Here is a 288,358-nt window from a genome sequence, read left to right as displayed (position 1 = left end):
CACTCCATGCCAACCCACCCCATGCCCACCCACTCCATGCCCACCCACTCCATGCCCAACCACCCCATGCCCAGCCACCCCATGCCCAACCACCCCATGCCCACCCACCCCATGCCCACCCACTCCATGCCCACCCACCCCATGCCCACCCACCCCATGCCCACCCACCCCATGCCCACCCACTCCATGCCAACCCACCCCATGCCCACCCACTCCATGCCCAACCACCCCATGCCCACCCACTCCATGCCAACCCACCCCATGCCCACCCACTCCATGCCAACCCACCCCATGCCCACCCACCCCATGCCCACCCACTCCATGCCAACCCACCCCATGCCCACCCACTCCATGCCAACCCACCCCATGCCCAGCCACCCCATGCCCAACCACCCCATGCCCAGCCACCCCATGCCCAACCACCCCATGCCCACCCACTCCATGCCAACCCACCCCATGCCCAGCCACCCCATGCCCAACCACCCCATGCCCAGCCACCCCATGCCCACCCACCCCATGCCCACCCACTCCATGCCAACCCACCCCATGCCCACCCACTCCATGCCCAACCACCCCATGCCCAGCCACCCCATGCCCAACCACCCCATGCCCACCCACTCCATGCCCACCCACTCCATGCCCACCCACCCCATGCCCACCCACCCCATGCCCAACCACCCCATGCCCAGCCACCCCATGCCCAGTCACTCCATGCCCACCCACCCCATGCCCAACCACCCCATGCCCAACCACCCCATGCCCACCCACCCCATGCCCAACCACCCCATGCCCAACCACCCCATGCCCAACCACCCCATGCCCAACCACCCCATGCCCAGTCACTCCATGCCCACCCACCCCATGCCCAGCCACCCCATGCCCACCCACTCCATGCCCACCCACCCCATGCCCACCCACCCCATGCCCAACCACCCCATGCCCAACCACCCCATGCCCAGTCACTCCATGCCCACCCACCCCATGCCGAGCCACCCCATTCCCACCCACCCCATGCCCAGTCACTCCATGCCCAACCACCCCATGCCCAACCACCCCATTCCCACCCACCCCATGCCTACCCACCCCATGCCCAACCACCCCATGCCCAACCACCCCATGCCCACCCACCCCATGCCCAACCACCCCATGCCCAACCACCCCATGCCCAGCCACCCCATGCCCAGTCACTCCATGCCCACCCACCCCATGCCGAGCCACCCCATTCCCACCCACCCCATGCCCAGTCACCTCATGCCGAGCCACCCCATGCCCAAACAGCTTCTGTTTGACTGGTTGGAGGGGGCTAAACGGGTTCGAGACACGTGTCCAATAACCTCCTGCCAGCTCGCATGGGACACTTCAGAAAGGACAAAGTGTACCAAGCCTGGCACAAGGGCCACTGTGATGTCACCGCCACTGAGTGATGAATGGTGGCTATTGTTTTTGGAACATTGGCTAAAAACGCAGCTCTACTTGACAGAACTAAAATTAATTCAATGGTGACATCACTCTGCTCGCGCACACGCACATCCACGAAGATTTACGCACACTCCCTGCAGCATTTAATCACAACGGGAAATTAAGTTTCAAATCAACATTTACTCATCTGCGAACCTCGCCATTCCCATATCTTTCTGATATTTTTCTGACCGTGCTAATTAAACAAAAGAGAGTCGGCGAAAGAAGTGGCCATGTTATTCGTGGAAACAAGTAGCGTTCTCTAATGTCCATTATTGATGAGAGTCACATTGCTCGTGCATTGGCGCACAGTGAACGCTGACAAATAGGAGCACGCTTACCGGCGTGCGTGTGTACATTGCCTGCCAGTAGCGGGCAGCAGATGGACACGCAGCAAGATCCATCATTGTACGCCACTTGCATGTCCCCACACCTCTGTTTACCGCCTTCGCCCACCCTGGCAACCCAGCGCAGTCCACGACCCCACCACGGTGTGGGGGGGGGAGGGCGTCATCCAGCAGTGGATCGACGACAGAGGCGTACAGGCACGCGCTGCATTCCAAGAAGCGTGAAAGCTTCAATCCGATTGAACACCTGTCCACCGTCTTATTGAACTAAAGTTGGAATCCTACCGCTGCCGTCTTCGCTAGGGTAGAGCACCCAGCTCCTACCTCACCGCTGTGCCCTGTAGAGCTCAGAGTGAAGCAGCAGCAGTCAGGGCGTGGACCATCAACCCGCTCCTCCACCACCGCCGCCCGCCCGTCCGATTGTGACCTGTTGGTGTGACATCACAAATGCCAGAATTGCTGTTTTGGGATGTGACACAACACCCATAGCAGTCCACTCGGAGTTCTATGCGTTTCCCGAAGAGGCTCCCTGCACGCGGAGCGAAACGTCAGACATCGTGCCGAAGGGTGCGTGGCACAGGCGGAGGAACCCCCCTGGAGCCCCCCCCCCCCCCCCCAGGTCTCTCCGAGCCCATCCCGTCGCGCACGGGCGACGCTTCGCGGTAGAATTCCCCACGGAGATCGCCGTGCAGACGAGGGACGGGAGCCACGAACTCAGCCCGACCCGGCGAAATGTAAATTAATTGCCAGTTAAATTCCCTCTTTTCTATAATTTATAAGGTCTCCGGGCACAAGTAGCATTGCGCAAGCGTGAACCTGCGCGAATTAACCTCGTGATTGGCAGCGTGGTAACGGCGCTAATGATTGGCAGTGCAGCAATTTAATATTTAATATAGGTCATTATTACGGAGCCATTTTTGTTTACTATATCTACGTGACATTTGAATTCCCAAGTCTCGCATATTTTCGGTGTCATTGAACAAGGGGCGGTGACGCCGGTTTAATTGTCGGCGCTTCAACGCGCCCGCGACTCCGCTCGCCCCGTTTCGGAACACGGCGGTTTGATCGGCAGGTGACGTACGGGGAGCTTTCCCAACAATATGCTTCACACTTTTCAAAATCAAAGATCATCGTGGCCAAGCCGCCACCAGCACCACCGCCACCAAATCACCACCACTACCAACTAACCACCGCCTGACTCGGTTGCATTATCCTGTGCCACTGATGTTCGCCGTGGCCGGGTATCCAACTCGGCTTGTTGTTGGGTTCGCAGAGCAGTGTAGCAGCCACTGCGTCACCGCTGCCAGAACCGCACCGAGCACCTAATCAGCTGATCTAGTCACTTGCACCGGCTCGGACTTTGGCTAGTCACGTGCACTGGCTCAGACGTTGGCTCTGCTCGAGATCAGCTGCGAGTCGACGGGCTCCTTGGTCCACTCCGTCCCGCTGGGCCACTGCGCCGCGTGTCGCCGCCGCAGCTCTCCGGCGCGTCGTGGGGTCGTGCAACGTTCGGCACGACGCGCCGTTTCGCTCCACGTGCCGGGAGTTTCCACACGAATCGGCAAGAAGGGAGAACGGGAGCTGCTCAATTTAGTTCCCCAACAAGCTCCCGGCACGTGCAGCGAAACGTCGGACATCGTGCCAAACGACGTGTTTCGGTACGATCCGAAACGCTTCACAAAAGTTCGTTAAAGTTTTCCAGTTTTATCGGCGGCCTGGCGTAGGTTGCGATAGCCAGATGCAATCCGACCGTCCCACTTAAGTTGGGCAATTGCCTGAAACGTCGGCAGATAACACGTACTGGTTGTGTGGCAAGGTGAGTGATGAAGGGAGTTTGGTTGTAAATGGGCATTGCATCTCCGCAGGCTCCGCTCCTGATGACATAGAGGGCAGAGACTCATTGCTACCAACAGATAGAGATGAGATGGACAATGGCAAACCGGTTTAAAGACAGTCCGACAGATACAACGATGGACAATAACACATGCACACGTAAAAAAGCAAACATACACAGAAACTCAGAAATACACACACACTGACAGACACAGACAGATAGATACGGACACTCACACAGACACGCACACACACAGACAGACAGATACGGACACTCACACAGACACACACTCACACAGACACGCACAGACACACACTCACACACACTCGCACAGACACACACAGACACGCACAGACACACACTCACACAGACACGCACAGACACACACTCACACAGACACGCACAGACACACACTCACACAGACACACACAGACACACACTCACACAGACACACACTCACACAGACACAGACACACACTCACACAGACACACACAGACACACACTCACACAGACACACACACTCACACAGACACACACACTCACACAGACAAAGCGTGCGCACAACCGCTGCTCCACGCGGCTACCGCGAGACGATGGCCCCGTTCCCCCACCGCTCGCTCGCTCGCTCCCACTGCCCCCCTCCGCTGCCCCTTCGCCACTGCCCTCTCCGCTGCCCCCCACCCACACCCATTCTCTTGAGCGAGCAGCGCGTTAGCGTCACCATGGAGCCCGCGGAAACATCCCCAGCCGCGGCGCCCCCCGCCTCGTTCCCAGGCAGCGTGGTGCTGATTAATTGCCTCTAATTAGCAATGCAGATGCACAGGTGTTGCCTATTTAATCACTCGTTTACAACTCTCGCTCCTTCCTCGCCGCGCGCCCCATCTCCCCACCTCTTACCCGCGCCCTCCTTCTCCTCCTCGCCGTCTTGAAGCTGCTTCCGCCGCGCTCCTCTCGTTACGAAGCGCGCGCGCGGAGTTCTTCGTGTTCAAGGTGCGGGTCTGATGTGTTGTGGCTGCAGGTGGATCTTAATTGGACTTAATTATTCCTTATTACTGCCGCAACATGAGGTTTGGTTTTGTAATTTCGAATTAGCGAAATTATGTTGAGGTGGAGGGGAGGGATATATAAAGAATAATAAATCGCACGAATGAATTTCACCCAAAGTTTAAAGTTTTCGCAAAGAAACATCGCGAACAAAGAAACGACCGCGTCCCGTTCCGATGGAAGGTTCCGTGTTGGGGAGGTTTTGTTCCAAAACATTTTTTTTCCGAATTATAAATTGTTTTGAACTCTGCGAGCCGTTCGGGCGTAGATGCACGACCAATCGGTTAAATACCAAATCGTGTCCCGCACGAATCAACTTCCACGAGATTTCCGCCAAGCATCGAACCACTTGTGGAAGCTTCAATGTTTCCTATTCGGATGCAGTTGTTGTTGTTGTTGTTCCTGTTGTTGTTGGTCTCACGTGACCGCCCCCCGCCCACAGCCACTCGAGATGCAACCATGCACCCCGGAGTCAAACAATTACAACTATCCTTCAACAGAATCACGACTCTGCATCGCGATAATTTCTGGAATCGCGAGGTGAGAGTCATTGTTCCCCTATTAGACAGAGGCACTGGCCCTGTTCCCATTGACAAGTGTAAACCTCAGCTGCTTTATATAAACTCCATATTTACAATGCCATAACGTTTAGACGGTTGTACGTATACGCGTGGAAATCTGCGTAGTATTACGTTAAACTTTGTGCGTGCGATGATCGCCCGGGGTTCAAATCCAGGTTTTAGCCACTGCCTGCGATTGAACCGGGTTCTCAAGCGTGGTGAGTCGATGGTCGGTCACCAATTAGTGCACAGGAAACGTGGTATTTCTACTTAATTCGGCTTGTCAACTTTCAGAGAAATAACGATTGCAGGCAACGCTCTCTGCAGGGCACATCTCAGCATCCCAACAAGTGTGGACAAACGCCCACAGAAGAGACTGCATCTACTGGGACTGATACAAGGGGATGCAACACTGCTCAGTGTGAGAGCTCCACACGGATAGATGTACGATATTCCTCTTGTGACCGCTAAGCAGGGTTGAGCCTGGAGAGCGACACGAACGGGTAAGGCCCTTATTCACAGACTGCATGGACTGACAAAGGGCTGTAACTGATTCACATTCGTTCTTAATCCACTGGGACAGCACAACAATCCGACACAGATTCGCTCGTAGCCACCGCCTCTGCATCCGTGATGCGACCAGGGTACAGGACGGAGCAGACGCATCCCACGTGTCCGCTCGTGGCCACCGAATGGTGCGACTCGAGGCGACAGAGTCCACGGAGCGAGTGGGCGAGTCGATGAAATCACTGCTGGCGAGACGACACCGCCCTCTGGTGGTCTACACGAGGCACGGCGCGTCGCTCCTCGGCACCTGTCCAGGGACGGCGCTAGCCGGTGCTGGGTGGGCCCGAGGTGGGCCCGAGGTGGCCCCGCGTCACTGCAAGTTCCCGAGGGCCACCACGCAGCGGTAAATCACTGTCACGGTGGACCCCCTCACAGCAGCTCAACCCCCCCCCCATCCAAGAGGAACTGGAGTGTGACCTGTCCTATGGGGACCATAACAGCATTGCCAACTCAGCAACTTTGCCGTGAGACCAAGAGACCTTTGGGTTCTCCGAGCGCCAACATTTGTCAAAGGTCACCAGCGACATATCTGGTCCGAGTGGAAAATTACTGGGAGCGTGTTGATGTTTCGTATGAGCCTCTTGCTGTACTGCCCTACACTCACAGCCAGTGCAGTGGTTAGCCTATGCTGACCATTATGTATGTGGATGATCTGGCAATTGCTGTCCACTTTGTGAAGGAGTTGGAGATGCTACTGCTGAACCGAAAGCGTGCGACTCAGGGATGGGTCCTCACCATCCCCCATCAATCCTCTCTCCATGAGTGACTGGGCAGTTGTGGAGAGAGTGGATACTTTTTCGTACCTCGGCAGTGTACTTATGACCGACTCCGGTTTGGCAGCCGAGGTCTCACTCCAAATCAACCAAGTGGCATTGTCTTTTCATTAGCTGCATAACACAATGTGCAAGCTACCTGGTCTATCACTCCATACGAAGCTCTGGGTCTTCTCGGCCAGTTATACGCTCCCATTTCTATCCGTGCGAAGCGTGGAGTCCTCTAAAGCTGGGGTGGGGAACCGTTTTTCTGCCAAGGGCCATTTGGATATATATAACATCATTTGCGGGCCGTACAAAATAATCAATTTAATAATTTGCCTGTTATATTTGGTCAAACATTTAATTAACTCACCCCTAATGTGATGGCTGGAACTGCTTCTCTTTGGTGAGGCGTGTGATGTTAGCTGGTATCGATGATGTTGCTGCTCGCAACTGCTTTTCCAGGTTTTCTCCTAGATTTATTGAATTTCGAGTCCCGCCTGCGGTTGCCTTGGCAGAGCCAGACCAAATAATTTCGCGGGCCTTACACGGCCCGCGGGCCGGACGTTCCCCAACCCTGCTCTAAAGGACGTCTGCGCCGGTTTGAACCATCAACTGGATTGCCTATACGAGCCACGGTCAGTCGCCAAGCGGAAATTTCAGTTAAGGAAGTGGGAGGGCACGGAGTATCCCCTCGCTTACCGCCAGCGCACTGTTGGCCCTCGGCCAGGCGGCTTACCCGGCGATGGACCAAACCGCTCTTGACTCTCTGGCCCAGGAGAAGCTGCTGCTGATGGCAAAGGAGCTGCGGGTAGTCCTTTTGCTTCCCAGCAACAGCGACGACGACATGTCGTCTTTGCAGATAGCCAGGATCATCCAAACCGATCTGGATCTCCGCGACGAACCGACGGCGGCGGTGGCGCAGCCTCTGGTGGTGTGCGCCGGCGCGGCCGGGTGCCTGGAGGAGCTGGAGGAGCCGCGGCCGGTTGCAGCGGCGGGCGGATTGCCGCTCCCGAGCCTGCCCCGTCGCCCCGAGATGTACGGAGGTGGCACGCAGCGGACGTGCTACGAGTGCGGGCGGAGAGGACATTTGGCCCGGGACTGCTGGCGACGCAAGGGCGCTTTTTCAAGGGCGCCGGGCGACTACAACCGCAGATTTCCCCTGTTCCGAGGTCCACAGGCAGGTCGCGACACATTCAATACACGGCCGTTTCCTCCACATCACTCATCCGCGCAGCCTCACCCTGTAACCACTCATTCGTACGGGTCGCACGGCAATGTTGTATGGGGCGCGTTGGTACATCGCGTTTTGGGTGCCGCGCCGGGTTCATCGGATGTGATGGTGCTTGTTCAAGGGGTGGAGGTCATTGTCGATACAGGGGCTTCGGTGACCCTCATCTCTTCGCAAACTTTTCGCTCGTTGCCAACCTCGCCCCAGGCCTTGGAACCGGTTGATGGGCCATGTATAGCGGCAAATGGGGGTAGCCTGGGAATTTTGGGCCGCATGCTCGCAACAATTCAGATCGGAGAGGTGTGCGTGACAGGATACATTTTGGTTTTCACTGCCCTGGCTGTACCGTGCTTATTAGGCACGGATTTTTTGCAAAAAATGCCGCTCAAAATCTCCATTGAGAAAGGTTGTTTGGAATTGCCGTCTGGAAAATGTCTTAAATTTTTGAGGACTCCGTCTAAATTCACAGCAGCAAATGCCGTGGTGCAGGCTGTGGTTAGTCGCACGGTGCGCGTTCCGCCTGCCACGCAGATGCTCGTGCCGCTGCGATTGAAAAAGGGCCTGCCTTTGGAAAACCCGCTGGAGGGAATATTGCTAACACCTTCGAACGCTGTGTCACGGACACCTTCATTGGTCGGGCCTTTCACGATGGTGCCGGCAAATTGCGACCCATTCATGCAGATTGTCAATACTGGGCACGAGCCTATTGTCATTCAAGAGGGGAATACGTTAGCGCATGCGATGGCGGCGCAGAACTCGGACATGGAGGTGTGCTTGGCAGCAAGTGAGGGGGATGTACTGCCGCGGTGTGACGAAGAACCGGCCTGGTTGCGGGATTTGTACGAGCAAAACCACGATCTGACACCCGAGCAGCGGTCGCGTCTCCACAAACTGCTTTTGGAATTCAGGGATGTTTTCAGTTCGGGGAAATATGATGTTAGTCGTACATCCCTGTTGCGGCATCACATAGAGACTAGGGATGCGCCCCCGATTCGCCTAAATTCCCATCGCATGAGTCCGCTGGAAAAGGATTGTATTCGGCAAACTGTGGATGAAATGTTAGAACAAAAGATCGTTTCTCCTTCCTCCAGCCCGTGGGGGGCTCCCATCGTACTGGTTAAAAAACGTGACGGGTTCCTGCGATTTTGCGTCGATTATCGCAAACTCAATAAGATTTCGGTTGCGGATGCGTACCGGCTTCCACGCATTGATGACTCATTGGACGCCCTGTCCGGCGCGAAATTTTTCTCGACCCTCGACCTCTTGTCGGGCTTTTGGCAATTGCCCCTGGACGAAGAGTCTAAGCCGAAAACTGTCTTCCGAACACCGCAGGGATTGTTTCATTTCAACGTAGTCCCGATGGGGCTACACTCCACGCCGGCCACCTTCCAACGGTTAATGGAACTGATATTGTCTGGATTGCAGTGGGAATCGTGTTTGATATATCTTGATGACGCCATTGTTTTCAGTAAAGATTTTGACGGGCATTTGCAGCGATTGCGTGCGGTGTTTAGCCGGGTACGGGACTCCAACTTGAAATTTAAGCCCCAAAAGTGCCATTTTCTAAGGACGTCTGTTAAATATTTGGGTCACGTTGTTAGCGCATCAGGAGTCGAAACGGATCCGGACAAAACGAGCTGTGTACGCACGTGGCCAGTGCCGACAATGGTGTCGGAAGTGCGTAGCTTCGTGGGTTTTGTGTCGTACTATCGCCGATTTGTCAGATTTTGCCACAATTGCGAGGCCGCCGCATACATTGACTGCCAAGGGTAAGCAGTTCCTCTCGGGTGACGAGGATACGCTTCGGGACGCTTTAGCAGATGCGCCGCCGCTCAGATATCCAGATTTCACCAAGATGTTTATTCTCGACACAGACGCCAGTGACACTGGCATAGGCGCCGTCTTGTTGCAAAATATCGACGGGGTTGAAAGGGTTGTGGCGTACGGCAGCCTTGTGTTGTCCCCGGCAGAGCAAAGATATCGTGTGATGCGCAGGGAGCTGTTGGCCATTGTGCACTTCGTTCAGCTGTTCCGACCGTACTTGTATGGCAGGGATTTCTTGGTCCGCACTGACCACGCGGCGCTGCAATACTCTTTGCAGGTTGACCAGCCCTCGGGCCAGATGGCCCGTTGGCTCGAAATCCTACAGGGATACTCCTTTACGGTCCAACACAGGAAGGGGACGCGTCATGTCAACGCGGATGCTTAATCGCGATTGCCTCAGCCGTCAGGCTCGTACAGGTGTACTGAGGGTTTGCTGCGTTGCGGTCCGCCACTGCAGGGCGTTCCAGCTATGGTCGCCACCGCCGATTCGGTCCCAGCTGATGGGGTCCCCGCCGAGGGGTCCGGCTTACTGGGGTTGTCGCTGGCTCGTTGGACACGCCTACAGGTGGACGATTCCTCCTTGTCCAGAATGAGGCTTTGGGCCTCCCGCTCTAGAGGGTCGGAGGATCTCCTCGTGCGGTAGGACGTCGTACTGCAAAAAATATCTATTGCTGTTCCGTTGTGTTGCACGAGAAGCTGATGCATTTAGGGGGTTCAGGGCTGTTGCGGTCGAGTGCCGGGTCGAGGGTGCAGTTCCAATCTCCACCCACGACCGTAAGCACCTCGTCCGCACTGCTTGCCTCTAAGGCATCCCACAGTGTGCCGGAGAAGAAACGCTTCCTTTCGCGGCTTTTGCTCGGCGCGTACACGTTAAAACACCTCAGCCTCGTGTCATTAAACACAAAGTCTACAGAGATCAAGTGTCCTTCTTGGATCTCCTTGAAGACCACGCCCTCCGGGAGAAACTTTGGGCCAAACATGATTGCAACCCCAGCGAGGTTGTCTCTTCCGTGACTAAAGAAGGCCTGGCTGCCCATAAGGTGCTGGCGTTGGGCCTGCAGAGTGGCGTCGAGATGCGTTTCCTGTAGAAACGTCACGTCTGCATTCTGCTCGTTTAGAAAGCTACAGATACGGTGCCACCTTTTGTCACCTCGAGCCCCGTTGCAATTTAGACTCGAAATCCTAACACCGGAGGAGGCCATGGCTTTATGTGTCGGCTGCAACATCAGCAGCAGGGGGGGGCACTCAGATTGGGAAATGCACCCCTTTTTCACTTTTAGCATCAGCGCCTTCAACCGGTAGACTTCTCGTATGGTGAACTTGAAGTCTGCCGGATTGCGATATATTATCTGCGCGGTCTTTGAGAAACCCGGCACGCCGGGGAAATGCTCCTCAGGTTTGACCCCCCACTAGGTATTCTGGAGGAATTGGAGGATTTTATCGGGTGCGTATTCCCGCTCCTTCTTAACATGCGAGTAACTCCTCTCGCTCATATTCTCATCGACGTCGGACTCCGACCCTTCGTCGTCTGAGTCCCCTGGCGCCCGGGTAAGGCTCGGTTGCCGCCTCTTCTGTCGAGCCATGCCGTTTCGAGGTTCCCTCGAGCTCGGGCTGGCTCTCTTCTGTGGCCTCTCTAGCCATCACCCCGTCGGGTGAGGAGGTAGGCCGGCCGGCACCCCCGAGCGCCGTGTCCCCGGCGGGTACGGCGGTGGCCTCCAGCCCCCCCCCCCCCTCCGGTGGCCGCCCGTCCACCTCGGCGTCGTCCGGCAGGTTGGCTTTGTCATTGTCTATTGCCACATCCTGTGGCTCGGGCTCATCGCCACGTTCTGCTGCTGCATCTAGGCGGTCGTCCCGCTCGTCGATGCTGCTGTTGTCTTCCTCGGCTGCGGCTGTGCGCTTTGGAAGGGTGCCACCGCACCCCCCCACCGCAGTGCCTCCTCTAGCCTTTCGCTTCCGTGATTCAACGATGGTGAAATCATCCTCCCCGTCGTCAGTCACCGGCTGAGCGTGGCCAGCAGCAGAGTCGTTGGGGTTCTGCTGCTGCTGCTGCTGCAGTCCCTCCTGCTGCTACTGCTGCAGCAGACCTTCCTTCTGCTGCAGCTGCCGCAGGCTCTCCTGTGGCTGCTGCTGCTGGTGCTGTTGTTGTTGCTGCTGCTACTTGTTATGCTGCTGCCTCGGCGGCAGCGGCGGCTGCGCCTGCTTCTCCTGTTTCTGCTGCGGCAGCGGCGGCTGCTGCTGCTGCCGCTGCTGCTACTGCTGTGGCGGCGACGGCGCCTGTTGCTGCTGCTCCCGCCCTGCTGCTGCTGTTTGCGCAGGCTGAGCTGCTTTTCCACTTTCTTTTGCCAGGCAGTTTCTTCGGGTGTGTCCAACGCCACCACACCCATAGCACCGCGGCATGGCCCTGGAGGCAAACATTGGTGTAGATGTAGTGGTGGTGTTGACGTGCGCCGACAGTGACAGTGATGGATCACGGGGTGGCACGGGGTGCGGGGTTGGGCACGCGTTGTGGGCGTGGTGTGGACGCGCGCGCCAGGAGTGACGGATGACGGTCGGCGCGGCGTGGGTGGTGAGGCGCGCTGGGATGTGGGAAAACAGGATCGTAGCCAGCGCCCAGTGATTGGTCAAATAGGATGGGTGCTCTCAGCGACGTCTGCAGGTGGGGTATAAAGGGGGACGCGCGAGAGCACTCGAGGTTGTTGTTAACCAGTTGAAGATCGAAGACGGAGTTGAAGACGTAGTGCCCCGAGACCCCTAGTCCCGCTGTCCTTGTAGGGACCGGGGCCCTGTGTGGCTCGGAGGCGAGACTGGGGGACCCGTGGTCCGACGCCCATGTGGGTCGGGACTGGGGGACCCACAGTCGAGACGGACACCCCGGCAGGGTGTGTCCCGAGTAGCTCAGTGGGCGTTAGTCGCCAGAGTAGCTAAGTGGGTGTTGGTCACCCGAGTAGCTCAGTGGGCGTTAGTCGCCAGAGTAGCTAAGTGGGTGTTGGTCACCCGAGTAGCTCAGTGGGCGTTAGTCGCCAGAGTAGCTAAGTGGGTGTTGGTCACCCGAGTAGCTCAGTGGGTGTTTGTCACCCGAGTAGCTAAGTGGGTGTTAGTCGCCCGAGTGGCTAAGTGGGTGTTGGTCACCCGAGTAGCTCAGTGGGTGTTAGTCACCCGAGTAACCAAGTGGGTGTTAGTCACCCGAGTAACCAAGTGGGTGTTAGTCACCCGAGATACTACAGTGAGTGTTAGTCACCTGTGAAACGAAGTTGGTGAAATAAAGAGTGTGCTACCCGTGAAGTCGTCTCCCGCCGAGTTACTACATTACATAGACATAACCCTCAATGGTGTACTTGAGGGTCACATCTAGGTCCGCGTTACCATCCTTCAGTCTCATGAATGTTTAGCGCTGGAGCGACAATACATGTGCAAGTTTTGGGTCTTTCGTTCTCAATGGCAACATGGTAACGCTCGAGATCACCGTCCCGAAGCGCTGCAGATCTCGTTGTATATCTATGCCCTTGAGAAATGGCGGCGCACCTGAGAGCAGCACCCTGACAGCGGGCGTCGAGAATGGGGTGCACTGCACAAACAGTTCCCCCCCGATGCCGAGCCCCGTCTCCACTAGGCGTGCCACCATACTCTTCTGGGTCACGTACACAACCACGCCGCGATCTTGCCTTTGGGTGGCGAGGAGGCCCGCATGGCCGATGCGCGCGGCCACAGCGGCTGCGACGGTCTCGGCGACGATCTCGGGCGGAGGGAAGCATATGATGCCGTTCTTCCGCGATAGACACTCCAGCCTGGGATACTGTGCCATAGTAAAACGGCAGCAGCAACCCCAGGGCGTAACGAGAAAGAAGAACGAAGACTCTCTCCCTCAGGCCAGGCTCAGGATACCCTGAAGCACAGGCCTCCGTCCACACACCTGGGAAAACGGGAGCGCCCAGCAGGTGCGACCGCCTCCCAGGACGCACAGAGAGAGAGATATAGCGAGAGAGGGATGGAACGGAGCGAGCGAGGCCAGCGGAGCGCGGCGAGCGAGCAGAGAACGCGCTGGAGTCTTGGTTGTGGAATGTGCTGAGTTTGTAAAATAAAGTGACGATGGAAAAATAAGTTGTCTGCGTAAAGTTCAGCACTACAAATACGGGAGCGTGAGAGAGGGACGGGGAGTTGTTGCTGGGAGCTGGACGGAGACAGTCGGGGAGAAGCAGTGGAACAGGAACGAGAGAAGATATGAGAGACAGAGAGTGAGACGGAGACGCCGAGAGAGAGAGACAGTCAGAGTGAGACGGAGACGCCGAGAGCGAGACAGTCGAAGCAGAGAGGAGAGTCGGGGAGAGAGATGGAGAGAAACGGAGGGAGCGGAGCGAGCGAGGCAAGCGGAGAGCGGCGAGCGAGCAGAGAACGTGCTAAAATCACGGTTGTGGAATGTAAAGAGTTATGTAATAAAAAGTGACGACGGAAAAAGGAGAAGTTGTCTGCGTAAAGATCAGCACTACACATCTGCCAGTCATCTCAGTTAGTCAGTCCACGGCACCTGGGTCTGTCCCGTGACCTCCTGCCAGCGAGCCTTCGACACTTTAAAGGCCTCAAAGTGCACCTCGCATGGCACAGGCACCATGGTGACGTCACTGCCACTTAGTGGCGAACGGCAGCTGTTGTTGCACGTTTAGAGTAAGTTAACGGACCTCTAAAACATTTTAATATTAAATACTGGACAAAAATCACAAGCAATAGAAAGCGTAGTAAATTAATGCATGCGCACACGGGCAGCCCTTTAGCCACTCCACTGCTGGATGAGGGCCTCCCCACATCGTGTGGGTCATGGGGATTATGTTGACACACTTTTCCACTGGTACATCCGAGCTGCGTTCGCACGGGACCTTCCCGGTACAGGTAGTTTTCCACTGGATGTTTGACATGCCAAGCCAGACCATGGTACACCGACCTCACCAAGGCATCTGAATGTGGTTCGGGGCCCAGCAGGGCCAGGGGTGGGGCTAATAACCCGTTCATTGCCTGACGTCAGTCAGTACGCCGTAAGTACAGAGCCTCACTGCATCATCTACACGCGTCTCCACTCGTTCACCACGTGTGACATCAGCAGCACGGCTCGGTTTCTGCAGTGAAAAAACAGCCCAGCGCCTCAAGAGCCGCGCCAGCCTAGCTCGGCGCGTCTCGCTTGTGCAGGGTAAAAATGATACCAGAGCCCCGAGTGAGACTGCTCATCCATGGGCCCTCTCACCCGCAATCTGCCCCCCTCCCCCTGTCCTCGCGTTATCTGCCGAGCGTCGAGGCAGCGGATGAAAAGGGGGCGAGCCGCATTTGGCATCGCGAGGCCCCCGGGTCAGGGAGAGGGAAGGGGAGAGAGGGAGGAGGCCACCCGAGTCTGGATCAGCTAGGAGGAGGAGGAGGAGAGCAGAAGTGTGGAGACGCGAGGAGTGCTGGGACACCGATGGCTTCCTCCTGCGGCCGAAACGTCCGCCTCCTGTGGTCGGTGCTGCTCCTCTCCAGCGCGTGCCACGGTGAGTGAGCGTGCGCGTCGCGTGACCCGCAATCACCTTCGCCAGCAGCCAGGATCAATCCGCTGCTGGACGAAGGCCTCCCCGAGCCGCCACCTCTCACGGTCCCGCTATGCATCGATCCATCCAGCTCGTGCACGCGAGAAGCTCATCTCATCGCTCCGTCTCCTCGGTGGACGTCCTCTCAGACGCGTTCCGCTCCCTGGCCGCCACTTCGTTATGATCATCCTAGACAATCATTATTATTATTACGATCTCTGACCACCCCCCATTGTCCCTTCGAGCCGCGACGCGCCCTGTCCAAGCCTCACTCGCTTCTCTGAACAGATTAGATGATGCCATTAGCCTGCGTATATTCCCATACGTTCATCTTTCTGTCTTTCAATGCAAATAGCATCCGATGGCTCTCTCTCTCCTCTGGATGTTTCGGTGTCTATGCGATGTGCACGACGCCGTTTGTTTGTGCAACGTCTGGAGACGCAGTGGTATTCAAACTCTGCACGATCCACATTGTCCGCATGAGGGTTTGGTTGAGGCGATGGCGCAGTGGTGAGCACATCAGCTGTTGGTTGATCGCATTTTCTCAGATTTATTCTCGTGCGATCTATACAAGCGGACCACAATGCAGTTCTTCAGGAATTGCTGATTGTTTTAGCAGAATGTAAAAAGGCCGTGTGCTTTTTACACATGTTTGTGGGTTGAGTCAAAAATCTGCATGTTGCGAGTTCAAATCCTGTGTAGGGCGTTGATTGGACCCATCATCCCTTCGGGGTCAATAAAGTGTAGACCACTACGTGGGAAAGTCAACAGCGGCTACCATGTAGACAGAGGCTCATCCCCGCTATGTGAATGTGGAACTTCCACCGCTGGCTCGGGGCTGTGCGCAGGAGAGGGTCACCACCTCGATGCTCTGTTGAGCCGGAAATAAATTCGACGATTAATGATGATGGCACCAAAAATGGATTTTCAACGTTTGCATCGTAGCTCTTGGTCAGAAACGTTTTATGTGAACGAGGTATCGAATGTTTTTGGTGTTGAGACTAAGTCCCAAGTCAAACAGAGAGCGAGGAGAGCAAACAGTGTCGTGGACACACACACTCACGTGGTGCGTGTTTGTCCTGATAGCGCGTCCAGTGTCCCAGCGGTGGTGCCACTGGGGGGGACTCTCTCTCGCTCTCTCTCACTCTCTCTCGCTCTCACTCTCTCGCTCCCTCTCTCGCTCCCTCGCTGACCTGCGCGCGGATCAGATATAGCCGTAGCCCGTGTTTGGGTTTGGTAAATATTTGTTGGCCTTGAGAAAAGTGAAGACACCGCACAGGACAACACGGCTGGGCCCGCGTGCCCTCTCGCGTACGTCGCCTCACACACGGTTCTGTGCGTGAGGACGACGGTCGGCAGCGTGCTGGAATCAACCCCGAGGGGAACCGGTTCGCTTCCATCTCCCGGCGCGGCAGTTGAAACAATGGGGGAGAGTTTCTCAAATCCCTCCGCCACCGCCTCTGTCCACCCAGCGGCACAAATTTGGTACCCGCAGTCGATCGGCAGGTCGCGTGTGGTGGGGTGAAGTGTGGGGACGCCCAGATCTTGGGATACATCTGGACAGTGTGGTCGAGTGGAGGCCGCTGGACAGCAGTTGTGTGAGTAGGCACTTTCAGGGCTGCGATTACATCCTCAAAAACACTCGGATTTTGTGCTCTCGATTGTCAGATCAACTCACGGATGTTGGCAGCTATGAAGCCCAGTGCTGATGTTTACAACCCGCACCAGGCACTAACTTAAGGCCGAGTCGATCTAGGGGAGGCCCAGGACGGGTTCAGATAATCGTCACCGGTGTTAACCGTGAGCGGGAATCGAACTCGGGTCGTCGGATTCGTAGCGCAGCGCGCTAACCGCTACACTACCGCTCCCCCACACACACACGCACGTATGTACACACACACGCACGTATACACACACACACAGCCAACGTGTTCCTACAGCGGCGCCAGGCGGCGATCGTCCTGGCGCGGGAGCGGCGCGCCAACAGCGGCTGGGAGGAGCTGCGCAAGGGGAACCTGGAGCGCGAGTGCATGGAGGAGCGCTGCAGCTTCGAGGAGGCGCGCGAGGTGTTCGAGAACATTGACGCCACGGTGAGGCGGCCCAACTCGCGCCGTCGCCACCACCCGAGATGCCCCAGGGGCGGCGGTGGCCTCCGAGATGCGGCCCCCGGGCCTCGCGCTGCCCGCGGGTCGTCGTTTTGTGTGCCGCGGGGATTCGCGGCGGTTCGACCCCAGCGAACCGCCCTGGTCGGTGCCGCGGGGATTCGTCGCAGCGGATGAAATCGATCCCGCGACGTTATTCCCAAGGCCGGAGTCGCGGGCCAAACGTAAAATATTACTCGAAAATTACTCCGTTGGGTTAAACCAGAGAGCGGCATGGCCCCATGTTGTGGACCCACCACGGACTCTGCAGCCGTCTGTGAAGCACAGCAGAGCCCTCGCGGTGAGAACGGCGCGAGCCCGGACTGTGCTCACACTCGCGTGCCCAGACCTCTCAGGATGCTCGCGGTGATCGTCCCTCGGTGGGGAGGTCATCAGGGTCCGAGCCTGGAAAGTGCTTGGATGCGTGACCGTCAAGCTCACACACACACAGGTGCCATGGGCAGCAGGCCCCACAATCCGCACCCTGACCCGCTTCCTCACGCCCCCCCCACCCCCCACACCAAATGATGCCCTTCGCTCTGTGCTTTTTTCCAGAATGACTTCTGGAACAAATACTCGGGTGAGTGACGAACCGCATGGCACAGTTCGGGGACGTGAACGCAAACGCCGCTGGTGACGGTGCGCGTGATGGTGGTGCCGTGTCTCGCGTGCCCCAGACGGAGACCAGTGCAGCTCCAACCCGTGCAAGAATAATGGCGTCTGCAAGGACGGGATCAACCAGTACACCTGCTACTGCCTCAGCGGCTACGATGGGAACACCTGCGAAATCTGTATGCACCGCACATCACCGCACCTCGCAAGCGGTTCTGCAATATCAACTTCCGCGGTGTCGTGTTATGCCGCGGGCGACACGACGCAGAATAAACTCGGGAAGCGAGCGAACCAATAATATAATCGATGTTCGGGTCAGGCCACGTTGTGAATGACCGTAGCTACCCGACGCATCCGATCGCACTCAACCATCGCGCGTGCCGGCGTTCGACGACGCGCCGACCGATTGTCGCTCCGGCTCGCTCACCGGTAAAAGTTGAAGAGCGATTCCCACGAAACCATCAGAGATGCGAATTAAGACGAAAGTGCGCGTGAAGCGAACGAGCGAAATGACGCCCCCCCTCCCCCCCCCCCCTGTGCAGCCAAGCTGGGCTGCAGCTTCCGTAACGGCGGCTGTGAGCACTTCTGCCAGGGCTCGGACGAGAAGTTCTCCTGCTCCTGCGCCAAGGACTACAAACTGCTCGACGACGGCAAGTCCTGCCAGCCCGTGGGTAACGAACGCCGCCAGCCGCCCGCTGCCACGCGCGGGAAAAGTGGGAGGGGTGGCTCACAGTCGATGTTCGGGTTTGGGCCACTCAATGAGCCGGCCACGTTTGCGTCTTGAAACCCTCTACCACCCGACTCGGCCAAACAAATGGGATTGAGTCGTGCGTGCACCAACATTTAACGTCAAGTTATGAACTGACAAGGATACGTGTTTAGCTTGTCGACTTTTTAGTTTCGATTGTAAGGTCAGGGTTTGTTTTTGTCACAGTTGATGAGCACAATAGGCCATAGGGCCCAAAACATCAAGCGGTCAGCAACAAACAGAATCATTATTTAGACTGCAGGAGGAATCCGCAACAAAACGACACCAATAGTCCCAGACCACACCAAGACAACACAGAGTCCCTCAATAAAATTACACATTAAAATGTAACCATCGATATACGGTTAAGAATCAAAGTTACAAATCACACCAGCAAATGTGGTCGTATCCAGCACTAATCTTCTGCTTGATTTTATGTTTTGAAGGAAGATTTACGATGTTCAGGGAAGAAACCAAGTTGTTGTTGTTATTCCAATGTATTGGTGTCACCAAATCTAATAACTGCTCTTGGGAAAGGTAAAAGGCAATTAGATGGACGTCTTAGGTTTCTTGAGTTTGACAATGAGGTTAATTAATTAGCTAAGTATAGTACATATTTTCGAATTAGGACTTTATGACTGAACAGGGCCCGATGTAGATTTGTTCTTGAATCAAGTCATGTGAGATTGGATTTTAAGTAGAAATCACAATGGTGGGTCCTGCAAATAATAAACAGTGTAACGGGTTTATCGAATCGAATGGAGCGAGGTTATTACAGTATTATTATAGGAGCTTTGGGAAGAGACGCTGATGGTAGGAGGGAATTCCAATGTGGAGAGCGGTGGTATGGAGTAAGATGAAAGACGATTGCTGTGACCTGCAGTGTCGTGAGTGGATGTGTGAGTGCGTGAGTGCGTGAGTGGGCGAGTGTTTTACTGTGATCTACAGTGTTGTGGTGGCACAGTGTGGTGGGTGAGATGTCTGATCGAGTGCGTCCTCAACATCGCTGTAGGGATCAACGAGTGAAGTTCACGGGAACAGGAACCACGGTCGTAGCGATTTTACTCCTCGAGTCGATCCTTGCTATGATGTTTGGGTAGTTTTGCTCCTCAGGTTAAGGAGTGCAGACTTCAGCGGTTCACTATATGGTCCGTAATTTGGGTTGCATGGCCGCAACATCTTGACTAGGTCTTGGAGGTTGCTCTTGGATAGATCGGTTTGGGTTGGCCAGACGTCAAACCTCGACGAACGTGTCTCACGTTCATTTGTGGGGGGCACCGGCATGGTGCTTGTGGGGTGTGGGGGGCAGTGCCCTTCCCGTGTGGCAGAATCCAGGTGAAGAAGCCTCGGTCGAAGCGAGAGGCTTCATCCGTCACTGTGGCAACGCCGGTCCAACCCGTGCCCCCTCACTCCACGGTGTCCGACAACAGCAGCTACATTGCAGAGGGGTCTGAGGGGGACTTACGCATCGCGGGGGGAGAAGAATGCCCCCTCGGGGAGTGTCCCTGGCAGGTACACAACAACATCAGCAGCAGACACTGCAGCATCAGCAACAGCAGATAGTACACCGTGGGGTTAAACTCTGCAGCTCCAATGCATATGGAAGGGGCGCTAAGTGGCTGACCTGATTTTCAAAAATGCTCCCCGGGTCTCAGGGCTCGTTGGCTCAAGTAGAGCACCCGACTCTCACTGGCGAGGAGCTGTCGCAGGGGGAGCCGACGTCGGGCGCACAATTTGATTGGAAGGTGGAGAACCATTAAAATCTGATTGGTCATCAGAATAATTTTAAAGATGCAAATGAGGGGTCAGTTGGGATGCCGTTCGGACAAGCGAAAGGGATTGGTGGAGAGTTGGGGGGAGTCCTGCAAGGGACGGGGAGAGAGGAGCAGAGGGGAGAGGCTCGGGTGGTGCCTGAACGGAGTGAATCCCTGAAGCGCGACGCGCTGCACTGAAGACGGACTAAAGTCCACTTGCAAGACTCACCCGGTCTGGAACTCCTTTACACGTAAATTCAAAGTGACTTGCTGAGTTTCAGGTGTTTACAGCCATGAGCCAGTGTTGGAAATTCCACATTCCTATGGCAGATATTAATCTGTCCATAAATCAATCACGATCGACTTCTCCACAAAGTGGTACTCTTTTTATCAACCCTAGAGGGATGATGGAGTTGAATCAACCCCCAACTAAAATTTTTACTCACCACCGATCTGCTGGATAAAATTCAAGACGCTCCATTGGAAAACTAGGGAACACAAGGGCCCTGCATCACGTGACCTTGCCAAGCGTTCTGGCACAGCCCATGGGGACGAGGCTCCCTCATCGTCTCGCCCTCGCCTCTTTTCCCAGGTTCTGATTCTGGACAAGAAGGGTGAGGGCATTTGTGGCGGAACCATCCTCAACCGGGAGTGGGTCCTGACGGCCGCCCACTGCATCCCGTACGAGCCCGACATCGTCATCGTCGGTGAGTCGCCCTGCATCGCGTCTCGTCCAAACCAAGGGCAGGTTCAGTGGCTTCACTCGCAACTTCTAAAGAATGTCGGTGGGCCAGGGCTGATCGCTACAAGGGGGTGATGGCCGACGGTCAATAATTACGAAGGAGCTGAAGCCGTCGACGATGACAAATGGGGCGCGCCCGGCGGGGTCATCCGCGCATGGAGGTGGAGTGATGAAATCCGGCGGCGTGGCCGCGCCGTAGGATTGCTTGGGCACGGCAACGGCTTGGGGAGTTGCCGACGTTGGGCTGCAATGTTGGCAGCGGTCTTGACCAGGGACCGCCATGCAAGAGGTCTGGAACCGCAGCACCACATCGTCCAATTCGCTGCTTACATGCCCCCCCACCCCTCTCCCTCCCCGTCCCTAGGTGAGCACAACCGCACGGTGTCCGAGCCCACGGAGCAGCAGATATCCATCAAGCAGATGGTGATGCACAACCGCTTTAGCAACGCCACCTACGACAACGACATTGCGCTGCTGCAGATGAGCGAGCCCATCAAGTTCAACAAGTACGTGCTGCCCGCCTGCCTGCCCGAGCCGGACTTTGCGGACAACGTGCTCAAGGAGGAGCTGGCTCGCATCAGCGGCTGGGGTTACCTGCGCGAGCGCGGGTTAAAGGTACCGTGACCTCTTCCCACCCACCTCCACCTTCCACCCACCCATTTGACACATGTCCTCGTCTATATACATAATGGCCCTGAATGCATGTTAATATTTGGCCGATTCAGCTATCAAGAAATGAATTGTATTTAATATTAACTTGTGTTTGTCCACTATTTTTTCATTCTTCTGTAATGCGATTCTTTTTTCGCCGATTTATATTTGGTTGCGCATCCCCGCCCGTCCCCGTGCACAGGCCAAAGTGCTGCAGACGTCCTTTGTGCCGTACCAGGACATGGCACGGTGCAAGGAATCGAGCAGCTACACCATCACCAAGAACATGTTTTGCGCCGGCTACAGCGACTCGAAGACGGACGCGTGCCAGGGCGACAGCGGTGGCCCCCACGTCACGCCCTACGCCAACACGTGGTTCTCCACCGGCATCATCAGTTGGGGCGAGGGCTGCAACCGCAAGGGAAAGTTCGGGATCTACGCCCGCGTCTCACGCTATTTGCCCTGGATCGACACAGTGATGAAGAACTACAGCGTCTACAAGGACGAAATCCCCACCGCTGGGCGCAATCTCCGGCGCAGCCGCCAGAACTGAGCACAGGCGCCGGCAGATGATCGGGGAGGTCGGGGGTGGGGGTGGGGGGACAAAAACGATGCCACAATGGGAGAGTTGGGGAGTGGAAAATGGTGGGGATACGTTTGAGAAATAATCCACACGGTGCATGAAGTTGAGTTGCCGAATACCGTTGTATACTCTTTGGTCACGAAAGCTTCAAATCAAGATTAGTATACCGTTGTGTTGATTTAAACAAGTGTCTTGAAGGGATAAACTTGATAACCCACGACTCCTTGGATGCATGAGGGTCTTGTTGACAGTAGGAGGACTGAGTGAATGGAATGCGTGAATGGTTAAGTTTGCTGTGGGGCCATCCGTGGGCGCACGATACGCTCACAACGATCACGCGTGCGTCGTCAAGGGTTCCAACGAAAGCCAGTGTGGGCCGTGACTAATGCTGGGCTCTTCGATCGTTCAACTAATCGATTACTTGAAAACAAGATTCTCACCTCCATTGTCACGTGTGCCACTGGGCGATGGGCGGGGCTTGGTGTTGGGCAATGAGCGGGGCTTGTTGATGTCATCGGCGTAAATTGGCCGCCTCACGCTGGGCGTGCCTCGAAAGGGGATTTCCCCCCCCCCCCATCCGAGAGGAACCGGAGTGGGACCTGTCCCACGGGGACCATAACCCTGCCATTGACATCATTGCCAACTCAGCAACTTTGCCGTGAGACCAAGAAACCTTTGGGTTCTCCGAGCGCCAACATTTGTCAAAGGTCACCAGTCTTGATGTTTCGTATGAGCCTCTTGCTGTACTGCCCTACACTCACAGCCAGTGCAGTGGTTAGCCTATGTCGACCATTATGTATGTGGATGATCTGGCAATTGCTGTCCACTTTGTGAAGGAGTTGGAGATGCTACTGCTGAACCGACAGCGTGCGACTTAGAGATGGGTCCTCACTATCTCCCATTAATCCTCTCCCCATGAGTGACGGGGCAGTTGTGGAGAGAGTGGATACTTTTTAGTACTTCGGCAGTTTGCTTATGACTGACTCCGGTTTGGCAGCCGAGGTCTCACTCCAAATCAACCAAGCGGCATTGTCTTGTCATCAGCTGCATAACGCAGTGTGCAAGCTACCTGGTCTATCACTCCATACGAAGCTCTGGGTCTTCTCGGCCAGTTATACGCTTCCGTTTCTATCCTTGCGAAACGTGGAGTCCTCTAAAGGAACATTTGCGCCGGTTTGAACCATTCAGGCTGGCCTGCCTAGATCATTCCTGGGTTTAACCAGACTGGAGTGTGAGGAGCTCACAGATCCTTTAAATATCTGGACACATTCCCATCAGTGAGCTCCTTCGGCAAGCGAGGCTGCGTTGGTTGGGACATGGAGCCCGCATACCCAGCCACCGCATACCAAAGCAGCTTCTGCTTACCCAGAGAGAAGGGGATAACAGGTGCAGCACGGCCGAGAGAAGAGATTGACTGATAGGTGACAGAATTATGTGGAGCTGATTGGACTTGTAGATGACTGGTACCAGCGATGTCAAGATCGGCCTCTGTGGAGCAACAACGAAGGGCAGAGGAGCAACGCACAAAACAACGAACAGACCGCCGGGCAGCTAAAAAACGCTGCTATTTGGCAGTGTGGAGCAGACTTTATACATCTGCCAGTCATCTCAGTTAGTCAGTCCACGGCACCTGGGTCTGTCCCGTGACCTGCTGCCAGCGAGCCTTCGACACTTTAAAGGCACTAAAGTGCACCTCGCATGGCACAGGCTCCATTGTGACGTCACCGCCACTTAGTGGCGAACGGCAGCTGTTGTTACACGTTTAGAGTAAGTTAACGGACCTCTAAAACATTTTAATATTAAATTCTGTACTGGACAAAAATCACAAGCAATAGAAAGCGTAGTAAATTAATGCATGCGCACACAGGCAGCCCTTTAGCCACTCTACTGCTGGATCAGGGCCTCCCCACACCATATGGGTCCTGGGGATTATGTTCGTACAATTTTCTACTGGTACATCCGAGCTGCGCTCGCACGGGACCTTCCTGGTACGGGTAGTTTTCCACTGGATGTTTGACATGCCAAGCCAGACCATGGTACACCGGCCTCACCAAGGCATCTGAATGTGGTTCGGGGCCCAGCAGGGCCAGGGGTGGGGCTAATAACCCGTTCATTGCCTGACGTCAATCAGTACGCCGTAAGTACAGAGCCTCACTGCGTCATCTACACGCGTCTCCACTCGTTCACCGCGTGTGACATCAGCAGCACGGCTCGGAACTGCAGTGAAAAAACAGCCCAGCGCCTCAAGAGCCGCGCCAGCCTAGCTCGGCGCGTCTCGCTTGTGCAGGGTAAAAATGATACCAGAGCCCCGAGTGAGACTGCTCATCCCTGGGCCCTCTCCCCCGCAATCTGCCCCCCTCCCCCTGTCCTCGCGTTATCTGCCGAGAGTCGAGGCAGCGGTTGAAAAGGGGGCGAGCCGCATTTGGCATCGCGAGGCCCCCGGGTCAGGGAGAGGGAAGGGGAGAGAGGGAGGAGGCCACCCGAGTCTGGATCAGCTAGGAGGAGGAGAGCAGAAGTGTGGAGACGCGAGGAGTGCTGGGACACCGATGGCTTCCTCCTGCGGCCGAAACGTCCGCCTCCTGTGGTCGGTGCTGCTCCTCTCCAGCGCGTGCCACGGTGAGTGAGCGTGCGCGTCGCGTGACCCGCAATCACCTTCGCCAGCAGCCAGGATCAATCCGCTGCTGGACGAAGGCCTCCCCGAGCCGCCACCTCTCATGGTCCCGCTATGCATCGATCCATCCAGCTCGTGCACGCGAGAAGCTCATCTCATCGCTCCGTCTCCTCGGTGGACGTCCTCTCAGACGCGTTCCGCTCCCTGGCCGCCCCTCCGTTATGACCATCCTTTACCATTATTATTATTATCCTTGACCATTATTATTATTGTAGTGCTGAACTTTACGCGGACAACTTCTTCTTTTTCCGTTGTCACTTTATTTTCATAAAACTCAGCACAGTCCACAACCAAAACTCCAGCGCGTTCTTTGCTCGCGAGGCCAGCACTCCGCTGGCCTCGCTCACTCCGTTCCCTCCCTCTCTCTCTCCGTCTCTCTCTCCCCCGACTCTCCTCTCTGCTTCGCCTGTCTCGGCTTCGACCGTCTCACTTTCCCTCGGTTTCTCCGTCTCACTCCAACTGTCCCTCTCTCTCTCTCTCTCGTCTCCGTCTCTCTCCAACTGTCTCTCTCTCTCTCGTCTCCGTCTCTCTCCGACTGTCTCTCTCTCTCTCGGCTTCTCCGTCTCACTCCAACTGTCTCTCTCTGTTCCCGTTCCACTGCTAGCCTATCCTTTCTCTCATCACTTCTTCTTCTCCTGCTCCACTGCTACCCTATTCTATCTCTCATATCTTCTTCGTCTCCGTCTCTACTGCTAACCTATTCTTCTTCTTCTGCTCCGACCATCTCCGTCCAGCTCCCAGCACAACAACCCCGTCTCACCCTCACGCTCCCGTATTTATCCCCATCCTCATTAATTTCCACTTAATTAACCGGCGTCCCCCCCGACGCCCCGCGCCCGCGGCCCCCGCCACCACCTGCTCCCATCCCCAAACTTACTGGCGCCACCTTGTCTCTGACAACAACCGGCCAATCACTGCCCTGCATCCTATAATCACCTAACGAGCCGTCTCTCTCCGGCCGTTGTCCCCCAGCAACTCCTGCTTGTCCTGATACGACCCCGCTGTCCATAACCCACAAGTGTTTACAATATCCCCCCTTGGCGCACGTTAATCCACTAAATCACCCCCCCCCCCCCGCCCCGTGATAAAGAATTAGCCGTCCCGGCTAAGCACAAGCAACCTAACGTGCGACCAATGGACGGGTGAACAACCTGCAACAACCAACAACACAATTATAGTCCCACCAACAACGGATTCAGTATAGTAGCGCTTCAGTCGAATTCAATGGAAAATCCTTCCTCGAGAGCGGGTTCCAGCAGCCGGTCCATCACATCGCTCCCTCGTTGACACGGGGCTGCGTTCCACCCTTGATGCGTGCCCACCCTCGTGACAACGGTCATCAGCTGGCCAACTGGCACACGGCCAGAGAGCCTGCCAGAAAGCCTCTCCTGAGCCAATAGCGGCGGTCCTGCAGGCACACGGAGGGCAGACTGCTGAGGTGCGTTCCCATGCCGCCGTACCACAGGTTCGTCAGACACATCCAATACAGGCCGTTCCGGGATGGGAGATGACGCATCATATGGAGACACAAATTTCTTAAGACGCGACGGGTGAACATGCCATAGGCGCCTGCCGCAGCGAATTCATACACTCTGGTCCCGACGAGTTTCCACAATTTCAACGGCACCCTGCCAGGGTCGATGGAACTTTGGAGATGTGCCCACTGGCACCATAGGACAGTGCAGCCAAGCCCTATCCCCCACACACCAGGGCTCTCGTTGAGACTGTGTGCCGTGCAGGGGAGCATTGGCAGCCTGCCGTCTCGCGGTGTTATCCAACGAGGCCTCTCTAGCCTCCTTCAGACGGTCTAATACCACCTGCATGGGGGCAGGTACCGCCGATGATTTCCCCCTCACTTGCACGCCCAACCTGACCAGGGCTGGGGCCTCTGGTTCCCGACCGTACATTAAATCGAATGGCGAATACCCCGTTGAGGCGTGCAAAGCCAACCTGTAAGCGGCTAAGGCCGCCGGAACGTATAGGTCCCAATCAGTCTGCGCTGAATTAACCTGTTGGCACAACATAGACGCTAGCATCCTGTGCAGGCGCTCGACCATCCCGTCAGTTTGCGGGTGGTACAGGGACGTCCGAATCTTTTTCGTACCCAGTGAGTCACACACTTCTTTAAGTAGACGGGAGGAATAAAATTGCCCTGATCGGTGAGCAGGTGCTCTGGGGCGCCTTTATCGAGGACGTATCCCTGCAGGAAAGCCTCGGCAATCGACCCCACCGATTGGTCCGCCAGTGGCAATGGCATAGGCCACCGAGTGAGGTACTCGAGTCCTACCAGCAAATATTTGTGACCCCACGGGGTGATGGGGAACGGGCCCAAAATATCCAGGGCAACAATTTCGTTAACACGGGAGACTCGTATGGATTGTAACGGTACCCGATATGGTTGCGCAAGCGCCTTCCGCCGCGCGCACTCGTGGCAGGACTTAACAAATAGATGAACGTCGTTTTGCATACCCGGCCAATAAAAATAATTACACAAGGTCAACGCGGTTTTCTTCTCCCCCAAATGCATCAGCTTCTCGTGCGTGTCACGAATGAGCTTGCCCCTCAAACACAACGGAACAACAATACAGAATTTTTGCAGCATGACGTCCCACCACACGAGGAGATCGTCGATAAGCCGAAGGAAGGGGCGATCCTCCGACCCTCTAGAGCGGGAGGCCCAAAGCTTCATTCTGGACAAAAAGGAATCGTCCACCTGTAGGCGCGTCCAACGAGCCAGCGACAACCCCAGTAAGCCGGACCCCTCGGCGGGGACCCCATTAGCTGGGTCCGAATAGGCTGCGGCGGCCATAGCCGGAACGCCCTGCAGCGGCAGACCGCAACGCAGCAAACCCTCAGTACACCTGCACGAGCCTGACGGCTGAGGCAATCGCGATTAAGCGTCCGTGTTGAAATGACGCGTCCCCTTCCTGTGTTGGACCGTAAAGGAGTATCCCTGTAGGATTTCGAGCCAACGGGCCATCTGGCCCGAGGGCTGGTCAACCCGCAAAGAGTATTGCAGCGCCGCGTGGTCAGTGTGGACCAAGAAATCCCTGCCATACAAGTACGGTCGGTACAGATGAACGAAGTGTACAATGGCCAACAGCTCCCTGCACATCACACAATATTCTTGCTCTGCCGGGGACAACACGCGGCTGCTGTACACCACAACCCTTTCAACCCCGTCAATATTTTGTGACAAGATGGCGCCTATGCCAGTGTCACTGACGTCTGTGTCGAGAATAAACATCTTGGTGAAATCCGGATATACGAGCGGCGGCGCATCTGCTAAAGCATCCTGAAGCGTCTCAAACGAACGCTTTTCCTCGTCACCCCAGAGGAACTTCTTACCCTTGGCGGTCAATGTATGCAGTGGCCTTGCAATTGTGGCAAAATATGACAAATCGGCGGTAGTACGACGCAAAACCCACGAAGCTACGCACCTCCGACACCGTTTAGGGCACTGGCCACGTGCGTACACAGCTTGTTTTGTCCGGATCAGTGCGACTCCTGATGCGCTAACAACGTGACCCAAATATTTGACAGACGTCCTTAGCAATTGGCACTTTTGGGGATTAAATTTCAAATTGGCGTCCCGCACCCGGCCAAACACAGCATGCAATCGCTGCAAATGCCCTTCAAAATCTTTACTGAAAACAATGACATCGTCAAGATATATCAAACACGACTCTCACTGCAATCCAGACAATACGAGTTCCATTAGCCATTGGAAGGTGGCTGGCGCGGAGTGTAGCCCCATCGGGAGCACGTTGAAATGGAACAATCCCTGCGGTGTTCGGAAGGCCGTTTTCAGCTTAGACTCTTCGTCCAGGGGCAATTGCCAAAAGCCCGACAAGAGGTCGAGGGTCGAGAAAAATTTCGCGCCGGACAGGGCGTCCAATGAGTCATAAATGCGCGGAAGTGGGTACGCATCTGCTACCGAAATCTTATTGAGTTTGCGATAATCGACGCAAAATCTCAGGGACCCATCATGTTTTTTAACCAGTACGATGGGAGCCCCACACAGGCTGGAGGAAGGAGAAACGATATCTTGTTCTAACATCTCACCCACAGTTTGCTGAATACAATCTTTCTCCAACGGACTCATACGATGGGAATTTAGGCGAATCGGATGTGCATCTCTAGTCTCTACGTGATGATGCAACGAGGACGTACGACCAACATCATACTTCCCCGAACTGAAAACATCCCTGAATTACAAAAGTAGTTTGCGGAGACCCGACCGCTGCTCGGGTGCCAAATCGTGGTTTTGCTCGTACAAATCCCGTAACCAGCCCAGTTCTTCGTCACACCGCGGCAGTGCATCCCCCGTCCGAGTTCTGCGCCGCCATCGCATGCGCTAACGTAGTCCCCTCTTGAATGACAATGGGCTCGTGCCCAGTATTGACAATCTGTATAAACGGGTCGCAATTTGCCGGCATCATCGTGAAATCCCCAACTAAGAAGGGTGTCTGTGACACAGCGTTCGAAGGTGTTAGCAATATACCCTCCAGCGGGTTTTCCAAAGGCAGGCCCTTTTTCAAGCACAGCAGCACGAGCATCTGCGTTGTAGGCGGAATGCGCACCGTGCGACTAACCACAGCCTGCACCACGGCATTTGCAGTTGCAAATTTAGACGGAGTTCCCAAAAATTTAAGAAATTTTCCTGACAATTCACCTCTCCCATCTGAATTGTTGCGAGCATGCGACCCAAAATTCCCAGGCTACCCCCATTTGCCGCTATACATGGCCCATCAACCGGTTCCAAGGCCTGGGGCGAGGTTGGCAACGAGCGAAAAGTTTGCGAAGAGATGAGGGTCGCCGAAGCCCCTGTATCGATAAAGACCTCCACCCCTTGAACAAGCACCATCACATCCGATGAACCCGGCGCGGCACCCAAAACGCAATGTACCAACGCGCCCCATACAACATTGCCGTGCGACCCGTACGAATGAGTGGTTACAGGGTGAGGTGGCGCGGATGAGTGATGCAGAAGAAACGGCCGTGTATTGAATGTGTCGCGACCTGCCTGTGGACCACGAAACGGGAGAAATCCGCGGTTGTAGTCGCCCGGCGCCCTTGATAAAGCGCCCTTGCATCGCCAGCAGTCACGGGCGAGATGTCCTCTCCGCCAGCACTCGTAGCACGTCCGCTGCACGCCACCTCCGTACATCTCGGGACGACGGGGCAGGCTCGCGAGCGGCAATCCGGCCGCTCCTGCAAGCGACCCCGGCTCCTCCAGCTCCTCCGGGCTCCCAGCCGCACCGGCGCACACCACCAGATGCTGCGCCACCGCCGCCGTCGGTTCGTCGCGGAGATCCAGATTGGTTTGGATGTTCCTGGCTATCTGCAAAGACGACATGTCGTCGTCGCTGTTGCTGGGAAGCGAAAGGACGACCCGCAACTCCTTTGCCATCAGCAGCAGCTTCTCCTGGGCCAGAGTCAAGAGCAGCTTGGTCCATCGCCGGGTAAGCCACCTGGCCGAGGGCCAACAGCGCGCTGCGGTAAGCGAGGGGAGACTCCATGTCCACCCGCTTCCTTAACTGAAATTTCCTCTTGGCGACTGACCGTGGCTCGTATATGTCCTGCATTGCCGCGAATGCCCCCGCCAGCGATGAGCGGTCATTAGCAGGGATGCCGTAGAATGCCGCCAGCGTGTCGTCATCCAGGGCCGTCGACAGGGTCCGTAGCGCGTCGCTCTCCACCCAGTCGAGCGACTGATACGCCGCTCGTAAGCGCCGTGAAAATGCCGTCCAGTCACCAACTTTTGCCTCGAAGCGCTCCACATGTAGCCGGTGCAGTGAACCCGGGGGTGGCGACCCCGGCGCCTCAACGGCGTCCGGCTCCGTTCATGGCGTGGCGGGAGTCGCGGCCGCGTCTTTGGCCACCACCGGTGGTGGAGGAGCGGGCAGGGACTGGCCCGACACCGTCGGCGATGCTCGTTCTGTCACTGTGAAGCGGTCAAACGCCTCCGCGAGCGTCGCCAGCTTGGCATCCCACTGGGCCATGACGACCCTCCATTCTTTAGCCGCGCTCGGAGTCTCTGCGTCACTTGGTTCACCCTCCTGCCCCGGAGGCACCCGATTGTCCAGGTCCGCCGGGGGAGCGGCAACCTCTTGCCCCGACGGGGGCACCACGTCTGCATCGCTGCTGTCGTTCGACGAGTCCGCCGGTACGTTTCCTCATTTAGCCGATTTCTTCGACATGTCGGCGCGGTTCGGCAGTCACTCCTGACACCAAATTTAGTGCTGAACTTTACGCGGACAACTTCTTCTTTTTCTGTCGTCACTTTGTTTTCATCAAACTCAGCACAATACAACTAAGACTCCAGCGCGTTCTCTGCTCGCTCGCCGCACTCCGCTGGCCTCGATCGCTCCGTTCCCTCCCTCTCTCTCTCCGTCTCTCTCTCCCCCGACTCTCCTCTCTGCTTCGCCCGTCTCGGCTTCGACTGTCTCGCTTTCCCTCGGCTTCTGTCTTACTCCAACTGTCGCTCTCTCTGTTCCCGTTCCACTGCTACCCTATCTTTTCTCATCCCTTCTTCTCCTGCTCCACTGCTACCCTATTCTATCTCTCAGATCTTCTTCGTCTCCGTCTCTACTGCTAACCTATTCTTCTTCTTCTGCTCCAACCGTCTCCGTCCAGCTCCCAGTACAACAACCCCGTCTCACTCTCACGCTCCCGTATTTATCCCCGTCCTCATTAATTTCCAATTAATTAACCGGCGTCCCCCCGACGCCCCGCGCCCTCGGAACCCCGCCACCACCTGCTCCCATCCCCAGACTTACTGGTGCCACCTTGTCTCTGACAACAACAACCGGCCAATCACTGCCCTGCATCCCATAATTACCTAACGAGCCGTCTCTCTCCGGCCGTTGTCCCCCAGCAACACCTGCTTGTCCTGATATGACCCCGCTGTCCATAACCCACAAGTGTTTACAATTTCTCTCCTTGGCGCACGTTAATCCACAACATCATTATCCTTGACACATTATTATTATTATTATCTTTGACCATTATTATTATTAATGGTATGATCTAACAGTGTAGATGATGCCATTAGCCTGCATATATTCCCATACATTAATCTTTCTGTCTCTCAATGCAAATAGAATCCGATGGCTCTCTCTCTCCTCTAGATGTTTCGGTGTCTATGCGATGTGCACGACGCCATGTGTTTGTGCAACGTCTGGAGACGCAGTGGTATTCAAACTCTGCACGATCCACATTGTCCCCATGAGGGTTTGGGTGAGGCGATGGCACAGTGGTGAGCACATCAGCTGTTGGTTGATCGCATTTTCTCAGATTTATTCTCGTGGCGATCTAATACAAGCGGGCCACAATGCAGTTCTTCAGGAACTGCTGATTGTTTTAGCAGATTGTACAAAGGCTGAATGCTTTTTATACATGTTTGTGGGTTTAGTCAAAAATCTGCATGTTGCGAGTTAAATCCTGTTTAGGGAGTTGATTGGACCCATCATCCCTTCGGGGTCGATAAAGTGTAGACTACTTCGTGGGAAAGTCAACAGCGGTTACCATGTAGACAGAGGCTCATCCCCGCTATGTGAATGTGGAACTTCCACCGCTGGCTCGGGGCTGTGCGCAGGAGAGGGTCACCACCTCGATGCTCAGTTGAGCCGGAAATAAATTCGACGATTGATGATGCTGATGATGGCAACCAAAATGGATTTTTCAACGTTTGCATCGTTGCTGTTTGTCAGAAACGTTTTATGTGAACTAGGTATCGAATGTTTTTGGTGTTGAGACTAAGTCCCAAGTCAAACAGAGAGCGAGGAGAGCAAACAGTGTCGTGGACACACACACTCACGTGGTGCGTGTTTGTCCTGATAGCGCGTCCCGTGTCCCAGCCGTGGTGCCACTGGTGGGGGGGCTCTCTCGCTCCCTCGCTCTCTCTGTCTCTCTCGCTCCCTCGCTCTCTCTCGCTCCCTCGTTCTCTCTGTCTCACTCTCTATGGCTGACCTGCACGCGGATCAAGCCGTAGCCCGTGTTTGGGTTTGGTAAATATTAGTTGACCTTGAGAAAAGTGAAGACACATTGTGTTTGGTGTGCACCGCACAGGACAACACGGCTGGGCCCGCATGCCCTCTCGCGTGCGTCGCCTCACACACGGTTATGTGCGTGAGGACGACGGTCAGCAGCGTGCTGGACTCAACCCCAAGGGGGACCGGGTTCGCTTCCATCTCCCGGCGCGGCAGTTGAAACAATGGGGGCGAGTTTCTCAAATCCCTCCCCCACCGCCTCTGCCCACCCAGCGGCACAAATTTGGTACCCGCAGTCGATCGGCACGTCACGTGTGGTGGGGTAAAGTGTGGGGACGCCTAGATCTTGGGATAAATCTGGACAGTCGAGTAGACCTCCCTCCGGTGGAGGCCGCTGGGCAGCAGTGGTGTGAATAGGCACTTTCAGGGCTGCGCTTACATCCTCAAATACACACTCGGATTTTGTGCTCCTGATTGTCAGATCAACTCACGGATGTTGGCAGCTATGAAGCCCAGCATGGCACACAAGGGGGTGGGTGGCCAGCAAAACCCCCGGTCGCCTTTGTCTCCCCAGTGCTGATGTTTACACACCACACCAGGTACTCACTTAAGGCCGAGTCGACCTAGGGGAGGCCCAGGACAGGTTCAGACAATCGTCACTGGTGTTAGCCGTGAGCGGGAATCGAACTCGGTTCGCCGGATTCGTAGCGCAGCGCGCTAACCGCTACACTACCGCTCCTCGTACACACACACGCACGTATGCACACACATGCATCTATACACACACACACGCACGCACGTACACACAGCCAACGTGTTCCTACAGCGGCGCCAGGTGGCGATCGTCCTGGCGCGGGCGCGGCGCGCCAACAACGGCTTGGAGGAGCTGCTCAAGGGGAACCTGGAGCGCGAGTGCATGGAGGAGCGCTGCAGCTTCGAGGAGGCACGCGAGGTGTTCGAGAACATTGACACCACGGTGAGACGGCTGCCATCTGCTCGCGGCCCAACTCGCGCCGTCGCCACCACCCGAGACACCCCAGGGGCGGCGGTGGCCTCCGAGCTGCGGCCCCCGGGCCTCGCGCTGCCCGCGGGTCGTTGTTTTGTGTGCCGCGGGGATTCGCGGTGGTTCGACCCCAGCGAACCGCCCTTGTCGGTGCCGCGGGGATTTGTCGCAGCGGATGAAATCGATCCCGCGACGTTTTTCCCAAGGCCGGAGTCGCGGGCCAAACGTAAAATATTACTCGAAAATGACTCCATTGGGTTAAACCAGAGAGCGGCATGGCCCCATGTTGTGGACCCACCGCGGACTCTGCAGCCGTCTGTGAAGCACAGCAGAGCCCTCGCGGTGAGAACGGCGCGAGCCCGGACTGTGCTCACACTCGCGTGCCCAGACCTCTCAGGATGCTCGCGGTGATCGTCCCTCGGTGGGGAGGTCATCAGGGTCCGAGCCTGGAAAGTGCTTGGATGCGTGACCGTCAAGCTCACACACACACAGGTGCCATGGGCAGCAGGCCCCACAATCCGCACCCTGACCCGGCTCGACCACGCCGCGCGCCTCCTCACGCTCCCCCCCCCCCCACACCAAATGATGCCCTTCGCTCTGTGCTTTTTCCAGAATGAATTCTGGAACAAATACTTCGGTGAGTGACGAACCGCACGACACAGGTCGCGCAAAGCGCCGGGACGTGAACGCAAACGCCGCCGGTGACAGTGCACGTGATGGTGGTGCCGTGTTTCGCGTGCCCCAGACGGAGACCAGTGCAGCTCCAACCCATGCAAGAATAATGGCGTCTGCAAGGACGAGATCAACCAGTACACCTGCGACTGCCTCAGCGGCTATGATGGGAACACCTGCGAAATCTGTACGCGCCACACATCACCGCATCTCGCAAGCAGTTCTGCGATATCAACTTCCGTGGCGTCGTGTTTTGCCGCGGGTGACACGACTAATAATAAATAATAATAAACTCGGGAAGCGAGCGACCCATAAATATAATCGACGACGCGCCGACCGATTGTCGCTCCGGCTCGCTCGCCAGTAAAAGTTGAAGAGCGATTCCCACGAAACCATCAGAGATGCGAATTAAAACGAAAGTGAGGGTGAAGGGAACGAGCGAAATAACGCCCCCCCCCCCTTGTGCAGCCAAGCTGGGCTGCATCTTCCGTAACGGCGGCTGCGAGCACTTCTGCTAGGGCTCGGATGAGCAGTTCTCCTGCTCCTGCGCCAAGGACTACAAACTGCTCGACGACGGCAAGTCCTGCCAGCCCGTGGGTAACGAACGCCGCCAGCCGCCAGCCGCCCGCTGCCACGCGCGGGAAAAGTGGGAGGGGTGGCTCACAGTCAATGTTCGGGTTTGGGCCACTCAATGAGCCGGCCACGTTTGCGTCGTTAGACCCTCTACCACCCGACTCGGCCAAACAAATAGGATTGAGTCGTGCGTGCACCAGCATTTAACGTCAAGTTATGAACTGACAAGGTAACGTGTTTAGCTTGTCGACTTTATAAAATATATAGATTTAGTTTAGATTGTAAGGTCAGGGTTTGTTTTTGTCACAGTTGATGAGCACAATAGGCCATAGGGCCCAAAACATCAAGCGGTCAGCAACAAACAGCACTGCCAAAGTTGTCAGAATCATTATTTAGACTGCAGGAGGAATCCGCAGCAAAACGACACCAATAGTCCCAGACCACACCAAGACAACACAGAGTTCCTCAATAAAGTTACACATTAAAATGTAACCATCGATATACGGTTAAAAATTCAAAGTTACAAATCACACCAGCAAATGTGGTCGTATCCAGCACTAATATTCTGCTTGATTTTATGTTTTGAAGGAAGATTTACGATGTTCAGGGAGGAAACAAAGTTGTTGTTGTTGTTGTTCCAATGTATTGGTGTCACCAATTCTAATTACTGCTCTTGGGAATGGTAAAAGGCAATTAGATGGACGTCTTAGGTTTCTTGAGTTTGACAATAAGGTTAATGAATTAGCTAAGTATAGTACATATTTTCCAATAAGGACTTTATGACTGAACAGGGCCCAATGTAGATTTGTTCTTGCAGCAAGTCACGTGAGATTGGATTTTAAGTAGAGGTCACAATGGTGGGTCCTGCAAATAATTAACAGTGTAACGGGTTTATTGAATCGAATGGAGCGAGGTTATTACAGTATTATTATAGGAGCTTTGGGAAGAGACGCTGATGGTCGGAGGGAATTCCAATGTGGAGAGCGGTGGTATGGAGTAAGATGATTGTTGTGACCTGCAGTGTCGTGGATGTGTGAGTGCGTGAGTGGGCGAGTGTGTTATTGTGATCTACAGTGTGGTGGTGGCACAGTGTGGTGGGTGAGATGTCTGATCGAGCGCGTCCTCAACATCGCTGTAGAGATCAATTGGTGAAGTTCACGGGAACAGGAACCACGGTCGTAGCGATTTTACTCTAGTCGATACTTGCTATGATGTCAGCAGCAATGTCTTCAGGAGCTTGATGTCGAGGTCTGCTCTCCATGACAAGAGGGCTCCAGGAGAGAGTTTTGGTAGTTTTGTTCCTCCGTTTAAGGAGCGCAGACTTCAGCAGTTCACTATATGGTCCATAATTTGGGTTGCATGGCCGCAACATCTTGACTTGGGGAGGTCTTGGAGGTTGCTCTTGGATAGATCGGTTTGGGTTGGCCAGACGTCAAACCTCGGTGAACGTGTCTCACGTTCATTTGTGGGGGGCACCGGCATGGTGCTTGTGGGGTGTGGGGGGCAGTGCCCTTCCCGTGTGGCAGAATCCAGGTGCAGAAGCCTCGGTCGAAGCGAGAGGCTTCATCCGTCACAGTGGAAACGCCGGTCCAACCCGTGCCCCCTCACTCCACGGTGTCCGACAACAGCAGCTACATTGCAGAGGGGTCCGAGGCGGACTTACACATCGCAGGGGGAGAAGAATGCCCCCTCGGGGAGTGTCCCTGGCAGGTACACAACAACAGCAGGAGCAGACACTACAGCAACAGCAGATAGTACACCGTGGGGTTAAACTCTGCAGCTCCAATGCATATGGAAGGGGCGCTAAGTGGCGGACCTGATTTAAAAAAATGCTCCCCGGGTCTCAGGGCTCGTTGGCTCAAGTAGAGCACCCGACTCTCACTGGCGAGGAGCTGTCGCAGGGGGAGCCGACGTCGGGCGCACAATTTGATTGGAAGGTGGAGAACCATTAAAATCTGATTGGTCATCAGAATCATTTGAAAGATGCAAATGAGGGGTCAGTTGGGATGCCGTTCGGACAAGCGAAAGGGATTGGTGGAGAGTTGGGGGGAGTCCTGCAAGGGACGGGGAGAGAGGAGCAGAGGGGAGAGGCTCGGGTGGTGCCTGAACGGAGTGAATCCCTGAAGCGCGACGCGCTGCACTGAAGACGGACTAAAGTCCGCTTGCAAGACTCACCCGGTCTGGAACTCCTTTACACGTAAATTCAAAGTGACTTGCTGAGTTTCAGGTGTTTACAGCCATGAGCCAGTGTTGGAAATTCCACATTCCTATGGCAGATATTAATCTGTCCATAGATCAATCACGATCGACTTCTATATAAAGTGGTACTCTTTTATCAACCCTAGATGGATGATGGAATTGAATCAACCCCCAACTAAAATTTTTACTCACCACCGATCTGCTGGATCAAATTCAAGACGTTCCATTAAAAAACTAAGGAACACAAGGGCCATGCATCACGTGACCTTGCCAGGCATTCTGGTACAGCCCATGGGGTCGAGGCTCCCTCATCGTCTTGCCCTCGCCTCTGTTCCCAGGTTCTGATTCTGGACAAGAAGGGTGAGGGCATTTGTGGCGGAACCATCCTCAACCGGGAGTGGGTCCTGACGGCCGCCCACTGCATCCCGTCCGAGCCCGAGGTCGTCATCGTCGGTGAGTCGCCCTGCATCGCGTCTCGTCCAAACCAAGGACAGATTCAGTGGCTTCACTCGCGACTTCTAAAGAATGTCGGTGGGCCAGGGCTGATCGCTACAAGGGGGTGATGGCCGACGGTCAATAATTACGAAAGAGTGGAAGCCGTCGATGAGGACGAATGGGGCGCGTCCGGAGAGCATGTCCGCGCATGGAGGTGGAGTGATGAAATCCGGCGGCGTGGCCGCGCCGTAGGATTGCTTGGGCACGGCAACGGCTTGGGGAGTTGCCGACGTTGGGCTGCAATGTTGGCATCGGTCTTGACCAGGGACCGCCATGCAAGAGGTCTGGAACCGCAGCACCACATCGTCCAATTCGCTGCTTACATGCCCCCCCACCCCTCTCCCTCCCCGTCCCTAGGTGAGCACAACCGCACGGTGTCCGAGCCCACGGAGCAGCAGATATCCATCAAGCAGATGGTGATGCATAACCGCTTTAGCATCGCTAACAACGACAACGACATCGCGCTGCTGCAGATGAGCGAGCCCATCAAGTTCAACAAGTACGTGCTGCCCGCCTGCCTGCCCGAGCCGGACTTTGCGGACAACGTGCTCAAGGAGGAGCTGGCTCGCATCAGCGGCTGGGGTATCCTGGGCAAGCGCAGGTTAAAGGTACCGTGACCTCTTCCCACCCACCTCCACCTTCCACCCACCCATTTGACACATGTCCTCGTCTATATACAAAATGGCCCTGAATGCATGTGAATATTTGGCCGATTCAGCTATCAAGAAATGTATTTTATGTAATATTGACTTGTGTTTGTCCACTATTTTTTCATTCTTCTGTAATGCGATTCTTTTTCTCCAATTTATATTTGGTTGCGCATCCCCGCCTGTCCCCGTGCACAGGCCGAAGTGCTGCAGACGTCCTTTGTGCCGTACCAGGACATGGCACGGTGCAAGGAATCGAGCAGCTACACCATCACCAAGAACATGTTTTGCGCCGGCTACAGCGACTCGAAGACGGACGCGTGCCAGGGCGACAGCGGTGGCCCCCACGTCACGCCCTACGCCAACACGTGGTTCTCCACCGGCATCATCAGCTGGGGCGAGGGCTGCAACCGCAAGGGAAAGTTCGGGATCTACGCCCGCGTCTCACGCTATTTGCCCTGGATCGACACGGTGATGAAGAACTACAGCATCTACAAGGACGAAATCCCCACCGCTGGGCGCAATCTCCGGCGCAGCCGCCAGAACTGAGCACAGGCGCCGGCAGATGATCGGGGAGGTAGGGGGTGGGGGTGGGGGGACAAAAACGATGCCACAATGGGAGAGTTGGGGAGTGGAAAATGGTGGGGATACGTTTGAGAAATAATCCACAAGGTGCACGAAGTTGAGTAGGAGTTTTAGTTGCCGTATACCGTTGTGTTGATTTAAGGGTGTCTTGAAGGGATGAACTTGATAACCCACAACTCCTTGGAGGAATGAGGGTCTTGTTGACAGTAGGAGGACTGAGTGAATGGAATGCGTGAATGGTTAAGTTTGCTGTGTGGCCATCCGTGGGCGCACGATACGCTCACAACGATCACGCGTGCGTCGTCAAGGGTTCCAACGAAAGCCAGTGTGGGCCGTGACTAATGCTGGGCTTTTCGATCGTTCAACTAATCGATTACTTGCAAACAAGATTCTCACCTCCATTGTCACGTGTGCCACTGGGCGATGGGCGGGGCTTGGTGGTGGGCGATGGGCGGGGCTTGTTGATGTCATCGGCGTAAACTGGCCGCCTCACGCTGGGCGTGCCTCGAAAGGGGGTTTCCCCCACTTCGGGAGGCTGCAGCTTGTGGGGGCGGCCTGCCATTTAAAAGAGGCCCGAGTACCGTATTTTCCCGCATATAACCCGCGGGGTATACCAATTTTACAAACGAAACAAGACCCTGCGGGGTATATGGAGGTGCGGGCTATCCCAAAAGTATTTTACACGTGTGACATGTCATAACTCGTTTAATGTTTTCATGGTAGGACTATCCACTATGCAACACTTACCTTTGACTGAAGCACTGCTGAATAAACCACACACACTAAAATTGCACAGGTTATCACGTTTTAAATTATTCGAATTGTTTGTACAATGAAACGACACTGTTTGAAGTGGGCGAGCTTTGTTTACTGGCGACAGGAGAGCTGGGGAGAGGGAGAGGTGGGGGGGGGGGTTGGGGGTGGGGCAGCTGGGGGGAGAGAGAGGTGGGGGGGGGGGTTGGGGGTGGGGCAGCTGGGGGGAGAGAGAGGTGGGGGGGGGGTTGGGGGTGGGGCAGCTGGGGGGAGAGAGAGGTGGGGGGGGGGTTGGGGGTGGGGCAGCTGGGGGGAGAGAGAGGTGGGGGGTGGGGCAGAGCAAGGTCTGCGGTGGCGACGGGAGAGCTGGGTGGAGCAGCAAGCACCTGGATTCAGTTCCTTACGTAGATGCCACTCTGTGCGGAGTTTGTATTCTCTCCCTCTGTTCTGCAAGGGTTTCCTCCGGGTGTCCTGGTTTCCTCCCATAGCTAAATTAACGACACATTGTAACCTATATTGAATCAAACACCCCAGTGCTGAAACATTACCTGCAAATAATTCACTTGGGATCACACAGCAGTCGTAACAGCAGGATCAGCAGCAACATCCCCTACTCCGAAGAGGTGGCAGGGCCCTCTTAAAAACGAGCTGTGACCGAGCGAGGCTCTCCGGGGTGACCCAGCGGGGTGACAACGACCCCAGTCTTCCCATGCTGCCCGGCACGCCACGCGGCATCACCGCCACGCGCTGCCGCTCGAGCCGCCAACTCGAAACGGTCACAGTTGTCGCCACGTAAGTTTTGGGCGGCTGCGGCATTCGGCAAGGAGACAACTGTACACCGGTTTCATCCTTGTGTTGAGAAGTCCCCGACGACTCACTCGGAGACGGCTTGACGGTTAAGGGCTTTCGCCGTAAGTTTACTAAAGATATAACAATACACGAGGGTATACAACTCCCAGGGGTTAGGGATCCCGGGCTAGGTCCCACTGGGTCCCGACACAGCCGGCTGCCCTGTGCCGTCTCCTCTGCGCCGGCCGTGGGATCAGCCAACACGGCCGACCGAGGAGCACAGCCACGTCCAGCCCTGGCACTGTGCTATTCCCTATCCCTACCCTCTTGACCCTGGCTCCCCGTTCCACCCTCTTCCGACCCTAGACTCCAGCTATGACCCCACTTACGTCACAGGGTCCCCCCTTTATACTAGAGGAGCTGTGATGTCATTGCGCCGCCCAGAGCGCATGACACCACGTCCCGTGACGTCATCGCACTGGACAGCGCACATGACGCCACTTCCCTATTCTACTCCTCTACACTTGTTAGGCATCACCAGCATGGCATGAGCCATCGTGGCCTACTGCTGCCTCGTGCCACAGGGCGTCTCTGTTGATGAGCCGTCGCCGATCACTGTGGGGAAAAACGCAACGCATTCATCGACGACATTGCTGTACAAAATAAAAAACCTATACGTGACATGTAAAAGATGACGTTTCGGGCAATGATCCTTGTTCATATGTGCTCTGTCAAAGGGCCATTTCCCTGGCCACAACTTAACTCATCGTCCTTTCAATAACTGCCTCTCATATTTTCTTTTAGGGTCACAATGTAGCGATTGTTGAAAGTGTGGAGGGGTTTTTTGTTAGTTGTGTTTGTGCACCACTGCCACAAAAACAGCAACAGCAGCGAGCATCACCAGAGACGTCCCTTCTCTAACTGTGGGCAGTTTTCCACTGCCCACGCGTGGCGATAAACGAGCCCCAACACTGCCTGTGTAAACGATGATAAGGCGCACACACTCACCAAACCCAGCTCGGTGCATCTGTGGGACGGGAGCTGTCACCGGAGCAACCACCACGGCCCTGTGCAGGAACGTGGAGGGCTCTCCCCGGCCACGCGTCCGTCCCCACGCTGCCCCCACCCCCACTGCCACACGCACAGTACAGGAGCTTACCAGACACACACACAGTACAGGAGCTTACCAGTCACACACACACACAGTACAGCTTACCAGACACACACACAGTACAGGAGCTTACCAGTCACACACACACACAGTACAGGAGCTCACCAGACACACACACAGTACAGGAGCTTACCAGACACACACACAGTACAGGAGCTCACCAGAGACACAGTACAGGAGCTTACCAGACACACACAGTACAGGAGCTTACCAGACACACACACAGTACAGGAGCTCACCAGACACACACACAGTACAGGAGCTTACCAGTCACACACACAGTACAGGAGCTTACCAGACACACACACACACAGTACAGGAGCTTACCAGTCACACACACACACAGTACAGGAGCTTACCAGTCACACACACAGTACAGGAGCTTACCAGACACACACACACAGTACAGGAGCTTACCAGACACACACACACAGTACAGGAGCTTACCAGACACACACACACAGTACAGGAGCTTACCAGTCACACACACACACAGTACAGGAGCTTACCAGACACACACACACAGTACAGGAGCTCACCAGACACACACACAGTACAGGAGCTTACCAGTCACACACACACAGTACAGGAGCTTACCAGTCACACACACACAGTACAGGAGCTTACCAGTCACACACACAGTACAGGAGCTTACCAGTCACACACACACAGTACAGGAGCTCACCAGACACACACACAGTACAGGAGCTTACCAGTCATACACACAGTACAGGAGCTTACCAGTCACACACACACAGTACAGGAGCTCACCAGACACACACACAGTACAGGAGCTTACCAGACACACACACACAGTACAGGAGCTTACCAGTCACACACACACACAGTGCAGGAGCTTACCAGACACACACACACAGTACAGGAGCTCACCAGACACACACACACAGTACAGCTTACCAGACACACACACAGTACAGGAGCTTACCAGTCACACACACAGTACAGGAGCTTACCAGTCACACACACAGTACAGGAGCTTACCAGTCACACACACACACAGTACAGGAGCTTACCAGTCACACACACACACAGTACAGGAGCTTACCAGTCACACACACACACAGTACAGGAGCTTACCAGTCACACACACACACAGTACAGGAGCTCACCAGTCACACACACACAGTACAGGAGCTTACCAGTCACACACACACAGTACAGGAGCTCACCAGACACACACACACAGTACAGGAGCTTACCAGACACACACACACAGTACAGGAGCTTACCAGTCACACACACACAGTACAGGAGCTCACCAGACACACACACACAGTACAGGAGCTCACCAGACACACACACACAGTACAGGAGCTCACCAGTCACACACACACAGTACAGGAGCTTACCAGTCACACACACACAGTACAGGAGCTCACCAGACACACACACACACAGTACAGGAGCTTACCAGTCACACACACACACAGTACAGGAGCTTACCAGACACACACACAGTACAAGAGCTTACCAGACACACACACAGTACAGGAGCTCACCAGAGACACAGTACAGGAGCTTACCAGACACACACACACACAGTACAGGAGCTTACCAGACACACACACAGTACAGAAGCTTACCAGACACACACACACAGTACAGGAGCTTACCAGTCACACACACACAGTACAGGAGCTTACCAGACACACACACACAGTACAGGAGCTTACCAGTCACACACACACAGTGCAGGAGCTCACCAGAGACACAGTACAGGAGCTCACCACACACACATACAGTACAGGAGCTCACCAGACACACACACACACACACAGTACAGGAACTTACCAGTCACACACAGTACAGGAGCTTACAAGTGTATTCAAGCTCGTTGAGACGACTTCTGGAATCCGTCTTTTATTCAACTTATGTTAGTTACTTCACGCTGCTGATAGGCAGCGTGAGGACAGATAAACAGAGAGAGATGCACTGCCACGTGGCAAGTCGGAGCCCCGCTCCCGCGTGGCCCCCTTCCTCTGTTAGTTCCCGTTCTGACCACGTGTCGTTCGTCTCCACCCCTATTTAATACCCGGGTCACGTGGTACGTTTCCGCCAATCCTCGTTAGCCTGCATAGAATCTTCCAGGCTCCCTCGTCAGCTCTCGGGACCACGCCCCTGACTCATCTCCCCATTGGCTGTGGCCAAAGCCAGCAGAACCAATCCTTATAGCTGTCACCTTTCCATCACGTCAGGACCATGCCCCCAGGCTTCCCCCCATTGGCTGTAAACCAGGACCGGCAGAGCCAATCACCATGACGAGTTGTGATACGTCAGTGAGCCGGATATATCCTCATATTACACAAGTTTAATCGATAGGCAGGTCGGGTGTGGTGGGGTACAGTGTGGATTACTTCTCACCACTTCCGAGATGTCTAGCCAGCGTGAAAGAGTAGACCAAGAGCAATGGGTCACGGGGCTCTTTCGAGTTCCCTCCCATGGGAAGGCACCGTCCAGCAGCAGTGACGTGAGCAGGGGCTTGCAGGGCTGCACCCTGATCGAGTCACTGTCGACGTGACGGCGACCCGTCGCTTGGCGGCACTAACAAAGTACACGCGAATGTTACTTTCGGCAAGCGGAGCTTCGAGGCGGAACCAATGAGAGGAGGCAACACAACTATCACCGTCACCGGTGGTGGACGGTCACGTGCCCAATAGAGGAGTCCAAACATTCGCATCTGGTCAACAGTTTAACATTTTATTGCATTATTTTCAAGTTATCGCAGAACAGATATAAAAGATAAACGCATGTGCACGGGGTAAAAGTAATCAGCATTCAATGGACTTTCACGGACAAACTTATACAATTCCTTCATATCGTTGACCAAGTCTCTTAATTCTTTTACACAAGACACTTCTATTTTGTAAAAACTAGAGCTGGGGTAGAACTAAACAGATGATGCACCACAAGGGCAGTTCAACAGTGGACTTTCACTTTGAAGGACTCCTGAAGTATTTGGCTTTTGGAACATGTTTTGATTGTATTGCTTATTGTATAACGAATACAAAAGTACCACAAACCCGCCACGCCAGTGCAATTTGTTACACGTAGAGCTCCCGTACGCGTGCTTTGAACATATAAATAAAATAACGATATTTAGAACAGGTTTTTTTTGGGGGGGGGGTGTAAATGTATAAATATATATCAGGTGCAAAGGAAGAAGGTAAGCCACTTAGCCTCGGCAGGAAATCAATAACAACGCAGAGAGGTGAGAGGTTTAAAATGCAATGGGATCTGTCCACATGCGAGTGAGCACCGCTGTAGTTGGGCAACAACAAATCACGCAACAAGAAAACAACGGCAGAGTTCACAAACGTGGAGCTCGTGATGAAAGAGGTCACCCCGGATCGCTGAGCGGGTCGATGCTGGAAAGTGAGTCCGTCGCCACTTTTCCATATATAAGCGATTTAGTTGCATGCAACAGCGTTGCGCAAATTATCGCCCAGGTGTGGATCCGGCTGAACAACTCTGAGACTCAGGAGACGGCGCAACAATGTCAAACAACGTGCCTGTACGTTAAACTTCTTTCTCACCGTACGTAGCCAACTGTGCGAATCGGAAGTCTACGTACGCACAGGAAATGGAACGCATCATGCAGATTCAAGCGCGGCTTCAAAGACAGGAGCATGAATATTTGTGATAAGCAGCGCTGGTACAACATAGGAGGTACAACCCGGAGCACCCCGGTGTGGACTTCGGGGTCAACAAAACGAGTCCCAACGTCCTCACACGCAGGCATCCTGGAGCTCGATCAGAGAGTAAAACCATGCCAACTTGCGACACAGGCCACACCTGTCCACGATTGGTCTAACACACGGACATTCTATCGGGCAGCTGACACAGTCCAGGCGTGTGACTCACAATTGCAAAAGTTGAATTTCACGTTGCGAGGTCTCGGCCAGAATAATGTGGAATTTCCACTGCCAAGCTCGGGGTGCCAAAAGAGCCGAGCGCTGTCCCGGGCACCCGATTGGCTGTGGCGTTTGGGAGGCATCGCACCCAGCCGCCAACAACGCCGCTACCAAACTACGGCGCACCACATCCAGTACCGCCTCCCGCAGTCTCCCTCTCGCTGCCTGCCTGTTATTGGCTACGAGTCAAGTGCCACCAACTCCAGCCTACAAGCAACCCAGAACATATTTAGTGAGACATTAAGCCCCGGATGTCATAGACTGAAATGACAAAGATGCCAAGAAGGTGAGGCGATGGACAGACAAGAGCGGAAGGATGTAAAGATGAGGGAGTGAGCGATGCGAGAAAGAGGCCGGTGTTTGACTCCAGCTGGCACCCATCGCTCAGAAGAGACCACAGCAGAAGAGGGACGCGTGCAAACGTCGTCCATGAGGCTGAAGGGAAGATGGGAGAACAGACATCCATACAAGAGAGAAGAGCATCAACATGGGTCCATGACGAGCCATGGCAAACACCGACACTTCACAACATTCAGCACTCAACTGTCCACACTTTTGCAGGAAGGGAATTATTTCTCTGCTGTAGTCTGCAAATGTTTGGATCCCAGGCTGCATTTTGTTCTTATTCTCAAAATTTAAATTGCCCACAAGCAAATTACGGAAAACGCACCCGATCTCATCAGACCTCTGAAGCTGAGGAGGGTTGACCCTGGATAGTGCTTGGATGGGTGACTACTGTGTGCATAAACAGTTGTTATAGGCTGCTGCAGAAATACGTGGTGGGCAGCAGACAGTAGTACAGCAACACTCACGGTTGTCCAAGAGGTTGTTTTGGGGTAGATCGCGTACAAAAGTGTCGTTAAACCGACAGCCAATTATTAAGGTTTGTCACGGAAACAAAACATGTCAATTCGTTACTAGTAGAACGCACTGGTGTGTTGGAGAGTAAATCCAGTGTAAATGTTGCGGGTTTAAACCTTACTAATTTAATGCGTCAGGCGGTGGCGGGTTTAACGACACATTTATATTTACGCGATCTAAACCAAAACACCCTCTATTATGGATATTGGTCACGAAAACATACGTGTAAAATTCACTGTTGTATCGTACTTCTATGCTCCCACGTCTATGTTTCCCGCTTTCATCAATCCACACCGAGCAGCATGGTGAAGTATGGTCAAATACACTCAACCGCCACAGCGTGTGGGGGGGGGGGGGCTTCACCCGCAGTGGATTCACAAATGGGCTCCACATGATCCAGTGATCAGACTGAACACGACTGCCAGCAGACAGCGCGTGTGTGCTCAGCGCCATGCTGCGAGGTGCCTCATGCTGCAAATGAAGGCGGTTCTCCTCCCGGTGTTTTGAGGCCTTTCGTGTGGAATGGAGCGGGGGGTGCAACGCAACGACTGCTTGTACGAAACAACTCAATGGTTCAGAGTGTGCCCCTATTGGTTGACCTTTCATCCGGGCAAAAACGGAAAGGTCTTTGTGACTTTCAGGCGAGTGCTGCTACATAGCGATGTTTGGCCACTTCTGTTTGGCAACCTTCAATTTCATGCGGTAGGAAAAAAGGAGAACCCAGAGAAGGTCCATGCTTATGAAACTCCCAAAGCTCTGCACAGATAGATTTAAGAACGTATTGGTGGACTGATAAATCTTGGCCACCTGACAGCCCATGCCTACAACAGCTGGCATTCTAAAGGAGTCTCCCACCCAAGTTTTAACCAGGCTAATTTTTTGCTTAGCTTCCAAAAATCTGGCGAGACCGGGCACATTCAGGGTAATCTGGTTGTTGCTGTGGCATATGAAGAGGGGGCCGGTGTGTGGTTTAGTCAGGGACTGTGGCGGTTCAGGGTGTTTGTGACAAGGCAGTATCACTCTGGCAGAGTGGGTGGCTCTGTGTGCGAGTTCTGTGTAATGCTCACGAATTACTCATTCGAAGAAAATCAGCGGCTCTACAGTTATTAACAGCACCGCCAATTCCAAACCCAATGCAATCCGCTCTGTTGCCACGTTTTCTAATTTAAGTTTGCCGTCCCGTCTATGAAATGGGCAGGGCTGTATGAAATGGAGTGGTCCTCTGTTTTTTTTCCCGCAAGGCGGATGTTCGCACACGGAGGGGACTACTCACCACGACTCGAGCGCTACCGGATAGCTCAGGTACCGCGGCTAGGGTTGCCACCTGTCCTGGTTATCTTAGGATTGAGCTTGCTGCGTAAAGAAACTCGCGATACACCACTCAAGACAACGCCCGATTGCAGTGCTGGGCGACATTCTCTTCTGCTTCCCAGGACACGTCCTGGTTGTTTGTACCGTGGGGGTGGCAACCCTCGTCACGGTGCCACTGCGACACCACCGGGCCGCATAAAAGACACGGGGGGGGGGGGGCGTCATAGATCAGAGGCGAAAAACCAAAACGCTTCCCCCCCTCCCAGAGGCGGCTGTGGAAACCCCCAACCGCGAGAGTTTGCGCGCCGGATCTAAGGCCAAAGGCGCACGCCGCTTCTTCCAGTGTGACGCTGACGAGGCGTTGCCAGTGACGGAGCCGCCCCATCGTTTGGCCGGGGCGTCTCAAGAGAACGTTTAACAAGCTACAGAATTCAGAATCGTTATTTATCCTCGAAGAATCCGATGAGCTATGAAGCTTTTTCACAGATGTCCAGACTTGCATCTCGTCTCATCTAAAATATTTGAAAGGGCACCTCCAGTGGCAGCTGTCCCTGTGTGGCACATGGCGACTCAGCGCCGAGCCAATAATCACCGGGCAATCGTCTCCCAGTCGAATCCCTCATTGAGCCACACGCGGACTGCTGTTTGCAAAAACCTGCCACGGGCCGTTCTACAAAACCTGGCGCAGACAATCCCTCAAATCCTACTGGGGCGGGGTTCATTCCTCAAGGTAAGTAAAATCAGTGCAGCGTGTCACAGATAAGATAACGGCGAACATAAACCGTAATACATTAACAATAAAAAGTGTAAAGTAATATTTTGCCATCGAAATTAAATATAACCCTGTTAAAGCATTACTCGCGAGAAATGTGGCATTTCAACATATGGAAAAATCGTTGTGACGTCGGCAGTTAAACACGCAATTGAAGGATGTTACTGAAATAATAAAGCGCTGTTGTTTTACGTTTAGTTCACACAACCAGGTGCTGGCATCCTGGGCTGTATTTGAAGCGCTATCACATGAGACGAGGTGCCGCCCATTGATGGCGAGGCCTTAGAATTAGGTGCCTGCCCATAGACTCGAACGTCTTCCTTCTCATGAACAAAACTTCAAACCCATGTCAGACAGTCCGGACAATGCAGCCTAGGTATCTGGAGCGTAGTGGTCATTTAAATAACCAGGTGAACACTCCTGCAGACCACAAGTGCATTATGCAAGAGACAATTGGATCTGGTTTTCTGGTGGCGTATTCCTTCAACATCCAACGACTAAAATCCCAAAGAAGTGAGATCAGCCAGGGGACACGAAGTCTCCCACTGTTACTCCCCCCACCCCTCCACCACATGGCAACACAAGAAGCTGCCACAGCCGACGGTCCGTTGCTCAACTCACAGGCCCGCGGGGTGCCGTACATCGTCTACCCTCAAGAGACTTACAGCCGCAGAGCAGGAGGGCTCAACGCCGCCGCTCGCTACACCGCGTTCCGGGGGGCGGCCTCGGGGACCCCCAAAGTCCATCTGCTGCTGCCGCCGCTGCTGCAAGAAGGCACAGCCACGGGTCACCCATCCGTGGGAGGGGCGAATGCTGGGTGGGAGAAACTCGGGTGTGGGAGGGGCTTACGAGCTGTGGGGAGGGGCTAAGACTGGTGGGAGGGACTCAGGTGTGGGAGGGGCTTAAACGCTGTAGGGGAGGGGCTAAGGCTGGGTGGGACTCAGATGTGGGAGGGGCTTACGAGCTGTGGGGAGGGGCTAAGGCTGGGTCGGACTCAGGTGTGGGAGGGGCTTACGAGCTGTGGGGAGGGGCTAAGGCTGGGTGGGAGGAACTCGGGTGTGGGAGGGGCTTACGAGCTGTGGGGGAGGGGCTCGGAAGCTCGAGAGGAGGGGAGTTGGGGCCGTGGTGCAGCTGACGAGGAGTCTGGTCTGGTGGTTCAAGCCTCCAACGGGGACGAGTGCCGGAGAACCTCGGAGATAGCACACGACTCCCCGTCGTTATGTGTTTGTTGGCTGGGCTGGGGTCTGATCGGGGCCAGGGGGGTCGACCCTCGAGATTCAGACGGAGGAAACGGGGCTCTCGAAGGACACGGGACAAGCATGGCGAGAGAGGCGCTTTTAGGGGTTAAAGGTGCAGGATTTGGAGGAGGCGACGTCACCCACAAGGGCAAGTGGGGCCTACAAAAGGCGTTAAGGATTGAAGAGTGCACTTTCACAAAGGCGATGACTTCAGTTGTAAATGCATCCACATATCTCGCAAACAACAAATGACATTGGGCGCGCATATTCTCAGCGAACCCTGTAAACCGTGGCGAACGCCAACGAGCGCACGGTCTGGCCGGGACTGGCGGGGAAGCAGCCCCGCTGCACACCTCCTCCTCCTCCTGGAGCGGTGGGCGGCGGCCAGCCCCATGGAACGACCGGCACTTGAGAAGGCCTTGGATCCAGCAGTGGATTTGACAATGCTGAAAAGTATTGTTTGGTTTAAACGTTTTGTTGTCCTTCCCCTGCACCTCCAATTAGCATGGTTGGCTACGTACGGTGCAAAAGAAGTTCAATATACATAAATATGACTGAGCCCTATTTGTCAACATACTTTCAGGAACCTGATTTACTTGACCCCAAGCAGCCCAAACATTAAGTGGCTAGCCCTACAAATTAATCCTGGTGTATGAATGACTGATCCCAGAGGCACTGTGGGCTACATGAGGACACAGTTAAAACGTTTTTTAAACAAAAGCACGAGCAGCAGTGCAGAGCCGTGCATTTGGGCGGCAAGGCCTTTTGGGAACCATACCAGAGAGGGCAACGTTCTGCGCGAGTGAACACAAGTTGCATCAGCTGCACAGTTCCCCAGTCCTACCTCAGCGACAATTCAAACCGGCCATCGACAGACCCAACATGTTTCGGCTCACTCGGAACACTGAAGTTAAACAAAGGCTTCTTTAGGCCCAACTGCAAGAGGTATTAAGTAGTGCCCCCTCCGTCATTAAGCCTCGAGTCTGTGAGAGCCTGCAGTGAGCAGGGCTGGAGTGGAGGCCGTGGGACGAGCCGGGCGTGGCGACGCCACGACTCGCTCTGGGACTCCGGTCAGTCTCAGGTTCGGGTCGGCGCACGAGGCGCCGTGGTCATCCCAGCGGCTAGACTCGGCTTCACGGTGGCCAGGGGGGGTCCGGGGTGGGGGGGGGGGTGGAAATTGAGGTGAATGGACGGGGCCCCGCGTCGTCACACTTGAGTCACGTCCGACAGGACCTCTGCGTCCACCAGGAACACGTGCCCGTTGTCTAGCGACGCCGCCGCTGCCGCAGCCGCCATGCCGGACCTGGAGGTCGGTGAGCGCTTGCCTCTCCCTCCTGCTCCTCCTCCCGAAGCGCCGCCTCCCGCGCCGTACATTCTCCTGCGGAGGTGTCGCGCCATCTCAGCGAGTGGCGTGCTCTCCGAGACGCTGGCCCCGCGGCGCCCCACGCTCACGGCCTCCTGCAGGGGGCACCGGGGGTGGCGATGGCGCAAGGAGGCGACGATGGGTGGGTGGGGCGGCGATGGGTGAGCGGGGTGGTGGCGAGAGTGGCGTGTGACGGTGCGCCAGGGGTGGTGATGGTAAGTGAGCGGAGTGGTTACGGTGCAGATCGAGTGGTGACGATTGGTGGGATCGAGTGAGAGATTGAACGATGGTGCGTGGTAATCAGTTACGGTGTGTGGTGTTGGATTATGGTGTTGAATGATGGTGGTGTTGAATGCTGGTGGTGTTGAGTGACGGCGATGTTGAGTGACGGCGTCAGACAGTGGCGAGGTTGCGGCACGGAGGAGACGGTTTGAAAAGCACCGTGGGAATTGGGAGGTCACGAGTGGGTGGGCGGGTGGGTGGGTGGGGGAGAGAGCAGACACAGCGAGGTCAGTGTCATGGCCTGCCTTGGCTCACACACAGAGACCTACCCGGGCACTTTGTCCACACGAGACACTCAACAGACAGCCAAGTTCATATGTAAGTTGTGTCCACTAAACGGCTGGGAAAACAATTATTTACAGAGTGAAGCCACAGCACGCGTGTGTACGGCACGTACGCATCTGTCATCGCCCTCTACGGGCGTTAATATTCTACGTTCCCACAGAGACCTTGCCTTTAAACATATTCTCTATTTGCCACGTTAACCTCTCTGCTACCAATGACGCAACGACACGGGAATTACACTCTTAGCAGTGCTGCCATGCAAGCATGTCTGAACTCCTGTACACAGAGACACATATTGTAACTGTGCTCGTGAAGCAATGGTCAAAAGGTTTTGATATTTTACAAAAATAAATTAGCATTGTTCGTCTTATTATTTTATACTTCATGGGACCTCCTTTGCCACTACCAAAATATAAACCACATTCACCGTTCACATCAATACAAAGTTAATCAACACCACCTGACTCTTAACATAAAACCAATTTCAGCGACCCTCGTGCATCGTCACGACCAGCAAACCATGCAGACAGCGTAAAGAGAGCGCGCGTTAGTTCTGTAGCACAGAGCAAGCACACGACAAACTTACTTAAACAGATGCAGGGCCCATGCAATACCCACACACGAGCGCACACAGCCCGTGAGCTAAGGGGGTTGTGGTTGGTCCCACCAGGAGTGGCCAATACTACCAGCATCCACCATGGTGGGCAAGGTCCACCATGGGCGGAGAGCTGACACTCCATCTTTTTATATATGCACTTCCTCTATGTTCATATTCCACAGTTCCATATCACAGTGGCTTTTTTTCAAAATTATATTCTCGATCAAACAAATTAAGGCATCCTTCTTTAATTATCTTTTTCTCATACAAAGCTACCACGGTGCCCTTGCTATCAGACACCTGTGTGTCACAGAGCTCAAATGCTTTGTGAAAATCCCTGGGAGCATCTCCCACCCTGGCTGGTACCGATTGCCCATTTTCAGGCCAATGGCTCAAGGACCCAACCGACCCCCCACTCCACCGCCATGCTCATGCTTCAAAGGCATTCCCATGCAAGAGTCGCCCAGCAAAGGCAGCGAGTGTCCCAAGCCCACCCAGCACAAAGGCGACAGAACAGTGGAGCGACAAAAACTCCACTCCTTTGTCTGAGCACACCCGGCCCGCGGCTCAACATGAGCCAATCAGACGCACGCGCTCCTCTACGTTTTGAAATCAGGCTCTGGGTCCAGAGATTCATTTCCTACTGAATATGTCACAGGCCGTTTTTTCGAAAATGGCATAGGTGGTACATGAATGGCGGTAGCCACAGCCCAAGCGAGAGGTGGTAAACTGGATGTGGTGTGCCAGGTGCGGAAATAGTTTCTGGATCACTGGTAGACTGGAGTGGGTGGCACATTGCGTGGCAAAAAAAAAAATCACCAAATCGCTGCGGGGGGTGGTGAACTGTTACACCGATACTCATTTTATTAATCCCCACAAGGATGATGAGCCGAGTTTAACCCAGGTAGGGGTTGGAACTCGCGAACTTCAGGTTGAGAGTCAAGTTCTCCAGCCAGAGTGTCACTCTTATCCACTCTGCTGGTGGGACCATGGCGAGGAAACAAGTGAGAGAAACGGACCGGGTGCCATCGCTGTTATACGTCTTCTCCTGCATTGCAGTCGAGGGTTCTTCATTAATTTATGGGTTTCCTTCTATCTTCGGTTTCTCACTCTACGCAATGTCTAGTTTCGCATTTATGTCATTTGGTAATTGTCAGTTCAGATGCAATCTTTTCTACGAAAATTAAACTGGATTCCAATTATTTCCTGTGTCCAGTGGCACAAAGGCATTGGTAATGATCCCCACCCGTTCTCCATTCAGGTTTGTGTAGCAGCCCGGTGACACTGCCAGTGTTTGTCTCGGTTCAGTTTCACTGGAATCGCTGCGTTTCACACGAGGCTCATTTTGCCACCAGTGAACATCAGGCGTGCGGGCGTACTGATCTCTGCGCGTCCACTCCCAGCTCAGGACTCCGATGTAAACTTCATCATCAAAGGGACCATTGGACTCCGGAACACGATGTTCAGGGGGACATACCGACTGCAAGGATTTACACAAAAACAGAAAGATTTAAAAAGTAACCTAAATATTTCCGTCCGCAGACAGAGCGACAAAATCATCTCATGTACAGGTACCATGGGAGGTGGCGGTGGCCTCAAAAGACCTTCATTCAGCAGTGACCAATTAATGCTATTGTTACTACGCTTGTTCACGATGGAGAGCCTCACTGAGTCTCAAGACTCTTTTTCAGGAGGGTCCTGCCAAGTTTTCGCAGTTGGGGGCAATGTCACCGTGTACGAAGCCAGAGACAATGTGTGGGTTTTAGTAACACTATGGAAAAAAAACTGGAGAACCACCCAGAGGAAACCCATGCAGAAACAGGGGAAGAGAGAGAGAGAGTCGGGGACTGAACCCAGGCCAGACTTGCAATCGCCGCTGGTTTGGTCAGTGACGTCGGGAACGCGAACGCTGGGCGTTACAAAACACTGGTTGACATGGATTCCCAAGCTCAAAATACACGCAACAAATGTGACGGGGGTGAGACTTGATTTTTTTACAATGTAGATAAACGATATAATAATGCAGTAGTCGCTAACTCTCAAAGGCAGAACAACTCAGAGGAGCCAGGAGAAACCACAGATAAGCAGGAAGGCAGCAGCAAGCACGCGGGCCAACAACTGTCCAAGCCCCGTGGTCCCCTATATCTTCAGGTGTTTTCAGACGATTAATCAGAGTTTGACATGTGGAAGGAAACCAGAGCACCTGAAGAAACCCCACGTGTGCGAGGGGGCAACACTCTAACCCGCACTGACCGAACAGATCGAGTCCACATGTTTGCTGTACCGCCTTCTCCTGGCGAGCTAGGGTACGGCACTGCAACGCCCACGCAGTTTCACAACATTTGTGTGATCCACCAACCCTCCTCGCCTCCACAGTGCTGGTTTACAGGCATGCGTAGCCGCCACCAACACCCGGCTAAATTGTATGCAAATATGACAGTTAAATTAATGGGGGGGCGAGGAATAAAATTGTAATAACCGATTCTGAAATTGATTTGTGGTTTAAAATCATCACAATTCACGAAATGGCTAAAAAGGGTAAGGGGGTGAATTGTTGCATGCCTGCTAATCACGTGACCATGTACAGCCAACCACAACCTTGCGCTGCCCAGCTGATAACAAAGCCAGAATTTACAATTCCAGGTTTTTCTAGACAAGAGAAAAAGAATCCATGATACCAATGCAGCTTGGAAAACCCCACACAAGCACAGCACGGAGCAGAGCAGCGAGGGAGTTGGTAGGAGGCGAGGGAACACACTGCAAGCTGCAAGGCGGCCAGCGTGCGTGCCAATGTTCCCGTGGGTTCTCGTGCAGCTGCGTGCACCCTCCCCACCCCATAAGCGAACGGGCCTTTACGTGGCAGCGTGCGCAGGGCCGGCCAGCAGGGGCCTCGCGGCCACCTCTCCGTCCGGCGGGCCGCGCTCCTCGCCCGCCAGCACCCCCCGTACGCACGGGGGGTCTTCCTCCTTCTGCAACGGCACGGGGGGGCGGGGTGCACGGGCAGGCGCGCGGTGCACACGCTGGCGTGGCGGCGGCACCGTGGCGGCGGCGGCGCAGTGGCGGCGCAGTCCCGGCTGCGCGCGTTCACGCGGCGTGCGCAATGACGTCGTGGCGAAGCGACAAGGAAGCAGACACATGGGAGAGGTGGACAACAAGAGGCGGAGGTGGGCAACGGTGCCCCTCTGCCAGGGACCTTCAAGCAGCGGCCCGCGGAAACACGTCTGTACTGTACGACCACGGCTAACATCAGTCGCGAATGGTGTCCGAAAACGATCCTGCTCACCCCCTTCACCAACCTGCACGGAGGACCAGCTTGGTGAAATATGGTTGAGCAACCCCCCAAAAGACCTAAACGTACCGCCGATTAGCACAGTTGGCTACATACAGTGCAAAAGAAGTTCAACATACATACAAACGGCGCGAGGCCTTCATCCAGCAGTGTGTTGTCTGTCTAGTGTCTGTTGTCTATTCATCTGGTTGGCCTGTCTCGTACACACTGTTCACTTTGAGACAAGGTGACACCACAGTCGTTATCGTTCGCATTACAGCGGACGATAACGCTGATAACAATTAAATATACTCATGGCTGGTGGGGGGCTTCGCGATTCGGCCCCCGGCCTCGGAGTAAATTGGCTCCAAGTGCGATACCGCCCCACTGGGCCACGCGGCCGCCCCCCCCTGGTCGTATTTCACTGCTTGCTTCAATAGGGGACACGGGCTGCACACGGTGGATTTTAGCGGCACAGGGAAGAGAGGAGATACAGATAGCAACAGGGCAGCACTCACGCCACAAGGGCAAACGAAAAACACAGAGACGCCCGCACAGCGGCGCACGCGAGATTCGATGTCTCCATGCTGCCTCTCCTTGTCTGCCGTTCTCTCTCTTTCCACACCACAGGTTCTCTCTCTCTCGTGTAACATTTGCCCTTCTACCTCCACGTTAGACCCTTCAAGTCGATTCACCGGCTCCAGGCTTCACACGAGGCCTACCCGGCAAAGTCGCTTGGAGCCGGACTCAGCGAGAGAGAGCGCGAGGTTACCACTCGCGAAGTGGATGGACGCGAGCGACGACCCCGTGCCAACGGAGGCATCGGATTTCCACGCGCTTGGCTAACGGCAACCTGCATTCTCTCACTTTTGGACATTAATTTTCTGAAATGTATAAATAAATGCGTCTTTAGTGTTTTTATTATATATATTATTTATTTTGTACCCCCCATCTGCCTTAGTCCACGACTTGCCACGGCCTCTATACCATCGTCGCCCCTCTCTCCCTTTCCCCTGTCCCCTATTCAGGTCTCTCTCATCACCCCCCCCGCTCTCCCATCCACGTTCGTGCATGTACGTGTGCGTGTGTGCCTGCGTAATACCTGCAAGAGCTGCGTGGCTGTGGGCCACAGAGTCCTCCACACCGTCTGCTTGAGCAGGTCGGGCAGGAGGCTCACAGTGACGAGCAACATGATGCCAAGCCACGCGGGGCCACTCGACAGCAGCTGCATGAACACAAAGTACATGTCCTGCGCCCGCAGGAACGGCCTGCACGCGCAGAGAGAGCGTTCACGCACACGGTAAATACGCACGCACGCACATGTGAACACAAAGTACATGTTCCGCACACACATATAGGCATCTACGGAGACGCGTCATTAACAACAATGCAACCCACACGTTTATACGCAGATATCACTGATAACACAACACACATGCACACATGCCACCTCGCTGGGTATTAGCCACCCGGCGCTCCCCTCGTTGTTTTGTGCGCCACCCCTCCAACCTCCGCTGTTGTTGGAGGGCCTCCTCTACACTCACACACACACACAATCACATGCACCCCTCTCACCAGATGATGCCACTATAGAAGAGCGAGAAGAGGATGTAGAAGCCCAGGGAGCCCCAAGTCACCAGGTGATTCATCCACGTCCAGTACCGCGTGTCGAGGGCCAGCTGCACCACCACACACACCACGCACACACAGGTACATGCACACACACACAAAAACACAGACATGCACGCACGCCCCCACAAAACACATATATACACAAACACATAGACACAAAGGCAGGCTTTTGGGGCTGTGAGGACTTATGAAGGCCACTACTTAGACGTATATATAAACACACAAATACAAAGACACACTCATACGTACACAAACACAACATCAATGCCACCGTCATCAATGTTAACACTTACGCATGCAACTTTACCATAGAAATTGCACCATGGAGGGATTGGGAAGGGGAGGGGTTGGGGAGTGAGGGGGGAGGGAGGGAGCGAGAGGGGGCTCACCTTGAGGTTCACCGTGAACACCAACACGGTGAAGATCATCGTCCCCAGGGTCCAGTTCCCGAACATCTATTGAGGGAGACACCGGCGCTCGTCTCAGGGTCCCCCCACACAGCGGCCTGGGGAAGGCCTCGGTCTGTGGGTCACCGCGCGTGGCGGAGCTTCTGGTAAAATCCCCGTGATCTCAGTTTCAACGCGCGAGATCCTCGCATCCCTCCACTGGCCTCTCTGCGAGTGTCAACCAGAGGCCCCACTACGAAGTGTCTCTCCTTGGCACTTTGTTGAAGGACCCAGTCAACCTTCGCCCGAGACTCCGACCCCCCACCAAGGCCCAATCCTAACTCAACGCTGCTCATACTCCCAGGGTACACGCAGAGCGCCAACTCACCTGGTGCTTGTTTGGATTGTAGGCCTTTCATCAGCAAGCATGAGAAACACAAGGAGGAGGAGAAGGCGGAAGAGGAACGCGGAGTGAGAGCGAGTGAGAGAAGAGCCGTGAAGGCAAGTGAGCTCAGCGGCAAGAGAAGGAAGTCTGTAAGCGAGGAGGGAAGTGCGAGACGAGGCCAGGAACGCGGACACGCCGCCACCTTGCTGCACGAACGCCGCGGGAGCCCCACACTCGTCCCTCCCACCCCTCCGCCGCTGGCTCACGTTGCCGGAGGAGCGAGCGGCGGCGAGCAAAGTCGCGAGCGCCGGCGCCTGTCGCTCACCTGCCCGTTGCTGGAGAGCGAAGTGTGGTGGCCGAAGAGGAGGAAGACTCCAAAGTAAAAGACGAGGCCGTCGAAGACGCCGAGCACCGTCCAATAGATGAAGGGCCGCACGCCCAGCAGTGAGTTGCGGCTCACGTCCCTGCGGGAGACACAGAACCGGCCACACCGCTTCACAGGGGAGCTCCAGTGAAGAGAAATAGTCATGATGGTTGACGACTCGGGGAGGGCCCTTCTGTTCACGACTGATGATGAAATAATTATAAACAACCCTTTGTCAAACCACAGCTGGATCAAGCTCTCTCTTTGTCGTGTCCATCGTGAGGGCTATTATACCATACCTTCACCACGCTGGCCAGTGAGGGTTAGCAAAGAGGGATGGGTGGCACAGGACCATTTCAGGTATCGCTCGCCACTAATGTTGACTGTGAGCGGAAATCCAATTCAAGATGCCCGAGTTTTCGAGTAGCGCGGCGCCAACCACTCTGCACTCAACAACAGAGCCCCAAGCTGCGGTTGAAACGTGGAGCGAAATTGAACGGCACCAGGAGCGCGACGCGCGATTGTTTGTGGCAGCGCTGCGCTCACCGGTAGAGCGCCGGTGTGTTCATGAGCATGTCGGGCTTGACGTGCTGCTCCACGAGGCTGTAGAGCAGGACGGGCAGCGAGGTGAAGCAGATGTTGTAGAGCGTGAGGTAGGCGCTGTCGTACAGCGTCTGCGGGGCGGCACGCACGGCAGCACCAAAGCTCCACATTTGGATACTTTATTCATTCCCAGAAAACTACTCCATTGTGAGTATGCATTACAATCGTGGCCCCCTACTGTCCAAGATTGGCAGGACCCTCTAGAAGAATAGTCAAGACTGGCGGGACCTGGGTAACCAAACGTACAGTAGTCATAACAAAAAAGATAGACGAGGCTGTGAGTGGCGACGGAGGCATCACCTGTTGGGAGAAGCCACAGTAGAACTGGTAGAGAAACTGCGGCATGATGAAGCACACGTTCTGCAACAACAAGAAGACAGCGACACGAGCGGCGGCGATGAGTACGGCGAGAGGTAACCACGGCACCGCCGAGATCCAGGGTTCGAACTCAAGCTCTCGGGAGCGCCGGCTGGGCGCTCCGGCCGGCTCGGAGGTTGGAGAGACACGCAGAACGGTTGCTCACCTTGTAGAAGAAGTACTGCACGAGCTCGGCCACGCGGACGTAGTAGAAGTGTCCGTGCACAAGCAGCAGGCGTAGCAGGAAGCGGAAGCGCGCGATGGCGTAGTCGCTGTTCCTCACCGCTTGCCGGCCCTCCTTACCCATAATGCCTTGTGTCGCACAGGGGGTGGGGGGAGTGGCACAGAAGAGGCGCGATCGTTATCTTCATTGTCGTCGTCATTATAACCATCATCTTCGTATCATCACTGTCATCTTATGACATAGTAACTGTGCTTACCACTGTCATTAATATAACCATCATCATGATAACCATCACGTCAACATAATCAACATCATCCTCTCCATAAAGATACCGATCAATGTCATCGACACGCATGTGTGATGCATGCACGCATCATGAAACGCCGACTCCACGACATAACTTGTATTAAACCCACATTAACCGACGACTGAATTGCTTCCTTGTTTGAAAAATCTAATAACCAAACAAGCAGAGTAACAAGATTATCACGGGCGTCCCGTGGCTCCGGTGAGCACGAGGCGCGGAGTCTCGCGGCAATACAAGGGTCACAAGCAGCAGTGTGGCAGTGGTGGTGCAGTGGTAACACCTGCCTCTCACAGCAAGAAGAACCCGGGTTCAATCCCCGATCCTGGCCCCACTCTATGTGGAGTTGGGACGTTCTCCCCTCTTCTGCAATGGGTTTCCTCCGAGTTTTATGGTTTCCTCCCATAACTTAAAACATAACTGGAATTTGGCCAAACATCCCAATGCCGAAAATATTACCAGAAAATTACTAATTTGCATTGACACAGCTGCATTATCGGCCCTTCTACAAAAAATTGTCTCTGTTGTATGCATGCGTCTCCCCGTGTGTTCTCGTTTGACCCCGTGTCTCCCATGTCGCCCTGTTTATCCCCATGTGCCCCTGTGTCTCCTCGTGTCTCCGTGTCTCACCGATGCCCACGTGCGCCTCCTGGATCATGCTAACGTCGTTGGCTCCATCCCCAATGGCCAGGGTGATGGGGCTGCTGGACGATGTCTTTATCAGACGCACCACCTGCACCACCGCCACCACAATGACAAAGATCGACAAAGGCTGAACAGACTGTTGGGGCAAGTGCTGTTGGTGAGAACCTATAAAGGCCGGCACAGCACATAAGGGGGTGGGTGGCCAGCACCAAGCCCGGCCACCTTTGTCTCCCTAGCGGCAATGTTTACACATTGCACAAAATACTCATTTGAGGCCGAGTCAACCGAGGGAGGCCCAGGACCAGTTAAGATAATCGTCACCGGTGCTGGCCGTGAGCGGGACTCGAACTCGGGTCGCCAGGTGCAGAGCGTGGCGTGCCAACCGCTACACTCCTGCTTATATGCACACACGCGTACGCGTCTACAAACACCGACTTATACACACACACACACCAGAACATACACAAAGACCAACACACACACACGCACATACACAAAGACCAACACACGCACATACACAAAGACCAACACACACACACGCACATACACAAAGACCAACACACACACACGCACATACACAAAGACCAACACACACACACACGCACATACACAAAGACCAACACACACACACACACGCACATACACAAAGACCAACACACACGCACATACACAAAGACCAACACACACACGCACATACACAAAGACCAACACACGCACATACACAAAGACCAACACACGCACATACACAAAGACCAACACAACAACAACCGCCATTCGCCACTAAGTGGCGGTGACGTCACCACGACGCTTGTGCCAGGCCATGTGCACCTTGAGGCCACGTGAAGTGTCGAACGCCCGCTGGCAGGAGGTCACGGGGCAGACCCAGGTGCCACGGGTCGACTGACCGAGATGACCGAGATGACTGGCTGATGCACCACCTGTGCCCCCTACTGTACCAGCTTGCTGTGCTTTAGCCACCCGGCGCTCCGCTCGTTGTTGTGAGCGTCGCTCCTCCGCCCTCCGTTGTTGTTGGAGGGCGACTGCCTCCAACTGCCCAGTAGCGTCCTTCACGAGCCTCCTCCACTGAGGCCGATCTTGACACCGCTGGTACCAGTCATCGGCAAGTCCACTCAGCTCCACGTCCTCCTGTACCACATCACTCCATCTCTTCTCTAGCCCGTGCCGCGCCCGTTTAGCCCCCTCGATCCGGCCGAACAAAAGCTGTTTAGGCATGCGGTGGCTGGGCATGCGGGCTACATGACCCAGCCAACGCAGCCTTGCCTGCCGGAGGAGCTCACTGATGGGACTTTGCCCAGATCTTTCAAAGACTTGTGAGCTCCTCACACAATCCAGCCTGGTTAAACCCAGGATGGATCGTAGGCAGGCCAGCCTAAATGTTTCCAACCGGCGAAGATGCTCCACTAGGGGGGTCCACGTTTCGCAAGCGTAGAGAAGGGAGGGAATGACCGTGGCCGAGAAGACCTGAAGCTTCGTGCGGAGCGACAGACCAGGTAGCTTCCACACAGCGTTACGCAACCGATGAAAAGATATTGCCGCTCGACTGATTCGGAGTGAGACCTCTGCTGATAAACTGGAGCCGGTCATAAGCACACTGCCCAGGTATGGGAAACTCTCCACTCTCTCCACAACTGCCCCATCACCAATTGGGAGTTGTGGGGGTGGAGTGTCCGATGGTACAAAATACCCAGGGAGGTGCTTAGTTTTGGTGGGGCTGATGGTAAGGCCCCACCTCTTAGTGGCACGCTCCAGTCTCAGCAGCAGCGTCTCCAACTCCTCTTCCGAATGAGCAGCTATTACCAAATCATCGGCATACATAACGTGGTTGACCAATAGGGAGCCATCCCTTGATCGCACCCGGGCGTCGATCAGCCTCCCATTATATCTGTACCAAATGGAAATTCCCCCGGTACAGCTATTGAAGGCTTCACGAACTACGCAGTCGAAATAGATGTTAAATAATGTGGGAGCCAGAGGACATCCCTGTCGCACCCCAAGGTGTACAGGGAAAGACCAACACACACACACGCACATACACAAAGACCAACACACACGCACATACACAAAGACCAACACACACACACATACACAAAGACCAACACACACACACGCACATACACAAAGACCAACACACACACACATACACAAAGACCAACACACACACACGGCAGCGCCATCCGCTGCGCTCACCTTGGCCTTCTGCAGCGGCGCCATGCGGCAGCAAACAACAGCAACGCAGCTCTGGCAAACGGTCATGAAGAGTTCCTGGTGCTCACACAGCGCCAGCGACAGACTCGCACCGTCCACCACCAGCGCCTGCTGCGTCACGCCGTCCTCGTTCATCCTGCAGCGCAACAACATGGCACACACACACGCCCCGCTTCGTCACACCGTCCCTCCTTACCCTGCACCGCAACAAAGCAAAACGCGCGCGCACACCCGCTGCATCACACACAGCTGATGAAAGAAAGGAGAGTGGAACAATAACGGAACAGACAGGGATGGAACTCAGTCACGGCCCAAGAACGGGACGATGCACGGGATCCCTGATGGCGACGGCCGACAGCGCGGGGCTGGATGACTACCAACATATCGGGCGAGGTTGCTAGGAGACGGGAAGTGCGTGGAAAGAAACGCGTCCGGTTCCAACAAGAGAGGTAGACGGCCTGGCGCCCATAAACTGCGTGCGTGCATATGTGAACGCTCGCACGCGTGGACGCGGCGACCTCACCGCTTGAGCAGCTGCAGCAGCGTCTCGGCGCACTCCTCGGCCGAGGTCTGGACCGTGAGCTCCAGCACGGCCATGCCGCGCTGCAAGTGGCCGCACGAGTAGCTCACGTTGACGGCCGTCTCCTGCTTGTCACCCGTAAGCACCCACACCTTGATGCCCGCACGCCGGAGCCCCTCGATCGTCTCGGGCACCTCCTCCTGCAGCCTGCGAGTGGTGGGGGGGGGGGGGGGACAGGGGGTGGGGGCGGAGGGGGTGGCGCACCACATGTAAGGCATGCGGCGTGGCGGTGTGTGTGGTGAAAGACATGTAGTGCAGTACGTGTGGTTGGCCATGCCGACCCGCACGCACCGGTCCTCCACGCCGGTGGCCCCCAACAGGTGCAGGCCACTCTCGATGGCGTCGAAGGCGGCACGCGTCTCGTCGTCGCGGTTCTGTAGCGCCACGCGCGCCGCGTGCAGCCGCTGCTCCGTCTCCAAGTACTCCGCCCCGCTCAGAGCCTTGTAGGCAAGGCACAGAGTGCGCAGTCCTTCCTGCGTGACGGAAGTCGGGGAGAGCAAGGGGGCGCGCGTTCGCGGACGGCGTTAGAAGGCAAACCAGGAGAAGCGGCAGGGAGGCGGCTGGAGGGGGCTGACCTAAGCGCCCCTCTGTTAAATCCCTCCAGTCGAGTCTAAATAGGTTGCAACAATCTTTAAGCACGACTGCTTGCAATGATAGTAATGGCTGCATTTCATATTTTGTAACAACAGCAAAAACAAAGATCCCCCATATAGCCTTAATGGACTATTGGAGCAAGCGCCGTTAACATTGCCCCAAATCAAAAGACGTTAATCCGTGTTTTGATTTGTAGGCTTCGTGTGCTGATGGGGCTTGAGTTATCGCAGTGAGAGTGCACGTGTTCAGTCCCTCCCTTGTGTCCCGCGCGATGAATGGTAATGAAAGAATCAATGTCACGCTTAGTTGGTCAGAAAATAGCGTCAGTTGCGGTGCAGTGGCCAGCAGCTCAGCGGGCAGCAGCTCGGCAACGGAGCGGGCAGCTTGCAACCAAAGGTTTTGAGGTCGAATCCTGCTTGGGGGGAGGATTTGTGGGGAAGCCAAGAGAGGTTGTCCTGTGGATAGACTCGACCCCTTCATCGGAATGTGGAATTTGCACCGCTGGCTCCGTAGGGCAATAAATACGAGAGGAGCACTGCTGCCTCGATGGTCGTTGGAGCGTCACACGGGCCGGTCCATACCATGGCGAACTCGTCCACGTGATGCCGCGTGCGCTCCACCTCTCCCGACACGACCTTGGGCAGGATGGACGACTCGGCTCCCTTGGTGATGACGAGGACATCGCCTGTGGGAGACAGAGAGAGAGGTGTGTGACCAAGTTGCCCATGACCCATGCCCTCGCCAGCTAAGAGGCCCATTCGTGTGGAATACCGAGGTGATTGTCTGACCACCTCGTTTTCATATTCAAACCTAAAGACAAAGGTCCCCCGTATAACCTCCATAGATTATTGGGGGCAAGTGCCATAAGCGAGCGTGTATGAATGCCGGCACGGCACACAAGGGGGTGGGGGCAGCACCACAAACACATGTGCACACACACGTGCACACACACGTGCACACACACGTGCACACACGCGCACGCGCACACACACGTGCACACACGCGCACGCGCGCACACACGCGCACGCGCACACACACGCGCACGCGCACACACACGCGCACGCGCACACACACGCGCACGCGCACACACACGCGCACGCGCACACACACGTACACACGTGCACACACACACGTGCACACACACGCGCCACTCACCCGACCCCTTCTCCACGATGACACTCATGCACCTCCGGTTGGAGTCGAACTCCAGCACCTGCAGCAGCTTGAACCTGCGGCACGGACGCTCACTCAGCGACCCAGCCCTGCGGCACGGCGGGGCCATGCACGGCTTCCACGGCCCCCCTCACTTCAAAACGCACGCCGCCGGGTGCTACGCACATTGAGAGAGTGAAACCTCCTCTCTTATCCGTGTACTTGTTATCCACTACTCCTGTTAATCCGCGCTTCTGAATCGATCTGCAGTGAATATGATTGTCTGTGAATCGATTCTATCCATGAGGCATGCTCCTCCATGGATCTATCACCCAGAAGTGGCGAGAAAAGGGTGACACTTTTTTTCGAGGATTTTTGTTTAATCCCACGAGTCGAGCAACGTGCCTGAAAATCAGAGGAGTAATCGGCTACTCAAAATAATCGGAATGGCTGGCTCTAATCGACACAAGAAGCAGGTTCGTGGGGTGCGTCTCCCTGCGTGGACCCGGTGTGCGTACCTGTTCACATCGCCCATGGTTCGAACCTCCATGATGTCCCCGTGCAGCCCAAGGAAGGTGACTCCGAGCCTGCGGAGACATGCGGCGCATGGCGGCGCGACGCTCACGGCGGCGCCGAGTTCTCGCCGCCCCCACCACAGGGGCAGCACCAACAGAGCAACCACGGAGATGCTCCGGGGCTCAAGTGCAGCAGAGTTCACGGCCACAGCCTGGTCACCGATGATTATGCAACCAACCCATCCTGTTACATTTTACTTCTCACCAAGCACTGAACTCGCACTTCTGAGATTCTCAGTTCAAACGCAGCATTTGCCGCCTGTGATTCAGCCTAGTTCTCAAGAGTAGCGAGTGATTTATCGGGAGCAAGTCTGTTTTTCCTTCACGTAGGAATCTGACAGATAAGGCAAATAACTCCCACCATGTTTGCTCTACGGGCTCCGATTTATATTGTAAGCACGCAATAGGCTGAGACCTTTCAATTCCACCCATCACGGATTTCTGAATTAACTCGTCCCACAAGACTACGCCGGTGGATAGATCCAACCCAGGAACACAATCTCCACCCGCGTCTCCGTAAGCGCGAGCCGATCGCAAGCACGCACCTCTGCGCGGCCTCCACCAGGGCCTTCTCGTCCGGAGAGGAGGCGTAGTAGAGCACGGCGGGTTGGCTGGCGGCACTGCCTCCCCTTCCCGTGGCCCTGCCCGCGGAGGCGCCCCCCGCCTCGTCCGCGCTGCCCCCCTCCTCCTTGCTGATGTGAACCGTGTGGCACAGCGCCAGCGCCAGGAAGAACTGCACCACGGACGGCTGTGACGGAAGATGCGCAGACGCGAGACATTCGCTCGCCTGACGCGGGGCCGCTCCCCTCATCAGCTGACCAAAACAACTTCACATTACGCTCGGTTCTGCACTCAACTTGGCCAAAATAAAATGTTAAATATCTGTTTGGCTGTCGCAAACATTATTCTCGTGGCATGGCAGATGGGAAAGAGCTGCCCCACCACGGCGTGGGCCAGAGTTCACTCGGATTAATCTGTGATGTCATACTGCGGCACTCGCGACGATTCTCCCCACCGGCGTATCGTCTCATTATGAGACATCGGGCGCACAAGCGAAATGAGCAGAAGGATACATACAAATGTATTTACTTATTTAACAGTCTATTATGGGTCACTCACATTGCAGTCACCCAGTTACATCTCTACCTCACCGCGTCCCTGGCACCTCCCTCCCACCCCACCGCCCCGGTGAGCGTACAGTGATGTTGCTGCTGGAGATGGCGGCCGGGCTGTCGGGAGTGGCGGCACCGGCACCGCCATCGTCGTCGTCGGCGGTTCCACCGGCACCGCCGCCGCCGAGCGGGAGAAGGACCCCGTCCTCCTCCACGTACTTGACCCCGCCGATAGAGCACTGGCGGAACTGCATGTCGTTCTCCGTCAGCGTGCCCGTCTTGTCCGTGAACACGTACTCCACCTGCGCTCACGGACAGACAGACGCACATGAATGGACGCAAAACGACAGACGATGCACGGAGGGATGCGCACAGACACGTACAGGCAGTTAGAGACAGACACACAGAGAGATGCACACACAATAGAAACAGTCAGAGGCCAGGAGTCAAACGAAACTTGCCGTAACTTTCCAGCTAATCGCCCAGGGAGCCGAAACAATCGTCATTGGCGCATCATTATCCCCATACATGCCTAGTCAGTTAATTTGCGTCGCTGTGTCAGGTGGTGGAGGGTTCCTAACGACACGGATTTGGTCCGATAATGATGTGGTGGCCTCCCCCGAAACGCAATAACGAATCACAGTAGAACGTGTGAACCGTGGTCTGCTATTGATGGTGGAACACAATCAAATTGATGGAATGTTCTTAAGTGCTTTTGGAAAGCTGAGAACAGAACAATGTGCCCAGGGAAGGCTGTGTTTAATCATTAAGCCCTTCGTGCTATGAATAATCGAGATCACACTGAATATCTGCGCCTATGGTTGACACTTGTGGTTGAGTTTTGACAGACAAACCCAAGGTTTACAATTCACAGACACATTACATGTTTACTATGGTGGACACCTCTCAGGGAGGCCTCTAGTTGACACTGTAGTTGACACTGTGGTTGACACTACATCCGCCCAAACCCACCTGGCCCAGCTCCTCATTGAGGTCGGAGGTGTTGACGAGTGCACGCTCGTTGGAGCCCTCGTCGTACAGCGCCATATCCCAGCTGATGAAGAGGGATCCGAGGAACTTCTGCATCTCCACGGTGACGTAGAGCGAGATGGGGATGATGTAGTTGTAAAGGACCATGAAGGCCAGGAAATCGGCAAAGCCGGCGAGGAACTGCCGGGGCGACACGGCACGCAGCACACCGCACACTGCACACGTTAGCTTGGCCCGCGTAGCGGTCACACGGAAGAGTGTTACCAAACAACACCAGTGCACATGAGAAGTATTTAGTTAGGCTGTGTCAGGTGGTGGAAGGTTCTTAATGACACAGATATGGTCAATTCATAACATGGCCTAAGCCAGAAATAAATTGTTAATTTCTATGGAACACACGAATGTGTATAATTTATAACAGTGCGAATCTGTGAAATCAATTGTGGTAGTTGTTGAACGCATGATTGGATCGCGAGGAATTCACAAGTGGAGGAATTTACCGGAGTATTCATCAAACCAGGGAGGTGAGAGCTGACCTCACAAGAGGAGGTGGGGCCAGCCCACGACCCCGACTCCATGTGAGACGGCCCTCACCTTGTTGACGTGCTTCAGCTTGTCGGACTTGCCGTTGTACCAGGGCTCGTCATTCTGCGGCGTCGCCTGCCACCAGTACTTGAGCACCGTGCTCAGCAGAGCCTTCACCAACAGCAGGGTGAGGTACACGGTGAGGAATGAGTTCATCGACCTGGGCGCACACACGCACGCACATACGTACGGACATGCACGCAGGCAGGCATGTATGGTCACATACACAGGCATGTACAAACCCACACACAGACACGTACAGACAACAACAACCGCCCTTCACCACTAAGAGGCAGTGACGTCACCATGGCGATTGTGCCAGGCTAGGTGCACGTTGAGGTCGGGTATTGAATTGAGCGAGATGACTGGAAGATGAGATAGCAACGTGGCTTACATCAAAGTTCTGTTCGTATCGAATCAGTCATTCGAATTATCGTGACCCCACATTACCGACGGACGGAGTTAAGGCTTAAACAATGTCAACTTGGGCAGGAGAGTGGAGAACAAGTTACACGTGAACAAATCAACTCGGGAGGGTGACAAAATGTGGCCGGGAGCACGCGGGAGAGAAGAGACGTACTTTTCCACGGCAGAGCGCTTCTGCGACTTGCCCTTGTAGTTGAGCGCCATCTTGGTCTCCATGCCCGTGTAAACGGCGACGCCTGGCGACGAGAAGCAACCACGCGGCTCCGTGAAACACGACCCCGGCCACGGCAGGGAGGCCGCTCCCGCCTCGTGGTACACCAGACACTTCACACGGCCACAGTGGCCCTCTTCACCTGGCGGGCCCGCAGGTCACATCTGGCCCACAAAGGCCCTTGCAGCGGCCAATTTGGCTATGTTACACCGAGACAAGAGGAGATACAGACCGGGCCGGCACTCGCGAGGCGCTGGCTTGGGCCCCGCACCACCAAGTGTCCCCTCGGTCCCCCTAAGTTCACAATCATTAGCGGTGAACCGCTGCGACGGTGGCCCCCGCAAAACCGCTCTACTGCCCCCCCACCCCAAACCCGTCCGAGAAGAGCTGCAGCTGGTCCTAGATACCAGGTGAGTAGGATGATGGAGAGATTAACAAGAGTGAGATGAGAGAGCTGCAGACCAGCAGAACGCAGGTGGGGCGCCCTGCACTTCCCCTCTCGCTGTGGGGAAGCGCAAAGCATGGGAGGAGGGAGACGCGGTCTCAAGGGATGCTCACCGAAGAGCTCGTCGGTGTTTTTGAGGCGAGCGCCCCGGAGCAGGAGGTTTTCCTGTCCCAGGGGCCTGAGGAGAGCAGTCAGAACAACAGCACATACACACAGACACGATGACACACACACACAGACATGATGACACATACACACAGACACGATTACACATACACACAGACACACGTGGGACACACAGCAGTGTTCTGCTCATGCCGACATTTACACAAAATACCAACCACTTGCCCCTCATCCCAATGGGCTCTGCTGCATGAGTTACTCAAGCTAAGCTCTATGTAATGCAGCTGACTGTGAGCGTTTCACCATTGTCATCATCAGCCATGATCAATCCACCGCTGGATCAGGGACTCCCCCAAGCCACCACCACCTCTCATGGTCCTACAATGTAACAATGTACCCAGATCCTGCACACGAGTTGACTGTATGACTCCATCTCTGCGCCGGACAGCACCATCTCCCTGCGCTTGAGACGCCGGTTTAATGGAAGATGGCCAAATCCTGGATTTGGACCCTGGATCTCACCGGTGCCAGCGCTCTGACCTCTGAGCCACCTCCAGCCACATGCTTAGCTAAAACAGTAGCAAAAACCTTGCTCATGTTTTGAAAAGTGACATCAAAACCAAATAATATTTTCTTAAATTCCAGTTTTACAAAGTTTACTGCTTAAGTACGGTACTATCAAGGTAAACCGTGCTTTAACGACAGAGGGCAGAAACCTAGAACGGAACTTGAAGTCGAACGCAGGGCATCTGAGCTCCTAGCCACTGGGCCACTTACTCTCTCATTAATAATGAATAAAAAGTAATGGCCTAAAACGTTTGGTATCCGCGCAGTTCTCAAAGCTCGAGGCTATCATGGAGGGGCTATTTCACAGACACGGTCTGCAATGATTTCCCCGGACTGGACAATGTGGCTCTGTGCAATCCCACTCGAGTAACTTGCAGTGGAATCTTTAAAATTTGGCGAATGTGGGCCGTGACGCCGGCACACAATGGCCGACTGTTATCGACCGACATCACGGGATCCATAACATCCACCGTGAAACAGACAGTCGCCATCATCGCTTGGTAGGCGTGCAAGCGGCACGCATGCCGATGGTCGCCATGCTGCCGTGTCTCACCTCACAACATCTTGCTCCGTGTCTTCCAGGTGGATCACCATCCTGCCCACAAACCTGCCCATCAACACAGCGCATGCTCCGTTACCATTAGATACACCACAACAACAACCACAACAACAACGACGACAGCCCCAGGAAAGCCTCAATGAGTCACAAGGCTCTTTTTCACGAGGTGCCTGCATCAGGATAACTGGCCGATATCATTAACGAATTAACAGGTGCTTTTCACCAAATAATAGATTTCTTTCCATCTTACCCTCATCCCCACTTCCATATTGCTTTGCAAACTAATCATCTTCCATCATATCTCCAGCTGTTGGCCCTTGTCCAGATTCGGCCCACTAGACTTTTGACAACAAAAAATGGTGCGAAATCCACTGCCGGAAACCAAGATTTCCCCAGAGTTTCCCTGGCGCATTATCGCGGGCAATGATGATGGCGACGATGGCGACGATGACGACGGCGATGTCGCATTCGGGTCACCTGTAGAGGTCGGGCTGCGGCTGTTCACACTCGATGGTGGCGTGCAGCTCAGAGAGCTGCAGCAGCGACTGCAACCTCGCCGTGTCCAGCAGGGCCGTGTGGGTCTGCACACAGCGTGGGGACGCAGACAACGGCACTTAACAACCGCAGCAGCAGCAGCAGAGAAACCCTAGCCCCCACACTCATAAATAAATACAGCCAGAAATGGGCAAATATGTACCATCGAATTACAAATTACTGGAGTAATGTAATGGGAGACAAATTGACAGTGCCGTGTAATTTAGATACAAATGACAAATTGTCAACGTAATGAAATCACACATCTAAATCATGTGTAATGTGAATGAAACCCATCGGTACTATGATGCCGCCCTCCTGTCATGCGCTATGACGTGGCCGTGCGGACTTTGTCCTCTGCGCTTGGCGTCAGAGGCATCCGTAGATGGAAAGTACATTTCCTTGTAAAGATTCGCGGGACACGGTCAACATGTCCACTCAATGCACAGCTGACTTTCGGGCTTGGCCTCCCAATGATCTGACCAAAGCCGTGTCTTTCAGGACCGTCCACCACCCGACGCAGCCAAACAAATTAATTTGTCATGAGTGCAAGCGTTTAATAACGCGTCAAGTATAATTGCTTCGGCTCGCTCACCGGTACGATGAAAAACGATTATTATTATTTTAAGCAGCCTGCAGCAGCTGCCTTATGCACACGGTGGTAGCCCATCCAAGCAATGAGCCACCGAAATACGAGATTGGGCGGGCCCTGGCTCATTTGACCACGGATGGCAATGTTGGCCAACTCCATTCTCATTGTTATGGCTCATGCAGGGTTATATGGTCATATGTGGCTGCTGAACATTAACGATCCGCACACTGTGGAACGTGGTACACTGTGGAACGTGATGTTTTGAGATGTGGACGCGCTGAGACGCTTTGCAAACCCAGCTGGTAGTGTTTGCTAAGCGCCTGTTAATGGGTTGCCTTGCTGACGCACAGTGTGGGAGCCCCTTTTAAAAGGGCAGATTACTAAGGGTCTCGAAGCAGTCTTACCGCTCGCTGTGCTATGCTCTATGTAATTATAACAATTACTTTTATTTTGTATTGTGGAGCGAGGGCACAGTGGTTATCACGCATCAATTTCCATGCTTTACCACAGCTCATATCCATGGAGAGTAATATCTGAATGAGTCCATAGGAAGGCTCTCATTCAGCAGTGGACTGGCACAGCGCTATACACGGCGACACCAAGTCACTGCGAATGAACGCGTGGCAGCTGCGGATGACGGTGATGACATGGCTGCCGCTCCCTAATGACCTCTGCTCTCTCGACCCTCTCAGGGACCTGGCACGGCCGCTCAGCTCGTGGACAAAACTGAACCGCGTCCGAACGCCAGGGCAAATGTCATCTCGCAAGGCAAAGGTGAACGCATCGGCGCGGGAACGTGGAGCGAGCGTTGCGCAAGTGGAGAACCTTGAGGTTGGTTTCCCCATCAAGGCTCGCAGTCGTCACGTGACATGTGCCGTCCCCGTTGCATGACGAGAGCAGCACCAGATCACACGGGAACGTCTCGTCTGACGTGACACGCACGATGTCGCCCACCTGCGGGGGTCACAGGGTCGCGAGGTCAAGGCGCTGGGTCACGGGGTCACCGCCGCAGCCAACGTCAGAAGCAACGCCGACGTCGGCGCCAGAAATGTCGGCACCAGCAGCACCCGCAGCAGTACTAATATGAAATTAGCGTTTTTAATTCATGTTGCCACCCATGCGGAAGCAATTACACTTCTGTCATTTGAAAAATGCAGGAAGTTTCCCATTGGCGGAACGCCAAGTAAGCCGAGCGGCAGTTCCTTGTTTAAGAAACGCTTGACGTTTGCAACAGGAGATGTGGGTGGGCTCTAACGGAGAATTGGCTAGGCAAGGAGGCTAGGGCTTTAGTAAATAACACACACCCAAACATAGCCCTGGAGCGTGCTTGGGCCAACTCCCTATGCGTAGTTCATCTCAATGAACACCTCCGGACCCTCTACGTGTTGGAACTTCCCTTCATGTGTTCCTGCCAGGAGAGGATGATGATTGATATTCGTTTACAACTTAATAATTTACGGCGTAATTATTCAAATTTGGACAAAATGAGCCCCTTACACCGGCGCACAATTGACTACACTTCTTTGAATGAATTAACGTCGAGTGCAAGCGAAGCAGATGGCGCGAGTAATATTTTCCAGTTAATACGCGCACCGCGGCATTAACCAGAGCGGCCTGGCAGATTCCAACCGTGAACCTCCGCAACGCGTGGCGACCGCCTCCCCCTGCAGCACCGCCGCCGTGCGTCTCACCCGAATGTTTTTGGAGCGCGTCTTTACGAGGCCGCCGCTGCGCACCGCGTACACCGTGTAGTTGTTGGTCTCGTTGTCGGCTTTGTGCCGGAGCCAGTCTTCATATCCCTGGGACAGTCACAGAGAGGCAACACAGCAGCGGCGGGCTGGGCGCTGTTTGAGGCGAACATCATCGGTGACGGGGCCGAGCATGGCAGCGAAAGACGCAGCGTAGGAGGTGAGCCAGCGTAGGACGCAAGCAAGCGTAACCCACGACCCCGCCGTGAGCGACGCTCACCAGGCGAAGCGGCCCGCACGCGCTCGTGCGTCAACCGCGGTGGGACGAGCCTCAGATGAGCATCTCCTGCTTACAGCCATGAGCCAGCCGGTGGAAATCCCACATTATTATGGCGGGGGCAGGTCTACCATAGGACAACCGCTGGTGACTTCCTCACAAAGTGCAATTAATTTTATCAACCCCAGAAGGATGTCAACTCCTCCAGCTAGGACTTGATCTCAAACGAGCCACTCGCTCTACAGCTGCATCGCGCAGACAAGGGGTTAACGCTCATTGGTCTGCACGGACAGCAGAACAGCGAGCCCACGTTGCCCATCGCACGTTGCCGTATGGCCCTACGACACCAAGCACGCAGCATTCAACCGTTTATCTCACATCCTCCTCTCATAAGCCACTCTCGTTTTGAAATTTCCTTGCGAGAGAGCCGTGCGTTGCTGCGCAACTTCAAACCGCGAGGGAAAAGCACGACCACGGTTGTAATGGAAGATGATTGCGTAATGCCAGAGCTCATTTGTGAAACTAGGGGTGGGGGTTTTACCAAACTCACCTGTTTGATGGCCGTGACGATTATTACAAAAAAGAGGGGCAGCCCGCTGGTGACTGGACTCGTGGGAGTGTCTATTATGAGCTGCAAAACACCAAGAGGGCGGGAGGCAGAGATGAGCACACAGTCCACAGAGAGTGTCCTCTAGAGCACAGATTAACATCCCATCCCCACCCCGATTAACGAGCAGCAGCACGCTGGCTCACTCGCATCAGCATCACAGGCACGGTTGCCGCAAGCCGCATGCATCAATACAGACAGATTTAGTATCCCGGGTTCCCGTCATGATCATCATCATCATCATTATTGATCTATCTACTACTGGATGAAGGCCTTCCCAAGCCGGTGCGATCTCTCAGTCCTGGCACCAAACAATCCTTGTAGCGACTCCGCACGACCTTGTTTCGTCGCTCCATATTTGCGGTGCACGTCCTCTCAGTCTCGACCAGTGGCCTTCATCCGAGCTCCCGTAATCGGGCTCGATTCCAGGTTCGCGTCACCTCTTATCTGCGTCTGAATCTCGGTGCTCGTGGCAGGTTCTTACAGGTTGCCGCTGGACTACATTGCAGAAAGCAGTGCAGCGCAATCCATTGTTGTACTGTACTTCGACGTTCCACGTTTCATTTAACCTCACCGACCAGTGTGGTCAAGTATGGGCAGACAATCCGCATGATCCGCACGGCATCGGAAGCGCTTCATCCAGCAGTGGATAGACAAAGGGTGCTGTACAAGTGTACGCAGCAGCAGCAGAGTGGGGGGGAGGGGGCATGAGTGATTGGGAGATGGAGCGCGCCTCTCACCTGCACCAGGAAGATGATGATGAAGTAGAAGTTTGCGATTCTGCGGAACTGCTCGAAGAGATTCTTGGGAATGAAGTTCCACACGGTGTACTGTAACACACGGCATCCCCCGTATAGCCATTAATGGACTGTTAGGGCGAGTGCAGTTAGTGAGTAGCACCTATCAAGGCCAGCACGGCACACGAGAGGGTGGGTGGCCAGCACCACGTCAGGCCACATTTGTCTACACCCACGGCTGACGTTTACACATCGTACCAGGTACTCTCGTTTAAAACTGAGTCGATCTAGGGTATGCCCAGGATCGGTTTAAACATTCGCCACCATTATTGGTTGTGAGCTTGAAACGAACTCGAGTTCGGAGTGCAGCACGCTAACTGCAGCGCCGCCGCTCCCCATCCTGCAACAGGCGCACAGAGGGGTGGGGACAGTCACAGGGAGCAAAGCAGAGCCGACGTCCTCTGTGACAACATTCATAAATATTCCTAACTCATCCACAAAACTCCTCTCTCCCCTGCCTAGGACTGCCTCTCTCTATTAAGCAGGTTAATTCTTACCTTCAACATTATCATTGTTGCTACGCTTGTTTAACCCGGAAAGCCTCACTGAGTCTCAAGACTCATTTATAGGAGGGTCCTGCAAAGTTCTTCGCGTAAGTGGGCAATGTTGCTGCGGCGTGTGATCTCAATTTAGTGATTTGCAGGTAAATTTCCGCATTCGGATGTTTGCCCAATACCAGTTACATGATATGATTGTTTTTTAACTATTGGTGGAAACTGGAGAACGCGTAGGAAACCCATGCAGAACAGGGCACAACAAACTTTAAACGCAAAAAAGCACCCACATAAGGAATAAAAAACTCCGGGCCTCTGTGCTGTGAGGCACAGGTGTTACCACTGCTGTTAACAAAAAACCTCTGAAATGAACTCTATGCTTTCCACAGCTCACCAAACACACATCGCCCTATTTGTATACATCTGAAATAATATTGGCATTGAAGTGGTCTCTACAAATGCTGCAACCAAGCGTAAAGACCGAAAGGCAGATAGAGGGAGTTTGTCAGGGCAGATCTAGGAGCTGGCCGAGTGAGGCTGTGGTAAATGGTCCGCAAATCTGTTGCGGATTCTCCAATAAAGACACATCGAGCGCAGCACGTCCCGCCCAATTGATCTGCACCTCGCCGCGACGTACATTTCTCATGACTGTTGGAAGCAAAATAGAATTTAAATATCCAAGTCAAGGACCACATGAAATGAAATCACGGCCATGTGAAATGAAGACGCGGGCCGGCAGCAGCTCGGAGGGGGTGGTGGCTCCGCACGCCTGCTTGACGGCACCGGTGCTTGGTACCAGACGACCACCGTGTGACAATGGCGCTGGTGGCGTGGTCGTGCCAGGAGACGCGGTTATAGACGGCGACGCGGAGGGCACGCACCTTGGACGAGATTATGCGGTTGTCGGGAAACCACTGAGGCACGTAGTGATCGACGTGGGGCGGCGCGTGATTCGACACGCGCACCGTCCGCGTGTCCGTCACCTGCGTCTGCTCCAGCCCCTGGGCAAGGTGGGGTCACGCACAGGGATCGCACGCAACGGGTCATACAGATGGAACAGGTGGATTGCACATTTTTGCTGTACTGCCGTCTGCTAGCGAGCTTGCGAATCGCACCCCGGACACCCACGGGAGAGTAGTTTCGCAAAAATGTGTGCGCTATGCACACAGCCCACGTACGTGGCCACCACCACCACCCGGTATCTGGGAGCCATTCCATGGCCGTGACGTGGCTGCAGGATGTCGTTACTCTTACTCATCCCCATGGGGCTCCCACCAGCCCATATTCTGTCTCATCTCGCCCACACTGCATACACCCACCATGCTGCAGGTCATAATAGCACAAAGACAAAGATCCCCCGTATAGCCTTTGCTTTAAATCACAAGGGGGAACGTGCGTCTGATAATCCGGAGACTACTGTAACAGTTACAATGTGTGTGCGTGTGATGTAAGCAGTACAGCACTGTGTGAAGCCGCAGCGCATGGTGACCTACCACCCTCTCCATCGCACACAGCCGTGAGTGATTATGATAAAAATCTAACGAGGCCGACACATTACTTTGGCTGCCTGTTTTAAATTACCAACTCACCGTGTTTGTGAGTAATGCCGGTTAACTATGAACCATCCATGTGTTCATAGTGAACTGGCCTGGTATGGGAAAGGTGGTGGTGGTAGTTCAAGTTTCAAGTTTTCAAGTTTAATTTATTAGGTATAGCCCTGTGAGCCATTCGGCTCTTGAATCGGGTGCAACCGCAAAAAACAAAAAAACAAAAACATGAACAAAAACATGAACAAGTTCACCGTGGCAGCCGTATCTCACCGCGCTGGTCAATATGATGCAAAATTTTAAATTTCCAAACAGTGCAATTGTATTGTCTGAAAGACAAATGCCCATTGTCAGTGTTACTGTGTTTAACGTGGACTGCAGTATGAATCGAGTTAAGCAAATAAAAAATAAAAAGGCACGACTTTAAAAACGGTTGTTAAATAGTTTATTTGCACATACTAGAAGCGCTGTGATTGGCAAGACATGGTCACGTCCTCGCTAACCATCAAAGAGCTGAATATTAAATGCCCAAAAATTCATCAATTGGGGAGGAGCGGTGGTGCATTTATCAGCGCGCTGCACAATAAAACCAGCAACCAGAGTTTGATTCCCGGCCGCGGCCTCCATCAGTGGTGAATATCTGGGCTTGTCGCTGCTCCCACTACCATAGCCATCACCAACCTGTACTAACCCGCATGGTAAAGTATGGTCAAACAAACCCCATGACTAATGTGCTGTGGGAAGGCACTCATCCAGCAGCAGAATGGGAAAAACTGCTGTACACGCACACATGCATTTATATAAACGAAGCCTCAGCGTGGACTTTCTTGAATGAATCTTGGGTGGGTGCCAACCAAATTTAGGTAATTATTTGGCTAGCACGGGCACCCCCAATCTGGCTTTTTTCCGTGGCAAGGCAGGGCACCATTGAGGCTGATCACGACGACGATAATAATATTAACAAAAACTTGTACTTATTAGGCGCCTTTCACAATGTCTCAAGGTGCCATTACGATGGCAACATTCTGAAGATGATTTATCGAGAGCAGTGCCACTTCCTGGAATAGGAGTCAGGAATATTTCTGACTTGTGGTCACCAATGGCGCAAACCTGCCCACGTGGTAATGGTGGTTGGTGGCCTAAGGCGACAGAACCACAAGTTCCGCTGCCGAGATGTCGAGTCATCATCATCCACTGTACACGAGCCGCACACTCTCACCGCGTAAGCAATAAAAGCCCGGCACGGAGCAACCAGGGTGCGGGGCAGGGTGTGAGAGCCGCGCACCTTGTCCTAGCAACGCCGGCAGGTGGAATGTATGCCACAGATTACACCAGGTTCATGGTGGACTGCAGAGCTGGGCTCTCTAATTATCCAACTGATCGATAACTCTGCCAATTACCGGTCCGATTGCTCGACTAATTGTATTGCACGAAAATAGTTGTGGGGGGAAAAATCCACTGTTCTCTTCAAGTGTGCCGCTGGATGGGAGGTGATAGAAGGGGCTTGGTGATTGGTTTATTGGGGGTTTCCTGCCTTCGGGAGACTGCAAAATGTGCGAGCGGCCACCGTTTTTAAAGAGGGGCAACGAGTAACCGACCACAAATTAAGTAATTGATTGTAATTTGTAGTCTATTAATTGAGTGAATGGACTGACCGCCCCGGCTTTAACAACATTAAACGTCCTGCGCAAGGTCGTGCAAATGCCTGTAAGACAGGGAAACTGTTCTCCGGGACTCAGGGTTGCATGCTGGGGTAAAGCCCGAGAATATTTCCTCCTGTTGTTTTCCTGGTGGGGCTGCGTGTTGAGCATTTCTCCTCTTATTATTCCAGGCGGCTGCGAAAACCTGCAAGTCACATTCGTATTCGGCACCGACTTCTGTTTCCACCTCAAACTCAGAGCCAAAGCCCTTCCTAGGCCCATCATGGTTTCATGCAGCACTTCCTTCTGGAGTTCCTAACCGAGTTCAAGAGGCGCTCCTCTAAGTCCACAGACCCAGTGAGAAAATTCTGACTTAATTAATGACATCCCCGTTTTTGATGCATTCATAATTGGATTGTGGTTTAGGCCAAGTAATGATCCAACCCCATTTGTGCCGTTAAGACCCTCCACCACCCGACACAGCCAAACAAAGTGAATGTTCTCATGTACATATTGAGTCATTTCACGGGTAAGTCAAAGAACAATTCTCAACAAAATATATCAGCAATTGGATACGATGTCAGATCCTGACGTGGCCTAACCCAATATGCAATGCTGACCCGTAATACCGGCTGAGAAAACTTGTGTGTTAAGACAATCATTGTTTTATTATTATTATTACTACACAATTGAAGATGATTATGCATAGTTTCATAAAACACGACTTATTTATGTGGACTGACTGTGAATGTCACTGTTTGGTGCCGGGCTTACGAAGCCACGGCGGATAATGTGTTGGCATTACGTGTAGCCCGCTTACGGGGCGTAGTACCGGCCCTAGCGGGGCTTGGGTGAGCGCTGGTCAGTGCGGAGGCACCACGTACAGCGTGCGGTGCGGGCTCCCGGTGAGGGAGCGAGAGGGAGTGTCAGCCAGCCAGGGTTACGTTGGGGCATGATACGCTAGTTGACCTGCCGACACGTGACCGGATGATATTGGAGGGGGGCCACCGGTGGACGGGGGCTGCTGAGCGGTCACGTGGTGTAAAAGAGCTCTCGGGAGCCTTCGGGAAAGAGCTCGAGAGATCGAGAAGGTGGGCGGGGCAAGGGGCGGATCGAGCCCAAGCCCAGGCCGATATAACGGGAGCCCCATGAGGGGCTCGGGGTTCTTCGTGTTGCTGGTGAAGAAGATCCACGTTGGGTAAAAGAAGCCTTTAGCCACGCGGTCCGGGACCCAGCTTGTGGTCCGGGCCGGGATAGCGAACCGTGTCTAGTTCTGCCGTAGCGTGGCTAGATGTACATTCAACACCCAAGTGTAGGTTGTGTTATGTTATGTTGAGTTGGTGAAATAAATAGTGTTGCTCCCAAGACAACGTCTGCGACTCAGTTGGACTCACTACATATGTAGCAGGTGAATGGTCTGATGCACACACGAAACTGAGTGCATCGTCGCCACCATCCCAACGTGGATGAAAAAGTCAGTTTTGTCCGACAACGCAGTGGTATGATATGGGCGTCGCTCTCCCTCATCGAGATCAGTGAACAAGTTATTTCTGATTCACAGTTCCTTATCGGTGTTGTGTACTACACCCAACTTAAAAATCTACTTTCAGATGAAGCTAATGATTACTCCAATGTTTTAAGTGTCTTCCAAAAGATTCCCAAAATCAGTGCAACTGCCCCAGTCTATGTCCCCACACCGAGTTCGTGACTGCAGCGTAGCTTTCTTGCTTCACCGAAAGATAATGTTACTGCCAGGAAGAAAGACTGAGAAAAGAAAGACTTCTGTGGGGGTCCAATAATCTCATCGGCTCCCTTGCGAATAGTTTGTCCGGATTAGCCTGGGATTTTACACCTAAGTTGGGCTTAACCTTGTTGCACAGCTCGTGAAACAAGCGATGACACTCGGGCAGGCGGGGCACCAAAGTAGGACATGCTCATAATCGCGAGCAGCGTACACACACAGCATACACGCAGCACACACGCAAGCAGCACAATCGCACTCAGGCAGTATCATTACATTGCCATGGCTGAGGCAAGACACCGAGGAGATGGGTTCGGCCACTTAGTCAAGATGTGAATTTGACCCCAAGTGCCTCCTTGTGTAAAGACGCACGGAGAGACACATGCTTGATTAAAATTTTAAAGATAGAAAGAGGAACACATGGATTAGATAACAGACACAGGTTGAACACATCATTCCAACTTTTCATCACTCAAAATCAATTGGCATATTTGCCCACGTGACATTTTGATTTGATTGGCTGTGGGGAGGTGGAGGGTATAGCTGAAAATTGGCATTATACCTATATGATCTAATCTAAAAATAAACTAATTATGAATCGTAATATTGGTAGTGACACCCTACATTAAAAAAACAAATCACACTCTTAAATAAAACCAGTAGGCTTGGACAGGACATGCCACGAGAAGGATCGATGGTCAAGGGATGGAACAGATCCAAGAGGATGTCCACTGTAGAGACGGAGCGATAACTTCGGCTTACGTGCAAGTGCTGGGTGGATTGTTGCATCGCGGGACAGGGAAGGATGGTGTCTGCTTTGGGATGCATTAATTCCAAGGTGGATTGATCATGGTTGATGATAATGATTATGTCACCAGGCGGTACCAATCTCTGTCATGGCTCAGCCAGAAGATCAGCTGATTGCTGTGGGTTTTCCTTCTCGGAGTTACACAGATAAGACATCTCCCGGACTTCAGCTGTGAAACTGCAGTGCACACTGTTGACAGCCTGCGGTGTCTACGCATTCAACTGAACAAGAGGCGGCTGTCTGTGCTGGGGACACGGAAGAGATTACGAGACTCTGACCACAAGTCGGCCCGAAGCAATAAATCTCTGCTTCCTCTGCTTTCTGAAGCAGAAGACACACGTGACAGCAGCAGCAGTGGTCACAAGACGGCATTAATGTTTAACAGGCGTGGTGCGATCATCACCATACACAGAGCACCACCGCAGGAGTCTATGATCGCTTATCTTACAGTTGTGACCATAAAAACAGCAACACCTCCTCTAAGCTCTCCGGAGTGGTTGCAGGGTTACGCCACAATCAATTGAGTCAAATGTATTTGTTTAAGCAGGTGGAAACTCAAGAGATACGTGTCTCATTTGAAAGAGTGACTGACCTGGGTCACCAAAATTACAAAAGCAAAACAATTAAAATAAAGTTACAGCAATGAAGGAAAGACAACTGCATCACAAGATTAAAAAAAAAGATTCAACAAACATAATTCAACGCTGAAAAATAAATGCCCTGCAATGAAAGCCGGCTCAGGCAGATTATTTATAGACTGATCACGATGCCCAACGTTCCGCTAGACGAGTTTGGGAGTTTATTCCGGAACTAAACCCAAATACAGTATCACTATTCGAACTGAATTAAATTCCTGAAGCTTCCAGCACGTGGAGAAAACGTTGGTCATGGTGCCGAACAACACGCGGTACATCCATAAAACATATCGGGCAGCTTTCCAGCACAACGACGATAACTTACGGTTATGTACTCTGTAACCAACTGGTTCTGTAGTGACTGTGCTTGTCACTGTGTGGTGCCGGGGCTTACGAAGCCGCGGCGGGTAATGTGTTGTCATTATGGGCAGCCCGGATTACGGGATGTAGTACCGGCCCTAGCGGGGCTTAGGTGAGCGCTGGTTAGCACGGAGGCACCGCGAGCGGTGTGCGGTGCCGGCTCCCGGTGAGGAAACGAGAGGGAGCGTCAGCCAGCCAGGGTTACCTTGGGGCATGATACGCTGGTTGACCCGCTGACACGTGACCGGACGATACTGGAGGGGGGCCACCGGTGGACGGGGGCCGCGGGACGGTCTTGTGGTCCAAAAGAGCTCTCGGGAGCCTTCGAGAAGGAGCTGGAGAGACCTGGAAGGTGGGCGGGGCGAGGGGCGGAGCCAGCCCCAGCCCGGGGGCATCTAACGAGGGCCCCGTGAGGAGCTCGGGGTTCTTCGTGTGCTCGAGGTGTTACGAAGATCCACGTCGGGGAGAAGAAGCCTCTCGCCATGGGGGCCGGGACCTAGCAGCTTGTGGTCCGGACCGGGATAGCGAACCGTGTCTAGTTCTACCGTAGCGTGGTGAGATGGGCATTCGAGACCCGAGTGTAGATTGTGTTATGTTACGTACCGTTGTGTAAATAGTGTTGCCCCTAAGATAACGTCTGCAAATCAGTTGGACCCACTGGTTCTGTATATACTCTGTAACCCACTGGTTCTGTTTGTACTCCATATCCCACTGGTTCTGTATGTACTCTGTAACCCACTGGTTCTGAATATTCTCCATAACCCATTGGTTCTGTTTGTACTCCATATCCCACTGGTTCTGTAATGTACTCCAAAGCCAACCGGTTCTCTATGTACTCTGTAACCCACTGGTTATGTTTGTACTCCATAGCCCACTGGTTCTATATGTACAGTACTCCATAACCCACTGCCATTAGTACGCTTACATTTTAATAGTGGCTTGTGATGCGGTCAAATCTAGACACCTGATTGTGCCATGTAAAGCACAATGAATTTCGCAGGGTTTTAGAATGAAGAATAAAAGTATTTAAACAACTTCCTCAAAAGTGTAAAACCGGCTCCACTCGCAACTGTTTCTCGTTTCATCTCACATGACAGCACATATGGGCGGGAGCCCCTTTGAAATTAAAATACTGTACAGGCAGTCCTCGATTGACGAACACCCGTACTTACCAACCAGCTTCCATGAAATATCAAATACAACATTCACTTAAAACGAGAACTCGCAATTGCAAACCGAACCGCGTAACTATTTTGGTTCAGAGGAGCGATTCCTCCGCCAGAGATGAGTCGGCTTCGTGCTCGGAGTGTCTGTGTCTGTGTGTGTTGGGGGAGCGGTGGTGTAGCGGTTAGCACGCTGCGCTATGAATCTGGCGACCCGGGTTCGATTCCCGCTCACGGCCAACACCAGTGACGATTATCTGAACCGGTCATGGGCCTCCCCTAGGTCGACTCAGCCTCAAATGAGTACATTGTGAGGTGTGTAAACATCGCCACTGGGGAGACAAAGGCGGACGTGCGTGGCGCTGGTCGTTCACCCCCCTCGTGTGCCGTGCCGGCCTTCATAGGCGACGCTCGCCAACAGCACTTGCCCCGACAGTCTGCCAAGGCTATACGAGGGTCGCGTTGTGGTGTCTCTTTGCCTTTGTGTGTGCACAATTGTTGCGACTTCTTTCTGACTACAAGCGAGAAATCGGGACTCCTGATAAGTGAAAATAAAACAGTTTTTTATGTTTTATTTACGATACAGTACTTTTCTAAAGTTTCACATGCAGATGTACAATATTTATCCTTATTTATGAGTTTAACAATGCTTCCCTTTTCATTGAACCGTAACAGATTTCATAACACTGACCGTAAGGGCATTTAAATAGTACATTACATTATTGTGTTCCGACTTACGAACCGTTCGACTTTTGAATGAGTATCGCGAACGAATTAGGTTCGTAACCCGAGTACTGCCCTATTTAGCTTTGTATAATGTATATACAGTACTGCATAGACTAAATATTATGCTATCTCAACCTTCCCAACGCAGTGTTGAATTTGTGGCATTATTCAGAAAATGTGAAATTACAAATGTCACTTGTAAAAGCACATTTCACCCAGAGAACACAAAGTGCTGTACAGAGGTAGAAGCAGAAATATTTTTTCCAAAAAAATATGAACTTCAGTTTCAGTTTTCAGTTTAATTTATTTGGTATATCCCTGTGAGACATTCGGCTCTTGAATCGATCAGGAACTTTATAAGCCAGGTATAAATTCCTCGTTCCTGTGGTCAGGGGTCACTGCCTCCATAGATAATTCTCACTCATTCGCTATTTTTGAGTCTCCTCTAACAGATGCAAGATTTCAACACTCATCGAGTCAGCAAGGGCCTCCTCGCCAAGCCCCGGGGTGCGGCTTCTGCGCCACCGACCTCCCCGACACTCGCCACAACATCACGTGGCATAACCCTGTGGGGTGCTGTGACACGAGGCAGTCGTCAACCAATATGGTGTGGTAATATCTAGTCCAGTAATCCAGCCGAGGATACGTGAGACGTGCAAATCGTTCGTAGTCTATGATCTCAGCATTGTTTTAAATGCAGTCACCGACGACCTGGGCGGAGGCATCAAGTTTGAGCGCAACTCGATCGATCACCCGTTTATCGATCACACCAAGTCCCAGACACGGCCATCGTGAATCATCCCCCGAGTGGCAGCGGCCCTCAGGGCTGTAGCCCCCGACCGCAGTGGAGCCAAGTGGATTTGACAGCCAAGACGAACCTCCCCGCAAAGCCACTCAATGCCCGCAACTTGGTACAGAATCTCAGTAGCCTTGACACGGCCATGAGGTAGCCCCGGCCACACCAGCTCGGGGCACGAACCCACGGGTTATCAGCGGTGGCGGTGTCCGATTTGTGTCTCTGACATGGCCGTGATTAATCCCTTTAGATAAAAACAGCTTAAGAGCTTACAGGCAGCATCTCAGTGTCTCTGATACGGACATTACCAGGTCGGCATGCCCATTATGAACTCCCCGAGAGAAATACTCCCAACTTTAATGTTAACCACACAGATGATCGATATCCGGCATGGCCATTATGAGCCGGTGAGACACCTGGACCGAGGTCTCGAACCTATTCCTCAACATCGCTGGCTCAGTGCCTGTGACGTGGTCATTATCAACCCACGAATCCACCCAACAACGGCAATATGTACTTGTAATGTTAGTAAAATTCGTTATCCACCCTATCAAGACGAGCACTGGTTAACGTAACTTTAAACGGAACAAACTTTAATGATCATTGCGAACCCAGCCACCAATGCCTCAGGGACAGCGCTGTGAACCAACCCCTGCACTAACAACAGGCCGCGCACGCTCACAAACACATTCACGAACCGGTTACCTTCTCACGCAAACTATAACCAGCAACTAAACAATGAAAGTAACTTTTTTAACTAATCTGGTCCGTGCGGCCTAGCAGCCCACTCCGCCTCACGCCTTTCCTGAGCTGCCTACCCGACATGACTCGCCTCCGCCAGAGGACGGAACCGACCGGTCTCCGCCACGGGGATCGTGGGCGGATTTGCGCGACTCACCAGACATCTCTGGAACCGCCGCCACATTCCCTGGCGCGGAGATCGGAGTGAAAACGAGTTCCCTCTGCGAGACGGGATGCGGCTTCGCTTGTCACGGCAGGAGCAGCAGCAGCGGCGGCAGCAGCGGCACGAGAGTTGTGGCGATGGGTGGTCAGTGGCATCCACTTCCACGTCAGTGCCCCGCCCCCGTTACCGAAAACCGGGACGCACGGCGTCACCGCTTTGCAGCCGAGGCGGTGTTTGCAGCCCGAACCGTGTTTTACCACTTTAATTCATAAGCTTTAAATGCGTTTGTGAATGATTCGTCCGCATTTACAGATTACGTTTAATTTCTGTACTGCAGTTCAATTAATTTCATTGAACAGAATCGACGTGCAAGAACAGATCTGAAAGCATGCAAATGCATGAGCTGCATTTGCAGCCGTGGGTGTGTCTCCACTGCAACACTATTGATTTAAACGTCTTTGGATACACGTTGATGCAAATTGTCCGCATTTGCAAGTCATGTTGCGTGTTCTTTCATGCAGTGCAATGAATGCAATAACAGGTCTGCGAGCGTGTGCCGTGCATGATATCTGCATTTGCAGCTCAAGCCAGATCTCTGTACTGCGGTACAATTGAATTTTTACTTGAATTTGTTTAACCAGATGCGAGCTCTCACAAACATCATCATACGATAATGGAACAAGTATGCGTTTGCCTGTCCGGATTTTTTAAAGTAAAATTTTTGAGAGCATGACATTCGTGTAACATTAATATTCAATTAAACATTCCATGTGTATTTTTTTAATCTTAGTAAAAAAATCTGTAAAGTTTGCGAAACTTTACAACCGGTTTACGACGGTCTCATTCGCGACACATTTATTACGTCTATTTAAGGCCACAATGGATCGATTTGTGGCACAAAGGGGCCATCCATTTAGTAGGTACGAAGAAATCTGTCAAAACTTGACCCCTCCCTGTCCTATAGAACGGCCGATATTTAATCCACGCTATTTAATCCACGCAGAAACGATCAATGATTAATAATATGAACGTATTTAAGCAAACAGATAGTCCACCGCCGGCTGCATTATTATCGAGGCCTCACCCCCCCCCCCCCCCCCCCGTTTCCTATGTGTACATTGTCAGTAGACCCCCCCGCCCCTGCATGCCGACGTGCTCAATGGATGGCCCCAAACTTCACTTACGACCGACTCAGGACACATTTAAACAGCGATGGCTCTTCTGTTAAACGTCAGTAAAGTTTATTTTCAAAAGTTCAAGTCACTAAAGCAGATGAAGGAATGTAAATATTCTTTTAAATCTATAAAAATTGCTGTTAATTTATCTTGCATTGGGATGTTTGACCAGCTCCTGTTTAAGAATGTTTGGTTTTAATGAAACCCCACTTTCGAACACGTGGATGCCTGTCATCCCTACTTTACGCCAGTACTGTTCTCCTGTACTGCATTAAGTGTATAACATCAAGCGGGTTACTTAAAAGCAAACTCCAATGTGTAAACGTCGAGTAAGCCACTTTTAATACGTTCACTGCGACACCAGGGCCAGTTCAGACATCGCTGTTGTGGGGGTTGATGGCACGGTGCGCTAACTGCTTCGCCACCGCTCCCCCTCGATTTTCAAACCGTGCATTTCAACGACTCCTCCATGAAGCAGAATGCATCCTGAGGACGAGACGGTAGATGATGCAGGTCTTCCCTCAATTAGACACTTTCACTCTCCGTTGGCTCTCCGCTGCTGATAAAGAGGTCACCTCTCCGGATGCACCGCAGCGCTAAATAACGGCGACTTTAACCCCAGCCCGGCACGACAAAACTAATTGGCATGGACAAGGCAGAACACAATCCTTTATTGCTAATAATAAAAGCATCGTTCATATTTAGAGTGAATTACTGGCATCAGAACAAACAACTTGAGCGAGGATTGTTTTAGATGTCTGCTACTTAAAGAAGCCACGCCGTGCATTCGGCTCGGTATGAAGTGCGGGGTTCGTGGCGGCGGGCGGGGGGGGAGACTCGGAGATTGTTGGCTGAGAGAGAGGCGAGGGGGGCATGCTCTCTGTAAGTAGGGCACTGGAAAAGCTGTGAGAATGCCCCTGCATGTGGCATCTGCCGCGACTGCCAGCAAATGCCTCCACGCCTTAAACAAAGCCCAAATTTTGAACCGCGCTTATAGCGACGGCGTTGCGATTCACGCCTCGAGGGGCGACTACGACGAGGCCGCCGCCGACTCGCTCCCGGCCGTAGAGGTCGACGATTCACCCCCACGGCGATTTCAACAAATTGCCGCAATTCGGTCGCACTTTGATTCTAGAAATCGATATTTTTTACATTGTAACGGCATCTAGTGGTTGCAGGGGTCACGTGAACCGATTGGGTGCATACAAACTGAGCAATACATTTTAATACGTTATTTGACAATACCGCAAGCTTATGCATCGTCAAAGGCTCGATGGCAGTTGACAACAGACCCAATCGTAATCGGATGACCGACTCAAGATGACTGACAGATGCACCCGCCTGTGCTCCCCACGGTGCCACATTTCTGTGCATTCTATTCAACGGTCAAGAGATGAACATCCAAATAAGGGCCGATGCGAGGCCGGCGCTGGGTTGAACCCTGCACCGCCAAGTGTCCCCTTGGCCGTCGAGTTTACGCTTGTTAGTGGCGAATCACGGTGACCATGGCCCCTCACACAACCGCTCTTCTGCCCCCCCCCCTCCCCCAGAGGATCTGGAGCCTAGGCTCATTCAATGAACAGTTTTCAAAACTTAAGTGAGACAGAATTCACTCCAACCCTCACCGAATTGGTGGCAACTTAACCCCATGGCGACTGGAAGAGAATTTCAGTCAGGCGATGTCTCAAAAATAGTCGACGGCGGCTGTGCTACTACTTCTTGTCTTGCACTTTTGGTCGCTATTCATGCAACTATTCGAGATTATTTGTGTTACTGTTATTTAACCAGCAAAGCCTCACGGGCCTCAACTGTTTTCCAAGAAGGTCCTGCCAAGTTTTCACAGGAGGCGACAATTGCGATGCGTTTCCAATTTAATATTTAGTGGCATAATTATTAAATTTGTGCTAAATTGGACCGTGACTGACAAACATTGGCCTACAGTGACGGGATCTTTAACGTCCATTGAGAGGCAGACAGCACATAGTATGTTATGGTTACTACACCGCAGCATTAATCAGGATGGCTTGCTGGATTTGAACTGTGAACCTCTGCAATAAGCGGTAAATGCCACTTCACCACCGATACATTAACAACTGTCGACCATGCAAGTACCAGGACTCATGTGCAAAAGAGGTAATTAATATAGACGTGCCCTCGCCTGGTTAAATAAAGGACACCAATTTCAAATAAATATATTTCACCTTCAGTTCCAGTCGTGACAACATGCTCGTCATGCCGTCACTACTGGAATTCCAATATCACACGAGTTCCCTTCCACAGGGCCACATGCTTTCCACGAAACGTACACTACACACGGTATATGTTGTATAACCATTCATCATTTGCTTAACAACCAAAACCCTTTGTTCAAGATTTACAATCTTGAAGATCTATCACTTAAAACATCACTGTGAGTGCTCACTGTCTCTGCCTTGAACGTACAAAATCAGCACTTCAGTGCATTTGACACCTGGTCACCTCCAGCAAACTTATAGAGCCCTCGTCTCGTCAGAACTACCCTCTATGAAATACACAACTCGTACCATCTAACACGGAACCCTTTCTTCAACAATTACAGAACCCTAATTGATCCGATACAAAACCCTCATCTGCTCCAATACAGGACATTATTACTACCACGCTCGCTTACCCAGGAAAACCTCAACGAGTCTCAAGATCATTTTTCAGGAGGGTCCCGCCATCTTTCTGTAGTCGGGGGTGAAGTTGCCATGTATAATGACAATTTAATAATCTGCCGGTAAGTTTTCAGCATTTGGATGTTTGGCCAATACTAATAATATCGCATATTTTATTATTGTGGGAGAACCTGGAGGAAACACATGCAGACGAGGGGGGAAACAAACTAAAAACTAATTCCACGCAGAAGAAAGGTGCTGTGTGTCAGGAACTGAACCCATGGACCTATTTACCGTGAGGCCAAACACCACCGCACATCCAATCTGATGCAGAACCCTCGTCTCATCAGATACAGAATACTCATCCGATGCACAGATTGGAGCGAGACGACACCTACAGTGTGCGTACATGTGCACACTCTTTTGTGTGCGTGTGCGTGTGTGCGTGTGCGTGCGTGTGTACGAGCCTTGGCCCAGTAGCACATACCAAGCACACGGAGTGTGAGCACTTTTCATAGCTGCGCAGCACTGCTCATCGATACGGCCTTCAAAGGCCCAAGTGGTGCGGAAGAGTGCATTGCTGCAGTACCGTTTGTGTCCGCGTGAGCGCGGTGTGGTAGTGTTTACTGTGGTGTGCACTGGTGTAGAGTCCAAATGTTTTTGAGAAGCCCTCATTCAGCATGAGGCATCTATAGCGCTGCTCACATGTTGCATGGCTCACTGCAGGGTGGTGAAGTGCAGCGCAGTGTAACAGAGTAGTGTGGTATAGTACAGGTGTCTTATGTAGTTGAGTGTAGAGTTGTCGGGTGGTGTATTGCACTGTAGTGTGGCGAGAGCGGGTGGTCTAGTCGTTAATTACATCGTGCGGTGTGAGGAGCTCAGAGTAGTGGAGAGGTGCAGTCAGGTCGTCTTGTTGAGCACGTTGCGCGGCTCGCTGCTCGGCACGCACCAGTCGTCGGCCTCATGCAAGTTGCGGTAGTGGCGCCACGCTGAGCGGTTAAACACCGGCAGCTTCTCCACCGACTCACTCGACAGCGCCTGCAACACACCGCGCGGCACTCGTCACCGCCCACGTGGCACCCGTCACCGCCCGTGCGTTGCGACTTCGGTTAGTCCAAGCGCGCACACGCAGCGAGTCACCGGTCGTCGTCTCAACGACGCGCGGCGCAACCCAGAGGCGCGTCATGGGAGACACAAACAGTAAAACACGCCTGCCCCTCCATGCAAGCAATACATGTGTACGATTACACATCGCCCGTAAGGCCTTCTGGGAGTGCATCATTTCAGCAGTACTGGATTGGTACAAGCAACACTGGGGAGAACGACGTCGAACGTGGTGCGTGCGGGCAGCACCACCTTCAGGTAGATGAGCGCGTCCGTGCCCTGCCCCTCCATGGAGTAGAGCTTCAGGTCCCCATTGAAGTACTGCGCGTAGAGCCGCGATATGGGCAGGCCGAAGCCAAAGCCGGCCTGTGGGAGAGAGTCGCACGTGGCCCGTTCTGAAGTGCAGCACCACCCAGCAGGAGGAAGCTTCCACAACCAGCAGAGACTTCACCAAGAGAGAGGGGAGGGTGAGCCTACCAGCAGGGGAGGGGGGAGGGTGAGCGTACCAGTGGCGGGGCGCGGGAGACGTCGGTGTGGGGTGGAGGCGCGGTGGAGTACATGTAGTGGAAGAGTCGCTCAATCTTCCTGAGAGGAACTCCTCCTCCCTGATCGCTCACCTTCACACGCAGCGCGCGCGCACCGGCCAGACCATGGGTCAGCCACACCACCAAGACACACGCTACCACGAGTCACACCACACCATGAGACACACCACCACGAGTCACATCACACTTCCCCTGGTCCCCCTTGGCCACCTTGATGGTGAGGTCCTCAGGGCCGAGCGTGATGAGCACGTGAACGGGGGGGAAGTCCGACTCCCCGTGGTGCTCCACCGTCGCTCGCACCGCATTCTGGTGGGGGAGCATGGGTGGGGGGGCACAAGGGGAAAGGGTCAGGGGGGGAGGGGAGATTCAAATAAGACTGCGACGTCTGCATGGCCAAGGTTTCCGATGCCACTACCACACCTCGCTACCAATGCTCTCCACCCTTTGGCAAATCTCACCCTTGCACAGCAGACGCACGCAGCCATCTCCAAGATCGGCGCGGACAGACTCCCACCATCAGCTATAGGGCGGCTTCTCTTCCCCTTGGTTGCTGGACTTGTGGAGACCCCTCCAATACCATGTCGGCATTCATTCAATTGACGAAACAGATTGTACAGCCTCATGCACGTGTTGGATGGTGAGGTGATACACTGCTAAGAGTTCCATATGGATTCTGCATCTCACAACGTTAGATAAAAATCTTAATTCTAATAACATTACTAAAACAGAGACAAATCAATGTTAATCGATAAATCTCTCCCCCTCCCGAATCACTTTGAGAGTCTTTGTAGCAACACGCGACCGCACAATCGCACTCAACGTCGACGTCACGTTGCGATAAAGAATTCTCTTGGCTTTCTCGCAGCGCCCAGCCCCGCACGTTAGAGAGCGGCCCACGGAAGCGGATACAACAGAACTAGCTCCAAGATCCCTTCTTGGAGTGAAGCATAAAACAAACGGCGACCGTGGACGCCTAGGAACGTGGGGGGCTGCTTACCTTTAAGAGCTCAAAGAGCATGTGAAAGAGGTGAGAGGGCACATACACCGCCTGGATGGGAAGGCCCGGGTTCTTCCCTACGGTCAGGCAGCATGGAGGGAAACAGAGAGAGAAAAAACACCTCCTCACCCGCATGCGTGACAACTCTCGCCACCGCCTCACCACAACGCACGCTGCTCGCACACTCGCTCCCATCCTCCGGCCCGGCTCAGTTTCAGTGAAACCCATCGACTGAATGTATGACTCGCAGAGTCCTGGTCGTGCTTATCGAGTGAAGGCAAGGGAATGTAGAGCATTACCACTTTCCAGGTTGAGATCGATTATGCATAAGCTGTCAGTGTCCAGCCAGGTGGTCATGATGACCGTTGTAAAGGTGATCCATTACGAATGAAACATTGGTATAAAATCACATTGCTACATGGAACTTGGTCTAGAAAATAGCAGCCACAAGGATAAAAGTGTTCACCAATATCTGGAGGCACACAAACCAGAGAAGAAAATATTATTTGCAATATAACCATTCGTAATTGGGGACAATTAGGCACAGCTGCGCTTTTGGCATATATACAGTATTCGTAATTCGTCACGAGCCGAATTTCCAAACCGATTTAGGCATTCACGTGGAGCGACGCCACGCGCCACAACCAAAACAATTACTCAGTGTGGTGGCGGCGCGTGTGGTGAGCGTTAGTGCAGACCTCTTGCTTTGGACTTTACCTTTTTTATGCACTCTGTGCAAGCCAACCCTCTCGGAAATGTCGTCTACACCCACATCAAGAAGTAATATAAAGGGACTGAGACAAATCCAATGTGTGTCTATGTTGTGTGCGTGTCTCTGTGTGTCTCTGTGTTGTTTCTCTCTGCTTATGTGTCTGTCTGTGTGTCTCCGTGTGTGTTTTGTCTCTCTCTCAAATTTAGTTCTACCTGATGACGATTGCTTGTGTTGCGATCAAAATGTCGTATTATATGATTTCATTTATTTTCTTTCTACGGGACTTTACCGAAAGAACCAAAGAGTAATTCCTGCAGTGACGAAAGCTTCAAATCATGTTTAAATCTAATGTTGTGGATAGAACTGATGCAGGTGTGTCAATGCGTATGGTGTGTGAATAGTTTTGGAAAACAAATTTGGAAGAAAAAAAATTGAGGTTGCAGGCACGAGAGAGGAGTACCATTGTACATTATTCGGAATATTGAATATTGGATAATTTGGCAAGGCCAATATAGTATTTTGCATTTTACTTACATGTTAGTGCTTGCAATATGCAAAAGTAGATTACTAAAAAGTTCTTAAACTTAAAGTTCATTCAACATAAGCTGGACGCGAATCTTTCCAATCGTGGCAACGTTACAATTTGTCATAAGGCTTGTGATGCACGATGACGTCATGAAACCACCGCGTGCCCAAGATGTCTCAAGGGCACCGGAGGGCGCGCCCCCTCCCGTGCGAGGTGCCAGGGCTGTGCTGGCAGCGTGCCTACCGTTGTGCTGCTCGATCTGAACGTCGGGACATCCCAGGTAGTACTGATTGCACAGCTGCTTGGCGCTATCGAAGGCATCTGTGAACACACACACGCGCAGGGGCGCATGGGTGCTGCGCCAGGCTAGGTGCACGATGATGCACACCTCGCTGATGAAGGTGTCAGGACAGACCCAGGCGCACTGGGGTGGACAGGTACAAGTTCACGGCTGACATGTCATGTGACGGGGGAGGTGCTCTCAAGTCAGAGCGTCTTCACCGGTTGCCTGTGTGGTATGAATTCCACATAATTCTGACAAGGGCCAGTTCACCCAAAGAACAATCACTGTAGACATCTAACAAAGGGGTCCTCATTTTATTGACCCAAAAGGAATGATGATGACAGGATGGGTTGAGCCCTACTCAGTGTTTGAACTCACAATTTTTCGGTTGAGAGTCGAGAGTTCTGACCACATTCAGAACATTGTGATGTGGACAATCACAGCAGCTTTAACATCTATACCAGTGTCTAGGTGTCCTGTACTGGCAAATATCGTACCACCACATATTCACCATGTGACTTGCAACAATCAGAAGCCGACTCAAAGCTCCTGCCGATAAAGACGCCCTGACCAAGATCTCGCGACCACGGCGGAGATCCCGAACTCGTCCAAGTGTCAACATGGACATGGTGCGAAGCAACTCGTGGGCTTCAAACAACGTGCCCAACACCACACTGCCCAGCGAGCCCACCACCACACTGCCCAGCGAGCCCACCACCACACTGCCCAGCGAGCCCACCACCGCATTGCCCAGCGAGCCCACCACCCCACTGCCCAGCGAGCCCACCACCACACTGCCCAGCGAGCCCACCACCACACTGCCCAGCGAGCCCACCACCACACTGCCCAGCGAGCCCACCACCGCACTGCCCAGCGAGCCCACCACCACACTGCCCAGCGAGCCCACCACCTCACTGCCCAGCGAGCCCACCACCTCACTGCCCAGCGAGCCCACCACCACACTGCCCAGCGAGCCCACCACCTCACTGCCCAGCGAGCCCACCACCACACTGCCCAGCGAGCCCACCACCACACTGCCCAGCGAGCCCACCACCACACTGCCCACCAAGCCCACCACCACACTGCCCAGCAGACTTTCATCTTCCACAGAAACAATGGCAGCGCTTAACCGGATCCCCATACACCACTGAAGATGCGTACATAAAATGCACAAGTGCAGAATAGACTCTCGCCTGGTGTGCGACTGTAGCTATGAACTTCAAACTACGGACCGTGTAACTCCGCACTGTCCCAAATTAACATATGAAGGTGGTGGGTGGGTGAGTGGGTTGGTGGGTGGCTTAGTGGGTACATCTATAATTCACCAACTCTCAGACAAATAGGATGGCTAAATCAGTTACAAATGAATCTCTAACAGTTCCTCTACACAGGCTACATGAAACATGAAGCAGCTTTGATCACACCAGGAGACACTAGGAGCAATGTTCATCCGAGAAGTCCGAGGTTCATCTCCGGCTTCTTCCGCCACTCACCCTGCACCACCTCTGCCACCTGGCACGTGGGGTCGATGGTTCCAATGTGCTTCGGGTGGATGTCCTCCAGGCCAAAGAGAAGCGCTGCAAGTGACATGCGCACACACTAAGCATCGTCTTTGCACGGATGGTGACACTTAAAAGGCCTCAGTAACTCAAAGTGCCTTATCGCACATCATCTGAACAATGTCAAGGGGCAACCCCAGTGGCAGCTGTCCCCGTGCGGCACAAGGCCACTCCCTAACAGCCAACAGGCAAAAGAAGTTCAACAAACATACAATTATTCTGCCAGTCGCAGATGACAATAGAATGTAATTCCAATTCAGTGATTTTCAGGTCATTTTTCCAATTTGGCAAATTTGGACATTGACGCCAGCACACAATGGCCGACGTGTTCATAAGTGTCGACATACGCACGCATACACCAAGGTGCACACACGTGTACAGAGTTCACAAGGCATGGGTCGCTGTATGAGTAGCTGCAGAGTCTGCCATCAGGGTTAGGGATCAGGGATCATGGGTATAGAGGGGAGAGTTAAGAGGTTGTGGGTTGTGGGGTGATGGTTGGGTGGTTGTGGGTGGCAGCTGTGTGTAGTGGGTAGTGGGTTACTGGGTGGTGTGTAGTGGTTACTGGGTGGTGTGTAGTGTGTAGTGGTTACTGGGTGGTGTGTAGTGGGTTACTGGGTGGTGTGTAGTGGTTACTGGGTGGTGTGTAGTGTGTAGTGGTTGGTGGGTGGTGTGTAGTGGTTACTGGGTGGTGTGTAGTGTGTAGTGGTTGCTGGGTGGTGTGTAGTGGTTGGTGGGTTCCTGGGTGGTGTGTAGTGGGTTGCTGTGTGGTATTAAGTGGGTGGCGAGCGGCACACCGTGCTGGTTGATGAGCATGCGGAAGGAGATGCGGCTCATGTAGAAGCGGTCGAGGAAGTACTGCACGTTGCGGTCGGAGGCCGGGTCGACGCCCAACACCTCCTTGTACTCCATCACGCCCTGCGCCATCGTGGGCACCACGTCCTTGTGCAGGGTGCGCACCTCCAGCAGCGTCTCTGTGAAGCTGGAATACGCACGCACACACACTGCTCAACACATGTACACGTGCAAGGTGTACTCTGTATGGGTGGTCTCCGTGGGCTCTCCGCTGCTCTGAATGGAACTGAGATGGGTGGCGAGAGGAGCTCTTACTTGGTGAGGACCTTTCCATCATCGGGGTTCTTATCCACGTACCCCAGGATCTCGGTCATGCTCTTGGCGTACCTGGTGCAACACACACCCCTACCATGTTAAATTCAGTTATGCACTTTGCTCAACTTGGGAATGTAGCCTACATCAGGGCAAGTGCTGTTAGAGGTTGGCTGTTAAGACTGCTGCAGCACACAAGGAGGTGCCGTGCACAGACACGTATATAAAGACACACAAATATACATGTCAACACAAATACACGCAATGCAGACACAAAGATGTACACACAGGAGGCGGCACACCCACTACCCCTGCATGAGCTGCTGAGAGAGACACATGCACACCCTCGTTCAGACACATGTACACAAACACACACATACAGACACACAACAGGTGGCACACTGACCAGCTCTGCACGAGCTGCACAGAGGGCGTGTGCAGCAGCTTCTCGGGCAGGAGGTTGATCTCCTTCATGGTGTTGGCGAGACGCACGGGCAGCTCCTGGCGCAGGAAGACGAACGACGTTCGCTCACACGCATTCTTAAAGCCTGCGCACCGTCACACAAAAAGACAGACTGTAGTTCGCGAGCAACTATAAAGGCCAGCACAGCACAAGAAGGAGTGAGTGACCAGCATCACGCATAGTTGCCTTTGTCTCCTTAGTGGCGATGGGTTTACATCGCACCGTGAGCAGGAATCCAACGAGGGTCTCTAGGATCGTAGCGCAGTGCGCTAACCACTACGCCCTCTGCTCCGTGCCACGTGGCCTGTGATCCAGCGCTGTGGAGGCAGCGGGCAGGGTTGGTGGATCCCCACACACAAATTTTGTGAAACTTCCTTTCCCGTGGGCATCAAGGAAGTGCTGTACCCAGGCTCGCCAGGAGAATGTGACACTCGCATGTGTGGGTTTTCTCTAGGTGCTCCAAGTTCCTGTGAAGGACGTTACTGCTGCCCACTAGCGTCCTTCACACACCTCCTTTACAGAAGTCAATCTTGACACTGCTGCTACTAATTGTCAGCAAGCGCATTCAGCTCCAAATCCTCATCATCAGCATACATAACATCGCCTGGCACGACAGAGGCATCGCAACCTCCAGAACTCCATCCTGTGTGCACGCACCATGACCTTTCTGGGTATTTTTAGTCGACCGTCTCAAGCGCTCGCGGCTGTTTGTGTCCGAGCCGTGAATTTTAAAATAGGGTGTGGCGGTGCGGTAAAGACCGTGGCACAAACGATTAGCCCGGCGACCTCAAAGGTGCACACGAACCTGGCGCTCTGGGTAAACATTTACAGCGTGACACACAACAGCGGCCCTGCACATCAGCAACATACACAATAGTGCGATAGTGAGTGGATCACTCCACGCAACGAGGCGTAAGTGATATTACAGCATCATTTGAAATATATTTGGGCTACAACGCATTGCCACGGGGAAGCTTCATGATCCCATGCTGGCCTAAGCCAGGCTGCCAGCAAATGACAAGCGGGAGATGTAGTGAATAGATGTTCACCAGGCGAGCAGCCTGGTGACCATCGAAACTCACACACACACTTGGTGATTATCTCATATACTGCCGGCGAATGATGGTGTCACACTGTGGCCCATGGTGTGAGATTGGTGACCGTAGTAGCACGGTGGGATATTTAGCATTGTTGATCAGAGTAAAAGAAAGCGCATCCGCTGTGTGATGTTGTTGTAATTCAGCAGTTTGGGGGAAGCAAGTTGTAACTGGGAGAATATTCTGTGGTTGATAAGGTAAAATTTAATATTTAGGGGAAATGTTGGCAGAAAAGCACAAACACGAATAAACAATATACTTCGCAGGTACAGTACCTCTGGATTGGCAAACTGGGGTCGTGGTTCCCATGTTTTTAAAAGACCAGTGGGTGTGCTCCAACTGCAGAGGAACCACACTCTTCAGCGTCCCAGGTAACGCTTTTGCCAGACTTCTGGAGAAGAGCTTCTGCCCAGTGGCTGAGCCTCAGATTCAGGAGGAAAAATGTGGATTCCGTCATTGTCGTGGACCAATGGACCAGCTCTTTTCCCTCTCACAAATATTTAAGGGGTCATAGGAGTATGCTTCTCCAGTCTACTTCTGCTTTGGGTAGAATGTGAGAAAGCATATGGCCGTGCTCCCCGCAATGTCTTGTGAGAGGTGCTGCGAGTATGACGTACCGGTGCCGCTTTTGTGCGCTATCCGGTCCCTCTATTCCCAGAGTGAGAGCTGTGTCCGTATTCTTGGTGTTAAATCAGTCGTTCACTGTGGGTGTTGGGACTCCGCCAACAGTATGTCTTGTGTCTCCACTCCCGTTTTATTATTTTCATGGACAGGATATCAAGGCGCAGCCGAGGTCTGTGATCTCCAGCGGGCACTTAAACGGCTTAATGCCGAGTGTGAAGCGGCTGGGATGAGGATCAGCACCTCCAAATCTGAGGTCATGGTTCACTCCCAGGAGACGGTGGATTGTTTTCTCCAGGTGAGGAGGGAACAGCTGTCCTTAGTGGAGGAGTTTAAGTACCTCAGTGTCTCTTTCACAAGTGATGGTAAGTGGAAGCAGGAGATCGGCCGGCGGATCAGCGCGGTGTCCGTAGTGTTGCGGGCACTGTACCGTTCTGTGGTAGTGAAGCGGAAGCTGGATTCTCGAACAAAGCTGTCGGTTTATAGGTCGATCTACGTTCCCTTCCTCACCTATGGTCATGAGCTTTGGGTAATGACCTAAAGGATGAGATCGTGGATACAAGGGGCCTGAATGAGGTTTCTCCGCAGGGTTGCCAGGCTCACTCTCCATGATGGGGTGAGGAGCTCGGTAATCCAGGAGAGCCTCAGAGTTGAGCTGCTACTCCTCCGGATCGAGAGGAGCCAGTTGAGGTGGTTTGGGCACCTGGCAAGGATGCCCCCCCCCCCCCCCCCCCCGATAGACTCCCCTCGGAATTCTACCGGGCACGTGCCACTGGGCAAAGACCCCGAGGCCGGCCCAGGACACGCTGGCGGGACTACAATGCTCAGCTGGCCTGGGAACACCTGGGAATTCCCCAGTCTGTCGTCAGGGAAAGGGAGGTCTGGACACCCCCTACTCAACATGTTGCTTCCGCTACCCTCACCAGGACAAGCGGACTAAGATTTAACGAACTTGGCATATTTATCATTAACATTGCCTTATAAAATAAATGTTAACCTATTACATGTGTGTTCTGTTAGTGACCAATGTGCTGAGTTTGTGTTTTTAATCATGTTCAATCAGGTCTCACTTCTATTAACTAAAACTAATTTTAAATGAGCTCTCAACTGTGTATATCAAAGACACCACATGGAGCAGTAATAGACACATGTGTTGAGATGAGATGCGAGTTGCCGATGGCACGTAAAGTGCTCCGAGATGACCCGGTGTGATGGAGGGCAGGGCTCTATCCAACATCAGTCGTTATTGATATTTATAGAGGACAGCACCAGAGGAGCTGTAACCATAATGGACATAGCCAGAGAGGAATGGGGGGGAGTAGATTTCCAAGGGAGGTTAACCGAGGTCAAGGCTGGAGACGCAAACCTCCTGAGTGTAATGGAAATAGGCAACGTCTATTAATAGCCAAGAGAGATGCCATCCAAGTTTGTTTTGTAATTTATTTTGATATTGTTTGTATTGTCTGGCAAATATATTTTGAAAACAGATGTACAACCGTAATCAACACTATCCATCACCCTCTGGCCTGATTACAAAATAATACAATGCATGTAACACCAGCGTTTAATGTTTTGTAAAACACAACTTTCTCTTGTAAGGCAGTGTTAATGACAAAAAGTTAAATTTTATTTTATACGACGTGTTCATGTGAGTTCACGTGACCCCTGCAGCCATAATCATTTTTAAAATATCGCTTCTCGAATCAAATCAGGAGCCTGGACAGTGAGAATGCATCACGTCGCTGGGGAGCAAATTGTTCTAGCCCGAGCTTACGCACAACAGACTACGCAATGGATTGTTAAGACGGTCACGGGTCCGCACACTAAGCTTCACCACACAAACGTGTCCTGTATCTTAATTTTGCCCCAAGCAGAATCACAACCCTGGAATCTGTTATGGGAGATCAATAACTACCCCCTGCATCACACGCACCCATTATCTCACAACCACCATGTACCGTGGGGTCTCATACAGCACACAAAGCGACGGGACAAAGATCCCCGTGTAGCCTTTAACAGACTGTGACGTGCTGTTGGCAATCACCTATGGAGACCGGCACGGATGAAGAGGGAATGGTGTGACCGGAACCATGTTCGGCCGCATTTATCTCCCCAGTGCTGATGTTTTGCGCACCTTGACCAAGGAGCGATTTAAATATTCACCATTGATGTTAGCTGTGGTCATAAATTGAACTCGGGTTACCCAGTTGCTAGAGAAATACACGAACCACTACGAGACGTGGGTTAGACGTGTTGCCTTTATAAAGAGGCAAAGATGTTTCATGTGTCTTGATTAATTTAATCTTCTGATTAAATAAAGAATAGAGACTTGCTGACTGTCCTTTATTTTTAACTTTCCTTTGCTACAGGGAGGCTGAGGTACAACATATTTTATAGTTCAGAACAGAACAGCAGCACCATAAAAACCAAGACAGATAACAGAATCAGTGTCTCAGCAAAATAAAAGGGAAGTGCAACAAACATCATAAAATACTCAACTCAAATAACATCAAATTACATCCAGCATCATCGAGCACATCGCCCGATGATGCTGGATGTAATTACCAGCGGAATGTCGTACTACTCAGATTGTAAATGTTGTGGATTCACTCTCCAACACACCGGTGGGCTGAAGTAGTGAACTATTTGGCGTTTTTTACGTGACAAATCCCTTACTGATTGGCCGTGTCGGGTGGTGGAGGGTTTCGACACATTTATACTTTACACGATCTAACCCAACAAGCTTTATTATTAATAATATTGGTCGCGAAAGCCAACGTGTTATCCCATGTGTATAATAGATGTTGCATTGAACAGAAGGGCGAGCAAGCATCGGCTTTAGAACATTAACGAGGATGGAACTAAGGAACACCGATACACTTGAATGTCTGTTATTTAGTGTATGCCTTCAGGTTTTATTGTGCTTCAGCAAATTGTACTTAATTTTACAACACAGTAGTTGAATCATGATGTCCTGTGAATTCCATGTACTGTCGGCCTCTCGTGTAAAAACAGTATCCTATCTGAGAGTTCTCATCTGGTGATAATCTTGTGCGTGCGTCTGCTCCGTGTACTTGCTGTCCTTCCCCCGCACCTCCGATTAGCACGGGTTTGGTAAATAAGGTGCGAAATTATTTCAACATTCATACACGCACATTCACAAAGATGGCTAAAGTAATTTGCAAATATCCAAACTGGTCCTGGGGTTTTTCCTAGGTCGGCTCAGCCTTTACAATATGGACGAAAGCAAATATAATCGGACCTCAGTTCTGTCTCCATATATTAAATACCACAAATATATTTTTAGTCCACGAGGTCCTATTATTGGCTTCCCAACTCAATGTTACCACGCGCCGTGTATTGAATATTCACCATACAGCACTGGAAGTGCATCTCCTATCAAGGACCAATGACTGACGCAGCGAATACACCGGCAGGGAGGAGCCCATGCAGTTTAAATGCGCACAGTGTGTTTAATGTGGGGGTGGTGACTTATTGAGGGAAATGTTTAATTTAGAGACTTACATTTTAATTTTCTTCTCAAGGTCAGCCCAGTGGCAGCCGCTCCCATTAATAGTAACAGAACCAATAAACAGGGTATGTGCCAGGATCACAGTGAAGTGCATGCTTAACGTTACACGAGATGGAAAATTCACGTACATTAAAGTGTAAAATTAAAGTGTGAAAGGAAAGGAACCATTGAATAAACTAAATACAAATCTGTTCATTTTGGGATTGTTTACGTGAGCCAGCCGGCACGTGGATTTCATAGTCCGCATAAGCAACACGGGAGCCGTGCCTCCACCAGCGAAGCGTCCATTGGCGGGAGCTACATCACGTGACCGGGCAAAACCCCTTCCCGCGTAAGCGCGGTAACAAATACAATGAGTCGGTTTGAATGGCAACGACAACGACAGAGGCGCTGACACGGAGACACCGCCATGAGCACAACAACAACAACACGTCAACAACAACACGTCAACAACAACAACATCACCAGTTGCCACGTTGTGCTGATTATTATGTTAACCTGTTCTGGGACCAATGTCGGTCGATTCCGCCCGACGTAGTTGCCAGTGATGATGATGGTGGTGGGATTTAGTCTCCATGACTGCATCAGGCAAAGACGTATCCACGTGTTCAGGGATTCATTGGAGCCGGTTTATTTCCCGTCGTACGCCGGCACACACCACACATCCAGTACACCACACATCCAGTACACCACACATCCAGTACACCACACATCCAGTACACCACACATCCAGTACACCACACATCCAGTACACCACACATCCAGTACACCACACATCCAGTACACCACACATCCAGTACACCACACATCCAGTACACCACACATCCAGTACACCACACATCCAGTACACCACACATCCAGTACACCACACATCCAGTACACCACACATCCAGTACACCACACATCCAGTACACCACGACTCGGGTACACGACGCGGCACGTGCCACCTACCCCAGGCCTCCAGCAACCCGGAGAATATAAAAGTGGGGAATTAAACCCCTCGTGTGTGTGTGCAGTCACCGCGCAGGGGTGCACACTGCACGGTGCCCATGTGGGTGCACACTGCAGGATGCGTGATGCCCATGTGGGAGCACCCTGCACACTGCAGTGTGCACCACGCAGTGTGCAGGGTGCACACTGCGTGATGTCATGTGGGTGCACGTGCGAGTGTCTTCGGGTTGCTCGACCAAGCATGAAGTATGGTAAACAACCCTCTCATTCAGCAGTGGGATGACCATGGCTGATGGTGTCCACATACAGAGTGTGTGAAGATGAAGGTGTGTAGACATGCACTATGTACACGCTTGTGTTCAGTAAGGTTGTTACACGAAAACGGGGAACCTTTTAAAAATCCTTTAACCAGTCACCATTCCCAGTGGCATTCTAGTCACGGCACGCGCGAACGTGCACATGGCAGTCTGTGCAAGTCACCGCATGGGACACTTACCCTCGTTTCCAGACTAAAATTGTAACATATTTACGTATATTGACAAACACTGCCATACGCGCGGGCAACCCCGGTTTTTACCCATTAATTTACAATAAATCAGAAACGGAGCAGAGCGCGCCGCGTGTGTCCTGCCGCGTGCGATGTGCGTGAGTGGGGAGCGAGCGAGTTGGGGGCGAGTGAGTGGGGGGCGAGCGAGTTGGGGGGCGAGTGAGTGGGGGGCGAGCGAGTGGGGGGCGAGTGAGTGGGGGGCGAGCGAGTGGGGGGCGCGGGTCCTCACCGAAGTCGAGGAACTGTTTGATGGAGAGGGGCGAGGGCGAGAAGCGGGAGTAGAACTCCACCTGCGACTGCAGCGACTGCAGCGCAGAGGCGGCGCGCCGCAGGCAGCGCAGCAGCCGCATCGCGAGCGGAGCTCCCTCCTCACGGGGGGCCTCCTCACGGGGGGCCTCCACACGGGGGGCCTCCACACGGGGGGCCTCCTCACGGGGGGCCTCCTCACGGGGGGCCTTCCTCACGGGGCCTCCACACGGGGCCTCCTCACGGGGGGCCTCCACACGGGGCCTCCACACGGGGGGCCTCCTCACGGGGACTCCAGGAGTGGAGGAGGCTCCCAGGAGTGGAGGAGGTCGTCAGGGCTACCGGCGATCTGGCTGAGCGAGGCCACCACGCAGCACCCCACCGGCTGAAGCGACTGCCGTCGATGGAGACGAGAAGCGAGGATGGGAGAGAAGCCCCGCGCGTCTCCCCTCTGCGCTTGCGGCACCACAGAACAACAACAGCAGCAGCAGCAACAACAACAGCAGCAGCAACGACAGCAGCAGCAACAACAGCAGCAACAACAACAGCAGCAACAACAACAGCAGCAGCAACAACAACAGCAGCAGCAACAACAACAGCAGCAGCAACAACAACAGCAGCAGCAACAACAACAGCAGCAGCAACAACAACAGCAGCAGTAGCCACACGCGGCGCGGCGACTCGCAGATAGCAGGGGGGGGAGCCCCTCCCCTTCCTCGCCGTTCGGTCACGTGACACGGGGCTACGTGCGAGGCCGAGCCTCCAGTCACGTGACACGCGCCCGCCACGTGTGTTGACAGCTCCGTGATGATGCCAGTGCTTTGTGACGTCATCATAAGAAGATGAATTTCTCATGATGATCTTCGAGTATTTGACTCCCCTTCACTATCAATCTCAGCGAAAACGTCTTCCCAGGGTCAGCCCAGGCCAGCTCCGACATTAAGCCCTGATTATGACAGTACTGTATCGAAACGCTACGACCACGGCCTCGGTAGATTACACTTTGATACATTTAAGTAAGCATATTACGTATTTCGATTTTATTTAAAGATGTGTATTGTACTGTAGTTACGTGCCCGCACTGGCCAGCGTAGTGAATGGTCAAATAACGGCTTGACCCGCGCACGGGGTGAGAGGAAGATTGATAAGGGGCTGCTGGACATTAAATTAAAGTTCAGCTCTAGTTAAATATTCCATTGCGTTTAGAGTACCAGTGTAAGACACTGCTGTTTCCAATCAACTTCGCTGTCCACTCTAAGAGGAAGGAGGGCTATTGTCTGAAACGTCATCCTCATAGAATCATAGATATACTTTATTGTGGAAAGCTTGCCAACAGGGTGGAGAGCAGCAAATATCCACTGTGCTCCCTTCATAAACCCGCACTGATCATCAGCGTGGTATGTTGAACTGCTTTCGTAAGTCGTGAACCGTGCGAATCGGAGGTGAAGTATGGTTAAAACAATACTCACGACCAGCACAGCGTGGGAAGCCCATATTCAACAGTTGATTGGCAAACAGACTTGCTGTACATGTGCGTGTTATAAATACGTGTTGTTGGTGGGTGTAGTGTGTTTTGCAATTTGCAAATGCCAACTTGGTCTGTTAATATTTAATTAGAAAATCAAACTGAAGATGGGTAATCCATGAGAGACCACCAATGTGTCTTCGGGTGAGTGAGTGGTGGTGAGTGATGGAGGTGCAAGCCTAGCATGGTAAGGAATATCAGTTACGGGTTCCGATTATCATCAACAATCTGCCCGGCTTCATCTCCAAACCACCAAGCTTCCACAGTGGACATCATCTCGGCCAGGTCACCCATCGTATTGAAGGAGGTTAAGGAATGAGGCTTGGGCAGGGCACATCGCGACAATGGATGATGACCATCACGGAGATGGAGCGATGATATCAGCTTATATCGTGCGGGAGATGGGAAGGTAAAGGCATGGGGAGGCGCTTGTTACAGCAGTGGCGAGACAAATTCCGATGGTAATTGGTTAACGTGACCCCTGGTACCATCAATCGCTGCTACATTCACAACAGAAACATCAACAGTCTTGGATCTGAATCGTGATGATGAAATCTCAAGGTGGGGTGAATCGGTCACCAAGCGTTTTACACACATTTATTTTTTAACGAGTCACGCGTTACAATCGTTTGTAGTGGTCTTGAGTGATATTTTAAGGTATAATTTTCTATCCATTCAATCTATTTTCCAAATTATTAGTCAAATAAACAGCAACGGATCCAACTGGAAACTCAGTTGTACAAGTCAGCTGGCATGCTAAACCTGATACTTTTTCCAAAAAATGTATTACTGTGAATATGTACAACGTAATTAAACATTCGTGCTCCGTCCATATAGAAAGAGAACAGAGAGACCATATGGCTCAACAACACGAGCCTCGTAAAAACACTGCCTCGTATTGACACAACAGTTCTCAGGCTGGGGCAGCAGTCACAAAGAAAAACGCGATCACAGCACCATTTCACGATAATACGTTAAATTAGAATTCCACAAACAGCCAGTCCGATCTCAGCTTACACAAAACCAAAAGTCACAGTATTGTACTGGCAATTTAACCATTGTAAATTAATTGTTTAAGGTACAAAAATGGTACGCACATATTCAGTGGTGTTGTAATCTAAATTGGTATTAATTGCTAATGTTTAATTCCCATATTCTTTGGTTCTTTCGGTAAAATCACGTAGATAGAAAACATTAAAATAAAAAGCACGACGTTTTGATCGCAACACAAGCGGCCATCATTTGTATTAATTTAGTATAATTTTGTTTTTATCTACGTGACTTTACCGAAAAATATACGCTGCCAAGCCTGGTGGTGTTCATTCAGACGCTGTCTTTCCGACAGACCTGTTCTTCACCTGAGGACGGCTGCTTGCGTTGTGGCCGAAACGTCGTGAGAATTATTTTATGGGAAAATGTCAAAACTGGGTGGTTTTTAACTTTTGCCGACAAAACTGGATCCCAAATGTCAAAACTGGGTGCACCCTGGGTGGCCAAAAACTTGAGTTTTGGACACTCAGGGTGCACCCAGTTTTGACATTTGTCAAATACACTTGATAATTGTATACTAGCACAGTGTGCCAGCACCCCATTCATCCAAACACTTGGTATTTGTATACTGGCACACTGTGCCAGCACCCCATTCATCTAAACACGTGGTATTAGTATGCTGGCACAGTGTGCCAGCACCATATAACTACACACACTTGATATTTGTACGCTGGCACAGTGTGCCAGTATACAAATGGAAAATACGTGTATGTTCGCGAGCTGAAAGTGTTACTGTAGTTGCAAGCTGGCACACTGTGCCAGTATACATATGGCAAGTAAGTGTTACTGTAGTAGCGAGCTGGCACACTGTGCCAGTATACAAACGGCAAGTAAGCGAGCTGGCACACTGTGCCAGTATACATATGGCAAGTAAGTGTTACTGTAGTAGCGAGCTGGCACACTGTGCCAGTATGCAAACGGGAAGTTTGTGGTGCAAGGTATGGAACATGAGCCACGAGAAACATCATTTGGAACGCTCTAAATCTGTGGCGACATATGGATGAATAACGCAAGGACCTATTAAATCGTACACCTTCTTCACCCAGTTTTGACATTTGTCCACATTGAACATCACCCAGTTTTGTCATATCAAAAAGCACCACCCTGTTTTGCCTGTCGTTTTCCAAGACCACCCAGTTTTGACATTTGGGATCCAGTTTTGTCGGCAAAAGTTAAAAACCACCCAGTTTTGACATTTTCCCATTATTTTATTGTTTTATTTTTATTATTTTATTATTTCCCTTCTACGTGACTTTACCGAAAGAACCAAGAAGATGAATCCCTGCAGTCACGAAAGCTTTAAATCGAAATTTACCGAAATTACCAAAGAATTTGAATTCCTGCAGTCACGAAAGTTAAGTCAAACATTTATTCCCATATTGTCAATTTCTGAAATGGTATTTTCTGCCTGTTTTGTATATGCATTTGAGATTTGCACTGCTATTTCAATACCAGGTCCACCTGAACAAATGTTCGCACACGTGCCATGTTTGCTATGTGTTAATTGACTCCCTGGACTCCCTTGTACACAAGATGTTCCATCTCAAGGAATTATCCAAGTTAAATATTTTAATTAAGGTCCACTAGTCTCAATTTGGGCATCTACTCAGCCATACGGATACAGAGTTTGTTCCTGATTTACGCAAAATCAAGTAAACACATTATTTTGAATCATTGTTGCTTCTTTTTTGCCGATATTCCAAATGTGCTACCGACAGTAGAACTATTACTACACTTGTTTACAAAGGAAAGCCTCCATGAAAATACTCTTTTTCAGGAGGGTCCTGTTAAGTTTTCATAGTACGGGTGATGCTGCTGTGTGTAATCCCAATTGAGTAATTTGCAGGTATTTCGTTTTTGCATTGGGATGTTTGGTCAACACCAGTTACATTGTGTGTATATTTAGCTGTCATCATGTGAAGTGTATCGCTACACCATGTCAGAACAATGTCCTTGGAAGACGACGTCACCGAGCGTGTTTGTGTGGCAAATGGAAACATCCACGAGACCCTGGCATGGTGGCCAGGCGAAAGGTGGAGCGTACTGGCAGTCTATAATGTAGACTGTAGCCTGGTTATTAAGCTGAGTGAGCGTACTGGCAGTCTATAATGTAGACTGTAGCCTGGTTATTAAGCTGGGTGAGTGTACTGGCAGTCTATAATGTAGACTGTAGCCTGGTTATTAACCTGAGTGAGCGTACTGGCAGTCTATAATGTAGACTGTAGCCTGGTTAAGCTGGGTGAGTGTACTGGCAGTCTATAATGTAGACTGTAGCCTGGTTATTAAGCTGAGTGAGTGTACTAGCAGTCTATAATGTAGGCTGTAGCCTGGTTATTAAGCTGGGTGAGTGTACTGGCAGTCTATAATGTAGACTGTAGCTTGGTTATTAAGCTGGGTGAGTGTACTGGCAGTCTATAATGTAGACTGTAGCCTGGTTATTAAGCTGGGTGAGTGTACTGGCAGTCTATTATGTAGACTGTAGCCTGGTTATTAAGCTGGGTGAGTGTACTGGCAGTCTATAATGTAGACTGTAGCCTGGTTATTAAGCTGAGTGAGTGTACTAGCAGTCTATAATGTAGGCTGTTGCCTGGTTATTAAGCTGGGTGAGTGTACTGGCAGTCTATAATGTAGGCTGTAGCCTGGTTATTAAGCTGGGTGAGTGTACTGGCAGTCTATAATGTAGACTGTAGCCTGGTTATTAACCTGAGTGAGCGTACTGGCAGTCTAGAATGTAGACTGTAGCCTGGTATTAAGCTGGGTGAGTGTACTGGCAGTCTATAATGTAGACTGTAGCCTGGTTATTATTTAACTTAATGTATTATTATTTTTATTCACTTTATCTTTATTTTTATATCTACGTGACTTTACCGAAAGAACCAAAGAATATTAATTCCTGCAGTCACGAAAGTGTTCAGTCAGAACATCGGTTGCCAACGTTCACTCATCATGGACGCCGAGCTTGATCTCAATTCTATTCTGCAACTGCCATGAGATCACTGTACAGCCCGAGACGATTATCACCTTGAATAATTCAAATTTCATCAACACTTATAACCCTGTCAATGTTACACATTTCAATAGCAATGAAATGATAATAATTCATTCAAGGCCTTCCCAGACTATCGGTCACAGAGTTAGTTTGACCAAACTTCACCACGGTGGTCCGTGCAAGGTGGTGAAGTGGTGGGGGCGCTCAGGACCGGCTTAGATATCACTCACCAATCATGTTAGCCATGGCCGGGAATCAAACTCGTGGAGCCGGGTTTATAGCTCAGCGTGATAACCGCGATACCCTTTTTCCCAACCTACACATGGATGCCAGTTACAACAGGCATGTTTTGTTACCTTTAAAGATTCAAAATTTAAAGTGTATCAGATTCATAGCAGTGCTCCACTTGTCAGTATTCCAACTGCACGGCGGTCGCTAACGTTTGTCACATGATACACGCATCAATTCAGTGCCCTTGAGAACTTCCTTCGGCAAGGAAGACTTGGCAGGCCAAGTAGGCTAAGATACAGTCGTCATTTAAACAAGGAGCAATAGTGCGGGCAGTGGTGCTCAAACGAGAACACAAACCTCAATGTATTCATCATTCACGCCGCCCGAATACGAGTACGCCTATGACCCAATACACCTCTCACATGGACCACTCAACCATTGGCACAATCCTACTCATGACCCGAGCACAACTACCCCTAAACACAGCTCTCTTAAGCACTCACGGAACATTCACGTCACCGAAATGGATTGGGAATTCCACATTTATTATTACGAAACACACAAACATATAGAGATATGCGTATACACATTATGTACATTTAAACGTGTACGCGGTAAAACGTACTGATTTAGGTTTCATTAAAGTCATCGAGCCCTTAAAAAGTCTCCACACATTTCCAAACGCTATAAAACTCAATCGGAGGAAAAAAAGAGTTAACCCTTTATATTTGATATATTTCTTCCATACTGCGTGTAAGCATTCACTCGTAGTAAGAGCTTATGAAAATAAGACGCAGCATTAGTCGCACAACAACAAATGCATGTATGCAAGGGCAGGGATAGGTGCGTCCTATGCGGAGACGGACATTCCACACAGTTGAAGCGTGATGAGCTCAGAACCAGTTCACACGTCACTCGCCACGGCAGGTAATCAGAACTCGGGTCCCCGGATTCATAGTGCAGTACCATGCTAACCACTCTCTACACATGATGTCAGTAACAACATGCATGTTATTTTATCTTTAAAGATTCTGAATTTAAAGTGTCTGCAACAGATTCATAGCAGTTCATTTGTCAAAGTACTGTCACATGGAAAACCTGGAGCGAATTATAATTACAAAAGCAATGTTAACTTAAAATATTTACTATTACATTATGATTGCAATTCACTACCAATTGCACAGTTACAATTGTCATTGATCTCCAGGTCTGGTCACGTGAGTTTCTCTCATTCTGAGGTCGCACGGCATCATGGGACATAACTCGGTGAGCTCCCGATGCCTGCGCAGGGGCAACCAAACCGAGTCTCAGCTAGCAGTGGAGGAACCTGGCAACTGGACATTCGCTTCCACTGCATGAGGCATAATCAGTACCTTTCACCCATGCTGGCCTACGGCCCCGATTGTGCTTTGTGCTGTTGTTAGAAACAATGCGTCCTCCAGACAGTGGGGCAGGAGAACAAGCAGGCAAACCTGTGCAACCGGTATGCATTCACCACTCAGTCACTCCAGAATGCAGAGCGTTCACCCGGTTAATGTGAGCAGCCCCTGCAGATTCACACCGACGCGAAATTCTGGGATGCCATCTCGTTGCAAGTCTCAGAGTGTAACGTTATTAACGCGAATTAAATACTTCTAGAAACAATCGTACGTTGGAACGCATTACACAGTCCACGTGTGTGCAAGATTTTTCTTCCTTGCGACAAATCATGAGTTGGCACCACTGGCCGGATCACAAACTCCACCTCCACTCACAGAGCGGAGGAGACAGGAGGAAGGGTGATAACCGAGTGCAACGCTACTGCGGCACCTACTGCTGCACCACGTACAGCTTCACGTCCTTGTGCTGCTTTAGGACGTGCTGCTTCTTCTCGGAGGGACGGCGGAAGCCCTTGTCGCAGAGCTCACAGCGGTACGGGTAGTCCTTGGTGTGGATGGAGATGACGTGGCGCTTGAAGCCCGACGCGTCGCTCGTCGTGTAATCGCAGAATTCGCACTCGTACAGCTTATTGCACTTGTGCACCTTCCTCATGTGCTTCTTCAGCTCACCCCTCTGCCGGAACGACTTGTGGCAGCGCTTACACACGAGCGCTGCATCCTCCTCCTCCCCCTCCTCCTCCTCCTTCTTCGTGTGCGTGTGCACCGACAGGATGTGCCGGCTCAGCGCGAACGGGTCGCCGCTCTCGAAGCCACAGTGCCGGCACTCATGCAGCGGCCGCCGGTCCTTGTGCCGCGCCGCATGCTTGCGCAGCGTCGACGGCAGGTGGAAGCCTTTACCGCAGACTGCGCACGTGTGCGGAAAATCCTTGGTGTGCATCGAGATGACGTGGCGCTTCAGCGCGTTGCTGTTGAAACTCACGTGACCGCAGTGGTAGCAGTGGAAAGTGCCGGCGCCGGCAGCGGCGGCGGTGCGGCAGTGCCGTTGCCGGCTTTCACCGTCCGACAGAAGTCCAACGCTGCACTTGTTGTCGCGGCGATGCGATGACAATGGTGGTGGTGGTGGCGGTGGCAGTAGCGCGGCGCTGGCCCCTCCGTGCCTGCACCGCACGTGAGCCTTCAGGTTGGAGCCGCAAGTGCTGCGGTAGTTGCAGAGGGCACAGGCGTAGGGCTTCTCACCCGTGTGGATGCGCACGTGCTTGTTCAGCTCCGACGGGTGACGGAAGGCCTTGCCGCACTCAGGGCAGCGGTGCGGGAAGCTCTTGCTGTGCACGGCCACGAGGTGGCGACTCAGCAGCGACGGCTCGGCCGTCTCGTAGTCGCACGAGCGGCACTTGTGCATCTCGGCGCGGTGCTGGCGCGAACCAACCAGGGCTGCCGTAGCCATCGTCGCCGGTGGCAGTAGCGCCGGGCAGTGGCTCTGGAGGTGGCTGTGGAAATTCGCCTTCTTGCCCGTGCCATAGCCACAGTCGGTGCACCGGTACTTCTTGCGGGTGGTCTGCTCCGGATGGTTCTTCATATGCTTCTTGAGGAAGCCCCGCGTCTTGAACTTCTTGCCGCACACGCTGCACGGGTGCACGTGGAATGGTTTGCCATTGGGGCCGATGATTATGGCTGCGAGGGGCAGGGTGGTCGGGGAAGGCGTGCAGTCAGAATCTGGCTGGAGTATCAGAAGTCCCCATGGACAGGCCCACACTAACACACCAGTTTAACACGTAGGCTTTCGCGACCAATATCATCCTTGATACAGGTTTTTTGGGTAAAGATCGCGTAAATATACCATGCCAATTTGTTACTAGTACAGCACACCAGTGTGTTGGAGAGCAAAGCCACAACATTTACAATCTGAGTACGACGTTTCGCCAGTAATTACAACCAGCTTCATCAGGCGACAGCCAAATTTGTGGAAAAATCCTCCTGTTTCGTTCCTTTGTTTACGTAAAAAACCTTACTAATTGGCTGTGTCAGGTGGTGGCAGGTTTAACGACACATTTATATATTTACGCAATCTAACCCAAAAAACCTGTATTACTAACACACCAACACCCCAAGATTAACACACCAACATGCCAATACTTCCACACTAACACACCGACACACACACTCTTCACACACTGATACTAATATAGACACTTGAAAACTGGTATACCAATACTAACACATTACCTCTGATACACGAACACTAACACCACCATTAACACGAACACCCCATCACAAATTCACCAACACGCCATCACTTACATATCAACACGAACTAACCAACCATGATATACGCCATAACTAGCACACCAACACGAATACATCAACACTCATCAACATCACCACTTACACATCACTACCACACGAACATCCCTGACCTGAATGCTCAATGACCCCTTTCAATGGTGGCGACTCACTTGTGGATGGCTGCTGCTGCTGACCAGACACGCCAAGTCCGTCCCGCTTCTTGTGCACTGCTCCCCGCGCCGCCACCGCCGCTACCAGTGCCGGTACTAACGCTGCGCTGCTCGGCTGTGCCGGCATCCCCAAGTCTCCATTTCCGTCAGCCACTTTTGGGCTTGTGGCTGCATACAATGGAGCAACAAGTGAGATTTGGTGGTGGTGAGGTTAAAGAGTGAGGAAAGGTGGTGGTGGAGGTGAAGCGGTGAGAAACGGTAAAGGTGGTGGGGAGTTTAAGTTAAACGGTGAGGAAAGGCAGTACAGGTTGAACGGTGTGAATGAAGGTGCCTGAGAATGGCTCAGAACCGACAATCGATCAAAGACAGCGTCACACACAGCGTCATAGAGTACCACGTCCATGTAGATGAGCTGTGTCACACAGCATCGCATGCAGCATCATATCTAGATTGAAAACCAACTTCTTAGAACTGCTTGTTGTGTTTCGTTTGTTGTCATTCCCCCGCACCTCCGATTTGCATAGTTGACTACATACGGTGCGAAAGAAGTTCAACATACATAAAGATGAGCACTGCCTACACGTGTTGGAGCAGGAAGGCACTTTGCGAGTCACTGGATTCGCTGGGCATCGCCTGACCCACAGTGGGTGAGAAGATATCTCACACTATCTCACAGACTCCGCTCTCCTCGGTGACCCCCGGCCTTCAGTGACCCCATATGCCCCACGTACTGTACTCCACCGTCCACGGCACAGGCAGGAAGTCACAGCCCAGTGCCACGTCACCCTGGGGCGACTCCGATACCACAGCAACGCCCTCTTCCTCCTCGCCCACGATCACCTCCATGTATACCTCGTCCGTCATGTCCGCACAGCCTGGCGCACACACACACACACGTTATCACCCAGGCCAAGGCTTATCTTTCAACCACTTTTTGTTCGCATACCCGTGGTGAATTTAACCAGTAACAAACAGCAACAAAGCTTGATACAAAATGTTATTCATATCGGATCATCTTTACAAAAATGATCGTGTCCCCACATTACAGTCAGATGGTTGGAGAGTGTTCAAAAATATATGTTTTACCTTATTGAGACACTTTACGGTATCTCTACAATCCGAGTGTTTTACTCTAATTGAAGCTTCAAGGCTCAGTCTGTGTTAGGGTTAGCATTGTGGAAAGGTAGGGGAGAGTTGGGAAGAAGTTGGGAGAGCCACACTCACTCCTCACATCCTCCCCTTCTGGCTCAGAGTCCTTCACGGCCATGTAGACCATCTTGTCTTGCTGGGCGAGCGAGCCAGCACTGTCCAGCGAGACCTCGGGCATCACGTCGCTGTGGTCCACCGTGACACTGCCACCTACACGCAGTGAGAGATACAGGAGCGTGCAGTGAACACCACATACACACACTGCTTATACCCCACACACATGGCATGCAAGCATACCTGTCAACCCATACAGTTCACCTGTATTCTTGTACAGGCAAATTGAGTTTTCGGGTCCATACAGTGTACAACCATTTCAATAGGGGCAAACATTTTTTAGTCTATTTGTGTTTCTCCCTTGTGATCGGACTTTGTAGGATGAATGTTGAGATTTATAAGGAGATAGGGTGAACAATGAGGTGTGAATTGGTCTGTAATAAGGTAGGCACTGATAAGAGGTTGACAGGTATACGCAAGACACACAAGTAATACCACATGCACGAACGTGCGGTGAAGACAACAAAACACATGGCATGGACATACTACACACATGGAACGTGGCGCACACCAACACATCACACACACATACGGCACGAGACACATACCCTACACACACCACACACGCTGCACACATGGCACGTGACACACACACCACGGCTGACCTATGCGAATGGCTGCATTACCCTGACTGCTGTCGGAGTCAGCCTTGAAGATGTAAACCTTGATGAGATCGGGGCAATCTTTCCCGTCCTGCACCCCCTTGTCGGTCACCTTGGGAGTCTGCGAGTTGCCTTGCTCTCCCTTGCCAGGCTCTGACTTGGCTACACGCATGCACCAATACCAGTACCCGCCATTCACCACTAAGTGACGGTGACATCACCACGGCGCCTATGCCAGGCCAAGTGCTATTTGAGGCCATGTGAAGTGTCAAAGGATCGCTGACAGGTCTCCGGACAGACCCAGGTGCCATGGGGTTGGCTGACCGAGATGACCAGAAGATGCACCAGCTGTACCCCCTACTGTGCTAACTTGCTGCATTTTAGCTGCCCGGCGCTCCGCTCGTAGTTGTGAGAATTGCTCCTCTGCCTTCCGTTGTTGCTTGAGGGCGACTGCCTCCAACTGCCAGTAGCATCCTTCACGAGCCTCCTCCCTAGAGGCAGATCTTGACACTGCTGGTACCAGTCATCGGCAAGTCCACTCGGCTCCACATCCTCCCGTACCGCATCAGTCCATCTTTTCTCCAGCCCATGTCGTGCCCGTTTAGCCCCCTCTATGTGGCCAAACAGTAGCTGCTTGAGCATGCAGTGGCTGGGCATGTGGGCGACATGACCCAGCCAACGTGACCTTGCCTGCCGGAGGAGCTCACTGATGCGAATGTGTCTAGATCTTTCATAGATTTGTGAGCTCCTCACACAATCCAGCCTAGTTAAACTCAAGATGGATGGTAGGCATGCCAGCCTGAATGTTTATAACCGGCGCAGAGGTTCCATTAGAGGGGTCCATGTTTCACAAGCACGCACACACACACGCACATGCGCACACACATACACAAACGACCAAGCGGAACAGCCCAGTCGAGCCAAGGGAACCGTGTCTGGTGATAGCTGTCCCTGTGCTGCTGAGCACAAGGTGAACACAGCATCAACCTGCAAGTGGGCTGTAAGTCTGCAGTAGGGGGCGATGTTGCTGTGTGAATTTGGCCCGTGACACTGGCAACACATGGCCTTACTCGATTACAAATGTGAATGTAGTAAACATCCACTGTGAATCACAGTGTATATTTATGGTTACTATACCCGCAGAATTCACTGAAGCTGGGTTCAAACCGCAAACCTCTGCAATATGCGGCCAACACGCTCCTGCTGGGCCATGTCATTGCCCTTACAGAAACTAAGATCCCCCGTTTAGCCTAAGCAGACGGTCGGGGCAAGTGTGAGTGAGCACCGACATAGGCTGGGACTGTACACAAGGGAATGGTGAGCACGACGCCCAGCCGTCTGTCGTCTCTCCCCAGTGCTGATGTTGACAACGTACCAGGTACTCATTTAAGTCTGAGTCGACCTAGAGGAGACCCACCCTAAGATTTGAATATCTAACTTCCAAATGTGCCCCCTTGCTTCCCATGTAGGAGACCCACCTGGAGGGGCCGGGTAGGAGTGGAGGTGTGGGAGTGCGAGGGTGGTGAGCATGGGGGAGCTGGTCAGGGCGGTGGCTGGGCCCGTGCTGGTGTGGCACGATGCGCTGTACAGAAGGAAACCCTTGCACGTGCCCTCCTCCTCCTCCTCCTGCTGGGAGGCGGAGGCCGGCTTCATTGTGACCGATGAGCTGAGCTTCGTCACCGCATCAGTCGCAAGGCTCCCATGCGGTGGCGTCAGCAGACACGGGGACATCGCCACTGCAACATCACATATGTAACAAAACACAAGCGAGACATCACACGGCACACACACAGAGTACAAACACATCAAGCACCATGCATATACTGTACACCACAAATACATGCATATTACAGCAAGACAAAGATCACCTTTATAGCCTATTACAGAATGTTTGGGCAAGTATTATCGAACACCTATCAAGGTTGGCACGGAGGGGTGAGTGGATAACGCCACACCCAGCCGTCTTTATCTCCCCAGTGGTGATTTTATATACGCCAGGTACAGTACTCATTTATCACTGAGTCGACCTAGAGGATGCCCAGGACCAGCTCAATGATCCATCACTGTTATTGGTTATGAACGGAAATCAAACTCATTTCGCCAGGTTCGAAGTGCAGCACGCTAATCACTGCACCACCACTCCCCAACACAAAAGGTGTCACACACAAGCATATGCCAACTGTGATTTGTCATTACAATCCTGAATGCTCCGTATAATTTCCTTGTTGCACAACTAATCGGTAAAATGTGTACATAGCAATTGCAGGCAAATTTGGGTATGATTTTATAGTGCAACGGATTGTTGAGGGGTGGAGCCGGCTTTAGGCAGTGACATCACTGACCCTGCACAAACCATAGGCAAAGTGTGAGAGACGCGAGGGTAGTAAAAGGCATCTCACCTGCGTCATGTACCTCATCCTCCTCCTCACCCATCACCGTGGTGACCACGTTCTCCTCCTGGAACTGCAGCTCAGTGCTCAGGCTGTCCTCCTCGTTCTCCATGGCCACGGCTCATTCGGGACGGCCTTCACGCCGACAAGGTAACACACTCGCTTCGTGTAGCCTGCAAAGCCAGCTTCCCATGGGCAGTGACATAACGGTAGCACGTTTGCCATCTGTTGCAAATGTTCGTGGTGGTTAAAGTTCAGCGGCCGCACTGGTTAATACACGTATACACCGTAATTACTAAGCACCGTCTCCTTCACGGTTGACGTTAAAGATCCCTTAACGTTTTAAAAAAAAGTGTAGGCCGCGTGTGCCCAGGTCACCGTAAAAATGTAATGAATGTCAAACATTACTCGCATATTGAGCAAAACCACACAGCGGCATGGCCCCCACTGCCAGACTGTACCCATCTGTGAACACAGCACCGTCTTAATAGCCTTGCACATTAAGAATGGCAGGAATATCAAAGCACTCATTATATTAGGAGCCCTGTTCTATGTTGGCACTGCGAATTAGTTTGGATATTTTATTGGGTTGTGGCAGCCAAAGTAATGAACGTGCCCAGGAGATCATCCACTGCAGGGATAAAATAAACTCGAGGTTCAGGTGGCAGATTATTATATCACAGGCTTGTGGATCCTTTATCCAGCAGTGGATTGATCATAGCTGGCGATTCATTAATTCTGTCGCTTCGTCTACATCGGTTGACAAAGACTGTTTAGAGAAACGTTTAGGCAAGCACCTATTAAAGGTGGCTTTGCGTGCAAGGTGGCATGGCCAGAATAACTACCTAGCTGCCTTAGTCTCCTCAGTAGTGATGTTTACACCACACATATTAAGGATGAGTCGATAGAGGGGAGATCCTAGACCGGTTCACATGTTCCCAACTGATATTCGCCATGGCTGGAAATGCACACACACCACACACGATGGAGGTAACTTATTGAGCAAAGCCTCATTATTGAAATCTTCTCCTAATTTAATTTCGATTGTGCTATCGGTGTCAGGGCAGTTAACAAATGGCCCACGGAAGCAGATACCGTAGAATCTGCTTTAAGTGACCAGCTCAACCCAGTAGGGGGCAGCACTTTCCCACCTGCCCTGCTACGGAGATAAATGTCCTTTTAACGACAAACTGTTCTTGCAATTCTCAGCGCAGGAATGCGGCCAAATTGAGTGCAGAAACAGATTGAATGCGGTTGGTTTCTGTGCGGCCATTGGCGAATTGGCTCAGACCATCAACTCACTGCACTTGAGAATTTAGTTTGATTCGGTGCGGGTGGAGTAAGGGGCGGGGCTGCATTGCGGATGACATCATGGGGGGGACGAGGGGCGTGCCCACTCGAGGGGGTGAAGGGCGGGGCTGTGGGGGTTATGGGTGCTGTAGCCCCTCCCCTCGCCTGACAATGGCGGCCAGCGACACCAACCCAACATGGCGGCCGCGCACAGCACCGTCAACAGCCCCATCATCAACACCATCAACATCACCGTCAACAGCACCGCCATGAGATTCCCGCGCCACGCACGGTGCTTGGCGGCGCGCGCGCACAACACGACCGCGCGTCCGCATTAACGAGAAGAAGCCGCCACGGTGTGCTGAAGCGCCGAGCTTGCCTCACACGGCCACGCCTCACACGGTCACGCCTCGCGGGATGCGTCTCTCGCTCACCTGAGGGCGCCTCCGTGGGGCCGTGAGCGCGGGGAGAGCGAGGCGAGGGGAGAGCGCGGAGAGTGCAGGGGAGACGCGGGGCCTCCCCGAGCCCGGCCCAGGCCGGGGTTAGACTAGCGGTGACGTCACGGAGGGCGGGGCCACGCTCGCTTCCCGCCAAAACCGACGCAGTAATCGATCCATGGAATCGCTACGCTGAATCGCTTTACACTAATATTGGGTGTTGGGCAGCAAGAATCGTGGTATATAATCGATGCTGCAATGAATCGTGTCTCGAAGCGGAATATCTCGCGTTGTTCACGTGGGCTTCCATTGTTCCTGCGGCGACAGATGCACCATCACCGCCTGTGGGAAGCGTTAAGCCAAGTTAACGCGGATTGGGGTCCTGGAACGATAACCAGTAAACACTTCCAGAATCTTATCGTTACCCAATGTTTTGAATTGCTTACAAGGTTTTCATTATACAGTGCATCTTTCTGCTTTGTTGGTACTGTATTAGTCCTGTTTATACAATGCTGCAGCTATGGCTGCAACGCCTGAAACCCACCCCATGTAACCTTATTGGGGTCACCGTCGTGGCCTTACCCAGACAAAGGAAGGGCGCCGATCTGAGTCCCGCACCCTTCCCACCAAGCGACCCTGCCCCGAGGGCCTGGAAGCCACCATCAGCTCTATGAACACTTCACGTCGGGTTTAGTTGCTACTTAATTCATTCGCTAAATAGAATTTGAATAGACGGAATGGGCGAACGTACAAACCGCACCGCGGCCTCGAAACGTGTCCCTTCGTGTCTCAAAGTGTGCTGCTGAGCTTTAGAGGTGAATTGTACATGTTTGATGCCCCTGCTGTTGTGGAGTGACTCATGCAAAGTTTGGTCTACGTGTTGTTTATATCGTTTATTGTTACATTTGAATCAGTTCCTGTGATCACTTACATTGTTGTTTTAGCTTTATTTTGGTAATTTCGAAAACGTATGGTTAAGCCATGTTAGTTAAAGTATGGAGTTAGCCTGACAACTTTATATAAATTGTCTTATGGTTGTGATTGTTCGACTTGCATCCCATTGGGATGTTCGCACAGCGTGGATGTGCGGTGATTCTTTCCGAAAGTTTTTGCTGTTTCTCCTTCCTGGATGTTTCTGTTGCGCGTCGTCACTTTAAGATGTTCTTTGTTCGTGTTTTGTTTGTTGCGGTTGAACCCGAGTCAAGAGCCTCGTGGCTCACAGGGCTCTACACAATAAATGACACTGAAAACGGAGCAATGCCTCCGCCACTGCTGATCATTGCTGGGGGAGGAAGAGCCTCCCATTAAAAGGAGTCCGAGCTGTTGTTTGGTCGACTTCCCCGCACCTCCGATGATCACGGCTGGCTGCTCCATACGGCGCTGAAGAGCGTTCTAGACACGACACAAGCCACCCACTTCACCCTCCCACCACACGGGGCCTGCCGGCGGAGTGAGAGAAACGCCCCATTGTCTAAGCTGCCGCCCAGAGAGATCGAAACGAACCAGCGATCTCTTGGCAATTCCTCCGCGTGCTCCCCATTATACCAATGGCAGCTCCCTTCGCTTCTCCATTCAAAGTGTTTCGATTACTCCCGAGACATCTTTAAATGTGCGGCAAACGGTAACCGGTTATTACCGGTTTTTCATTGTTACCGTTATTGCGAAATTATTTTGACAACCCTCAAGCAGACGTTTATATTCTGTTCACAAAGCTCGAGGAATCATGAACGTAATTTATCGATAATCGTTTACATTATAATTTGGTGTCCGAATTAACGTTCACTAAGCATTCAACATTTTCACGCAATTTATCCCTTGCGTAAATAAACACAATTTACGTAATAACCAAGAGTATCTGGATAAACTCAATTAAATGCTAATAAATCATGAGCTATTGTTCAAAGCAATGAAATACACGTATCAGAGTAATTCAAAAATGTGAGCCAATAAAATGTGTAATCTTGACTTAAAGCTTTCGTGACTGCAGGAATTCATATTCTTTGGGTCTTTCGGTAAAGTCACGTAGATGTGTAGTTGAACATAATTTTATGCGATCGAATCCCAATACATTTTAAATACGCAGAAGCCAATCAAACAATATATATGATTAACATAATTTAAGCAGTCCAATCAAATGCTCTTAATAGTAGCATAATTTATGCCTACCAATGAAACCTTCGGTATTCTATTAACATAATTTATGCGACTATATGAGAGACATGACGCACCCTCCCGCAATCCTTTGCGCGCTCCGCCATTCTGTTCGTGGCTTTCTAGGTGAGTGGCTGTGTGTTGTGCTTTCTCCGCGGATTTTAATTAACGTTTGTTTTATTTTTATTTATCTGCACACTTACGTTTATAGTACGTTTATAGTCGAGGCGATTTCGCCGCATGCAGACATTTGTGTTTTAATGCGGACATTTTGGAATAAAAAGGTGGCTTTTTTGTTTCGCGGCCATTTTCTATTGTTCGGGGGGGGCGGTGAAGGCGCCTCGTTGCGATCGAGTTTTTCCCCGCGAGCCGTGTCGAGCTAAATCGCTTATTAGTATTTTTTTTTATTTAAGCCGATGTATTTACAGCTAGGATAATGAAAGCGAACCCCGGGCCGCGTGTTTTAAACCGCCATGTTAAGCGTCGTGGCCCCGAGAGGTTGCGTCTCATTGGCCCGTTCCGATCACGTGTCGCCTGTAGACCAATCGCGTTCGCAGGTTACCGATCCCCACCCACCAGGCCTTTGAAAGAGCCCTCTGATGGCGCCACTGCGCATGCGCTTAACGCCGAAATTCGTCGAGTGATCCCCACGTGGGCGGATGCTTTGCCCTTTCTGCTGCTGGATGGGGGCCTCGCCACACGCCCTACCGGGTCGTGGGGGTTGTACGCTGGTGCATGCGGGGAACATATCGTACAGCACGACTGCCCTCGGGAATAATGCAAAGTCTGACATGAAGGTTTATGCGGTGACTTTTCAAATGTAACTGAATATTGATTTAAGTAAAACGTTAAGGAAAGTTAACCTGTATTGTACTTCGAAAACCGAACATGACCGTTCACACGAGGTTGTGGTTTCATACACGCGTTGTGATGGTGCTGGCATATCCGTTTCTCTGCCGTGTTGTAGGGCACGACCTCTGACCAGAAAGCATCAATAGGGCAGATAACATGAAAAATGTGGAGGTACATTTCCGACACCGAGGCCAGAGGTAGTGGATACAGGTTGGAGACTACGATGTGCTTATTCTCCAGCCCGTATACAATTTTATCATAGGGCAAGGCGTGCACACGTGCTGATTTGTGTTTAAGACTCGCTTGTTCTCTATCTTGTCCTACGACTGCAAACAGTACATGGTCAACGCCAAATCAAAGCAATTGATGAGCTCATAGCCAACTCCATTGAATGGCTAAGTGATCTAGACTTATTTTTGTTGCTGTTCCAAATTAAGTTGCTTATCTCTGCATCTCGACATACGAAAGAAGACTAAACTGCTGTGTTTAATGCTCTTGAGATGGCTGAGCCCTGGTACTGGTCGGTACGTACTGCTGTGTCGTGTTTTAACTGCTCTTGCGTTTATTGCAGGAACTCTTGTCTCAAGATGGGCGAGGTCGACCCAGGGAAATTGTTCATCGGTGGTCTCAGCACCGATACAAATGAAAACGCGCTGGAGACGATCTTCTCCAAGTATGGGAGGGTCGCTGAAGGTGCGCTCCCATTTATTACGCATCTTCTCTGGATCTTCTCTCGGCTCCGACCATTTGGACGCAAGTGGTCGGAGCCCAGAGAAGATGCCTTACTGCTTCCACAAGGCGGCAGGTGGTGGTCACTACTGGATTGTTTTGTAACATGCAACCCTGTTCTATCAGAGAAACTTGCATGTATGTTGGCACTTGAGTTAGTGTTTTTTGTACAGAGCCAATATTTAATTCTGTCCAGAAGATCCCGAGCATCTTGTGCATATGTTTATTTATAGTGTATGGATACAGCTTTTAATCGATTATAGTTTAATTTCGTCCTGTTCACACATCCTATGGCTTGAACATAAATCTAGGAATTCAATATTTTGTGTGTAATCGGTTCACCTGACCCCAGCAGCTAATACAGGCTACTATGGTCACACCACTGTTCAAAAAGCTGGAATCATTCTTGAATCGAATTATTAGCCTGAATCAATTCATTGAATTACGAAATAGGGGAGTAAGGCATCACTCCCTACGTGGAGACCATGATCTGACTGAAAATAAATAATGATTTTGATCCACTACTTCGTTAACTGGGTTCTGGCAGGAATGAACGAAAACTCCATTTTGAACAGTGCCATTCACACAAGGCCTCATTGCTTTACAGAAAGTAATCAACCCTTAACAAATATAGCAGAATAAAACTGGACGAAAACAAATATGTATTAACACGCACTGTAAGCCAAGTTTAATGACTTGCTGCACACACACTGTCCAATCTTTTCATATAATTTTATGCTCTCGCCGACTTTTATAATGCACAGGAAAATGATTGTTAAAGATGGTCAAAGTGGCTAACCCCAAATCCTAGTAATACATGAAGGCTGTGATGTGTGCGGTCAGGTGATCCAAGTTGTGATCGCGGTGCTGTGATGAATCTTCAACTCTGAGAACAAATGATGTTCACATCCTGTCCTCTAAGAAGTACTGAGCACTGACTGCTTTTGAACACTAGGGGTGGCCCAGAGGTCAGCGCTGAGCTGCCACCATCGAGATCCATACTAGTCTCCAGTCTTTGAGTCCCCTCCTATGTCTCCCGTATTCACCTCCTGTCCTGTTTACCATTTGTTTTTGTCTAATACTCCTTTGTTCATGCCTCTATATTCTGTCATTGTTTTGTCTGTGGGCCGTCTATCTACTTTGGTTCTGTGCCCCTCTCTGCTGTACCTTCTTTCTCAATGGCTCTGTCTCTAATATCTGCTCGTGTTCCTCCCCAGTGCTGATCATGAAGGACCGGGAGACGAACCGCTCCAGAGGCTTCGCCTTTGTGACATTTGCGAACCCTGACGACGCGAAGGGTGCCGAGAGGGACATGAACGGGAAGGTGAGTGCCGTGACCCGTGCAGTCTCCACCCCCCTCGGTTCCACCACACTGGTCAGAGTAAAACACTTGATTAGTTCCACACACTGTTTAAAACTATTGCAATGAGTTCCACAGACTTTTCATAGATAAATGCAACTGATAATGTTCACACAGGCTCAAGCATGAAATTGTCTTAATATTACAACTGTCTGATTTGAAGTCGGAATAATGCAATAATTAGTTTTTTTATCATGCCTTTCACGCCAGGGCATTTGAGCACTTTGTAATAAGGATGCCTTGCATAGAACCCAAATGCGTTAACCCGACATCTCACATATGCCCCGCTAGGCGTTACAGTGATGGCCTCCCCTTGCCCTCACTGTGTCACGCGAGGCACAGATTAAACTGGTTCCTAGTTTACACTCGGCCGCCACCTACATGGTCGCCCTGAATGATTGTGGAGCCAACAATGCGCACTAACACCAATGTGGCTGTCCTGATACAGACAGAAGGGGGGGAGAGAACCCCGCGCCGGTTTAGAAATGCACTCCTGTTGATATCGCGGCCAGGAACAAAACTCGTGTAGTTGGGTTTGCAGGGTGGTGCAGGAATTAACTATTTGAATAAGTTCTCCCTGTACGTTGTATTTGTGTGTGTATCCAGGGCGGTTAACAATCCCTCTACTCAAGGCTGTAACGATTTAGTTTGACACACAAGACCCATCGGTGGACTCGTGATTTCTCCCCCCCCCCCCGCGTGTGTGCATGTTCCCCTGCCACAGCCCCTGGATGGCAGGAATATCAAGGTGGAGCAGGCAACGAAACCATCGTTCGAAGGCGGTGGTCGATTCGGCTCTTATCGGGGGTTTGGCTTCCGGGGTGGGCGCGGATCCTACCGAGGTGAGGCTCCTCATCACCGGGTCCCTCCCTCGTTGCAGCTAGCTCGCTGACTCAATCTTGGACTTATTGGACTTCCTCCATCAACTGGCTCTTCTGCAGAGCACTTGCCTATCCGGACACTGTCCAGGCTCAAACTTATTTCGCTTCCAAGATCTGATAAGTTGCGGGGCGCAATCAAGTGATCGTAACATCACGTAAACAAACCTCAATGTCACATATTCCACACGACCACCCAATGGGGATGGAAAATGGTTCTAGAATTGCGACCCTGAATCGCACAAGGAGTGCGAATGACCCCGGTGCCGTGATGAGCAGTGAAGCACTGAGGCGACCGTGCTGTTGTGTTTTTTCCTCTAAGAAACTTTGTGCATCGGTCAGCTTAGGAACTGATCCAACTGGTGTCCGTCCAATGGGCCACGGAGAGTTTTGGCCCACCTGAAACAGATATGGATTAGTTAGTGGAAAGCGATAACACTGATTGAAAACTGTCGAGAGATTAATGAGATAGGGATATGATAACGGAAGAAGAGAGGTACAGATTAGTGAGATGAAATAGAAACACGATATTAGTGCTATAGACGAAAGATGCAGATTAGTGAGACCTAAGCAGGATTGACTTTTGTTAAGAATAATTTTGTCATTACATTTATGCAAATTAAATCTCAATGCTGAACATCACTAACCACGTTAACAAAAAAAATTGCACGAACACCATAGAAACGAAATAAAAACAAGATCAAGGGTACAGAAGGCAGCGCAACACGAAGCAGGCTGGGTCAATGGCAAACACCTAAGCTCCAACATCGACGAAAGTACATATCAACAATGAGTTTCAGCCCACGCAGCGTCATCCATGCAAACGGCACCCCAATAGGCTATAAATATCATGAAGGCTCAGCACACAAGTCGTAGGCAGCAGAAAACTAAGTTTAGAATTGTAATTTTAAACTTGAAAGGGAGCTGTTATGTATGAATGTAGTGGATTACACAGGAGCTGCAAAAGATAAAGCACTCCCACCAACAGTAATGCATTTGATCTTCAGTCCAAATCTATTCTGTGTGGGGCTTTGCACGTTACCTCCCTCCTATGACGAGAAATCACTGGACACTCAAAATTCACTAACCCATCATTGAGCCACAGTAAAATGTGTTTACGAGACCACACTGAAAGATAGGCAAAATGCATTCAATTCACAAATTATCAATGTAATGTTGCTATGTAGAACGGGTTCCTTAGAGTTCTAATTTATGTACTATTTGAAAAATAAAAATGTAATGGACTTATTTCTAATGTAGCACCTGCCTGTTTCTGCCCACATATCCCTGGCGAGTGGTGAGGGGAAGTTGTGATTGTGTAGGGAAACTGTATGAGTATTGAAACCATTTCGGGGGGTACCCTGTGCTGCAGGCCGTGACAGGGATGGCTACGGAGGCCCCCCAGCTCGCCGAGACGGCCCCCCTTCACGGCGCGACGACTACGACGACTACTATACCCCCCGGGAAGGAGGGTAAGGGTGGACAAGCGGCGGTTTGGAGGGATTGAGGAGTGAGATCAGGGAACATTATCTCGCTGTTTGTGAGTGTTCTCCAGGTACTCGATGTAGGACTTCATTGAATATTTTTAGAGATGCATTGACACTTGGTGGATGTATAACAGCAGTTGTTAACCAGTAATCTCTGGTAAATCTGGGTGAGTTGCAGGTACCAATTACTGAGTGTAGTCAATCTCATTGACTTTTCTGGCATTGGAGTTCAGTGCAATGGCTACGACACCAACGCCTCCTTTACCCAGTGCGACCCATGTCTGCCCCCACATACAACAGTTTCCTCCCGGTGTCGAGCATTGCCAATGCGTTTATGCACGTGTTGGGCAGTTTCTTCACGCATTTGTCTTGTGTAGATGGCGCAGATACGTGTGTATCGTTACATCATAATGGAAAAGCACAGTCAATCTCTTAGGAAGCTGACACGACACGCAAGGTGGTTTGGCCAGCAGATAGGCGTTGTTTCCATGACAGGACGATACCCATGTAGATGCAGCTGGCACTGCTTGTGTGAACTTCAGTGAGGGTTAGCCCAGTGCAGTGATGAAACTTCTGTGCTGAATACCTGATTATTTCACTTTGTCCTCTAAGAAGTACTGAGCACTGCGCACGCCTTTGCCAGCAATGGCATAAACAAATCAGGGGTGGTTTGCATCGATTAATATAAATCGAAAATGTATCCAATTTAATGACAATTGCACTTTAGGCATGTCATGATGAGATAGAACCCTCCATGTTAGTGACTGGCCCACAGAATCGAATTTTCCCGCAGGCCTAGCCACTAATATTAATGACATGGCAGTCGAACCAATTGATATATTTTTTAAGATCGTGATATATGGAAATTTATTTTTATGATTTTTGATGATACAATGGGTTCACATCACCCCTACAAGTCTGTGCTGATTCTTGTTAGAACTACACATGGAAGATCACATAACATGTTGTACAGTGCGGGTCTTTATGCGAGTTTGGGTTGTCATGAGTGCATGGGTCTATACGAGCCTATGCCGGTGTAGTTGTGAATGAAGTGTGATCCATCACCCATGCGACCGATCATTGCTGAACGTATGCTTTTGTACGAGGTACAAACAGACTCCATCTGGCATTCCCCAACGCCATCGAATGGCTTCTCCAAACTGAACGTGCACCATACAGAATGAGACTCTTCACCCCTGCAGTCGCTGGAGGCGCTGACGTTCACCGTGATGTTAAAGAGGGAATAATATTGTTAATTTGAGCTTACACTGAGCGCCGTGTGTTGGTGCAGCTACTCCGGCAGGGATTATGGAGGCTCGCCAGACTCACAAGAGCACTACGGGGGACACAGGGGCGACGGGTACAGAGCAGGGGCTCGTGCCTACGGGTGAGTGGGTGACGTAGAGACGGGTGAGTGACGTGGGTATAGGTGAGTAAGGGGAGGTAGAGACGGGTGAGTGACTCCATGTGGGTACGGTTGAGTGCGTGAAGTCGAGTGTGACATCTGTGAGTGGTGTGGGAATGGGTGAGTGATAGATGGTTGAGTAAGTTCATATTGGTACAGGTGTGTGGTTCAGGTGATGGACCTGTGCATTTTTTTCTCTGCATTGTTCATGTGTTATCGTGTTTGCTCATGGATTCTCTTTTTGTGCGTTCTCTCTTTCGTGACCTACTTGGTCTCCTGCTGTCACTTGTGCTCCTCTCGCCGTGGTCTCCACGTGGCAGTGAGCGCGATGGCTACTCCAGCCGGGAGTCCCGCGACTACGGCGCCAGTGGCGGCAACTACAGGGACGCCTATGACAGCTACAGTGAGTGCCCCCACCAACCCCTCAATCGGTTCCCCCCTATCGAGCCCCTCCCCTTCCAGTCAAAAATTACATGCCTTATTACTCCCCGACAGCACCTTCCTTTTTTCCTGCCATTGCTTTAAACCTACGTCGACCAGCGTGGCAGAGTATGGTTACATTTCTTGGGCATGGTGTGCGGAAACCCTAATCCTTAAGGTGGGTTGACTAAAGTGCTGTGCATGTACATACGAGTGATGTGCTTGACCCATGCTGCCAGTGGACATGTACAACAACACTTCTTAATCCACTGCTGGATGAGCGCAGCCTGCGCTGTCATTGGGTTATTTGACCGTGCCTCACGATAGTGCAGGTTGGTTAAAGCTGGGAGAGTAGACGGGGAAACAGGACTTTTCATTATTTGCTGCCCTGCCTTTTCCACTCGTGAGACAACCTGTTTATGCATCCAAGCACTATCCAGGCACTCACCTGCTTTGGCTTCTGAGATCTAATGGGATCAGATAATTTCCAGGTGATCTGGTCTTATGCTTTTATCGGTAAACTGGCATGTGATTGGAGAAAATTGTTTATGCTAATAAAGGCCATCACTACTGCCCCCTTTACCCAAACATCCAGAACTTTGTTTGCACACCGTACTATCGTTTTAGAAAACCTGCCCCAAATTATTGTCTTTGTTACCATACAAAACGACGAGTGTGAACATACTACATAGTTGCTAATTCAAGTAATGTGATTGTCGTGGTATATTGATGCATGTGTCATTGATGGTCATAATCGCATCCATAGAAAAACAATCCGGTTGCAGCGCTCACAGGGCAGTGCTTCAAATATGTTGGAGGGCCCACAGGTGCAGATGTCACAATTTTTTAAATCCATGTACTAGGAGGGGGGTGCAACATTGTCCCACACCTAGGTACAGATTCATGTTTGCATGGCAGTCGATTCAATATTTCTTAGTTTTCTGAGCTGGAACTTTATCCATATTAAGTTGCAGAACCAATTTTAATTTGATCTGTTTTGCATGCAGTCATTGGTCACTGATCCAAGACCAACTCGCTACACTTGGAGACCTGGTTTAATCCCTGGCAGCTGCCAATATTCCCAGCGATTCCAACTTAGCAGTCTGACCTCTGAGCTGCTTTGACACCTAGAGTCAAAAGCGCTGCAGTAATATTCTGTGTGGTGGCACGAACATGAACGAGTCGGTGTGCCAGGGTGATTTAACTACACAAATCTGAATCGAGGGTCTCTTGAAAACATTTGCCGTCCTTGACATACAATTCACGAACTCTACGTATAGTTGAGCATGCGCATGGCGAGCTGTCTGATGGGTAAAACCTTAATATCTTGCTGCTGTTAGTCTCGTAGAGCTTCACAACCATCCACCATCTCTGGAGAGGTACATTTTGTTTAAAATAATTACGAGGAAGTGCATTTCAACAATATAACAAATGCCTGCTTTGGGACGGCAACCTGAGGCAGTGGCTGAATGTTATTCATGTCCTAGAGACATTGCATCTTTCCAACGAGAGATTAAAATAGAATCGGAGTTATAATTGCCTTGTACATTTTTTAATCATTACACGTGTTTTTTATGTTGTTTTTTTAGAAAAATGTGCTCTTGAGAATGAGAACTAGAAAAATGAAGTTTGCTTCATTTTTTTACAATGTAAAGAAGGAATATTGTGTTCATACTTCAAACGAATTGGAATGGTTTTTTAAGTGTCAGTCCTCAGATTGTTATATAGAAGGACTCTCGAAGAGAACTCTGTAACAAAAAAGATGCAGATTGCTTTCAAATTTTGACTTTCACACTGGCTTATAAGCTATACCACAGCATCAATCGTCAATACACAGATTTTGCTATTTCCACAGACCCTAAGGAGCAGCTACAGGAATTCAACACTGTTATTTCATGCAAGCGCTATAAGCCCTTAACTGCGTCTGTTGTGAATTGCTTGGTCTCTGAATCAGCCTCAGTGGTGTCGCCACAAACCCTGTGTGCAGTTCTTTCCACAGCCACCAGAGCACGGGCATTATATCCTGAAATGAAGAGTTCTTGAGTATCGACACAGATCTCATCACCTCTAGCTCGTGAACCAAACTGCTCCCAAGTATTGATGGAATCCCATTTCAGAAACACAAAGTTGCTCATGAATAAATGAAATCCACATTCAAAAAGAAAGTGAAAATGTTTAGTTCATGTGGGATTATTTTATGGGCAAGTTGTCAAAAGCGCGCACCTCTGAAACTCATGGATTCAACTCCTGCAAGGGCAGGCAGCGGAAACATTTGAGACCAACTCAAATCGCTGGGATTAAATGCAGGTCTAAATCAAACATTTGAGATCGACTCGCACTGGTATTAAACGCAGGCACCGGAAACGTTTGTGGTCCATTCAAGCTCCTGTAGGACTAAATGCAGGCAGCAGGACTGTTTTGTACCCGCTGAAATCCACAATGTTGTAGGATTCACAAGTTGCGACTGAACCCCACAGGTAGCGCCCGTAGCGCCCCGCCCACGCGCGGCTCGTTTGGCGGTGGCGGTACCACCGCACGCTACGAAGACTACAGCGGCGCGAGCTCACGCGACGCTTACGGGGGCGGTGGCGGCACCGCGCGTTATGGCGCCTCCACTCGTGGCTCCGGGGACCGTCCAGGCCGGGGGGGGCCGCGGCGGGGACGGTGGCCGCGGCGGCTTTCAGCCGCGCGATGCCTATTCGGCCGGCGGCCGCGGGGGGGGAGCCCCGCGTGACCCCTACGGCGGGGCCGGGGCAGGACGCGGAGGGAGAGGTGCCCCTAGAGAGTCGTATGGCCCCCCGAGGGACTCGTACGGCCCGCCCAGAGATTCGTACGGGGCCCCCCCCAGAGATTCTTATGGCGCCCCCGCTCGGGATTCCTATGGGCCCCCTGCCGCACGCGGTGGGGATTCTAGGGGCAGGAGCCGCTACTGAGCAGAGCTGAGCCCTCGATGTTAATGTCCCCCTCCCACCCGATTGTCATTGTTATCCCTGTCATTATTTCTACTACTATATACGACTAATGTGTGTTATTTGGCAAGCTCATGGACTCTCCGGCCAGTGAGAGTGCCGTCGGCAGGCGGTGGCCAAGATGTCATTGTGTTTGGGCTGGTGTGAGGCATTATGGGAAAAGCCGAATGTGCAGCCGCTTTAATTTTCAGTGAGGCAGCGTAGCTGATTAGCAATGTAACATTTATAATAGATTCCAATGCTCAAAACACATGTGGAGTATTTAAACATGCGAGTTATAATTCACCTGAAAAAAGGCGGTGCAACACGGTACATCGGCTACGTAATCAAATGACGGTGCAAATGAGAATGTTTTTAACTTACTGTGAGTCAAGACATGCTTAGTGACCATTGTACAGTGGCATTTATCTTGATTGGATATCGTCAGTACAGTGTTGTACTGCAGCACGGTTGCCAGCTAGATCAGGATGCTGCCGCCACTGGTGGTCAATAAGAGGCGTTTGAGGTTTTTTCCATAATGCCGTGGGGCCTAATTTTTTTTTTCACTTTGGCGAGTCTCATTTGATATTAATGGTATTAATATTTTACGTATATTGTTAATAGACGTGCAGTCTTAGGATGTGTTCATGTTTCCAATTAAAATGGCAAGGTAACGACGAGTGCGATGTTAGATGGCGGAATAGATTTGCATTAAGAAAATCGACACTTGGATTTGTCAAAACATTTAGAAGGAACCTGATGTCAAGAGATACAATAGCAAACATCTGATTATAGGTCTGATGATTTAAAATGAAGGAAAACCATTACAGGAGGCTTGAGGGCCCATTTCAAGGGGTGTGGAACATGCTTTAGTTGACATCAGGTATATATCGGCCTTAATTTGCCGTCCAGGGAAAGTGAAATAACGCATGAGGCAAAAATATTCCAACAGCAACAAAATGGAGTGTCTGAATACGCAGACACTCGTCATGGAGCTGTTACATGTACATATTCAACACCAAAGCAGAATTTTCAAAATTATATTAAAATCCCAATCTTGAGTAAACCGTCAACTTTTCTAACGTCAATGTCGAGCCGATTCCCACGTCTTGCATTTTTACTGCTGTGCTGGTGTTTTTAACAGTTGTCGGAAACGAACACAAGTTGGGTTCTCTTCTAAATACAGTCGCAACAGCGGAGTTCACGATGTTGTACACGCCGGGAGAACGTGTTTGCAATGCTGTTTGAGTTTTTGTAGTAATTCAACTGTCGTGACACTTGATAAACAAATAAACGAGAGAGACAGAAGTGAAAGTTTCCATTCAAATCACCAAGCGGGCTCGTGACAGAGCATCTCAGTCGTGCAGGTTAAACAGATTTAAGTGACCAAAACAAACCCAAATGAAATGGGCGCATCTCTCAAAACATCTCAAGCCAAAATAAAAAAGTCTTGCGGAGTTGCCTTCAGTGGAACAGCTATTGAAACGATCAAAAGATTATTGCCTTGGAAGGAAAATTGAAAGTTTTTGAAATATGAAGTTACATTTCATACGTTCAGTAGGGTTTGGCCATGCGCTATTCAAAGTCAATTGTGGAAACGCAGTCTGAAATGTGTTTAACCTGAAGCTGAAGGAGTGTCGCTACTCGTTTGTCGTTTGCCCTGTTCTTCATGATGGGAAAGGACCAAAAGCCACATTGCGAGCCGAGCACTCGATAATCGTTCCACCGCGGTCGTTTCCCAACACTTTAACCAACAGTGGCAGCCATCCTGTTGTTGCCAAACCATACATCCTTTACAACCACAAGTGAGGCTGCCAGCAACACGTTACATCTCCAGAGCGTGCATGTTCTGCGTTTTGCCATGTTGATGGTAATCGGTAAATAGAACATTTAAAACCTTTTCAATCAATTTGTTTAATTCCTGTTTAATTATCACGTGCACAAACCCATTGAGAATCCTCTTAGCAAGAGACTTCAGACTTGTAAGATGAGAGCTTTCAATTAATCGGCTAGTACATGTTTCATTTGAGCTTTGGTACACTATACCCTGCTCTTGTGAACATCACAGGGTTTGTAGAGTCCGCTTCATAGCGACGGATGAAGCCCAAACACCAAGCTGCCTCGCAACTACCCATTCCCAACAGGTCATGTCACATGGCATCTACGCAGTGTCTTCATGCAATTGCCAAATCTTTATTATCAGCAAAAGCAAAGCCCTGTTCACATGTTAATTACGATGCAACGTTAACTAAGCTTACATCGTTGAGCATGACCAGCATTCAAACGTAAATGCGCTGATCAAATGCGCGGTTGTGTTTCGCATCCATGCAAATAGTGACACAGGCTCTCGTGGGAGCTTCAACGATTGAGAAGATCAGATAATTTTACCCTTTGTGACTTCACGGAGACATGAAGGGTGAATCGTGGGCACATCAACGAGTTACATTAAAACAATACTGCAATACAACGACGTGGGTCACAGCTACCCCATTGAAATGTTTACATGTGAGCACAGTTCAGGTTCATGAAATGGGAAAGCGAAACTGAACTTGGATTTAGAATACCAGACCGATAAAATTGCTTCACATTGAGTTAATTTTGTCACTGGTGTACCTTGGTAGGAATTCCAAAGTTGAAGGAACATTCTCACAAGTACACGGTTCATCCGTGGCCATGGTCTCATTACAATCTCCACGTAAACTAAGCTGCAAACCCAAACCAAGAGGCAACACTTTAAAACATTCAGACCAAAAAAACAACTTGCATGGAATAGCCTGCTTGTTTGTGTTGTCACGTGGCGACAGAAAATGAACTCTGCATTCCAATATAAAAATACTTCCTCGATTGTATTGGTTTGCCAGCTTTATTCACACCACCATGTGGGAGATTGTAGTCTGAGAGATTGAGCAACGTAAAAAAGACCGGCTTTCTCAGATGCAAGGGCACTGCACCACCAGTCCGTGCTCCGAGCTGCCGGTTTTCATCAAACAGTAAGCGACTCCGACTTTCCGTTTTTTCCCCCATTCACAGCTCCTCTGCCATTGCCCTTCCAAAGCGGTGAAGGGAGGCAGTTCAATCGCTCATTCACGCAGGCCGTTTGCATGCCAAGGTTTTTCAATTTTATTATTACGTGGTCCTTGTCTCTAGTAATTGGCATTCTCTAGTCCTGTTTTAAAATGAGCACAAGTGTTGAATGATCAGTGCTCGGTGATGTTACAATTTTAAAAAGAAAGACGAGCATCTGCGCATCTCTGCACTTTGTTACTGCGCTCATTAGCAAATGTCAAATTAATTGCATCTCCAGTCGGTGTTGATGGGCTGAGAAATACAGACGGCTGATATGAAGCAAATACAATGTCAAATGAGAGCCGTTTCATTCTAAATGGCGTCTTTGAATGTGGCTGGAGTGTCCCACTGGCATCCACGAGCCCCTCCATTGGCTTGCAAGGTGTTGTGGTGCCATCTCACACGATGCGTCTCACTTGCTTGATGGTACATTGGTAAAAGTGTAACCGACTAGGGTCCACGTACAAGCAGTAGCCTGCCGTAGCTGTGATGCTGGGTTTGTTTGTGTCGAAACCGATGTTTAACGAATCCACTCCTGAAAGCCAATGTCACAAGGATTCAAACGGCAACATGGACGGATCAGGGTGGAGGAGTCAAAATTCATCTGGGACGGCAAGCAATGGAGGACTGGTAACTCAAAAAAAAAGAAAGCAAAACCCAAACAAAAACATACTTCGTCATTTTCCATTCATTTCCCCAGGGAAAAAAAACTTGTAGCCAGTTATTATTTTCTTTAATGTTTTCAAATAGATGAATGCAGCACGTAACCTTTCAATGCCAGAGTTTTCACTTGGTCTGAACTGACTTCATCGGATTCCACGAGAAAAACGTGTTTCTTGCCAGACTACTTGTTGAATGACACGCAAAACAAGAACGTTAATGTCAGAAAATCCTTTGTTTAGCGTTACAGAATATTCGGTGCATTGTTCAAAAACTGTCCGTCCCAACGTCAAACTGGGATTGAATTTAAACATTCGTCATGACAGAAAATATCTCCCTCCCCCCCCTTTTCCTTGAGTGTGGGTTTTTAAGAAAATACCTTGTCATGCAGCGACTTAAAATGATGAATCTGTTGAATGATTTGGACTTGCGTTATCGCAGGGCGCTGTAGGGAAGTGTGAACGCTGGCGGGTGTCTGCGCTGCCGGTCGACCTCTAACGAGCATGTCCGCCCGTTCTCTTTGCAGAGTGAGCCAACGATTCATCGCGATCCGAGCACCAACTGAATTTGGTGTCTTATGAACAAGCAGCCGGTTGGAAACGCACGTCCACCGAGAGGTACGTACCAGGTTTCATTACGCCCACTCGCGTTCTAAACCCCAAATTAAGGGGTGGCCAGATACATATTTTCAAAGGCTCCCTGGCACAACTTGCACAAAGCAAACTTCCCTGATTCGAGCGTGGGAGTGGCTGACTGCAGTGTATGTGACACTGCGTCATTAAAGCAGTTTTCTGGATTTGTGCAGTGCTAGGAACTAAGATGGCTCTTCTCTAAATCCATTCACGCAGGTGAATGCGCTGCCTCTAATTCGCATGCACCATTTCGCCTGCGTTCATCTGTGGGGCTGAATGAAGACTTGAAAAATAACTGTACATTGTTATTGAACCCAAGGGGCAGGGAGAGAGATACCCTTCTCAACGTGCGATTTATTGTTTTTTATTTCTATTTTACACACAACTTGCAAACTGCAAGGATACATGTCTTTTGTACGCAGATTTCCACACATGTTACTTTTAATGTAACTGCATTAAAGGTAGTGACTATCTTACCTTTCCTGTACTGTGCATTCCTATCTTTGTAATGTAACTATCTGACCTGCCTCGACTGGACATCTGTGAAAAAGCTTCATATCTCATCGGATTGCTCCAAGATAAATATTCTGATTCTGAACAATGCAGGTCATACACCAACAAGTCTCACTGACCAGCATGGTGAAGTACATCACTCTTATCCCTCGTGATATGAGATCCTCTTGTCTGCGATTTAAATTCATTATCTGCGGGGTAAAAGAATGCAGATAACCCTATGGGTAACAGAATGGATTTGACACAACTCTTATCCCCGAAGTAAATTGCGGATAATAGGACTAATGACAATGTCAATTAGCCGGTATTAACCTGCTAATTATAGAAGTAATTTGCTTCAACTTATCCATAAAACAACTGAATATTAGGAAGCAGCATTGCTGTGCTTTATGGATACATTTGCAGAAATAGAAAGGAACAGGGCCACAGACCCCTACAGCTGCAGTAAATAATAGGAGTCTTGGATAATAGGGCTGTGGATAAGAGGAGTTCTGGATGGTCCAATAACCCTTACAGGTTTGGGGCAGCTCTCTCATCCAACAGTGGATTTGACAAACAGGCTGTGCATGTACACGTGTTCACATTGCCAAGTGAAAGCTGCTCTCATTGTTTGGCGTGTTTGGTTCTTCCTCCACACGTGATGTCCAGAGGCAAACCCCCCACCCTGCTTATCTCAATGAATTTCTCTCATCTCTTGGCTCTAGACTGAGAAGTGTTGGGATGGACCGTGTCGGCCTCGACGAACGATGAGGCTGTGTGCATCCAGCACCTCTGGAGGCATGGAGAGACGCAGCATTGAGGAGTTGAAGGCCTTGGGGAGTCGCCCGGTTCTCGTCTTCATGACGTCGTCGCGTTGCACCGAGACTAGCTCCACCGGGTGCCGAGCCTTGCGTTGATCCCGGGCGGCTGTTCCAAATGTCACGATAAAGAATATTACACGTCGTGAACTGACGCAGGATCGTTGAGACACCTTGGGTCACTCCTAAATATGATTGGTGTCATCGCAGAACGTTGCGAGATTTGTCCCTTTGACAAAATGGCGTCACTTGGGAAACCCCAAAAGTCATCGGGTTTCTCGACAAACTTGCTGAGTTGGCAAATGCTGCTCGTGCTTTGACATCGATCGCGGCAGTCACTTTACAATGTACAACGTTGTTGATGAGACTTCGTTTAATCCGATCCAATGCTTCCCATGGTTATGGTGAAACCGGTCCCTATCATTTAATTCTAACCACTGGCTCACCTGTCAATACAGATCATTAGTCGCACACTAGGACAGGAAGACTCCCTGTGTTTTTACTTTTGTGTTTAACTCATTTGTGTACACATGCGATTGGGAATTGGCGATGAAAAGCTGGATGTGAGAATGGGCAAAGCATATTTTGCAACAGTATTTTTATTCAATAAACCCTCCCTGGAGAGATGCACTGCAGTTCCGTGTAATGTTTCCTTTGCTCGCGAGTGTAGCAAAACCAGCCACATCTGGTGATTGGGGTTGGAGCAAGAGGCCCTTTACAGACATTGGAGATGCTGCGTTGATTGATGTGGACTCTTGATAACTCCACCGATCTATGTGTGGTTATTTCTGCAAGTATTCACGGTTGTGTGTTATGAACTGTTATTCAAAAGAATATTGCGGTGCATACGAGGTGAGCGATGGCCACCTGGGAGGAGAGGTGTAGAATGCAGAATGGGACATTGGGGAAGTGGGTGATGGATCAGGGATTGTATGGAGTGAGAGCTGGAATTTACCCATTAAATTTCAAGTATGCAATTTTGGTCCAGTCGTTGCTGACTTGGATGAGGCCCATCCCTTAGGAAGAAATCCGGGTTAATCAAAGGCCGCTGAACTTAGGCTCTCAGCGGTCCTGGCTCAACGACAACCTCCAATATTACTAAATATGTGGAGCGATTGAACACCAAAGCAATCACAGAGGCCCTGTGGTTTTCTGAGCCTGTGTTTGAAAGGCCAAGTAAGAAGGGTTCCACACCCTAAATTCAAATCCCAACAACGGCCTCATGCCACCAGAATAAAAATACGGTGGGCTGTGAGTGTGCGTCTAAAATAGTGGGGCGCCGTTTGTCAGTCCTGACAATCGTGGGGCAGGTGGTGGGAGTGATGGAGCAGTGGCTCCGGATTCTTTCCAGCAAGACGACCGACAACGGCTCTCTGCTGCTGCTGGGATCATCGCTATTGGCAGCCGCAGAAGCGGGCCGTCAGGGCCAGCAAGGCCGCCTCTGCTGGCTTAGAAATTGTCAATCAGAAAATTATATTTGTAATTTAACATATTTTCATTAATGCTATATGTATTTTACAAAGTTCGTTCCCGTCGGTTTTGTCGTCATTTAATTGCTACTCCCTCCCTCAGTTGCGCTGCTTCCAGTGCAGCTAATACATTTGATTTCCACCTGTGCTGTCTCTGCCTGTCCGGGTGAGAAATCTCTCTGAGGCCTTCAGAATGTCGAGTGAATCCCCTCTGCTGTTGAAGCAAATAGGAACAATGTTGACTCATTTTTTAACCAATCAGATTTCGAGTTTGCCATGTTGGGCGTGTTCTTTGACACACCGGAGCCTTCTTGCTGGCCTAGCCGCCTACGTTAACATTTTCCATGTGGCGTGATCGGAGGGCCAGTTAGTAACACAAACTAGCACGTAACGTAGCATTAACGACTATGAGCCAAGAATGTCTGCCCCGCGCGTGACGTCACTCCACGTCAGCCAGCCCCCCTCATTAATAGTCATGAGCAGGTGACGTCACTCCACATGGACCCTTCCCCTTGTTAATAATCATCAGGTGACGTCACTCCACATGCAGCACCCCCCCCCACCCTCAATAATCATGAGCAGGTGACGTCACTCCACGTCGGCCAGCCCCCCTCATTAATAATCAAGCTTGCAAGTTTCAGATTTACTGCAATGCACCCGTCCTTGGACGGGCAAAAGGCTCGTCATCTAAGATTTATTTAAACTTTATTTCGTGACGTTTAGATTTTTACATATAGTGCTTTACATTTGTTTTGTAGGGAAGCCTGTTGAATCCTGATTGTGTTTGTGTTTTACGGCATGTTTGCTTGCTTGGTGGTCGTATGAGTAAATGTGATTGGTTGTTGTGAGTTCGTTCTTGTTTCTATGGTAATTAAATTGATTTGGGCTATGCGATGTCTATTTGTGATGCAGCATCCTGTCCTACTGCGTAATAGTGGTACATCCTTGATGGTTTCAGTCACCGTGTATTCACGTCTCTGCAATTAGTGGGTTGTGCAGTAGAACCACGCGGAGACGAGGAATACCGTAAGGGCTGTTGCCGTGTATTTAACACTGTTACACTCGGTACTCTGTGCTCGCGCCAGGGGTGGTAGGTGCTCTCTATCCCGGTCACTGAATGCTATCTGGGTCCTGCCCTGGGCTACCCCTTGGGGCTCTCCCACTCGTCTGCCCGGAGCGGGGGTTCAGCCAACACCGCTCCGCGGCGAGGAGGGAGAGACCCCCTGGCTCCCCACAACGACCACGGGGGGGGGGGGGGTCCCCTTAAGAACCCTTTGGGCGGCTCCTCCCCCCAGCTCGGACCCGCCTTTGTTCCCGAAAGTGGACCCCCCTGCAGCACCACCGGTGACGTTGCGCCATCCTTGACTGTCAACCCGCTCGCACCTCCTGTTCGCACCCTCATGGTGACTCGCTATACTCCTCCACAAGTGGATTGTGCCTCTCATCGGTGTTGAGCCTCGTGCTAAATCACTTTATTCCACTCGATAAAGGTTACTGTCACTGTGAATATGGAATGGTTACGTCGAATGGCAATAGCCTATGGCCCTAGTGTCGCGGTGAGGTTATTCGAACGCGGGAGGATAGCACTGAAGGCCGAGGAGTGAAATACACCGCCCGCCACTGGTCAACCGTGCAATTGTTTAGTTCAGGGGTCGGCAACCTACGGCTCCGGAGCCGCATGCGGCTCTTTACGGGCTGCTTCTTGACGATATGTACGTATGTACAGTATGTACTCAGATGCATTGCGGCTCTTGAAATACTGAATTTTGTACCGAATTGGAAAGAAATGGCTCTTCTTGTTATTTTGGTTGCCGACCCCTGGTTTAGTTGATACAGCGTCATTCGTAGAGTTGCATATCACCGCGGTACATTAATTGCACACATCACAGAAGGGATTAATCCCCAGAGAAGGAACTCGTGAACGAGGTGATCAGATTTTGGGGCATCCGCCTCCACGTCGCTCGCCCTCCGGCTCCAGCCCTGAGCGTCCCCCGTGGCCGTGATCTGCGAGGGCGGCTTCCGTGCCAGTCCCAACCCCTGGAGATGGCGATCGACTTGCAGCAGCCACAAGGACACTGGCCTCCGCTTTGGCCTTTTCCTGCCAGCAGGGACTCTCATTCGGAGTACCTTCCCAGCTGGATCAGTCCCGGGGAAACCGAGCACGAATGTGGTGACCAAGTGCAGAAATAATCAAAATTAACAAAAGATAATAAAGTACCAAAAGGCGTTTACAACGTTGACCAAGTCGAACTTTCAGCTGCTTACACCATCCAAAACATCAACCCACTGACGGGCTCCCATAATGCACTCAGCTCGTCACACAAGGCAAGAAACCTTCGGTGGGGTGGCCACGTGTCGGACAGAAGAGATTAACGAGGACCTTTTAAACCAACAAAACCCCTCAACGCATCACCTGTTTATCATCGTAAACCGAGTTGAATTTAACGGCTTTTACTGGGATTTGAGCATCGGGCAGGGCAGTCGGCAGAAATGAGATACGCAGGGCCCATGTTGTAACCCTGAGTCGGATCTTTAATTTGATTTGATACTGAATGGGAAGCTAATAAAGGGAACGTCCATTAGAAGTTGTGATGACGTTTTTGCGTACGAGTAAGCACTCTTACAGCAGTGTTATATTGAATGTGGTGGATGAGAGACTCGGGAAGATCTTATAAAGGAGAATCATGGAAAATAAGCCTGGAGGGTAAAGATGAATACATGACTTTCAGTAGAAGCGTGACAATGACAATTTCGCATTTATGATATCCTGCGAGGCATGCAAATAGGCAGTTTTGCAGATAAAGATATATTATGAGAAAAAAAGCATGCCTGGTTTGCTAATAGCTATAATCAAACCACTGCTGCATGGAGGTCATCTTTTAATATCCTGGGAGTGTGCACTGATGAAACCCATTTATACATGACGGTATGTGGCTTTGTTTGAGCTGGGCTGATTATTTAATAGATCATTATTGATCATTGGTTACACTACTCGACTAGGGGGCCGTCCATAAATGACGTCACGCGATTTTGGACGATTTTTGATCCCCCCCCCCTCGTCACACTGCGTCACAAAAGTCAGACCTCCCCCCCTCAAATATGACGTCACAAAGCGCTGCCCCCCCCCCAAACCATATTTCCCACTTGAAAATAAAACATGCTTCAAATCGCTTTAAACTATTGTCATTGTAGTGCGTATTTAATGTGGCGCTGCATTCTGATGTTGTAGGAGTGTTGTTATAACAATCAGTGTTGTTATAACAATTCTATATTTATTTAAAGTTGCGCATTTTGATGTGACGTCACATTTCTCAACCCCCCCCCCCCCCTCGTCACACATCGTCACAAATGTCTGACCCCCCCCCCCCCTATGTGCGTGACGTCATTTATGGATGGCCCCTGGTAGGTGAACGCAAAAATAGTTGGGATAAGTTACCGATGTCCCCATGTGCCGCTGTGTGGGTTATCTACGCCCATGAACCTCTTTTGACGAAATTTTGGTTCGGAATTTCGGAATTTCTCCAATTCCACCTCTTAAAGTCTATAGCCTCAAAAGTTGACCCTCGCAGGGGTGAAGAACATCAAAGACTCGCATTTTGCCCGTCCAAGGACGGGTGTATTGCAGTAAATGTGAAACTTTCAAGAGAAAAGCATACCGCGACGTGGTATTCATTGCATCAATTTGCGTGCTTTGTGTAAGGGCGCGGTGACACAGACATATTACATGTAAAGGTTAGAATCCCTCGTTCATCACGACGTCCTTTTTACTTTGATGTCTCAACAGCAGCGTGACGGAGACCACGTGACGTGGGGGTAGGCGGCGCCTCGCCCCCCCATGTGGAGTGACGTCACCCGCTAATTGTTATGATGGGGGGGGTCCATTTGGAGGACGTCACCTCTTAATGATTATTAATGAGGGGGGCTGGTCGACGTGGAGTGACGTCACGAGCGTTGCACACAGACATTCTTGGCTCATTTTAGTTATAGTCGGGAGTAATAATGGGCGGGGGGCATTTGGAGGACGTCACCTGCTCATGAATATTAATGAGGGGTGGGGGGGTGTCCACTTGGAGGACGTCACTTGCTCATGAGGGGGGCAAGTTGACGTGGAGTGACGTCACGAGCGTTAAGGAGAGACGTTCCCGGGTGATTAGAGGCGGCATTAACGAGTTAAAGAGTCGGACTACGGCCCAGATTGCAACGTGACTTCACTTGTGTGCCCACACTGACCTGTATCCCCTCATACACGAGGACAATCGTCGTTTATCAAACATCCCAGTGAAGGACGCTCCCGCAGAAGGGTATTGAGACTCGGTGAGGCTTTCCTGAACAAATGATAACAATTCAGTTCAGTGAGCGGCTGACGGCCTCTACAGAAGAGACACGCGCTCACTCTGAGGTGAGGTCCATCCATGCTGTGTGTGCCTGCCGTAGCAATCGTCACCTTCCTGTGGGAGATTGACAATGGTAGAAAGGAGGTCTCATAGTGATTGACAATGATGTCACCACGTCCCAGACACGACCCCCACGCACCTCCCTCCCCTCCCTCCCCAATCTCCTTTCTTCCCCTCCATCCCCTCCCTCTCCATCCTCTCCCTTCTTCATTCCCTCCACCCCCTTGCCTCCTCCATTCACCGCCTTCCCCTCCACCCCCTCCTTTCACCATCCCCTCCCACCAGCCCCCATTCCTCCATCCTCTCCTTCCTCATTCCCCCCCCCTCCTCCCTCCCCTCCATTCCCCACCCCCTCCTCCTCCTCCACCTCCTCCTCCTCCCCTCTCTCTCATCCGGACCCCGCCCTGAGTCTCTGTGTCCCGTCAGGCCGTCCGCGTCTCGGTTCATCCGTCTGCTCATACACAGGCACACAGACAGACAGACACACTCACACAGAGACACACAGACAGACACGTACACACAGACAGACACGTACACACAGACACAGAGACACGTACACACAGACACGTACACACACAGAGACACGTACACACAGAAACGTACGCACAGAAACGTACGCACAGACACACACACAGACACACACAGACACGTACACAGAGACACACAGACAGACACAGAGACACAGCGGCGAGAAGAGGGCAGAGCGGAGAGATTGCGGTAAGATTCAGCACACAGACACACACCACCACATGTGTTTATTTAGCGTGTGTCCTGCAAACTGTATACTGCATGTAAACTGTCGTGTGTATATATACACTGTAGTAGTGTGTATGGGGAGTGGTGTGTATCGAGTATAGTGTGTATAGGCAATAGCATGTACAGATAATGTATGGGTTATTGGCATGCGTGTCATATACAGCGTGTGAATGTGGTATGTGAACAGACAATAGGCTGTATGGTGGTGTGTGTGTTATATACATTGTGTATGTGGATACTGCAGACAAGAAGGCGCGTTGTGTGTAGAGACAATGGGGTATGGTGGTGTGTGTGTAGAGACAATGGGATATGGTGGTGGTGTGTGTATAGAGACAATGTGATATGGTGGTGTGTGTGTGTGTAGAGACAATGGGGTATGGTGGTGTGTGTGTAGAGACAATGTGATATGGTGGTGTGTGTGTGTAGAGACAATGGGGTATGGTGGTGTGTGTGTAGAGACAATGTGATATGGTGGTGTGTGTGTGTAGAGACAATGGGGTATGGTGGTGTGTGTGTGTAGAGACAATGGGATATGGTGGTGTGTGTGTGTGTAGAGACAATGGGATATGGTGGTGTGTGTGTGTGTGTAGAGACAATGGGGTATGGTTGTGTGTGTGTTTAGAGACAATGGGATATGGTGTGTGTGTGTAGAGACAATGGGGTATGGTGGTGTGTGTGCGTGTAGAGACAATGGAGTATGGTGGTGTGTGTGTGTGTAGAGACAATGGGATATGGTGGTGTGTGTGTAGAGACAATGGGATATGGTGGTGTGTGTGTGTGTAGAGACAATGGGGTATGGTGGTGTGTGTGTGTAGAGACAATGGGGTATGGTGGTGTGTATGTGTTGAGACAATGGGATATGGTGGTGTGTGTGTGTAGAGACAATGGGGTATGGTGGTGTGTGTGTGTGTAGAGACAATGGGGTATGGTGGTGTGTGGAGACAATGGGGTATGGTGGTGTGCGTGTGTGCCATGTATGGTGTGTAAGTTGATCGACAATATTGAGAATCTGTGTGCATGCATGATTAACATGTGTGGCATGTACAGCGTGTGTATCGACGATATTACAATGTGTACATATAATGTGTATCGGAGAGGTCGTGTGTGTTAATATCGTGTGTATAGACAATATTATAAATACTATGCGTGTATATGAGCGTGTACGTGTATAGACAATATGATATATAGTGGGTATTTATGTGCGGTGTGTGTAGGCAATAGATGTGAGTATATTGTGTACAATATACAGTGGAGTGTGCGAACCGTGGTGACGTCTGACATGTAACGTGTGTATGCTGTGTGTGTGTCGTGTGTGGAAGCCTTCATCCAGTCGTTGGTTGACAAAGGGGCCCTACAACAGTGATGACAGTGTGTTGTGTGTGTTGTGTTGTGTGTGTTGTGTGTGTTTCTAGTGTGTATATATCTGTAGGTGTATGGGTTGTGTGCGTGTGATGATGACGGGGAGCGGTGGCGCAGTGGTTCACGGGCAACATCGGTCACGATTATCTGGACGGGTCCCGGGCCTGTAAATGAGTTCCTGGTGCGGTGTGTAATCATCATCATCAGTTGGGGGGGAGATAAAGGCGGCCCGGACTTGGTACTGGACCATCGACCCCTCGTTTTCCATGCCGTCCGTCTTAGCAGCACTTGCAACAACAACTGTGAAGGTTGATGAGTATATATGTGTGTATATGTGTGTGTATATGTGGGGGTTGTCAATGTTGTGGATTTGCTCTCCGACACCCCGGTGGTGCTGTACCAGCAACGAATTGGCACGTTCTGTTCACGTGACAAACCTCACTAATTGGCTTTGTCGGGTGGTGGCGAGTTTAACAACATTTTTACGCGATCCAACCCAAAACACCCATATCATGGATTATATATGGGGGTTCTTTGTCTTGCTGAGGGTGTTCATTGTGTGATGATGTGTCCCGTGTGGTATTCGCTGTGCTCCGTGCCGGCCTTCATAGGTGGCTGGCGGCAGCACTTGCCCCAACAGGCTGTAACAGGCTGTTCGGGGGATCTTTGTATTTGTGTATATTATTGTGTGTACAGTAATCATCAGAGGTGTGGACTCGAGTCATGTGACTTGGACTCGAGTCAGACTCGAGTCATGAATTTGATGACTTGCGACTCGACTTGGACTTGCATAACAATGACTTTGTCCCACCTATGAGATGTGGACTCGAGTCATGTGACTTGGACTCGAGTCAGACTCGAGTCATGAATTTGATGACTTGCGACTCGACTTGGACTTGCATAACAATGACTTTGTCCCACCTCTGGTAATCATACTGTGTTGTGTGTGTGTACGGTGTTGTGTGTGTACGGTGTGTTGTGTGTGTGCACGGTGTGTTGTGTGTGCACGGTGTGTTGGTGTGTGTACGGTGTGTTGTGTGTGTGTACGGTGTGTTGTGTGTGTGTACGGTGTGTTGTGTGTGTGCACGGTAACTCTACATAGGTGAATACAGTCGCTCGTGCACTGACGGGAGTGACCCGGCTGTAGTTTCTCCTCTTCTGAATAAGCAACTCGGGGAGCGACGCCCATCGATTGACTCAAAAGCTGAATAATTTACGTAACCAAACCGACTCAAGAGTGGCGTCTGGATCTAACAAGCGTCGCGAGTTGGTCACCGCTGTCAAAAACTCTGTGCCAGAGGTTGGAAATTCCACATCCCCATGTCAGAGGCCATAATAATGTTCATTTGCACTTTATTAGACGCCTTTTACAGTGCCCCAAAGCCACCGCTGTCTTCTTACATCCCCAGTGCCTGTGTCCTTAACCCTGTGTCCTTAACCCTGTGTCCTTAGCCCTGTGTCCTTAACCCTGTGTCCTTAACCCTGTGTCCTTAACCCTGTGCCCTTAACCCTGTGCCCTTAACCCTGTGTCCTTAACCCTGTGCCCTTAACCCTGTGTCCTTAACCCTGTGTCCCTAACCCTGTGTCCTTAACCCTGTGTCCTTAACCATGTGTCCTTAACCCTGTGTCCTTAACCCTGTGCCCTAACCCTGTGTCCTTAATCCTGTGTCCTTAACCCTGTGCCCTTAACCCTGTGTCCTTAACCCTGTGCCCTTAACCCTGTGTCCCTAACCCTGTGTCCTTAACCCTGTGTCCTTAACCATGTGTCCTTAACCCTGTGCCATTAGCCATGTGCCCTAACCCTGTGTCCTTAATCCTGTGTCCTTAACCCTGTGCCCTTAACCCTGTGCCCTTAACCCTGTGCCCTTAACCCTGTGTCCTTAACCATGTGTCCTTAACCCTGTGCCATTAACCATGTGCCCTAACCCAGTGTCCTTAATCCTGTGTCCTTAACCCTGTGTCCTTAACCCTGTGTCCTTAACCCTGTGTCCTTAACCCTGTGCCCTTAACCCTGTGTCCTTAACCCTGTGCCATTAACCCTGTGCCCTTAACCCTGTGTCCTTAACCCTGTGCCCTTAACCCTGTGTCCTTAACCCTGTGCCATTAACCATGTGCCCTTAACCCTGTGCCCTTAACCCTGTGTCCTTAACCCTGTGCCATTAACCCTGTGCCCTTAACCCTGTGCCCTTAACCCTGTGTCCTTAACCCTGTGCCCTTAACCCTGTGTCCTTAACCCTGTGCCCTTAACCCTGTGCCCTTAACCCTGTGCCCTTAACCCTGTGCCCTTAACCATGTGTCCTTAACCCTGTGTCCTTAACCCTGTGTCCTTAACCCTGTGTCCTTAACCCTGTGTCCTTAACCCTGTGCCCTTAACCCTGTGCCCTTAACCCTGTGCCCTTAACCCTGTGCCCTTAACCCTGTGCCCTAACCCTGTGCCTTAAACCTGTGTCCTTAACCCTGTGCCCTAACCCTGTGCCCTAACCCTGTGCTCTTAACCCTGTGTCCTTAACCCTATGCCCTTAACCCTGTGTCCTTAACCCTGTGTTCTTAACCCTGTGCCCTTAACCCTGTGCCCTTAACCCTGTGTCCTTAACCCTGTGCCCTTAACCCTGTGTCCTTAACCCTGTGCCCTTAACCCTGTGCCCTTAACCCTGTGCCCTTAACCCTGTGCCCTTAACCCTGTGCCCTTAACCCTGTGTCCTTAACCCTGTGTCCTTAACCCTGTGCCCTTAACCCTGTGCCCTTAACCCTGTGCCCTTAACCCTGTGCCCTTAACCCTGTAATCGACGGAGAAGTGGCCGAGTGGCACTGCTGGCTCTGAATCCAGGTTTCAGGCACCCAGCCACAGTGGTGAAACCAGCTCCTCTATGTACAGTATATAGGATTGGACTTCTTCCGTACGTAGCCAACCTTGCTAATCGATTGTTTTTCCAGCCAGGCGTAGTTCCACCTCCATTAGGACGTGGGGTGGGGGGGCCATCACCGTGATCCACCGCTAAGCAGTGAACTCGGGGGGCCGAGGGGACGCTTCGTGGTGCAGAGCCCAGCCCAGCATCACCCCCATGCACGCACCGGTTTCAGCCCAGTCACTAGTGACTTGCATAACAACGTCAATAAGCAGACACAATACGTTTCTTAAACACATCCGCCCGTTTCTCCGCATGAATACATATAAAATATATTTCTTACACAACCCATCAGCCATGAATTAATCAGCATTGTTAAATTAATCAGTATTCTTTCAAGACAAAGACTTACAAGGACTCGCACAGACACCCATGGGCCGAGGTAGAATGAGTTGTAATTAAACTGTGTTCTCACGTGGAGTGAGTTCATGGTTTTATCTAGGTCACCAATGGCTGCACAAACATACCATCACATTGCATTTAGGGTTTTTTTTTTATAAAAAAAAATTCTATCTATGTGACTTTACCAAAATAGCCAAATAATATAATTGCATTTGTATATGTAAGATTTTGAAACTAAAGCAATAGCTTCAAGCACACTAAAACCATCTGCTTTGTTGAGATATGTGGATGACACATTGGTGGTCTGGCCACATAGAAAAGATACACTGAACGCATTTAGAAATCATCTCAACTCGCAAAACCCATCCATCCAGTTCACCATGGAAGTGTAAGCTGACAGAACTTCACCATTTCTGGATATTCTACTGGACCGGGTCGAAATGGTAAAATAACACACAGTGTTTACCGAAAGAAAACGCATACTTACGCCTATCTGAATGCAGAGTCACACCATCACTCCGCACATAAATCTGGTCTTATCAAGACGCTCATTCATCGAGCAAAGAAAGTGTCAGATGATGACAGCCTGAGAAGTGAAATCCAACATGTTAAAGAAGCGCTGCAAATGAACGGTTACAAAGATGCACAAATCAACTGGGCATTGAATACCAAAACCAATTCAAATAACAAGAGCATTGAAACTACCCATGTAATTAAAACGATCAAAATACCGTACATTGACTGATAAATTAGCCAGATGTTTGGAAAAATAAAACATCCATGTCAGATTTGGCACGGTACATAAAATACAGAAATTAATATCTGTTACAAAAGATGCATTACTGAAGCTATCAACAAGGTGTGTACAGGATTAACTGCACGTGTGGCAAATGTTATGTTGGGCCAACAGGACGAATGATCAGCACGAGACTAAAAGAACATCAGAGAAATATTAAATTATCCCAAATACAACTGTCAGCAGTAGCAGAACACGCATGCCAACAAGGACACTCAATTGATTTTGATAATTTTGAAGTTCTGTGCAAAACTAGCTACTACTGCCCAAGACTAATTAGAGCATCTATCGAAATTGAAAGACGTACAAATAACTTTAACCGTTCGGATAGCTACCGCCTTAGTGCTGTGTGGAAGCGAATTATCAAATAATTCATTATTTTAATTAATGCTGATAAAGGGCAGCATACTTCAATAGGGATTACTGTTGGTAGGCTATTTTAATACACACAATAGACAGGAATGACAAGTTAAAAGGATTCGCATAATACATAATGTATGTTGCCTCAGTAATCCCCCCCCCCCACGTGGCGCAAGAGTGCAGAAGCGTGGTCACCACATATGCACCTCTATATAAGGAACGAAACAGTAAGACTTCTGCACAAATCTGGCTGACGCCTGATGAAGCTAGTTGTAATTACTGGCGAAACGTCGTACTCAGATTGTAAATGTTGTGGCTTGGCTCTCCAACACACCGGTGTGCTGTACTAGTGACGAATTGGCCACGTTCTGTTTACGTGACAACCCTTACTAGTTGGCTGTGTCGGGTGGTGGCGGGTTTTAACGACACATTTATATATTTGCGCGATCTAATAAAAAAAACTCTCATGGATGATATTGGTCGTGAAAGCCGCCTACGTGTTAAATTGGCTTTGCATTTGGTTTGGGTTTTATTGATTTGGCTCCTTCAGAACAGCTTTTTGTCTTTAGTATGCTGTTCTTCCCCCGCACCTCCGATTAGGACGGTTGGATACGTACTGTGCGAAAGAAGTTCAACATACATACACACTCTGAGCTTTACACGTGTCGTGCTGATCGCTGTGACAAACACTGTCCAGGGCATACACCATACAGGCACCACGTGTGCAGAGAGAATCCCATTGTAGTGGCTTGAGATGGAGTTCTGTGATATTATATTTCAGGGATGTCCCCTGACAGAGTGGTGCACTGCTTGCTGTGTTTGAGTTCAAAAGGGAAATTAATTACATGTCACAAGGAAAATTGCACCGTTTGAATATCATTTGGTAAAATCCCAAAAACATAACAAAAACATAACAAACATGAATGTGCAGATTGCAGATACAGCAGAAGCAAACCTCTGTTCTGCATCTCCACATATCAATACTGTGTCGGATTCTTTTAATCCATTGGCCAATTCGATTTTTAGACCAATAACCTACAGTAGTTTTTTGTTATTTTTTTGTTATTTTCTTTGAACCTATCTACGTGACTTTACCGAAAGACCCAAGAATACAAATATACTCTTTGACTCCTGACATTCAGACTGCCTTAAGAACTAACTGGCTGATATGTGGACTTATTGATGCATGTAAAGAAATATCACTGCCTGATTCACAGCCTGACTAGATGACTGGATTGTGGTCGTGTTTGTTCAGGTAGACGGAGGTGACAGCAAGAGATGTGGGAATAACACCTGGAAGAGCCGCCACACCTCAAACACATGGCCAGAAATAAGTGCAATGGATTATAGGAACCCAGACTCAGGATCTCAATTGCTCCTCCTCAGTTCCAGGAACCCCATGTATGAAGATCTGAAATGAGTGATGTGATGTTATAAATTCCTGAAACAAAACTTATTTTCCCAAGCTACTGGGATGAGGGATACCTTAATCAGATATTCTGGAACAATAGTTGCCATGTCCTGAAATTTTGGAATAAGCAATTGCCTGCAATTCCCAGCGCAGGGATATCACCTCCAAAGTCCTTGGCTCCACATTTTGCACACAGCCGGTTGAGTCATTACTGCCTTGGAAAGAGGCAAGGTCTCACAACAGCCGTTTTTGGAAGGACGTACACATTTGTCCCATTTATTGTTATTTCAAACCAATTCGAATTGAACAAAGAAAAAATTCCAACAAAAAGTGAATCAGAAACTTAGCAATAGTCTCCTTGCTCAAGCAAGTGTATGCCAGTCCCCATCGCCTTCGGCGTGCTGAAGATGCCGCAAGCGTCGAGCATTTAATTGAACAAAAGTTGACGAGTGGAGCTGAAGGAGGCCAGAGCGAGATTTCTGGAGGTGTCAAGGGGAGAGCAAGGAGAAGAGAGCGACGGTGGTGGAACGAGGAGGAGGAACGGTGGAGTCTCGCGGCGGGTGACTCGGGCATGCTGGTTGGTGGCGAGGTCGCGAACTTGCGAAAGTGAGCGAGAGGAAGCCATGAACTCTGCGGAGCAGACGGTGACATGGCTTATCACACTGGGTGTGCTGCACTCGCCCAAGAAGCGCGTGTCCGACCCGGGCGCCTTCCTGCAGCGCTCCCTGCGCGATGGGCTCGTGCTGTGCCGCCTTCTGGATCGCCTGCTGCCCGGCTCGCTGGAGACAGCCAAGGTAGGGGAGCACGCACCTGGCTCAGTGTGGCTATGTCGGATTTGCTAAGCCGGCAACAGTGTTAGAACAGCTCTCTCCTGAGAGGATTACTCGCGGTGAAAATCAATTACCGGTACTCCTTTTTCCAACATATCCGAGCCACTCGTGCGCAGTACCTGCTGGTGTTTTTTAATTGGCTATTTACGAAGCCGAGCCAGAACCAAACTGTAATATGCAGGCCTCACAATACTCTTGAACCTCACTCGGGGCCAAGCAAGGCCTGGGCAGGTGTTAATATATTTTTCATTTGCATCGTCTCCATGCTTCTCAACTCATTTATTCTGTGTGTGACATCAGCGGCACAGCTCGGGTTGTGGAATGGAAAATAACTGCAATGGAGTTGGAACTTTTGGGAAAAAAGGGAAAATAATAATCAAAGTAGAAACACACACACAGGCATGTGGGCAACTCGGGAAAGGGCATCAAGCTGGCACCACTGAGATGCATGACATTAATACGGGTTTTGGCAACCTGTGCTTAAACTGGATTCGTAAGTGTAATGAGTTGATGGTTTCAGTCCCATCTCTAACGACAAAAATTACCTGACCACCTAATATACTATAAATAAAAAAACTGTGCAAGAAAATAATAATTTATTAACTTCGCTTGTGAGAAACACAACTCCCGATTCTAGTAAATCACATGTGGCTAAAAACTTGGAGCTGGCTCAGACTTCAAATATATATTATGAATTCCCTCCATCACCCATTCAATGTGAATGTTTACTCCGCATATCACATTGTATCAGAGCCTTTAACTCAATTTTCGGTCAAAACGTTCCACTTTATTAAAAAAAACCTATCTGGTTTGTTGTGCCAGGACTAGTTCAATGCAGTTTTTTTTCCCGAGTATGGAAATTATGTCCTGGTTTTACTTTTCGATGTTATCTTTACAACTTCATGCTGCCTTGCAAATGAAATATAAAAATGTGGGCCAACCAGAAAGTGGATGGGGGTGGTGTGAGGAATGCAGTTTGACTACTAAGCGGCCCAAAGCACTTTCCACTCTCACGCACAGAAAAATGGAATATAAAAGTGGCTGGCCCTCTCAGATGTTCAAGCGAGGCCTTGAACCTGCACAGCAGCGGAGGTTCTCGGTTCAAGCTCTTGGGGATGTGTTTCTCGCAGTCTGTTCATAATGGCCGTGTCAGGGGTGGGTGTAAACATCACTTGGTGAGATTACACTCGAGGTTGTACTCTCATAACGCCAGTCCACACCATAGGAATGTGGATTTTCCAGGGAGGAAAACTGACTTCAACAGGCAGTATAGACATTGTGTGTTTCCATTAAATGTGGCAGCATTCGCTGAGTCGCCTCGGAGCAGTGTCCATCCACCGGCAGCCATCCCTGGGGTCCATCCTGGCAAAGCTCCCTAAGCGGTGACTTCCCCACAAAGTGGGGACATTCGCAGCTCCGATTAGCATGGCTGGCTACATCCGGTGCGACAGAATTTCAACATACAAAGTGAACTGATGGGCCGAATCAACCCTCAACCGGGGTTTGAACTCTGCACCTTCCGATTGTGAGCCCTCACTCTTGAGCTACATGGCCGCTGTAATAACAACCTTGTAACAGTTGCCTCGAGAGTCTAAACAAATACTCTGACGATGCTACTTCGGCAGTGGTGCACAAGCACAAACTCTAAACACATTTGTCAATAATAACACTCCACGGGCTTCAAAGGTAAAATATATAATTGGCTCCGTTTCGGGCAATGGTCCTTTTTCATAGCACATACAACAAATGAAGAAGGGCTGTTGCCTAAAACGTCGCCTATCATGGATTATATATTGTCCTTTTCAGGCCACAGCGTCATTAATGAATGTGTTGAGCTTGTTGTTGTTGTCGAGTTCGTGGAAGAGACCGTGCATGTGTGCACTGCACACGCAGGGTGGCCGATGCCATTTGATGGCAGCACCGATCCTACGATCTTCTTCTGTGCGATGAGTTTACAACTCGTGCACAGGACAAGGTGGCGCTGGCCTCGACGACACAAGGGGGGGTGGGTGGGTGGGGGTGTCCACAGCAGCACCCAGTGGCGGCCACGAGCGAGGAAATAAATAAATAACTAACACCGCGTGGGGACGTCCCAGGCAGGACCCGCCTCCTTGGCAGTCAACATTCCCCTGGGTGGCGCTGCTATTGTTGTTGTTGCTGCGTCGGCAGTGGTGCACAACAACAACAACAATGCAATCCGTGTCAATAACACTGCTGCCTCAAGCGGAAAGACGTGTCAGGTTGTGTGGTGATTGACGCTTCGGGCAATGATTTGGCATAAATGGAACCTTTGATGTATTCTGAAGAAAGGCCATTGCCCGAAACGTCGCCCATCATATGTTTATCGGACGAAGACCACGGTGTTGACACGTTGCGTGTTGAGTGCGGTGGGGGGTTGACGCAGCTGCGCAAGCGCCGCCCCCTCGAGAGGAACATAAATAAATAAATAAAGCGTCACGAAGGCGTCACCTCCATTCAGTCCGCATCTCTCGGCGTCATCACGCTAGTGCGTGACGTCATCACGCTAGTGACTGACGTCATCGCGCATGCGAATGGGGCGCGGTTCCCACGGGGGAACCCGGCGTGCGTGATGACGTCACTCACCGCAGGCCACGCCCCGTCTCCGGGTTAAAGTTCGCGCCTTCCTCCTGCCATATACAGTCGGCAGATGGCCGAGGTTTGAATTGGGACGAGTCGCGGCTGTGACTGCGGCTGTTCCCATTAACATTTTGTAATTTATAATCAACTTCATTATTTATATTTATCGTTGCGCTTGTGACGCAGGTGTTCCAGGAGCCCAAGGCGGAGGCTGAATGCGTGAGCAACATTCGCGAGTTCCTCAAGGGGGTTTCTCATCTGCGGCTCGAGGTGAGATGGTTTCGTCTCATTCGCGACTCAGCAGCAGCAGCCTTGGTCTATCCACTGCTGGATAAAGAACCGCCCTTCCCTAAGCTGCCGACATTCCCCACGATTCTGCGATGTAACCATCCACCCGGCGCAGGGACACGAGCATATTCCTTCTCTCTGCCGTTAATACTCTTTATGATGATGGTCACATTATTTTTTATGATTTCGTGAATTGACTTGTGGATACTAACACTATTATTAGCATTGAGAATTAACACGGAGCCCTAATATTCCCAGAGATGCCTGAACCGGTGGCTTATTTTAGATACACTATACAGTACAGGATATGCGTCGGCATTAACACTGAAGCATGGTGATCGCAGAGGTGCCTTAATCTGGACCAGTGAGCATCGTGCATCAACAGGGAACCCTGAGAATCACTCCATTATCTCCCCTACTGCTTCTTACCCCATGCCGAGTTTTCAATGTTTCTCTGAATGAAAACATCCATTGGCCAGTACTGTATATTGTGTGCTGGCGGGAAAGTTTACGAGTGATAGTAAACACTTGACACAACGTGATTTCTAGACAGAACAATGCACCATTGTGACGATTGGGTCGGTTCTCCCATCGTGTCTTGAATGTCACGTGGCTGTGAACGGCCTCGCAGGAGCGCGGTTTCAGTCCGTTGTAGAGGATCGCGGTTCGTGTTCTGCAGACCGCCCTGTTTAATGCTGCGACTGTATTACCCTCAAAACACACAGTCTGCATCACGGTGGACGGTAAATGTCTCGTTATATTCTAAACAAGGCAATTGAGTGCCGGCATCATCGTCCACATTTTCCAAATTCGAATGATATGAAAATTACTCAAATAGTCACGTAGGTAAAAAATAAAATATAAAAATTGAAATAAAAAATAAATGAAAATAAATTAAATCACGACGTTTCGATTGCAACACAAGCAATCATCATCAGGTGTGAAAATCACAGCTAGAATTTTTTTACTTAAACATTTTTAGCTGTGATTTTCTAGCTGATCTCGTCAATGAACATAAACAATAACGCGGGTTCCGGTCATCCCTCACAGCAGCAGCTTTTGCCTAAGACGGCCACTGCATCGTGCGCTTTTAGATGCGCTTCTGCAGCCATCTGGAACGCTCTTCTGATTATAGCCACTGGATCTATGCACTTTTGCATTTAAATTGAAAACTAAATTTATTTAGAACTGCTCTTTGTGATTAGTTTTCTGGATTTGAAGCTTTCGTGACTGCAAGGAATCATCTTCTTAGGTTTTTTTCGGTAAAGTATCAAGTGATACAGCTAATCTGGCTGTGACGGTCCCACCTGATGACGGAGACTTGTGTTGCCTCCGAAACGTCGTGATTTTTGTTTTTATTTTATTTTACTTTCTACGTGACTTTACCGAAAAAAACCTAAGAAGATTAGTTTTCTGTTTAGTTAGATTAGCATGGTTGGCTACGTAAGGTGCGAAAGAAGTTCAACATACATACAGCCATGTTTAGACCATAAGTTCAGTAGAGTTAAGATTGTGACTACATTATTTTAGAGCAGCAGCAGGACAATGTGATAACTGTAGTGTAACTTGTCGGCCTTGGTCAAGCAGGGAGTTTGAGTTTAATATTTAATTAGAAAGCACTAATTAAACAATATAAAGCGAACATTGTGACCACAGATGCTGAATTGGTAGATAAGGTAAGTTAAACACAATGAACTACTAAAGTACATCATGAAGATTTACTCTCTCCCCCCTTGCCACCCCCGTTCTTGCCTATATGACCTCTTGCCACGGCAGCTCTCTCGCCCACTGCAGCAGTTTTCTTGCTGTGGTTGTCTCACCTGACGAAGATTGCTTGTGTTGCGATCGAAATGTCGGGATTTGTTTTATTTTATTTCTACCTACGTGACTTTGCCGAAAGAACCAAATAGTAAAGAGCAGGAAGTAAAATATAAGTGCACTTGTACAAGCTGGAATTTGGAGCCTGGGTAAGCACTAAGCAAACAGTGTGTCGTTTTGAATGTATGGCACAGTTAAGCATGTCTGTCGTTATGAATGCCTACACCGAGTCAGAAAAGGATATTGTCAATGTGTGGAATTGTTACGACGGATCAACAGTATGGCTTCCTGCATGGGTTTAAGGAGCTTGATTGCTGATAGGACACTGGATGTTGAAGCCGATCCAGAGTTTGCTTGCATTAACCGAATGCTGCTCAAACCAATTAAATATATGCACTCCCAGAAGGCTGTGCGGCTGATGAGCATTGACGACAATAAGTATTAAATTGGTGCTCAGCTCCTGTGTACTGCCCTCAGCCAGTGATGGACATTCCACTTACCTATGGCGGAGGCAAGGTTATCTAGACAACAACTAGTGCTAACTTCCCAACAAAGTGACCCCAGAGGGATGAAGTGTTGAGTCAACTATGAATTGAACTTGCAACCTTTCGATTACAAGTTCAGGATTGCTGAGCCACCTGGTGCAATGTGGGGGGGGGTAATGAGATGTGTAAAAACACAATTTTACGTGAGAGACATTTGGAAAGAAGGTACATTGTATTCACATTTATTTTGCCTTGGTAGTGTAATGTATAGGGGAGGTGGAAGGGGGGGAGGGGGTGTTTGTTTGCTTATTTATGTGGCATGGGACTTGTGTCAAATGAGTTTCCTTCCTGTCGTGGCTGTGTGTAGAGGCCATTGTATGGAGGTGATGTTGCACCAATTCCCAACACAGGGCCAAGAGAGATCGTTCCCTTCCTTTGCCGTTGTTGTGCCTCTATGCTGTGCTGTCTGTTGAGATGCGTCGGTGTGTATGTGTGCGCAGTGGATGTGTGTTTTGTCACCTAGCGTGGCACACAAGCTGTGGTCATGTCACCATCACTTAGTGGAGAGTAGTGGCTGTTATTGTGTTTGGGTGTGTTCATTGTGGGGATTGGTAGTGTAGCGTTTAGCGCGCTGCGCTACCAACCTGGTGACCCAGGTTCGATTCCCTCTCACGGCTAACACCAGTGACAATTATCTGAACCAGTCCTGGGCCTGCCCTAGGTTGACTCGGCCTCAAGTGAGTATCTGGTGAGACAAAGGCGGCCGGGCGTGGTGCTAGCCACCCACCCCTTTGTGTGCTGTGGCTGCCTTCATAAGTGCTCTCTAACAGCACTTGCCCCAACAGTCTCTTACAGGCTATATGGGGGATCTTTGTCTTTATGTTCATTTCATGGCCTATTGTACCATCAATATTCCAGGGTTCTGGGTTATTCTTGCAACAATTCATTGAGTTAAGATGGGGGTGAATGTAATGAAGGTGTACATTTGTGCGTGTGTGTATACAGGTGTGTTTGCTCGTCTCTGTGTATGTGAGTGAGTACGCATGTGCTAGTATTTGAACGTATGTCTGTTTCCTGCAGCTCTTCGAGCCACATGACTTGTACAAGGGACAAAACTTTGACTGCGTTCTCAACACGCTGGTCGCACTGAATAAGGCCACAGCTGGTAAGCACGGCACACACACACACTCCCCTACACCAGGGTTCTTCACCTGGCGACCCGCGGTTCAGATGTAGCCCTTGGAGTGATAAATAAATATGGCTCACCAAGACCTAAAGAGATAAAAATTAGAGTGAGATGAAAGAGAGATAAGCCAGAGATAGTTACAGAGAGCTGTAGAGAAGAGATACAGTCTAGTGGCCATGTAGACATTATGCATTCGTTATGCCACATGACGTCTTAAAGTATAAAACCACATTTCCCGCCAGCACTTGCTAATTGTTTTGTGTGACCCACCGGAAAATACAGTTAAAAAACAATGCCCTAAACCAGGGGTCGGCAACCTACGGCTCCGGAGCCGCATGCGGCTCTTTACGGGCTGCTTCTTGACAATATGTACGTATGTACAGTATGTACTCAGATGCATTGCGGCTCTTGAAATACTGAATTTTGTACCGAATTGGAAAGAAATGGCTCTTCTTGTTATTTTGGTTGCCGACCCCTGCCCTAAACTGAAGCTTCATTAGTGTCAGTGGACATTCACTCAGTCTCAAACTTGGTGACATGTTAGATGTTGTGTTGCTGGTCGGGCCACTTTGGCAATTATTTTTCGTTCTCCGCAATTGATGGTTGATGAATAGCCTGCAATCTCCACTTTATTTTCCATGTCCAAAAACACGTAATTACACACTCTTCAGGTATTCACTCCAGTACCTATTGCTTTGTGACTCGCAGATGCCAGGGAGGTGGCAGTGATCTCCGGGCTGTAAGTTTAAATAAACATCTGTCAAAAAATAACATGTAATATGATCATGAAAACAATTGGGCTGTGTGCCACTGTAATCGCAATTACAAGGTCATGAGTTCGTAATCACAAGGGCAGTGATCAAGTTGCGACTCGAAATCGTCATCGTAATCTTTCCATTGGTGATGAAATGAGCACTGTTTTGTGTGAAGTTCGCGGTGATTGTCCTCTTTATACTCATCCCTGCCATAGGTATGTGGAATTTCACAGAGCTGGTCCAATCCTGCCAAAATGTGCTATAACCCATCCAAAATAGAAGGTACAGTTGTAAGTCTTAAATAAAAAACAAAGTAAGATAATAAAAAAGTCCGCAACTAAACTTTAAAGCAAAAGGAGGCATCAAATCCATTAAGGGAAATTAACAATGAAACCTGTCTGTACAAAGTAAAGTTGTTCTGTAAGTTGGCCGAATGAGATCTCGTCTCATTCATAAAAAAAATGTTGGGTAAAAACTCGCCCCCACGAAAGAGGGCATAACAAGGAAAAAATTAGTCTTGCAGAGTTTCCTGAGCTATTTGTTGCTTGGAGCCAATCTGAGGGCCGGTAGAAGAGAATTCCACATCTTAGGTGCCACACTTGAGAAGGCCCCTACCTGCTACTGCCCAGCGTAGAATGAAAAAGTCTATGCTGAGCTAGGAGGGCCTGGCCTGAGGGCATACTCCATTAATTAATGGAGGCTCAAGCTCCCCCTGACCCATCCTCAGTCGACTCTGACCCTACAATCATCAGCTCCGTCTTGTCAGGATTCAGCCTTAGCCAGTTCTGCTGCATCCATACAGCTACCTCTTCCAGACAGTCTGTTAAGCCGGCGAGGGCTGCATAGATAGATAGATCGTTTATTGTCATTGTCACCAGTACAACGAAATTTAAAATGCTCACCAGTCAGGGCATCATTCATAAATTTAAATTAAATAAAACAAGAAAATAAAATTAAATGAAAGATAATCAATTTATACTATATATAAAAACAGCCCAAGTATACCCACATACCCACATAAGGTTACATTTTGTCATTGCACATCTCTATTTCACATTCAATTGTAAACACTATTACTTAATAATTAATTAGCATTATTGAGTGTGGTGATCGCTGTAGGATAAAAGCTCTGTTTGAATCTGTTTGTCCTTGTTTTGACTGATCTGAATCGTCTGCCTGATGGCAACAGCTCAAACAGTGAGTGTCCAGGGTGTGAAGAGTCCTTTAGAACGATCTGTGCTTTTTTGATGCAACGTGAACTGTGTAGTTCTTCCAGTGTGGGGAGATGGCAGCCGGCGATCTTTTGGGCTGTGTTGATGACCCTCTGGAGCGCTTTCCTCTGAGCCACTGTGCAGCTGGTGTACCATACACAGATGCAGTATGTAAGAATGCTCTCGATGGAGGCTCGGTAGAAGGACACCAGCAGTTTCTGTGTGATGTTATTATTCCTGAGGATTCTCAGGAAGTAAAGTCTCTGCTGGGCCTTTTTCAGAAGCTCAGTGCTGTTGGCGCTCCAGGTCAGGCCCTCCCCAATGTGGACTCCCAGGAAGCAGAAGTCTGCCACCCTCTCCACACAGTCCCCGCTGATGATTAGTGGTGGAGTGTCCGTTTTCTTTCTCCTGTAGTCTATTATGAGCTCCTTGGTCTTTGCGGTGTTAAGGAGCAGGTTGTTGCCCCTGCAGTATGCTGTCAGCCGCTCCACCTCGTCCCTGTAGGCAGACTCATCCCCCCCAGAGATGAGCCCCACCACTGTGGTGTCATCAGCAAACTTCACAATGGTGTTGCTATGGTGGACGGCGGCACAGTCATGTGTGTAGAGGGAGTAGAGCAGGGGGCTCAGTACACAGCCCTGGGGGGAGCCGGTACTGAGGCTCAGGGCTGTGGATGTATGACGGCCCACTCTGACCCTCTGTCTGCGGCCCGAGAGGAAACTATGTATCCACATGCAGGTGGAATGTGGAATCCCCAGGTCGCCCAGTTTTTCCACCAGTTTGTGTGGGAGGATGGTGTTGAACGCAGAACTGTAATCCACGAAGAGCATCCGCACATAGCTCCCCTGCTGCTCCAGGTGTGACAGTGCAGCATGTAGTGCTGTGGCCACGGCGTCCTCCGTGGATCGGTTCGCTCTGTAGGCAAACTGGTGGGGGTCAAGGTTTCGGGGCAAGCTTCCTATGATGTGACTCCGGACCAGTTTTTCAAAGCACTTCATCACCACTGGCGTGAGTGCTACTGGCCGGTAGTCGTTGTAGCTGGAAATGTGGGTTTTTTTGGGCAGGGGGACTATGGTGGAGGACTTTAGGCAGGGTGGTACAGTGGACTGTTCCAGAGACAGGTTTAAAATCCTTGTGAAGACTCCAGCCAGCTCGTCAGCACAGTCCCTCAGCACACGTCCCGGGACGCCATCAGGTCCCGCAGCCTTCCTCGGGTTGACGGCCCGCAGCGTGCGCCTGGGTCACCTGAGAAGGAGACATATATCTGGGAGTCAACGGCATACTGATGGCACTGTAAACCGTGCCTCCGGATGATATCTCCCAGAGGCCTAACATAGACATTGAATAAAAGGGGAGATAAAACGGACCCCTGAGGGATACCGTAAGGAGAGGGTCCAGCAGGTGACACATGGGGACCCAAGGCCACCTCCTGGGTCGTGCCTGCAGAAATGATTCAATCCACTGTAAGGCAGTGCCTCCGATTCCTGCCAGGTGCTGCAGGCACCGCAATAAAACCCCCAATTATATCAAAAGCCGCTGACAGGTCCAACATAACAAGGGCTGAAATACAGCCCCTGTCCATCGCCATGAGGAGATCGTCTGCCACGCAAACCAAGGTGGACTTAGTTCCATGATGGGCCCTGAAGCCTGATTGAGTGATGTCAAAGAAGCACTTGGCCTCAAGATACGACTCCAACTGGGAAAAGGCCACCCTTTCTATAATCTTCCCTATAAAGGGAGATCGGGTGATAGTTAGCCAGGATATCGACATCCAGTACCGTTTTATTTAGAAGTGGTCGGACTAAAGCCATTTTCAGGGGTTCCGGAAACAATCCTTCTGAAAGGGAAGAGTTTACCAATTCGGTCACCATTGGGATCACTGGCTCAAAGGCCACCTTAAGAAGCCAGAAGGAACAGGCATCTAAATCAGAGGTGGTCCATTTCATCCCCGTAGTAGTCTGGATGAGGTCTGCAGGCAGGACTGGTAAAAGTGCCTCAAAGACGAGAGGAGCCCTTGAGTCCAAGCAAAGATCGGGACTAATTGCTGGGCAGACACCCGCTCTAATGCGATTGATCTTATTAGAACATAACTGATGGAAATATTTGCAGTGCTCTTCAGAAAGAGCAACCTTTATGGACGTACAGTCTGAGTGAATCAAACTGTTTACCTTCCTGAACAGCTCAGAAAGGTGGTTCCTTGCTGAGTCAAGTATCATGGCAACGTACTTTTTCTTCGCTATGAAGATAGTTTCTGTGTAAACCCATTGACAAACTCGTAGAGCTGTTCGATTATCATCGAGCTGAGATTTGTGCCAGCATCGTTCCATTTTCCTAAGTTGTACTTATAGGGCCCTGAGGTCTCTGGAATACCAGGGGGTGCTCGTGGTAACTTAAGCATGAAGACGGCGGCTAGGAGCATGGTCATCGATAGCAGATCGGAGCACTAAATTGGACAGTGGTACCACTGTCACAGTAAGAGGAAATATGGCCGATAAGGCGTCATGAAATCCAGAAGTGGTCATTAGCCTTTTGGGCCGAACCCAGCATCCCTGAAGTTCCCCAGACCGTCGGAGAGGAGTGGGGAGACCCTTGATCTCAGCATGAATCGCCCTGTAATCAGTCCATAGTGCAGACGAACATTTAATGGCCCCTACTGAGACCCCCTGGGTGAATACTAGGTCGATCGTGTGACCATGGTCATGGGTTGGGCCCTGAATAAACTGAGTAAATCCCATGGAACCCATGTTATCCAAAAAGTCTCTAACCAAACTGTCAGATGGGTCATCCATCCATGCATTGAAATTTCCCAGCACAATTGCACGATGAAATTCCAGGAACAAGGGAGAAATCACCTCGGACAGCTGAGACATACAATCAAGGGTGACATACAGGCCCTGATTCTCATTCAGGGAACAATGCACGGTCATGTATTCAAATGACCCAACTTTGGGACCAGGGCACATGGCACAGATGAGACCAGCCTGAAAGATCACCGCCACCCTGCCACCTTTCTTTTTACCTGGTCTGGGAATATGCAATATTGAATACCCATCTGGGACTAAATCGGCTAAAGGTTGGTCGACTCCAGGTCAAAGCCATTAATAAAAGTTAGGTGGGAACAGCCCAAAGCAATCGTGTCACATACTTAAAGGGCCCATTGCACGACCGACCTGACATTCATAAGGATAAACTTCAGTACAGGCTCCTTACCACTGATACCTCTATTTCGCAGCTCAGGGGAAATTTTTGATTGGTATATTTATTATAACCCGAGGCCGATGGGGTAGGTCATCTGGGAATCTGGATCCGAGGGTCTAAAGCGGACGTGAGACAACCGAGATCTTATGAGTAGACAATAATTTGGAACCATCAATCCTCACTGGTTCCCAGATTCCAACCTCCCTACAGGCCTCCTCCGTCCACCAGTCCATCCGAAATTCGTCAGGAGAAAAGGGACGGAGGCTCCTAAGGACATGAACTGAGTAGTTTATAATTGGTGATGACGAGCTTAGACAAGACTAGCTGGTTGTAGAGCACAGCAAGCTGATCATAGGCCAAGACGGGCAGGTGTGATGGTAGGACAATCAGAACGTGATTAATACTGAAGCACCAATCAAGAGAAGAGATGAACTGGATTTGACTCAAGGTACAGCTTAGGCAGATCCAGGGAGCAGCAGCTCTGGCAGAACCAGAGAACCACAGCAAGTGGAACAGGAGCGGCAACAAGCCTGCAAGCGCCTCTCCTCACCCATCCACTGACCCAATAGTCTGAATAACAAGCGCATCAGTTTAACACGTAGGCTTCAATCACTTCAGTCAAAAATATTGACTTGTTTTGGACAATGGCCCTTAGTCCTAGCACACAGATTGAACCCCTGCCAACTGGAAGACTTTGCTGTTTTTTCCTGGATTTGTCTGTTGCGTGTAGTCACTTTAAGATGTTTCTTGTTCACGTTTTTGTTTGTTGCGGTTGCACCCGAGTCAAGAGCCGCATGGCTCACAGGGTTATACCTAATACATGAAACTGAATCTGAAAACCAATAAATGGTTTATTCACAATGAGTTTGATCTAAGTAAGCGTGCCTGATTGTAGCACTGTGGTTTCGTAAGTGATTTTATACAAAGCACATTTCTCTCGACAACAGCACGTGCAGTGTGCCACTAAATAATTTATTTCTTAGAGCGCACTGTTCACTTCGGGTTCTCAGGCACTCCACGTATTAATTAAATGTGGCGCCGGACCCTCGCGAGTGGTGCTTCTGTCTCTGCTGAATTGGAACACAAAGGGAAACGTGAGAATGTAATTTGTTTTCTCAAAATTTTTATGAAAGAGCGCTCGATGCCTGGAAGGCGTCAGGGCAAGATTTTTTATCCGTGTCATCAAATAATTTTTATTTATTCAGGAGAGTCTCAAGACTTTCAGAAGGATGCTGCTACATTGGGATGCTGGGCCAATTTCGTTTGAAATCAATGGAGCGACTTGACCCTGAGTTGAACCACGCTAGAGGTCATTCTATAGCCGAGCCCTGACAAAGCTTTACAGCCCTCGGCCCCCTCGGCTTTTGGCAGCAGCCACTCCCCGCCCTTTGCCCCCCCCCCCCCCCCCCAAGTGAGCAGTCGTGTGCTTGTGAACACACCAATCTGAGTGCTACACTCCCGTCCATCCACAAGAGGGCGAGATCACCTTGTAGGCACGTAAAGACTCGTTAAGATCAAGCCCTACTCTCCTCACAGCTGCACTGAATCACGCTTGTGAGCATCGATTTTGTTTATGCGGCAGGGCAGCGCCAGTAGTAACACTTATGACTCACAGCAAGGAGGGCCCTCGGTTTGATTCCCGACTCGGACGCCCTTCTGTTGAGTTTGTTCTCCACATGGTATGAATGGGTTTCCTCCAGGTTGTACCGTTTCCTGTCATAGCTAAAATAACCATACAATGTAACTGGTATTGGCCAAACATCCCAATGCTGAAACATTACCTGCAAATTACTTAATTGGGATAGCACAGCAGCATCATTGTCCCCTACTGCGAAAATTTGGCGGGATCCTCCTGCGAAAATTTGGCGGGATCCTCCTGAAAAAGAGTCTTGAGACTCGGTGAGGCCTTCCTGGGTGAACATGTATAATAACAATAATGATGATTCATACAAATTGCATTTGATAATGTTACATTTAGGCCTACAGAGTGAACCAAAGTGTTTAAATTAGACAAAATGTAAATGATATGAGATAATATAAACGAGATGAAATAAACAATTCTTGAATGAAATCGTTTTAATCTGACAGCTCTTTTGTCAATACACTGCAGGATAATGGCCTCCCCATGCCGTGCGGGTTGTTGGGGTTAGTTTACCGCACTTCACTACGTTGGTCAATCCCGTTTGGTTAATCCAACGAGCATGGAGATAGAGTTAACAATGGATTTTACTGCACTGCCCTCTGCTGCCCGCAATGAAGCCCTTTCACGGACTATAGCTTTTTATGCACGGTGATCAGCAATCCTAGCACTATCCAGGCTCAAACCTGCTTAGCGTTCAAGATTTGATGAGATCGGGCACATATATGGTGATTTGGTAATGGGCTTGTGAATTGAGTTGTGATCCCTGTATTGTGACAATTCGTCCGATCGCTTGGAGTGTGGTGAACGATTACTTTGCCTAATCATTAACATAGTCACAGTGACCCAAGTCCCCTTAGCAAGGCAGCTAATGGGTCCCACCGACTTATGAATGGGTTCCGTTCCTGAGACCCTTTCGTGAGTCGAAGACAACAATGTACTCCATTTAAATCCACATACTGTCAATGTTGTAAAATGTTGTTACGGTTCAACAAAAAAGGAAGCATTGTTAAACTCGTGAATAAGAAGAAATATTGTACATTTGTATGTCACACTAGTTTCACGGTTCAGTTCACAAGTGCGAGTTCACGTTCGCAAGTCAGATGTTTAAAAAATATATATCTTATGGAGCTTGTTCGTCAGTGCGAATGTTTGTAAGTCGGTACTGCCTGTACTTGGGAAAAAACGGTAATTAACCGGTTACTGGTTTGCCACGAATAGAAATGTCTCGAGCAAAAGTGACGTTTTTACTTTTAAACAGAACGCATCTGCCACTGATGTAGTAGGCAGCACACTCGGCTTGCACTCCAGAGGTCACCAGTTCAATTCCATCTCCCGGCTCGGCAGTCCACTCAGCCATATAAATGAGTACACCACAGTTAAGTCGATCAACAGGTTATGTGTGTTTGGGGCAGAGTGTGGGTATGCCCACCTCTTCTAACGGAGACATCTGTACAGCGTAGAACAGGAGAACAAATAGGCTCTGGAGCTGTCTAGTGGAGGCCCATCCGCCAGCAGTGGCGTGAGCGAGCAATGGCAGGGCTGAGCCTTTACTCTCTATTTACCCTTTTATTGCAATGCTTAGGCCTGCCACCATGCAGTTTGTACTTTCGCGTGTGCCGATCATTGCAATCATTAATACAATTCCACGAGAATCGATTTCAAGTTCCTATCTTTCGGCACCAGTAATCAATTCTGAAAACACTTAAGTGTTTATCATCTATAATAGGTTTTTTTGGGTGAGATTGTGTAAATATATAAATGTGTCGTTAAAACCCGCCACCACCTGACACAGCCAACTAGTAAGGGTTGTCACGTAAACAGAACGTGGCCAATTCGTCACGAGTACAGCACTAATCTGTGTTTTCGAGAGCCAAGCCACAACATTTACAATCTGAGTACTTTGACGTTTCGCCAGTAATTACAACTAGCTTCATCACGCGACAGCAAGATTTGTGGAGAAGTCCACCTGTTTCGTTCCTTATATAGAGGCGTAGATGTGATGACCACACTTCTGTGCTCTTGCGCAAAGTAGGTGGGGGGGAATAATGTGTTTATCAGTTATCATTTAACTTACCCAAGTTTAACAACCCAATATTATTGCAATAATTTGTCACTGTTTAAACACGCCTGGGAGTAGTGGTGGCCGATTGCCACCCAGAGATTAATCACCCTAACCTCCGATTAGCACGGTTGACTACTGACGGTGCAAAAGAAGTTCAGCATGCATACGTCAGATTGGTAGATTGTGTAGAGGTCATGCGTGCAAGACACCCACCTGTGCGTTTGTAGGACAGCAAATAGTTTGCTGTCCTGTCTCGTGCAGTCTCCTCCCATATGCAAACCACTGACAAAGCAAATGGCTTATCATCCCAGGCAACACCCTCCTGGAAGGAGGTTTCTTTGCAGAGAGAATCTGCATTTTTCGATCAGTGTAAACCCTCTCGTCCTGAGATCTCACAGACAGTGACTGAATGGGAAAACCAATTTCCTGTGGCTTCCCATCCTACCTGTGCATACCTTTGTGTGCGTGGGCGTGTGCACACGCCCTCTCACAGGAATCCGCTATCACCCTACCCGCCCACCGCCCATTTGCCCGCTGCTGCCGCCGTAAAAAAAAAGGTGTGGCGGTTCTGTGATTGATTGAGCGGAACCTTGCTCGCCCACCCGCTTGCTCGCTCGCCCGCCCGCTCACCCGCCATTTAGCCTAGGGTGCTGGGCGACGGGGTTCATTATGGACGGAACTTCCAAGAGGCGCAGGAGCAGGTCGCGCAGGAAGTCGCGCAACTCGCGAGGTACCTGGATGGGGGTCGAGACAGTCGCGGCCCCGGAAACACCATGGTGGTGGTGGTGGCGGTGGTGGCGGTGGTCATGGTGGTGGTGGTGATCTTTGGACCTGGCTTTGAACAAAGGGAGGTGTGACCAGTGTATGTGTTAGTTCGAGTGTTTTTAAGGTGTGTATGTACACGTCGACCCCGAAGGGTTCAAATCGGCAAGAACCCTACTGAAGAACTTTGGGGGAACAAAACTTTACACTGAGGAAGACAGAGAAACGCAAGAAACCGAGGCACAGAAATATTGAACTGTCAGACAGCAGGAAATGGCGAGTGCACTTGTGAAGATAAAAGGGGAGATTACGAATTGAGTTCGTGTAGCATAAATAGCCTCATGTCCACCACTAAGTGAACACTCCCCACCGCTCTCCCCTCGTAAATCAAATTATTTCCTGCATTTTTCTCAAAGGCTGTGAGTGCAGACAGAACTCGTGTGGAGCTGCCCTTCACATTTACACCACGAGCCATCGGTACAGCTGCCGGTGCCCTACAGTAAATAGGTGTTGTTTACAACGGGTAAACGGCAACGTGAAAACTCTTGCATGGCCGTGAGAGACACTCAGCATTGTGAAATACTGACTCTCAAGGGTAATAATCCGTGAGACTCGTACGTGGTTTAGGGTTAGGGAGTGTGTGTGAGAGGGTGTGAGGAGCGGTGCAACGGTTAGCGCGCTGTGCTACAAACTTGGCGACCCGAGTTCGATTTCTTCTCACGGCCAACATCGGTGAAGATTATCTGAACCGGTTCTGGCCCTTCCCTAGGTCGACTCGGCCTCATGAGTACCTGGTACGGTGTGTAAACATCGCCACTGGGATGACAAATACGGGCGGGCATGGTGCTGTCCACCCACCTCCTCGCGTGCCGTGCCAGCCTTCATAGGTGCTAGCTAAAAACACATCCACCAACAGTCTGTTAAGGCTATACTGGGGATCTGTGTCGTTGTGTCCGTGTGTGAGCAGACATCGAGGTGAGCGGAGAGCCAGGCGGCACTCGCCGCTCTACTCACCGCAACAAATCCGTGGACTCTGCCTCCGTCCCCCGCTCCTCCAGCACCACGAGCCGCCCCTCACAGCGCCAGTCCAAGAGCCTGGTGAGCAGCGCGGTGAGCCAGGCAACGGGGTGATGGGAGGGGGAGCGTGGTGAGGAAGTTGAGAGTGGTGGCTGCGGTGAGTGGAATGTGGAGGGGGGAGCGTGCTGAGATGATGGTGAGGGAAGAGTGGTGAGATGGAGTGTGGTGATTGGAGTGCTGAGATGGGATGGAGAGTTGTGAGGACATGGAGTGTAGCTTGGGGGGGGGGGCAGTCAGGGGAGTGGTGAGGAAGGGAGTGTGAAGGAGGAGGGAGTGTGGTGAGAGTCAGTGTCTGTGGGTCTGAGTCTTTGGCTCTCTGGGATGTTGTCTTCCTCGCCCGGTATGCAGGAGGTCGGAAGTTCGATTCGGACCCTGAAGCCTGTATATTTAGAGTTTGCACGTTCTCCGAATGGATTTTTTCTCTGGGTCCTCCGGTTTTTCCCTCCACATTGAGAAACATGCATTAAGATTATTTATATAATGTTGGTGTAATAAATGTCCAAATGGTGGTCTACTTTGTTGAGCTATCATTTGTGGCCAGGTCGCTTCAGAAAAATAAGTTAATACCTCACCCTGCTTTGCCTGGCAGGATGTGGATGGTTTATTTTTACGTGTTTGAGTGATTTGTTTACCTGTTTGTTGTAACGTTCTTACCCACCCCTACTGGACATCTGTGAAAAAGAGCTTTATAGCTCATCGGATTCCTCCAGTGGAAATATTCTGATTCTGTTAGTCTGGGTTTCTGTGAGACTATGAATCCTTGTGTGAGTCTGTGGGTCCCTGACTATGAATGTCTGTTTGAGTCGGTACAATACAATGTGGATGTATGTGTAGTGAGTCCAACTGAGTCCCAAACGTTATCTTAGGAGCACAAACATAACACAACCTTACGCTCGGGTCTCGAATGGCCATCTCACCACGCTATGGCAGAACTAGACACGGTTCACTATCCCGGTCCAGACCACAAGCTGGGTCCTGGCCCCCGTGGCTAGAGGCTTCTTCTCTCTGACGTACGTGGATCTTCGTAACACCTCGAGCACACGAAGAACCTCGAGCTCCTCATGGGGCCCTCGTTAGATGCCCCCGGGCTGGGGCTGGCTCCGCCCCTTGCCCCGCCCACCTTCCAGGTCTTTCGAGCTCCTTCTCGAACGTTCCCGAGAGCTCTCCGGGACCACGTGACCACCTCTCGGCCCCCGTCCACCGGTGGCCCCCTCCAGTATCGTCCGGTCACGTGACAACAGGTCACAGCCAGAGCGTCATGCCCCAGCGTAACCCTGGCTGGCTGACACTCCCTCTCGCTCCCTCACCGGGAGCCGGCACCGCACACTGCTCGTGGTGCCTCCGCACTAACCAGCGTTCGCCCAACCACCGCTAGAGTTGGTACTGCAGCCCGCAACCCGGGCTGCCCGCAATGACAACATCACCGGCCGTGACTTCGCAAGTCCCGGCACCATACAGTGACAAGTACAGTCACTACATATGTACGGTCTACATGCAACCGCATCTCATGGCACTGCTTACTTATGCAGGCACGTGCGGCTGACTGCGTGCGTGCATCAGATACTAGCCTGTGTGAGTACACCACAGCGTGCGCACACCACGCCGTGCTCCGTAGCGGCGTGTGCGCCCCCTCGTGTGCGTGTTAGGGGTTGTTCCATCCTCTACACATGTGATGATGAATTGTGACACTTCTGGGTTGTGATTCAATTTCGTATCAATTATTCTCTTCCCGCTGATTTTGGTTATCTCATTTCAACGCTGTACATGTAGCTTGGCGGTGGAAGGGGAGTGTCTCGCAATCGGGAGGTTGCGACTTCAAACGCTGGTCGAGAACGTCGAATTATTTCCTACTCAATTGGGAAACACACGGCAATTGTTCCCCCCTTCTGCGATAACGTGGCAGGACTCTCCTGAAAAAGTATTGAGACTCAGTGAGGCTGTCCTGGGTAAATAAGCAGCATAAATTGTAATAATTATTACAAAAAATGACAATATAATTTATTTTATAATGCATTTTGTTAATCCGGAAAAGCCTCCCTGAGTCTCCATACACTGTCCAGGGAGGTCTAATCAGGTATCTTGTTTTTGTTTCTTCAAAGATGTCTGGCTGGAAGAGTAGGCCAAAGTACCAAGCGGTGGCATGAGCGAGCAGTTGGGTGGCTGTGACCTTACTTTTTAATGTAAAAAAATCTAAAAATTTACAATAGGGGACAGTAGAGAATGAGCCAATGTGATCTAGATGTGTGTGTACCATCAAGCAGAGTTTTAAGGAGCATTCAATTACTAGGTATAAAGGAGCTGTTGAAATATTCAGGCATTTGCGAGGACGGAGGCTTGGGGCCTTGTGCTTATGCCCACTTCCTCATGAGAGGACCAAAGAAATGCGCGGAAGCCAGCGGGAGAGGGTTGTTCCTTAATTGTGAGGAGCTATTTCCATCTCGGCCAGCGTGCAGTACAATACGACCTGGCTTTATAGAGTGCCAAGGCCTGCAGCCTGCACCGGCACTCACTCCTGGTGGCATTCCAATCATCATCGTAATTCACATACCCATTTATTACAGCCCTCGCTCAGTCCGCTGCTGGATGAAAGCCTCGCCATGCTGTTTTGGTCACACTTCATCATTCCATTTTGGTCAGTGAGGGTTGGTGAAGGTGGAAGACCCATGACTGGTTCTGATCTCACTCACCACTTATGTTAGTTGTGGTCGGGAATAAAACTCGGGTTTCCTAGGTTTTAGCGCAGAGCGCTAACTACTGTGCCATTGCTCAATACCAATAGGTCTCGTTCAATGTACACCACTAAGTTAAGCAACATGGCATTGTATCATGGTGATTGGTCTCCTTGTGTGAATGAAGGTGGGTTGTGAGGATGTACTTCGTGTCCTTTTTTATTTCTTCAGTCAGCTGTGCCTCACATAGTGTCAGCCAGGGGCCCTGGAAGGTGACACGTACGTATGTATGCATGTTGTCAACTTCTTTCGCACTGTTCGTAGCCAACCGTGCTAATCGGAGACACCACAGAGCCACTTCAGTCACTTAAGTTTGATTTCCACCAAACAATAGAGGCCACTCTTCCATGCCCTGAACATACAGCGTGGGACGCTGAGTATCAGACGTCTGATACACGACTACAATGCAGCCTTCGGAGCTGTGCGACACTGAGTCAATCGACAAGTGAATGATGGTTTTGCCACGTGAAGTCATAGGTGACTCGGTTGAGATCATAAACCCGCTACTCGTGAGGAACGAGTGTTACCACGCTTGCCGCTTGTTGCACAGGTTCGCCGCGGTGTGAGTCTAGCGGCCCCCCTGGTCACAATATTGCTTGGTGTAGTCACCATAAATACTCCGCTTCACAGTCAATGTTACACATCCCGTGGTGGTATTCCAAAAAGAGTAGGCCACGTATGTCGGTGTAACGATCCACATTTGGAAAATTACCTGCATATTACTTAATTGGGTAAAACCACATAGCAACATAACCATCCACTGGCAGAATATACTATTTGTAAAACATAGCATGTTCACGATAACATTGTATTGTGAGAATGGCGCAGATATTAAATGTGTTTATTAATTACTCTTAATCATAGAAGGCCAAAACCCAAGCTCATACCCTGCTGGGTCTGTGTCTCCAATAGGGCCACTCTGACCTTCGTGAGCCACCCAGCCACTTACGCCCATTTATTTTTAAGTTTGAGGGCTGGCATGATACGGTCTTGGTGAGATATGTGCATAATCTTGACTTGTAGTTGCTGAGCACACGGAACACACTTCTAACCACTTACTGCACTTGATAGATTCTCAACGCGAAGCAGTCAGGGTGACTGATAGTCCAGCACTCACTGATGCACTCTAGTTACTCGCTCACTGATGCTCCATTGCCTTCTTATTGATCTTCTATTGCTACTCCCGTGGTAACTGTTCCGATGAACTTCACTCGTTGATTCCCCCTCCCAGTCTACCAAACTGGCTGTTTTGTCTCATCCACAGTGTTCAACCACCACACTGCAGGTCGGAACAAGGCACTCACACGCATGCACTCACCCCCCACACAGCAGGTTACAACAGCACACCCACTCATCCAACTCTTCACTCACTCCCACTTACACACTCACCCCCACACAGCAGGTTACAACAGCACACCCACTCATCCAACTCTTCACTCACTCCCACTTACTCACCCACTCTCCCGCTCACCCCCCACACAGCAGGTGACAGCAGCACACCCACCCACTCACTCGCCCCACTGTAGGCCGCAACACTTCAATTTCTGCTTCTTCCCTTGCACTGGTACACTTGGAAATTCCCTCTCATTGTTTCTCATTCCAAAGTTCTCATAACCTTGCTCAATTCAAGAATTGTGGTAACTCTTTATCTGTTACAACTCTGTTTGTTTCTGGCCCCTTGACATTATGGGCCTTTCCTCAACAACTGTGTAAGAAATGAATCTGCAAACGCAGGCTGCCGCGGATTTCTCCCCGCCAACAGCGATATCTCAAGATCCTCAAAAAGCCCAACGGCCACTCACCGCCTTCCTCTTCCTGGTAGCCTGGACTGCCGGGCTAGCAGACAGCACGGTGTCCTTTCAACAGTGCTGCTGTCGAAGTTCGAATCCCAGAAACGGCTAAAGTCAGTGGCGAGTGGCATCAAAAGCTATCCTGGACCGACTCTGGGAGCACAGCTTTATCTCTAAAATGAATGTCGTGAGGAAGTCAAAGTTGTCTCGCACATTCAATACATCCGAACCACTGACAAGTTAGCGCGACTTAAGTCGCTGTCGCAGGAAGTTTGTTCGTGAATTAGCACCGTCTCATTGTCATCGACTGTTGTCGTCTCCAGCGTCGTGACATCTCTTGGGGCTCAGTCAGGGGCTGCCGCATTGGGGATTGCGAGTTTGGGAATTGGCAATCTCGTCAGCTCGGGTCATTGTGAGTAGCAGCGGTCCTGGAAATCGTGGTGGTAGTTCCAGGGATTCTGGTGGTGGCGGTGGTGGTGGGGATTGTGCTGGGTCCGAGCGGTGCGTGGTGGAGATGCTGCGGAGCAGCACTGCGTTCTTCCGGAGGCTGTCAGCCGCACAGAAGCAGGGCCCCACACTGGTAACTACCTGGGGTGCTCGCTGATTCGCGTCGGCAATCGTTTTTATGAATTCCCGGGAGTGAGTGTGAGTGCTACCGAGCCCATCGGCACTCATCGTGTGCACGACTAAGTCGGTGTATCAGTATGTGTGTGTATCAGTATGGGGAGCAGCAGTGCGGTTAGTGTGCTGCGCTTTTAATCCGGCGACCGAGTTCGATTGCAGCTCACGGCCAACACCAGTGACTATTATCTGAACCGGTCCTGGGCCTCCCTTAGGTTAACTCAGTCTCAAATGAGTACCTGGTGCGGTGTGTAAACATCACCACTGGGAAGACAAAGGAGGCCGGGCGTGGTGCTGGCCACCCACCCCCTCATGTGCCGTGCTGAACTTAAAAGGTGCTTGCTAACAGCACTTGCCCCAACAGTCTGTTTGGATTTACGGGGATCTTTGTCGTCGTAACTGTGTGTGCCTGTGTGTGGAGTGGTAGTGCGGTGCTTGGCACACTATTACGAACCCTGATGTCGATTCCCACTCGCACCCAACATCAGGGGCGAATATCTGAACTGGTGTGAGGCCTTTACAAGGCCGAGTCGGCCTTAAAGGAGGACCTGGTGTGCAAACAGCATCACTTGGGATACAAAGATGGCCGGGCATTGTTCTATTCAGCCATAATAGCACGGTTGGCTGCGTACCTCCGATTAGCACGTTTGACTACGTACAGTACGGACAAAGTGCAACATACATATGGTCCGTGTGGCTGTGTGCCGTTTTGCCTTTCTCATCATCATCAGCCATTATCAATCCACTGCTGGATGAAGGCCTTCCAAAGCCGCCACCACCCCTCATGATCCTGTGATGTAATAATCCATCCAGCACCTGAACAGGAGCCAAATTCACAGCTCCATCTCCATGGTGGGTGTCTACTCAGACAGATTCTATGCCTTGGCTGCTACTCCGTTGTCATCCTTCCAAGAGACTCTTCCTGCCTTAGCAAGCTTTTATTTATAGTCTTATAGTTTTAGATGATGTCTTTAACCCATGTGTGTTCCTCATTCTGTCTCTCAGTGTAATTCCAACCATGTGTCTGTCCACGCTGCTTTATCACTTTAAATGTTTTGCTCTATATTTTCCACGAGTGATTGTGTCCGAGCCGCATGTTCCCGCAGTGAGCGCACACCGATTGTTCTTCTCCAGGCTCATTGCTGCATTACTTGTCGTTATAAACTTGAGTTTTCAGATGATCACTCACCCTAGCCCCATTCGTCTCTTTATTTCAATGGTTTGGTTGTCGTCTGCCTACAGTAACCATCCTAGTTGCACATAAAGTTATCAGTTATAACATTACAAAATTGTGAGGAAAAGCACCCAGCTTGCATGAGAGCTAAAGAAGATTATCAATGTGAGCATTTTGGCAGCAGAGTCTATTGAGGTACAGAGAAATATCGATTTACTCGCTGCCAAATACAGCCATAGTATTTCTCTCTAGGGGAACCAGCATTGCAGATTATTGTTCAAAGGTTTCTACCGGGTTTGGCTGTGAGCTGAGTGTCTTTGAGCTGAGTGGCGGTGTGCTGAGTGGCGGCGATCTGAGTGCGGTGTGCTGAGTGGCGGTGTGCTGAGTGATTGGAGTTTGGCTGAGTGGCCGTGTGTTGAGTGGCCGTGTGTTGAGTGGCGGCGTGTTGAGTGGCGGTGTGCTGAGTGGCGGTGTGCTGAGTGGCGGTTTGCTGAGGGCGGTGTGTTGAGTGGCGGTGTGCTGAGGGCGGTGTGTTGAGTGGCGGCGTGTTGAGTGGCGGCGTGTTGAGTGGCGGCGTGCTGAGTGGCGGTGTGCTGAGTGGCGGTGTGTTGAGTGGCGGTGTGCTGAGGGCGGTGTGTTGAGTGGCGGCGTGCTGAGTGGCGGCGTGTTGAGTGGCGGCGTGCTGAGTGGCGGCGTGTTGAGTGGCGGTGTGCTGAGGGCGGTGTGCTGAGGGCGGCGTGTTGAGTGGCGGTGTGCTGAGTGGCGGTGTGCTGAGTGGCGGTGTGCTGAGTGATGGGAGTTTGGCTGAGTGGCGGCGTGTTGAGTGGCGGTGTGCTGAGTGGCGGCGTGTTGAGTGGCGGCGTGTTGAGTGGCGGTGTGCTGAGTGATGGGAGTTTGGCTGAGTGGCGGTGTGCTGAGTGGCGGCGTGCTGAGTGGTGGTGTGCTGAGTGCGGTGTGCTGAGTGGCGGTGTGCTGAGTGATGGGAGTTTGGCTGAGTGGCGGGAGTTTGGCTGAGTGGCGGCGTGTTGAGTGGCGGCGTGTTGAGTGGCTGCTATCGGGTAGGGCTGTGGTTTGAATGACGTCACTTTGTGCGATTGTATTACTATTTGGGCTGAGGCTGTGGGGGGGGGAGGGGCGGTGCCGGTTTTTGCGTGGAGGAGGAGGGGCAGATGCTTGATGAAGAAGTGGAGATGGAGAGGAAGTGTGCGCAATAAAGAAACTCTTATCTCGCTTGCCACTCACTACCGGCACCTGGGGGCCATGCACAAGTGTGAGTTTGAGTGAGTGAGTGGGTGGTTGAGTGAGTGCATGTTTGAGAATGTGTGCGCGCTTGTATGTGTGTGTGTATATCAGCAGTGCATTGACCGAATGGTTATCGATGTGATACTAATCACGACACATGCTCTATGAATTGTACGTGCACAGGCAGTTCTTGTACGCATAACACAATGTTTGAAGTTTATATTCGATTTTAATTTACCAATCGTTACCCTGCTCTGTCCCACCTCTCCCCCTCTCCCACCCTCCTCAAACCTCTCTCCGACCCTCCCCGAACCCCCTCTCCCCTCGTCAGGAGATGACAGAGAGCGGGGGAGGCATGGTGGTGCGTGCCAAGTTCACGTTCCAGAGGACCAACGAGGACGAGCTGTCGTTCGAGAAGGGCGACGTGATCACGGTGACGCGCGTTGAGCACGGCGGCTGGTGGGAGGGGGCGTTCAATGGCCACACGGGCTGGTTCCCCAGCAACTACGTGCGCGAGCTCAAGGCCTCCGGTGGGCAGCCCAGCCCCCATCTCCACTCACCTTGTCCCCCTGTGTCTCACTTGTCTCCCTGTCCCTTCACCTGCTTCTATACCTGTCTTCCGGTCACTACATCCTTCTCCCTATCTATTCACTTGTTGCCCTGTCTCTGTCTCTATGCCTGCCTCTCTCACAGGCCTTGCTCCAAACCATAGCACTTAAACTTAGACCTAGCCCTAGTCTTCCAGCTCTCTCCCCTGTGTGTGTGTGTGTTGTGTGGAGTCGTGTGCTCTGAGTGAATGTCACTGCTGTGTGTGTGTGTGCCTTACAGATCGACCCACATCACCAAAGGCTGTGGGCTCAAAGGGTGGAGCCAAACCCCCCGAGAGCCCTCCAGCTGCCAAGGGCTACTATGACGTGGTCAGTGGTGTTTACCAAATTCATACAAACAAGGAAATGATCCCCCATGATCCCCCATTAGCCTAAAGATATTTTATTGTGCAAGTGCTGTACCAGGCCACCGTTGTCTCCCTCGTGATGGTTACACTAAGGCTGAGTCAACCAATGGGATGCCCAGGACTGGTTCAGATACGTCACTGGTATGGGAAAGAAAGCCGCACGCGTCTGGGTGTGTGGGGGTCAACGTGGCAATCTACCAACCTGGCCTCCTTGGCGCTGGATCTCAGGAGTTCGGCCTCGTGCGGCCGCTTACTGTGCGTCCCTCCCTCGCCCTGCATGGCTCATGCAGGTGGTGAAGAACATCGTGGAGACTGAGCAGGAGTACAGCAAGGAGCTGCACTGCCTGCTCGCCACGTTCCTACGACCCCTGCAGGCCAGCGACAAGTACGCACTTGCGCCGCCATCGGGGCAGCGGAATGGCTCGGCGGTAGCGCGTTTTCCGTTTGTGGCAGAGGTTCACGGTTCTAGTCTGGCAGGCCGCCTGGGTAATTACTCCGAGGGTATTAACCGTAAACATGCAGGGGACTGTAAAGATCCCATGACGTCATTCAAAACGAGTCGGCCATTGTGTGCCGACATCGTGATTCGAATTTGCCAAACCCAACCGAATACCCGTAAATTACTCAATTCAGAAACACACAGCAATCATCGCCCCTACTCATGCCCATTGGCAGCGTAAGTGCTGAATCACCTTGTTGTGCCGCACAGGGCTAGCTGGCACCAATGGCGGAGCCAGGATTTTATCAGGTAGCGGGGGCAACCCCTCCAGCAATGAAAACTGATAGAGGAGTTGTTAGTAAGTAATGACTTGTCCCTTGCTTTTTATTGGACGCGTGTGCGGCGATGGCGCAGCCATCGCTCGAGGGTCGAATTCGAACCGCGTCGTGTGATCGGCATCGCGCTCGCTGAAGGTGTTGATGCCTTCAGGGAAGTCGTGGACTGTATACACGAAACTGCACACAATTCTGAGTCACTTATAACCGCTTTGCCGTTACTTATTGCCAATTCTGGACTCAGACTATTGTCCTATCATCTCATAGAGTCCCTGGCATGTAATAATATGCTACACAGTGGCAGTGGAGGTCGCAAAATGCCGATTTATTACTAATAAACCCCAATGATCATTGGGGGGGCACGTGCCACCCCACCCCCCCCCCCCCACTGGCTCTGCCAGTGGCTGGCACTGGGGGATGCTCTTTCAAAATGTGTTGAGATGAGACGAGATGTCACTGACTGCGTGTAAAGATGGCCATTGTGTTATTGGTGATGGTGTCGTTGGAGTTAGTGGTATTGGGAGTGGTGGTATTTTTGATGATGGTGTTTGTTGATGGTGGTGGTCATGTTGGTTGTAGTAATGGTCTTGGTTATGGTGCTCGTGGTAATGGTGATATTGATTGTGTCGATGGTGACGATGTTGATGGTTACGATACGATGGCGGTGTTGGTGCAGGCTGCCGCCAGCAGACGTGGCGCTGCTGCTGGGGAACTTGGAGGTGATCGCCAGCTTCCAGCAGAGCCTGGTGCACAGCCTGGAGGAGTGCGCCAAGTGAGGCTCACGCACACACAACCCAGCCTGGTGGCTCAGCGGCAGAGAGAGAGCGGCTCGAATTTGCAAGGTTGCGAGTTCATTTCCTGATTGGGGGTTGACTCAGCCCATCCTTCCCCCGCACCTCCGATTAGCATGGTTGGCTACGTACAGTGCGAAAGCAAACATACAATCCTCCTGGGTCGATAAAATGAGTACCACTATTTATAATCAATGCAGTTGTCCTGTGGGTATGCCCGTCCCCACCATAAGAATGTTGAATTTCTATCATTGACTCAGGGCTGTAAACATGACATGAGCACTGTCTCAATGCTCATTTGAGCAGTAAATTGGTTTGATATGACTTATATACACCAGCGTATTGTATTACAAAGACCAAGAACGAATATCCTTAACAGACTCTTGGTACAAGTGAACCTCATGGCGGGGACCCCGGGGTCCCATAAGCCCCCGGCTCTCGCATAAATATTATAATGTAAACAAAAACTTTTATCTTTTTCACCAATGGGTTTGAAGGATGGTGACAAGTGTTGTCTTGTTAAACTTTGCCTTTAAAACTGAAAACTACTTCGCTGCAGTACCTCTATTTAAATACAATATCGGAAAAAATGTTTACACCCCTCTGTCAAGCATCGTGTTTATAAGTGTGGATTTGTGAACACACTTTGTGAACAGTACATAAAATAGTACGCGTTATCAATGCGCTGTTTATATTCTAGCGAGCGTTTATACCAATTTTACTCTACAGAGTAGTGGGTCGCCGCTCCTCTTATCCACATTGATAGGAGCAGTATGTGGGGACTATGGCTTAACCGCAAAAAAAAACCTATCTGCACAGATGCATACGGACAAGAGAAGTATTATCAAACAGGAGGAATTAACGGTGCAACGCATGTCATCTGTTAAATATCTGCAGGTAATAGGATTGTCATCGATTGATCTTGGCTGCAGACATTGGTAGGTCACAAATAATAATGAAGATAAGAGAGCAGTTTAACTGTATTATGCAGACCGTGGTGACAGATAAAGGACTTAAGTCGCGTAGGCAGTTTGAGCAGCTTTGGATAAACCTCATGATCCTGCCCGTACCCGAGCATGGAGTGCATTCGCTTGTTCAGCTCTTCTGCGCATATGTGCTCGCTGCTGCTGCTTGGACACGACACGACAACAGAATGATCCGCGCCAGGTGGGTCGCGGCGTTTATGTGCGCAGTGGGACGGAGTCGGCAAAAATAAATAAACTATTTACGATTTTGACTTCCGTTTATTCGGGACCCCGAGATTCCGCCATGAGGTTCAAGTGCTGCTAGTGAACACTTATGGTACATAAGCGGGTGTTGCGGCAAGTACCACGCCTGGCCGTCTTTGTCTCCCCAATGCTGATGTTTGCACACCGCACCAGGTGCTCATTTAAGGCTGAGCAGACCTAGGGGAGGGCCAGGACCGCTTCACATATCCATCACTGATATTGGTCATGAGTGGGTATCGAATGTCGGTTTCCGAGTTCGTAGCGCAGTGCGCTAAACACTGCACCACCGCTCCCCACGTGCATGCATATCGAAATACTCGCTCGACTCACAGCCCCTGCCTCGTGCCCCGTCCCTGCTGCAGGCTGCCAGAGGCGCAGCAGCATGTGGGCTCCTGCTTCATGAGCCTGCGCTCGCAGATGGAGACGCTCTACCTGGAGTACTGCGCCAATCACCCCTGGGCCGTCAAGGTTCTGCAGGACAACAGGTGTGTGTGAGACTCACAATAGTGTTTGGGTTAAGGCCACGTCATGGTCTGACCAGATCTGTGTCATCCGGAACCCTCCACTACCCAACACGGGCAAACAAATTAATTGTCACGTGGTGTACAAGCATTTAACATGTCAATTATTGTTATTTAGGCTCGGTGGTAAATTGCAGAGCAATCATTACAACCAAATAAGTCATCTGTGAATCATTGGCCCATATGAATTATCGTAAAATAAGAATTAATTTATTTGAAATGCTACATTTTTTGTTAAATCTAATTGATTGTTACTTTCAGATCATGATCCCTATTTAAGGAAGCCAGGTCGGGTGACACGGTGACTCCTGACTTCCAGTGCTGTTACACTGACTACTTTATAGACCTTCTGGCGATGCTCATTGTACTTTTCAGAGAAACTCTGTGGATATAATTTCTGAATTTGTTAGGATTCTAAATATTACAGGCAAGCTGAAACGATTATGGTTGGCACGTTAAACGCTTGTGTGTGCATGTCGTCAGGCTATAGTCATCATGGTTGTTCCTTGGATAAACTCGTCCCCGCCATAGCGTGGAATTGTTTACACATTGTGTTAGAATGATGACAACAACAACGATGACTACGGTTACGATGGTTACGTCGATGACGATTTTTAGCGATGATGGTGGCCGAGGGCGATGATGGAGTGGCTGGAGTGGAGACGAAGCCCTCACTCTACACATGCGAGGTGTCAGTGGAGCCCTGCGGGGGTTGTGTGCTGTCGCCTTGAGCCACAGTTGTCTCAGCTGTGCACACGGGGTCTGCGTTTACACAAATGAATGCATTAATACACACACAACACAACTGTTACAACTCCCGAGGTGGGGCGTGTTGATGCGAGTTTGGAGGGGGGTTCAAGGGGATTCCCACCTCTGCTGGAAATCAAGCGTCAGTTCACAAAGTGGACACTCGCCTGCTTGCCATGCTTGTAACTGTGAGTAGTGGTTAATACTCGATGATGGTGTGTAGTGTTGTGAGCCACTGGGATTTCGGAGGCATCTCGGTATCCTGCTGCCTGGTTAAGTGAAGTTCAATCCCTACACAGGCTCCCAATTCAATCCCGGATCAAAGTCAAGGATGCATTGGCCCCTGCATTCCTCTTCCCTTTCACTCTCCTAACCTCCACACTCACCTACTTCTCCCTTTCACATCCTCCTCTTCCGTGCACCCTCTTATCTCTCCCCTTTACTTCCTCTCCATGCACTCTCCACCTCTCCCATCTCAAATCACTCTTCTCCCCTCAGCACACTATCCTACCTCTGGGATTTTTAAACATATCATTAGGTTAGCAACAATTAGTTTGTACTCTCCAGTTGCCTGCGTGAAATGTGGGCTAATTTTGCCCAAGCCTGGCCAGCTGGTTCAAAATCTGAAGAAACATCTCCCCCGTCATCTCACTCTACTCCCCTCTGTGCACTCTTGAATTTCCACTGTATGCGACTGTAAAAAAACAAAACTGAAATCACAATAACCCAGCACTGCTAGTGGCCGTTTAAGGGAAGCGATTTCGCTTTGAAAACAGTTGAATTAAGTTATAAAATTTACATTAAGTTTAACTTTGATAACCTACGTCATTTCTGCCACTAAGGAACGAATATAATTGCCAGTCGTCGCTAGTCTGGAGTCCCCCTGGCCGCGGTTGGACCCCCGTGGTTTCCCAGCCGTGTGAGTACGGGCAGATGGAGGCTCGTATTTACAGAGAGGAGGAGTGCTGGGGAAGCCGCCTGTGTTGTTTATTTGGGCTGTGGGCTTCCAGTGTCATCTCGCCAGCTCTCGGTTTCACCGTAGCCGTCCAGACCAGACAGACCGCACGGCGAAACCGCACTGGTGGAGGCGGTGGTGGTGGTAAGCCCACGACTCTCCTCGCCGATGCCACCATCATGGTGCAGCCAGCTGTAGCCAGCTCATGAGTGCCTCGGGTGTACAGGAAAATCTCGTGTGTTGTCTGTTGTATTCTTGTCTGGATTACTGATGAGTATCAGGGGTATGCAATATAGCAAAGCTTAGTTTGCTGGTCTCTGGTTGTGTATCCGGCTGTGGCTACCGTGAGCATCGAGTCACACACAGCCTGTTGTTGTGCAGTTGTCTCGCTGGCTGTGGTTCGCTGGGTCGCTAAGACGTCGGTGTAGTTAAGACGCTGCCAAGTCAGCCGGTTTAGTCGGTGTTGCCGAGGAGTTCTTGTAGTGAGCGCCGAGCCACCCAAAGTTTTCCCATTCCGAGTCGCCCGCCCGGTGGGCACTCTGCAGGATTAGTAGCTGCGTGCACGCCTGCATTGGCCGCTTGAAGCGACCCCCTCCCCTTGCCAAGTAACGGGCAGTACCTCGTTTTATGCTATTGCATTTGCCATATTGGTGGCCCAGGTCACTCTTGCAAATGAGACTTATTGTGGTATTTTAAGCTCCCACCTAGTTAAATAAAATAAACTTAAACTACATATTGAGACTAAGAGTCAGAATAACCTACTTGGTGGATTATTAGGGTTCATTGTCAATTCATAACATTCACAGAGCCAAACAGAGCCACCTCTAAAATTTAGTCTTAAGTGTTAAGGCTTGAGACAGAGCCAGACCAAAGCTCCTTTAAGATTCTGAATCGGCTGCGTGGTGGAGGAGGAGAAGGCTGCAACATCATGCAGTGTCTGTGTGGGAGGCCTCGTTCGGCGAGCGAGGAAAGCGCAGAGGGGAGACGACGGTCCCCTGCCAGGTGAGAGAGACACGTGGACATTGAGGGACAGGACACAAGGACACAGAACATGTCGAGGAGATGCAGATACAGGCTTAGAGAGACACAGGGACATACAGACAGGAAGGAACACAGAGACATGGAGACAAGCACACAGAGATGCAGATAGATGGGACACAAGAATACAATACATGATAAGAAGACAGATTGAAGCACGTGAGTACACAAACTTTAGACACAGAAATACAGACACGGTGAAATACTATTTTCAATAATGAATGGATGCATGCTCACTTGCCACCTTAGCCTTGATGGGCATTTTCTTTGGGAATACGAAACACGAGTCATTACTGCATTCTCATGGTTAGCACGTGTGCCATACGCGGCGCACACAGCAGTGCCTTGTGTTTTTATTGTCAGTTTTCGTGTCCGTGTTGGTTCTATGTGACAACCCAGAAACCCTTATTGCTTCTGCACAAGCCACATAGCAGCAGCAACAGCAGAGCGAGCATCAGCCCAAAGCATCACACCAGTTCAATGTGCTTACTTAACTCAAACACAAACTTCCTCATTGCACTGCTGGTGCCAGAGCTATTTGTGAGCTCCTGTTTAGGCCAGCGCAACAAAGGGAGTGTTGAGGCAACAACGCGGAGTTCTGACCTCCTGTGGCGCGTCGTGAACTGGGCGCAGGCAGGGCTTAATTTCAGCCGTGCCGCTCTGCGTCGGCTACTCGCCACTGCTATCAATCACCCGTATATCTGTGTGTATGTGCTATGAAGAAGGGCCATTGCCCGAAACGTCGCCTATTATACATGTTTCCTTTTAATGCACTGTTATTAATGAATGCGAGTTTGTTTTGTGTATGTGGATCTGGACACAGCTCCTCCGGTAAGCAAGGCTACATTGGTTGAGTCATGTAGCCCACATACCTAGCCACCTCTTTCCAAAGCCGTTTCTGTTCAGCCAGATTGGAGGTGCTAAATGGGTGCTGTATGGGCTAAAGAAAAGATGGGCTCATCCAGTACAGGAAGACGTGGAGCGAAGTGGATTGGCCGACGACTGCTACCAGTGGTGTCAAGAGTGGCCTCTTTGGACGAGGCTCGTGAAGGACGCTACTGGGCCAAGGAGCGATGCTCAAAACAACGAGCGGAGCGCCGGGCGGCTAAAACGGATTAAGTTCGCACAGTGGGGAGCACATGTGGCGCATCTGCCAGTCATCTCACTCAGCCCATGGCACCTGGGTCTGTCCCGTGAACTCGTACCAGAGAGGCTTTGACACTTCACGTGGCCTCAAAGTGCATATAGTCTGATGCAAGCACTGTGGCAATGTCTTTGTCACTGTCAGCTGATGTTTTATGTTGGGAGCATGAGTGTGTTAGTAAGTGCACTGCGCTATGAAATTGGAAACCCGAGTTTGATTCCCGCTTATGGTCAACATCAGTTGTGAATATTTGAACCGGTCTTGGGCCTCTCTTAGGCCGACTTAGTCTTAAATGAGGACCTGGTGTGGTGTGTCAACATCAGCACTGGGGATAAAAAGGCGGCTGGGCGTGGCGCTGTTCACCCACCCCTTCGAGTGCCATGCCGGCCTTCATAGGTGCTCAAGAACAGCACTTTCCCCAACAATTTACTCGAGTCTATATGGGGAACCTTTGACTCTGTATCTGCATATATGTGTGCTTGTATATGTGCACGTGTGTCTGTGGGAATGTGGAGTATGTGCTTCGTACAAACGTGCCCGTGTGCATGTCGGGGCTTACCCCTCCCTGCCGTGGAACAGCTGCTGGCCTCGGGGCTCAATGGCACGTTGTTGTTGCTTTACAATGCTGCCTTTGTCTCTCTGCCGCTGCCATTGGCTCCCGGAAAACTTGTCTGAAACGACACCGCACTTCCTCATCCACACCCGGCACGATTCGCCACAAACCCGTCGAGACACCGTGGGGATGGAGCTGTGAAACCAGCTGATGTGCTGGTGCGAAGACGGAGTTTTGTGTTGCAGGACCGTGAGAGATGGTGAGGGCGTGGGGAAGCTTAAATTTAGTAGTGGATTGATTGTCGCCTATGATGTTGATGATCAGATAGGTTCCGCGTTGTTTACGCCGCACGCATTGTGGGTAAAACACCCCACGATTCTCGACGTGCTTGTTATGGGGCCTGTCGGTGTCATCATGATTGATCGGCTCGCATTCCAGTGCAGTGCGAGTGTGTTGGTGAAAGCGGCAGTAATTGAGAAGAGAGGTTCTTGACGTGGAGCAGCGAGGCAGGACAAATGGAATCGGGGGAAGATCTACGGCCTTGGTAAACAGTTGACGGAGAACCTCGGATCACTCGACTTTCATCAGTTTAAAGGCTGTGGCCTACATCCAGCTGTTGTACGACACACAATTATAATAATACAATGATCCCCATATAGCCTTAATACACTGTTGGGGCAAGTGCTGTTGGCAAACACCTATGAAGGCAGACACGACACACAAGAGGGGTCATGGGTGGCCAGAACCCACCCCCAGCCGCCCTTGTCTCTAGTGGCGATGTTTACATATTGCACCAGATACTCGATTCAGGCTGAGTCAACCTAGGGGAGGCCCGGGACCGGTTAAGATATTCGCCACTGTTGCTGGTCGTGAGCGGGAATCGAACTTGGGTCACCGGGTTCATCTTGCAGCATGCTAACCACTACACTACCGTTCCCCACACACACACTTACGTGTTGGTAAAGTTGCCATGCCAGGGAGATGCTGTAAAGAGTTCATGGTAATGGTGATGTTTGTGGTGTTGATGATGGTGGCAGTGATTCATCTCCTGTGGCATGGGGATGCTGGAGGAATTTATGATAGTGTAGTGACTGACTTGGAGATGTCACTTCTTGGATGCAATTCTTTCATTAAACACAGAGCACATTTTGTACAATACACACCCTACACTGTTACACACTCTCTGTCTCTCGCTTATACGCAACTCAACACTGGTTGCTTGCCGACAACACAACGCTAGCTGTCTGACACTGACGGCGCTGAACTAAGACAGCCAACTACATCTAGCAGCGCAATATATCAGATGAGACGACAGCGACGAAGGCACTTGACGACAGCGATGATGGTGACGATCTTCCTGTCCCGGCCACGCCCCCCTTCTGGAACCTACGAGCGGGCTCTCAACGTGTCCCTTCCGTAACATTTCCCCTAGATCCCTCTCGGGTCTATCACGTGGCCTGCTGTCAGTCAGGGCTGCTACAAGCTGCAGATCCCCTTCCCTGCCAGCAACCAGCGCTATGCTGCTTAGTGACCAATTCTATGTCACTTCAATAGTAATGATGAAGGCGGTGGCGATGGTGATGATGGTGATTTTAATGATGATGAATTTCCTGTGGCATGGAGATGTTGGGGCAGGTCATTATAATAATGATGAAGACGATGGCGACGGTGATGGTGATGATGGTGATTTTAATGATGATAAATGTCATGTGGCAGGGAGATGCTGGGGGAGTTCATGGAGAGTAAGGGTGCGAACAGCCCTGGGATCCTGATGCTCACCACGAGCCTCAGCAAACCGTTTATGCGGCTCGACAGATACCCAACTCTCCTCAAGGAGCTGGAGCGGCACATCGAGGTGCTCTCCCCAATCCCTCCCTACCTCCCCAATTCCTCCCCAATCCCCTTCCCAATCGCTCCCTCCCTAATCCCTCCCAGCGACGTAGTCCTGTGTGTGACAGCTACAGTGTCCAGAGATAGCACATACACAGACACCTGGGATCTAACAACTTGAATCATGAAATGATCTTGTGCCTAACTTTAGACATTTGCCAGTGACAACACAGAACAGCACCCACAGACACGAGATCTTACAAATTGAATAACACATAGACCAAACAGATCATGAGTGACATCCACAGACAATATCCAGAGACAACACAACGCACACACGGATCACAACTACTATCAAGCATACACCCTATGTATAACATCTATAATCGTACTGAAAATGTAATTTCCGTATTGAGGGGGAGAGGCTGCCCTGGATAGGAGTAAGAGGTTGCCTCTGTCATTGCAGGACACTCACCCGGACAAGACGGACATCCAGATATCTATGACCGCGTTCAAGGGCCTCTCGGTGAGGGAACACACACTTGTGTGTGCGTGTGTGCATGTGTAGTGTGGAACCTACTCTGAGGGAAGGTAACGTGACACCTGCTCATTCTTTATTAATCTCCATACACCCCAGTGTTGAGCGCACACGACACTTCACGCACAACACCACGCGTGGTACACCTCAATCCCTACTAGCCGCCCCTACTCTCTCCGACACCACCCACACCTGCTCAGGACAAAGAAGAAGACCCCCGTGTGTTCCCGCACGCCGGCTTTTATTCCCCCAGCTAGACTCCGCCCACCTTCCAGGACCTGCCCGACAGCCAACCCGCAGCCCACACACAGACGCCTCCCCCCAGCCGCACGTGCGTCACTCAGTTACCACACGTGCCTCTCATCAACTGCGCGTGCACACTACAGGTCTATGTCCACCTTCTGCAACTGCCTCAGCAATGGTGGCGTTAAAGTTCCCATAGAAGGAAAATGTGCTTTGAATAGCGCTAGATTGGCAGCTGAAGTCTCACTTCGTAACAATTTAGCGGCATTATCTTTTCATCGGCTGCCGAACGCTACATGGAAGTTTAAGGTCTTCTCAGCCACATTTGTAACTTTTTATCTCTGTAATTGTAAAACACTGACCCCTTTACAGGAACACTGGTGCCGGATTGTTACATTCAGGCTGGCCTGCTTACGCCATCCTGAGTTCAATCAGCTTGATTGTTTGAGGAGCTCACAGATACTTGAAATCTTTGAATACAGTCCCAACAGTGAGCTCCGGCAGGCGAGGCTACGTTAGCTAGTCAACCAGCCCGCATGCCCAATGACCGCATGCCAAAGCAGGTTCTCTTTGGCCGGATAGAGGTGGTGATGGTGGTGGCCATCATCATGACCACCACCATATAGTTATATTGACGATGAGATTGTATTTGTGGTGGTGAGGGGTCTAAACTGGCGCCGCATGGGCTTGAATTGGAAATGGGTAGATGTGGAGCTGAGTGGACTTGCCGATGACTAGTACTGGCGGTGTCAAGATTGCCCCGATGTGAATCGCGTTCACAGTGCCGGTGATTCCGACCGTCGGCGTTGTGACGCTGCCTGCGTTCTTCCTCCTCCTCCATGCAGGCGCAGTGCACAGACATGCGCAAGCGCAAGGAGCTGGAGCTGCAGATGGTTACGGAGACGATCCAGGGCTGGGAGGGGGAGGGGATCCGCTCACTGGGCGGCGTCCTCTTCGTGTCCCACGCGCTCGTGCAGTGCGCCGGCAGCGACGTGAGCGAGCGAGTGTCTGTGTGTATGTAAGGGTGTGGTTGTGAAAGAGTGTTAGCATCTTCGGTGCTCGCTAACAGCACTTGCTCCAACAGTCTGTTGAGGCTATATGGGGGATCTTTGTATTTGTAGATTGGGTGGATGGGTTGGAGGATGAGTGGGTGAGTGTATGAGCATTATATCAGCTTTTGTAGATGCTCGCTAACAGTACTCACCCAAATAGTCTGTGTAGGCAACATGAGGGTGTTTGTCGTGGTGTGAGCGAGTTTGATGCCTGCTCACGGCCAACACCAGAGACGATTATTGGAACCAGTCCTGGGCCTCCCCTAGTTTGGCTCATGAGTACCGGGTGTGGTGTGTAATCACCACCACGAGGAAGACAAAGATGGCCGGGTGGGGTGCTGGCCACCCACCCCCTATTGTGCTGTGCCGGCCTTCATATGTGCTTGCTAACCGCACTTTCCCCTGAAGTCTGTTAAAGCTATACGGAGTGTCTTTGTCTTTGTGATCAGTGTGCATATTAAGAGTGTACGTGTGTACACGTGTGCATGCGTATAGGAGCGGAGCGAGCGGTACCTCCTGCTCTTCCCCACTGTTCTCCTGATGCTGTCAGCAAGTCCTCGCATGAGCAGCTTCATTTACCAGGTGACACACGGGGACACATAGGACATGTGAGACATGGAGGCACTCGAGACACGTGGGGATATGCGGGACACACGGGGACACATGGGGGTACACCGGAACATGAAGACGTGGGGTGAGTGAGCCACTCAACTAGTGGAGCGCTGAGTGAGTGAGCCGGTGAGTGAATGCAGACCCCATCGTGTGCGTGGGTGAGTGTATGGATGGATGGGTGAGTAAGTGGGTGAGTTAATGTATGAATGGGTTGGTGAGTTTGTGTGTGTGGGTGGTTGGGTGAGTGTGTTGATGGCTGGATGAGCATAAGAGTGGATGACTTAGTGAGTAAGCAGGTGAGTGGATCATTCAGTGAATGTGTGAGCTGGTGAGTGAGTGTGTGAGTGAACCTCGTGGTCTATCCCCTTGTCCTGCAGGGCAAGTTGCCGCTCACGGGCATGACGGTCACGAAACTGGAGGACACAGAGATCGTGCGGAATGCATTTGAAATCACAGGTTTGAGCTTCGTGTTGGGAGCCTCACGTACACACATATACTATACAAATATATATTCGCAAACACATTCATATATGCAACAACAACTGGCATTCATTAAGTGACGGTCATGTCACCGTAGCACTTGTGCCAGAATAGGTGCACTTTGAGGCCATTTGAAATTTCGAAGGGTCGCTGGCAGGAGATCATGGAACACCCAGGTGCTATGGGTTTAATGACTGGCACATGCACTACTCGTGCTGCCCACTATGCCACCTTGCCATGTTCCAGCCGCCCAGCGCTCCACTCGATGTGAGCTTCACTCCTCTCCTCCACTGTTGTTGGAGGGTTACACACGTGCATATGTGTGTGTGCGCGTGTACTTAGGGAGCAAGTATACCAAATAAAGGACGACTATGTACATTACATACGTATGTTATGAATGTATGTGTGTGTGCAGGGAGCATGATAGAAAGGATCGTGGTATCCTGCCAGAGCCCCCAGGACGCGCAACAGTGGATAGAGCATCTGCACCGGCAAACCAAGGGCCCCGCTGCGACATGCAGCACGCCCGGTGCCAAGACGGCGCCCTCGCACAATGTGAGGGCCACGGGGGCATGGGTAGAGTAGAGAGACTGGGATATGGGGACATGAGGATATGGGGATACGCGGAACACGGGGACATGTGTGAATCGATACACGGATACACGGGGACAGAGGCATGAGATTATAACATTGTAAACCCACAGAGACACATTAATATGGGAGATTAGACTAGAGACACCTGTTTTGTCTGTCCCTGTGTCTCACCTTGTCTTCGTTTCACAGCTCCCATCACCACCCCCGTCCCACGCCTGCAAGACCTCAGATTCGGGGCCCAAATCTCCGGCGCTTAACCCTGGATACCACACCCTGCCGCTAGCCGGGGCCCACGGGGGCCACGGGGGCCACGGGGGCCACGGGGGGGGAGCCTTGTCGGCGGTGTCGCGGGCCCCTCTCGAGCCCCCCCGTCTCGCCAAGCCCTGGAGCCTCAGCTGCTTGAGGCCGGCGCCGCCATTGAGGCCCTCGGCAGCGCTAATCTACAAGGAGGTGAGCGCTAGGACAAACGGGAACAATAACCAGCACCGCCATTCGCCACAAAGTAAAGGTGATGTCACCACGGTGCTTGTGCCAGGCTAGGTGCCACGTTAAGCAAGGAAGACTCACTGGCGGGAGGTCACGGAACAGACCCAGGTGTTACCTGTTGATTGACCGAGATGGCTGGCAGGCGTACTACCTGTGCTCCTCACTACAAACTTTGTGCGTTTTAGCCACCCTGCGCTCCAATCATTCTTGTGAGTGCGCTCCTCCGCCCCCCATTGTTGCTGGTGATTAACTCTCTCCAGCTGCCCAGTAGCATCCATCACGGGGCTTCTCAACATGCAGTCACAGACACTAGCCCAGTGCCCAGTGTTACCAACTCCTTAAATCGGAAAGTCGCCAAATAAATCTAAACAAGTGACAGATAGAGCTTGTGAAGTTGCATAAAATGTCACGACAATTCGCCAAGTATGGCTCGCAATGATCTGTTACAGGATCTTTAACACAGACCAGGGATCGCTCCTAATATGATTTGTGTATTTTTTCGTGGAACGTCGCTAGATGAGTCGCTAGTTGTTTTGACAATATTTCGTGGCTGGATCGAGGAACAAAATCACTAAGTTGGCAACACTGTCATGCAAGCATTTCCTCTCATCGTATAGGGTAGCCGAGGATGGCAGAGGGAGCATATGAGGGTGTGAGATTGTGTTTGTGAGCGAATGTGAGAGTGCGAGTGAGCGAGCCGTGGTGTTGTCTGTGCAGGATCTCAGTAAGAGCCCCAAGGCCGTGAAGAAGCTGCTCTCCTCCCGCAAGACGCGGAAACCATCAGACGACGACCCCACGCTACGCAAAAGTGAGGCTCTTGTCACAACGCTCGCCAGACATCCGGCAATCGCCGTCACGCTCGTGGTTAACCAATCGGTGGCAGGGCGTGTGGGGATGGGGTTGGTCGTTTGGTATGGATCGGGTTGATGGGTGGGGATTGGGTGGCTGGGGGTTTGGTGACTGGGTGGGTGGGGATGTGGTTTGTGTGTGTGGATGGGTGGGTGGGGATGTCATGGGTGGATGGGTGGGGTGGGTGGATGTGTGCAACAGTGGGTGAAGCAACCAATGAGTGTTGAGTGAATAAGCGAGTGTTATAATGATTGATGGCTCTGAGTAATTAAGTGGTTGAATAAGTGATTGAATAAGTGAACAGTTAGGTGAGTGGTTTAATGAGGGAGCACTTGATTGAGGAAATACGCGATTTACTTAGTAAGTTGGTAATTGAGTAAAAGTGATTGATTGAGTGTGAATGCCTGGACAAGTGCTCTCATACTTGTTATAATTTCCCCTCGTCATCCCCTCTCCCCGTCTCTCCCCATGTGCTGTAGGCACGGCGGTGGCGCTGGAGGAGGATTCTCAGATCCTGAAGGTGATCGAGGCGTATTGCACCAGCGCCAAGACGCGCCAGACGCTCAACTCCAGTAAGTGACGCAGCCGGCCTCTGTGTACGCCTCCCCGTCACCCTTGTCCAGTGGGCCCGGTGTGTACTACATACCGCCCCACACGTACCGCCCCCCGTGTGCCACGTACGTGCCACGTGCGTGCCGCGTCGTGCGTGCCGCGTCGTGCGTGCCGCGTCGTGCGTGCCGCGTCGTGCGCGCCGCGTCGTGCGCGCCGCGTCGTGCGTGACGTCGTAAGCGTTCGACAGCCGATCCGCGTCACGTGGAGCTGTAGTTTCTAATCTAGCGAAGTGATTTCATAGCCACTCGCTTGTACACGAGTGGTGTGCAAGTGCATGGGTGAGAGATTATGACTGTGTCTTTGGTTGACGGTACTCTGTTGTGTGTTTCAGTGAATGTGTGTGTGTCTGGCAGTGAGTGTGCACATATCTGTATTATGGGAAGCATTGCCTGGGTGGTTATCGCTCTGCACTACGAACCCAGTGTCCCGAATTTGAGTCCCAGATATTGCTAGCATCACTAGTCTTGCTTGCACAGACTCTTACTGATGGGGAACGCTGTCAGCGTCGTGCTGCGTCGCTAACTGGTGGGGGCGGCTCTGGTGTCTGCATGTGATTCCTATTACTGGGCCACGTCGCGTGCCGCATCCGGTATTCTTGTATGGGCAATAATAATAATACAGGGTGGATGTCGTTTGATATATTTCTGTTTAACTTTTTTGGTACTTTATAAAAAAAATTCTAACGCAATATTACAATAAAAACTGCCAAAGATTCCAAACGTTTGTGTTGTGCGGTGTCACGATGCTTTGTGTGCATCCCTCCTGGATGGAGAAGGCCCGAGGCTTGTTTAATTTGATCACAAATCGGAGGAGAGAGGTGAAGAGATACGTTCAGTCAGCCGAGCAAGGTCTCTGTGCAGCCCAACCTCCACCGTTGGGGTCTTCTTGACAACCCAAACTGCAGCCAGTCCACTAAGTTCAGCGGAGTTCTACGAGAACCACACGGTCACCGAGGGCTCTATTGCGTGACTCGCCGGTTACCCATGAATAAAGTCAGCCAAGCGTCACATCCGAGGAAAAGATGGCGTCACAGAACCACTTCACGGGTCTGTATTTGGCTCTCACACAGCACTGGGTGGTGTTCACTTGTGCCCCCTGAAGAGGGTTTTGTTGCTTGACAGTCACCCAGTGTTACTTACAGATCTTAGCTCTTAGCACCATCTGCCTTCGGCCGAGTTAAACGAAAACAGAACTAAAATCGGTGGATCGTTTGTGCAGTCGTTTGTGACCGAACCTCACACTCTCTTACACTGGGGAACCTAACGTAATCTCTGTGGTTGAAACCTGTAGTTGAACTCTGGCCTCTGACAATTCTGGTTCATTGCTCGTATCCCTTAGTCACCTGGCCACCTCAATTCACTCAACTAGGCAATGTTGAGCTTCATTGTTTCTTATCCAAGGGAGATCCGCGAGAATCGTTATGTTGGGGAGGATTTCTATTTTCCTTTCATGGTCTTTAAATTGCCTGGGTGAATCATCAGCTGAAGGTGTTGATTTCAAGATGCTTCTGATGCTGCCCAGGGATGAGCAGAGACTCCTCTTGTCGACGTCAGCGTTAGCAGAAGCACGGGAAAGGCCACAGGGTGTTTCTGGACGCTATGTGAATGAGCGACGCACGCAGTGGTGCCGGTGTGTGAGTGACGGTCCCAGAGTGGAGAGCTTGCTGCTCGTGAAAGATCACACACCTGGAGCAGGGGTTGGCTGAGCACACAGAGATGGAGCCAGCATTACATCTGTAGGGCAGTCGGGTGGTGTCGGGTGGTACGGCAAGTGGGTGCTGACAGGCTGTATGTGTCGTGCCCTTTGGGAATTTCTCCTCTGCATGCGTGGGTTTTCTCCTGTATTTCTGTTTACTTTCACGTTTGGCAAACTCGCAATACAGTGCTGCATATTCCAAGCAGTCTTGAGACTCGTGGATAATTGAAGGGCTGCTGTCCTCTGTAACGTCACCATACCCCACTCAGACGTACAATGGTTGCCCCCCCCACCTTGCGATTCAATGAATTCTCATGAATTAAGCTCGCAGGCTCATTTAGTGCACGTGTCCTGCGTGAATCGGTTTGATTTCAATTGAAGCTCTGTGGCTGCCACTTGGCACCAGTTCTGCAGGGAGCTCCATTTGTGCAAAGTTAATTTGTGTTTTCAAGTTACGTTTCACGGATTCTCGAGCGAAGTCACTCGGAGAGTAAGCTCGCATTCCTTTTGTCGTATTCCATCGTAGTCAGCCTACAGAGCCGCTGTTTGTGGCACCTAGAGGTTTGGCTCTCACATTGGCTGTAACAGAGACTTCGGACGACGCTCTTGGTCGTGCACTCCGCTCTATCCTCTTCTCCCTCACCCATGGTGGGGAACCCATGACTTCATGTCCCATGAGGCCTACCTACCCCCTTGAAACGGCTCACAGAGCATCATAGCCAAACTAATTGGGTATTAGAGGTGAATATTTTCGACCTGTCCACAATGTCACAATTATAATTTGAACGCGCTCATTCACGGCTGTCACTCGAAGGGTCTCTTGCAGTGGCAGTGGTGACTGAGGTCTTTGTGTTAGTGTTTATTTTTTGACTTTTTATATCATAAATATATTACCTGAATAATGCCTTGAAACGGAACGTCTCATTTGCAAGGATGTCCTGGATGTCAATTAATGCATACATAGCGAACACGCAATGACCCACATGCAATGTGTGGTAGCCCCCAGGGGTATTTGACTGCACTATTGGGCCCTCGGGAGGAATGGTTCCCCACCCCAGCTCTGATGGTTCTCTCTGGGGCTCCTTGGTCACTGCTCGATCGCTTCTCGATCGCTTCTGGGGGCCCTGTCGCTCGCCACGCTGCGCAGCTACTGCTCATGCAGCCTGCGGTGGTGTCGCTTGAAGCTCCGGCTGTCCAGCTTCAGTGCCGCGCGCTCGTTGCTCCCTCGCTGTTCCCTTGCTGCTCGCTCGACCGTGGGTGGCTCGAGCCTCCAGCATTCGCAGGGTTTTGTGCTGCAGATCTCTTCGGTGGATTCGCGTTTAAACCCTCACAGTTTCAAACGCGCCGTTAACTTCTCGTGTTATTTATTTCCTAATAATACATTCGTTGAGAATGTATGTTTTGTAGGCCGTGAAGCTGCCATTGACCTAAGTAAATTTGGAATCTCATGTTTAGAAGCTGTCCTATCCCTTCTGTGACTATCAACCAGACTGCTTGGGGTGGATGGTTCGTGCATGTCTTCAATCAGAAATGTGAATCAGGCTGTGCCAGGGACTTGGGTCTAGGAGCTCTGGTCTGGAACTCATTAGGAACAATTTCTTTCAAGTCCATCCTGGTCTTGAAAACGAGATAGTGCTGTTGTATCAGAGCTGTAAAGTGTCAGGCAGCGACTGTGAGCGTCGCGTTCTCACAGGGCCTAACCTCGCATGGTCACGTGACGCGGCATACGCACGTGGTGAACGCCCAACGCACGCAGCTTGTCACCGAACTGTGACCACACCGGTACTCGGCAATGAAACACGTGAGAATGAAACCCATCGGACTCACGGCGCCGTTCCACCTGGGGATCAGCAACGTGTGGTGAAACCGCATTGTCCTGGGCAGCGAGTCAAATGGCTTCAGGCTGGTCCACAGATTGGGCCGTGAGATTTAGATTTTTACTGCACAGTTACATAGAAGTGAATCTCGGTGTCAACGACATTTGTTGGTGTCCGGAGAATGATAAGGTGAGAGCATGAGAGAGTGAGAGATTGAGTTACTGAGAGGGTGACTGCAGTTATGAGGGGGAGTGGTTGAGAGAATGAGGCCCTCTACTTGAGGCTGTGGTTGCTGCTTCTCACCTGCGTCTGTCTCTCGCATCACAGACTCATGATGCTGCTGCTGCTGCTTTTGCACTCGGACTCCTCATCCTCACCCTAACGCTAACGCAACTCGTGTTTGCTGTCTCGTGTTTGTGTTCTTTTATTTGTTGTGTTCAGTTTGTCTTGGGTTTTTATTTGTCTTGCGTTTGTGTTTTCCGTGTATTCACGTCACATTTGTCCGAGTTTAATGTTGTGCGTCTTGAGCTGCCTCGTTGTGCTTGTCTAGTTTTTGTGGGTTGTGTCACGTACGACTTGTGTTCTGATGTCAGGTTGTGCTTGTTTTGTGTTTGTGATGTCTCACGGTGTGTCTCCCCATAGTGTTTGTCTCGTGTAAGGTTTTACACATTTGTGATGTGTCCTCAGGTGACGTGTTCCATGTGTGGCACGTTCATCTGCCGTTGTTGCTGTCTCGTGTATTGTGTTGTGTATCTCTTGTCTTTGTTGTCTCTGGTGTTGTGTGTCTTGTGTTGTGATTGTGTCGATTGTGTTCCGTGACGCCTGTCTAATCTTGCCTGGTGCTGCTGCTGCTGTTGCAAACTAAACTAACGATCGGTCTCCTCTCCTCCCTTTGCCACATCTCTGTCTCCTCTCCTCCCCGTGCCACCGTCTGCGTCTCTCCTCCCCGTGCCACCATCTGCGTGTCCCCTCCCCGTGCTGTGTCCGTGTCACCACCCGTCGTCTCCATGTCCCCTCCCCGCTGCTAACTGCACCGCTATCGCGCGCTGCACTCCCCTTGCTGTTTGCAATGATCTTCGTGTATCTTGATCAACATTTTTATTCCCATTTTCACTTGAATCACTCATAAATGTCGGTCTTAATCCATACATTTCCACACCAAATAATTTGTTGCCATTGTTCAAATCATCACCATTTATTATAATCACGTTGCAATAATCAATTTGGCATACATTTTCGTTGTCTGTCATCATTTTAAACATAACATTGCATAACTGTGCATTATTTCATGATCCTTTATTTAATATCCATGATAATCTTAATGGATTAACACTTACGTTTTATTAATATAAACATTTGCATTTTGCGTGATTATGTTTATTAATTCCGTTTGACACAATTGTATAAACTGTTTTTGTGTTTTGTTGCTGTTTTGCATCATTGTGGCTTTGTGTCGCTTGTTTCTCTCATTGCATGGAACCATCGCATGGCCCTGCTTCTCATGGTCGCTCGCACCTCGCTCGCACCTCGCTCGCACCTCGCTTGCACCTCGCTCTGGCTGTTGGAAAACTGCCTCTTGGGCCTAAACTGCCCCCACGTCCCCTCTGCTGCATCACAACATGAACCCTCGCACTGATTGTCTCGGATTCATCATTGCCTCCACCACAAACTCACACCTCTCCTTGACAACCCTCACTCTTTAACATCCACTCCACATCTTAACATTGCAACTTCAACGGGCTTTGCTTATTCTGAAACATAACTGCTTATTCCCAATCTCCTCCCTGCTGCTTTCTAATCACGCCCCACGTGTTCATTAACTCCTTTTATGTTTTGTCTCTGTTATCGCTGTATCCGCACATCCAATTAATTCCGCTGTGCTGCCTCATCTCTCTGTCTTGGCTGCTGCTGTTTGTGATGGTTCCTCGCCCGTTCCTTCCCTCGCAAACATATCCCTTGTGATGTCATCTTCGACCTGATTCGGAGCTTCCAACGCCATCTCCCTCTGCTCCCTCCCTCACATAATTCCCCTCGTTTCTTATCTTCCACCGTGCCCTGCTCCTCCCCATGCCCTCCACCTCCCCCTGCCTCCTCCCGCCCTACCTTCTCCTCTGTGCCCTCCTCCTCCTACTTCTTTTCCTCCCTCTTCCTGCCTCCTCCCTGCTCCCACTTCCTTCACCTTCCTTCCCCCTCGTCCATGTGCCCTCCTCCCCATACCCCCCCCCCTCCTCCTCCTCCCTGTGCGTGCCATAGCCTGGCAAGCGACTGATCTGATGCACAACCACGTGCTGCTGCCGCCCCCTGAAGGGGCAGGCTCCCGGCGGGGGTCTCTGTCGGGCCCCGCCGAGCACCCCGGAGAGCAGCCCCCCCCAGCGGAGAGCGACAGCGTGTGGCTGCCCCAGAGCCAGCCGCACCAGCAGCACCACCACCACCACCATTCACACCAGCAGCAGCACCATCACCACCACCAGCAGCACCATCACCACCATCATCACCAGCAGCACCAGCAGCAGCAGCAGCCACAACAGCCACAACAGCTGCAGCAGTCACTGCAGCAGCCGCAGTATCCACTGTACCGCAGCCTGCACAGCACTCGGCGCACACACTCATACATTCACCACCAGAACTAAGAACACAGATGGGCACTCTCACTGACATACACACTCACTGTGACAGACACACACAAAGACAAAGATCTCCCATTTTAGCCTCAACAGACTGTTGGGGCAAGGGCTGTTAACGAGCCAGCGTGGCACACGAGTTTTTGGGTGGCTATGGTCACCTTTTAACATTTCACCAAGTACTCATTTGAGGCTAAGTCGACCTAGGGGAGGCCCAGAACTGGTTAAGATAATAGTTACTGATGTTGGCCGGGAATCGAACTCGGGTTGCTGTGTTCGTAGTGCAGCGCGCAAACCGCTACATGACCGCTCCCCACATTGGGCACATATATACATGTATCCACACATGTACAAATGACATTCACACATGCCTGCGTGTACATGTGTATACATGCAGATTGGCAAACACGCATTGGACAAATGTATGCTGAGACATGCACACACACCAATATGCATGCATGCACATACGTATCCACTTAGGTTCAGAGATATGCAGGCTCCCTGGGTCTCGCATAATTCACTGCATACTTTCTTTGTTTCTTTCGGTTAAGTCACGTCTAAAGATAAAATAATAAATTAAAATAATAGTATATTACGACGTTTCGATTGCAACACAAGCAATCATCATCAGGCATAAAAGAAATAGCAACAAAAATCTAACTTGAAAACTATAGACAGACATACAAGCAGACAGACATCACAACGGCACACAGAGAGAGGACACATATCGGCACAAAGAGAGGGGTCCTTTCTGTGACGGTCCCTTAAATATAGAGAGGGGGGGGCGGGGACGGAGAGAGGGAGGGGGCAGAGAAAATTAACATATCAATGAGTGTACGGCAACGTACTGCTGCTGCAAGTAAGATGACGACGTGGCACGGGCACGCAAGCTTGAAAATTAGGAGAAAGGCACACGAAAATTAAATAACCTAGCAAAATATTGAAATGTGTATTACATCACATTTTTGTTGCTATTTCTTTTATGCCTGATGATGATTGCTTGTGTTGCAATCGAAACGTCGTAATATACTATTATTTTAATTTATTATTTTATCTTTAGACGTGACTTAACCGAAAGAAACAAAGAATGATTCCTGCAGTCACGAAAGCTCCAAAATTAAGATTCACTGCATACTGATAATTAAATCTCTGCACACACACATCTGCGTATTCACATCCGTGCGTGCACTCTTCCCACTCGTGGAGCACATCGGCAGTTTTGATTCACATGCATGACCTTGCACCGATTGTGTAGGCAAGCCCCCCGTGCGCAAGGTCTGCACACCGCTGTACACAGACACCTTGCGCACGCACACTGACTGCACCCCGCACTCGCCACAATTATCCATACACACCGAAGTGTGTTTATACACCTCTTAGTACAAAGACAAAGATCCCTTGTATAGCCTTTACAGACTGTTAGGGCAAATGCTGTGAGCAAGCATCTACGAAGGCCTGCACAGGCACACGAAGGGATGGGTGGCCAGTACCACGCCCGGCCGCCTTTATTTCCCGAGTGGTGATGTTTACACACCGAGGCTGAGTAGATTTAGGGGAGGCACAGGACTGGTTCAGATAATCATCACAGATGTTACCCCTGAGCAGGAATCGAATTCCCGTCGCCGGGTTCGTAGCACAGCACGCAAACTGCAGCAGTCGGATTAGCACGGTTGGCCACGTATGGTGCAAGAGAGTTCAACGTACATTCACATCCCTTCATATACACAAACCTTCATATACACAAACCTGAGTAGACACTCCTGGGTGGACACACGCACACTTGTGCGTACAAGCACTCGCACACACGTACCGACTTGTACCCACACACCAATAAATAGCACACACGCCTATATTAACACTGAACAGGAAACAGAAACGTAGTGGGACTAGAAGTGGTGCTGTTTGTGAGTGAGTTAGGCACTTAATGAGCTCTCTAATGCGGGAGCTGTCTCACTGCCCACATGCATGGTGCTGACGTGCAGAATTCGTGTCGTCGGTGCCTGACAGAATCGCTCATCTGCGAAAAGTATCACCATGATCTGTCGCGCGTTAAACCTGTGCACACCACTTTGCATTATGGGTATTTAATTCCGAGGGTCGGAGCACTCGGCAAGATTTGCGGGGTGGGGGGTGGCGGCTGAGCCGCCCTTGCCCGGTGTGGTTGAACTCGGAAGTTCGAATCTCGGTGGCCACTGTGACGAGTTTGGCCTCTCGGAGACTCCCTCGCACATGCGAGTGGGCACACACAGCCTGGGCTGATACGCGTGTAAAATAGAAGTTGTTTTAAGGGTTTGAACCTGTGCAGATGCACAAATGCGTGTTTAAAATATTTCAGAATGCGAACAGCAGATATCGGCTGCTGAGATGAGATTTGTGCACTTTTGTACTCAATAGGCCTCCCGTTAAGTCTAAACAATGGACGCTCATTTGCAGCAACCAATGGTAACCACACACAAGATGTGATGGAATATTCGCCTCGTTAGTCATGTCGCCGTGCGCCCCTGTGTTGCCCTTGATTCCTGTTTTACTTTGGTAATGTCATGCCCCAAGGGGTTGTGCTGTGGACGTCATGGGCGGCGGGAGGATTTGACGACTTACACTGACTCGGGTTTCTCTATGATGCACGCGAATTTGTCACCAGTCGCTCCAATCAGCAGCCAGTGTAGCATCCCCTCGACCCCATCGGAACCCCGACTCAGCCGAGACAGGACCCTCCTCTCGATACAGAAACTGTGGCTCGTTTGGGTGCTCTTGTTTGGCTCCTCAGTTGTCTTATGGCCGTAGCCAACTGCACTAATTTCTGTGTCGCTGTATTAACAACTGCGGTCATCCCAGTGATACACACATCAGCTCCATAGTCTCTTCAGTGCGTGCTTTTGGAAGCAACCAATTGAGTTTCTCCTGGTTGCGACCAAACATGAAAGAAAGCTACAACCCCAAACGATAAAAAGCTCTTCTCTAATAGATACACTTATTCTGCTTGTCCCGGACTGTTCCACACAAGCTTGAAGCGTTGTTTATGAAAAAATAATCAGTTAAAGTTGCGTTGATGGGCACTCGAGTACTGCCACTCCAGTGGCTTATTGTGAAGTGTGCAAGGCCACTGTGACATCACTAGAGTGACTGCTGACGATCACAGATCGGGATGAGTGCATGAGTCATTACAGCCATAGCTGCTGCTGACACTCATAAACAGCAATATTCATAAACCTGAAAGGACCTTAGAACAAACGATGTCTGTTGACGGAACAATTGGCTAAGAGATCGCTTGTGAAATAATGCTGTTTAAGTTGGTGGGGCCACGTCCACCACATCGGTGAGGAGGCCGCAGTGAAGTCGCTTTGTCCACGCACCAATGCTGGATGAGGGCCTTCATGCGGGTCCCAGAAAATAACAAAGGAGAGAATGATGAGGCTGGAAGTAAACAGCGCAGATGCAATTTGCATCTTCTGGTGTCACATGGAAAGCGGTCTGAGTGATGGTGACACAAGACTGCGACAAGTGGGGGCATTGGATTGCTCTAAGTGGCAACCTGTTTGCTGTACTGTGACGCAGGATGGTCTATGTTACTTATTATTCTTAATTATTCGTGTTGTTCTGCACCTGTTGGAGAGAGACCTCAAATGGTGGTGCGCCGTAGCCATGCGGCGTGACGAGTGGTCTGGACCGCGACAACTTGGGGCGTAGGAATCCTCGGATTCGGCGATCTCATCCTTGACTCGGCCAAACTCAGGCAGCCCGCTGAGGATTACAGGAGCAGCGGGAGAAGCGTCCACAGGCGGCCCTGTGCACGCCTTGTTTAGTTTGCGTGCGAGGACCTCGCTATCGCGGTGCCAGGGTGGTGCCAGGGTGGGTTTGGTGCCAAGGGGGTTTGAGACGTCGGGACCCGAGTGGCTCCGCCCAGCGGCTCTGAGTGATGCAGGAACCGGGTCTTGGGTCATTCGCCACGGTTTCAACTCGTTGCCATTTTTTCAATCAAAAGTTGTTTGGAAAATTTATTGAAAGAATGGAAATGTCTACGTCCTTCCAAACAACGCACTCTACATGTCTACGTTTTTCATAATTTGTAAAATGTGTTTGGGAAGCAGTGAATTCGTTTTATTTCCAGGAAGTTGTACGTGATGGATTCCGTCCAACAATATCTCTTTGTAATCAGGACACTACTGTAAAAACAAAGCATTGATCACAGTAAATGTTGCCAGCAGTTGCTGTTTAAGAAATAGTATTCCTTTTTGTAAAATGATACTAATTTATATGAATAGACTTTCATTGCAATAAGCCGAGTTATTTCTCCTGCAGAGATAATTGAGTTGTCACTGTCCAGCGCTGCCACTCTGCATCAGCTCTGCGCTACTTCCCTCATCATCAAGAGCCGTGATCAATCCACTGCTGGATGAAGGCATTTCAAAACCATTTCTACGTATCATGGCCCTGCGATGTAACAATCCAGCCAGCACACGAGCTGGTATACGTCCTCTCGTAAGGCGCCGCGTTCCCTCTTTTGGCTGCCACTCCGTCATTCGTATCGATCGTCGGCCACCGTCCCTTCTTGCCGTGGCGCGTCCCGCCCACGCCTGCTTCTCTTAACGCTCAATATGATGTCATTAACTTGAGTGTGTCCTCTAATCTTTGTGTTCTACTTGCCGTCTCACAATGTTATTTCCAGTAGATTTAACACAGGTGCGCAGATCACATACAAAAGCTCTCATCCCTATTTAGACGTCGAGCTCAATAGTGAATGCGTGGCCAATTTGTCATTTTGACGGCCAACTCAGTTTAGAGAAAGTGTATGTATGTATAACACGTCGGCTTTCGTGACCAATATCATCCATAATAGAGGGTTTTTTTGGGTTAGATCGCTTAGTGCTGCGTGGAAACGAATAATCAATACATTGTGCAAATGAATGGCTACAAAGGGCAGCATACTTCCATAGGGATTACCGTTGATACATCTATTTAATACACACAATAGACAGGAAGGACAAGTTCAAAGGCTCGCATAATGCATAATGTACGTTGCCTCAGTAATTCCCCCCCCCCCCCCCCCACGTGGCGCAAGAGTGCAGAAGCGTGGTCAACACATCTACGTCTCTATATAAGGAACAAAACAGTTAGACTTCTGCACAAATCTGGCTGTCGCCTGATGAAGCTATTTGTAATTACTGGCGAAACGTTGTACTCAGATTGTAAATGTTGTGGCTTCGCTCCCTCCAACACACCGGTGTGCTGTACTAGTGACGAATTGGCACGTTCTGTTTACTTAACAACCCTTACTAGTTGGCTGTGTCGGGTGGTGGGAGGTTTGAACGACGCATTTACGCGTTATAACCCAAAAATCTCGGATGGATGGATGTATCCATAATAGAGGTTTTTGGGATAGATCACGCAAATATAAATGTCGTTAAACCCACCACCACCCGACAGTCAATTAGTGAGGTTTGTCACGTGAACAGAACATGCCGATTGGTTACTAGTACAGGGCACACCGGTCTGTTGGAGAATGAACCCACAACATTTGCAATTCGAGTATGACATTCTGCCAGTAATTACAGGCGACAGAGTTGTGGAGAAATCCTCCAGTTTCGGTCTTAAATAGAGGGATAAATAGGATGTCACTTGTGAGCCAATCAGGTACGAAGGCCAGAACGGGGGTTAATGTCTGCATGTAAATTACAATGGATATCCAGCCGAACACACTCGGGTACGAATTGGTGTGTTTAGTTTACGTGACAAACCTCACTAATTGGCTGTGTCGGGTGGTGGCAGGTTCAACAAAACAATGATTTAACCCAAAAACCTCTTATGGATAGTATTTGTCGCGAAAGCCTGTGTTTTAAACTGCGTGTATGTATGTTGAACGTCTTTCACACTGTACGTTGCCAACCGTGCTAACCGGAGGTGCTCAAGGGGCCATCCCAACAGGAAGCAGTCTGATTTGGTTGCTTAAATAACAATATGGCCACATTCTGTTATTGTGAGCTGGTGGTCTGGATAGGGCTGAGAGATGTTGTCCATGTGATGCTGCACACCGCTGTGTTGTCAAATCTCGTTATTCCCAGCCTGCAATGTTTATTTGTATGTTGAACTTCTTTCACACTTACGTTGCCAACCACGTAAATCAGAGGTGTGGGGAGGGACAACCAACTTCCACTTGTAGTTTTGTTTGAAATAGTGCTGTGAATCTACTCCTGGCTCGTGCTCTCACCCAGAGCCCACATTCTCTATTCTGTCTCCATGTATGTGAGAGATGGCAGTACAGCAAGTAGGCTGTCGACCGTTGTGTACACTGGTTGTACTGAGATGTGGCACACTGCGATCTGAGTTCTCCAATGTGCTCACCAGTATGAGTGTTGTCGATAATGCAGGATCCTCTTTAAATAGTCTTAGTCTCGGCGAGGCTCTCCTGGGTAAATCATGTTATTTTTATTAACCAATTTTGCTCTATTTTGCCGATTCATTAAGTTATTGCCATAACGCATTAATTTCCCTGCAATGATTATACCAACTATGCTAAGCTCTCCTTCCCGTACAAAGGGAAGCGCCTGACTCGCACCCCCGGTGCAGTCTCTCAGGCTGGTGCACACGGGTGTCACCGTGACCCACGGTGAGGACGTGGAGAGAAGAGAAAGGGGAGGTGGCGACCGGGCCCTGTGGCTCGGTCGGTCTGGTGCGGCTGCCGAATCGGGGGAATTTTTAAAAGCACAAACGCGCGTCGGCATCAGATCCCTGGTGTCATCCGAATCAAGGTTAATGGTAAAAATGCGTTTTGAGTACAAATATTTACAAATAATCCCATTGCGTCGTGTTTATATAGAACCTCGCGTCTACGAGTGTGACATTGCAGCGTAGATCTGTAGGCAGGTTATCCTGCACGCGTGTGTATGTGTGCATACATGATGTGTGTTTTAAGCTGGATTTTTAATGCAAATGTTAGTATTTACACAGATGTGTTTTTAAGTTATTGTTTTCTAAGCATCAATAATGACGCAGTTTATTCCGCGATGACTTTTGCACGCTCGTGTTTAACTGCGGTCCAGCATTTGTGATCTCGTAGATTCCTTGTCCTTAGAAGAAGACACCATCCCATAATCACACGGTTCCTCAATCCATTAGCTTCCCACCCAGGCCGTGTCCCACTGCAGCGTGAACAGTTCAAGTGGAAAGTATAGACGATATTACGAGCAAATCACGTCCGATCACGAAAGCCGAGCATGGTTGAGCCAAATGCGGACCGTCTTAAAAACGCCATGAAATTTGGACTTCCCTGGTTAAACGAAGGGAATTGTTATTGTTGTCACTGAGAGCATGGGCAGCTTTCTCATGATAACACTCTGTGATGTCCCTGCAGTAATACATTCACATTGATGTCTCATGTTCCCTAATTAAATACTTGGCTGATGTTAAATTCTTATATTTTTCTCACCAACGAAGCTTCAAGAGTGTGGGGTATACACGGCATAGGTGTGTAGCTACAAGATGATGGCCATGTGCTTTGGGTTGTATCTTTATAGGAGAAGGAACTAGACTTGTAGTAATTAAAAGTAATTTAACCCTCGTATTTTCATGACATGGACCTTCGGGAACACGGCCTCCTCGTGGCTCGAGGAGTCCTGTCGTCAGGCCGCGAAGATGGTGGAATAACGACGGCATTTTTACCAAATCTCAAGAACCGTTATTTATTTTAAACAACCCTTGCCAGCCATACGAAGGGAGCCCCATTCATCTCCGCTGGAAGCCAGGTGTGAGCCCAAATTCGGGTTCCAGTCGCCCTTCATGACACCGGGTTCTGAAGTGTAACAAGGTGTGAAGTGTAACAAGGTGATGGTCTCAGCCCGCTCACCAATGAGTACATGAAAAACAACCATCTGAGTTCTAAAATATTACCATGTTGGATGACTGACACCATGCAGACAGAGGACAGCTCTTGACACCACAGCACGTGCTGGGCGAGACGTGCACATTGAAGGGACTCGACTGACTGGTCGCATAAAATACCATAATTGATGTGAAATTAAATAAACCATTTGTTTATATACAGAGCTGGGAGTGCAGGGCATCCCAGGGTACTTTACAACAGTGGTTCACCTGGGGTGCACGCACGCACCCCAGGTGTGAGACATATGGGCAGATTTTTTTAGAAGGTAAATCATGGAAACACAAATTAAGTATGGGTACGCAAGTACAACTACTTTGTTTCATTAAACCTCTGTATTTGTTAACGTAAATTGTTTTACGATTGAGAACCAAAGGGGTGCAAGGCTGCAGTAAAGGGTAAGAACCACTGCTTTACAAGAACAAACATCTAAAACCTCAAGCCATTGCCGAATCATCAAACTCAAAAAGCAGGTAGCTCACATGAATGTTTAAAAGTTTTATTTAACAAATTTGATCGCAATTCCTGATGCAAGTCGGAGTCATGTTCCGAAGGCAGGGAGATGGCCGCGGAGGTGGCTGTGTGGCCATGTCTACCGGGTCCACTCCCTGGCAAGCTCCGAGTCCCTGCTGAGTGAGGGAGTCCGTGGTCCTAGTACTAATGACTCTCAGACTCGAGTGTGGTGCTGCTGCTGCTTGTGGTTAAATCCTGGTGCGCCGGTACATTGGGCGCGGTGCTTCTTTTCGCCCTCTTCAGAGCACGGCGTGCGGTGAAGGTGGCGCCGTGTTGATGTTCTCCCTATACTGTGGCCGTGCGATTCCACTCCCTGACAAATAAACAGTGGTGCACACGGTGTCCGCGTGCCTGTCAGATGCCACACGGTTGGGCCGGTGACTGACCCTGTAGAGGGTAACTGGGCTGTGGCGTCAATGGACGCTGCAGTGTCTGGTGGTGTGTGATGTGTGTATTGGTATGTTTATGCGTGAACGAGTGTGTGTGTGATTCATTGTTTCTGTGTATACGAGTGTTATGAGAGAGTGTGTGGGGAGCGGTAGGATAGTGGTTGGCATACTGCGCTACAAACCCGGTGGCCCGAGTGACGAATATTTGAACCGGCCCTGGGCCTCCCCTAGATCGACACAACCTCAAATTAATACCTGCTGTGGTGTGTAAGCATCGCCACTGGGGAGACAAAGGCGGTCGGGCGTAGTGATGGCCACCTGCCCCCTCGTGTGCCGTGCCGGACTTCATAGGTGCTCGCTAACAGCACTTGCCCCAACAGTCTGTTCAAACTATATGGGGGAATCTTTGTTTTTTGGGTTGCTGTCATTCTATGTATACCAGTGTGTGTACAAGTGTGGGGAGCAGTAGCACTATTTTACATCTATTTCGACCATGTAGTTCGTGAAGCCTTCAATAGCTGTACCGGAGGAATTTCCATCTGGTACAGATACAATGGGATGGCAGATCAATGCCCAGGTGCGGTCAAGGGATGGCTCCCTATTGCTAAACCACGTTATGTATGCCGATGATCTGGTAATTGCTGCTCACTCGGCGCTGCTGCTGAACCTGGAGCTTTCCACTAAGAGGTGGGGCCTTACCATCAGCCCCACCAAAACTAAGCACCTGCCTGGGTATGTTGTACCATCGGACACTCCACCCCCACAACTCCCAATTGGTGATAGGGCAGTTGTGGAGAGCTTCCCCATACCTGGGCAGTGTGCTCATAACCGGCTCCGGTTTAACAGCAGAGGTCTCACTCCGAATCAGTCGAGCTGCATTATCTTTTCATCGGTTGCGTAACGCTGTGTGGAAGCTACCTGGTCTGTCGCTCCACACGAAGCTTCAGGTCTTCTCGGCCACGATTATTCCCTCCCTTCTCTACGCTTGCGAAACGTGGACCCCCCTAATGAAACATCTTCGTCGGTTAGAAACATTTAGGCTGGCCTGCCTACGATCCATCCTAGGTTTAACCAGGCTGGATTGTGTGAGGAGCTCACAAATCCTTGAAAGATCTGGACAAAGTCCCATCGGTGAGCTCCTCCAGCAGGCAAGGCTGCATTGGCTGCACCATGTCGCTCGCATGCCTAGCCACCGCATGCCTAAACAGCTTTTGTTCAGCTGGATCGAGGGGGCGAAACGGGCACGACATGGGCTAGAGAAGAGATGGAGTGATGTGGTACAGGAGGACGTGGAGCTAAGTGGACTTGCCAATGACTGGTACCAGCGGTGTCAAGATCAGCCTCTGTGGAGGAGGCTCGTGAAAGACGCTACTGGGCAGTTGGAGGCAGTCGCCCTCCAACAACAACGGAGGGCGGAGGAGCAACGCTCACAACAACGGGCGGAGCGCCGGGTGGCTAAAGCACAGCAAGTTGGCACAGTAGAGGGCACAGGTGGTGCATCAGCCAGTCATCTCAGTCGGTCGACCCGTGGCATTTGGGTCTGCCCCGTGACCTGCCAGCGGGCGTTCGACACTTCACGTGGCCTCAAGGTGCACATAGCCTGGCACAAGCGTCGTGGTGACGTCACCGCCACTTAGTGGCGAATGGCGGTTTTTGTTGTTGGAGCAGTAGCAGTGCTCAGCGGACTGCTACGAATGCAACGACTCGAGTTTGAGTCCCTGCCATGAGTAACATAAGTGCGAGCGATACTGAACTGGGTCTGAGCTCCTCCATTTTCGACTCGGCCTTAAATGAGGACCCGGAGCAGCGCGTAAACATCACTACTAGGGAAATAAAGATTACCGAGTGTGGTTCTGGCCAGACCATCCCTCCGTGTGCTGTTCCAGCTTTAATAGATGATTGCCAACAGCACTTGCCACAGCAGTCTGTATGGCTCTTGAGATTATCTTTCAGGTTGAGTGTACATGGTTATGAACTATGAGAGTATTACATGTATGTAAGTGTCACAATCAGAATATTGGCACATTGAAAAGTGTGGGTAGTGTCCACATCTGTTGGCTCGTGTAATCTGGGCCTGGACCATGACCGTTGCTCGTGATCCATTTGCACTTCCGGTGGCCAAAAAGTCCATGGAGCCTCGGGCCGGTGACCATTGCCCAGCAGTAGAGCGTTCGCCGCTTGTTGAAGAGGTTCATGGCTGGAATCCAGTGGCCGCCCCGGTTAACACTGCGGCATTAACCATAAAATATGCACTGACTGCTTTGCAGTGGACGTTAAAGATCCTGTTCAGTCATTTGCAGGATTAGGCCACTGTATCAACGTAATGATCCAGGACTGCTTGGCAGAGTGGCTGGCAGGAGGAATGGAGAGAAAAATCAGCACCAAACCAATTCCTTAACGCAGATCCTACAGTTTGCCCACCTGGCTCCAACCTTCCATGCCGTCAGTGGGCCCTATTGAACAGCTGCCAGAGAGGGCAAGGTCTCTTGCAGCCAACCTCCACCGTTGGGGTCTTCGTGACAACCCATACTGCAACTGTGGCACTACGAACGATACGGCGTGTTGTTGTCCACTCAGCTTGGCGGAGGTCTCCACGAGAGACACGCGTGGGAATGTGGCCACTGAGGAGGCTACCGCACAGCTCGGCGATTACACACTCGCTCAATGGAAATGATACAAATTTTAATATTACCTGAAAATTCCTAAGCTTAAGTTCAAATGTTCCGTTATTTTGATTTGTTACACAGTTGATCCCGTTTAGCCAGTAGTTTGGCTATTTTACAAGGGATATCTGTGGTGCTTGAGCACAGCAGCAACAAGAATGCATACAGCAGCAATCATCACTCTTACTGCCAAAACTTGGCAGGACCTTCCTGAAAATAGTGAGGCTTTTCTGGGCAAACAAGCGGAATATTAATGTAATACATATGCACCACGCAGAAATGACTGCCACTGTAGTAAATGGCAACTTGTGTGGTCGTTTGTCTTGGTCGGGGAGTCATGGTGGAATAGTTATCACGCTTGCACTGCAATCCTCGTAAATGAGGTTCAGCTCCTGGCATTGGTACGAAAGCCCAGATCTCGAACTCCACACACTCGTTGCAGAAGGTGCGAGGGAGGGGACCTAGTTTTAAGGAGTGGGCAATCGGGGTGGACATCCACGATGCACAGGTGTCAGGGGGAGGGACTGACAATATATGAAGAACACCAGAAATCTGCATCCAGTGTAAGAGATTCGAGATGCGGATAAACAGCTACATAATCCTAGAGAGATGGAGAGACAAACGCAGACAAACTGAGAGATAAACGGGAAGACAGAGAGATCTAGAGGAGATGTAGACATACTGCGAGTCTGCTACCATCATCTCAACTGTTAAAGTTGCCCATGAGAGTCATTCATGAACAATCAATGTGTCATCCTGTGCACCACCCCTTGTGAGTCCCACATGAGAGTTATCCCATGAGTCGTCCATGGCAATCAACCCTCTGAGGTACCTTTGAGTCGCCCTGTGAGGGTTGTCTTGTGAGACTTGCCCATGAGTCACCCCTGAGTGTCATCCTTGATGTTCCTCTGCTCAGTTTGTCCCCGGGAAGCGACGCCGCAGTTGCTGCTGCCCGAGGAGGAAAAAATCATCATGGAGGAGATGAGCGGAAATGGACAGACGGTCATCGAGGAGAAGTGAGAGTGTGTGAGAGTGAGTGCGAGTATACTGTGTGCGCTGTGTGTGTGTCTCTGTGTCAACATGTGTATATATGTGTACGCGAGTGTGTGTCCACGTGTATGTATATAAGTGCATGTGTGTATATGACCGGCTCCGGTTTAACAGCAGAGGTCTCACTTCGAATCAGTCGAGCGGCATTATCTTTTCATCGGTTGCATAACGCTGTGTGGAAGCTACCTGGTCTGTCGCTCCGCACGAAGCTTCAGGTCTTCTCGGCCACGGTCATTCCCTCCCTTCTCTACGCTTGCGAAACGTGGACCCCCCTAATGCAGCATCTTCGTCGGTTAGAAACATTTAGGCTGGCCTGCCTACGATCTCTCCTGGGTTTAACCAGGCTGGATTATGTGAAGAGCTCACATATCCTCGACAGATCTGGACACATTCCCATTAGTGAGCGCCTCTGGTGGGCAAGACTGTGTTGGCTGGGCCATGTAGCCAGCATGCCCAAGCAGCTTTTGTTTGACTGGATAGAGGGGGCCAAATGGGTAGGGCATGGGCTGGAGAGGAGATGAACTGATGCGGTACAGGAGGATGTGGAGCTGAGTGGACTTTCTAAAGACTGGTACCAGCATTGTTAAGATTGCCTCGATGGAGGAGGCTCGTGAAGGACGCTACTGGGCAGTTGGAGGTGGTTACCCTTCAACAATAACAGAAGGTAGAGGAGCGACGCTCGCAACAACGAGTGCCGGGCGGATAAATACAACAAGTCGGCACAGCAGAGGGCACAGGTGATGCATCTGCCAGTCATCTCAGTCAACCCATGGCACCTAGGTCTGTCCCGTCACCTCCTGATATTATATTTGGAGGAAACCATTGCGTATGGTGTGCCGTGTATGTGTGTGAATGTGTGTGCTTGCAGTGGGAAGTGGTAGTGTAGCGGTTAACGTTCCGCGTGACAAATGTGTTGACCCGGGTTTGATTCCCGCTCACAGTGAACAACAGTGCCGATTATCTGAACTGGTCCTGGGCCTCCCCTAGGGTCGACTCAGCCTCAAATGAGTACCTGGTGCGGTGTGTAAACATCACCACTAGGGAGACAAAGTTGGTTGGGTGTGGTGCTGGCCACCCACCGCCTTCATAGGTGTTCGCAAACAGCACTTGCTCCTATAGTCTGTTAAGGCTATGTGGGTGATATTTGTTTATATGTTTATGAATGTGTGTGTGCATTTAGGAGTCTGGTGGATACAGTGTACGCCCTACGGGACCAGGTTCAGGAGCTCAAACAGGTACGGTGCCCTCATTTACAAATACACAGATCCCTGTGTGAACTCTATGGGCTCTTGGGGCAAGTCCTGTTAGCAGTTCAGCTGGCACGACACGATGGGGTGGTGTGGGTAGCACTCCGCCTGGCCGCCTTTGTCCTCCCGTGGTTGTTTTCACATCGCACCAGGTATCGTTCTGTGTATACGAAAAGTGTTCCCCCTACAACATTCTCATAATCCCTTACTCCTGGTGAGAAGACAGGGCAGGCAATGCGGAATTCCAGAAGAGAACAGAGCAGGTGAGTGTTGTGGAAATTATCAGGAAAAAGGTTGCACTGGGTGGGACACGTGTGCAGGACAGGAGAGGGCCGATTTCTTAGACATCAGGGTGGTCTCCACATGCCTGGTGACCAAAAGGAAGAGAAGACCTACCTAAGGGCAGACATTGGGATACTGTCAGGGCAGACCTTGGAGGTCGTGTGTCGAATACGCAGCAGCTGCGGGATCTGGCGGACGAGAGAGAGCGTTTGTAGTGAGAAGCTACAGTGGCATCACTCTACTTGACACCCGCTCCATTGCTTGACTCCTACCCCACCCCCTCGTGTGCGTCAGGAGTCCCAGAGGCTGCGTGTGACGCTGGAGGAAGAGAGCCGCGCACGCCAGGATCTGCAGAAGTTGCTGTTGAGGCACCTAAAGCCGAGTGGAGGGGAAGCGGTGTGGGACGAGGGCAGCACCTAGCCACTTCTACAACTCACCTCCATCGCTCGTCACCTCACTCACAACCTCACAGACTCATAGTCTCACCAACTGAATCAATTACTTTGTGTAAGCAATTCAAAGAGTCAGTGTTTGTTTGTCCAGTGTCACATCTCAATATTCCAAATTTTAAAGGCAAATGCAAGTTCATTTTTAAATCCTTAACTTTGTTTACTATACGTTAATAATAATCATCCGTGTCAAGATATTCAGATGAAGTGCGAGTCTCAGGGCTCTTGCTTGCCATGTTTGGCCACTTAGTTTGTAATTTTGGATGTAAACTGGAGTTCACGGAGAAACTCCACATATCAGAGAAGACTCCAGCACCCATACGTCTTAAAGCTACTTGCTGTACTGTCCCTTTGAGCCACCGCCTCCTTATCCCGCATCTTGTACTTTGCTGCACCCATCCCTGTGTGATCCACCGACCCTGTTTCACAGTCGTTGGTGAGAAGTGCTCAGCAGTAAATTTCGAAGTTTGAGAAGCGTCACGATTTGCTGCTCGTGTCCACTTGATGTGGATCCAGCTAGTACAGCTTGATCTCATTTGCCCCCCTGTAGCTGCAGAAGAGCAACCCTAAGGACTCGAGAACTTGTGAATCCTTGTATGGTGGGTCTCATTGCTATTTTGCTGCATGGTTAGTTTTAAACGTGTGGATTGTGTATTTATATCTTGATACCTCTCAGCCTGCTGTGAGAGAGCGCCGCTGTAAAGGGAAGTGCACGCACTTTGAGAATACAAAGGCCTCTGGCTCTGACCATTCACACTGAGCGCTGAGGATGCCTCCTTGTACAACACAGAAACTCGCTTCCCACAGCAGACGACGTGTGTCCGGGTCTCCCTCAATGACGAGCTATCACTAAAATGTAATTATGATTCCATCGTTTTTTCACTCTAACACAGGCGTTTGTCTCGAGTGGCAGATATTAGAGGCGAGCAATAATTAGTGTCCTCGACAAGAGACTGCGCTCGTTATGTCTTTGTGACGACGCAGTGAGACAAATCCGCCTTTTGACGAAGAGAAGAAATTTAACAAGCAAGTTGAAATGGCTCGTAATTGCATCTGCATTCGTCTTTACACTGTATTCACGTGGTGTGGGTGCTTGGGCTTTAAATGCCATCATCTCTGAGTAATCTGTGATTGTGGTAAAAACGAACAGTGTTGAATATGTGTGAAGGAACGCAACGCTCGGAGCTCTTTCTGTGGAGGACACTTGTTCTGGGCAGTGGCATTCAGAGTTGGGTGAGATCATTATTAGGCAGCACGCGGCCAGTGGGATTGGACAGATGCAATAGAGAAGCAGACAGCGGCGTCTTATTGTTACCCAATACTCAGTGCGCACAGCGTGAGGGGTCCTGTGCCAAACGTGGAGCCACCGCAACATAAGAAACCCATTACTTCTTGACAGCGCACTTCCTGTGCTGTGTGAATTTACCAATCATTATTCACACATTCATCTCACAGAGCATTGAGCTTAGTCACCCACTAGGGATGCGACAATCCCCGTTTAGAACTCGTATGCGTGGCACTTATACGTTGAGGTCTGGGCTACAGATGGGATATTGAGTGCACCGTGAAGCCACATTATCCACTAATGGTTACTGTGCTCTGTGTTGCGAGATAAACACATTACTGACCCCGCATATTCAACTCGTCCTGTGACCAAGTTGTGATTTCGTGCCTTAAAAAAAGTCAAGCCACCTACCTAACCTGTCAGAACATGTCCATAAAATTCCATCTAGGCGCACGTAAGCTACTTTAACGTGCCCAGGTATAGTGAGTATATGAATGTGAATTCATCCAGTAACACTGAATCGAGGACGTTTCCCTCGTTTGTCTTCTCAAAACCAATACATTATGATGTGTTCTGAACTCGGCTTCAAGACCGGTGATTGGAGGTGTGAAACACGATGCATAATGACATAAGTGACTCACCTCCAGCCTCAGTCACATTATCGTAGCTAGTCTTATCATTAGTATCTCATATCTCTGGACTGAATTACGTAGGTGTTATTGCCAGATAATGGGGATCACTTGAATGGTTCGTCATCACCACTGCAGAAAGACAAATGGTACATCCCTGCTCCACACCAATGTTCTTTGGAGCGTGTGGGATAGGGGTGACGCTGTGATATATTGTGAGGCGTCTGTGCTGCTTGTGAACCTGGGAGGTCTGAGTGAGTAGTCGATGACCTATGAATCGGGATGCTAGAGCCATGAACAAGGACGGCGTGAGCTCCAAAAACGAAACGAACGGTGAGACGGGCCTGTTAAGTGCCGGAGGTTAGGCTAGAAGTGCAGGGTCAAGTGGGAGGGTTTGTGCTTGTGTCCGATGTCTAGTTGGTTATCCTTAGGGGTAGGGTTAGTGGCTCGCTGTCCATTTCGGATTGGGAGTGGAGCTGATGCCAGTTGGCTCGTGTGCCCCCTTCTTCCCCTGTCCATCTTAACACGCGTCCTGACGTTCGGCTTGTAGTTCTCTATCGCAGTTTCTGGTGCCCAAAGGCGTTTTACTGCAGCAATCTAAAACGCGTCGCGACTGAGAATCCCTCTGAGCAGGGTGGGATCAAGAAACGCAAACAGGCGGCTACTTTAAACTCGTCACAAATGTAAATTGAGTTGAGTCGGAAATCGGAATCTTAATTGCGTTACAAAATGTCCGTGCTTCTGTCGATGCCGTCACTCCACGGCTGCTGAGCTCGTGGCGTCCTGCAGCTGTGGACGGGACTCTGGATGCGTCATGGCAGCTCCTGCGAGTTGGTCTCAAGGGTTTCACGTTGAGACTTTACCACGTAACCATGAGAAGAACAGCTGATACCTGCATGAAGGTTTCACGTTGCTTTATTCTCCCTGGGGCTTGTTTCACCCGTCGCGTCCATTTCAAATGAAAAAGACTTGAAATCCTCTTAACATTTTCTTGATGCCCCCCCCCCGGCCTCGTGTACAATGGTTTAACATGCAGTCACATTCAGACACTGTATACATCCACATTGTGAATGGAATTGCCATTGGGGTTGCGAATGAACTGGTCCTGTATGTGCCTTTTACTTGTGTTACAGGAGACAAGAACAGTTGTTTCGAGCAACTAAAGTGTCATTTTCTGCTTCGTCTGCAACTGAAAGTCATTCAGGTTATGAGAAACCTAGTTCAAGTTGCTTTGTGTAACTAGCCACAAATCCCAGGTTGCCTTTGTGAATCAAAGCAGGTTTGGAGCTTTCCTCAGTTACCCTCAAGGTGACACGAACGTGAACAATGCAGCCTCACACGGGTTGTGTAACAAAGATTCAATCTTGGAAAATTGCACTTTTGTTGCTCTGTTTAACCCGCATTGTTGGATTCCAACGCCTTTCATCCACTCTTAGCGCTGATCTCATCTGGTTTGTTATGATTGTGAGGAGACTGCTTAAATGGGAAAACTCTTTGGTTCTTTCGGTAAGTCACGTATAAAAAGAAAATAATACATTTAATACTAGCATACGACGTTTCGATTGCAACACAAGCAATCATCAGGTATAAATGAAATAGAAACACAAATCTAGTATACTTAGAAATGTAATGTAATACAACAGAGTCGGATAACATAACAGTCAACACCCTACCTGGTTGATTACGTTCTTCCTGAGAATGCTAAATTTGAGAGAGAGATAAAACACAGAACCAGAGACATAGACAGACATATAAGCAGACAGATATCACAGAGATACATAGAGAGAGACAAACAGGCACACAGAGAAACCACGCCTCTGTGTCGAGGCCTTAAATAGAGGGGGCGGGGGCGGAGAGAGAGGGAGGGGTTAGAGAAATTAGCATGTCAATGAGTGGCACGGTGAGTGGCACTCATTGTATACTAGATTTGTGTTTCTATTTCATTTATATCTGATTGCTTGTGTTGCAATCGAAACGTCGTATGCTAGTATTTAATTTATTATTTTCTTTTTATACGTGACTTTACCGAAAGAACCAAAAAGTAATTCCTGCAGTCACGAAAGCTCCAAATTAAGTTTAAATGGGAAAAGCCTAATTTTGTGGAGCCACAAACTCATTCACTGGCCTCGCTGTGACCTGAAAGCCCTTCTCTGGGAACCAAAGTTGAGATGTCAGAGTGGTTCCGTAACCTCTCAGTCTCAACACCTCTCAACGTCAGGGTGAATTTGCAGCTTGAATTGCGTTTATGTTATGCGCATCATTAATGGTAGGTAATGGAGCCACCCTGGACTACAGACTTGGTCTGCAAATGAACTTTAGCGGTGACATTGCTGTGCAGTATCGCATTTGCTTTTTGCAGAGCTTCGCGGTTTGAATCAGCAAGGTGTCATGGTTAACACGACGGGTGTATTAACCATAAAATATGCGCCATCTGCTTCAGTGAACTTTGAAAATTCCGTGATGTCATTTGGAGCAGAGTAGGCCATTGTGTGCCAAATTAGATAAATTACTCAGAAATCACTTAATTAGGAAACAACATTTTTCCCCCCCTGCTTGGCATGGCCATCCTGAAAATGTCACAGGATGAACAAAAGTAACTGTAAAAAACTAGCAGCAGCCAATTGAAGTGGCGATGTCAACACCACATGAATCCAATTATACTTGTTTAGCGATGTGAGGACTTTATCACGTAACCACGAGTAGAACAGATGATACCTGCATGAAAATGAAGCCTGGATTCTGATGCAAAATGCATAGAACAGGGAGCATTCTTCCTACTGCAAGTCCAGACAGTGCTCCCTGGTGTTCCAGTTCCTTTGCAAATGTGCAAGTTTAACACTGTAGTCAGATTGGTATGTCTTATCAGGTGGTCGCCTAGGTTGACTCGGCCTGAAATAAGCACTTGAGTGAATGCTGGTGGTGCACACCTCCATCCTCATCCATTTACCTGCGAAAATTCACGTTCCTATGAGAGGGACCAGTGTATCCTTAAGTGAACACAAGGAGACCGTTGACTTCCCTGTAATAAGTACAGCTACAGCAGGCGGTACTTATTTTACCAACCTTGAAGAGACGACAGTGGTGATGTGATGAAGGGGGGGGGGGGGACAGTCGACCCTGACCAGGGTGTGAACTTACGGTCTGGAGGTCAGGAACTCTGCTCTATTGGCCGTGCTACTGTGAGCGGTGGTGTATCGCTTAAGTATTATGAATGATTTAATTTTAGCTGTGGATAATTGCCTCAAAGGCTCGTGTAATATCATACTGTTATATAAACTCTGCTTATAAATGTATACTTGGAGTTCTTCAGAGTTATTTTTTCTATTACGGTGTCTTTAATAAAGTTTTACTGGTGAATGCGCAAATGTATCTCGCAGTGTAATTATGGCGTGATGTTTCCCGCTGAACTATATCCTCATTTACACCTCACTGAAGAAAATTATGAATGAGTTAATTATTGATTATCCTGTATATGATTTTGTTGAGAAAACTCACAGATTTAACTTGAGAGCAAGTAACAGTGGCGAGTCTGTAGCAAAGACTCGAGGGAAGCTCGTGGACTCCAGGGACACGGAGCTCGTGGACTCGGAGAATTACCTTCACGACTGAGACAGAATCGTGTTGATGTTGACGGTAAGGCTGTGGCGATGAAATTGGAAATTTGTCAATTGGGGGCCATCCATTTAGTACGTAAGCATGTAGGGGGGGGGGGGGTAACCCAAATGCTTTCGCTTGCGTATGGGGTGGGGGGTCTACTGACAATGTACGCATAGGAAACGGGGGGGGGGGGGGTGAAGCCTCGATAATTTGTCTACATTGCCATTCAAATGAGTTAGTCCCTGCGGTGGACTATCTGTTTGCTTTAACACGTTCATATTATTAATCATTGATCGTTTCTGCGTGGATTAAATATCGGCCGTTCTATAGGATTCGGGGGGGGGGGGTGTAAAAAGTCCACGTGCGTACAGGGCGAGGGTCAAGTTTTTACAGATTTTTGCGTACCTACTAAATGGATCGCCCCTTGCCTCAAGAGAGGGGACATTTATCAGATAAAAGAATGAAGTATAATACACCTGTAGTGTAATAGCGCCAGCTGGTGCCCAGCAGCGGCGACTGCGGTGGACACGGCTCCGTGTCGGCAGGGCGGAGGAACTGGGGCGAGGGCCATGGCAGACGCCGTCTGGAAGGCCCTGGGGCGGCTCGTGGGTTACAGAAGAGAGGGAGGAAGGAGCCAGGCCGCGCTGGGAGGCATAGAAGGCGCTGCTGGGAGCTCAGCAGGGTGCCGGTGTGGGGAGTAGACTCGTCTCGTCGTCGCTGTCGTCGTCTTGGCTGCTCGATGTCGCACGGCCGGAGAGTTGTTGGCTGTCTCGGGGTTGTGTTGAGGCTGGGCGACCACGGAGAGTGCGTGGGCGAACCTGCTCAGTTATGAAGGCGTTGAATAAAGGTGCCTCCTAGAACCCTCGTCTCCGAACCACTGACACACTACACATTGACACACTACACACTAACGCAGGGGTCCTCAAACTACGGCCCGCGGGCCACATGCGGCCCGCCGAGGACATTTATCCGGCCCGCCGGGTGTTTTTGCCGCCGCTCCCTGTCTGTTACTTATTTTCTACATGAGAAGGACGGTCATTGGTGGAAGAGGGAGAGGGGGCGGCCGCCGCCGATTGGCTGGCCGGCTGAAGCGCTGGATCATGGGAATTGTAGTCCGGCCGCAATCAAGCTTCAGGCGGTGGAAGGTACTGAACAGCGCAGCCGGACTACTACTCCACCTCCCAGGACTCAGAGGAAGCCAGGGCATGTGGGAGGGGCCGGCTGCACTGTGAACAAAACTGCAGGTATAATTAACTTTTTAACGGCACCCGCACCAGTGTGAGCCTGGGGTAAAAGCGGAGTTCCCCCAATCAGACTGCATTGATGGGCAGTGCAGTCTGTATGTCTCTGTGTGGGCAAAGTTATTGCTGGCATATTGTTTTTGTAGCGCTGTATATATATTGGTATTTTACTAATAGCAATTTTGACTCCCTAGGAAACAATGATGTCAAGAAAGAGAAAAATTGACTCGGAGTGTAGGATATTCAAAGAACAGTGGACTTATGATTACTTTTTCATGCAGTACAAGGAAAGAGCTGTGTGTCTGATATGCCAGAATATAGTGTCTGTGTTCAAATAATACAATTTACGTCGACACTATGAAACTCAACATGAAGATAAATATGATTTTTTGGTCGGAGAAGTGAGAAAAGATAAAATATTAAAACTGAAAAATACATTAACAACTCAGCAAAATACTTTTGTGAAGCAGAAGCAGCTAAATATTTCATCACTGCGAGCAAGTTTTCAAGTTACCAAGCTAATAGCGTGCACTGGCAGACCATTCGTGGAGGGAGAATTTGTTAAAGAATGCCTTCTTTCTGTTGCCAAAGAGATGTGTCCAGAGAAGGCCGATTTATTTAGTACAGTGAGTCTTTCAGGACCTACAATTACACGGAGAATTGAAGAAATGGGAGACAATTTGCATCAGCATTTGCAAAACTCCACAAAAAAACTTTACTATTTTTCCTTGGCACTCGACGAAAGCAATGATGTTCGTGATTCTGCACAACTTCTAATTTTTATTCGTGGGACGAATGACTATTTCGAAGTCACAGAAGAGCTTGCTGCACTGCAAAGCATCAAAGGGACAACTACAGGAGAGGATATCTATGAAAAGGTTTGCCAAACTGTGAATGGTTTGGAGCTGAACTGGGCTAAACTAGCCAGTGTGACAACTGATGGTGCTCCTAGCATGTTGGGGTCTAAGAAAGGAGTAATTGCTCGCATTAACCAAGAGATGGACAAACATAACCATTTTCATCCAATAGCCATACACTGCCTCATCCACCAACAAGCGCTGTGTAGTAAATCACTGAAGTGGGACTCTGTTATGAAAATTGTGGTATCTTGTGTTAACTTCATTAGAGCTACGTAGAAGGGAAGTAATAAAATAATAAAAATAAAACATAATAAAAATAATTCTCACGACGTTTCGGCCACAACGCAAGCTGCCGTCCTCAGGTGAAAACCAGGTCTGTCGACGCGACAGCGTCTGAACGAAACAGCACACGAGCTTGGAGCATATATATAAGCTGGGCGCCTTGACAAAGGAATTTGCATATCAAGAGGAATTTAGCATATTTATGGGAAATGCAAGTATGTGATTAGTACTACATATGCCCGTGCATTATGCAGGACTAGCAGCATCAAAGGGAGGGGATATGGGAAAATGAAGGTATGTGAATAGTACTAATTATGCCCGTGCATTATGCAGGATTAGCAGCATCAAAGGGAGGGGTAGATTTAATAAAGGGAAGGAGTATTAATGCTACCCTTCCCTTTGATGCTGCTAATCCTGCATAATGCACGGGCATATGTAGTACTAATCACATACCTGCATTTCCCATAAATATGCTAAATTCCTCTTGATATGCAAATTTTTTTGTCATGGCGCCCTTTCCCCCCCCCCCCCTTCCAACCCAGCTTATATATGCTCCAAGCTCGTGTGCTGTTTCATTCAGACGCTGTCGTCTCGAAAGACCTGGTTTTCACCTGAGGACGGCTGCTTGCGTTGTGGCCGAAACGTCGTGAGAATTATTTTATTATGTTTTATTTTTATTATTTTATTACTTCCCTTCTACGTGCCTTTACCGAAAGAACCAAGAAGATGAATCCCTGCAGTCACGAAAGCTTTAAATCGAAATTCATTAGAGCTCATGCACTAAACCACAGACAATTTCAGGAATTTCTGTCTGAGCTAAATGTTGACTATGAAGATGTTCTGTACCACACAGAAGTCTGTTGGCTGAGTCGAGGGAGAGTTTTGAAACGTTTCTATGACTTCCACAGATTACAGCTTTTCTGCTTTCAAAAAACAAAGAAGTACCAGAGCTCAATGATGCAGAATGGAAATGGCACCTTGCCTTTCTGACAGATGTAACAGAGCTACTCAACAGTTTCAATGTGCAACTTCAAGGAAATGGGGAAGCTCATCTGTGATATGCAATCACATGTCAAAGCATTTGAAGTAAAATTAGGCCTCCTCATCAAACAAGTGAAGGAGGACAACTTCTGCCATCTCCCCACAACTCAAAATCTGTTAGCGGAAAAACCATTGGTTGCATTCCCAAACAAAACATGTGTGGATTCACTGGAAAAATTGCAAAAGGAGTTCCAATTTAGATTTAAAGAGCTTCATCTCCATGAACAGGACATACAGCTTTTCCGTAACCCATTTTCTATTGACATTGAAAATGTGGATACAATTTACCAAATGGAACTGGCTGAACTGCAGAATTGTGACTCTCTGAAAGACGCATTCAAGTCAAGCAGCCTTCATAATTTCTATGCATCTCTCTCCTCTGAGACATATCCTCATCTCAGGAACCATGCACTCAAAATGGCAACCCTCTTTGGCAGCACTTATGTCTGTGAACAGACTTTTTCCAGAATGAAACATTTGAAATCTCCAACCAGATCTAGACTAACGGATGCACACTTGCATCACTTGTTACGACTAGCAGTGACAAATATGGAACCGGACATTGACCATCTCATTAGCCAAAGGCAGGCCCATAGTTCCCATTGAAATACTGGCAAGTTTGTTGATTTAACTTTACTTGTTCTTCTTTTTAAATATTGTATTTGTTCCCGTTTTGTTTCTTTACTTCAAAATAAGATATATGCAGTGTGCATAGGAATTTGTTCATAGTTTTTTTTAAACTATAGTCCGGCGCTCCAACGGTCTGAGGGACAGTGAACTGGCCCCCTGTTTAAAAAGTTTGAGGACCCCTGCACTAACGCATGGTGAGATCGTGAGTCGAGAGGGCTGGAGCCCAGCGGGGCGCTGAGAGCAAAGGGCAACCACGACGGCCACGTTGTCCGGCTCTCCCGTGGTTGTGGAGCTCCCCCCCGTGGTGGTTGTGATGGAGCTCCCCCCGTGGTTGTGGTGGTGGAGCTCCCCCCCGTGGTGGTTGTGGTGGAGCTCCCCCCGTGGTTGTGGTGGTGGAGCTCCCCCCCGTGGTGGTTGTGGTGGAGCTCCCCCCCGTGGTGGTGGTGATGGAGCTCCCCCCCGTGGTGGTTGTGGTGGAGCTCCCCCCCGTGGTGGTTGTGGTGGAGCTCCCCCCGTGGTGGTTGTGGTGGAGCTCCCCCCGTGGTGGTTGTGATGGAGCTCCCCTCGTGGTGGTTGTGGTGGAGCTCCTCCCGTGGTGGTTGTGGTGGAGCTCCCCTCGTGGTGGTTGTGGTGGAGCTCCTCCCGTGGTGGTTGTGGTGGAGCTCCCCCCGTGGTGGTTGTGGTGGAGCTCCCCCCCGTGGTGGTGGTGGAGCTCCCCCCCGTGGTGGTTGTGATGGAGCTCCCCCCGTGGTGGTTGTGATGGAGCTCCCCCGTGGTGGTTGTGGTGGAGCTCCCCCCGTGGTGGTTGTGGTGGAGCTCTCCACGGGATGGTGGAGCTCCCCCGTGGTGGTTGTGGTGGAGCTCCCCCCGTGGTGGTTGTGGTGGAGCTCCCCCCGTGGTTGCAGGAGAGCGGCTGAAGCGCCGAGTGACCATGACGAGGCGAGTGGTGCAGCAGTGGAGAAGCGAACACACAAACATCTGCCGATATCTAAGAGACTCACGGTGAGAGCTGTAGGACACGAGAGGAGGAATGTGGCGACTGGAGGAGGAGTTTTTACTGGTGCGAGGGAGAGACGTGGTGAGCATTGCCCCTCACGGTGCCCGGGCACCACCACGATGATGATGATGAAACGATCTGACAAAGTTGACCGTAAAGCGACAAGTTAATAGTCATCACGGGTCCCTTCGTGGGACGTTGCAGAGTCATCATCGTGCATCGTTCCACGTGTCGCCAAGACCCGCTCACACACCGGGCAAGTCGCCAGCTTAATCAGCTTCGTGCTGTCACCCATCAAGTCGATGCCGGCGCTGTTCGAGACGCGGTGTGCGGCGCATTAGGCAATGGATCATCCAGTTCTAAGCATCCTCAAAGTTAAAGTGGCAACTAATGCGCGGCTCGCTAAAATATATTGAGTATTTAAAGATCCAAATTGGACCTCCGTGAGGGAAAGTTCTCCCAGTTCTCCCACTTTCAGTGCTACATCCGGGCACTCCTCGCCAGTTGATGCTTCCCGCCAATCCGCGATGACGCAACGCGCTAAAAATAACCTTGACGTGACGTCACCACCAGCTAGAGCCCCGCCCTTGGACCCGCCCCTCCTCGGATTATTTATTTATTTCGCGCTTCCCGTCATGCTTTGTGCCGCAGTGGTGGCCATCTTAGAGTCGCCTACAAAGGAGCGCGAGCGGCAACGTCAAGAAGCGACAACAATAACAACAAACACCCAGAAACAACAACAACAACGATAACCACGGCCACGATACACAACAGCACAGGCATCAGCAGCAGCAGCAGCAGCCACTCACAACAGCCACTCGTGCCGCGACTCTAGACGCAGCCACGCGCGGCGCGCACGGCCACGCGGCGCGCAGCCCCCCCCGGGCCGCGGTTCATGTTGATGCTGCGCGCCGAGGGGAGCGCGGGGGCCACGGAGCAGCAGGGAGAGAGGGCGGCAGCGGCAGCAGCAGCGGCGGCAGCAGCGGGGAGAGGGCAGGAGGTGGCAGGGTTTAGCCACAGCCCTCTAGGACAGGTCTCAGGCCAGGGCTCGGGGAAAGACTCGGGGCAAGCGCAGCAGCAGGGTTCAGCGCAGGTGTCTGGCTCGGGGAAAGACTCTGGGCAGGGGTTGGAGCCGAGTCCGGGACAGGCCCAACTCCACTCGGCTCTGCAGTCGCCCCACGGCACCGCGCACCACGCCGCCAAGAGGTTCAAGGGGCAGCAGTGCGACATGGACGAGGGGCAGCAGAACCAGCGCAGGGCGACCATCTCGGCGCTCGGCCACACGAATGGCCTCACCAAGGCGGCCGCGGGCGGCAGCAGCGGCAACAACAAACCCGGCTCGGCCAAGAAGCTCGTCATCAAGAACTTCAGAGGTGCGGGCCCAGGCTGCTCTGCCGTGTGTTCGTGTGTGGTGGTGGAGTGGTTCGGGCACCGCACGACGACCTCGGCCATCCGAGTTCGACTCCAGGCCAATGGTTTTATCAGTGGCGTGTGGTGGCAGTATGTGACCTGATCTAACCTATTCTACTGTTCCCCGAGGTCGACCAAGCCACTGTCGTGTAAGCATCGCCACTGGGGATACAAAGGCTACCTGGCGTGGTCCTGGCCACACCACCCCCTGGTGCAGAATTCCGGCCCCTTAATATTTGCTCTCTAGCACCACTTTTCCCACCCCAGTTTAAAGGCTACATGAAGGATCTTGTGCTGTTGTATGTGTGAGTGAGTGTGTGCATAAAGGATCGCACCTCCGATGAGTACGGTTGGCTACGTGCTGATCGGAGGTGCGAAAGAAGTTCACCATACACAATACATACAAACGAGTGTCGGATCTGATTCCTTGCTAAACCGTGAAGGCCCCGCTAGGTGGACTCGGCCTAAAAGAGCGAGGAAGAGTTAGTGGAGTTCACTTCGGGTCGTCTGTACTGCGTTGTGACGATGACACTGGTAACTTGTTCAACTCTTGTCAGCCCTGAGATGTAAACACCACATTCACATGGCGGGGACCAGGCATCAATGGGGAATGGGTTTCGTTTGTGACATTGTTTAGTGTGTGTATCGTATTTGTCCATTTGTGTTATTGTGTAGTGAGGATTGCGAGCGTTTCAGTAATCGTGTGTATACTATTTAATTATATTTTGTGTATATCTAGTAGTAATGTATGTGTTCCTATGGGTGATTTGTTTGTTTAATGGTGTGTGTTTTAGTGACAGCATTTGTGTATGTGTTAGTAATGCTGTTTCGTCTGTATTGTTAATGGTGTTTCTTTGTCATGGTGTTTGTGATAGTGAAGGTGTTTGTATTTCTGCATGAGTGTTTGTTATGTGTTTTGTATAACTATCTGGGTGTATCTGATCGTAATGGCGTGTCTGTGATCGTCGTGATGTGTGTATCTCTATGGCAGCAATGTGTGTTTAACTCTGCGATAGTGAATGTGTACCAGTGTCAAATCAATGACGTCACTAGTCTAATGTCGTAGTGGTGGGTCACGCTTGTATTGTTTTTGGGTTATGAAACATTTTTACTTTCCTGCTCGTAAAATAGTTCCAGTGATCACATTTTACACAAGTGCGATGTTAATCTCTGTCACTTAGTTTATTTAGTTTCCAACACAGATGCCAATAAACAGGCACTGCCCTCAATCACGGCCCTTGTATCTACGTGACCCCCCCGCCCTCCCTCATCACCTAGGCAGCCCTGTCGAGCGAACCCGGCAGGGGATCTAGGCAAAAAGAGGGGCTTGAAACTTGCTAGGCCTTTAAATAAAACACAAGCATCCAGGCATTTGAATAGATTTGTAATACCAACATAACGTATGACAAATAATTATTGTAGCTGTGTTACATTCATGAAGACATTAATAAGTGTTTCATATGAGATGTCGTATCGCTGTACTATCCACCTATAGCAGGGGTCGGCAACCAAAATAACAAGAAGAGCCATTTCTTTCCAATTCGGTACAAAATTCAGTATTTCAAGAGCCGCAATGCATCTGAGTACATACTGTACATACGTACATATCGTCAAGAAGCAGCCCGTAAAGAGCCGCATGCGGCTCCGGAGCCGTAGGTTGCCGACCCCTGACCTATAGTTATACATGCTGGACCAGGCTTACATGACGACCACGTTGTGTATATTAGGTCGTGTTGGATTTAGTGTCTTGTTTTCGCAGTGTTGGGTAGTATTGTGGTCAGTGTATTGTTTAGGTTGTGTTGGGTTTAGTATGCTTTAGGTAATGTTGGGTTGTATTTGGTTCCGTGTGATGTTTAGGTAGTTTAGGCAGTGTTTTGTATTGTTTGGTTGTGTTGGGTAGTTTTTGTTAAAGTTGCTTTGTGATCAGATTTGTTCTGTTGGGTTCTATTTTCTTTTGTTTTCACTTTTATTGTGTTATATTTGTTTGTCATGTTGTGCTGTGTGATGGAATGTCTTATATGTGACGCGTTCGCACGCAATCCTCACGACACAAACTCGGCCACGATGCTCCCAGGCAGTGAGCGGAGCTTTCCTCACTCACGTGACCATAAATAACTTTCCCTGAGCCGCAGTCAGAGGCCGGCATGACTGAGTTAGGACATTTCTCCATCGCTTCACACGGGGCTCACAACTGCTCACTCAGCCTCACACGGGGGCTCACCAGAGGTGTGGACTCGAGTCATGTGACTTGGACTCGAGTCAGACTCGAGTCATGAATTTGATGACTTGCGACTCGACTTGGACTTGCATAACAATGACTTTGTCCCACCTATGAGATGTGGACTCGAGTCATGTGACTTGGACTCGAGTCAGACTCGAGTCATGAATTTGATGACTTGCGACTCGACTTGGACTTGCATAACAATGACTTTGTCCCACCTCTGGGGCTCACTCACAACAACAACCGCCAATCGCCACTAAGTAGCGGTGACGTCACCACGACGCTTGTGCCAGGCCCATGTGCACCTTGAGGCCACGTGAAGTGTCGAACGCCCGCTGGCAGGAGGTCACGAGGCAGACCCAGGTGCCACGGGTCAACTGACTGAGATGACCGAGATGACTGGCTGATGCACCACCTGTGCCCCCTACTGTGCCAACTTGCTGTGCTTTAGCCACCCGGTGCTCCGCTCGTTGTTGTGAGCGTCGCTCCTCCGCCCTCCGTTGTTGTTGGAGGGCGACTGCTTCCAACTGCCCAGCAGCGTCTTTCACGAGCCTCCTTCACAGAGGCCGATTTTGACACCGCTGGGACCAGTCATCGGCATGTCCACTCAGCTCCACATCCTCCTGTACCACATCACTCTATCTCTTCTCTAGCCCGTGCCGCGCCCGTATAGCCCCCTCTGTCCGGCCAAACAAAAGCTGTTTAAGCATGCGGTGACTGGGCATGCGGGCTACATGACCCAGCCAACGCAGCCTTGCCTGCCGGAGGAGCTCACCGATGGGACTTTGCTCTGATCTTTCAAAGATTTGTGAGCTCACACAATCCAGCCTGCTTAAACCCAGTATGGATCATAGGCAGGCCAGCCTAAATGTTTCCAATCGGCGAAGATACTGCATTAAGGGGGTCCATGTTTCGCTAGCGTACAGAAGGGAGGGAATGACCGTGGCCGAGAAGACTTGAAGCTTCGTGCAGAGCGACAGACCAGGTAGCTTCCACACAGCGTTACGCAACCGATGAAAAGATAATGCCGCTCAACTGATTCTGAGTGAGACCTCTGCTGTCAAACCGGAGGCGGTCATGAGCACACTGCCCAGGTATGGGAAACTCTCCACTCTCTCCACAACTGACCCCATCACCGATTGGGAGTTGTGGGGGTGGAGTGCCCGATGGTACAAAATACCCAGGCAAGTGCTTAGTTTTGGTGGGGCTGATAGTAAGGCCCCACCTCTTAGTGGCACGCTCCAGTTTCAGCAGCAGCGCCTCCAACTCCTCCTCTGAGTGAGCGTCAATTACCAGATCATCGGCATACATAATGTGGTTGACCAATAGGGAGCCATCCCTTGACCGCACCCGGGCATCGATCAGCCTCCCATTGTATCTTTACCAGATGGAAATTCCTCTGGTACAGCCATCAAAGGCTTCACGAACTACATGGTCGAAAAATATGTTAAATAATGTTGGAGCCAGAGGACATCCCTGTCGCACCAACTCCCGGCCACGTAGTTTTAACCGGGCCCGCTCACCATCATGAAGGTCCTTAATGATCGTAAGCAGAGGGTCAGGGACTCCGAAAGCACGAAGAACAACCCAGAGCCCAGGCCTACTGATGGTATCATAGGCCTGGACCAGGTCAATAAAGCAAAGATGTAGGTCTTGTTGGAATTCCCTACACCTCAACTGTAGCAAACGGACAGAGAATATGGCATCTGTACAGGACCGCCCATTCCTGAAACCACATTGGGGCTCCCCAAGCCTCTCCTCAGCGTGGCACACTGAGGAGTGAGATGCCCCTGTAGTTGTTACAGTCTGTGCGGTCACACTTCTTAGAGGGGACCACAAGGGCATCCTTCCAATCCTGTGGAACCCGTCCAGTGGTCCAGACTGTTGTTATGATGTCATGTAGGGCAGTCTGTGCACAAACGCCACCCTCCATCAGCATTTTGCTTGGGAGATTATCTCTGTCCGGTGCCTTTCCTGGTCTCAGACTCTGGATCGCCTTCAGTACTTCCTCAACAGATGGCACCTCAGTCAGCCACTCACAGGGGATGACTTTTTCCAATATTTGAGGCACGGCAGCCTCAGCAGGGTCATCCCCACTTTTGTCCCACGATGTTTTCCATGTCGAGGGATTTCCCCTCCCCCAGGACTTAACAGAAATGCTCAGCAAATCTGCAAACGTGTTCCTGGGGGTCGGAGATTGAATCACCGTTTTTTCCCCTAATGATGTTAATAGGTGTGGCACTGCAGGTTACTTTTTTGTTGGAGTTAAATAGGGATTTGTGATCGCAGGCCATTGAGGCAGACTCCATCTTCTCAGCAACCCGCGACCACCACCCATCCTTGCAGCGCCTCACAGCTCTCCGAACCTCCGAGCGAAGGCTGTGGTAAGCCTCCTCATTCTCTGACGTGGGATGCTGTAGACGATTAGAGTGGGCCTGTCGCTTTTTCTCAGCCAGCTTGAACACCTCCTCTGTCAGCCAGGGTCTCTGGGGAGGTCTGGACTGCATACCCAAAGCAGCCACTGCAGCTGCCTGAGTCACAGTCCTAAACCTCACCCATTTACACTCGAAATCTGGAGGAGTGGGGGACGATGCCAACCCCAGTCGCAAGCGATTATGAAATTCTAGCTTGCAACTTTCATCAGCTGAGACCAGGCCACCTTAGATTTGAATGGGGTTCTGGGTGTACACCCACCACCGGAGTGGAAGAATGGCAGGCGCATCTTACAGATGACAAGTCGATGGTCAGAGGGCAGATCAGCTCCACGGTAGGTCCTGGTGTCAAGGACATGGGCCCGCATCCGCTGTTCTGTCACTATGTAGTCCAGCAGATGTTCTTGCTTGGACCCGGCATGCATCCATGATGTTGTGTGGATGCGCCGATGCTGGAACAGCGTGTTGGTAATTACAAGCCCATGGGCTGCACGAAAATCTAGCGGTCTCCTATCGTTGTTATTGAGGTGATCTGACCCATGCCTTCCTATCACTCCAGACCAGGTGCCAGCATCATGACCAACTCGGGCATTAAAGTCACCCAACAAGATGACTCTATCCCGAGTGGCTACTTTAGCTAGCACTTGTGACAGGAGGACATAGAAGGCATCTGACTCATCAGCCTTGCCTGTATCCCTCCACGGATGTTCGTCTTCGGTGGGGGCATAAGTAACCACGACCACCACTCCTCGTCTCCGGTTGATGGGAAGGCGAGCCCAAAGTAGCCTGGGGCTTACAGCTTCCCACACCTCACCGCCACGCTCCCACGCCCCCTTCATTCTTTTGTTCAGAAGAAGAGCCACTCCCTGTTGTTTGGCAGTCTCCTGCCCCGAGTGTAGGACTGTCCACCCCTCATGGTGGGAGGAGCCAGAGCCGGTCCGCCGGACCTCCTGAATGCCACAGAGATCCAGGCAGTACCGGTCCAGCTCCTGACAGAGGAGTGGCAGCCTCTCCTCTGCAGTAAGTGTTCGACATTCCACGTGGCCATCCGTAGTGGCTTTTTGTTGTTTCTGGAGGAGCCCCGAGATTCAATCTCCTGGCTCCGCCAAATGGGGTTTGGCCAGGAGACGTCATAGACACCTGTCCCCTCGGGGCCTCCGGCACAAGCTTATCACTCACAGCCACTCCCTCACAGCTTCACTGCTAACAGCATCACACTGGACGCATAGCTACTTCTTCACAGCCCCACACGGGGCTTTCAGCCTTACACGGAGTTCACCGCTCAGTCAATCACATCTGCAACCTCGCACTGGCAGCAGTGGTTTGAAGAATTGGGCGTAACTGTGACATGGGACAGTCCTTTGCACCATCTCCCACTGTGGCCTAGTAAGCCTTCCAGGGATGGGCCACCTTTGCCCAGAAGGAATCTAGGCGAGGTTGAGGTGGAGTGATAAGTGAGTAGTTTTTGAATGTGATATAGGCCTTGCATTTGTGAATTTCAAATCGGTTCTTCAGTACCATTTTAACTTTTTATTTTATATGGCATCAAGATTTCAGAAAATTTTGTTAGTTTATTCAGTTTACAGGTATTAAACGGAGCCCATAGCCTAGGAGCGGAACTGTCAATGCAAACGGCTCCTGCCGGAGGTGAACATTTGAGGTGTTGAGAAGTCTTTGTAAAAATCTGAATGTTTGGATTGTGCCTCATTGACGAAGATCAGGGCTCAGGCTTGGAAGCATGGGGCACCTTTTGATCCAGTCTCTCCATCTCCTGCTCTTGACGAACCCAAATGTATGGACGCTTGTAGTTTTCAGTATTTTATATCTTCAGTCAGGAAAGCCCCACTGCACCTTTTATGATGTCTTTATTTAAGGATGAAGCATCTTCATTCTTAATAGGAAACACTAAACTGGTTCCAACATCACATTTACCCACCAGGCCTTTTGATGCTATTAATGGACCCGAAGCTCCTCATTGAGACATCCTCATTGCTTGGACACCAATCCATGTCACATGAGGTGTAATTATTATTTATCTTAGGATAAACCCACTGAGAATTTCATCTTATTTCATGTGGCATTGGCTATTGTATGAATCTGACTGATGTATGGTGCATGCGTATATTGTGAGTGCTCAATGGAGTTTTCAATTCATCATGGCAGCTTCCATGTTTTCATGTCAGTAGCCTGGGTGTGCAAGTTGAGTTGCTTCACAGAACTATGCTCTTCGTTAATATGGGGATAGTGGCACTCTTTAGGTGAAATGTGAGCACTTTAAAGCCTACAACTTTTGGTTTACTATTTTTATTTTACCAGGGAAACCCCACTGAGCTATATAGCTACCTAACTACAAGTAATAGCTCAACGAAGTGGCTTAAGTGGAAATGTATAGCAGCCAAATACTGTCAACGCATGTTTCACGCGATCACGGGGAGAACACACAAACTCCAATTATATAGGCGTCAGGATCGGGATCGAACCCACGGCATCCTGTATTCCAGGTGAGGTATCTAACATCTCGCCACCATGGCGCCCTTATGAATTTGTACGTGTTGGGAGTTTTGTGTTGATGAGCGGCCGTGCCGTCGCCTCGAGTTTATGAGCAGGCTAGTTTTGAGCCAGGCTACGACTGTTCATGGTCTCTTCTGCACCTCAGATTAGCACGGTTGGCTACATACATATGTCTCTGAGACGTGTATGTTTATCAGGGAAATAGACATCATTGTAACAACAATTTGAATTTAGTGGCATTCCCTCTGTTCGAGCAATTAGCGCTTTGCCAATAATTAAATGTATTTTGGATTTTTATATTTCCGTCTTCAGTCACCTCTGAATATGAAAAGCTCGTGCATACGTGTCGTCCAGCGCTTTGGAGAACATGAAGATTTGTGAAACACTCAAACCTGCTTGACTGCGAGGTGGCCACGAGATGGCAATACAGCAAGCGGCTCGAGGTCACCTGTGTTTTGCTCTTGAGTGTTATCCACTAGGCCCTTCTGGATTTACGGAACACTTTCAACCCTCATTTTTCGTGAATGACAGTGCACCAATATCAGATATTTCAAATAGAAACTACAATTTGTAGTACAGTAATCCCTCGCCACTTCGCAGTTCAAGTTTCGCGGCCTCAGTGCATCGCGGATTTTTCGAACTGATTTAAAGGCCTCATTATACCTGTGCAGTAACACCATCATCATCATCATTCATCATCACATTCATCGAACTGCACAGGTCTGTCATCGTCGTCATTGTCATCGTCATTGTCATCCTCGTCGTCGTCATTACTGGAGTCAAGTCTCAAGATACTACTGTACTGTCATTGGTGAGTGTAGAACACCATAATACGTATCGTATGAGAGAGAGAGAGAGAATGTATAATATTAAGGTTTTATAATTAAATAGATTTAAGTAAAATATATATATAAAGTATAAATATACATATTTTAAACATTCTGGTACCCACACACACCTATACGGAAATTCCTAGGGGGCCAATCCTACTTCGCGGATTTTCACCTATCGCGAGGGGTTCCGGTCCCCATTAACCGCGATAAACGAGGGATCACTGTATTTGCAACAGTTCCGCAGGCCACATCCCACCACCTTATGGACCACTGCTCTAGGCTCCTGAAATCTCCTTAGACCATTTTCTGCAAGGTTATTTTTTCAGACCCTCTTGAAAAGCTCTTGAGACTCGGTGAGGCTTTTGGGGCTATATACATGTCTTGGTGTGGTCTGGGACTCTTTTTGTTGTTATTTTGCTGCCTTGCCCAAGCTTGCATTTCAGGATTCTATGCACTTATACCTTTTGTACTTATATACTTTATTTATGATGCGTGACTTGCTTACCTGTTCTCTATTTTGCTCTCTTGATTGTTTTTTTGTATTCTTATAACTTGCTGATGAAGCCCTCTTGGACATCTCTGAAAAATAACTTCATAGCTCATCGGATTCCTCCAGTCTAAATAAGATTCTGAGAGAAGTAAACGTGACTCCTTTCCTTTATGAGCACTGCTTAGTGTTTGCCTCCACCATTGGGGGAATTTGATAATATTATTCTTACAGATCTATTGGGAGGAAACCATTGCAATGGCGTGCCGTGTATGTGTGTGCGTGTGTGTGCACTTGCGGTGGTGCATTGGTTAACACACTGCTACGAATCCGGTGACTCAGGTTTGATTCCCACTCACGGCCTACACCAGTGACGATTATCTGAACCGTTTCTGGGCCTCCCCTAGGTCGACTTAGCCTCAATTGAGTACCTGGTGCCATGTGTAACCATCATTACTGGGGAGACGACGGTCATGAACAGCACTTGCCCAAAAACGTCTGTTAAGGCAATATGGGTGATCTTTGTCGTTTTGTGTACTTGCAATGTTTCATTGGTTCACGTAGTGCTATAAATCCCAGTGCCCTGACTGATTCCAGAACATGGTTAACATCTGTGCCAAGTTGTATCTGAATCTATCCTGCACCTTGGCTGGCTCGGCCATTACAGGGTACCTAGTGCAGTGTGCAAACATCAGGACTGGGAATACAACATAGCCAGGCATGGTGCTGGTCATACCACCATATTGTCTGTCATGCTGGCCTAAACAATACTTGGTGCAACAGTCTGTCATGTTAAATGGAAAGTCTTTGTCTTTCTGCATGTGTGCATGTGGTGGCATAGCGGTGGTGTAGCGGTTAGCGTGCTTCACTACAACCACGGTGACTCGGGTTCAATTCCCGCTCATGGTCAATACAAGTTACGATTATCTGAACCTGTCCCGGGCCTTCCCTAGGTCCACTCGGCCTCAAATTGAGTACCTGGTCCGGTGTGTAAACATTGCCACTCGGGACCCAAAAGGCAGCCGGGCATAGTGCTGGACACCCACCCCCTTGTGTGCCGTGCCGGCCTTCATAGGTGCTCACTCACAGCACTTGTTCCTACAGTTAGTTCAAGCTATACGGGGGATCTTTGTCTTTGTAGCCTGGCACAAGCACCGTTGTGACGTCACCGCCACTTAGTGGTGAATGGTTGTTGTAGTTGTGTGTGCACTCTGCTACAAAACTGACAATCTGTGTTCACTTCCGATTAGCACAGTTGGCGACATACGGTGTGAAATAAGTTCAGCATACAACCCAGTGTCCTGAGTTCTGTTCACGGCCACAGGTAACATGTATGTAAGCTGAACCTCTTTCGCAGCGTACATAGCCAACCATCAATGACAAGCGAAATCTGAACCTGTTCTTGGTTTTGGGCAACTTAACCTTTTTGAAATATTTCGTGCTGTGTATATAAATAAGGCACTGATGGACAAATACACTCGATCATGATGCGGGCCACACTATCACCCACTCATGTGCTCTTTCATCCTTCATAGTTTCTCAATATATTTTAGTTTTTTACGTGGTGGTTTGGCTGCTGCAGCTCCTTACTATTAAAATGTCCCTCCCTTTATTACTGCTAATCCTACTTCCTCCCTTTATGACTGCTAATCCTACATAATACTCGAGCATAATATGACTTTGAGACCCCCCCCACCACCTACACATTCCACAAGTAGTGACTAATCCCATATCTGCATTTTCCATAAATATGCTAATTCCTCTGTTGATATGTAAATTCCTTTGTTAAGGCGCTCTCCTCCTCTAACCCAGCTTAAATATACGCTGCCAAGCTTGGTGGTGTCCATTCGGATGCTGTCTTTCCAACAGCCCTGTTCTTCACCTGAGGACGGCTGCTTATGTTGTGGCCGAAACGTCATGAGAATGTAATTTTATTATGTAAAAAAATTATTTTATTTTATTATTTCCCTTCTACGTGACTTTACCGAAAGAACCAAGAAGATGAATCCCTGCAGTCACGAAAGCTTTAAATCGAAATCTTCTGCGAGCTTTGACACTTTATGTGGCCAAAAAGTGCACCTAGCCTGGCACAGGCACATGGTGACGTCACAACCACTTAGTGGTGAACAGCAATTGTTAGATCTCTCCATGAACATGTACACTTGTATTTGTATGAGAGCCTGTACTGTATGTGTAATGCGTGTCTGACGAGGCACACTGGGATAGGAGGCACCACACTTTATTCACTTAACAGTAACAGCTACAACAAGGCTATTCTACACCTCAACGCCGGCTTCCACCAGCGTGACCATGCACCATCCGAGCCCCACACTTACTGCCTCACACTGTCCCAAGGCCCCGCCTCTTCCCTTTCCCTTCCCTGAGCGTGGCCCCACCCCGGCTCTTGCCACGTCACTTCCCCTGACTCTCCCGATGGCACCCTAGCCAACGTGACAGACCCCTCGAGTCCCCATCGGCAGACAAGTGCAGGTAAAGGGAGCGCATCTCCTCACAATAGTCACACCCCAGGGACGCCATTTATGTCCCTACATATGTATAACAAACAAAAACCTTCATTTTTATGTGGGAAGCTCATTGAACTTGCCAATACTGGTACCAGCGGTATCAATATCGACTTATGTGGAAGAGGCTCAAAGGATGCTACTGGGCAGTTGGAGGCAGTTGCCCTCCAACAACAAAGGTGAGTGGTTTACCGGTTCTCTAAAACGCAACAAGTTCGTACAGTGGGGAGCACAGGTGGTGGTCCTCTTAGTTGACGCGTAACATCTGGGTCTGTCCCGTGACCTACCAGGGAGTCTTCCAAACTTCATGTGACCCCAAAGTGCATCTAGCCTTGCAAAAGTTCTGTGGTGACATCACCATCACTTAGTGGTGATTGGCGGCTGTTGTGTGCATGTATTCTATATATGTGTGTATGTGTGCGTGTGTGCAGACAAGCCCAAGCTGCCTGACAGCTACCCTGCGGAGACGTGGCAAAAGCTGCAGGAGGCTGTGCAGGCGATCCAGAACAGCACCTCCATTAAGTACAACCTAGAGGAGCTCTACCAGGTGAGCCCAGCAACACAGGGTGGTGTGGAACCATTCTTCACTCTGTCATGGATTGGGGTTCCAATATAACCTCTAGAGTGCAAGCTTTATGACATGGAGCTCAAGCCTCACATGGAGCCTTTCTGGCACACCTCATCCTTGGGGAAATCTAAGGCAAACGAGCAAGAGGAAGACAAAGGTGGACATAGTAGGGGGGTGACATGGGGGAGTGGACTCAGCTCAGCCAAAAGAGGTTTTGAACAGAGCGGAAGTGCTGGCTTACGTTGGCATTTCACCTCCGAACCTGGAGCTCACACTGATAGATGGCTAGATATTTTGTTATTTTGGTGAATGTAGTGCTTCTAGCCTGGTCTCTTTGAGTTTTCACCTGGTTAAACAATGAACTTGAAGGTTGTGGCTGCAGGGTGTTACGTGACATACATAAATTAAATTAATCACTGCTAGCACGCACAATTTGATGCGAGTATTTGAGTGTGTGGAAATTATAATTCGTTGAATCGGTGCCTTGTTCCACATACATTTGTATAGCTGTCGGCATGATCCGAAGGCATCTTCATAACCTTGTATAATTATTAAGCATAGTTATTTAGTTAAAATGATATCCCTATTGAGGATCCATTATGGTGTAGTGCATGGTAATGATGATGTTGGTGCTGGTTCTGCCATGCTCCCCCTCCATCTGGTAGGCGGTGGAGAACCTGTGTTCGTACAAGATCTCTGCAAAGCTTTACCTACAGCTGCGGCAGGTGTGCGAGGAGCACATCCGCGCTCAGATCCAGCACTTCTGGGGATATCCTTGGCCCACTTGCAACATGGGCAGCACTCACCCACCTGCACATATATCCACCCACCTACCAGTTGACCCTATCACTTACTAAATGTATTATTCCATTGTTAATAGTGAACTTGCTATCCGCGAATCATGTCTGGAACATTATACGACTGCATCGAGAGAGAAAGAGAGAAATAAAGTCATGATATAAAGTGATGAGAAAATGTGATATGAGAAAGTGATAAAATTAAGTGATGAAATAAAGTTAAGAGATCAAGATGACTTCCCAGTCTATCCAAATGTGTATATACAGGAGCAGTAATGGCATCGCAATGATCATTGGCATTGCTGCATTCTCCTACTGCTTATTATAACAAAAATTTTCGCGTAAAATTTTAATGTATTTCATAGTTTATGTATTTATTGAAGGTAATTCATTAAAAAGATAGGTATTCGTAGGTCAATTTCATTATCCACGAAACGTCGTGATATAATTTATTTTATTTTCTACCTACGTGACTTTACCGAAAGAACCAAAGTATGGATCCCTGCAGTCACGAAAACTTCAAATCGAGATTAATATTTTTCTGGGTTGGGACCCCCAGACACCCTGGAAGATTTGGTCCCCCCAATGTTGACTTCATGGCTACGGCCTTGGATCATGCAACGTCTAACGATGCAATGCCTGATCCACAAATGCGAAGGAGACATCACAGCGATACACTCCGCTACACATGACACGGTTATTTGGCTTGACCACCTGAATGTAAAATTGTAGTTGTTGCTCTGCATCTACATCAGCCATATGAAAGAAGAACAATAATAAAACTCACCCACACATTCACTGATTAACCCAAAACCAAAATCTGAATAAATAACTGTATCAGCAAATACATTGAAAAGAAGTGCTGGTTAAATGAAAGATGCAGATTGATACTAAGTTATGAATCGGGCATCTATGTGTGTACAGCCGTCGCCCTTAACAAAAACCCACAGGCTCGATGGACAGCGTGTTGTTCCTGAAGCACATCGACAAGTGCTGGCAAGATCACTGCCGGCAGATGGTAAGACAGCTTATGCCATAGGTACTGACATGAGCTGCTTCTAAGCAAGACGCACCCTATGATGTGAGTTTGTGTGAGGGCTGCAGTGGTGCAGTGGTTCCTGCACTCACTATGAACCCAGCAATCTTTGGTTCCTGCTCACGGCTAACATCATTGGCAAGTGGTATCAGAAATAATTCCTCCCTTCCCCTTGGTCAAATCAGCCTTAAATCAGTAACTAGCACAGCGTGTATACATCTCCACTATGGAGACATTGGTGGCCAGGTGTGGTCCTGCCCACTACCCCTTCCATGCGCTGTTCCATCCTTAATAGGTGCTTGTAGACAGTATTTGCCCCACCAGTTTTAATGGCTCTGTGGGGGATTTGTTGTGTTTATTTTACAGTGTGTCTGAGTGTATCGGTATGGTAGTGTGGTCAGTGATTGCACTACGATCTCATTGACCTGGCTTGAAATGTGGTCACATTTAGACGCTATCATTCTCATCATTAGCCACGTTAATCCAATGCTGAATTATGGCTTCTTCACACCATTAAATTTCTCACGGACACTATATAAACCAATGTTTACAACAGTTGGTACCTGAAACCTGGTGTTAACCCTACCTGAAGTAAGTACTTGGATTGCAATGTAGTCCGAAAGAGGGTTCGGGTTTGCACTGGTTCATCCCAGCCTTGACGGGCACCCGCTATAACACCGCCTGCCCAGCAGTGCCATTGCACGTAGAAGCTCATGGTTGACCTGTGTTTTCTGTGCCACAGATAATGATCAGAAGTATCTTCCTGTTTCTGGACCGTACGTACGTGCTGCAGAACTCTATGTTGCCTTCCATATGGTGAGTTATTAGCTTCTTGTCCACTCGTAAAGCTGTGCTACTTTGGTGCATGAAGTGAGTCAGTGTGTGGTATAGCTTGTGGGTCAATGTTCCAAATCTCGAGTTGCAGTAAGGTCTTCTATCATTTTTACATATCACAATCCTTGGAATCTGGTGACCTGAGTTCATTTCTCACTCAATGCCAAAATTAGTGACGAACGTCTGAACCAATCATGCACCGCCATCAGGTTGTTTCAGTCTTAAATGAGTACCTCGTGTGGTGTGTTAACATCAACACTGGGGTAACAAAGGCAGCGAGTCGTGCTGCTGGCCACCCACCCACCCCCTCATGTGTCGTGCCGGGCTAAATAGGGGCTCGCTAACAGCATACAGAGGACCTTTGTTTTTGTGTGTGTGTACAGGGACATGGGTCTGGAGCTGTTCCGCACGCACGTTGTGAGTGACCGCCTAGTGCAGAACCGCACGATCGACGGGCTCCTGCTGCTCATTGAGCGTGAGCGCAGCGGCGAGACGGTTGACCGTAGCCTCCTGCGCAGCCTCCTCAGCATGCTGTCTGACCTGCAGGTGTGTACGTGCCAAGTATACACACGCACCCATTGCTCAGTGTGCTGTATTAACTTGCAGGTGTGTACACACATAGCCATGTACACAGCCAAATATACACAACCATTGATCAGTATGCTGTCTGTCCGCTTGATGAGTGTATACGAGCCACCTGTACACCTCTTGTCTGTACCCAGTACATTTTTAGTCTGTTCTGTTCACCTATAACTGCGTGTCCGGGAGGCCGTGTGTGACTGACCTGCTTTTGCTGTGTGCTCTTGGGCTGGTGCACAGATATACCAGGACTGCTTTGAGCAGAGGTTCTTGGTTGAAACAAATCGCCTGTACGCAGCGGAGGGACAGAGGCTTATGCAGGAGCGCGAGGTGACTTATTGCCATCACCAGCATCTCCACCACATGGCATTCGAACTGACAGTGCACACAAGCAAGGAGGTGCTTGGACAACTTTGGGGGTTAATACTAGGGACACTCGATTGTTTATGTTAAGTGTAATTTATATGTGTATGTTACCTTAAGGCTGGTGGTTTTGGCATAAGAACACATGAGACAGCTCGTATGACCTTGCAGGAAAGACAGTATAAACAAAGTGGTACACATGAGTCCTAAGGGAATACTTTTTTTAGTCAAATCAGAACCCCAAATCTTGACAATTCACTGAATCATGGTGTGGGGGAGTAGTCAGTCATTCCATGCCGAGGCCTTGCGGTGTCAGTGCACTGAACCGGCACTGCTAAAATTCTGACTTCTGATCTGGGTTTCAGCCACATGTGATGAAACCTATTTTCAATTAATAGTTTCAGTCATTGTACAACAACATCTTTATGTAAAATGTGGGTGTTGTCTTTAATTTCAAGCCCAGAGGACTAAACAATCTCCACACAACAATTGGCACTTGTTGCAGAGCGTTCAAAAATGTTGCCACTTGGTGTGAATAAGCAGCCTGTGGATGTCATCTTTCGTGGTGGTTCATTGACTGAGTGATGGAGTTTTCCCTGCTGTGAGCTTCAAATGGGAATGTATTTGTCATGTTACATGACGCTGATGGCTCAATTTCAAAATAATTAACGGAGAAAAAAATCTTAACAGAACGTGTACAGTACGCTCAACTAATTCTGGCAGTGAGCGGAATTGGTTTCTTAGCTGATATGAAAGAGGAAAACCACTTGTTAATTAAAGTGTTTCTGAGGCAGCACATTGTGCAATGCTGTCTCAATCCATAAGGTACCAAGTGTACTGTGGCAGTCACGTGAGACTCTGTGGTATCTGCGCAGGTGCCGGAGTACTTGCATCATGTGAACAAGCGGCTAGAGGAGGAGTCCGACAGAATCATCACCTACCTTGACCAGAGCACACAGTAATGCTGCACATGGGAAAAACTGCACACACACGCATAGCATGCGCATCGGCACACTTATATCGTAGCTAATTGTAGCATTTGACCAATGTGTACGCAGTACAATACAATTTACTAGACTGGTCAGACCCCACGGGCCGTCCGTTATACGATGCCATGTCCAGGTCCACACGGCCTGATTCCTCCATGATTCTGAGATTCTGCTAATCTCACAGCGCTGCTAATAACCGTGTTGAATTCTGAGAGCGGAATCACGTTATAAGGATAGGAATCGTGAGAATTGCCCAGGTCTAATGCACACAAATTTTTAACACGTATACCAATGCAGTTCCACCAGGATCGAAGTGCATTGTGAAAATCACCACACCGCCACTCATCACACATGAGAAGACAACAATAGCAGCAGTCACCATTGGCCACGAAGTGCTGGTTACATCACGACGGTGCTTTTTCCAGGCTAGGTGCACTTGGAGGCCACGTAAAGTACAGAAAGCTTGCTACCAGGAGGTCACGGCACACCTGTGCTCCCCACTGCCAATTTGCTGCGTTTTAGCCACCCGGCGCTCCGCTCGTTGTTACGAGTGTCGGTTTTTGGAGAGCGATTGCCTGCAACTGCCCAGTAGTGTCCTTCACAAGCATCCTCCACAGAAGCGATCTTGATACCGCTCGTACTAATCATCAGTAAGTGCAACGAGCTGCATATCCTCTGGTACTACATCAGCCCTTCTCCTCTTCAGCTCGTGCTGTGCCCAGTTAGCCTCCTCTATCCTGCCAAACAACCTGCTTGGGCATGTGATGGCTGGGCATGCGATGGCTGGGCATGCAGGCTTCATGACCCAGCCAATGCAGCTTGCTTCCAGAACTTTAATGAGTCTGTGAACTCACGCATTCCAGTCTAAGTAAACCCAGGATGAAAGAACCAGAATAAGTCTGAAAGAACCAGAATAAGCCGACATTATATACTGACAGTGTGCTCACTTAGGTTACGAACCAGGCTACAGCCTGCATTATAGATTGCCAATACGCTCACCAGCTTAAAAATCAGGCTACAGTCTACATTATGGATTGCCAGTAAACTCACGAAGGTTTTTTTAATTAACTTTATTTTTATTATTATTTTTATATATGTGACTTTACGGAAAGAGCCAAAGAATATAAACCCAGGATGGTTTAGAGGCAGACCAGCCTGAATGTTTCAAATAGGCGCAGATGTTTCTTTAAAGTGGAGTCCACGTTTCACAAGTATACTGAAGGAAAGGTGTAACTGTGTCTGAGAAGACCAGGAGCTTCGCATGGAGCAATAGGTCAGGTAGCTTCCACACTCCGCTATGTGGCTGATGAAAGATAAAGCCGCTCAACTGATCCAGTGTCCTCCTCTGCCACACGAGAACTGCTCATAAGCATATGCCCTCATTCTTTCACAATCAATCCTGTTTGCTCACACACGCTCACCGACGCATGTCCCATTGATGACGTATGTCTTTGTGCCATCTCATTGCAGGAAGTCACTCATCGCCTCCGTGGAGAAACAGCTACTAGGGGAGCACTTGACGGCCATCCTGCAGAAAGGTGCAGCCTGTACACTCCCCACTACTGACCAATAGCCTCTTGTCTACTCCTTGCAAGACTTGCCACCACACCATGAGACTCCACAGCACGAGACTGGCAACTACTCATTACTATTCATCATGAGATTTGCAAATACTCATCACAATTTACCACGAGACTCACCATGACATACCACTACTCACCATAGGACTGTGCCCACTACTTACCACCACACCATGAGACTCGCCAATCAAATTCCACACTACTGAACAGTCTGCTTGATCTGTATACTTGTGTTTGTGTGGATATGTGTCAGTATGTATATTGTGTGTGTATATAAGTTTGTGTGCATTTGCAGGGTTGAACAACCTCCTGGATGAGAACCGGATTCCTGAACTGTCCCTGCTTTATCAGCTGTTCAGCCGTGTTAAGGGCGGAATCCAGGTCTTGCTGCAGCACTGGGCCGACTACATCAAGGTGTGGTTTACTGCCACAGAGACATGATTCAGTTTCATTTATTAGGTATAGCCCTATGAGCCATGCGGCTCTTGACTCGGGTTCAACTGCAACAAACAAAAACATGAACAAAGAACATCTTAAAGTGACGACGCGCAACAGAAACATCCAGCAAATAAACAGCAAATTCTTCCAGAAAAAAAACACTGTATATCAACGCTGTGTGCAAAAATCCCAGTGGGATGCAAGTAAAACAATAACAACCATAAGACAATTTCGATGAAAGTTATCAGGCTAATCTTCTTGGTTCTTTCGGTAAAGTCACGTAGAAGGGAAGTAATAAAATAATAAAAATAAAACATATTATTTTATTATGTTTTATTTTTATTATTTTATTACTTCCCTTCTACGTGACTTTACCGAAAGAACCAAGAAGATGAATCCCTGCAGTCACGAAAGCTTTAAATCGAAATTTATCAGGCTAACTCCGTACTTCAACAAATAAACATGCCTTCACCATACGTTTTCGAAATCACCAAAATAAAGCTATAAAAACAATGTAACAGTGATCATAGGAACTGTGATTCAAATTTAACAATAAGCGATATACATAACATATACGACCCATCTTTGTAGCCATAGCTGGCAGCATAAGTCACTCCATAACAGCAGGAGTATCAGTAGGAGTATCAAATTTTCAATGCACCTTTAAAGATCAGCACACTATAATAAAAACTCAAGATCATACTTTGCAGCGGACATTCGGAGAGATGCATTTGATTTCAGGCCACTCTGTATAGCAGTGGCAGCGGGGGGGTGTACAGCTCCTCAAGAGCAGTTTTGAGTGCAGATCTCACAGGTAATGATCCAAGTTGCAGTTTATTGGTGATAGCATTCCAGACTCTGGTGGCATCAACAGCAAAGGACCTTCCTCCTGTGTTTGTACGGCAATAAGGAATATGAAGCTGGTAAATGAGCAAGGACCTTAGGTCACGTTTGTTCTTGGAAACAGTGAGGAGATCCAGCAGGTAGTCTGCTGATTTTTTTGTTAGTGCATCGTGAATACATTTTATCTGATGCACAAGCCGTCGAACATTAAGAGATGTTAAGTTTGACCCAATGTAGAGATCACAGTGGTGGGTCCTATATGGGCAGTTCAATGCAAATCTTAAGGCCGAGTAATAGACTGAGTCAAGCTTCTTCAGTATAGTACTGTGGGCTGATTTATATACAATGTCACAGTAATCAAGTAGAGGAAGTATGGTAGCTTTTATCAATTCCAAACAGAACATAGACGGGAAGCAGTGCTTGTGTCGATACAGAAAATAAATTTTTTATTTTTACCAATATAATCAATGTGATCTTGAAAATTCAGTTTTTAATCAAAAGATGACCCCAAGATACTTATAGATCTTTGCTTGCTCTATTTGATCATTATTTAAGGAATTTAATTGGGGAAAAAATACTTCCTGCTTTAGTCCTGGTGAGAAGCATAGGACCTTGGTTTTGGAGGTATTCAGGACTAGTTTAAGAGCAACTAGCTGATGTTGTTGTTGGTTGAAATCACCCTGGAGCTTAGCAATCACGTCATCCGGAGAGCGGCCAGCAGTAATCAGTATCGTGTCATCTGCAAACAGCTTAACCCTGGAATGATCCAGGTCAGTACCCAAGTCATTGACATGAAGAGAGAACAAGAGGGGGCCGAGGACGTCAACCCTGTGGAACCCCTTTTGTTATGATAGGAGGTAGAGAGAGGAGTGAGGGGCATGTGTCAGGGATGGTGAGCTTTGCCGGCCTTCATAGATGTTCGCTAACAGCACTTGCTCCTACAATCGGTTACGGCTATACGGGGGATCTTTATTTGTGTGACTAATTGAGTGTCTGCAGTGTTTGTGGTTATCGCACTGAACTACAAACCCGGCGACCCAAGTTCAATTCCCAGCCATGGCCAACCTTAGTGGTGACTATCTGAATCGGTCTAGGGCCTCTTCGAAGTTGATTGAGTCTTAAATGAGTACCTGGTGTGATGTGTAAATGTCAGTACTGGGGAGACACTGGCCACTGGTTGTGATGTTCACCACACCACCTCCTCTTGAGTCGTGCTAGCCTTCACAGGTGCCCACTAAGCAACACCTGCACCTACAGCCTGTATGTTTATTGGGGGTCTTTGTTGTTAGTGTGGTTGAGTGTGTAAGTGTGAGAGGGTCTGTAAGTCGAGGTGGGCGGGTCAGTGTGTCTGTCTGGCAGTGAGTGTTAGCGAACCGCTCGTGTAGTGGTTAGTGCGCTGCGCTATGACCCCGGTAACCTCAGTTCGATTCCCGCTCATGGCCAACACCAGTGATGATTATCTGAACTGGTCCTGGCGATTCCCTCGGTTTACTCAGCCTCAAATGAGTATCTGGTGCTGTGTAAACATTACCTCTACGGAGACAAAGCCAGTCGGCATGGTGCTTGCCACCCACCTCCTTGTGTGCCTGCCGGCCTTCATAGGTGCTCGCTAATAGCACTTGCCCAAACTGTCTGCTAAGGCTATATGGGGATATTTGTCTTTGTTGTGAGCGAGTGCGTACATTCTTTAGAGCAAACCAAGCGAACATTCCTAGCATGAATATCTGGAGGAATCTTACAATCGTGTTTTATGTTAACCATGTACACTGAAATGTAATCTGCCTGCAGAGTTATCTTTCACCTGTAAATCTGGTACATTGACAGAATTTCTGTCAATTTCCCCACCCCACCCATTTTAGACACGCATTGTCGTGGTCCGTGAATGCTTTGTAGCACAGCAGAGGAAGGCGCTTTCGGCTGCTAACGATGGTCCCCTCAGCGTTCCATAAAAGCCTCCGCTGACATTATTATTGGCTGCTGCTTGGTGTACGGGTGGCAGGTGTTCGGCACGACGATCGTGGTGAACCCCGAAAAGGACAAGACGATGGTGCAGGAACTGCTGGATTTCAAGGAGAAGGTGGACGTGATCGTGGAGGTTTGCTTCCAGCGCAGCGACAAGTTCATCAACGCCATGAAGGAGGCCTTCGAGACGTTCATCAACAAGAGGCTCAACAAGCCTGCTGAGCTCATCGGTCAGAGCCCACGCAAAGCGCATCGTGCAGGGTGGCTCCATCGCGGGCTCATAATGGCCATGTCCAAGCACTGAGTCGGCACCGCTCGCATACTGGTCCATGTCTGCTCTCAAACCATGTGCTCAAGTTCACGTGAAAGCACTTTCAAAAAGGTTGAAGGCCTTTAAATCATTAGTTCTGTCCATATTTAATGGGGGAGGTGACAATAAAACTTTTAAAGATCTGGTATGAACAAAACTTTAGAAAATGTTGTGTTGCCTGTGAAACCTGCAGCCCTGTGAAGGAACATTTGTGGCAGATTGAAATAAGCAAGCTAGCTTATGTTTCATCCGGGGTTTAACCAAACTGCATTGTGTGAGGAGCTCAACTATCCTTGAAAGATTTGGACACAGTCCCATTAATGAACTCCGGCAGGCAAGGCGCTACAATTGACTGGGTCATGTAGCCCGCATGCTCAGCCACCACATGTCCAAACAGCTTCTATTTGGCAAGGTAGAAAGGGCTAAATAGGAGCTGCACGGGGTAGAGAAGAGATGGGTTTATGTGGTAAAGGAGGATATCGAGCTACGTAGACTTGCTGATGACTGGTACCAGCAGTGTCAAAGATCAGCCTCTGAAGAGGAGGCTCGTTAAGGAAGCTACTAGGCAGTTGTAGGCAGTCCTTCAGCAACAGCAGAGGATAGAGGAACGATGCTCACACCAATGAGCGGCGTGCTGGGTGGCTAAAAAGAATAAAGTTGGCACAGTAGAGGGCACAGCTGGTGCATCTGGCAGCCATCTCAGTCAACCCATGGCACCAGGGTCTGTTCCATGACCTGTCAGCGAGTGTTCCAACACTTCACGTGGTCTCAAAGTGCACCTAGCCTCGCACAAGTACTTTGGCGATGTGACCACCTCTTATTGGTGAATGGCTGGTGTTGCATTTACAGCCAAGTATGTGGATTCAAAACTGCGCGCGGGGAACAAAGAGGCGACTGACGAGGAGCTGGAGAGGCTGCTCGACAAGATCATGATCATCTTCCGCTTCATCCACGGTGAGGAGACACCCTGTCCCCAAGCCTCGTTCCTTCCACGCCCCTTTTCCTTTGTCTTCTTCCCCCCTCTCCCTATGTTTCACTCTGCTATATCTGTGTGTGTTTGCAGGAAAAGACGTGTTTGAGGCATTCTACAAGAAGGACCTGGCGAAAAGGCTGCTGGTGGGGAAGAGTGCGTCTGTGGACGCTGAGAAGTCCATGCTCTCCAAACTCAAGCACGGTTGGTGTGGGCATGTTTCCGTGTGTGTCTGGGTTTAACATCTTCATATGTCCCATGTGTCTCGGGTCAACTCTGTTTCCTTTGTGCCCTTTATGCCCTGTGTAATGTGGTCCACATCGGCACTCACAAAGGCAGATGAGTTTTGCGTTGTCCACACCCACCACCAACTCATACGCCCTGCTGGGCTTAGTAGGTGCTCCGTAATGGCACTTGCCCCGACAGTCTCTGGATACTGCTAAATGGCATTGTGTGGTTGTGTGCAGAGTGTGGAGGGGCGTTTACCAGCAAACTGGAGGGCATGTTCAAGGACATGGAGCTGTCCAAGGATATCATGATCCAGTTCAAGCAGGTGACTCATGGCCTCCAGACATCACAGCTTGCACCACTGTCTCTTGCCCAATGTTAATGTTCTTGGAATGGTGGCACGGCACAAGCGCTTGAGTTCTTGTAAGGTCATGAGGCTCACCTTCAGCTAACAACACGAGCGCTTTTCTCTAATGAGGCCGTGGGGTGTGTGCTCCGTGCGTCTGTGAACTGAATAGGCAGCACAACAGGTAGCATCTGCAATCTGTGTGTGGGTTGAGAGGGGGATCCTGTTTTGGGGGCCGTCAGCCTGTCCACCCTGTGTGTTTGTCTGTGCATCCTCTTGTACGTTCGTGGGATGTGTTGTGTGTGCACGTGTTTGTATTTCAGACACGTGGGGAGCGGTAGTGTCGCGGTTAGCGTGCTGTGCTACGAACCCTGAGACCTGGGTTCGATTCCTGCTCACGGCCAACACCAGTGACGATGATCTGAACCGGTCCTGGGCCTCCCCGAGGTCGACTCAGCCTCAAATGAGTACCTGGTGCGGTGTGTAAACATCGCCACTGGGGAGACAAAGGCGGTCGGGCGTGGTGCTAGCCACCCACCCCCTCGTGTATTGTTCCGGCCTTCATAGGTGCTCGCTAACAGCACTTGCCCCTACAGACTGTTAAGGCTATACGGGGGATCTTTGTCTTTTTTTGTATTTCAGACAACCCATAACACTTGTCCCGTAGCCGCCAAGTACACCTAGCCTGACACAAGCGCTGTGGTGATGTTATCTGCACTTCGTGGTGAATGTTGGCTCGTGTGTGTGCACATGCATGTATTGTGTGCACATGCATATATATGTGATTGTGTCTATGCGCACGTGAAGTACATGCAGAACCAGAATGATGCCAACAACATTGAGCTGACGGTGAACATCCTCACCATGGGCTACTGGCCGACGTACACGCCTATGGAGGTCCACCTACCCCCTGAGGTGTGCCGACCAGCCTCGGTCACACACTGCACACTCACATCCTCACGGGAGGAAGGGAATGTCCCTTATAGAAGTAATTTAATCAGTAGAGTCTTGTCGGGTTCCAGAATATGAAATAGCAGAAGTATTTCCAGAGTTAATTAAGCATTGGTCTGTGTTGCACACTCGACTCAATGGTGCTTCTTAAGACAATGCACCTTCATGCTCTTTAAATAGCAGTTTCCCATGGATGTGGGTCATCTGATTATGGGTAGGAGATAGTCGCCTCCTAGCGGCCTACCTGTTACATGCTTTCATGTAAACTTAATTACAACCAATCGTGTCATCTGGGCAAAATGAATGCCCGTCAGTTCAAATTTGATATCTTTCAGCAATTGGAGTGGATAAAACTGAATTGGGTAACCATTAGTTTTGTGGCTTAGTTTACTTGTAAGTTAATTTGTTACTGTACTGATATACTAAAATCACGACTCATCAAATATGGATTACGGTATGTCTTTGCATACCTGCTCACATTTGTACACAGATGCTCATGGTAATGTTCTGACGTGTGTGTGTGCACAGATGGTGAAGCTGCAGGAGGTGTTCAAGACCTTCTATCTGGGGAAGCACAGTGGCCGCAAGCTGCAGTGGCAGCCCAGTCTGGGGCACTGTGTCCTCAAGTCTGAGTTCAAGGAGGTGATTTTGGGGCTATGCTGCATGGCTAAAGGGGGAAGGGGGGATGAAGGGGACAATGTCCAATCCTAAGTGGGCATTAAAAACCCAACTTCTGGTTGTTGGCTGGACTGATGCAGTAGGCCAGGGGGTGGCCAACTGTGGCTCCCTGGGTTATTCAATTGCGCCTCATAGACAATATGCGGAAACAGGAGTGGCCTGGGGCACTAGCCCCCGCAAATGTCTACATTTTTTTAAACTCCACAGCCAACCAGCATGAACGAACCAGCCCACTGGACCACCCCGCTTACACTGGTCTGTTATTTTTTTTTAATCTGCTTCAGAGATGACTGACTCTATAGTAGTATCTACTGACTCTATAGTAGTATCTACTGACTCTATAGTAGTATCTACTGACTGTAGTTGTATCTATTGACTCTATAGTAGTATCAACCAACTCTATAGTAGTAAATACTGACTCTACAGTAGTATCTAATGACGATATTAGTATCTACTGAATCTATAGTAGTATCTGCTGACTATAGCAGAATCTATATATCTCTAAGGTAGCATCTACCGACTCTGCAGTAGTATCTCTCCACTTTACAGTAGTATCTACCGACTCTACAGTAGTAACTACCGACTCTATAGTCGTATATAACAACTCTATAATAGTATCTAGTTAACTACTAACTTCACCGAGTGCCGTGGTGAGGCCTAGTCCCGTGCAGAGCCCCCAGCCTCACCTAGATTGCCCAGCCGACCGAGGTGGCAACTTTGCAGGCTGGGGCTGGGCTGCTACTACCCCCCCCCACCATCCCCCCGCCCACTGTACAGTAATACTATCTAAGGACTATCATAGTAGTATCTACCGACCCTATAGTAGTAAGTGCACACGTGGGGGGGGGGGAGACGAGGACATCACACTGAAGAATTTACCTCAGCTTTGTGTATTTTTTTGTTGCATTTTTAACGCGAATGAGGATTCCCCCCCACCGATTGCGTGTGTGCGTTGCTAGGGCAACCACCACCGCGAGTCGGCGTAACTCGCGCATGCGCAGATGCATGCTCTGGCACCACCCTGTGCTTATAAAAGGAATACATTGTTCATTTAACAACCTTAAACTTGACAGATGTGAAATAGGAAAAGTGCTTTTTCGTCCCAAGGCATACAGCGTGGTATCCGTGTACTTTTTTGATACGTTAACCCGACAGTTTGTCAGTTTAAAACGTCTCAAGGTACCCGCGCAGACAGACAGACACACAGACAGACAGACAAAAAATTACTTGTATAGGAAAGATAGTTTAGTCCTTATTCAGTGTCTACTCGGCGCTACTTGGCTTGTCTCTTGTATTCATTAAATAGAGCATCTCTTGTCACAGTCCAGCAATAGTCTGCAAGCATTGATGGGCTCCATTTGCCCTGATAGCATTTCTCCATTGTTGCAATGTTCTGGTGACATCGCTCGCCATGCTCGTCGCTCAATGCTCTACAGTTCAGTGGGAAAAAATCTAGATGAGAGTGCAAAAATGTATCTTTAGTGGCATTTTGCAACCAAGGCTTTTGAGGAGGTTTTCCACCAACTCCCTGTAGTTGTTTCTGAGAAAATTTGTTGTCACTAACTGGAAGGCTTGCCATGCCATCTTTTCCTTGCCACGTAGTGCACTGTCAAACGCATCATCTAGAAGAAGTTCACGAATCTGGGGACCAACAAAGACACTTTCCTTTATCTTCGCTTCACTTAACCTTGGAAATTTTCCATGGAGGTACTTGAATGCTGCTTGTGTTTTGTCCATGGCTTTGACAATGTTCTTCATCAAACCCAGCTTGATGTGTAAGGGTGGTAACAAAATCTTCCTTTGTTCAACAAGTGGTGGATGCTGAAAACTTTTCCTCCAAGGCTCCAATGATTTTCGGAGTGGCCAATCTATCTTGATTTAGTGGGAATCTCTCGCGCAACTATCCCATTCGCAGAGAAAACAGCAGTACTTTGTGTATCCAGTCTGCAGACCAAGCAAGAGAGCAACAACCTTCAAATCGCCACAAAGCTGCCACGTATGTTGGTCATAGTTTATGCACCTCAAAAGTTGTTTCATATTGTCATAGGTTTCCTTCACATGGACTGCATGACCAACTGGAATTGATGGAAAAACATTGCCATTATGCAGCAAACAGCTTTAAGACTCCTCTTCAATGAACAATGAACAGTCTCCACTCACCTGGATCATGAAAGTTGTTGAGGGCTGCCATCACACCATCGATGTTCTTGCAGGCTCCAAGATAACCTTCCATGAAGAAGAATGGGACATGATTCTTTTGACGGTCACTGAACATGGAAACCCAAACATCACCTGCCAGGAGATTCCACTGCTGCAGAAGAATGGAGCCCAACAGCTCTGCCTTACTCTTGGGTAGTTCCAAATCCCTGACAAGGTCTTTCAGTTCACCTTGTGTTATGAGGTGTGGTTCAGAGGAGGAGGATGGGAGAAAATCTGGGTCATGTGACCTTGATGGTTCAGGACCAGAAGTTTCATCCTCTTCCTCATCTGACTCCAGTGAGTGATTGTGGTGCATCAGGAACAGGCAGTCCTCCGTGGGGTACTGGGCGTGTAGCTGATGGAATGTTTGGATAGTGCAATCCACTTTTTAGATTTTGACACACCTTTTCCAACTGGAGGCGCCATGCAGAAGTAACAATTGCTGATATCTGTTGGCTCTATCCAAATCATTGGCACTGCAAAAGGCATATATTTCCTTTTCCTGTTCAACCACTGGCGAATATTTTTTGCACAAGTACTGCAGCATATGTTTGGGATCCACATCTTGTCCTGATCTTCAATTTTGCAGCCAAAATAAAGGTGATATGCTTTCTTAACCATAGTGGTTATACTGCGCTTTTGTGATGCAAAAGTAACTTCACCGTGAACAAAGCAGAAGTTACCTGCTTTGTTCACACAAGTACGAGGCATCTTTGCTCATTTTGGCTCAACAAAAATGTGTCCCTTTGCAAAATCAAACACTGACAAATAAGAGAGCACGACACTGATTTCTAGAGCTGATATAGAGCAATTTGTTCAGCAGAGGGATGTAGAACTAGACACGGTTCGCTATCCCGGTCCGGACCACAAGCTGGGTCCCGGCCCCCGTGGCTAGAGGCTTCTTCTCCCCGACGTACGTGGATCTTCGTAACACCTCGAGCACACGAAGAACCCCGAGCTTCTCACGGGGCCCTCGTTAGATGCCGCCGGGCTGGGGCTGGCTCAGCCCCTTGTCCCGCCCACCTTCCAGGTCTCTCCAGCTCCTTCTCGAACGTTCCCGAGAGCTCTCCGGGACCACGTGACCGCCCCTCGGCCCCCGTCCACCGGCGGCCCCCCTCCAGTATCGTCCGGTCACGTGACAACAGGTCACAGCCAGAGCGTCATGCCCCAGCGTAACCCTGGCTGGCTGACGCTCCCTCTCGCTCTCTCACCGGGAGCCGGCACCGCACGCTGCTCGTGCATCCGCACTAACCAGCGTTCGCCCAACCACCGCTAGAGTTGGTACTGCAGCCCGCAACCCGGGCTGCCCGCAATGACAACATCACCGGCCGTGACTTCGCAAGTCCCAGCACCATACAGTGACAAGTACAGTCACTACATATGTATGATGCAATACCAAGTTCAGATTGCATCATTCATTGTTTTGCTCAATAAGCAAGTACTGTCCTTACCCAGTCATAGATTTATTCATAGATCCAGTAAAATATGTATTTTAGTAATTTCTGGTTTAAATTGAGATCCCTTTCCTTTATAACTCACTTATCATCCGCCGTTCGCCAGTCCAGAATCGTATATACTGACCCAGTAGCATATCTTGAAAACCAGAGCCAATCAACAATTTTAAGCATCGTTTTAATTGGACTACATTTATTTCGGAAACATTTTGGCTGTAGACCAGTGTTATCCACCCCGTGTGAGCCATGAGAGCAAGAATGCGTGTGTGATTCTGTACGACTTTTGTGGCTCTGAGCCATATGATGCTTTGGTATGGGGCTCGTAAGGACAAGATTTGACCGCCCTGGCAATGGGCATTTGCAAATGAAATCCGTGTGTCAATGATCGTGGCTTCTCCGTCTCCTCCTCGCACAGGGGAAGAAGGAGCTGCAGGTGTCGCTTTTTCAGACCCTTGTGCTGCTGATGTTCAATGAGGGCGAGGAGTTCAGCTTCGAAGATATTCGCACGGCCACAGGCATTGGTGAGGGAGTCCGCGTGCATACACACCCTGAATACGAGCGTACACGCAACGCATGCACACACAAAAACAGAGACTTTATTTTAAGCTGGAAGAGCCAGATGAGCTATGACCTGTTTCACGTCTCCAGCCCAAGCTGGGGTTGGCAATAGTGGAAAATTCCAGAGTTACATAGAAAAATGTAACAATCATGCATTATCTCGAACAATATGTATACATTTCGATTTAAAGCTTTCATGACTGCAGGGATTAATCTTCTTGGTTCTTTCGGTAAAGTCACGTAGAAGGAAAATAATAAAAATAAAACATAATAAAATAATTCTCACGACGTTTCGGCCACAACGCAAGCAGCCGTCTTCAGGTGGAGAACAGGTCTGTCAAGGAGACAGTCTGAATGGCACGCCCCAGGCTTGGAACGACTATTTATGCTGGGATGGAAGGGGCGAAGAGCGTCTTGACAAAATTATTTGCATATCAAGAGAAATTTTGCATATTTATGGAAAAATGCAGGTATGCGATTAGTACTACTTGTGAAATGCGTAGGAGGTTTGGCGAGGGGTTTAAAGTCATTATGCCCATGCACAATGCAGGAGTAGCAGTATCAAAGGGAGGGAGTAAGGTTAGAATTAATAAAGGGAAGGAATGTTAATAATATGGCGCCGCAGCAACTAATATGCTTATAGACCATACATTGTAATATTACACTATGTATTATTCTACCCACCCAACTGTATACCACACTGCTGTATATTCACTATACAATTACGATACTATATATTACCTTATACATTGTATTAACCATTACATTTTAATACTATTTATTATTGTACAATATGCTATACACTATACCATTGACCGTGGCGTGAAAGGTACTAAGAGGAAGCAATGAAATATGTCAATGGGAGAGTGGTGATAGGAAGCTTGCAGCGTAGCAAAGAATCCATTCCCTGCGGAGAATACAAGATATATATAGAAACGTCGTGAGAATTATTTTATTATGTTGTATTTTTATTATTTTATTTTCCTTCTACGTGACTTTACCGAAAGAACCAAGAAGATGAATATGTATACAGAGAGGGAAATCACACTTGCAAATGAATATATTCTCAAACACCACAGGACAATTGTGGCCATGCAACCCAAACCACTAGTCTGCCACGTCTGCAACGGAAGAATAGCAATACTACACGAACTTTCTCCTGGAGCCCCTTCGTGGCGAGCAGACCTTGACGTTGGCATTTAGATCCTGAACATTTGCATACACAAGAATAGAAACGGCATTGACACACGCACCCCAAACAAGTAATCAGACAAGACACTTCATTTTAATTGTACTTTACTGATGGGGGCTGATACCTGAATTTGAACCCCAAGTCTCTGGGGTCTCTATCGATCTGTGCTCTCTGCTCGTGCTTCCCATAATCTAAACTAAACTATTTTATTAACCAGGTAAAGCTCACTCGGCTATTAGCTCTTTTTCAGAGGTGACCTGGACAAACATGACAGCTCATCAAAGTGGCGTGTCATGTGGAATTTTTTAGTAGCAGCCAAATAATCTGAACGCAGGTTTCTAAATGTGGAGGGTAAAACCGGAGGACCCGGAGAAAAACCCATGAATTTACGGGGTAAACATGGGAACTCTAAATATACAGGCGTCAGGGTCAGGATCGAACCCACGACGGCCTGCATACCAGGTGAGGGAGATAACATATCCTCGCCACCATGACGATAACATCATTGGCAGTCATGACCTCAAATGCTGACTTTAATTCAAGGTCACATGACCAAGCCCATTGCAACCCGTACACGTTTTAAAGCACCTGGCAGATAAACACTTTTATTGGTATTGGACTCAAACCCAGTTAATGTTCAGTACACAACAGTTAGCGTTTTGAGCAGACACGCTGATTTATTGGTACACTTTTACGTAATCACGTGCCACTGTTTTTACCTAAACAAATTAAGGAGAGCTTTTCACCAGTTACTAAATAGATTCACCTTAATACACTAATCTATCCTGCCATTCACAACCAATCAACCAGCAATCAACTCTATTCAACTGGTCCACTTGCATGGCTGTTATGATGATGTCATGGCACCTACTGAAGGACCTAGATAAGGAAACTTTCAGGGGAGAGCTGGGATCTTGGTAATACCAGATGATGCTGAATGTAATCTGCAGCGAAATGTATAAAATTGCAAACATTCTGTACACCTTTAAACTTTTTGTTTTATTGAAAAAACTATTTAGTTGGTATATTTGCCAAAATGACAACTTGGTTTGATTGGCTGTCGGTTGTTGGAGGGATATAGTAAAAAAATTAACATATCTAGATGATCGAACTCAAAATAAACTAATTAATAAAAACAAGTTTGTGAAAAAAAATTTGCTTTTAATGCTGCCTTTTCAAACCTTTGACCACCCCTGTGGTATGAGGCTGTCTCCAGGCTTCTCAATGTGTCCGTATCCCTGCATTGTCTCCATGTGCATCTGAGTCCAATACCTCCTCTCCATGCGAGTTGTCTTTGTCTCTGAGTAACCATGTTTGCCTGAGTCTTATCTATCAGCGAGGCAAGTCTCATTGTCTCCCCGCGTGAGCTGTGGACATTCTTTATGGCCCTGTCATGTGTCTCGATAATGCCTAACCTGCGCTGGCTGTTGGCTTAACCCTTGTGCTGCCTTGTGCACAGTGAGCGCGTACCGAGAAGCCTTCCTGAATGACCCCCGTGTGTATTTGTACACCTGTGTGTGTATACGTGTGCATGTACAGGTGTCCGTGTATGTGTACACGTGTAGTGGTAGCGAAGTGGATAGCGCACTGCATTACAAACCCGGTGACCCAAGTTCGATTCCCACTTACGGCCAACATCAGTGATAAAAATTTGAACAGGTCCTGGGCTTCCGCCAGGTCGATTCAGCCTTCAATGAGCACCTGGTGTGGAGAGACAAAGGTGGCCTGGTGTGGTGCTGGCCACCCATACCCTCGTGTGCCATGCCAGCCTTAAGAGGTGCTTGCCAACAGCACTGACTCCAACAGTCTGTTAAAGGCTTGTACAGGTTTGCACCTTTGTGTATACATGTATACATGCGTGTGCGTGCGTACAGATTTTTGTGTATAAATGTACACGTCTCTATATATGTAGACGTGTGTGTGTGCGCTTCTCTATGTACATAGTGGCACTGTATGTACATACAGAAGATCAATTCCCACGCACGGCCTCCCCTAGGTCGACTCCACATCATACGAGTACCTGGTGTAATGTGTAAACATTACCATTGGGGAGACAAAGGTTGCCCGGCGTGGTTCTGGCCACCCACCCCCTTGTGTGCCGTATCAACCTTAATAGGTGCTCGTTAGTAGCACTTGCCCCAACAGTTTGTTAAGGCTATATTGGGGGTCTTCATTTTTGTGTATATATATGCTCGCTCGCAGACGACGGAGAGCCGCGTAGTACACATGAGTCTCACGGGTGTGTGTTGCATGTCTGTTTACGATGCGTACAGAGGATGGGGAGCTGCGGCGTACACTGCAGTCACTGGCGTGTGGGAAGGCACGCGTCATCAACAAAGAGCCCAAGAGCAAGGACGTGGAGGACGGGGACCACTTCCTTCTCAACGGGGACTTCAAGCACAAGCTCTTCCGCATCAAGATCAACCAGATCCAGATGAAGGAGACGGTGAGGGGTTAGCTCAACAACTCAAAGGTTGTGCAATATCACAGGTTGTGCGATCTACATGTGGTATTACATGATCCAGGAGTTGCGCAACATGATAGGATAGTTACGGGACACCGCATGGACTAGAGCATCAAAGTGAAATGCCTCTTATCCATGGCTCTATTAATCCACTATTATCCACACCTTCGGTTTTTGAAAACTGAAAGATTAACAGGGTGGAGTCTAGCGACTGATTGTCAAGTCGCTTACAAATTTGAGAAATTGCAATTCAGAGAACAGTGATCACAATGTAATGAATTTAACCCGGAATAGCTGTCTTAATACTCTTTTTCAACAGGGTCCGGCATTTGAATGTTGGCCATTTATATTAATGAGTGCTTGTCTTGTGGGAGGAAACTTCAGCGAGGAAGCTGCTGTAATTTAATCCATCCACATAGATGGAGTAAATTAATTGCTAGCCTGTCGGCTCATTTGTCCAAGCCTACAAGACCTGGTATTCCCAGGCATTATCCCATCCAAGTACTAACCAGCCTCAAATCTGCTTCGCTTCTGAGATCTGAGGAGACAGTACTGTGGTGGTATTTGATATTTGGCGATTTTCCTTCACATAGCGAGGAGATGTCTTAGTGCCTCTCTGTGTGCATCACGGCAGGTGGAGGAGCAGGCGAGCACGCACGAGCGCGTGTTCCAAGACCGGCAGTACCAGATTGATGCAGCCATCGTGCGTATCATGAAGATGAGGAAGACACTGAGTCACAACCTGCTCGTCACGGAACTCTACAACCAGCTCAAGTTTCCCGTAAAGGTGATGCTGACAAACACACAACCTTACTTACACGAAGAAAACTGTTAATTACGAGGTAACACACAGCTTTTAAGTAATAATTACCAACTAAGGATGAAAGCAACATGCATTAGTTCTACCGTCTGTAAAATAGAATCATGACAACTCTCTTAAGAATTATCCAATATGAATTAAATTGTATCTTGTTGCTATGTTTGGAATTACCATTGAATAAATCAGCCAAATTGATCCCCAGCTGAACGGTACAATAAAAAAAGCAGCCAGAGATGGATAAGCCCCTTAATAAGGTGATGTCACACACCGTAGACGCCTCAGCTACCCATTACGTCGCTTACTAAATCACATGGCGTTTGACATCATAGCGTTGAGCAACATTTTTGTCGCAAATTAGTACTTTCCAGTTCAAACGGTTTGAGCGCTTTACATAATTCATGCATATGCTTGATATTCCTTGTTTTGATCTGTCACTGATACGAGAGGCAGATCTCGACGTTTAGGCCAATTCAACCGACTGACGTGAAATTAAGATTTCTCATTCTGTAATTCTTGAGGTTTCAGTCACTTAAATCAATGCATGTCCACTACCCAGCCCTGCCTATCAGGTCTATTCAAGTCACTGCAAACTTCAGTGTTTCCTGAAGCAAGTCAGTCAGACCAGTCCATCTTTCTCTTCTCTCAGTGACCATATAACAAAAGCCTGTTACACATATACCTATATATTCATATACGTGCACGCACTTATATGCCTGTGCGTACATTTTCTTCTCGCACACTCATGCACGTGTGCTCACTGTTAGGCGATTGCTCATGTTTACAGGGTCACTCTCTCAGGGCTCGCATCTTCTCTCTCGCTCGCTCATACATTGTCGCTGTTCTTTGTTTCTTCATTCTCCTGTAGCCGGCCGACCTCAAAAAGCGTATCGAGTCTCTGATCGACCGGGATTACATGGAGCGCGACAAGGAGAATGCCAATCAGTACCACTACGTGGCCTGAGAGTGAAGGGGGGCGGAGCAGCGTGGGGGGCCCTGCTTTTACTGGGGCAGCGTTGCTTCCCAAAAACCGGACACGGCAGCTGAGCGGAGCGGCGCTCGTCTGCAAAACGGACGCTTTAACCCATGGACAAATCTGAGCAGAGTGTGTGGGGAAGCAACGCGATGCGACAGCGAGTAAAACTCAATAGTGTTGATGCAGGTTTTGGAGTTAAGTGAGTGGATGAATTAAAGTTTGTGTACACACGTCGCCGCCCTACGTCTGTGCTTGGTGCTGAAACGCAGAAGTGACGTGGACACACGAGTGTAGCTGCCGGATGCCCATGTGCATTTAGCAGATGGCGTTGGTAACACCATGCCGTGTCACTTGGAAGCCTGGCCTGGAGTGGGGACAAATCTGCAATGGCATTGGTGGTGCCCAGTTCAAGACCGAGGTCATCTTGCCCATCTACTGCTGCCCCTGCTCCTTCATAATGGCCTACTTTGCCTCTGACACTGGTTTGTGGGGAAAGTGGAATGGTGTGGGCCGCTTGTGTCCCCAAGGGTTCAGCTGAAAATTCTGCTCCCTCCTCACGATCGCTTGGGAGAGTGAACACTGAAAAAAAAATTAGAAATGCGCACGTGGAAGGAACAAACTGCTTCACGCTGTGAGCATCAGTCCCTGCCATGCGCTATGATTACCGCTGCAGCCAAACTTGTGTCTGCATGCGGCGCCACGGGGCCAAAGCCTCGGCAAACTGGAGCGAACCCCATCGCCAGCGCTTCAAACAGCTCCACGGCATCCAGACTTTGCCTAAATGCTGCATTTCCATTTTAGCCATGAGCACGGCCGCCTTCTGCTTTAAAGTCGCATCCTCCTTGGATGTGTGAGTTGAGCTGAGGATGCATCCAAGAAAGGATAGGGCTCAGTTCAGCAACGTAGAGTCTGGAGCCTCGGCTAGTAGGCCTGTGCACTTGTTTATTTTTTAAAACAAATGAGCGTCCCCGTTTATCCATGCAGATCCTTTCTCTGCTAGTTTCTGTTAAAACCTCGACTGCACCACTGACGCCAGTGTTAAAGCGTTCACCTTACGTTGATTCGCTGTTGATGTTTTGGTTGCGGCTGCCTCGGTGCTACCTTGTGTTGCCAGTTTTCCATCCCTCGTGCCGAGATTGTGTCGCCTCGGTTCGCTGTGCCAGGCGTAGAAGTAATGAAAGCAATAACTCGCTGGGGCCCCGAGTGGCCAGTGCTGCTGGATTTACTGTCTCGCAGTTCTCCTGTTGGCACCACAGTTGTGACTATCGATTGCTCTACTTTCTCAGCGTAATTAAGTCAAACAATTTGCTGGGTATTTATTTTCGAGTTTAGACAATGTTGATTGAGTTCACAAAGCTGTAGTTGGCTGTGGTGCCCCACGTATTAAATTCATGCTGGAGTGAGTGGGTCCCGAAGGCCTTGCTAGTTGCTCACGGTGATAACCAGTCACCTGTTTAACTCCGATCTGTAGGTCCAGGTCACACTTTGAGGAAAATGATGAGGTCCTGTTAATTGGGCTAAAGCTTAGGTCACTCGTGGGCGCTAAAGAGGTATCTGTGAAATTAGAGATAAGGTTCCGACATGCTTATTCTTTGGGTCTTACGGTAAAGTCACGTAGATAGGTTCAAAGAAAGTTAAAAAGTACGTTTCGATCGCAACACCACCTGATGACGACCGCTTGTGTTGTGATCGAAACTTATTTTTTTGTTTTCTTTGAACCTATCTACGTGACTTTACCGAAAGATCCAAATGATATGAATTCCAGCAGTCACGAAAGCTTTACGTCAAGATTTAGGTGCGACATGCTTTTACTAATTTCATCCGTACCTGTGTGCTGGCAGGTCTTAAGGCCGAAATCTGGTAGCCTCAGACCCAGGGTCCCTGCCGAGAGCCGTGTGTTCTCGCCAACAGGATGATGATACATCGCGCCATGTCTCTCATGACTGGTTAATTTGGGCTGTGGAAATGTAGACTTTAAGTTAAACCTCAGGATATCGCAGAGCACCCATATGTATGCATTCATCTCTATTCTGTTGAGGTTTTTCTTTTGGTTTCTCTTGCGCCATCCATCGCCCCTGTAAGAAGCAGCCCAGCAAGTAGGTTTCTGACACGTGGAGTTTGAGTATTCTCTCCTCGAGGAGAATACTCTGCGTTGGTTTCTCCGAGCCCTTTCAGGCATGAAGGAATATGAATTAAGAATTGAGTAAATTAAGCCTAGAAAATTTGGCAAAATACTGCTTGAGTAAATAAATACATTTACAAAGTGTAATTCGTGTAGTTGCTCAGAAGCAGCGTTCACTGCTAATAGATAAACCGTAGTGATAGTGACAGTAATGCCATTTAAATGCTGTGAGGGCTGGTCAAAGACAGGTGTCATTAGTAAGAGTCATATTGTCCATTTGTTGTGGAGGTTCAGTTTTACATTGAAAATTTCCTGTCAGGAAACACTGACAATACTGCAGATTCTGCTGAAATATACTCTGTAAAGGTCCTCACTTAGTCATCGTTAATATTTTCTCAAACTATAATTTGATATGTTCACCCAGAAAGCCTTGCTGACTCTCAACGCTTTAGTAGAATCCTACTTGCTCTGTTTGACCAATTTCCTTTTAAATGTGGGATAAAACGAGTGCCTGGAGTTTTGACTGTGCTCCACATATAAGCAAGACATCTACTTGCTCTACTGCGTCCTTTCGGCTTGACGAAGTTGCCCATAAGATGGTTTCCCAGCACGACACATCCCTGCATGATCGATCGACACTGCCACTGGCTCACAGGGATCGTCGCCGCATGGAGAATGATTGAGCAAGGAGCCAGCCTGAATTGTCCCACTGTGTCCTCACCAATGTCCACACTGACAGTGTCCGGCGTGATACCTGAGATATGGCATTAGTGGGATCTTTCTCAATAGGACACCGTTTTTGATTAACACAGATATCCATTGGAGCAACCACCCTGATGACAGATCTATGAGTGTCAAGAGCACAGACCTTTGTATTGACCCAACGGTCAGTGTTGCAATACAACTAATGTACTTGACTCCTAATGGACCTCATTGCATGGTGGCCACGCTTGACGCCCTCTGTGAGAGTGGAGATGGGTTAAGATGCAGCACAGGCAGTTTTACAAATTCAACCCCTTCAGCACGTGACGCCCCATCCAAGGGTCCCCCAGAGTCGAGCTACTCGAGATGATGCTCAGTTTGCAATGTGGTGACCGCACATGTTCATGGATATTAAACTTTATTTTTTAGTCCATATCCGTAAGTACAGTTGTTTTAGGAACCCCGTTATGTATGACTTGTGTTATCTGCGTTGAAATGAGACTGCACAGTGTGAGATGTGTGCTCTTTTCATGTAATGTTTGGTCATGGCGAATTGCCGATTGCGTGCGTGCTCAGTCCCACCCTGGCCCCTTGCAGCGTCATCCCGACTCATGGCGTTTAAAGCGAACGCTGTCATTTGGCACGATGTACACATGCACGCAAAACAGTTCATGGAAAGCGCTTATGTGTGGTTCAGTTCAACAGATTTGAACTGATGTGTATGTCATTACGCTGGCTATATTTCATTATTAAACTTTACATTGAATTTAAAAAATAAAAGCAGTTTATAAAATGAAAACAAAACATTGCACGGCTCCATGTTGGTTTGATTTGTATTGTAAATTAAAGTACTTTTGAATTGTAAGGAAAATAAAGTGCTGTATATTCAGATCAGCAGATCTCGCATCTCAGTCTTGTTTGGAATAACCTATTGTACTGTTCAGCTGGGGCAATGGTTTGATTTTACAGTTCTTGCTTTATTGCAACAGATGATGATCCTTTTGTGCCAGTTTCCCGGCTATTTTCAACGGTTTTACTTAACTTGATTCCTCTGTCGTGGTTAAATCTTGTAATCAAAAATTCGTCCACTTCCCATTGTCCAATCAATTCCACATTTTGCACACGTCCTCGGATCCGGTGATCATGCATGCCTGTATCAAAATCGGCATCAATTAATTCGCTACTTTAAAGCAATTTACATTTTGTATGGACGCGTTATTTATATATTTGTGTAGGTAAAAAACGCCGCGGTCCCTAAACTGGAATCGGCTCGCACAAAACGCAGGCGCCACGTGTCTCAACCGTGAGTTAAACGAAGTTGATAATAAAACCGTTGTTTAAAAAAACATTTTTTAAAGGAGTTTATTACAAAGGAGATCCGTGGTGCGCGAGAAACGCAAACAAACACAATTTTGCCGAGAACCGAGTATCGGAATATTAAACAAACGAGGTATATTTAACATAATTAAACCTCCTAAGCCGTCCCTGGTGTGGACCAATCAGTTTCAAGGACAATGCATATATTAGTGTTTTTGTTTGCATTTTCACTGCAAGCATTGTGGTTAATGCAGACATGAATCCTGTAAAAAGGTTTCATGTTTTGTTGCCAGAAAAAAGGGGGAAACCCCTATTATTGTATTGCATATTTAACAGTTATAGACAAAACACGCGAATAGAAAAACAGTATAAAGCACGAATGAAGGCTGGCATGACAATCAGGGAAGTGGGGATGTCCAACACCACGCCCGGCCGTCGTGTGTGCCCTGCCAGCCGAAGTGTACAACTCAAGAGAACCTTGTCCCATCAGTCATCTCGGGCGATACGGGGGCCGTCTTCGTGTGTGAAGCATCAACTCCAGAGGTCGCAAACGGGTTTTGATTCCTTACCCGTACCCGGCCGCACCAGGGTCGCAAACGGGTACCCGATACCCGGCTACCCATACCCGGCCGGGTATCGGGTAGGGTACGGGTATCAGAAACCCGATTGCGACCTCTGATCAACTCCCACGTGATCTCGAGTCGATCACGCGCACGGTCACGAGACCTCCCTCCCCGCCGTATCACGTGACCCCCATAAATACCAACGAGTCACCCCGCCTTGGCGCGCTCAACCAATGAAGTTCGTTATCCGGCGTCACGTGGTACGGCTTTCCCGCCCGTTTAAAGCGTCGCACGTGGCTGTGGGCGCCAATCAGCCCCGCCCATCACCGGTCACGTGCTGTCCTGAGCGTGAGGCGGAAGTGGAGGAGTCACGAGCAGAAACAGCTGAGACGGAGACATGGCGACCACGGCGACCACGGCGACCGCGGGCCTCGGCCTCCTCTTCCTCCTCGTGCTCATCGCGCACTCGGGTGAGAAGAGACCCTCGTGTGTGTGCGGGCTCGGCAACTCTCCGCGCTCGGCAACTTCCCCCTATACGCGCGCTTTCCGTCCACTCCGCACTGCCCACTCCCGACCCTCCTCCACACTTCCACTGCTGCTTTCCCCATCGTCTGCACTGCTCACGACGCGAACTCTTTTGTTGGTGTTATCTGTTGTTGTTGTTGGTAATGCGCCTGTGACCACGCGTCCGCTGCGCGTCTTGTTTACTGCGTCAATTTTAGTTTGCTGAATTTAACGAGTGTCCTAGAATATTCATCAAATATTGTCCAGAAAGTCGGGCTTTGCTGAGCGTTCCATTTCACGAAATAAATCGTGAGTCGGGGAGGCGGAAACAATGAAGTAAACCCTGTCGAATGTGGATTGCCAAGTGCTGCAGCGGAGCTGCGCTGGGTCTCGTGTTGAATTGGTGGTTGAGTTTTCTTTCTTTCCCAGATCGCCCCTTTGTTGTCGCGTGTGCAACCATTCCCTTGAAGCGAGTTAACATTGCCTGGTGCGTGGTGCTTCTCTAAGCGACCATTAACAGTTAATTACGTAACTTCAATCAGGCGACTAATTCAGTCACATACTGCATAACTTACTGACCATGTAAAGGAGTTGGTAGTTGCTACTAATGTTTCCACCCCAGGTGGAACCGGTCTCTCCTGGTCTACGGACTCCCATGCATATCTCAGCGCGGCCACTGCGAGTCGTTTCCCGTAGGAACTGCCTTGTGTGTATATCTCACACAATGTGACTTGTAATAGCAATACGATTGACAGAGGTCAGAATTAGAATATTTATTTAGACTGGAGGAATCTGATGAGCTATGAAGCTTTTGCTCCACAGATGTCCAAGTAATGGGAGCTGAGAGTGTTTGCGATATGGGTTCACTGCCGTGAGTCGAAACCCACACTGCAGTCGTTGCAGTTTCAATGAACACTAATAACTTTAAAGGTGTTCGTACTTGCAAGGCAATTGTTAACATCACCACATTCTCTTCTGCAGCAAGTCGATCGGCATTTCTTCATGTGTTGGGTGACTTAGTGGCGCAGAGGGCTGCACTCGACCCGTGGCAGTGAGTTCAAGCCCTGGGGAGGGCACCGGGCTTGAGCTTGCCGTGGTTACGCCGTGTCACACGGATTATTGGTGGCACAAACTTGTAAAGAATGTTTCTAACTTGAGCTGCCTAATCCCGGCTCTGAAGGCTTAATTGACTGTACGTCTGTGAGGCTTCCACAGTAGACGGATTGCTACTGCATCACATTTCTTGCTTTGAAGGCGATTATGCTGAGATACACGCTACGTTAAATCAACATTTAAATGACAAATAAACTAACTCTTTGGTTCTTTCGGTAAAGTCACGTAGGTGTAAAATAAACCACCGGATGACGGACGCTTGTGTTGCGCCCGAAACGTGATTTGTTTTCTACCTACGTAACTTTACCGAAAGAACCAAAGAGTGGATTCCTGCAGTCACGAAAGCTTAAAATCAAGACAAATACACAGTGGCTTTTTCACTGCACCCCGGCTTACATTTACGTATACGAGTGTTTCGACCATATGAACACATTCGACACAACATATTACTTGGCTTAAATACGCAAAGTTATTTCCCGATTAAATTGGCATTGGTGCAGTGCTCATCAGTTTAGTCCTGAGACAGTGGTGGAAAATCATCATTCATGTGGCAGGGAATGTCGCTCCATAGGACAACCACTGTTGACTTGTCCAAGAAATCGAACTAATTTTATTGATCCCAGAAGGATGATGGGTTGAATTAACCCCCAACCATGATGTTAATTCGCAACTACTTTGTTTATTAATGGAAAAGTTCGGTGTCGTGTGGATGGAATGTGCAAAGGCTGAACGTGTTGGCATCCTGGCTGAAGCTGTACAATGTGTACACAGACGCCACTATCGACCCCCTTGTACAGGGGAGTGAACTCTTGCGTCATACTATGGTGGGCTCCGTGACCTTTCACCGGAATATGGCGAGTGTTGATTATATTATCCAGCCGCCTTATGGGTTTCACGTGATGGCACGCGCACAACTCCCTCTGGTGTCGGGTGGCTCGAAGAGGGTCGCGTGAGTTTCCCTGTGAGCTCCTTTCCAGTGCTGAGTTACTGGAGCCCCCCCCACCTCCCTGGAAACATAGAACAGTTTTGTTTGTCTTTTGTTGATACCCTTTCCGTGTCACATATATACAAATGTGTTTCTCTAATCTCTTTGTCTTCATCAGTCGGTCTATCTGCACCTGTCTCTGTCGTATTGTATGTGTCCACCTCTCTGACCTCCACGGTTTGATAACTGCACAACAGTAGTTATGTTTGTCTCGAAATTGTTAAAATCGTTGGATCCATACCGTAATTGTAATCAGGTTTTTGTTTTCGGCACCACAGGTTGTGATCTTTAAACGTTGTTGCTGGGGGATGCATGCTTAAAAAGTCATGTGGTGCATAAATCATAAAACCACCGCTCACGCAGCACCGTGAACATGACTGCCTAGAAGGGTCACACTACCATACTGTTACCTATGACCTTAATGTTTAACTTTTTAGTGTCAAACCATCACTTGGAACTTGTGACCAACATGGGCACTGTACTGCAAGAGTCCCTGAACTCTAAACAAAGAAAAGTTGGCAAGACGTAACTGCAGACTTGTACGTAACTCACTCAAGCTGTAAAACCTGGCAGTTCTTCCGGAACCTAGGTGCCTCAACCAACAGAGCACAGACTACCAAAAACCACGGAAATTGTGGATTCCCACACGCCACTGTCCTGTTCAAAGGCACCAATCGACAAATGAGCTGTCCAGAAACAACTCCCCAACTACCGCAAGCAATAGATCTAACGATACCATAGACCTGCTAAAGTGGAAGCGGCCTTCAGGGCCACAACGTTCCAACAAGGCACTGGGATATGATGGCGTTTGTCCTAAGTTCCTAAAGAACCTGGGACTCTGTTGGTAAAAATGGCTTTCAAATCTCTTCACCATTGTACACAGGACGGGCAAATGTTCTAAATAATAGAAGCAAGCCAAAGTCATTGCCATTGAAACCTGGAAAACCTCAAGATACACCCTCCAACTATAACCGGCCCTTATCCCTCTTGTCCCCACCTCCAAGCTGATGGAACGTGTCATATTTTTGCCAGACTTTGCTCCATTATCGACACCAAACTGCTTCCATGTTTCCGTTGCACAGAATACACAAGTATTCTCACTTGTTTTCTGTGGTTACCACCAATTTTCGTCAATTCCATAGCAGTGTCCGACAATGCGGTCATGTTTAGAAGTGTCATACATTCATATCGTGTTGTAGGTCTTTTGTAAAGTGTTAATTGGATAGCATCCAATTTTTGAGGGCAAATGTACTTAGCGGTTACTTCGGCCGCCACGTGTAACTAGTTGTAATTGTAAAATATTACTGGTACAGGCAGTCCTCGACTTACAAAGGCCCGACTTGCGAGCCATGAAATATAAAAAAAAATGACATTCACTTAAAACGCGAACTCACAAGTGCAAACCGAACCGCGTAACTATTTTGTTCAGAGCAGCGATCCTCGTGAGATGTAATGAGTCGGCCTCGCGCTCGGCGATCCGAGTTTGATTCTTTATCACGGCCAAAAGCCAGTACCTGGTGTGGTGTGTAAATATCACCACTGGGAAGATAAAGGTGGCCGGGCGTGGTGTTGGCCACCCACACCCCCTCTTGTGCCATACCGGCCTTCATAAGTGCTACTTGCTAACAGGACGTGCTCCTACAGTCTGTTAAAGCTATAATAAGGCATTTTTTTATGTGGACGTGTGTGTGTGTAATGGGTTCAATTGAGGCGCACACCAGAACTTGGAGGCAAACACGGTTTATTAACTAATACAACTCTTAACATCAACAGGATAACTACATAGGGTGGTGACCACTGCTCCTCATTTAGTTAACACGAGGGAGAGTCTTCCCAGAGTTGAACAGCCCAGGTCCCTCTCGGGAAGTGGCTTCTAACTGCTGCGGTGTGGCCGGCTCCGCCCTTGGCCACGCCCCCTTCCAGATCCTTCGGGAAGGCCCGGGTCCCTCATCACGTGACCCTCGCACCCCCATCTGGGGGTCCCTTGGCCCCCCTCGTCCGGTCATGTGCCCTCTCGGGTTCACCATGCAGGGTATCGCGCCCTGACCCGACCTCGGTGACACCCGGACCCTGCCCTCTAGCCAGTCATGCCGTGCCATGCTGGTGCCATAGAGGGGCACCCCACACACATAGTACCCGTCATCCCTCGGGACTGTCGCAACACAGGAGTGGCGTCATTTATGTCACTGCATGTGTATGGGGGGGAGTGGTAGTGCAACGGTTGGCGCGCTGGGCTTCCAACAAAGTTCCCGCTCACGATCAACATCGGTGACGATTATCTGAATGGGACTTGGGCCTCCCCAAATGTGTAAACATCGCCACTGGGGGGAGAAAGGCAGTCAGGCGTGGCGCTGGCCCCTCGCCCCCTCGTGTGCCGTGCCAGCCTGCCCCAACAGCCTGTTGAGACTACATGAGGGATCGTTGGAGTGTGTGCAATTGTGGTAACTCATTGCCCCCTTCCGACTGCAAGCTAGCAATCGGGACTTGAGGTAAGTGAAAATAAAACGGGGTTTTTTCTATTTATGTTACTTTCTTTTTTATTTACTACTCGGTATTTTTAACAATGTTACATGCAAATGTACAATATTTCTTAATTATGAGTTTAACAATGCTTCTCTTTTTGTTGAATCGTAACACATTTCATAACACGGACTGTATGGGCATTTTAAATACATGCAGTCCCGGGGTTACAGCAGAGTTAAGTTCCCGAGCGATTCGTAACACGAATTTTCCATATCTTGGAAACTGAACAATTTCCCCCCAAATTAAACGATTAAATCCAATTTCCGGAAATAGTTGTGCCTCCCCTACCCGATTACGAGTTCGTTTTCTCTCATCAGTGCATCGCACTCCTGTTTCTATCGCTACCTGTAATCCTATCGCTGTACATATATATGCTCAGTACTTGCTACGATTTTTTCATTCAATCGAATATTTACCCTACCACTACCCATAATTAAGCTAATAGAATATATACTGTATCCAATTGTTTATGAATACCACGAAACATTTTAAAATCGCTTTAAACTATTGTCATTGTAGTGTATATTTAATGTGGCGCTGCACTCTGATGTTGTAGGATAAAACATTTATTAAAGTCTATTTAATTAAGTAGAACGTGTTGTCTATATTTATTTAAAGTTGCGCATTTTTATGTGACGTCACATTTCTCACCCTCTCCCCCCCTTCGTCACACATCGTCACAAATGTCTGACCCCCCCAGGTGTGTGACGTCATTTATGGACGGCCCCTAATGAAAACTTTTATTGATATTGCATTTAACTTTCAATGTGTAAATTTCATGGTATTTTCTGTTCATTTATTGTTTGGCAGAACATGTGGGTTAATTGCTAGATACTAGGTTTGCGTGAATTATGTTTTTGTAGGACCCACGTTAATTTGACCGACCCAGCATTTGATGTCACCAGGGTGAAGTTGTGTGCCACGGTTTTGTCACTAAACACCGATGCTCTGCATTCTCATTTGCAGTGACGGGTGACTCTGTGTCACCCACTCTGATCTCCACAATATCGCTGCTGCAAAATAACGCCACAACTGCTCACAACACCACGACTAATGCAACCACTACCAGCAAGCCTCCAACCACCCAACAGAGCCACACTACCACACAAAGCAGCACCACGGCTCGCACCACGGCCCTCCCGGAGCCGGGTGTGGGTTCGTACAACGTGAGCCAGCAGAGTCTCGTTTGCCTTCGTGCAGACCTGGCGCTCAGGCTGTACGTGAATTACCAAGACAACGCCGGCAATATCAAGGTGAGAACCTGGGTGCAGCCTGCTACTCTTGTAAACTAACATTAGGTTACCTTGGTTAACACTTCATTTCCACTGCATTAATAGTTAACACTTTCACAGCCAATCCTGGCTATTCTTGGATCTCGGAAGTGCCCTGTGGCCAGTTATTGAGCCTAATTAATGTACGGGAGACACTTGTATTATATCGCAGGTTTATAACTCGTGGATTCGACCTATCGTGGCAACTCTTTGTCCACCAATTTAGCTATCGCAGGGGTTAGTTTGGGCTTTTCGCAGGTATACTGTACGTGGAAGTACCGTGTCATTGGCTGGTACCTTGGTGCCGGGCGGGCGAGGCACACGAGGCAGACTGTCGCACCTCAACCTTTGCCGTGCAAGCATCTTTTTTGCGTTCAGTTTGTTATCCTTCCCCTGCACCTCCGATTAGCACGGTTGGCGATGTACAGTGCAAAATAAGTTTGCACTGTACATTGCCAACCGTTCTACATGCATCTCGCAACGTGCTAACCATTGCACTCCCGCTCCTTACTCGCGGACAAACACACACACCCTCTTTGGATCATCATCGGTAAGAACAGTATTCAGTATTCTTTTTATTGTCTCGGAATGTTTTTTGTATCGGGCGTTTACAAGTTTATTTCAAATATGTTATTAATTTATTTGACATCAGTACTTATTTCAATTGTGATGTGTCATTTTTTTGCCGTGTACCTCGCCCTATTGCGGCACTTTCCAATAATGTAATCCCCGTTCTTTTCAAGGTTCTCCTGTACTGTAGATTGTTTGCTGGGACTCGTATATGATATGTGCTGCTGCCATCTAGTGGCAAAATTTGGAGAGAAAAAAATCGCACAATTGCCCGGGGTCATGCCCCATGCATTGATTTTTTTTTTAAACCAGAAATAAAACTGATAGTTTACAGAATAAATTACAAAAGGTGATTAGCTGCAATGGCGCACAGTAGAAAACGCATGTCTCTGGAAGGGTTAAAACTGCATTAGGTACTCGTAGAGGTTTTAGGGTTGGATCGCGTAAATATATAAATGTGTCGTTAAAACCCGCCACCACCCGACACAGCCAACTAGTAAGGGTTGTCACATAAACATAACGTGGCCAATTCGTCACTAGTACAGCACACCGGTGTGTTGGAGAGCCAAGCTACCACATTTACAATCTGAGTACGATGTTCCGCAAGTAATCACAACTAGCTTCATCAGGCGACAGCCAGATTTGTGGAGAAGTCCACCCGTTTCGTTCCTTATGTAGAGGTGCATATGTGACTGCGCTCTTGCACAATGTGGGGGGGCAGATTACTGAGGCAACGTACATTGTGCATTATGCAAGCCCTTTGGACTTGTCCTTCTTGTCTATTAAAATAGCCCTACCAACGGTAATCCCCTTTGAAGTACGCTGCCCTTTGTAGGCATGCATTTAGGTAATGTATTATTTGATGATTCGCTTCCACGCAGCACTAAGGCGGTAGCTATCCGAACGGTTAAAGTTATTTTGATTTATTTCAATTTCGATGGATTATCTAATTAGTCTTTGCCAGTAGTAGCTATACTCTTTGGTTCTTTCGGTAAAGTCACATAGGTATAAAATAAAATAAATCACGACGTTTCGATTGCAACACAAGCAATCATCAGCTGTGGGGCTCGCATGATATTTTTTTTCCGAGACAAGGTACTCTGCAAACCTTCGGGTGACTATCAAAGGTTTGATAGTAGGTTTTTACCCTTTTAACTGGTACAAAACTGACACCTTTATTCAAGGCATCATGTTTGCAATGACCACAACACAAGTAGTCAAAAAAGCAAACAAAAAGAAGCAACTCTGATAAGGATGATAATATGCACTGTCCTTGAAGTTGATTGGCCCACACCCGAGACGGCTTTCTTTAGAGCCTAGTCCCCATTGGTGTAGGGCCAGATGACACCAGAAGGCGTACAACTCAAACACAGTGCAATATCAGAGTATTGAGAGCTCGGGGTAAGCATTTACACTATGAGATCTCTTTTACCAGTGGCAAAATATGATAGTAGGTTTTTACCCTTTTAACTGGTACAAAACTGACACCTTTATTCAAGGCATCATGTTTGCAATGACCACAACACAAGTAGTCAAAAAAGCAAACAAAAAGAAGCTTCTTTTTGTTTGCTTTTTTGACTACTTGTGTTGTGGTCATTGCAAACATGATGCCTTGAATAAAGGTGTCAGTTTTGTACCAGTTAAAAGGGTAAAAACCTACTATCATATTTTGCCACTGGTAAAAGAGATCTCATAGTGTAAATGCTTACCCCGAGCTCTCAATACTCTGATATTGCACTGTGTTTGAGTTGTACGCCTTCTGGTGTCATCTGGCCCTACACCAATGGGGACTAGGCTCTAAAGAAAGCCGTCTCGGGTGTGGGCCAATCAACTTCAAGGACAGTGCATATTATCATCCTTATCAGAGTTGCTTCTTTTTGTTTGCTTTTTTGACTACTTGTGTTGTGGTCATTGCAAACATGATGCCTTGAATAAAGGTGTCAGTTTTGTACCAGTTAAAAGGGTAAAAACCTACTATCATATTTTGCCACTGGTAAAAGAGATCTCATAGTGTAAATATCAAAGGTTTGTTCATGAAGCCATCCAGATATATAAACATAGACATAACTTCAACCGAGAAGATGGATACAAATTGAGCAATCATTGTAAGGATGTTATTAACCAGGTAAAACCCTAACTGCTTTGTAGTGGTTGTCGTCTATCATATCTGCCTGGTACCACTACTACTAGTCTATTTTTCCGAGTTACCCCCTCCGCATCCCCAGCTCTCTCGGCCTCTCACTCCCAGCCCCGCCCACTTCCCCCCCCCCCAGCCTCGTGTCCCTCTCCTGGCGTCCACGCAACGCTTCCCCCACCCCTCCCTCTCCCTACTTGCTCCTCCCCCTCTCTTGCCTGTGTAGTGGTGGTGTTGACGCGCGCCGACTGTGACAGTGATGGATCACGGGGCGGTGCGGGGTTGGGCACGCGTTGTGGGCGTGGTATGGACGCGCGCGCCGGGAGTGACAGATGACGGGGCGGCGCGCGTGGGTGGTGAGGCACGCTGAGATGTGGGAAAACAGGATCGTAGCCAGCGCCCAGTGATTGGTCGAATAGGATGGGTGCTCGCAGCGACGTCCGCAGGTGGGGTATAAAGGGGGACGCGCGAGAGCACTCGGGGAGAGTTATCCAGTTGAAGATCGAAGACGGAGTTGAAGACCTAGTGCCCCGAGACCCCTAGTCCCGCCGTCCTTGTAGGGACCGGGGCCCTGTGTGGCTCGGAGGCGAGACTGTGGGACCCGGGGTCCGACGCCCGCGTGGGTCGGGCTGGGGACCCACAGTCAAGACGGACACCCCGGGCAGGGAGTGTCCAGAGTAGCTCAGTGGGCGTTAGTCGCCGAGTAGCTAAGTGGGTGTTGGTCACCCGAGTAGCTCAGTGGGCGTTAGTCGCCAGGGTAGCTAAGTGGGTGTTGGTCACCCGAGTAGCTCAGTGGGCGTTAGTCGCCAGGGTAGCTAAGTGGGTGTTGGTCACCCGAGTAGCTCAGTGGGCGTTAGTCGCCGAGTAGCTAAGTGGGTGTTGGTCACCCGAGTAGCTCAGTGGGCGTTAGTCGCCAGGGTAGCTAAGTGGGTGTTGGTCACCCGAGTAGCTCAGTGGGCGTTAGTCGCCGAGTAGCTAAGTGGGTGTTTGTCACCCGAGATACTAAGTGGGTGTTAGTCACCTGTGAACGAGTTTGGTGAAATAAAGAGTGTGCTACCCGTGAAGTCGTCTCCCGCCGAGTTACTACATTACACCTGTATAACCTCTTACCACGGCAACTCTCTCCCACTTCAGCAAAAACATTTCTTGCTGTTGTTTTCCCACCTGTTGATGATTGCTTGTGTTGCAATCGAAACGTCGTGATTTATTTATATTTTCTACCTACATGACTTTACCGAAAGAACCAAAGAGTATGGATCCCTGCAGTCACGAAAACTTCAAATCTAGATTCTGTAGTAGCTAGTTTTGCACGAAACTTCAACATTATCAAAATCAATTGAGTGTCCTTTAACCAGCAATTCACTAGATCTAGAATGGTATAGGGAAACATTTGATTCAAGTGGAAGTGAATGTATCGTGTGGTGTTTTCACCGAGGACAGACCATGAGGCTGCTTAATGATCTCTTCCCTCCGCAGGTCGGCCAGTTCAACGTTGATCCGAAAGATACGGTCGCCAGTGGCAAGTGTGGTGACACGGAGGCACTTCTCAACCTCACGTTTTCCCATGGATTTGTGCTGGCTATGTTCACCAAGGTGAGATGGCTCTTTATGATTATGAGCTTTGCCCCCCCTCACCCGATCCTCAACACCACTTTCTTTATTTACTATTTTCAGATTCCTTTACTGCAGTTGTATGTAACTCGTTAAGTGGCACGTTTATCAATTTTTCTAAAATGTTAATGAGTTGGTGTGCACCGTGCATGCAGAGTTGGTACTGCTCAGCTCCTGAGACCAATTTGTATTTTTGCAGCTTCAGTTGGAGACTGGTCGCAAATTTCTCCATATGCGGGGTTGCCCATTGTAGGTTACCCTTCTGAGAATAAATATGCAGTATCACATGATTACATTTCATCGATTGCAAACGAACTAATGTATTGAAGCTTTAGGAGTAGTGTATACTGTGTGTCCATGTGATCCATGGGTGAGGTGCCTCCACATCCCAATAATTTTCATTTGCCGATTTAATTTGAACGGTGTGGTTGCATGTATGTGTCAAACAAGATACTTTTCAGCTGCTGCAGCTTTCACTGTGACCGCATCCACCAGTTGTACCTTTTTTAAATTCTACAAGTTTCCTGATTCTTGATGTTATGCAAGTGAGAGCCATTCATTATCCATTTCCAGGGGAGGCATGGGAAGGTCCAATTTGGCCATAAATCACTAGGTGGTGGTGAGAACCAATCTGGCTGGCCATTTGTGGGTGCTGATAACTAAGTTCCCCAAACAACCCTCGCATCACTGATTGCCTGAGTAAGTATGTCTATGACACCTGGCGACATAAGCAATGCCACTGGCTGTATGAAGTTCACACTGTAAAAGTAAACCATGCGGACTAAGTAATATAATAAAAATGCCCTTTATTTAACCAGGGAAACATCACTTGCTATGAACGCTTCCAGGAGGGTCCTGACCTTGAAATGTTTGACCATTGCCATGAATACGTGGCATATAGGAGGAAGCTGGGTTACGCACTGAAAGTCCACACATACGATCCGCTCTTCAAGAATCCATAGCTGTACTACCATCCTGAACAATACACCAGGTGTGGCCACTTCCGAGTGTTTTGAGCTATTGGCCTGCTTGAGGAGCATCTGCAGTAATAATGAAGGTTACCCAGGGTCCCACTACCCTGTTGTTAGGTTCCCTTGACCTCGGAGGCAAGTTTGAGCTTGACTTCTGCCTTCTACGGCCAGCTCGTAAACAAAGAGTGACATTGTGCGGTGCGTGGCGACCCACGCTCGTGCTTCATGCCGCCATGTGTTGTCATGGTCATATACAGCTGTAAAATTAGTCACAAAACTACACATGAATGACTGTGAGACCGTGATTCTCTACCTACACTCAGTTTTTCTTAGATTATACAGTGCACCACAGAACATGGAATACATTTACAAAATTTGTACTCATTGAACTTGCTGTATGCTTGTTTCATCAGGACAAGAATGAGGTTTCTGTTACAGAAGTCAATGCAACCCTTAAGTACCAATTTCCGGATGCAAAAGTTGCAGGTGAGTAATGCCTCTGTTTAGGCCTCCTCTAACGGGTTCCTGTTTTATGTTCTTGCCTTGAGTCACTATTTTGTTTTTAACATCCCGGCTGTTTGCTTTGGTATAGAACGTATGTGATGTTGCATTGTCTACATCAGGGGTGTCGCGCATGTGCCTGTCTGCATTATTTTAGTGTATCCTCAGTTCAACCGTGGCCTGGAAATAATTATCCTAATGCCTAGGTCCACTGTTGAAGGCCGTGTAACTGCCCACCTTACTGTGTAAGGAGCTCTGCAGTGGAGACTTCATTTGGCAGACATTGAGCAGAGTAGAGAAAGTACGACTGGGGGATTTGATGCCTTGTCCAATGTTGTCCAAAATGTAAGTGCGAGGAACTCATAATATCAAGTCATGCACTCTTGTTTTTTTATAAAGACAAGATCCAGTCCTTGTTGTTGTATATGTTGGTTATCAAAATTTATTATGTTGTATGCGTGCGTGGGTGAAATTATTATGTTGTATGTGTGGGTTATGAATATTCAGTGAAAATAATAATAATCAAATGAAATTTGGTCAAATGTGTAATTATCCGGAAATATGTTAATTTATGTAATTATGCACATTTAATTATGCCAATTCGAGAGGTAATCGTAGTAATTATGCGAGTGGGTGTAATTATGATAATGCAAGTCGTTATGATAACCAGACCCCGCCTCGGTGACGAGGGTGGGTTATCGATCGGAATAAGGCAATTCATCGTATGCAGTTATGCAGGTGTGGTGTAAGTATGCAAGATTAACTTAGATTAACTCGGCATCGTTGTCTAGGTTCGTCTCATTCTCGCTTTAACATTCCCAGAGTGGGTATTCGTGGTTATTTTTTTAGGTCCCCGGTTCACCCCGTTATCGCTTTAACATTTACTGAGTATGTATTAGTGTGTTTATTAAGGTCACCAAGTTCAGATCTCAACGCAGAAGCAGATCTTATGCATAGATTTCAGGAAAGAATCACACAACCACTTCTGTATTAATCAATTTATTACTAATTCAACCTCAACTATGATATAGTATGCGAACTCTCAATCCCGGAACGTCAACACGGCATCAATACAGTATCATCAACGATTGTCTGATTTCACTTTGACAACGGCACATGGATCCCGCATAACGCGATGGTTGTTAGTGAGAGAGTCGTTAAAATATGCAAATACTATGCTAAGAAAAACCTTAACGTTAATGAATGATTATACTCAATATTGTTCACGCAGTACCGCACTCCTTATTGATCATACGCAACCCTTATCACGTTGTTAGCACCTTGGGTCACGGGACAGTTGAATATTCTGTAGAGGATGCGAGTACGTGCGGCGATTATGACTGAAAGATACTTGAAAGATTATACGGCTATAAAAAAACAATCAAAAACAGTTATTATTCTTAAAGGCACCAATCTCAACAGATACATCGGCAGGTTATCTGACAACAGAATGGCTCGGAGTAAGGGCCTGCGACGGTGCTCCTTTCCCGAAGATCGTTATCTTATACCAAGTTTACTAATTGGGGACCAGATCACCTGATAAGGATCTGGTGGGCCACCACTCCCCACGTGAGCGTGGCTCGGCGGAAGGAGGTGCCAAGAATCAATTCATATTGATGGATCTGTTGGGAATTTATGCGATTAAGAGTACAGCCCACTAAATATTAAAGATAAAAATTACGAATACACTTATAAACGACGGATGGCCATCACTCGGTCTCGTTGTGATGCCTTCACAGCCACGGATGGCTTATGGGTTCGAGTGTTTGAGTGGTAAGAGTTGTCTTGAATAGTCAGTGTTCGGAGTCGGTTCTTTATGTCAAACAGACGCCTGGTGGTCGTGTGGTGAGGGGGCGGTGCGCGTCATACGTATCAGTCGCTCCCCTGTCACCGTGGTGAATTGGTTTGGATGCCCGTTGATACGCTGTCGCAGTTCGGAACCCGGTCGGTAGGTGGCGCCCACAGCTCGCTCGCAGCGTGCAGTATTGGGTCGTCGACCAGGGTGAGCACGGAGCCTCGTCGCCAAACCGCGATTCTCGCCACTCCGGCGGCAGCAGAGACCTCCGACTCGGCAGAGGTTGACCTACGCAGGCCGAGTTGAGCTGTCAAGCGGGTCCTGCCCGCCTGCAGAGGAGATGGGGAGCCGCTTGAGTCGAGCCCCGAGAGCCGGCTCCGGTGAGCCGATCGAACTCGGCTGAGTCCCAGACGAGCTGAAGAGTCGAGCCGACCCGCTGGTCGCAGCTCGCTCCTGAGTCGACCCTCCCGGTCGAACTGAAGATGATTCGAGCCGACCCGCTGGTCGCAGCTCGCTCCTGAGTCGACCCTCCCGGTCGAACTGAAGATGAGTCGAGCCGACCCGCTGGTCGCAGCTCGCTCCTGAGTCGACCCTCCCGGTCGAACTGAAGATGAGTCGAGCCGACCCGCTGGTCGCAGCTCGCTCCTGAGTCGACCCTCCCGGTCGAACTGATTTCCAATGCTCAGGGTCCTTTCTTTTATGCCGAAAAATCCCTTTGGACCCTGCCCACAATGCGGGGTTTATTTCGATTTACTGTGTCAGGATCTGTCCGTAGGTAGGTGTGTCCATGTGTGTGTCCGTACGTCCGTATGTCCTTGTGTGCATCACCCACGGTATATTCCGTTGTCATACTCCCTCCATAAAATCCACGAGCAACCAATCAGGTGTTACAAATTGCCTCGGTCGTCTCTCTGTCTGGGTGCGATATTATCTCTTGTTTGGCCTTCTTCATGAACCAAAACACAGACGTTACAAATCGTCTCATAGGCATCTTTGTCCGTGTTGCACCACCTGGAGGGAGGGGCAACACTCCCTCCGACCCTCACTGACGCACAAAGAAATGGTTAAAAAGTTTTAACATTTGTCCCTTACCATTTCACAGTTATGATTCTGTATGTAACCTAAGGTCTGTCGTTTCCCATCGTGGTGCTTGACTCAAGTGGAGGTGTTTCCCCGAGCGTATACACACTCCTATCCCGCGCTGCGGGGATACAAAGACGGCCGGGATCTCCCTTCCTCTCCGACCCTGGGTTTAACATCGCTCTTTTATTATGTATTTTATATTCGACCTGGTGGTGATTCATCCCGTTATGCTTCGGGTCGAGTTGTATATAAAGTATTAAAGTATGGAAATAACATTTCATATCAATAACTTTAGCCTACCCTGTTGTTAAATTCCGACTTTAACGTGACTTTAATAGCAATACAGAATAATTGAGCTTTTTGTCTTAACTAGGCGAACACGAACTTCTGGTGACCCCCGCAGCCTCGCTGTTCAGCTGAGCCTGCATCCTTGAGAGATGCACAACACCCTTATTCTCGTCTCACTGTGGTCATCCAACCTTCTGCTCTGGGAGTGTTATTAATTTCAGGACAAAGGCCCCCTCACGTTCAGACGTGCAGGGTTGTTTAAATCAGCTCCCTCCCCTGTGCACACGTGTTCCAATTAGCTCGGAATCCCTAAACACACAATCAGTGATGATTCCTGGCTTTCTGTGGTTGTGATTTAGACAAAGGCGCCTCTGCTTCCTTTAATTGCCTTTGAGTTGACACTGCCCTATTATTCGCCCATGTGCTGAGGTCATAGAATTCGTTTTGACTTCAGTAATAATGACATTCAGTATTGGATTAGCAAATGGGCAATGGTTCATTGATGTAGCTCGCAGCCTGGTCTCCAATTTGAGCGAGTGCGAGGATCGATAATTTAGCCTACTCTGTTGAATTTCGAATTTTGACGTTACTTTAAAACCATGCAGGATGGTTGGGCTTTTTGCCTTAACTATGTCTGGCTGACTCTCCCACTGTCTCTGCCGCCTGCACGGGTGACGTGTGCCCGTTTATCAGGCCTTATCTTTCCTTGAAGCAAGGTTGCAAATTCTGCCATCCTAGCCCTCCTCCAGTTCATTACTTAACAACACCTGGTGTTTTGCAGTTTGCTGCGCTTTGGTGTGTTTTCATTCATTATATATCAATGATGGAAGCAGGGTTAGGATACAACATTCCGCCCTTTTAAAAATGACCAGTGGTCAAATGGCCACGGGTTATTTTTAAAAAAAAATGTATACCCTTCTTCCATCATGAACCATCGATTGTCCTCAAGTTTTGCTGCTATTTCCTTACAACGCGCGCGTACGTGTCACAACTTAACATGGTTATATGTGACAAGAGAGAGGAAAAAAATATATTCTAAAGGAAGGTAACACGATAAGGGAGGGAGAAATTATTCTATTGACTACGTGTTATAGGAGATATCGTTAAAAAGATAGTTTCTACGGTTATTCTTGGGTGGCATCATCAGGCCTTGGCTCCCTTCTAGCTTGGCAAGGTACGTTAGCAGGAGCGTGAGCAGGAGGGCTGCCATTTCCTGGAAAACATGTTATATATTATTGTAGTGTGATATGCCCATTAGTTTAGTTCCCCCCCCCCCTTTTTCCACCTTTATTCCTCATCTTGCTCCACCAGCACAGGGTACGGTTTGATTTGGTTGATGTGCACCCACTTGTATTGCTGCTCTCTTCCTGTCTTTGTGATTTTTAGCTGATATACGACTGGGGACATTTTGTCAACAACCTCGTGTGGTCCTGTCCAGGAAGGCAGGAATTTCCTGCACTTCTGTTTTCTTTTCTCGTAATTGAGGTACCACACCTGGTCTCCTAGCTGGTATTCTGCGTGGCTGGCTTTTTGGTCATAGTATGCTTTGCTCCCCTGAGCCTCTACTTGCAACTGGTCCCTGACCATAGCGAATGTGCTCTGTAGGTGACTATTGAGTCCCGTCAGGTATTCAGTTGGCGTCATTGCCGTCGGGGTCTCGTCCTCCGCTGGGACATATAACAGGTGTACTGGGAGGGTCATTAGCCTCCCTGTCATGATCTCGAAGAGTGTCCTGCCTGTAGCTCAGTTGGGTGTGGCTCGCATGGCCATCAAGACTAGGGGTAGTTTCGTATCCCAGTCGCGGCCCGTGGTAGACACATATTTCTTTAGGAGGCTCACGGTGGTCCTGTTGTTACATTTATTCTTTAATTATATTTTATGAGTTCCTTCGGTCTTAGTATCGTGGTAATCATTCGTCTATGTTTAATGAATATTTGTAATGATTCTCGTCACATTATTATTTGGCTTCGCCAAGTTTAGTTCTCCAGAGATTGGTGTTTATTCTGAGTTATATTTTAATGTCCTGAGGTTAAGCGTTATTATGTTTCCACTTAAGCTTTCTGGAATTCGTACTCTTTAGTTTTTATTTTTATTTTTTTTGGAAGGTCGTGTAGGTAGGAAACATATAATAATAGAAAAAAAAATATTATTGTTTGTTGGTTAATTATCTTTGTTAAGTTTCTACTTTTCGGTAAGGAAAACGTTAAGAAAACGCAAAGTTTCAACCGTTATTTATTCTGCCCTTATCTGTATATCTCCAGATGTCTTGGGAGGCTAGTCCATACATCTTTTGTCCATTTGGATGTCCATTCATTTTGTGACCGAACTCTCAACATTTTAACCGCCCTCCATGTTTCATGGATTCCTGGTGTTCTTGTGAGGAGAAGTGAGTTGTTTCATTAATTAATTAAAAAAGGTATATAGATTAAAAAAATTATTATATTTTTTTTGAATTGTTCTTAATTAAAAAAAGGATAGACACAACAATCCGCCCGTTTGAAAATTATCAGGGGTCGATTTGGCCACTGGCGAATTTTCAAACCAAGTAAATGCCCCTTTTTTTGTGTTATGAATCTATAAGCCGCCCTCACTCTCGGCGGTTTTCTTACGACGCGCGCATATGTATCACAATCGTAACATGGTTACATTTGAAATAAGCAAAAGAAATAAAACACAACGTTAAACATCAGTACTAATCCATAACGCATTCCTTCCAAAGCGCGCGCATATGTATCACAATCTTAACAAGGTTACATTTGAAATAAGCAAGGAAAATACAACGAAACTTTAACATCGATATCACCAGTTACATGGTTCTCATCCCTCATAACTCCGACGGATATTAATTTTTTTTGTTCTTGTTAAATCCTGGGAAACGCTAGGTAGCGGTTTCGAACGCATTTTTGCGTTAATTTCCTCCTGTTACATCCTTGCAATCTTTTTACCAAGTTCCGAGTGTCTGGTTTACCACTTATCACTTTGATCATTCGATCACGGTTTTCCGGTTCGTTTTTGTAATTTCCCCTCTCACTTTCTCGCGTCGTGGGAGTGTGTGGTGTAAAATTGTGCTGCACATAATCAGAATTCGCGCACACAACCAACTTCTGTACTCCGTCATCACTGGCATTCGCTCTCTCTGCGATTACATGCACATTTGCCGAGTCAGTGTGTCGATTTAATTCTGTCCCTCGTAATGTTGCCCTCTTTGTTTTTATGAGTGTGTTGGATTTCAACACCATTCCCGATACGTCATGGACATTCGTCTCCATTTTAGCACTCCGATCCACATAAATTTTGGTTTCCCTTGGATATTTTCCATTCAAAGGCTCATGCCTGCGCTCCTCAGGGCGTGTCCCTGTTGTCTGTTTTTGTACTGTCCGATCACGCTTCAATGCAACCCTGTCCTTGTATTCGATCCGCGCGTCATTTACGGGAGCACTGTCCACGTTTTTGCCCGCCCTGTCACTTGCAGCCTGCCTGTATTTCTCATTGAGCTTCGGGTTTAATACCTCGGCGGGTGGGGCGCGTGTTGGCCGCTCGCTCGCGCTCACTGTGGGTTGTTTATCATGTCTTTGGACCGCATTCTGTGTTATTCCTCTATTCCCTCCTGGTATAGCCGGTGGAGGAATTGGTCGGAATTGGATCGATTGTGTTTGACCTCCCATCCTGCGATTCCTCTGAATGTTCGCATCCATACCTCCGCGGTCTGTGTAACACCTTCCCGCTAGGTGGTTATCTTGCCATCTATGTGCGTAATTTGAACCTTGCGTGTGTCGTGGGATGGGGTGTTGATATGGTTCTGCTCTGAACCTCTCCCTCCTACGATTCTCCTGCATGTTCGCATCCATACCTCCGCAGTCTGTGTACCTTCCCGCTGGATGGTTATCTCGCCATCTTAGTGTGCAACTTTGGCCTCGTGTGTGTCGTGGCATGGGGTGTTGGTATGGTTCTGTTCTGAACCTCCCCCTCCTGCGATTCCTCTGAATGTTCGGCTTTGTGCCGCTCTCATTCTCGTGCCAACCTCTCTCTGGGTTATTTTGCCATGTGTGCGTGTTTGTTTGCTCCGTCCTGCATTGTGGGACTGCTCGGTGATTTTTATTCCTCTCTGAGAGGCTGGGTTCTTTATCCCTCTCCCTGTGTTCTGGATCCGAATTATGATTCTTAGCTCTGTATAACCATGCCATGTACGCCTTGCTCTCTATGCGGCGTAAGGATGCGGTTTCTGGATTCAAAACCATTCTCACCCTTTCTGTAATCTCTGGGCTCAAGGATTCAAAAAACATAATTTTGAACATTTTATCTCCTTCGTGGTATTGATTCACATCGCCTGCGTAATACGCTCTTTTAAATTGCACGAGGTAGTCACGTGGATCTTGGTCCATGCCCTGGGTCATCGATTTTACAGCATAAAACCCCTCAGTGAGTGTCGCATATTCTCCAAACTTCCGAATCACTGCCAGGCTCAGTTGTTTAAAATCATTTCTAACCTTGTGTGGTAGTGACTTTACCCATGGGATAGAATCTTTATTTAAGCTTCGTTTCAACAAACTCGCTTTTTCATCCCGTCTCATCAACCCTCTAATCATTGCCTCCTCTTCCACTGTCGCGATATGTGTGTGGATATCCATAGTCTTATTGTGGGGGTCAAAATCGGGAATTCTGACTAGAGCCTTGTCCATCAATTTAAGGGTTTTACTGTTGAATAAGTATTCCGAAAGTTGATCGCCGTCAGCGTCATCATCAAACAAGTTATCATCAGGCAATCTGTCACTTTTATCTGTTCTGTGTCGGGCGTGATTAATCGGTGTGCATTTTCTGTGTGCGCGCCCAATGCCGTGTCGCTCGTGTTGCCATTTCCCTTCAGTTTTTGCCTCTGCCCTTAATGGAGCACGTCCTGTCGACTTTACTTTAACATTTTGCTTCCCTCTATCTGTGAAGTTGTCAATCTCACATGTTTTTGTTTGCATATGTATCTCTCCATCCCTTCCCTCGAATTGTGAGGGTTCCTGTTTGTCAAGGATTTTTTGTTCGATATTCATAATTTTTTCCCGATCAGTCCCTTGACTCTGTCCACGTACCCAAGAGTGTGATTTAATGTTACTTCCATATTTATTCTGTGGATCCACGTCTGTGAGTTTCGCTGGTGTCGCGAGCCCTGATTTCTCCTCCCTTACGATGGTGTGAGGACATTTTTCCTCGTTTATTAGAGACGATTTCTCTCCTGTTTCCTTTCCGAATTTTCCTTCATTCCACAATCCCTGTCTGTATGCCTGTGTGAAAAGGAATGAGTCCTGTCCTGCCTTTCGTGTAGTTTTTGCATCGTGTTCGCCTTTGTTACATTTTATCCAGTCAATTAGTTTCCCCCGAGGTGTGTTCGTGTTATCGATACAGCTCCCTTCCCATATGTCTCTCTGACTGTACTGCTTTGTAACAGATTGGTCGGTACATTTTAATACGAGTTCCCCGTACCCCGTCACCCATTCAAAAATTATTCTTAATCCTATCATCTCAAGTGGCAGGAGTTACTTTGACCTTTCCTTTCAGAGTGCATATAAAACAATTATCTCACAGAGTGTGGTCAGTTTGGCTCGAGCAAATAATCTCAGCCCAGCTGTCTTTGTTATACTCTGCTACTCTGGTATTTCCCTTCAGAGCGCGTTTTGTTTGTATACCCCCGTTTACAATCACAAGGCAACGTTAGTTCACAACACTTTGATTAACACAACAGTGATTCGTTCCTGAATTCATGCACAAACTGTCTGCGAGAAATCCCGGACGAGCCCCCATTATGTTGTATATGTTGGTTATCAAAATGTATTATGTTGTATGCGTGCGTGGGTGAAATTATTATGTTGTATGTGTGGGTTATGAATATTCAGTGAAAATAATAATAATCAAATGAAATTTGGTCAAATGTGTAATTATCCGGAAATATGTTAACTTATGTAATTATGCACATTTAATTATGCCAATTCGAGAGGTAATCGTAGTAATTATGCGAGTGGGTGTAATTATGATAATGCAAGTCGTTATGATAACCAGACCCCGCCTCGGTGACGAGGGTGGGTTATCGATCGGAATAAGGCAATTAATCGTATGCAGTTATGCAGGTGTGGTGTAAGTATGCAAGATTAACTTAGATTAACTCGGCATCGTTGTCTAGGTTCGTCTCATTCTCGCTTTAACATTCCCAGAGTGGGTATTCGTGGTTATTTTTTTAGGTCCCCGGTTCACCCCGTTATCGCTTTAACATTTACTGAGTATGTATTAGTGTGTTTATTAAGGTCACCAAGTTCAGATCTCAACGCAGAAGCAGATCTTATGCATAGATTTCAGGAAAGAATCACACAACCACTTCTGTATTAATCAATTTATTACTAATTCAACCTCAACTATGATATAGTATGCGAACTCTCAATCCCGGAACGTCAACACGGCATCAATACAGTATCATCAACGATTGTCTGATTTCACTTTGACAACGGCACATGGATCCCGCATAACGCGATGGTTGTTAGTGAGAGAGAGAGTCGTTAAAATATGCAAATACTATGCTAAGAAAAACCTTAACGTTAATGAATGATTATACTCAATATTGTTCACGCAGTACCGCACTCCTTATTGATCATACGCAACCCTTATCACGTTGTTAGCACCTTGGGTCACGGGACAGTTGAATATTCTGTAGAGGATGCGAGTACGTGCGGCGATTATGACTGAAAGATACTTGAAAGATTATACGGCGATAAAAAAACAATCAAAAACAGTTATTATTCTTAAAGGCACCAATCTCAACAGATACATCGGCAGGTTATCTGACAACAGAATGGCTCGGAGTAAGGGCCTGCGACGGTGCTCCTTTCCCGAAGATCGTTATCTTATACCAAGTTTACTAATTGGGGACCAGATCACCTGATAAGGATCTGGTGGGCCACCACTCCCCACGTGAGCGTGGCTCGGCGGAAGGAGGTGCCAAGAATCAATTCATATTGATGGATCTGTTGGGAATTTATGCGATTAAGAGTACAGCCCACTAAATATTAAAGATAAAAATTACGAATACACTTATAAACGACGGATGGCCATCACTCGGTCTCGTTGTGATGCCTTCACAGCCACGGATGGCTTATGGGTTCGAGTGTGTTTGAGTGGTAAGAGTTGTCTTGAATAGTCAGTGTTCGGAGTCGGTTCTTTATGTCAAACAGACGCCTGGTGGTCGTGTGGTGAGGGGGCGGTGCGCGTCATACGTATCAGTCGCTCCCCTGTCACCGTGGTGAATTGGTTTGGATGCCCGTTGATACGCTGTCGCAGTTCGGAACCCGGTCGGTAGGTGGCGCCCACAGCTCGCTCGCAGCGTGCAGTATTGGGTCGTCGACCAGGGTGAGCACGGAGCCTCGTCGCCAAACCGCGATTCTCGCCACTCCGGCGGCAGCAGAGACCTCCGACTCGGCAGAGGTTGACCTACGCAGGCCGAGTTGAGCTGTCAAGCGGGTCCTGCCCGCCTGCAGAGGAGATGGGGAGCCGCTTGAGTCGAGCCCCGAGAGCCGGCTCCGGTGAGCCGATCGAACTCGGCTGAGTCCCAGACGAGCTGAAGAGTCGAGCCGACCCGCTGGTCGCAGCTCGCTCCTGAGTCGACCCTCCCGGTCGAACTGAAGATGAGTCGAGCCGACCCGCTGGTCGCAGCTCGCTCCTGAGTCGACCCTCCCGGTCGAACTGAAGATGAGTCGAGCCGACCCGCTGGTCGCAGCTCGCTCCTGAGTCGACCCTCCCGGTCGAACTGAAGATGAGTCGAGCCGACCCGCTGGTCGCAGCTCGCTCCTGAGTCGACCCTCCCGGTCGAACTGAAGATGAGTCGAGCCGACCCGCTGGTCGCAGCTCGCTCCTGAGTCGACCCTCCCGGTCGAACTGAAGATGAGTCGAGCCGACCCGCTGGTCGCAGCTCGCTCCTGAGTCGACCCTCCCGGTCGAACTGAAGATGAGTCGAGCCGACCCGCTGGTCGCAGCTCGCTCCTGAGTCGACCCTCCCGGTCGAACTGATTTCCAATGCTCAGGGTCCTTTCTTTTATGCCGAAAAATCCCTTTGGACCCTGCCCACAATGCGGGGTTTATTTCGATTTACTGTGTCAGGATCTGTCCGTAGGTAGGTGTGTCCATGTGTGTGTCCGTACGTCCGTATGTCCTTGTGTGCATCACCCACGGTATATTCCGTTGTCATACTCCCTCCATAAAATCCACGAGCAACCAATCAGGTGTTACAAATTGCCTCGGTCGTCTCTCTGTCTGGGTGCGATATTATCTCTTGTTTGGCCTTCTTCATGAACCAAAACACAGACGTTACAAATCGTCTCATAGGCATCTTTGTCCGTGTTGCACCACCTGGAGGGAGGGGCAACACTCCCTCCGACCCTCACTGACGCACAAAGAAATGGTTAAAAAGTTTTAACATTTGTCCCTTACCATTTCACAGTTATGATTCTGTATGTAACCTAAGGTCTGTCGTTTCCCATCGTGGTGCTTGACTCAAGTGGAGGTGTTTCCCCGAGCGTATAC

The 288,358-nt window shown here is 49.9% G+C and overlaps 9 protein-coding genes, 1 long non-coding RNA gene and 3 other non-coding genes across 27 annotated transcripts; 10 read left to right on the top strand and 3 right to left on the bottom strand.

Annotated features, from left to right (window-relative positions):
* The first annotated feature begins 4,466 nt into the window (after positions 1–4,466).
* Positions 4,467–6,326, top strand: LOC144735675 (uncharacterized). The gene is made up of 3 exons (XR_013588671.1): positions 4,467–4,630; positions 5,572–5,747; positions 5,888–6,326. It is a non-coding gene; the product is annotated as an uncharacterized LOC144735675 (long non-coding RNA).
* An 8,606-nt stretch (positions 6,327–14,932) lies between these two features.
* On the top strand, positions 14,933–22,618 carry LOC144735674 (coagulation factor X-like). 3 transcript variants are annotated; one of them, XM_078618147.1, is made up of 9 exons: positions 14,933–15,131; positions 17,091–17,257; positions 17,864–17,888; positions 17,986–18,099; positions 18,463–18,591; positions 19,978–20,180; positions 21,015–21,129; positions 21,529–21,779; positions 22,018–22,618. In XM_078618147.1, exons 1-9 carry the CDS (start codon positions 15,062–15,064, stop codon positions 22,366–22,368), a joined length of 1,425 nt encoding a protein of 474 aa, XP_078474273.1. In that variant the 5' UTR covers positions 14,933–15,061; the 3' UTR covers positions 22,369–22,618. The 3 variants fall into 3 exon arrangements, with proteins under 3 accessions (XP_078474273.1, XP_078474275.1, XP_078474274.1); XM_078618149.1 differs by lacking the exon at positions 14,933–15,131 and adding an exon at positions 16,262–16,478; XM_078618148.1 differs by lacking the exon at positions 14,933–15,131 and adding an exon at positions 16,498–16,765.
* Positions 22,619–24,431: 1,813 nt separating this feature from the next.
* Positions 24,432–40,029, top strand: LOC144735643 (venom prothrombin activator porpharin-D-like). Its single transcript, XM_078618093.1, is given in 11 exon segments — positions 24,432–24,453; positions 24,807–25,003; positions 25,005–25,014; positions 33,873–34,039; positions 34,679–34,703; positions 34,812–34,925; positions 35,207–35,335; positions 36,819–37,021; positions 37,849–37,963; positions 38,363–38,613; positions 38,851–40,029. Coding segments are annotated over 11 exon segments (1,584 nt in total). The 3' UTR covers positions 39,202–40,029.
* Positions 40,030–44,647: 4,618 nt separating this feature from the next.
* Positions 44,648–86,334, bottom strand: ATP11B (ATPase phospholipid transporting 11B (putative)). Of its 3 annotated transcripts, XM_078618047.1 has the most exons (30): positions 86,169–86,334; positions 76,736–76,855; positions 75,304–75,393; positions 74,507–74,587; positions 73,683–73,790; positions 72,817–72,945; positions 71,343–71,446; positions 70,860–70,913; positions 69,730–69,794; positions 69,115–69,196; positions 68,544–68,694; positions 67,932–68,129; positions 67,046–67,261; positions 66,393–66,595; positions 65,791–65,859; positions 65,276–65,349; positions 64,702–64,805; positions 63,818–63,999; positions 63,470–63,673; positions 62,929–63,082; positions 60,706–60,808; positions 59,754–59,899; positions 59,531–59,590; positions 59,174–59,301; positions 58,589–58,727; positions 57,882–57,947; positions 57,436–57,539; positions 56,963–57,128; positions 55,426–55,561; positions 51,433–51,522 (listed from the first exon to the last, which is right to left on the bottom strand). In XM_078618047.1, the coding sequence occupies exons 1-29, from the start codon at positions 86,193–86,195 to the stop codon at positions 55,445–55,447; spliced, it is 3,444 nt and encodes a 1,147-aa protein (XP_078474173.1). In that variant the 5' UTR covers positions 86,196–86,334; the 3' UTR covers positions 51,433–51,522; positions 55,426–55,444. The 3 variants fall into 3 exon arrangements, with proteins under 3 accessions (XP_078474172.1, XP_078474174.1, XP_078474173.1); XM_078618046.1 differs by lacking the exon at positions 55,426–55,561 and having other exon boundaries at positions 44,648–51,522; XM_078618048.1 differs by lacking the exon at positions 55,426–55,561 and having other exon boundaries at positions 51,431–51,782; positions 86,169–86,333.
* Positions 86,335–87,998: 1,664 nt separating this feature from the next.
* Positions 87,999–105,004, bottom strand: LOC144735620 (pyruvate dehydrogenase (acetyl-transferring) kinase isozyme 1, mitochondrial-like). The gene is made up of 11 exons (XM_078618053.1): positions 104,259–105,004; positions 97,225–97,366; positions 96,822–96,893; positions 96,509–96,693; positions 95,646–95,729; positions 94,113–94,190; positions 92,632–92,708; positions 91,845–91,940; positions 91,596–91,706; positions 91,342–91,455; positions 87,999–91,023 (listed from the first exon to the last, which is right to left on the bottom strand). Exons 1-11 carry the CDS (start codon positions 104,377–104,379, stop codon positions 90,886–90,888), a joined length of 1,218 nt encoding a protein of 405 aa, XP_078474179.1. The 5' UTR covers positions 104,380–105,004; the 3' UTR covers positions 87,999–90,885.
* A 5,590-nt stretch (positions 105,005–110,594) lies between these two features.
* LOC144735618 (zinc finger Y-chromosomal protein-like) lies at positions 110,595–120,020 on the bottom strand. Of its 3 annotated transcripts, none has more exons than XM_078618051.1 (7): positions 119,882–120,020; positions 118,167–118,342; positions 117,246–117,503; positions 115,127–115,261; positions 114,634–114,777; positions 113,903–114,070; positions 110,595–113,120 (listed from the first exon to the last, which is right to left on the bottom strand). In XM_078618051.1, the coding sequence occupies exons 2-7, from the start codon at positions 118,267–118,269 to the stop codon at positions 111,880–111,882; spliced, it is 2,049 nt and encodes a 682-aa protein (XP_078474177.1). In that variant the 5' UTR covers positions 118,270–118,342; positions 119,882–120,020; the 3' UTR covers positions 110,595–111,879. The 3 variants fall into 3 exon arrangements, with proteins under 3 accessions (XP_078474177.1, XP_078474175.1, XP_078474176.1); XM_078618049.1 differs by having other exon boundaries at positions 118,167–118,292; XM_078618050.1 differs by lacking the exon at positions 119,882–120,020 and having other exon boundaries at positions 118,167–119,831.
* Positions 120,021–123,458: 3,438 nt separating this feature from the next.
* On the top strand, positions 123,459–133,422 carry LOC144735619 (RNA-binding motif protein, X chromosome-like). Its single transcript, XM_078618052.1, is given in 8 exon segments — positions 123,459–123,580; positions 124,834–124,940; positions 125,701–125,818; positions 127,227–127,326; positions 128,633–128,728; positions 129,067–129,149; positions 131,644–131,810; positions 131,812–133,422. Coding segments are annotated over 8 exon segments (1,065 nt in total). The 5' UTR covers positions 123,459–123,474; the 3' UTR covers positions 132,100–133,422.
* On the top strand, positions 124,483–124,551 carry LOC144735725 (small nucleolar RNA SNORD61). Its single transcript, XR_013588679.1, has one exon. It is a non-coding gene; the product is annotated as a small nucleolar RNA SNORD61 (small nucleolar RNA).
* Positions 125,255–125,390, top strand: LOC144735727 (small nucleolar RNA SNORA17). The gene has a single exon (XR_013588681.1). It is a non-coding gene; the product is annotated as a small nucleolar RNA SNORA17 (small nucleolar RNA).
* On the top strand, positions 127,900–127,966 carry LOC144735726 (small nucleolar RNA SNORD61). Its single transcript, XR_013588680.1, has one exon. It is a non-coding gene; the product is annotated as a small nucleolar RNA SNORD61 (small nucleolar RNA).
* A 10,594-nt stretch (positions 133,423–144,016) lies between the features above and the next one.
* Positions 144,017–214,399, top strand: LOC144735634 (rho guanine nucleotide exchange factor 7-like). 8 transcript variants are annotated; one of them, XR_013588665.1, is made up of 22 exons: positions 144,017–144,362; positions 151,420–152,369; positions 155,190–155,273; positions 158,675–158,759; positions 169,378–169,520; positions 177,375–177,573; positions 177,872–177,960; positions 178,289–178,383; positions 179,449–179,544; positions 181,155–181,277; positions 187,467–187,605; positions 188,047–188,106; positions 189,207–189,353; positions 189,909–189,995; positions 190,403–190,481; positions 190,921–191,060; positions 191,289–191,549; positions 192,303–192,393; positions 192,914–193,006; positions 211,534–211,649; positions 212,848–212,902; positions 213,491–214,399. XR_013588665.1 is itself a non-coding variant. In XM_078618082.1 (22 exons), the coding sequence occupies exons 2-22, from the start codon at positions 152,199–152,201 to the stop codon at positions 213,614–213,616; spliced, it is 2,463 nt and encodes an 820-aa protein (XP_078474208.1). In that variant the 5' UTR covers positions 144,017–144,362; positions 151,420–152,198; the 3' UTR covers positions 213,617–214,399. The 8 variants fall into 8 exon arrangements, 7 of the variants coding, with proteins under 7 accessions (XP_078474208.1, XP_078474212.1, XP_078474207.1 ...); XM_078618082.1 differs by having other exon boundaries at positions 211,534–211,633; XM_078618086.1 differs by having other exon boundaries at positions 169,378–169,508; positions 211,534–211,633; positions 213,491–213,747.
* A 10,430-nt stretch (positions 214,400–224,829) lies between these two features.
* On the top strand, positions 224,830–263,470 carry LOC144735652 (cullin-4A-like). 2 transcript variants are annotated; one of them, XM_078618103.1, is made up of 20 exons: positions 224,830–225,580; positions 237,055–237,170; positions 237,857–237,961; positions 238,938–239,006; positions 239,767–239,840; positions 240,242–240,404; positions 240,678–240,767; positions 241,676–241,758; positions 243,260–243,327; positions 243,665–243,783; positions 246,650–246,842; positions 247,772–247,876; positions 247,986–248,096; positions 248,360–248,445; positions 249,283–249,381; positions 249,946–250,059; positions 254,164–254,269; positions 257,772–257,944; positions 258,597–258,749; positions 259,648–263,470. In XM_078618103.1, the coding sequence occupies exons 1-20, from the start codon at positions 225,103–225,105 to the stop codon at positions 259,741–259,743; spliced, it is 2,601 nt and encodes an 866-aa protein (XP_078474229.1). In that variant the 5' UTR covers positions 224,830–225,102; the 3' UTR covers positions 259,744–263,470. The 2 variants fall into 2 exon arrangements, with proteins under 2 accessions (XP_078474229.1, XP_078474228.1); XM_078618102.1 differs by having other exon boundaries at positions 224,831–225,580; positions 249,274–249,381.
* A 1,292-nt stretch (positions 263,471–264,762) lies between these two features.
* LOC144735653 (lysosome-associated membrane glycoprotein 3-like) lies at positions 264,763–279,317 on the top strand. The gene is made up of 4 exons (XM_078618104.1): positions 264,763–264,929; positions 270,551–270,837; positions 275,036–275,152; positions 276,555–279,317. The coding sequence occupies exons 1-4, from the start codon at positions 264,857–264,859 to the stop codon at positions 276,633–276,635; spliced, it is 558 nt and encodes a 185-aa protein (XP_078474230.1). The 5' UTR covers positions 264,763–264,856; the 3' UTR covers positions 276,636–279,317.
* Positions 279,318–288,358: the final 9,041 nt, after the last annotated feature.

Source organism: Lampetra planeri, chromosome 56 (genome assembly GCF_965212315.1).
Source record: "Lampetra planeri chromosome 56, kcLamPlan1.2.h2, whole genome shotgun sequence".
Lineage (NCBI taxonomy): Eukaryota > Metazoa > Chordata > Hyperoartia > Petromyzontiformes > Petromyzontidae > Lampetra > Lampetra planeri.
This window is presented reverse-complemented; position numbering and strand designations above follow the sequence as displayed.

Coding starts and splice junctions, on each gene's coding strand:
- LOC144735674 (XM_078618147.1), top strand. CDS start 15,062: ATGGCTTCCTCCTGCGGCCGAAACGTCCGCCTCCTGTGGTCGGTGCTG. Junction 18,100..18,462: donor TGGGAACACCTGCGAAATCT/GTATGCACCGCA, acceptor CCCCCTGTGCAG/CCAAGCTGGGCTGCAGCTTC. Junction 20,181..21,014: donor TCGGGGAGTGTCCCTGGCAG/GTACACAACAAC, acceptor CTCTTTTCCCAG/GTTCTGATTCTGGACAAGAA.
- ATP11B (XM_078618046.1), bottom strand. CDS start 86,195: ATGTGGCGGCGGTTCCAGAGATGTCTG. Junction 75,394..76,735: donor ACCGCATAATCTCGTCCAAG/GTGCGTGCCCTC, acceptor CGTGTGTTACAG/TACACCGTGTGGAACTTCAT. Junction 59,302..59,530: donor ACTGTGGCTTCTCCCAACAG/GTGATGCCTCCG, acceptor GCCGCCCCGCAG/ACGCTGTACGACAGCGCCTA.
- LOC144735620 (XM_078618053.1), bottom strand. CDS start 104,379: ATGCGGCTGCTGCGCTGCCTGCGGCGCGCCGCCTCTGCGCTGCAGTCG. Junction 97,367..104,258: donor CAAACAGTTCCTCGACTTCG/GTGAGGACCCGC, acceptor GACGGTGCGCAG/GCTTTAAGAATGCGTGTGAG. Junction 96,694..96,821: donor GATGGAAAGGTCCTCACCAA/GTAAGAGCTCCT, acceptor TGCGTATTCCAG/CTTCACAGAGACGCTGCTGG.
- LOC144735618 (XM_078618051.1), bottom strand. CDS start 118,269: ATGGAGAACGAGGAGGACAGCCTGAGCACTGAGCTGCAGTTCCAGGAG. Junction 115,262..117,245: donor CTCCTACCCGGCCCCTCCAG/GTGGGTCTCCTA, acceptor CACTGCGTGTAG/GTGGCAGTGTCACGGTGGAC. Junction 114,071..114,633: donor GCCGTGGACGGTGGAGTACA/GTACGTGGGGCA, acceptor CATTGTATGCAG/CCACAAGCCCAAAAGTGGCT.
- LOC144735634 (XM_078618079.1), top strand. CDS start 152,199: ATGAACTCTGCGGAGCAGACGGTGACATGGCTTATCACACTGGGTGTG. Junction 177,574..177,871: donor GCGCGAGCTCAAGGCCTCCG/GTGGGCAGCCCA, acceptor TGTGCCTTACAG/ATCGACCCACATCACCAAAG. Junction 189,996..190,402: donor TGAGCAGCTTCATTTACCAG/GTGACACACGGG, acceptor CTTGTCCTGCAG/GGCAAGTTGCCGCTCACGGG.
- LOC144735652 (XM_078618102.1), top strand. CDS start 225,103: ATGTTGATGCTGCGCGCCGAGGGGAGCGCGGGGGCCACGGAGCAGCAG. Junction 237,171..237,856: donor ACCTAGAGGAGCTCTACCAG/GTGAGCCCAGCA, acceptor TCCATCTGGTAG/GCGGTGGAGAACCTGTGTTC. Junction 248,446..249,273: donor TCATGATCCAGTTCAAGCAG/GTGACTCATGGC, acceptor GCGCACGTGAAG/TACATGCAGAACCAGAATGA.
- LOC144735653 (XM_078618104.1), top strand. CDS start 264,857: ATGGCGACCACGGCGACCACGGCGACCGCGGGCCTCGGCCTCCTCTTC. Junction 264,930..270,550: donor CGTGCTCATCGCGCACTCGG/GTGAGAAGAGAC, acceptor TCTCATTTGCAG/TGACGGGTGACTCTGTGTCA. Junction 270,838..275,035: donor ACAACGCCGGCAATATCAAG/GTGAGAACCTGG, acceptor TTCCCTCCGCAG/GTCGGCCAGTTCAACGTTGA.